Below are 288358 nucleotides of genomic sequence, written 5' to 3'. Positions count from 1 at the left end.
CTTTTAAACAGCAAACAGTATCGTAAGTCTGCTATATAATTAAAATTCTTTTTTACTTTTTCTCTAGAAATTTCAGATCCTTCGAATCAACACTTTAATATGAGACAAATATGCTTTACCTTTATATACTGTCAGTTTTAAAGGTGAGGCTGATTGCGTGTCCTTCTGCTGCAGTATCTCGAACGAAGTAAATAAATAATTTTGTTGAATGATCAAATAGATAAGTCTTCTGAGATTTTACGCCGCTTTCATTTCCCCTTTCTAAAGTCAGGAGACGCTACTACATATGTAGTAGCTGTCCATAAACCACGTACTTATTATTGGTTGTTGTGGACCCCCCAGTCGTATGGTCGGCCCCATACGGATTAGTTCCTATTGTTCTACATGTGTATTGTTCATAGACACGCTACTGTTTATTTATTGGGTATTTAACTTAACTTTATGGTCTTCTAGGGGGTGACATTGTGCCAAAGTTCATGTAGTTTTAATATTATCAATATTCATTGTAACTAAACCATCTTTCTGGCAGTTATTAACTAAACTCTAATATTCTTCATAACAGCAGTAATAAATCTGTTTAGTTAGGATATTACCGTTTTAATAGCTCTATAAAACTAACAGATTTATTGCAGTTTGGCAAGCAACCTTAATAAGATCAGCCCCACTAGTTTTATCGTGGTAATATCAACAACAACAATAAATTTGCTCTATTGACAGTTTTATTGTGGTTTTATTGCAAACTATAAGTAGTTTTTGACTTGTAACATCTTGGTATTACGCAATAACCTAAGCAGCACACGTTAGGCCCATTTAGTTGAAGCAACCGGATTAAAATTAGTCATAATTCGGTTACCCCAATTACTTTGTAACTAGCGTGCTAGGAGGAACCATAGTACAACCAAAGATAATAATTAATAACACAATAAAACCGTTATAAAATTTTAAAAAATAAAAGCGGTTTTGGCATTGTTACTTGGGAGTGGATCATTTTGCAGAATAAACGAGCATACATACTGAACTGCTGATATCCAAAGCCATCGAACATCAGCTGAACATGCATCGTCCTCGATAGCGCACATTTATCGGGTTCCGGATCTGCACCGAAGTGTACGGCCTCTTCCAGATTCTCTGCTAATTTTAGCAGCAGTTTTAGCTACTTTTTCGTGGGGCATTCTGGTCGCGTGCCCGGCCCACTGCAGCCTGCCACATTGTACTACCTTCACTATATAAGTAAATTTGTATACTTGATACAGCTCGTGGTTCATGTGTCTGCGCCACACTCTATTGTCCATTTTCTTACCGAGTATTGAACGTAGAATTTTATGCTGAAAATCCTTTGGCATCTATGATACATATTCGTATAGGGCCAACGGAAGGATTAGTGCTCTGTAGAGCGTCTGTTTAGTGAGAATTTGCAAACTATGGGACTTTAGCTGGCTACATAATCCGTAGAAAACCCGATTCTCGGGTGCAATACATTTTACTTCGCGGCTTACATCTCTGTCACATATCACGAGCGTACCAAGGTATATAAATTCCTGCACTACTTCAAATATTTTCTCATCCAGCTTCACATCGGCACCAACACCTCTTGATCTCCCACGTTCCCTGCCAGCAACCTTGTACTTCGTCATGGTGGTGTTAATGGAGGGCCCCAATCTCGCCGCTTCCCTTTTAAAAGGCCTGAAGGCCACTTCCACTGCTCTACGATTGATTCCGATCATATCGACGTCATCCGCAAAGTCAAGTGCATGTGAGATTTCGTGATGATGGTCCTTACCACCTTTGTTCTTCGTATTGCTCCTTCCAAGGCGATATTGAGTAGCAAGTTAGAGAGTGCATCCCCTTGCTTCAGTCCATCCAACGTCATGAAAGCGGCAGAGGTCTCACCCGCTATTCTAACGCATGATTTGGACCCATCCAGCGTCGCACGAATAACTAGTAACTAGTTTCGTCAGAAAACCATGTTCTTGCACTATCTGCCACGGTTCTTTAGGTTTGACTGAATCATGTTCCGCCTCAAAGTCCACAAACAGACGATGGGTCTGCAAGTTATACTTCCGGAACTTGTCTAGTAACTGACGCAGGGTAAACATCTGATCCGTCGTGGAGCAGCTCTCACAAAAACTCGCCGACGAAGGACCCCGCTTCGCGGTTTCAGTCTGCAGAACATGATACTTGAGGCCGAATTCAGTAATGTAATGCCTCGATAGTTTTCACACTTGAGTCGATGTCTTTTTTACGAAATAGGGCAAATGAGGCCAACCAACCAATATTTCGGCATTCATTCTTCCATCGAGAACCTGATAATGATTTGGTGGATTGCTTCGTACAACTGCCCGCTTACCGCGTTTAGAGGTTCAGGTTCAGGTTCAGGTTCAGGTGGCCTTTTTCACCATTTTTCAGCTCATCGATTGCCAACTTAACATTCTCCAGTATTGGTGGCTTAGACATTGCTCACAATGTTTACTCTATTCCTGCTGATCTCCGTCCGTACCTTTCCATTCAGCAGCGTCTGGAGATGATGCTTCCATCTGGTTGCTAACTCGTTTTATTCACGCATCAGTCACGTCTATTTAGGTGCATGCATTTTCCTATAGATTTACTGATTACTAGGGGTTATCCCTCAGTTGAGACCGAACGAGCGGTAGTGAGTAAGGACTGTATATACCCAACATTCGAGCAGGTCGAAGCCCAAGTAGCAATCCTAAAGCCACTTGGTTTTACATGAATTTTATAGAGGTTTTATTGCGGTATTAATCATTCCCTCTGGGTTTATTGTAGTATTGCGCAATACCAAGAGGATACGAGTCTAAACACACTTATAGCTAGCTAGAAAACCATAATAAAACTGGTAATAAAGCAAATTTATTGTGGTTTCTAATATTACCACGTTAAAACTTGTTAGCTGCACCACGTCTCTTATAAAGTTACCACAAGTGTGGCGCAGCAATTCAAAATGGCGCACCAATCAAAATTGATCTTATCGCGGTTACTTGTCAAACCGGAATAAATCTGTTAGTTTTATAGAGCTATTAAAACGGTAACACCCTGACCAAACAGTTCTTTTGCTGCTATTATGAAGAATACCAAAGTTCAACACCAAAATCATTTTTTTATGCGGAGCCATATTGCCATATTCTAGTATTTTGTTTTAGCTCGCAAACACAATTCATCAAAGCAAAGTGTTTTGCTGAAAGAAAGTCATTATCAATCGGTTTTCCTATCAGAGGAAGCAACTAAAATGATTTTGCAAGAAATTGAGATTGACTAACTGAATATTTTCAATTTGTTAAAACAATCAGTTTTCAAAAATTGCAAAATTTCAGTGGCGCGCTGATTTTATTGACCTATCATGTCAATATGAACGATAAAATTAAATGCGCAGATGCTGCAAACCAAAGAAATTGCTTAAAATTTAATAAATATTATATGGGATATTTTATTCTGGTTCTAAACCTCAGAATGATCTGTCAGTAAATCTTAAACTTTTCTGCTCACGGATATATTTTCAAGTTGACTAGCGAACTTAGTTAGCTTTTGCCAAAAAAGCGAAAAACTTTTAAATTATGGCGATGGCTGTCAAGCAGCGAAAGCATAACCGGTTTTATTGCTGCTTTCGGCAGAGCGTGATACAACTACTTGAGCTTATAACCTAATTCTTATAGCGGTTATGAAAATATTCTGAAGAGTGGGCCACTTGGTTTTATTGCGGTCATTAAAAAGTTCTGGTGGAGCTCATAGTTTTATTAGCGGTTTTATGAAATTGGTCATGAAAACCACCATACAAATGTAATAAAACTTGTTACTTGGGAGGCCACGAATATTTCGTTATGCTTATCATACATTAAGCCTTCCGCACATCCATTCACTATCGTCCTTATATCGTCCATTATGCCTATCATCCATTCTGCCTAACATATTTATTCCTAACATCCATTATACCGTCGTCCGTACACCTATCATCCGTATGCCTAATAGGGTACACTCTATCTACTGCTCGAGCCTTCTACACGGGTAGAAATTTGAACTCCAAAACGAGCAAAATGACTCATGATTCCCGGTTTCTAGCTCATGATTTATGAAAATACACCATGAATAAAAATCGTGATATCACGAGCTTCTTGCAGTACAACACAACGCAAAATCATGAACTATTATTAATGATTTTGTGCTTTCTAAAACGGCAGTTCAGTCATGATTTGACATGAACTCACATTTCATGATTTTATGAATTCATTCATGGCATCGGAATCAAATTTCTTTCCGTGTACAAGGGAGTAACCTGGGCCATTATTATTTTAAATTTATCTTTTAACGACGTCAGCTGGGTCATACCATCAAGTCGATTTCTTATTTGGTCGGTTTTAAAACAGACCGGGCCAAGTCGCAAAATTTTAAAAAATTAATTATTGACAGCAAACGATCAACAAATTTCTAAGCTACATTTCACTCTAATCAGACTACGTAATATTGCAAACATCCAGAGTTATGAGATTATTTCGGACGATTGATAGCTATAAACCATACTGAGCAGCAAACGTTGAACGCGTTTTTCTCGAAATCAGAGTTTTGTCACTTAGTTCGGTCTGACCTAACACCGACCATTTATGCTAACGATCCACCTTATTGTACGTTCAATGGGAGTTTGCATCGAACTACAGCGGTATCTGAACGGTTTCCATGATCTACGTGAAAAGTGAAACAAGAAAAAATGGACAAATATCCGCTATAGTAGAAGTATAGTAGAAAATACACCAGAAATAAGGCAGAAGGAGGTGAAAACTTTTCCAATTTTTCCTCGGTCATTTTTTTAAATTCAATATTAACGAGCTGATTATCATTCCCTCGCTGAATACATTATATGTATCCAAACAAGTTCAGTAGATGATAGACTGCTTCTTTTCAAACGATGTAATGATTAGTCGCAACCTAATTTTGTACAGTCTGGTAGCGGGAATTTTAATATAATAATACAAAAATGTGCGGATCTTTATCATCGTAAAATCTCCCTAGTCACGCTTTCTGATCAACGCTTTTCCATCTTTCAGGGTCTATTTTCGCGTATCACCTTCCGCGAGCCGGTGTTTCTCGGTGGATTCGGCAACATCACAGGATTGGAAAAGAAACTGCCCGTCAGCAATGGCTTCACCGGTTGCATACGGAAATTTATTGCCAACGAGCATGACTATAACTTTTTGAACCTTCCGCTCGGTGATGTAACGCACGGTTTTGATATACGTAAGTATCGAAGCACCAAAAGAAAAAAAAAAGAAAAATAAAAACAATCTGCTCCGTTGTTTTGGAGTAACTCATCATAATAATAATTCATCCAGCTTGACCCGAAACCCAGCGGCCGGCCTTGCAACGAAATTTCCAGCATGACATGTGCAGCAGCACTGCACTCTGCCTGCGACCCTAGCGTTCCATCACAAAAGAAGATGTCAAAAAGTCCTGAAAACAATTTAATGAAATCGTGCCCTCATTCTCTCACTCAGTTACAATTTAATTAAATGATAATTAATTTGAAACTTTCCACCACCGAAATCGTTTCGTAATTTTTTTTTTATCAATCTGATGCGTTACTTATGTCGCGTCGGAACAACTCTTCTCAACCCCGAACGGTGCCGGTGCCGGTGCTGGCGCTGGTGACGTTAACAGAACATTACCGAGCACGGCCGGCGCGCCGGTGGCTGCTTGGTCGGACACTGATGGAATTTCCGCCCAAAAGCGTTGTCGTAATTGGATATTTTCCGTTTTTTTTCCTTTCCCTTTCTCTCTCATACACAATGCTGCACGACTGCTGATACAATAATAACAACCCCCGAAACTACCCGCGCTCGAACCACACGGACGGACACTACCGCGGCCACCGGCGGCCAACTGCGACGGCGGGCAATCAACAGAGGAATGTGTCACCGATCGGTGCAGCCGGTATCCGTGTCAACACGGTGGCAAATGTCTACCGTCGGACGACGGTGCAATCTGTCTGTGTCCGCTGGGATTCGGCGGTGATTTATGCGAGATGAGACTGGATTTACAGGTAACGAACTAACCATTATATTACGATTTCAAGTGTTCTACAGAGGGAGAGAGAAAGAGATTGAAAGACCTAGTAGCTTGGTTGGGGGTTATTTCGTTATGAATTTATTTACGTTATTTACGGAAAACTTGCAAAGTTTCCACTCCGTGCAGTTTATGATTCATTTTACAGTTTTTTTTTGTTTTGATGAACGGAAGCATAATATCAGCGGGAAGAATACATTTTTTTTTTGAATTAAATTGCAACTCATGACGATAGGGAAAACAAGTAATTAATATTAGTTTTACTAGGAACGGAACGGTTAACAAGCAGAGAGTTTTTATTACTGATTTTTATTTGCGATTTGGTTACTAGCTTTTCCTGTAGAATTCCCTCATTTCAACTGTGGCTGCGAATATTGTCAGGGACCAGAAATACATCTAATGAAATGTAATTATAAAAACGTGAAGCCTCGTTCAAGTAAAATTCTTCTGTTCGCGAAATGGGAAAATTGCGTCGTTGGTTGCCACTCAAAGCAGTACTTTTCGTTTTACGGTTTTATGAGCGCATAGTCGTGCTCCTGTCTTTTCAGCAGCCAACAATTAACGAATGGTTTAATTACTTTTTTATATGTTCGCTCCGCTTTTCCCATTTTCTTCGCAGGTGCCTTCATTTAACGGTTCGTCGTACCTACGCTATGCTCCGCTCGGCGACAGCTGCATCATCTGGTTTGAGCTGAAGGTAAGTTGGAGTGCAGTACTTCCTGTGCGCTGCAGGACGGCAGTAAGATTTAAAGGGTTGCCTTCTTCCAGTCGCTGCGGAGGACCCTTTGTTTAACGTTTTTAATCACCACAAGAATCACCTGGAAATGTAGGAAATCTTTGAAAATAATGATGTAGAGTAAATGCGTACCGGGATGGAAGTCTAAAGCTGAAATTAACTGTAAATTACTTGGCATTGTTTGCCTTTTGCTAGGAGGACGCTGCAACTCCATCGCGAGACTTTTTCAATGAGGGCGCATGGTGTTTTGTTGGTTCATTCAACGCATCTAACGATTTTCCACGCAATCAATGCAAACAGTAATCTCAGCTAGGAAGTAATATTTTCTTTGCGCCTAATCAGAGTCATCTAATCGCAAAATATTACCTCAATTTTTCTCCACACAAAGCGCAGATTAACATTTAATCTAGTTATAAGATTTATTCCCATCTCTGGTGGACTCCCGGCTTCATGCCGGGCTTATTTTCGGAACGCAGCGCGGCTGATTATCGTCCCAACACCTGTCAGATTCGACGGAATCGGCCCGAAAATCTCGTCCGGGAGCGAATACGCCAATCTCGCCAACCCAACAGCTAACTGCTAACTCGGACGCGATGCTCCGTCCGTGTTGTAGTTCTCCGCAGTTGCCGCCGTCGCACAGTTTGCTGGATGATTTATGAGTGCATAAATTAATTTGCTGCACATTAATATTCCAGCCAGTCCATGAATTGTCGCTGGCCGCGTTAGTGTGTACACGGCCATCAAATCCAGCGGATAATTCGCACGACCGAAGCCGCACCAGCCACTGACCGGTGGCCGGTGACTGTGCACAGCCGAGGGGAGGGTGCGGGCAGCCTTCAATTATTTCAGCCTGAATGCACCGGAGTCTATCGATTATTAGTGCGCACCGACAATCGCCGGTTCTGTTCTATTTGGAGCAATTTCCCACCGTCAGCTTAAACTATATTTTTAGGATTTGTGTCTATTTTATACGCCGGTCTCTTTGTTAGTCAGCCATTTTGGATCCGATAATCCGCTTGTCTATTTACAAAATCCAGCCACCAGCTGCAGGATGTTGTTTGTTCCTGGCAAAGTCGGATTTCAGATTGGGCTCTGTCGTAACGTAACTTTAACCGGTGTGTGAGTGTAGGTGGGTATGACTTTCACCGCTTGCCACGGGCTTGACCGGTCAAGTTGAGCACTTGCGGACACGTGCAGTTATCCACTAACCGACCAGTCATAATGACATGCAAGTTGGTCAAATTGAACGAGATATTCTAATTACGTGCCCGATATGCATCGAACAATATGGTATTTTCATAGACGTGGACAGATAGACAGGAGGAACAGAACAGGACAGTGGAGCTGATCGGAATTATACCACGAATTGGCAATTATGTCCGCTGTGTTTGTCAGTATGTGGAAAGATTCGCCGGCTTCAAACTGTGTGGATTTGAACAAATAATTGGGATTGGCAGTTTGGCAAATAAAACTGCAATAAAATTAGAGGAAATCAGTTTGAATGTCGCGCATTTAATGTTCGTGCAAATACTTGAAATGCCATTAAAATTCATGCAATAATTTTATCAATCGAAACAGTTTTAGTATTAAGTGAAAGGTCTTACTACTGCTATGTTCCTGGGAGAGTACTGTTTCTTCTTCTCATACAATACAATACTACCCACGGGGACTCAACCTGGCAAAATACTAACAAGACTACGTACATAATTAGTACGAGACGCTCACAGTGTTAAGACGTTCTTTTTGTAAGTGAAAATTATGACTGTAACTTTTCAAATTAGATCAATGTTTTTCATATAGAATACTGCTAAACCTCGAAATATTTTGCTCGTAGTGACAATTTTTATAAACTTTGTAATTCTACTTCCGATAGGTGTCCGAAGATGACTGAAATAAGCACAGTAGGCTGAAACGCGCAACGCAGAAAAGTACAACCGAGTTATTCCATCACCGAAAAAAATCAATAAAATCCTGAATTATTACTTCTTCTACTGTTTAGGTTGCATCCATTTTGGATCTGCGCTTCGGGTACTTGATAAGCCAGTTCAGAACTACTCTGTACAGTTTACCAACCGCATTTAGCAGGCATGTGGACCCAAGTAATAATATGAATTTTATATATTAACTCTTATGATGACTTTTATGATCAATTTTGGTCATAGAAACCATAATAAGACTACAATAAAATTCTTTTTATTACTTGACAGGCCTATACGCTCAGGGAGATTTTCGGAAACAGTACTGACTTTTGGCTCTTTCAGGCTTCTTTCTAGGGAAGTTGCCAGCATGGACACAAATCTGCAACGTGGTCCTGCACATATTTGCGTTTTCCTGGATTGCTATTTTCAGAGCCAGCCAGAGATTTGAAATTCCTTCAGGTGCCCGTTTTATCTTCACGACTTTCGAAAATTCGATGAGTTATTCGTTGGAAACTGGAGTTTCCTCTTCGTGGCCTTCCTCCTCGTCGTTAGCAGATCGTTGGTTAATGCTGCTGGAACAACACTTCGATAATGATATTCTCCATGTCCGGTCCGGGACAGTAGACGGTGACTTCCGGCCTTCCTTGACGAAGGTCCGCATGATATCTTCGCGGTCTAGATCTTCATTCAGTTTTCTTAGGGCCTCTAGCAAATTGCGCGCTCTTGAATGTTGGTAAGACGGCTGCTCTCAGCAACCGCCCAATCATTAAAGTCGCCGCCGATATCACCAGGTCTTCGTTCAAAAAGCTTCTACGTCAGCTTATCCAGAATCTGGTTCTATTGCTCTATCGTCTACCGTGGTGGTGTGTAACAACTGCAGATAAAAGAATTATGAATTTTAGCAATTACGAGGCTTTCTTCTGGAAAAGGGTATTTTTCCACCGTCTGCACCCAGTTTGGCACCATCTCCATTGTAATTTAATAGTCGCTACCCGTTTATATGCTGGACTGGTTTTTTGGTTAATTATCAATTATTTCGTTATACCGAATGTCCGTTATGTCGAATGATCACTATGCCAAAAGACCATTAAGCCAAATTGATTTATGCCAAAAGGTGTTGTCTTGTGGTTCGGCATCGTTCGAAGGGACTCGAGAGTGCCCCCGAAACACGCACGAAGCATATCATTCACTTCAGGGTAGCTTTGATTAGCCATGTCAGTTTCGGTGGGAACCCGCTCTCGTGCGTTATCTGCCATCGTTGTTCGTGCTAGACTGTACCGTATGCTGCCCTGAAATCCACGAAAAAACTATGGTTTTTGTTCTATTGGAGATAGACGACGTAACAAAATCTGGGAGAGCACCTTGTATGCGGTGTTTAGCAGCGTCACAACACAGGTAATGACAACAATCGAGCCGATCGTCCTTTTGGTAGATGGGGCAAACAATACCTGCCATTCGCTCCTCTGGTAGTTTCTCTTTGTCGGAAATCCTTTAAATTATTCAGTGAAGTACCATTGCTAGTGGTTTTTTACGTAGGACGAAAAATGCGAGCGTCACGAAAAATGATAAGTTTTGAGCGCTAATAGCTCAGCGGTTTTCCGATCGATTCTCAATATTTATTTATTCATTTATTCAACATCAACACACTACAATTGTTCTAATGATGGTTTCTTATACTATTACTAATCACACAGTCAAACAATTACAAATATACACAGATTTTCTTAAACGTCATTGATAGAGAAAAATACAGAAAAGTTTCGGCGGATAGTTTCACGTGACAGATTAGAATCAAAGTCAGCGGCAACTCTATTGAAGACTCGCTGTACTCCGGTCATAGCACTGTTTTGTCCATAGTTGGTGCATTGAAATGGTAGTTGCAGCATTGCGTCATTCCGCAGTGCTCTGGAACGTACATTCAGATTAATCGTACCCAAAATGGCAGGACAATCGATTCTTCCCTGCAACATTCCTTCCTTCGCGCCTGAAGTGTCTCCAAATGGATCAACCGGCATCGTCTCTCGTAACTCGGCAATCGGAACGGATCTCGCCAAGGTAGATGACGGAGCGCAAAACGTAAGAAGCGGCGTTGAATCGACTCAATTCTAGCAACTCCGTTTTGGTAATACGGATGCCAGACGATGGAACCGTATTCGAGAGTCGAACGGATTAGTGAGCAGTATAATGCCTTAAGACAATACACGTTGGTGAAGCCTTTAGCGATGCGGCAGACGAATCCTAGAGTTCTGGATGCTTTAAACACAATATAGGAAATGTATCGTCTAAGCGATAACTGACTGTCCAAGATAATGCCGAGATCTTTCACTTGGTCGACAGGTTGGATTTTAGTACCAACGAGTTTGTAGTTAAAAATCACTAGTTGACGGATTTGGGCGAAAGAAATAATGGAGCATTTTTCAGGATTCACGTGCATGCAGTTCAAGTTACACCAATCCATTAAGGTGTCAAGCTCTCGTTGAAGACGGATTGCATCGACATTGGAGCGAATCCTCAAGTAAATCTTCAGATCATCGGCGTAGGATAAACGAGGGCCTTCAAGAACGTGGTTGACATCATTAAAGTATAGCAGGAAGATTAACGGTCCCAAATGACTGCCTTGTGGGATTCCAGACGAAGCCGAAAATGCATTCGATTGAAAACCTTCAACCGTCACAATCAGTTCACGACCTACGAGATAGGAATTAAACCAACGCAGCACACTTCCGCTGATACCGAGTCTTTCCAATTTGGCAATTGCAATAGCATGATTGATTTTGTCGAACGCCGCAGATAAATCAGTATAGATGACGTCCGTTTGAGCACGGTCCGCTAAGCTTTCCGCAATATATGATGTGAGACACAGAAGATTTGTAGTGGTTGATCTGCCGGCGATGAATCCATGTTGATCATCACTTAGGTATTGTTTGCAGTGTGACAGAAGCGGAGTCATAATTACAAGCTCGAATAACTTCGAAATGGCACATATTGATGAGATTCCTCGGTAGTAATTGATGTCTTTCCGATCTCCTTTCTTATGAACAGGAAACATATGGGCAGTTTTCCATACGGACGGAAATACCCCGCTTGAGACGGACAGGCTAAACATCAGTTGAAGGGGGATAAGTAGGTCAGCGATGTGCTTTTTTAAAATGTCAGACGGTATGCCATCTGGGCCGGCTTTAGTCGAAGATTTTAGCATTGAGGCGGCTCTAGTGATCATTGTTTCGTCGATATTAAGAGTACCCAGCGTATTCGCAGTCATTAGCGCAACATTGTTGGCAGCCGGAGTAACTTGGTCGTCTGGGGTCTCTTCATCGCAAAACGTTCGCCCGAATTTATCAGCAAATAGTTGACTGATATACTGAGGATCCGAAGCGACTTCACCATTCAGGGTCATGGTTGAGGGAAGGCCCGATTCTTTACGCTGATCGCTAACATACTTCCAGAAAGTTTTCGGTTTCAACTTCAGATTACGCTGAATTCTGTGTAGGTGTCGTCTATAGCAATCCCGACTGGTTCGTTTGTATACAGCGTTCAATCTGATGTAATGCTCACGAAGTGAAAGGGTGCGGAACTTGGAGTATGTCCTAAGCGCAACCCTTTTTTCCGTCTTCAGAATACGAAGCTCGCGGGTCAACCAATGTTTATTGTTTGGCGAATGTACTATCTTAGGTATATGACGATCGATTGCGTGCCCAATTATATGCGAAAGAGTCAATAGTTGCAAAGAATTCGGCAATGCTTCGGTGATCAGCATTCCGAAAGTCGTACGAAACAGGCGGGATGATTTTTATATGATCAGAATGATGGTCCTGGAGGGCTAGGATGAGTGGAGGGTGGTGTCTTACTAGCTTAACCAGAGGCGACCGAGCGAGCGAAATCAATGGGGCAACATCCTGTACACTGACGAAGCAGAGATCCAGACTGCGATTTGTCGCAATGTGGCAGAGCTATAACAGTCGAGAAGCCGTAAAGCTCCAAGGTGTACAGTGGAGTGATCGGGGTCCGGATGGAGAAAACCATTGCTGGATGGTTGCCACAGAAGTTCCGGAAGGTTGAAATCCCCGATAACAATTAGCTCGTCGATTGCGGTAGCCACATCGATAACTGATAATTCGATAATTCTTACACCAATCGATTGGAAAATCTTCTAAGAATTGGCCCAAATGCAGAAAAGTATGGATTCTTGATGTTGAACTATTGAAAAATTGAAAATAATGAACCTATGTTTTACCAGAACTCTCGCTTCGTGATTTGTTGTTGGAAATGACGTCATCAAAGTGGAAATGCGTTTTCACACTTCGGCCTATAATTCAGTCAATTTTCAATAGAGTTCCAAGATATTTACACCAATTGATTGGAAAATCGATTTGGAAAATATTGAAAATATAGAAAACTATTGATTTTCAATGCGCGTCATTGAAAAATTGAATTATTCTTATTTTTTTGCCTTCCCACGTCAGTGCTTTCCTAGCACGGATGACAGAAATATATACGATATAAGCTATGGGTTAAGCTTCCTTAGGATTGCAGATATTTAATTTACGCTCTATAGAATCCGATCGAAAATTGTTGAGCTACAGCTGTTGCTGCTTCCCCGGATAAGGTAACGAAGACATCCAAATTTACCAAACGAGATGCCAATAAATCGAAGAATCCATCGACTCATCCGCCAGTGGTTTTGGCTGCTTTGGCTGCTATGCCTTTTACTGCGCATCGTCAGTCGGTCAGCGGTTTTCGTTGGCAACACATCGACCAGCAGCTAGCTTGCGACACATCGGACAAGCAGCTTTCGAGTCACATCCGTGGCATAATTTTAAAGGTTGTACTTGAAACATTGTTTGCCTTACGGTGCATATCGTCGTTAGTTGGTCGTGTTCATCGGCTGCTGAGAAAAGGAAAGTATGCTGAGCGTGTTGGAGCTGGAGCACTCATTTCGCTTCCGTGATGGAATATCTGGCTGCTGAAGTTCTGGAATTGACAGGAAATATGCTGCTCGCGACAACAAAACGACCAGAAGCATCCCACGTCACTTGCAGTTGGCCACCTGGACTGGTATTTCATCGTGACTCATGACCATACGCGGCCGACTTCGTCGATCGCATAGCTGCTAAGGCTTTCCGGCTGGTCCGTTGCAACAAGCCGTGCCTGGTTAGCGGTTATCGGTACTCCAATTTACCGAACAGAGAATTGTGTTAAGTGCGTTAGTTTATTGCAAACAGGAGTTATGATAATCAAACAATTGGTCCTTTTAAAGGCCACACAACGATTGAAGAGCTTATTATATTTTCTTGTCCTGTTAATACCATAATAACACAGGTAACGAGGGAAAAGTTGAACTTTTCGCCGTTGTGGACGACCAACAAATGGCGGGAATAAGTTTTCTGGTCTCGGGCGACATTTTCTGTCACTTCCAAAACGTCTGCAGCTTGTAAATGCTTTATTATCAGTGTTCTTCTTTTGTAAACTGCAGAAAAATTTTGCGCAGATTTTTCAGCTTTGTGCAAACTCGCGCGTACCGTCTACCGATTATCAGAGGAAAAACACTATTCAACGTAGAAACAGATCATGAAAATTTATTTACTGTTTGGTTTAGTGTGACTTCGATTTGTTTTAATAAATTAGATTCAATTAATTCATGGAAATAACTCCGAAATCGGTTGAAGATTGAACGTATACAATGTTACTATTAGGATAAACGTTACGTATGTAGATTGTATACATGAAGAATCGTATTATTACATACATGGATACACTCTACCACAAAAATACCCAACGTTAGATAAAAAATTACTAACAAATAGGTAAAGTTGAATGTTTACATCGCTTGGTTGAATTTTACTTAAACATTTGGTTAAAAAAACGCAAAATCTAAGCTAACCTGGTACTCAGAAGTAGGTAATTCGCTTTTGCCTAAAATTAACTTCCCACACGGAAGTCCGATTTGAATCAAAAGTAAGCATATTTGGGTTTAATTATTTTTCTGTGTACATCCTACTATCGCTACAAAGAGACTTACGTACTTACGTAGTCTTACGTCACCTATGCGGTCGTGTCTTGTGCACAACCACTCAGATTGTTCCCTTTTCGTATAGTTCTGCAGAGAGTCGGTCCTTTCTTATTTTTCAGCTGTCGGATTTCTCGTTGGATCTCTTCGAAATAGGGAGCCGCGACGCTGATGTACACACTTAAAAAACTCAGTAAAATTTAGACTAATCTCAAGTTTTTAGTCTTGACCTTGAAATGCGGTCATACATATATATTAATATTTTTTGAAACGATGGTTCTACAATTGATGAAGGGACGGTAGGGAAAGAAATGAAAATTTTTATGGTGAAGGTGGGGAAGAGCGGAAAGGAAGGGGGGGGGGTATTGGTAGCTATGCTTGACAAGTAGTCATTTTGACTCCTACCTTTTGTCCAATACTGGAAGGTGCATGAGTCAAACCAAGCTGTAATCTGAGATTATAACCGGATTCGAACCCACAACACCCGCCAGGGCATGTGGTTCGCTGGTACTTGTACCTTTGAACCATAGAGGCGCTGGACAAAAGGAGACCGCAAAATCCACTTCTCAAGAATAGCGACGCGTTTGGTTGGGTTATCGACACATATTGTGCCGCTTCCTACATCAATTGCGGATTACCACCGAGCGAGAAGTTTTAATCTAACTACTGTTTTACTTTCAGGACGACGACACTATGCCGGCCCTTACGACTTGCAAGGTACTGCACGTGACGTTGTTCGTCTGTCAGCTTGTGTTAGCCGCGTTTCTCGGCGCGGGTTTTCGAGGGAAGGCCCCGTTCCTATGTAATAGACTAATCTCAAGTTTTTAGTCTTGACCTTGAAATGCGGTCATACATATATATTAATATTTTTTGAAACGATGGTTCTACAATTGATGAAGGGACGGTAGGGAAAGAAATGAAAATTTTTATGGTGAAGGTGGGGAAGAGCGGAAAGGAAGGGGGGGGGGTGTTGGTAGCTATGCTTGACAAGTAGTCATTTTGACTCCTACCTTTTGTCCAATACTGGAAGGTGCATGAGTCAAACCATCCGGAATCCGGTTATAATCTCAGATTACAGCTTGGTTTGACTCATGCACCTTCCAGTATTGGACAAAAGGTAGGAGTCAAAATGACTACTTGTCAAGCATAGCTACCAATACCCCCCCCCCCCCCTTCCTTTCCGCTCTTCCCCACCTTCACCATAAAAATTTTCATTTCTTTCCCTACCGTCCCTTCATCAATTGTAGAACCATCGTTTCAAAAAATATCAGTAAAATTTGCCGAGATTTGGACAGCCGAGCGTTCGGTGAAAATTTCAGTTTTGCAAATCGACGTTTTCGGATCTTTTCTAACGTTTGGCATCATAAAAAATTTTCCAAATCTCGGCAAAATTTTGCTGACTTCGGCATTTGTTTTAAGTGTGTAGTTTGATAGGCTTTCCTAGGTTAACTTCCATACCGTCTCTTTCTGTTATATCGACATAGAAATGAAGAATTGATTTCACCTGTCCATCAGAATTCACTCTTCGTCTTGGTGGACCTGATATTATCAGGTTTCAGAGTGTATCTTTTACGAGACTAGTTCCCCTTCTTCCAGAACTATCACGTGTCATTAGCCCGGAGTTGTTCTACCTCTTTACGATCTCTGTCCTATCGTGACGCTTTTTCCTCCTCAGGATTGTGGTCAACCGCCCCTTTGGCGTAAGCATTTGACTAAGTAGTAGAGATGGTCGGGTATGAAAATTTGAATACCCGAACCCGACCCGTACCCGATCAAGAAAAAAATTGAAAACCCGTACCCGACCCGAACCCGCACGTTTATTATTTTTGATACCCGAACCCGACCGCAACCCAACGGGTACGGGACGGGCCCGGGTACCCGACCATCTTTAGTGTTAAATGTGGTCAATAGAGATACCCGACCCGACCCGTACCCGGTTTCAAAAACAAATATTGAGAACCCGTACCCGACCCGAACCCGCAAATTATTTTTTTTCAATACCCGAACCCGGCGGGTACGGGTACGGGTGCGGGTTTCGGGCAAATTTTCCGCTACCCGACCATCTCTACTAAGTAGCACTGTACTATGGCCTGCTTCTGCTCCTTTAAAGGCTGTACGGTACTGGTACCGGTACTTCTTACGAATACCGAATTCGGCCATGATTCTTGTGAAAAGCTTTTTGGATTTCTTGCGTTGGTATTGGATCCCTCTTTCGTTTCGCTACCTCCACTGGTAGTCCGTAGTCGCCTTGTTGTGATCCCATGGTTATCTATACAAGCAGTAAGTTCATCTAAGGTTTAATCCGGATCCTTCCTGAGAACTCGAGCCAAAACCAGGCGTCAGGAATTGTCAACTGTGCGCAACTACCTCATCATGTGAGGAATCTGGGGCTCATGCCAAAAATGCAATCTTACCACCTAAGTTGCCGAGCATTGTTAGCCCATGTCACGACCGACAGCCCATGGCATCGAATCTGATTCATTCATCCACGCCGTGTCCACATTAATTCTTACCGTAGCCAGTATACCATAATCATGGTCTCACTGCTATCGATCTTAGTGGTACATTGTTAGCTACAGCACTTTAAACGGCACTAACTCGTTTTGACAGCATCCTATCAGCGTTTTGATCAGCATGCTAACTCCCTAACTCGGAATAGGACCAAGAGCGGTTGTCAAGCCTCTAGACTGGGTTCCCTGTTCCCTGTGTTGAACCAATTCGTCTACTACTGCAGGTAGTACCGGTGACGGATATTTCAGAGTGTTCAGATAGGTTCGATATCCATCAAGATATCATCTTAAAAAAAACTTGCACATTGATACATTTTTTGCATTATTATCCAAAAAATCGAATACGACCAATTTGAGAGCCTGGTAGAAACGATAGCAAATATCATGGAGTACCCTTCAAACAAAATATATCGAACCGTCCATTCAAGAGTTCGTATAGAAAATCCAGAAATCTAGATCTAGATCTAGATAAAATATATAAATTATCAGTTTTGGGTTCCAGTAGTACCGTTAACGAATGTATCGTGACCAACCTTCTCCAATGTTCTACAGGATAGTATAAAGATTATGCTTATTGAGCGGGAATGAAACTGATAACTTTTACTTAGTCGGTCAAGCAGATTTTGTACTTTTATTTTGCTTACTACTCCAATCTGCAGCGATTGCTTTATAACTAGGCTGTTGCATGCAAATCGGTAATAAAACAAAGAAGATTTTAAGTCTACAGCATCATTGCGATAATCGAAATCATTTTCGCCAATCGCATTTTAAATCTGTAAAAGTCGTTATGATTACCTTTTTCGCTACATTTAAGCAAACTAATGTCTCGGATTTCTTATTATAATTAATTTATCCTATTAAGCCTATCAGAGTGAAAATATTATTAAGTTATATTCTGGGAACAATAATAATAATGAAGAAGAACCAACTTTTACTAAGAAAATGAGAAAAATCACAAACAAATTCAGTAAGTTCAGCCGTTGTATGGTTTCGTTTCGCTCCGAACAACGTTACCACGTGCCCGAAAACCCATTCAGCATAATCGAGTGCATCAAATTTTATTGCTTTCCCGAAAAACGTTCATCCCTGCTGACGAAACATTACCACCGGTCTGCGCATCCGTGGAAAATTCGATCATATGGTCAATAAATAACTCATTTTTCGAAACTCATTCATTCCTCCTACTTACTACATGAAAATCAAACATGAACTGACAATATATCATTATGGTTTGTTTTTCCTTTTTCTCCCCCCATCCACGTGTTTGTCATCACCGCAAATGGACGGAAAATGTGCCGTATGATTGGACCTGCCTCGAATATTTGGCTCGCGATTGCTCCATGCCCTGTATCGAAATGGGTGCTCGGGCGATGGAATCGAAATCGATATACTCCTTCCATCCGGGGTTTCTTTTCCCTGCCATATTCACACATCAAACACGTATGCATCGCCTGCCGGCTACCGTCGACTGGGGGCCATCAATTCATCCCGAGGGCAGATAATCATCAAACCACTGCAGGAAGATGGGCTACTGCTGTACAGCGGCCATCACGAGTACGGTGACTATATCTCGCTGTGCCTCAACATGGGCTTCGTGGAGTTCACCTTCGATTTGGGCAGCGGGCCAGCGACTGTCAGGTACGTACATGTTTTATTATCGTATATAGAACGGTTCAATATTGTTTATCGGGTTTTTGGTGGGACTCTGTTGATCGTACTTCAATATTCGGTGCCTGTTGAGGTTGGGATTTACTAGAGAGAACAAAAAATGAATGTTTCCGAATAACTCATCTTCTGTGCAGGTTGCATGTGGATGATCGTGTTCACCAATTTCAAAGTGAATTTTTAAAACAAGGTAATAGAGCTATGCTTGAAAACATTGCACGAAAAACAGGGATACCGTCGGTGTATTTGGGACTATCGAATACCGGTTTGTTTATACCGAACGTTTGCACATTGCTGTAATTAGAGCTCTGATGAGCATCCTTGAATGTAAACAGGCCATACAGATAACTGGCCCCGAATTTCATCTGGATACTGAAGTAGGTTCGTATCCTGTTCTCCGTAGCAGCCAGCCAGCCAGCCAGCGCAGCGTTCCGTTGTGAACGTTTGGAAGAATAATTAGGATGCAAGCTCATCAGAGCGGTTCACGAATGGCTGCCATGATCCACTATCAATCGTGGGCTGGTGGTTTTCAATGGGGTTAATCAGTGACACACCCACACCCACACAATACACAGGAACGATTGAAGTGGAATGGATGGGCGCGGGAATATAGATGACATTATCGTCGTCAACTATGGCACGTTGAATGGGGGGAACATTGACCGTTGAATTTTGTACAACAGAAATTTCTTCACATAAAATTAATTTAGATTTTATCAGTAGTCTTTCTATTTCTTCTCACATTTGTGCTAGTAAAATAACTCTGCCTCTGCCAGTAGGAACTCTGCCAGTAAATTTAGTCATAGGCACTGGCGTACCCAGGTTCAAGCACACTGGAGCACGTGCTCCTCCTTTTCTTCAAAATTTTATATAAAGCAAATATTTTATGTAACTCCATATTTTTTAAATTATTACGTAAAAATTTACTTATTTAGTTTAGTAATTACTGGACTAATACAGTAATTTAGAAATTTAGAAATTTAGTTTTAGTTATTAGTCCAGTTATAAAGTTAGTTTTAAGCGAAGTTCCCATAACAAGAAGGCTGGCAGGTCTGCCAATGTTCGGGAGACACTGATGGTAACTCGCTCTGCCGGCCAAGCTGGTCCTTGGAATCGTGGATGCATCTGTGTGAGTGCCATGCCAACATACTCAAACAAACACCAATACAGAATGGTGAGCTTATTAAAACTCATGTAAAATTTACCACCTCTGTAAATAGAAGCGTCGCTGATGCTGACGCATGGCGTTTATATGAAAAAATAACAGAGAGGCCAGTCTTCCTAATAATTGGGTCTTCATGTCTAATTCCTTGCAAAATTTTAAATTTAGCTGTCAAGATCGACTGAGGTACATATATTGTATTGCGAATTTTCGGCTTTCCAGTCAGTTTTATATTGAAAACGGTTTTTTTATACCGCCTGACGTTACGGCCTTTGTTTTTGGCCTTTTTCAAAGGTAACTGCAATAGTGTATTTATTTTAATAACAGGATAAAACTTTAACACATTGAACATAAAAACATATTTTGACTTCTACTTACTATGGTTACATTTTCTTGTCTAATCGTTAATTGCCAACGGAAGGAAAATTTCAATATAAAACTGACTGGAAAGCCGAAAATCCGCAATACAATTTTAAATTTAGTTTTAAGTCCAATTCCGAATACAATTTCAACTTGGGTTGAAAGTCCAACGTGATTTCATGTCAAATATTAAATCCATCCAAGTTCAACTTCAAGTCCGATTGCAAATCCAATTTCAAGTTCAATTTACAACCAATCTATATTTGTTACTAATTTTAGGTCAAGTGATGGTGGAAACCTCCAGAGAAATATTGGAAATTTATGTTCTGTCTCGTGAAAATTTTTCGAATTATATTTTTCTTCTTTGCCAATTTCTAATCCTTCAACGATAAAATTGATGATAACATTTTTTATTTTTCCTGAGTTATGGCCTAAAAACTCAGTTTTCCTGATGATTTACCTACTTCAGAAAATCATATTTCAAGGGTCAAACAACGTAGAACAAACAGTTGTAATCCTTAGACTGTTTACAAATGGATTACCGTTGAATCTGGAGATAGTTTGCGTCCTACTACTTTCCAGAAAAAAAAGCAAGGAAGAAAAAAGTGAAACACAAGGGGAAAATGAAAGAGAGAGAGAGAGAGGGAGAGAGAGAGAATGGTAGACAAAACGGGACACAAATAAAAAAAATGAACGAGAAATGAATAAATCGAGAGAGAAAATGAAGGTTCACGGAGCAAAAGAGGAGACTGGACAGGAAAAACACAGAACCGAAGGGAAAACAAAAAAAACGAGAAAGAAAAACTAGGCACAGAGATTGGGGAACGGGATGAAAAAGAGGAAAAGAAAGTAGAAAATACGAGAGCAGGAGGAACACCAGTTCATAATAAGAATAGAAGAACGGAACAGTTCAAAACGAAAAACAAGATAGAAAAACAAGGAATGAAGAAGCTGGGACAGAAAAAATAAATAAAGATGAAACAGAAAAAAGATGAAAAATGAACGAGGAAAAACGAAAGAAAAATATTGAAAACGAAGCAGAAAAGAGAAAAGAAAGTCGGATCAGAATTAAAAAGTACGAAAAACAGGATAGGAAAAGAAAAAGAGTACAGCGAGGAAAAACGAGACAAATGAAGGAAGAACGGAAATAGGAAAAATGTGAGAGAAAAGAGGAACAGCGATACAAGAAAAGGAACGAAACAAAACGGGAAAAGAAGCGAGGGGGTTGAAAAACCGATAGAGGAAAACGCAGAAAATGATAAGAGAAATATGGGACACAGAATGGGTCAATGGGACAAACAAAGAAAAAAGTAAGACGGGAGCAGGAAGGATGAGGAATAAATAAAGCCGAAAAGCAAACAGGAAAAGGCGATCAAAAACAGAATAAACGGGACCGAAAAGAAGGAAAAATGAGGCATCGAAAAGAGGAAAAAAGGAAAACAAAAGGAGATAAAAAGAGTTAAGAAATGTGCAAAACAGGGAATGAAAAAAGAAAAAGGTAATGAAAAGACGGGAAATAGAAAAGAACAAGAAATGAGTGAAAAACGAAGGAAAAAATAGCAATGACAATAAGAAAAAATGGGCAGGAAATAAAGAAAACCGGAACGAAGAAAACGGAAAAAAGAGACCAAAAAAATAAAAAGAGGAAGAGGACGCGACACGGTAAATGTGACAGAAAAAGAAGACAATAAAAACAGGAATAGTGGACCAAAGAAGAAGTTTTTTTCTCGGGAGAGAAAAATAGAAAACCGGAGAGCAAATGGCCAAAAACAAAATAAACATGGTAGAAAAGAAGAAAAAACGTGGCATCAAAGAGAGAAAAAATGAACGGACAAATACGAACCACGAGAAGGAAAGGATTTAGAAAAAGTGGGAACGAAAAAAGAGTAAGAAATACAAAAGACGGATAGTTATTAAAAAACGTGTGAAAAACAAGGAGAAAAGAAATTAAATTAGAAAAAACAGACAGAAAATGACCATAGAAAGAGGTAAAACGGGAAAGAAAAAGGCAAAAAATGGGAAATGAAAAGGGAAAACCGAAGAGCAAACGATAAAAAGATAGCCAAAAACAGAATAAACGTGACAGAAAAGAAAGAAAAGCAAGGCATCGAAAAGAGCGAAAACGGAACGGATGAAGACGAAAAATGAGAAGTAATGAGGATAAAAAGAGTTGCAAAACTGGGAACGAAACGAGAAAAAGGGTGCGTAAAGACGGAAAAAGGAAAATATCAAAAAATGAGTGAAAAACAGGACTGAAATGAAAAAAAAAAACGGGATAGAAATAATGAAGAAAAACGGAACAATGAAACAGGGAATAGCAAAATACGTAAACGGAGCAGAATAGAATAGCGAAGGAGTGGAAAACCGATAATAGTCACTAGGAAACCAAAAAAAGGAGTCAAACGAGAAAGAAAAAGAAAAAAATTACCCACGACACGATAAAGTGCGACAGAAAAGGAAGAAAAGAAAAAAAAACTGGACTAAAGGAAATAGCAAAATGGCAGAAAAAAAGACAAAACAGGGGAGATAAAAAAGAAGAATCGGAAATCTAATGAGAAAAAGCAGCCAAAATTAGAATAAACGTGACCGAAAAGAAAAGAAAACGAAGAAAAGCAAATAATGAAAACGGAACACAGTAACAAGGAACGGAAAAATACGGAAAACGGAGCAAAACGAACAGCCAGGGAGTGAAAATTCCAATTGAGAACACGAGAGAAATGGAAAAAGGGGTTAAATATATTTATATTGAGAAAGATTGGACACGAAACTAAAAAAACGTGGCATTAAAGAGAGGAAAAATGAACGCACAAATACGAGCCCCGAGAAGGAAAGGATTTAGAAAAAGTGGGAACGAAAAAGGGTAAGAAAGACAAAAAACGGAAGATGGATAGTTATAAAAAAGCGTGTGAAAAACTAGTAGAAAAGAAATTAAATTAAAAAAACAGAAAAAACAGACAGGAAACGAAAAACAACCAACCAATGAAAACTAAAACGAAAAAATATGAAAAACGAAGTAAAAAATAATAGCCTAGAAGTGCAAAAATCAATAGAAGGCACGAGGAAAACGGAAAAAGTGGTGAAATAGATATAAGAAGGGGAACGAAACGGGAAAATGAGACAAAAAAAGAAGAAAAGATAGACAGGAAAAATGGACCATAGAAAGAGGTAAAACGGGAAAGAAAAAGAAAAAAAAATGGGAGATAAAAGAGGAAAACCGAGGAGTAAACGATAAAAAAACAGAATAAACGTGACAGAAAAGAGAGAAAAACGAGGCATCGAAAAGAGCGAAGACGGAACGGACAAAGACGAAAAATGAGAAGTAATGGGGATAAAAAGAGTTGCAAAACAAGGAACGAAAAAATTGAAGCGTAAAGACGGCAAAAGGAAAATATAAAAAAATGAGTGAAAAACAAGACTGGAATGAGACAAAACGGGATAGAAATAATGAAGAAAAACGGAACAATGAAACAGTGAGTGACAAAATACGTAAACGGAGCAGAATGGGATAGCGAAGGAGTGAAAACCCGATAATGGTCACTAGGAAACCAAAAAAAAAAGTGGTCAAACGAGATAGAAAAAGAAAAAGATTAACCACGACACGACGAAATGCGACAGAAAAGGAAAATCCAAATGGTAAAATGCAGAGAAAAAGACAAAACATGGGAGGACACGAGAGAAATGGAAAAAGGGGTTAAACTGGCTTATATATTTATATAGAGAAAAATTGGGCACGGAACGAAAAAAGGCGACAGAAAAAAAGAAAAGAGAAAAAATACAACTAAAAACGTAAAATGGTAGCGAAAAAATATGAAAAGTGAGAGATAAAAAAGGAAATTTGGAGAGTAAAGAAGAAAAAAGCAGCCTAAAACGAAATGAACGCAGCAGGAAAAAAGGAAAAACGAAGCATCGAAAGGAGGGAAAACGGAACAGACAAAGACGAAAAACGAGAAAGAAAAGAGGAAAAATGAGTCAGAAAAAGTTCAAAACTGGGAACGCAAAACGAGAAGGGGAACGAAAAGATGGGAAACAAAAAATGTTTGAAAAACAGAACTGAAAATGAGAAAAAAGCGACGGGAAATGAAGAAAAACGGAACAGTGAGACACAATACGAAAGCGGGGTACAAAAGAATAACGTGGGGAATAGAAGACACGAGGAAAAAAGGAGGTCAAACGAAATAAAAAGAAAAAGATTGCATACGCAACGAAAAAATGCAAAAGAATGCGAGAAAAAAAGAAAAATTTGAAAAATGGATCAAAGAAAATTGTAAAACAAGATAGGTAAAAGGCAAAAGACGAAAAATGGTAGATAAAAAGAAAAACCGGGAGCCTAAAACAGAATAGACGTGACTGGAAAAAAGGAAAAGCCACGCATCGAAAAGAGGAAAAACAGAACGTACAAAGATGACGGAGCATGCAAAAACCGAAAAGGAAAGCAGATTAAAAGAAAGAGAAAAAGTGCAAAGCTGGCAACGAAAAAAGAGAGGCAGAGGAGAAAAAACGGAAAACGGGAATAAAATAACAAAAAACGAATGAATAACAAGAGGGAAAACAGGACTGAAAATAAAAAGAAATAGAACAGAATAAGTAGAAAAACGGAACAATGAAACCGGAAATAAAAAAATGCGAAAAATGGAGCAGAAAAGAATAGCAAAGGGCTGTAAAAATCAATGGTGGCCACGAGAAAATCGAAAAAAAGTGGACAAACTAGATAGCAAAAGAGTAAGATTGAACACAAAATGGAAAAATTTGGCAGTAAAAGAAGAAAATAAATAGTACTTACTATACATAAAAAGCAAAACGAAAGAGCAAAAGAAAACCGGGAAATAAAAAAGGAAAACCGCAGAGCAAATGAATAAAAGTGGGGGGCTCTGTAGCCGCAAGGTTACCGAGTCTGCTTTGACAAGCGAATGGTCATGGGCTCAAATCTTAGTAGAATCAGGCCATTGTCAGGCGATGTCAAAGTGAGTTTAGCATGAGTTTATTCTCAGGCCCCTTATCACCCTTCCTTCATGCTGAATATTTATATTATCCCGATATGGCCTATTGACAGTGCAAAAATGAGACCCTTATAGTAAAATGCACTGGTTTTGTCACGCCAGGGATGGCTATAATTGGGGACTGCGTGCTGTCATGTGGAACGAGGTGGGTAAAGTAGAGAAAAGCATTGAAGGAAGGGTACCCAATTATACATAAGCATGCATAAAATTCAATAAGCATATCACTCAATCAATGGCGATTATAGCAAAAATAAATGCAGTTCGAGTTATACAGCAAACACCCGAGCGATATCACAATAGATCAATGATACTGGTCGCAGTGATGAGTCCATAAAGGAAAAAAATGAAAAAAGGTAGCCAACCTTGCTTTGAAATTCAATTATATTCAAGAGTCCAAAGCTTCCAATCTATTCGTCCGGTATTTTTGTGATAAGTAAAAATAGAATCCCCTTTCTGGGATTACTATTTTACCAGGCCAAATATTCTTCTGAAAGGTCGAGCGCCGCACTTTTTGTTTATGTCTGGCCACGCTAGTGATCATAGGATATTTTTCATCACTATTTCCATCTTACTTTAATTTAGCCATCACAAAAGTTTTAGCGGAAACAAATGGATTTCCATCATGAACGGCTTTTCGGAGTAAAATAAATACTAAACCACAGCGAAAGTAGAACGAGGGCATTTTTAAGTGCTCCACAATGGCCCTACCGCGCGGACGAAAGTGTTTCGTCCGAAACGCCGAGTAAGAGAAGTAATATCCTATCCACGCCATGTGCTGTTAAAGTTTCATTTGCATTTTTAAATGAAAGCTTTCTGCCCGGGCATTAAGTGCTACTTGCCGTGAAAAGAAAGCCAGAATGGGTAAGAAAGAAAACAAAAAGAAAGTGCAATTGGCTGCTGTCTGCGGCGCATCTCGCTGTTACTCGGAAAATGGAGCTGACCGGTGAAGCATGGACAAATGCATACCATCAAGCTTCCTGTCGGTGGGTTCTGCCAATGCCAGCGAGCTGAGCGAGCTGTGTCGGATGAAAACCATCACGAAAATTAAATAAATTTCCATTCCCACAGACACCGCGCGCGGGAACGAAAATAGAGGCGAACTTTCCGCGAAACGTTTCCGCCGCACTTTGTTCCCCCAGCGCGGCGCGGCGTTGTCCTGATGGATCGCAACTTGTCGGTGGGAGCAGATCACAAGAAAGACACCCGCCTCCGTATGGCAGGAATCACAAGGAAGCACAACCAGCATCCAGCACTTTGCGGTCGCTAGTCCGATTTATTGTGCCCGTCGGTGGGGAAGCTTGGTGGGAAAAACTCATTAAACTTAAATAAACATCGATATTATCATGAGTTTAGGAAAAAAGCAGTTTATTTTACGCATTAGGCCGAACGTCGTTTCTGGAGAAGAAGAGGAACACTCAGCTGAATCATTTATTAGCCGCAAGGCTAGACGGCGAGATCTTTATCTCTTCTTATCTTTCCACTTGTTTCCGCACAAGTTGTTTATATTCTACGTGGCGTCATTAGGGAAAGCAAAGCTCAACTTTTGTAATTTATTTTAGGAACAGTTTTGATGCAAATTCAAATGCTGCTCCACTGTTAATGATAAGCAAATTAAACATAATTGAAAACTGACACTTCACTACACTACGGGAACTAATTTAACTTTTATACGAAATACACTGGATGTCAATAAAGACGAGCTCTATTTTGGGTAAATATTTTGACAATCAATTAACTCAGCAATTCCGGTAATGGCTGAGAATGTTCCCCCATCCAGTAAAAACAATATTAATATGTTACGAATATGATACGAACCGGCCCCGCATGCTAGTGTCGAATGTAATCCAATTACGAACTCTAAATTAAATTTTTAATGCTAGCTAAAAAGTTTAATTAAATTTTTGTTCATCCAGCCACGCTTGCCTGCGTTCCGCTCGTTCGTCTCGTTCGGGTGTACGGGCAACGAGGTCGTCGAGGCATACATTTTTTGCGGTTCCACAACACATGCCACACATTTCGACCAGCATCATCATCATCATCATCATCGCCACCACCACCCGGACAACACGAGTTGGAAGTAGTTTTCCACCACGAAAAAAAAATCTTACCGACCGGCAAAAGGATTAATGTCACCAGTCCCATTGTCTCCTCCTGTTTTCTTCCCCCGAAACAACTCCCAACAATTTATTGACGCCATCTTTTATTATCTGATGGCATCATTTTCTACCGCTGTTCAGGGTGGAATAAAGAATGACACCGCTGCTCTGATAGACGTTGCGGGTAATGATAGTTGAAAAACTTAGGATCCGCTTGCTTTTGGCAGAGTCACCCGACGCTAGAGAGAAGAGGGGAGGGAAAATAGCCCCAAATTGATAATGCAGGGTTCGATTTCAAGTCCCATCCCAGTGCTGGTTAGTGCTAATTTTAGTCGTATTATTTATCTATCTCTGTGATACCGATGTGACTGGTCCGAAATATTGAATCTATTTTCATGCAGTTTGAAAGTGATCTGTAATGTCAAGCAATATCCAGTTTGCCATTCAATGGCATAAGCTTTATTGATTTTTCCATTCTGCATGGACTAAGGTGGGATAGTTAGAGTGAAAATAAAGTTTAAGGCGAAGCAAAGTTGAGTCGACAGCTGGACGAAGAAAAGTTTATCGATGCACTTTACCGAGCTGACACTTGACACAGGAGATAGGAGTAACGTTTAGACACTTGATATAACGCACTAATGGAAAGATTTTCTCTGGTTTGATGGTTGCACCATTGGACGCGACAATCAGAAATAAATCATACTTTTGTGGAAGTCTCTCTTGCTCCACAATTATGTTTACTATTAGCGTACCCAGACCTATAATCTATACTATAAGGTGGGGCACCCGACCTTTCAGAAGAATGTTTTGGCCCAGAAAAATCGAGTAGGACAGCGAATCTATTACTAATTATATTGCTGTTTTAGTAAAATGGTCATAACTTCAACAATTTTCAACCGATTGTTATCATTAACCCCATGATTTTATCGGCCTTGAATGAATGAATTTTTGAAACGTGTTAATCTTGTCTAAAACCTTTGATAAAGTTGAAATTATTCCAAAAAAATGCATTCTTTTTTGTTTTGTTGTGAACAAATTCTCAAATATCTACAGTACTATTATTCTTACGGAAAAATGAAGTTCAACTAATCGATAGCAAATTTTCTCCTCTTTAATATGAAAAAAAGAGTTTAAAAATTGGTGCACCGCAGCCGGAGAAATTTGTATTTATGTGCATGCACTTTCTTTCTGACCACATTTTCGGATTCAGCGACCAATTTCACATGAAAAATCACCTTCAGCTTACTGAGTTCACGCTTTTTGTTTTATTTTGTTAACTAGTGTTATCACAAAAATACAAGCCGTTTAGTTAAAAACTCACAACTTTCGAATGCAAATGGAATTTAAATCAAAGTGGAAATTTGACTAGAAATTAGAGTTAAAATTGGAGTTGGAATTGGGTATTAAGTTAAACTTGAATTTGGACTAATTTGGGCTTGAAGCTTAATTTCAAATTGAGCTGGAAATTGGAGTTAAATTGGATTTGAATATGGTATGATTCGGACATTAAATTAGACAAAAAACGGACTTCAAAGAAAATTTGAAATTTTTATTTGAAATTAGATTTGAAATTCTACTTGAAATTGGAATTAAATTAGACTTGGAAGTGTTCAAGTCCACTTCCAAGTCTAATTTAATTCCAATTTCAAGTAGAATTTCAAATCTAATTTCAAATAAAAATTTCAAATTTTCTTTGAAGTCCGTTTTTTGTCTAATTTAATGTCCGAATCATACCATATTCAAATCCAATTTAACTCCAATTTCCAGCTCAGTGGATTTGAAGTTAAAGTTGAAATTGGACTTCGAATTAGATTTTAAATTATGCTTGAAATTGAACTTTAAATCGGAATTGAAATTGGACGTAAGGGACCGTGCAATAATTACGTAAGGCCTTTTTCTTCATTTTTGAACCCCCCCTCCCCCCTATATAAGATTTTGTAAGATTTTGGCCAATCCCCCCTCCCCCCCGTACAAATTCTTAGTAAGATTTTTTGAAACATCAAAATTCAAGTTTTATTTAAAAAGATAGACATTGAAAGAATGTTGAAACAGTCAACAAAGTTCAAACAAGTTCATAAAAACCAAAGTTCAAACAAATTCATAACAAAAAACAAATAATATCAATTATCTATTGTAAATCCCTTAATGGCCCCCTCACGAACAGAACGTATTTCAGCATTGAGGTTGTCAATAAATGTTGGTGTATGCTCAGAAACTCACTAGCGTTCACTTAATTCGCATTGATCCAATCTAAATCGTCTGAAAACGTATCCTCGTCAAGTAGTATACAAAGAACTTCTTTGCCTCTTCTAGATGACACGCGACATGGTCTTATGTTGGAATTGGCACTGCGTTGCGTCTAATGTACAGATCTGTAATGACCGCGGTTTCCTTTGAAGCAAAATACTGACCCCACTCTGGCCACATACGGCAGGCAAGATATTTGGGAACAGAAGAACAGTATATCCCAAGAAACATTTTTGTTGTATAGTAGCTTATCAAGCACTTGTTCCATTGGTACAGCTATACATTAATTGTGTAAGCTACTTTTAAACAAAAATATTTCTCGTGATATCATAAGGGATTGCGGCTGCCTTGCGGGATTGAGATAGGAAATTGCAACGAAATATGTTGGAATGATCCCGGGCAATCTGTAGAAACGAATTTGGTGAATTTCACATAGTTCTGCATAAATAGTATGAGCGCCAAAGCGCAAGTGGATACAGTTTATACTGATTTGAAGGCCGCTTTTAATACCGTTAATCATACTATTCTTTTAAGCAAGTTGGAGAAACTTGGGTGTACCACAAGATTGTGCAGATGGTTGGAAACTTACCTTACGGATAGGCAACTCTTCGTACAACTTGGCAACTGCCGGCCTGCCGCGTTTACAAATGGTTCTGGTGTGCCACAGGGTAGCAATTTGGGACCATTGCTATTCTGTATCTACATAAATGATGCAGCGTTACTACTCAATGAAGATGGAAGGCTTTTCTTCGCTGATGATCTGAAGATCTATCTTGAAGTCAGAAGAATCGAGGACTGCAGAATGTTGCAGAAGCTTCTGGACATGTTAAGTGACTGGTGCGTAAGGAATCAATTGTTATTGAGTGGGGAGAAATGTTGCGTCATCAGTTTCCATCGCACTAGAAGCGCAATAGAGTTCGATTACGAAATTTCCGGATCAAAATTGAATAGGGTAGAACAGGTGAAGGACCTTGGAGTATTACTTGACGAGAAACTCACCATGAAGTCCCACATTTCTGCCATCGTTGACAAGTCCAATCGTAGTCTTGGGTTCATATTTAAGATTGCTGGTGAATTCAATGACCCGATCTGCTTCAAAGCTCTCTATTGCTCTATTGTACGGTCAACGCTGGAATTTGCGAGCATCGTTTGGAACCCGCACGAGTTTGTCTGGTCCGCCAGACTGGAAAACGTACAGCGAAAATTTGTGCGACATGCACTTCGTCACCTTCCGTGGAGAGATCAGCAAAACTTAACACCGTACGAAGACCGCTGTCGTCTGTTGGGTTTAAGCACGCTAAGTCGACGTAGAGAGGTTTCGCAATCGTTGTTTGGCTGCAAGCTTTTAACTGGCGAATATGATGCACCGGACATCCTATCGCAAATCGGACTCTACGCACCTTCAAGAGTCTTACGACCCAGAATCACAGAGAACAGATTAACAGGCTCGAAGGAAGTAATCGATTTTTTGTGTGTAAAATCTGTCGGTAGCGCCCTCCAGAAATAGTTTGCCAAACGCATCATAAAATATCCATGTACCTTTATCAATATTTCTTTGTGCTGGAGTTACATAGCAGCGATGGCAGCGACATCAAGATTTAGTTTGCCACTTACTGCTCGAGGGGTGCTTTATTGAAGGATTACTCGTAGATTACATAAAAACCTTTTACACACTTTTTGTTAATTACCTGGTAGTCTGTTCTCTGTGCCAGAATGATTCTACAGGAAGACTCCTATTCAACGCAATATGCTGCCAACTCTCCCATCGCTTCCATGATCAGACAATTCAACTGCTTTGCTGACCTTTTTATTTTTGACGAACTATCACGCATTTACCGCTAACGTATTCGTGCACTTGACAATGTAAATACTAACAATTAAGTAACTTTTAAGTATTCATTTAGACCCAAATTGTCCTATGAATTATAATTGTCCTATTAAATTATAAATAATAGCATAAACCGATGACATCAGAGACTCTGGAACAAGTAGGCCAACTGCTATTTCCTTGAGTGGACAAGGCTAAAATACTCAGCAGGTTGCTATGCATTTCCTTGCAGCATGAAAGATTTCGACACTTCACAACTTACCTCATCAATTTAAAAATTTTTGTAACAAATAACATAAGTTGCTATTAAAAATGTGACTTTTTCATAATTTTTTCGTGTGAGAAAATCTTACGTAAGAAATGATTAAGCCCCCCTCCCCCCCAAATAAGATTTTGTAAGATTTCGCGGAACCCCCCCTCCCCCCATAATGCCTTACGTAATTAGTGCACGGCCCCTAAATTCGACGTCAACTAAACTTGAGATTAGACTTGGAATTGGAATTCAAATCTGTATACACTCAAGTCTTTTTTTACACGGTTTGTTTTTTTCGATTACTCAAGAACAGTGCAACTTAGGAACCATTTGAATGACGAATGACGAATGTCGGGCTCTCCCAAATGTATTGAGAATTAAATGAATGGTTCCCAAGTTGCCCCGTTCCTAATAATCGAAAAACCAAACCGTGTAAAAAAAGTACTTGAGTGTATATAAAAGTGAGCGTGAGTTTGTTTGTTTGTATGTTCCGCTATAACTCCAGAACGCCTTGACCGTTCTCCACCAAACTTGGCACATATGTTTCTGCAGGAAAGGAAATCATTAGAAGGGTTTATAAAAGGGAGTGGTCCCTAACAGTGGGAAGGCAATAGTATCGAAACGTCTGCACGATTCTTCATCAAACATGGCACACATGTCCCTTGACATAAGGGTATCAGCATTGGAGGGTTGACAAAACAGGGGGTCCCTAACAAGGGATGGAGGTCCAAATAAGTAACTAAAAGGGGTTGCGTTTCACTTGCATTTAGACCGATTGCAGTTGCATAAGGGGCTGAGAGACAAGATGGTGGGAAGGGGTATCAACCAAAAAGGAATATATGAAAAACGGCTTTGTTTTTCTTTTATTAGGTGGGGTTCCAAAGAGTAAACAGATGCATAATAGCCTATGCGATAGAAGCGGGAGCTGACCGCTGTCAGGGTGCCAACAAGATGGAGGACGAAGAACGTGAAGATGAATGTATGCTCCGCCATAACTCCGAAACGCATGGACCGTTTTTTATTAAGCTTGGCACATACGTTCATTAACGCAAAATAATCAGTGCAGGGCAGTTAACAAAAAGAAGGGGTCCCAAACTAGAAAAGAAGGAGGTGCCGTGACCCTATTTATTCCGAACTTTACTTCACGTCTGTCGTTCTCAAAAATAGTCAACTGAATGATCTATCAATCCCTCTTTCGCTCTATACATTTGCATCACTCAAATAAGTAAAGAGGCTTGTGTTTCTCTTGCATTTAGACTGTGATAGAAGATGGAATTCTACCGCAAGTGGTCCAAAAGGGCAAAAAGCGGAACTTTTTCCCCAGTGTTTATTTTGCTTTCATTTAAAATCATTTATGGTCTTCAGCACTTTTGTTTGTATGAATATCTCCCTTAATATAAAACTGTCAAAAGTTCGTCGTTGCTTACTATAATGAAAATAAAAAAATAACTTTTTTGTGTTAGGAAAAATAAACATAGTTTCTTCAGCAAAGTTATAAATATTGTAAAAACAAGTAACTTTGCTGAGACAATAAAATTTCTATCTTTATCGAGTGCTGAACTATAAGGCATATTTTTTTGAAACTTCTTTAAAAATTGGTTTTTTATCCTTAGCTTTCGTTAGTAGCATTTTACAAGAATATAATGTTCTAAGCAATTATTGAAGCTCTCAAAATACACGTTTTTGCAGAAGTCCGCAAATCTCTTGGACCTTTACTTGCTGAGTTATCGCATATTTTAGCTTTAAATTTCCATAGCTTCGCGAGCCCATGGGGTAAAATGGGGCAAGCGGATTTATGAAATCAGCACTTCATTTTAAAGCTTAAGTCGAGTGCTATAAACTTGTATGGGTTCCACTTGTCTCCAACAACCCAAATGAGAGTACGGCAAGGCAACACATCGCTTTTGGCTCGTGATGTTAAGGAAAAATAAAGCTGCGATAACTTTGTAAGGAAAGGTCCTAGAGATTTGCAATCTTCTGCAAAAACGTGTATTTTTAGTCCTTCAATAATCACCTAGAACCATATATTCCTGTAAAATACAACCAAATTAAGCTAAGTATGAAAAACTAATTTTCAAAGAATTTTCTAGGAAAATGCTCTACAGCTCTGTACTCGATAGAGATAGAAATGTCATTGCTTTAATAAAATAGTTTACCTTCATATTTTCTATAACTTTGCCGAAGAAATCATGTGTCTATATTTCCTAACACAAATAAGTTATTTTTTGTATTTTCATTATAGTAAGCGATGACTAACTTTTGACAGTATTAGATTAAGGGGGATTTTCAAACAAACAAAAGTGTCAAAGACCATAAATGATAAAATGAAAACAAGAGGCACTAGGAAAAAAGTTCCACTTTTCGCCCTTTTAGACTATTGTGCACCGTGTAGGGATATATGAAAAAAACCATTGTTTCGTTTCCGTTATGGGGACTTTTATAGAGCAAACCGATGCATAATTAGCTACACGACAAAAGAGGGAACTGATTGGGAAGGAGCCTACAGAGGGGGGAACGAAGAACGTGACTATGAATCAATGTTCCGCCATAATTGCGAACGTCGGGACGGATCTTGATCAAATGGCATTTGTTATTGTCTTTTGACATAAAAGATTTAGCGCAGTGGTGTTGACAAAAGAGGAAGACGGTCTCTTACAAGGGGTAGAAAGGTACAAATGGGTAAAGGAGTGCGTTTCTCTTGCATTCGAAACGATAGCAGTTGTAGTAGTGGCTGGATTTCTGAAAGGAAAAATAGAGCGACGATCAACAAGGGGAGGTTCAAAAACATAAAAAAAGCTTTGTGTTGATTGATAGGGGTTATCGAGAAGAAAACAGATTTACAAGTGACTGGGAGACATCAGGAAGGGAACTGACAAAGGGAGTAGACACATTCAAATGAAGAAAAAGGGTTTTGTTTCTTGCATTATGGGAATTTTCGTTGTAATAACAGATGTACAAGTGACTGAGAGATAAAGGGGCCACGAGCTAGATCGGGCAATCGGCTAGTTTTATTATGAATTGGACATAGAATTAGAGTTTAAATATGGCTTAAAATTGAAGTTAAATTAGATGCGGAATTGGGCTTAAAATAGAATTGTGCTTCAGATTGAAATTCAACTTGATATTGGACATTAAATTAGACATGAACTTGAACATGGGCACGAAATTAGACACAAATCTTTACTTAAAATTAGGAATATTATATAGTGTTACTCTCTCGCACATTGTACCTCTTTTCTCTTCCTTTTTTCTCTTTTCTAGTCCCATGTTTTCCACTTTTTGTTCCAGTTTTCTCCTTTTCCGAATCGTTTTCTTGGTATTTGCTTGCACTTTTCTGTTTCCTTTCATCATTACTCTTTTATTCGTTTCCTTTTTTATATTTTTTCAATTTCATAGTTCCGTTAGCTGTCTCATTATTCCTTATTTTCGGTTCTGTTTTTCACTCATTGTTTTGTAATTTTCTTTCGCGTTTTCCTTTTTTCGCTTCTAGTATTCATTTTTTTCTAACCCGGTTTCTTTCCGTTTTTCGTCTTCATCTGTGCCATTTAACTTCTTTTAGATGCTTTCGTTTTGTTCGTCATGTTTACTCTATTTTTGACGCCCTTTTTTCCTTTACGCTCCGATTTTCCTTTTTCTCTCTCGTTTGTCGTTTTTATTCTCTACAGTTCTACCTTTTCTTTGATCCATTTTTCCTTTTCTTAGCTCTTTTTCTTTAATCGTCCCATTTTTCAATCCCTTTCCCATTTCCCATTCCTATTTTGTCTTTGTCAGTTTCTCGTTTGATCTCTTTTTGTTTTCTTCGTTTACTCCAACCGTATCTCATCTTTCTTTTCCAATTTGGTTGTTGTTTCGTTTTCTCTTTTTTAATTTGCGTTTCTTTCTTTTCCTGTACCCTCTTTCTTCTACCTGGCTAGTTTTCTCTCCTTTTCTCAATCGTTTTTTTTTCTTTTGTCAACTATTTCTTATTTCTCCTCTTCTCCTGTCCCGCTTTTCGCCTTTTTCAGTCATGAATTTCATGTTTTTCTATTTACTTTTTCGTTGTATGTCTTTTTCCTTCCAGTCTTTCCTTTCCTTCGGAACCGTATTTTCACTAATTATGTCCCGCACCGTTCCGTTTTTCGTTTATCAATTTTCATTTTTTTCCTCTTCATTTCTCTCTATTGTTGTTCTCGTAACTTAATTTTTGCTCTTGCTTCCGTGTTTTTATCTTTTCTTTGGCTCCTTTTTCATCCCATTTTTCCAATTTTTGTCCGTTTTATTTCTTTTCTGTTTAGTTTGTTCTCATTTCCTTTCTCGTTTATCGTTATCGTCTTTCCTTCGTGCCTCATATTTTTCTTCGTTTCTCTTCCGTTCTCCCTTTTTTCTGTACAGTGTCCTCTTTTGGCTTCGTTTTTTTCTTTTTTCTGCCATTTTATCTCCTCTTTTTACTCCTTTTACGTCCCGTTTTCCTTTCCATTGTGTCACGATTTTTCTATTTTGTATGCCAGTTTTTCTTCTTTTTCTTTTATTTTTTATAACGGTAGTTCTTCACAATCGACGATAGCGACGGTAGAAGTATCAAAATAAGGATTTTGAGTTCCATATAGAACGGGAATAAGGCGTGAAGGGAAAAAGCGAAAAAATAGGTAAAGCAGGGTCATTAAAGCAACACTAGGAAGCTATATAGCACTCTGTTTCGTCCTAGCTAGGGAATCCATGGATCGAACCAAGCTGTAATCGGAGCATTGCAAGCGGACCCACAACTGCTCAATTTTTCGAGAAGCATGGCAAATGTATCAATGTATCTGGTAGAAGCGATGCTATTTCTTTGTAGGCACTCGTAACTTCCATTGTGTCTCCTTCTGTTATAACGCCGTAGAGATGCTCATCGAAGACCTGCTTCCACCTGACGACCACCTCGCTCGTTTGGGTCCAGGTTTCCCTCCTCGTCTCTACACATATTAGGCCTCAGTCTGTATCCACCGGCTGGCGTGGGCACGTTGGACTCTGGATTTCTGGAGGATTTGTCGGAGAACAAAGATTTGATCGGTAGTAGCACGGGCCCCCATAAAGCCCCGCCTAATATTGCTCTATGCATTCTATTGCTATTGGTGATAGACGACGCAGCAAAATCTGGGAGTGTACCTTGTAGGCAGCGTTGACCGGCGTAATGCCGCGGTAATTACAGCAATCTAGCCAAACGCCCTTTTTGTAGATGGGACAGACCACACCTTCCATCCACTCCAAATCCTTAAAATCATCCAGTGAAGTGCCGTTGGTTCTTGGCCATTTTTGGAAGTTCTGCCAGGTGTCGGTCCTTTCCGGCGGGTCTATTATACTTCAGCTGACCGATTAATCGCCGGATCTCTTCGTTTATAGGCACTCCTAGACTAACTTTCTTGTCAACTCTTTCCGCGTTCGTCGATACTTGGCCAAACTCTTTTTCGTGCTTAAATAGTTTCTTTTCCTCTCCATTGCTTGTTAGCAATCCCGTCAAACCAATCATTACGTGCCCTCGAGGTCGATAGCTTTGAGCGCACTGCTGAGGGTTCGATCTCGATTTGGTTTAATATTCTCCTAGCCTTCACAGACGACCCCGATATCATTACTAGAAACCTTGGGATAGCGGAGGCAAGACAGATTCGGTTACATGGGTATATCTTAGGACGGAAACAAACATATCTGGACATATGTTTTTTGCCTTCCACGGACAGTGACTATTGACGACGATGAACTGGAAGTGGTTGACGAGTTCGTATATTTGGGATCTCTAGTCACCGCCGACAATAATACGAGTAAGGAGAACTCACGTTCAAGCTGGGAATCGGGCCCATTTTTCCTTCCGCAAGACGCTTCGATCAAGGAGCATACGCCACCGCACAAAGCTGATGATGTACAAAACGCTAATCCAGCCGGTAGTCCTCTACGGACTTGAGTCAGTAACTTTGCTTACGGAAGACATACGTGCACTAGCCTTATTTGAACGAAAGTTGTTGCGGACTATTTTTGGCAGAGTACAAACGGATAGCAAAGAGTGGCGGAGGCGTATGAACCACGAGTTGCAGGCACCACTTGGAGAGATTCCCATCGTAAACCTGGAAAAAGTTGAGACTGCGCTGGGCCGGCCATGTCGCAATGATGCCGGACGACCATGCAGTGAAATCCGTTCTCCTCAAGAATCCTGCCGATATGGCACAAGGAATAGAGGGGCCTAACGTACTAGATGGCCGACTTGGGAGTGTCCAGAACCGAGTACAGTGAAGAGGAATTCTTGAAACGGATTCTAACAACCCCTGCGACAGTTTTTGAAATTGTCTTTTGCTTAACTTGACCAACGGGATGTTATTTCTAACTTTTCCTAAGTCACTAAATCGTCTTTTACGGTGGATAATGTGGAACCCAGAAGCGGTGCGGGATCAATAAACTGCTGAGTCAAGCTTTGGCTTGCTTGGTAGTCAGCAAGCTCATTAGCCTCTATTCCGAAGTGTGCAGAGACACCTAAAATAATGAAACTTTGTTCTACCGAGAAGGTTCCCTTGAGGTTGTGCTACACTCCTAAGCTAATTTGTATTCACATTTGATGATGGATTTGATGGCTCTTAAGCCAATAACGCAGCCTGGCATTTGCTTGAAAAATTGCTGTTTGCAAAATTGTGGAACTCTGGAATCACAGAGGATTGGCCCAACCAGTAAAAACCTATTGTGATAAAGGAATTGCTTTGAATTTCAAGGTGATGATAATAACCGGACGAGTTTTGTCATTCAGATCAAATAGAATTTTACTGTTTGGAATTGCATCTTGGTAGAAATCAACAAACCACCTAATGAATTTACTTCTATTTTGGGGCAGATTCCTATTTTAAAACAGTCAAACAACCAACCACCGTACGACAGTAACGACACAATCTTGACAGCTCCTTGCTTGAAACACTTTAACAAAACTGGTGAAACCTTTTTTCCTTCCCATTAAATTCACCAAGCGCCATCGCCCTCACCACCGCCAGAAATGCCCATAATGCGTACAATTTTCACTGCTTCTGGCACCTAGCAGTAGTAACTAACGACTAGAGGGACAGGGCCTCTCCCACAGGATGCAATAGTTTAACGACTTCTCGCCGCCGCCGCCGCCGTCGCCACTGCCGGGCATCCTGCTTTTTCCATTCTTCCCGTCCATCCGTCGTAAGGCTGGCAACCGGTAAATTATGCTCCCGTAGCACTGGGCCGGAGAGCAGGCAGGCAGGCAGTGTAATATGCATCCTTTCTAGCCGGGCGGTGGTGAAGGATTCGGCTCTTAACACAGACACTACCGACTATGATGGCTTGGAGGAGGCTCAAGAGGTTTGGGATATTTCGTCCCGTTGCGATCCAGCTGTCGAGTGTTTCAATATTGCACACTGTTCCTATTGGTACCTAGTGCTTGAGGCGAGGATTTTAACGTCGTTGGGTTCAGTATCGAGGAGGCGTTGAACATTCGTAGTGCAGAATCGATTTCGAAGGGAAAGGGAAATCTAATCAAAGTAAGCACTTGTTTGTTGGGGCTGTCATTTCGATCCAATCTGGTTTTTTTTTTCTTCATAAATGGGTGCTCGAAAACGTAAGCTTTCGGAGGAAGAACTCAACAAATCTGCTTCGACAATGGCCAAACGATTTATTCACGAAAGTGATTCGGTTATTTTTGTCGGAGAGTATAATCTATCGGACTCGGGCATGACGATCCTGCTGGATGTTGATGATGTCTCGGAAAACGGCGAAGAATCTATGGTACCTTTGCATGTTGTAGAGGACAAACACCAGCAACAACAGGTGAAGGAGGATGGTTCATCGCATTCGACGTTTTCGATTGGTCCCGCCAATGTCGGTGGTGAAAATCTACAGGGAAGCTCGATGGGAACAGCCATCACGAAAGCCGACCGGCTGGAACAACTAAGCATTTTCGAGATGTGCGAGCCGTCTGGGTCGGCGCAGCGCGGATCCGACGGGCGGAACGATGATATGACGAAGCAGTTTGAATTCTATTCCTAGCGATCGAATGAACATTTTCAGCATTTATTTTGTACACTATTTTAGTCAAAATTCAAGTAAAATTTTTCGAAAAAATTTCAAATTGTATCCTTTAAATTCAATACCTACCTACAATATCAATCTCTATTTCAATGTATTTCATTTTTACAAGTTTGTGTTTCAATTTGTGTTTCAGGAGCGAGTTTCCACTTTCTATGGGACAATGGCATGTCATAAAAGTATCCAGAACCTCGCGGCTAGCAGTGTTAAAGGTAAGTTGCTTCTATGATTTATTTCTCCCCATAAATTTCTTTCTTAACATCAGCTGCCTCGCAAATCACTTCAAATGGAGTAATATTTGTAAATTATGCAAAACTATCTGAACCCGGTGCGAGCACTGCTACGCTTGCAACCAAATAAAATTTATTATAATTTATAATAATTTGTAAATGAAAATTTAATAGAACCGGTGGTTTATGGTGGCTTTTCGGAAGTAAAAAGATTCTGTAAAATCTGTAAAATTGGTTAAATTAACATCAATCTGCAAAATCGGTAAAATCGGTAAAATCAGTAAAAACTGTAAAATTTATAAAACATGTAAAATTGGTAAAATCGGTGTTACAGCAACCGCAAACTGTCGATAACGAAACAAAACTACAGGTAGTGAGGCATGCTGTTCCGGGCCATTCAGAAGCATGCCATTTAGGCTTATTACACGTACTTTGGCTGCTGTGTCATCCGCATCTTGTCAGGTTTCTTTCAATTAAACACCACTCTCATGGGGAGGTACCACACCCGTTTAGTGTCAGCTTGCTTCTGATCTTGGACTGTAGCTCGACGAACGTATCCCTTCGCCAAGTAGTCGTCGATTGTCTTGGCTTGTTTTTCTTTTAGTAGAGGCTTCCGCTTCATGCTCCCTTCGAAAGAATCCAGATGCTTCATAGCCATTCCATAGCTTTCGGGCAGTATGACACCACAAAATTGCCACAGCAGCTCAGTTTTGGGTCTATCTCATACTCTTTTGGTTATCTGCTTGAGTAAATCAAACGCTCTTCTCTCCTTGTCCGACATCATCGGTTCTGGTCGGTCTCGAGTACCGTACTATCGTGGATTAACTCACATGAACGCCACTACAAGTAGTTCGTGGCCGTGCGTAATTTTTTTTTTAACTGACACTAACGGAGATGAATCTAGATACATACAAACAAAGAACAATATAGTAGATACCACAACCAAATGGAAAAAAGGACCAGAGCTCAAGCCAAACACTGAATGGTTCAAGGGTCCCAAGTTTATATGGTGCCATACAAATTTGAGCCACGAGCTGAAGATGCTAGAAAGGAGCTACGTTCTATATTCGTGCATCAAGAAGTCGCTAAACCCCAGTTAGTGGTAGAGTTGGAAAGGTTTTCCAAATGGAACCGAGTGCTACACAAGCGGAGCTGCCTTGCAGTACTTGATCCGGTCAATACAATGTCTGGAAGTCTTTCCGGCTGAGTCTTTTCCTACAAGTGGATAGCAGAATACAGCCAGCGAATGTTGCAAGGAATACCAAATTTCCTACCATTCTATCCCAGAAACATCACTTAACCCATCTCGTCGTTGACTCTTTCCATAGAAAATACTATCACGGAAATTTGGAAACCGTAGTCAACGAGGTTAGACAGCAGTACTTCGTTCCAAAGCTTCGCACGGTCGTGAGAATGATTGCAAAATGAAGAACTCAAAGCCGAGGATTCCGCGGATGGTTTCATTCCCGCTTGCTCGTCTAGCGTCGTTTACGAGACCATTCAGTTGCGTAGGGTTGGATCTGTTCGGGCCACTCAATGCTAAGCTCGGACGAAGTAACGCCAAAAGATGGGTCATTCTATTAACAAACTTGACAAACCGTGCCGTACACGTAGAAGTTGTGCATACATTCTCCACCGAATCCTGTATTATGAGCATACGTCGTTGAGGAGCACGCCTGGAAATATATTCTGACTATGGGATGAACTTTTAGGGAGCCGACAAGGTACTACGGGAGCAGATGCGGAAAATTCACGGAACGATGGCAGTAACATTCACCAACCAATTGGAAGGATCTTGGGAACGGACGGTTTGTTCCGTGAAGTCGGCGACGGAAGCAGCTACTGGGGGACGGGAATTGAATGATGAAGGCTTTCTCACTTTGGCGAAAGAGGCAGAAGGAATCGTCAACTTAACTCCACTAACGTACCTGCCACTGGATTCCGATAAGGCGGAAGCGCTTACACCCAACCACTTCCTCCAGGGCAGTTCTAGCGGTGTACGACAACCGGCAGCGGAGTCTACAGAAGAAGCAGTTGCACTAAGCAGCATCTGGGGCCAAGTTCAACAGCAGATGAATACGTTTTGGACACGCTGAACGTTGTAGTACCCACCAACTCTAACGTGGCCAACAAAATGGTTTGGGAAGTGAGTGGTTGGATACGAGGGTCGAATTGACAAAGTCTATACGGGGCATGACGGTCGATTCGTCAAGCATTGGCTCAAACAAACATCAGTCTCAAGGTTAGCAATTTTGGATGTGGGGCTGGTAGGTAAAACTGCGCACGAGGGTTCCGGTAACTAGTGTAACGTGGGGGAGGATGTTGATACTGGGTACACTACTTTAATGTCGTGCACTGTGCATCAGCGCAAAATATCCATTGACACCAAAACTACACACTTACACACACGGCAAAATTTTACCGAGATTTGGAGAGCCGAGCGTTCGGTAAAATTTTTTATGATACCAAATGTTAGTAAAGATCCGTAATCGTCGATATGCACCACCGAAGTTTTCACCGAACGCACGACTGTGCAAATCTCGGCAAATTTTGCCGAGTTTATTAAGTGTTACATGCGAGATCACTTCCGTCGAGGAGAATATTCCACACTACTCGATGAGCAGCGAACAAGAAGGATGCGCCATTGGAAAACCCATAAAAGTTGATTAAAATTCATTAAAGTTGATTATAGTACCCTAAATTAAAATTGATTACATATACCTAAATTGTCGCATGTAGTTCTAGTGTCAATGGGTATTTTGAGCTGAGGCGCTGTCGTGCTGTGCGCGAAATTCAAACAGTGCACCCAGGGTCAACAATCGGTAAAATCTAAATCAATCTGTAAAATCTATAATATCGGTAAAACCTGAAATTAAAGCAAAGAAGCTACTCTTTCCAAATTAAAATCTACCATTAATTTTCATTCGCGACATATACGTATTTCGTCTTCGACTTGCAGGCTTTATCAATGCCTGTTTCCGTATCTGTAAAAGCTGTAAAATCTAAATCACTCTGTAAAACCTACGAAATCGGTGAACTCCGTGAAATCTGGAAAATTTGGAAAATCTGTAAAATAAAATCTATAAAGTCTGTGTGATAATATCTGTAAAATCTATGTCAATCTGTGAAATCTGTAAATCTGTAAAATCGAAATCAATCTGTAAAAACTATAAAATCAGCAAAATCTGTAAGGTCTGTAAAATCGGTAAAATCTGTCAAATCTTTATCTATATCAACCTACATTAATCTGAAAAAACCATAAAATCGGTAAGATCTGGAGGCCTGAAGCCTACAGCCTAAAGAACTCGAAAAATGAGCTAACGCTTCTACCACGAAACAGAAATGGAAATTCAATCAATGGAATTTCCGAAAATCGGCAAAAATTTTGTTTTCGTTTTTGTCGTTCTTCTCGTACACTCAAAATAATTTTCACGTCGAAAACACGCGAAAAGTTATGTGAATATTTTCCATCATACTTTTCCCGTACTATTTACGTGAATTCAACGCAGTTTGCGTTAGTATGTGTGCATTTACATGGAAATCAGATAGATGTTATTGTATATTCCAATAATGTATAAATGTAGTAAATGCTTAAAACGCATATTTTTTTCGCTCGATTAAAAAAATCTCTTTGTTTTTTTTTTTGAGACCTCCCATCCCTCCCCCCCCCCCCTCTCCAGTTACATAACGATGAAAGGACAAAACTTCATGAAATATTTGTAATGGTCTCACTGTAAAATCTATAAAATCGGTAAAATCTGTAAAACTTGTAAAATGTGATAATATCTAAAATCGGTAAAATGTGTAAAAACTATATCAATCTGTAAAATTTGTCAACTCTTGTCAATAAAATCTGTATAATTGGTAAAATCTAAATCAGTATACAAAATTCATTAAATAGATAAAATTTGTCAAACCTGTAAAATCTGTAAAATCGGTAAAATCAGTAAAATCTATAAATTCTGCACAATCTGTCAAATCCATAAAAGCGTTAAAATCTGTAAAACCTGTAAGTTCTGTAATCAGTAAAATCTATTCAATCTGTTAAATCGGTAAAATCTAAATCAATTTGTAAACTCGATAAAATCGGTAAAGTGTGTAAAATCTATAAAATCAGTAAAATCTGTAATCAGTAAAATCAGTAAAATCTGACAAATCCATATCAATTCTATCAATCTGTTAAATTAGTAAATCTGAAAGATCTGTAAAATCTGTCTGTTCTGTCTGATCTGTAAAAAAGTCTGTTAAATCGGTAAAATCTGTAAAATCTGTCAAATAGGTAAAATCTAAATCAATCTGTAAAATCTGTCAAATCTATATCAACTCATATCAATCTGTAAAATTGGTAAATTTGTAAAACCTATAGAATCGATAAAATATGTAAAATCTGTCACATCGGTAAAATCTAAATCAATCTGTAAAACCTATAGGGTATGTTGCTGCTTCGTCGTAATTGCCTATTCTCGTCGTATCCAACACAAATTATTAAAAATATCAGCATTTTTATGACACACAATACAAAACTAGTTATTCTCTAATATATTAGTTTGTTGTTTATCATACGCGATCCATCAAAGTGAGCTGAGATCTATTAAATGCATTTTATCATTAAAGAAGTCCTACCAGTCAAATTCCCTACGTTTTTTCGTGCGACGAAGAAGAACATATTGACTAATAGTTTTAATTTGCTTAATTCATAAATGAAAATAACTCACGCAAGGCGTTGTCGTTATTCGACAGCCAGGAAAATTTGCCTGACCTGCAGAAATTTTGCACAATAACATTTGTCATGCCGTCCTACACAAATACATGCGCGTTAGCTTCGTAAACATTGTTTTGATTCTTAGTTCGGACGATGAAAAATTTTGATAGACGGATTTTAAAACGGTACGACGAATCTAAGAAATAAAGTCAGTTGCGTAAATTCAACAACATGGTTTAATAATCGCTTTTCAGAGATTTCAAAGTTCATGGATCGGACGGTAAATGTGTGTAAGTCAAATCAGCACAAGAACTTTTGGAGTATTCATTAAATCCATCCAATAAATGATGGAAATTAGAATGGTTTTACTTACTACGACGGGAATTAAAAATAAACCCTACCATCGGTAAAATCTGTAAAATCTAAATTAAGCTGTAAAAACTACACTCAAAAAAATCGACACGTCGCATCCACGTGAAAATTCATGTAAACTTCTGTACAGCAACTTACGTGAACTTCATGTACTAGTTAATGGGAAAATTGATCAAATTTACCGGGATCGCACGTAGACTGGTTAGTATGAGTGCGAGTTACCAACAATTCACGTGAATGTTACATGAAAAGTTTGAGGGATGAGGATTACCTATGTTTTCACGTAAACTTGACGTGCTGATTTTTTTGAGTGTGTAGAATCTGTAAAACCTGTAGTGTGAAGTCTGTAAAATTAGTATTTGGCGATACCGTATCGATACTCGCAGGTCGATATTTCGATATATTTCATCGATACTTACGACGTCGATATTATGCTAAATCGATCATTTCACCCTGATACTGTTTTGATAAAGCGGGATATGCAGCTGAAAAAATATAGGCTAAAACTAGACCAGGGAATGCTCAAGAAAGCAAAATTTTTGAGGAATTTCTCTCACGCTCTTTTATTTTTAGATATTTACTAAGCTTAATTCTCAAATTTACTTTATTGGAATTGACACTTATGCAAAATCTTGAACAATATCACTTACATGTTTAACGCTTATTGAACAGTAAGTGCATACGATACGCGATTTTCAGCAATTCAGAACTGACCAGCGAGCACTGAGAGTAGTATTGAGCGTCGACGGCATTAACAAAGACTTTCCAGCTTTTTACGCGCTATAATAGCGGTGAAAGTGACAGAGGTGGGACAGAGATCGAGAACAGCTAGAACCGGAAAGGAGCAACTCCCGGCGGAACTCTGCAGGAATGGCGAAGGACCAGCAGCAACGACACTTCACTGGATGGTTTCAGGGGTTTGGAAGAGGGATTTGGATTCCGGGGTAGCGTACGATTCAGTCGGGCGCGAACAGCTGTGGCAGGTGGCGCACGAGTGCGGTTTTTCGTACAAAGCGACGTATCCGAAATAGAGCTGCACTGGAACGAGTGACGTGTTGCGTGCGTGTTTTGGGGGCACTCTCTTCACTTATGAATCCCTTTTTTTGTGTAGCATTTCCTAATCCCAGAATGGCGCCTTAAATAGTATCGATAAGTCTAATATCAATGCTTCACGAACGATATATCGACGGTATCGATAAAGCGGTGGATTTGATATTGATATTCAATTATCGATACTTTCGGCAATTTTGCCCAATCCTATGTAAAATCAGTAAAATCTATATCAAGCTGCAAAATATGTCAAATTGGTAAAATCTAAATCAATCTGTAAAATCTATAAAATCGGTAAAATTTACAGATTTTACCGATTTTATGGATTTTACACATTGATTTAGATTTTACCGAATTGACATATGATTTTATCAGCTTTTTATCCCGATTTGGCAGCCTTTAAATTTTGTTTAATTTTTGTGTTTTTAAATGATCTATAAAACTTTTCAGCCTGCTTGAAACTATTCTGATTCTCTGGGGAGAGTTATTGAATAAAATGATGCCTTCTTGCGAGTAATTCGGTGTCAAAACTAGGGTATTTTTATAGTAAAAGTTCTATAGCAAAAATAGAGGTAAACTATATTCAGCAATGTTGTGTATTTTTACTATTTGTGCAACTTTGTGAAACAGGAAAAAGTTATACAACAACTGCAAAAACAGCTAAAATAGAAAAACCGAATACCGATTTTTAATAGGATTTTTCTATCTTCGCTGAAAAGATAGATGGTTACTGTCTTCAGCAAAATTTCTTGTAATAATATGTTGTAAAACTTTGCAGAACACATCAATGTGTTATATTGAAACTGAAGAAAAATATTTTTTTTATTACACTTTTGGGAGGAATAATCAAAATTTGAATTCCGCTGAACGATAGAACTTTGAATTTTAAGAAACTCTTACAAAGGTTCCTTAAACCTAAAACCAAGTTTTCCCGCTCAAACCTAATGGAACATTACTGTAATATAGATTTTACAGATTTTATCGATTTTGTCGACTTTACAGACTATACACATGTTACCTGTAAAATTTGAAGAATCTAAATCATTCAGTAAAATCTATAAAATCGGTAAAATCTGTAAAACCTGTAAAATGTGGAAAATATGTAAAATCAGTCAAATCTGTCAAATCTATATCAATCTGTAAAACCTGTCAAGTCTGTGTCAACATATATATATCAATCTGTAAAATCGGTAAATCTGTAAAATCTAAATCAATCTGTAAAATTCGTAAAATCGGTAAAATCGGCAAAATCTGTAAAATCTGCAAAACCTGTAAAATCCATAAAATCGGTAAAATCTGTAAAACCTGTGTTAAAACCAACTTTAGAAGCAATGAAAGCAATGTAATATTTGTAAAATCGAAAACCATACATCCTGGGAAGACAGAGCAAATAGATACGTGCATTCCGTCTGCTCCCAGGACAATCATCATCCGCTGTATCTTCGTTGACATCTTGCCAACCGCAGCGCACAACCGCCTCAGCTCGGGCCGTTTGTGACCGTTTTCTTCTTTCCGATACCAAACTAGAGTACCTACACTTTGTTTCCGCATTGCAGATCGATCAGCTACCGGAAGTGATGACGGTTTCGCCCAATGGCTTCTGGCATCTTTCGCTACCGCACAGCCTGTACCTGGGCGGGGTGCACAACATCCACACGCTACCGATGAGCCTTCGGGATAAGGGATCCTTCGCCGGATGTATACAGAAGGTGAGCCTGGGCTGTTTATACTTTTCTTTTATTGCTTTGATAAACGAACTGTGAATGCATGTCAGTTGGGAACGGACCGACCAGGAAACGTCTTACCGGTGTTTGTTCGGGCGCTCGGTAAGATGGTGGTTTTTTTATAGCTCCTGCTCGGTTCCACTGAATTGAACGACAGCAAATGCAATTATTCCTTGTCGCAAACCGCAGAACAGTAGCTTCGAACCGGCCGGCGCAGTCAGGGGCAGAGATTGTCGGTCGGTCCTGCCGGGATTGAGGCAATCTGTATGCGCCCTACGGCAGACGGCAGCTCAATGAAGGGTAGTAAACTCGTTTATGGCTTAATGAAAACGGAGACATTCAGTTTTTTCTTATTTCTAATCTAATTCACCGTTAGCTTAGGGCACATTAAAACCGGATTATGTCAGTTTTAAATTATTTTATGGGAATGATAAATGAAGGAAACTTTTTCAGACCGGAAATTATTGTGAAGTTCAATTCAATTATCTGTCTTTCAATCTGACTGAATATTTTTTTTATTTTCCACCATAAAAAAACCAGGTCGACATCAACGACCGGACCATTTCGATCATCTCGGAAGCGCTGGGTGGTTCGAATGTGGAAAACTGTCCGCACGCTTGCGTGGCTCGGCCGTGCGGTCCGCTGGCAAAGTGCGTGCCCAATCTGGACAGCTACGAGTGTCAGTGCAACCCGCGGAACAAACAGTGCAACCAGGCGGAGGAGCTTCCGTCCGAGGTCATCGAGCAGCGGCAGCGAATGTTGCTGCGGCAGCATCTGACTCATCACCAACAGCAGCAGCAGCAGCAGTATCCGGAACAATTAACAGACCAGGAGGATGGCGATGATGAGGAAACTACGGTGGCACCTCCGCCTACCGTTTCCACTGGCGTTTCCCAGCGAACCGTCGCTGCCAGTGTGGGTGATAATGGAGAAGATGAATATTATTACTACGAATATGACAGCAGGGAGGATGCTAATGTTGGCGCAAAAGTGACTAATGCGGAAGCAGAACGTGTGAAAGATAATGAAAAAATTATCGTTAAAGTTGACAGGAAAAAAGAGCCACTAGAAATGACCACGCAGCCAAGTGACGAAGGTATGACCGCAATTAGTGCGGAAAAGGGGGCCACCAGGCAGGATGCTCAAGTATCTAAGACGACTAAGACGCGAGATTATTACGATGACGGTGACGATGATGATGATGGTGATGGCCCCGTACAGGAGGACAACGGTAACGATGATGGCGGAGGGGAGGATAATGATGACAAGACTGCACAAATGTGGGAAAACGTAGATGCGGTGAATAGAAAGTATTCTCATAAAACGGGAAAATCTTTTTCGTTTGACAATAAACGACAGTCGTTCAAAAGCGATACGGCGTTGAAACAGCGAAGCGGAAAAACGTGGCAATTTTCCTCAAAAAGCAGTGGGAATACGGAAGCTGGTGATGAAGAAGAAATTGCAGCTGATGACGCTGGCGAGCGGGAGGATGCTGGTGGCAGTGGCAGTGACTTCGTCAACGACGACGGATATAATAAAGATTACGATCGTACCGAGGACCGAATACCGTACCGTCCGGATCTGTTTAAAAAAGCAAAAAATGAGCAGCCACTGAGGGGGAAAACTGATGACAGCAGACGGCAGCCAGATCGGAACTTCGACATTGATGAAATATTAATCGAAGAGATGAATAGAATAATGAAAAATAAAAACGAGGACGGCGAGGAGGACGATTTGAGTGACGGTGGCGGTGGATGGAGCTTCGCCACCGGAATGGGAGAAGAAGAACTGCGACATGCCGGTATTCGAATGGATGCCGACGCTAGTCGAGAGCAAAGCCTGGCGATTGATGACAGCGATGCCGCCGGTGGCATTGATAGCCTCCGTGATGCGCCTGACGTTGATGGAAGGGAAAACAACCGGCAGCGTGATAAAAATACAAAACGCTTCCAGGAGGAAATGGAAACGGAATTCACTGCTGTTCCTGACAGCAGCCGAGGCAAGCATTGGAGCAGTAGTGTTGGCAATATCGGTAGCAGTTTCAATGGTCAGCAATTGAAACCGATCGACGAGGAAGACGACGTTACGCGCAGCATCAAGTATAAGAATAAATACTTCAGACGATACCAGGGTGCCTGTTTCACCGGGACGGAAAGCTTCTTTCACTACAGCGATGCGGAAACGATGCGACGTGTAATCAGCTACGAAATTGATTTGAATTTGCGGTTTAAAACGCATTCCAACAACGGGCTGATTCTGTGGACCGGAAGGCACAGTGCACTCGAAGGCGATGACTTCCTATCGCTGGGTATCGAAAATGGGTGAGTGGCCACTCTTAGTTTTCTCCCTTCAGACTCCCTCCCAACCCCAAAAAATTTTAATTTTAAGCGTAGAAGCATTCCAGTCCACTCAAACCAAACTATTTGTCCACATTAATTTCTTTCGCAGCTATCTCCATCTACGGTACAATCTGGGGTCAGGCGAAATAAATATCAAATATAACTCAACCAAAGTTAGCGATGGCCTCTGGCATCGGGTGAGAGCTTTAAGGTAAGAGAGATGTACCTGCAAATATTACCGTTGCGCTATTTCACGTAACCGACCATAACCGTTCGGGGCACCACTGCCACCGCAGCCATGGGACTACCCTGTGGTGTCAGCGTGGCACCATTTGCTTACGGGTTTCAGCCAGCCAGCCAGTCAGCCAGTCAGACAGGATCGTTTACCGTGGTGAAAAGCTACGAGTAACGAACGATACCGATTATCATAAAGATAATCAGAAAAGAAAATGTCCTTCCATGCTTGTTGTGACAAAAATTTGCTATGCTGCAGCGCTTGGCGGTAGAAAGACGCGACGAGACGTTCGAAGATTTGCCATGGGATGCGGTTGAGCGGAGACTTATGTACCGTAGGAAAATTCAATTATATCCTATACACGGGGACGGGGCATAGCGATGCCGGAGAGCGGGTGATATATTTAGAACGTTAATCTTCTGGTTGAGGTTAAGAAATTTGTTTTGATTATCATGATTGTGGTTAAATATCAAACATCTCTTTATGGTTGGAAAAAATAGAAATTCGATTCCGTCCGTCGCTTGTGGAAACTTCTTAAAATTAATCTCTGGAGTGGTATTGACTTTCCGGCATTTGTCGCTAGATAGAGAGAGAGAGAAAAGGTTGGTGGTGTATTCCGAGTAGCATCTATATTAAGTTGAGAGCTTTAGTCTTTTTTGTTTGTATCCAGAAGCGAATTGTAACTGGAATTGTTTACTGTAAGAAGTTGGCGTAAACATTCGTACTTACTTCTCTGTAATCTGTCGCAGAAACACAAAAGCTCCTTTTCTCATGAAGCTATTTATATCATTTTCTTTCGTAACTTTTGTTTTTAAACTTGGGATGACGTAAATCCATTGTATCGATAGCGGGATTATTTGCTCAAGTATTGGATGACAAATGATTGGTTTTTCGGTACATTCGTTGGTAGAATCTAGTTTTTGAGAAGGTCCAAACCTGTCCTTTCCATCCTATTAATTGTCCATTAAAGAGCGAACACGAAATAATTGCAACATTGTAAATTTACTATCAATTCTCTTGTATCGGATTCGGTTGTATCGGATCAAAACCACACTTGTAGGCCAGTTTTATGTATGTATTAGGTTTAGTTTACATAAATTGGATCAATTATCCGAGGTTGTTTGGTAAAATACTCGATACTTTCGTTTAGCGCCGTTCATTAGCGTTTGTACAGTCGTTGCAGCTTTTCGTCGGTACCGTTTTCTCATTTCTTTCGACATTTTCAATTTTTCTCTATTCCAGATAGGCCATTACAAATATTTAAAAAAGTTTTTGTCCTTCCGGTGTTGGCCAACTGAAGGAGGGAGCGTAAAAAAAACAAAGAGATTTTTTTAATCGAGCAAAAAAACCGTGTTTTTAGCATTTTTACTTAAATTTAAAAACTGAAAACTAAATCTATTCTTGCTTTTTATATATTCGTTAGGGCATTGCAAATTATTTCTAAAGTTTTTGTCACCTTCCCCCCCACTTGGAAATTGGCTTGAAAAATCGGAGCGCAAAAAATAATTTGTCGGATATAAGTCAAAATATTTTTTAAAATCAATTGTCTGTGGGCGCTACAGCCTAAAAAAACTCGAAAAATGAGTATTAACGTTTCTAACACGGAACAGAAATGGAAATTTCAATAAACGGAATTTCCAAAAATCGACAAAAAAAATTTCATTCGATTTTGTCTTTTTTTCGTATTGTTTTGAAAAATAATAAGGGGTCATCCATATGCCACGTGGATAGCTTAGAGGGGAGTGGGAGGAGGGGGAGGGGGTATGGAAAATGTCCACGTGGACAAGTTTTTTTCCTACCAAAAATAGAAATTAAAAACATTGATCAGTGATTGTTTTTGAGCTTAACGGGAAATTAGCAGTCTTTTCGTCGGAGAGCCCAATTTCGGAAGCAGTTTTTAGGCCCTAAAACGGAATTCTATTTATAAAAATGTAAATACTGCATTCTTCTTGCCAGTCTGACCACAGCGAATATATTTTCATGAACAGAATTTTTTTTCAAACAAAAAAACTGCTTTTGAAATTGGCAGAATCGATGACGACTAATTTCACCTTAAATAAAATCTTCTGAGGCAAACACATGAACCGAGCATTACGAGAGCACATATCTGGCATAAATCTTGTTGAAAATATTAAGCCTTCGTTAGTAAACTTAGATGGTGACTGCCTAGCCTGGATGAATCCACGAATATTGCCCGCTTGCACCAAATGTGAATTGCATTTTGCCTCAAAATCAAATGCAGCTCACCACAAAAAAGGTATCCATGGGCAACGTATTTCCGAAAGGATTCGCCTTCAGAAAATTTTACGAATCACATCGTGTTGGAAAGATCTTGTGTTGTGTTGAAGTAGACGGCCAAGCTGAGGTGCTCTGGTTAGACGAAGATGCTCTGGACAATGCAGAATCGTCAAGCGAAAGTTAAGCTGAAACGGACTTTCTTGCAGTCGATAATAATAATTTGCAGTAGAACAAGAATTAAGACCCAAAGACCTTACATACGGATTTTAAGACGCTGAGGAAACCTGACGGAAAAACCATGGAAAAACTCAAATTTCCGCAACGACTAAAAATTCGTATGCATTATGTCGGTGCCTTTAGACTGGAGCTTCCTTTCACGTAAGCTTTTCCAATAAATATTGCATAAATGAAGTTAAAAACAAAATTTTCAAAATGTAAAAATGTCCACGTGGACAAATAGGGGAGGGGGTGGGGGTTGAACAAATGTCCACGCTTGTCCACGGAGGGGGACGGGGGGGGGGGTTGAAAATTGGTATTTTTCTGTCCACGTGGTATCTGGATGGCCCCTACAAAAAAAATGAAAAGAAAGACGAAATCGAAAGAATCGAATTTTATTTGCCGATTTTCGTAAATTCCGTTGTTCGAAATTTCCTTTCCTGTTCAGTGTTAGAAGCGTTAATACTCAGTTTTCGAGCTTTTAGGCTGCAGAGCCCACAGATAATTGATTTTAAAAAACTATTTTGACTTATTTCCGACAATTTATTTTTTTGTTCCCCGATTTTTCATACCACAAAAACTGTGACAAAAACTTTAAACATATTTTACAATGACCTTATTTTTTAACAAAATTCACGTATTTATTGTTTGTTTTGCCCCTTACAATATTTATATTTTAAGTGTTTCTCTTTTCCGGTCTCGTTTCTCCACTTTTTATTCCGTTTTTCTCTTATTCTGTACCGTCTTCTTGGTATTTACTCTCACTTTCCTAACATCCTAACATTACTCTGTTTCTCTCCCTTTTTATTTCTGTCTCGTATTTCCCGTTTTTGTTTAGTTTTCTGTACCAATTTGTCATATTTTCCTGTTTAAATTCGATTTGTGTTATTTTCCTTTCCGTTGTCCGTTATTTCTCTTCTCTTTTCTTCTCCTTTTTCCTGTTTCCCGTTTTCCCATTTCCTTCTCATTTTTTGTCTTCGTTTTCTGTTATTCCTCTCTTTAGTTTTTTCGTCTCGTTTATTTTGTTTTTGTCCCACTTTTTCCCGTTCCTCTCCGACTTTTCTTTTTTATCTCCCGTTGTTCGTCCCTTTTTAGTTTGGTTTTTCGGTATTTCTTTTTCTGTCTAATTTTCCCTTATTTTGTCTCATTTTTTCTCTTTACAGCCCGTTTGACCTCTTTTTCTTCATTTGAACTCTCTCTCGCTCGCTACTCGTATTTTCTCTTTTGGCTCCTATTTTTTCGTTTTTCCTATTCCTTTGTTTTTATACCTTTTCTCATCTTTTCCTGTCCCATTTTGTCACCCCTTTCCAGAGTCGATGTTTTCTTTTGCTTCTGTTGCCTTTTTTTTGTTTCTAGGTCAAGGCCAGGCGTTTTTTTATTTTTTGTCCTTTTTTTGGTTTTCTTCTTTTTTTGGTCTCGGGTTTTGCTTTTTCACTCGACTTCTATCCCATTTCGTTTTTCCTCCTTTTCTGCCACGTTCTGTTTTGTCCTCTTTGTCTTTCTCTTTCTTTTTGTACTTTCTTTTTCCGTCCTGTTTTATTTCTTTTTCGGATCTATTTTCTTCTCTTCTTTTCTCGCTTTTCTTTTTTTTGTACCGTTTTTTCTTCTTTTCCAGTTAAGTTTTCTATCTAGTTTTTATTCTATTTTTAGCTCCCTGTTTTCCTCTCCGGTTTTCGTTTTTCATCTTCCATTTTTCGTCTTTTTATCTACCGTCTTTTCTTCTTTTAGTATGTTTTCCTGCTTTTCTTTTGGTCTTTATCTGTCATATTTCCCCGTTTTTTGTCTCATCTTACTTCCTATATATCTGGTGTTTTTTTCTTTTTTTCGGTCCCCGTTTTCATCCTTTTTTAATTCGAGTTATACCCCAGTCTTCATTTTCGTCTGCTCCGTTTTTTTTCTTTTTATGTCCTGCGTTTCCTCCTTTTCTGTCACGTTTTGTTTTTCTTTACCGTTTTATTTTGTTCTTTTATTTCTCCTTTTTGTCCTATTTTTTCTCTTGACGCATTTGACGTAAACTCGACCAAAGGTTGGCACGACCCTCTCAGAATTCAATGAAACTTTGTGTGTGTAGAGTGTACATGTAAATAAGGCCATTACAAATATTTAAAAAAAAATTTCCCTCCGGTGTTGGGCCACTGAAGGGGGTGGGGCGAAAAAAACAAAAAGAATTTTTTAATCGAGCAAAAAAAAACATGAATTTTAGGTATTTGTATTTTAAGTTTAAACGTGAAAACCAAATCTATTCTTGCTTTTAATATATACGTTGTTAATTTCCATGCAAAAATCTACGAAAAAAAGACAAAAACGAAAGAAAATTTTTTTGGCCGAATTTCGGAAATTCCGCTGTTTAAATTTCCATTTCTATTTCATGCTAGAAGCGTTAACTCAAGTCGTACACTCATTCTTCAAGTTTTTCAGGCTGTAGAGCCCACAGTCAATTGATTTTATAAAAAAAATTAACTCATATCCTACAAATTATTTTTTGCCCCCCAATTTTTCAAGCCAATTTCCAAGGGGGGGGGGAGGTGACAAAAACTTTTAAAATGATTTGCAATGGCCTAAGCAACTTTGCATACTTAGTTTTTCCAAAATTGGTCTAGACTAAATTTTGGAAAGGGCTTAATTTTTTTGTATTTTTGTATGTTTAGAAAATTTTGTAAATTTTCATAGAAATGTACTGAAAAAATAAAAATAAATTTTTATACTGGAAAAGAAAACCATTTTAAAAATTAAAAATCGATTTCCCAAAAAACGCCATCTCAAAAATTGATAAAAAAAATTTGAAGATAGATAATTATGTGGCCTACAAGTCTTCCATACCTTGCAAAATGGTCAAATTTATGGGAAAAAAGATTTTCGAACAAAAGATACGCGAAGATGTCCATAATTTATCCTTTAAAAGTCAAAACAAATGCTAAAAGAGTAAAAGAAATATGAAATATTTTCATCTTTGTAATGAGAAATGACTTTTAAAATCGGTTAAAATTGCACATGAGTGTAATTTTATGAGTAATTTAATGAGTGTAATTTAATGAGTGTATATAGTAAACCCTCTAGCTGTAATGGACCCTCAGATAAAATTTCGGTATTTATTAGCTTATACTGCTTATTTCTGAGGATATATGACATGAAACAGAACGTACTAAACATAACACACATTTGAGATTATAAAATTTTAGCTGCATTTTATTATTAATGCTTTAAAATCGACAATTTTAACAAGTGAGGGTCCGTTATACGGTTAGCAATGCAAAAAATGTCGCCATTAGCGCATCCTCTCCATGAAAAATACATTAGAATTCCTATAATGGACCCGGTCGTTATTCTATTGTTAACCACAAGGGTCCTTAAAAGGAAAATGGACATTCCAATCTGTTTTAAATTCCTTTTAAATGCTTTAAATGTTTTAAATCTGTTTTAAATTAAATTGATATATTTAGGCTTATTCGAAAGTTACTAATATTGTAAGTGCCATCGATTGGGTGTTTAGCGTTACGAGTTCAAAATAATTTATAGAAAGGTCCACAAATGATTGATTTACCCTATACCAGAATAATAATACTAAATTACTCTTGATATACAGATTGTGATAATTTGTTTACGAGGTTGTCCGACTATCAATTTCGACTACACACTGAAAACAATGTGTTTGAGTATTTGAAATATTTATAACTTGATTCCCGTAAGTCCTACAATTTTGGAATGTAACTTTATATAACTTTGCAGGACACACAACTTTTCTGAATACACAACATTTCTAAAGTCATTAATTAAAAAGTTAGACTTCAACGCCATCTATAGCAATAAAAATACAACTAAAAATACTTAAGATGTACAAAAAGATGCGAAATTTTATAACAAATAATGTTGCTGAAAACAATAAAGGTCATCACTATAAAGGTTTTGTCCGAGTGCCGGGTAAATCTGTCCTACTGTGCGTCGCCACTAGTTAAAAGATTCACAGAAAGTTATCAGGTCAGCTTCATCGAAGATCGGTCTACGACGGACCACATGGCGGGAGATCCTGTGCCAAGAATTGCGACTTCAAACGTATCATCTAGACATCGACTTCTAAGCCGCGTATGATAGCGTTAACCGACAAGGGCTATAGAAAATTATCAACGAAAACAGCTTATCGAGAGAGCTAATCAAATCAACAAGCGTGGCACGATTTTCAACAAATCCGTTTAATTTATCTGATTTGCCGATGATGTTAGTGCTGTCTGTAGAACTGTTTATCTGCTGTTATTTAGCTACCAAACTCCACCTGATAATCATTAAGGTTTGAGCTAAAGCGTCTCCGAATTTCATGAAATTTCACATGCAAGCATACTTTTCTGACTTATTAATGAAAACAATATTTGAAAATGAATTAGAATTAGAAACGGATAATAATTTTGAAAATGCCTAAGATCTCCTGAGAAACAGTTATTGTTAACAGTTAAGTATATGTATATTAACAGCCTAGTATTATTCATTGCTGTCACTTCGATGGTCACCGTTTCCAGCGTTTCACCATCTGGTTTCCGTGGTGTTTCAACAATCGCCCTGATCACCACTTCTACAGAGCATACTAGCCGCTCCCATACTCCACCCATATGGGAAGCCCCCGATTTTCAATATAGCGGTAGCGGTCTTTAGTAGCTGTAACATCGATGTAAAAACCTATTTATTTCGATCGTCATTGTGGTAGCAGCGTTAAGAGTTGGTGCCTGGATGGTGACCGGCCGCCCCTAAAATGCAGTTTAAATGCCGTTTAAATTTTAGAAATAAAAAAATAACATGCAAATTGGACGCTTAGAAGACCGAAGCTTGCGGACCAGACCAGTTAGCAGATTTGGAGCAACATCTTTATAAAAGCCGGTTGGCAAACCTCGCAAATCCGGTTGACTTGTTGGTAATTTGTGGTACCGCAAGGTTAGCCACGGTGCGAACCTTGAATTGCATGTCGTCAGTGCCTTACTTACTCAGGGACGACTCTAACATGAGGTTGAGGCACCTTTAGGAAGCGAAAAATATATATTTCATTCAAAATCTCAAAGACAATGTCTTCTAAAGAATAGTTATTTTTATCCAATCGTGTACATGGCAAATGCGTCCCATTTACCCAATCGAGAAAAACTTTTATTTCGTCCCTCGTTCTGACGCGGTTTTACAACCATTTTCCCCCGACCGTTGCAGATTTGGAAGGACAACCATTCTTTTTGTTCCTTTGTGGTTCTTTAATTTCTTTGATAACTTTTTTACTACGTCCAATGTTACCTTGTCCACCAATCATCTATTTCCAGCTTTTCGTCGTACATTTTTTATTTTCTATGCCATTTAACAAAGCTTGAGTTAGATGATAAACTAAAATTATCACGTGGCAACCATTTTGCCTTACCATCATCCGAATCGCTTTTCGCTTGGTTTTCTTTTTAAAACATAAACACACTTTGTCGTTTCGGCTTTAGTTCCAATGTGTACACTTATCTATAGAAGAGGCGAAAAGCTCTTCTATTGGACCGTAGCAGCGCAGCAACGTTCCATGAATTATAAATTATTCCATCAATCACTATTACAGTATAAGCAGAAGAAATAGCTATTCTCTTTATTCCTGGTCCAATATAAATGGCTAGTATCGTTATAGAGTACAGCACAGCGAACACGGCGAAGTGAAAATCGATACCTGGCGCTGCTGGTTGGCTGGAACCAACACCTAGAACTAACTATCATGGGCCCGGCATAGCAGTGCCGGCTAGCTAGCTGATGACTAACAGTGAAAGGCTTTTCTAATGGATGAAACTTTTTTTTTTCGTTGTATTACCATCACTTGTCTTGCAGGAACTCCCAGGATGGCACCCTGAAGGTGGACGGAGGCAAACCAATTACTCGGAGATCGCCCGGAAAGCTGAGACAGCTGAACACGGACACCGGGCTGTATGTCGGTGAGTAGAGCACGATTATTGGTAGCAGTTTAGTGGCAGTCAAGCGGAAAAAACTTTAACCGGTCGATCGGCAGGACACTTTCAACCCCCCGGTTGACGTGTGTGATGTTTTTAACCGACGCACATTGCATATTGACGTTTCTGGTTCTAAAACTTTAACACGAATATATGACTGAAAATTGTTTGATAGGATGCATAGCATTGCTGATTTACATATGAAACTAGCATGTGCTCTAGGCGGTTGAGTACCATAAGTTAAACTTTTTTCTGCTACCATTTTGATATACTGAATCCATAACAAGGTAGCAAACGAAGTTCGAGAATGCTGCTATTCATGTTTGATCGCATGTCGGTTTTGAAAATTACCTGTAATTTCAATCAATCAAATTAAAATTTCCTCCCAACTTGTTTCTTACTATTTCAAAGTTATTTTATTGACATCACGTGATATTGGGAGATAAATTTTAAACCCAATTCCAAGCCTCAAAGCTCAAGTACCGATCGTACCGAAAGCATCAAATTAAGTGATCCGTGAAATAAATAAATAAATAAAAGAACTATTCAGGATATTGTTCAACTTCCTCAATTTAACAGTAGCTTTACAGTTTTAAACGATTCATCACCACTTAAAAGCACTCAACGAACCGAACCCACAATAACACCGCAATACTCGGCGAGTTTTTGCAGTCTCACACAAACAGACACACAGCCATGTACCTACTCAAACCATTTCAGATCTGCACTCTCCTCTGTAGAAGCAGTTTTGATAAATAGCCAAATAACTGGCCCGCGGGTCCGATGATGATGGCACAGCGCCGGGTCCGGCATGGTAGCACTTTTTGACTAATCCACTGTGCAAACTTTTTGAATGATAAATGCTGCCGTAATTGTGACAATTATTCACGGCGGAAACAAGCTGCGGAACATGCCATTATTCGTGGTAGCATGTGGTGGTCCGCCGGCCGGCGAGTGGAATGTATTTTCAATCCCCTGCACTTCCGCCTGTGCACCGGAACGTACGGCACGAACATAGCGGAAATGCAATTGCAACTTTACCCTAAACTTTACCAGCACGCCGGAAATGTGCTGCGATGGCAAATAAAATTGTTGAAATATTATCCACATCAATCGGAATGCGACGGGTTCCTCTTGTAGTGGCATGTGCGCGCAGGGATGCAAGGAAGGACAGGGTTAGGCAGTAACTGTGCGCTGTCGATGGCGTCAAACATAAATTTTACTGCTGAAAAACTCAATAGTTGTGCAACACATTCAGTGCATTGCACGACCAGCTGTTCGAGCATGAAACTGGCCAATCGGTCTTTGGACACTTATTGATAACCGAACAATAGGAAAGTAAAACTATCTCTAGGGGGCGAAAATTTGTGTCATCGTTACCGACGTGCGTTGAACGGAGCGCATTGCCCCACCTTCTGTTCATCGATAAAGTTCTTTAAACTAAGATAGTATATGCCAGGTGACTCGCATTTATCAAACCTTGCGAACTTGCGAAGCTTGCGTTACCAGATGTACAAGCTTAAAACTGGAATATTTTTAGGAAAACACACATTCAAAGTATTTTTCATCGATAGCTGTACGCCATCATGGGCATAGAGCCGGGATGTTCGTGCTGTTGCCACCATTCAACTCGATTTTTGGCCACTCGTTACCAATTTCTCAGGCGTCTTAGAAGTCGCAAGTCGCTTTCGATTTGGTTAAATCGTCTTGCACGTTTGGCCCTTCCGTTTCCCATGCCGGCGAGATTGTTGAAGATAACGGTTTTTGTCGCACTGTTATCCGGCATCCTTACGATGTGTCCAGCCCATCGTAGCCTACCAACTTTTGCAAACTGTACGATGGGAATCCCTGCAAGCACCGCCTGTAGCTCGCGATGCATACGCTTCCGACATGTTTTTAATTTATACTGCTCTAAATACAGTCCCCAGTACCTTCCATTCGAACAGCGCAAGGGCGCGTACGTCCGCCGTGACATACAGGTCCATAAAGACCAACCGTTCTAAAATGAGGGTTTTGCACCTTGACAACTTCGTACGGCGGCGTATGCTTCTTGATTGCAGTGTTTTACGAAGCTTACAGTAGGCTCGTTTTCCCGCTTGAAAGTTTTAGCACTCACTCGTTTCTTTAATCCGTGTTTCTTCCAAGTCTATTATTTTTGATGAGATTTTCAACCACCTGAGCCTGCATTAAGTTCTGGACCATTTTTTTCATAAGATTTTGTTCCGAATTTTGTAACAAATTTTAGAACAGATTTGGACTAGATTCTGGGTCAGATTTTAGACCACATTTTTGATCAGATTTTGGGCCAAGCTTTGGATCTGGAACAGGCTTTAGAGCACCGTTCTTTGATCAGATTTCATTCCACCTACCAGATTTTGGATCTGGTTTTGAATCAGACCTGGACCGTATTTGGGACCGGGAGTAGATTGCCAACAGCATTTTTCATCTTAAATTTTTGTTCCAGATGTTGGATCAAATTTGGACTAGACTCTGGATCAACTTTTGAACCACATTTTTGATCAGATTTCTGCTCAGGTTTTGAATCATACTTTGGATTAGACTTTGAATTCTAGACCTGACCTGGACCACATTCTGGATCTGCGTTAGATTCTGAACCAAATTTTGGACCACATTTTTTATTACATTTTGGAACTCATTTTTGATCAGATTTCAGATCAGATTCTGGCCCTGAACAAGATCTTGAAGATGCATCAAGTGATAAATCAGATTTTGGACCACATTTTCATCAGATATGAACCAGTTTTTGGATAATTTTTTGAACCATTTTTTTTTTATCAAATTTGGGTCCAGATTCTAGAACTAGACCGGAATATCAACCAGATTTGGGTCACATTTATGATCAGATTTTAAACCACCTACTAGAATTTGGATCATTTTTTGAACCAGATTCTGGACCTGGACCATATTTTCAATCTGGAGTAGGTTGCGGATCTCATTTTTATTAAATTTTGTTCCAGATTTTGTTACAAATTTTCGAACAGATTTGAACTAGATTCTGTACTAGATTTTGAACTACATTTTTAATAAGATTTTGGCCATATTTTTGACCAGATTCTGGACCTGAAGTAAATGTTGGACCTCTATCAGATTCTGGGACAGATTTTGGACCGCATTTTTAGCTAATTTGGACCAGGTTTTGGAAAATATTTTGGACTACATTTTTGATTAAATTTTGGATCAGATGATGAACCAAGATCAGGTTTCAAGTTTGGACCAGATTTTGGAGCACATTTTTATCAGATTTTGGTCCAGATTTTTGATAAAATTTTGAACCAGATTCTCAAGCTGGGACACACTGACGCTTCTCCATTTTTCCCAGATTTTCGAAAATACTCATTTTTCACTGCATGTCACTGCAAGGGGGATTGTTCAATCCATACAAAACTTAGAGAAATTAAATTTGGGGTCGGAATAGGCAATTATACCGAAGTTGGTTGAAATCGGAGGTGGTCGATTACAACGAATATGATCTCTTGAGAGGGGATGACCCCTAAATAACCTTGAAAATTGAATTTTTCAAAAAACCCAAGATAGAATATTTTAAGACCTTCTCTAAATTAATTGTTTTGATTAATACTAACATCCTGTGAAGAAAAATCTGAGGTGCATGTGAGTTAACTAATAAGTACCTTCGGACATAGCGTGGGACAGATTTTAAATCAAATTTTGAACCACATTTTTTATCAAATTTTAAACCAACAACCAGATTTTAGATTGGTTTTTGAACCAGAATCTGGTCCTGGACTATATCGTGGACCACATTTTTTTATCAAATATTGTAGTTCTTGCCAAAAGCTTTGAAATCGTTAGCTAAGCTGCGTCAACATGAGTCTGCCTCTTCTCCATTATGCTGGTGGATTCCAGTCGAGTCGCTACTTTCCTCAAGATGTGTCCGATCTACCTACGCTTACGAATTTTGTTTGCTATCAACCGTTCCACAGTGGTCCAAAAGGGTGAAAAGTGGAACTTTTTTTCAAGTGTCTTGATTTCATTTTATCATTTATAGTCTTCGGCACTTTTTTTCGTATGAAAATCCCCCTTAATCTAAAACAGTCAAAAGTTAGTCATTGCTTACTAAAATGAAAACAAAAAATGTTTTTGTGTTGAGAAATAAAGACATAGTTTCTTCGGCAAACTTGTAAATATTGTAAAAACAAGCAACTTTGCGTTAGAAATAAAATTTTTATCTTTATCAAGTGCTGAACTATAGGGCATATTCTATGAAATTTCTTTAAAAATTAGTTTTTCAGACTATGCTTTTGTCAGTTGCATTTTACAATGTTCTCGGCAATTATCGAAGTTTTCAAAACACACGTTTTTGCAGTATAGCACAAATCTCTGGGACTTTTACTTTCTAAGTTATCATATATCCAAACTTTAAATTTCCATAGCTTCACGAGCCTATGGGGTAAAAAGGGGCAAGTGGATTTATGAAATCACTGCTTCATCTTAAAGCTTAAGTCAAGTCCTATAAACTTGTATGGGTTCCGCTTCCGTTCATTTTTTTTTTGTGTTAGTAGATAGACACATGGTTTCTTCGGTAAATTTATGGAAAATTTAAAGGCATACAACTTTGCTAAACGAATGACATTTCTATCTCTATCGAGTGCAGAGCTATAGAGTATTTTGCTTGGAAATTCTTTAAAAATTCGTTTTTCATACTTAGCTTATGTTGGTAGCATTTTACAAGAATATATGGTTCTAGGCGATTATTGAAGATCTCAAAATACACGTTTTTGCAGAAGATTGCAAATCTCTAGGACCTATCTTTACAAAGTTATCGCTTTTGGCTCGTGTAGTTAAGAAAAAATCAAGCTTAAATAAGCGATAACTTTGTAAGGATAGGTCCTAGAGATTTCCAACCTTCTGCAAAAACATGTGTTTTGAGTCTTTCAATAATCGCCTAGAACCTTATACTCTTGTAAAATGCAACCAACATACGCTAAATATGAAAAACTTAATTTTAAAGAATTTCCGAAGAAAGTGCTCTATGGCTCTGCACTCGATAGAAATAGAAATGTCATTTGTTTAGCAAATTTATTTGCCTTTATATTTTCTATAGCTTTGCCGAAGAAACCATGTGCTTTTCTACGAACACGAATAAAAATGGACGTGCATCGAGTCTTTAGCGAAAGCGAAACACATAAAACATAGGCTTGCCGTACTCTCATTTGGGTGATTAGGGACAAGCGGAACCCATGCAAGTTTATAGTACTCGACTTAAGCTTTAATATGTAATGCTGATTTCATAAATCCGCTTGTCCCATTTTACATGAGCTAGTGAAGCTATGGAAATTTAAAGCTTGAATATGCGATAACTCAGCAAGTAAAGGTCCAAGAGATTTGCGGTCTTCTGCAAAAACATGTATTTTGAGAGCTTCGATAATTTCCTAGAACAGTGTATTCTTGTAAAATGCAACTAAGGAAAGCTAAATATGAAAAACTAATGTTTAAAAAATTTTCAAATAATATGCCCTATAGTTCAGCACTCGATAAAGATAGAAATTTTATTTTTTCAGCAAAGTTGCTTGTTTTCACAATATTTACAACAATTTCGCCGAAGAAACTATGTCTATATTTCCTAACACAAAAAAGTTATTATTTTATTTTCATTATAGTGAGCGATAACTAACTTTTGACTGTTTTAAATTAAGGGGGATATTCTTACGAACAAAAGTGCTGAAGACCATAATTGATAAAGTGCAAACAAAAGACACTTGGAAAAAATTCCACTTTTCGCCCTTTTGGACTACTGTGCGTTGATGACATCGACGATGGAGTTCCTCGTTGGATATCCAGTTGTCAGGCTGCCTTCTGGTGCTTATTCCTCAGAATTGTGGTACACGGGTTCCTTCTTTGTATTTGACTAAGTTTACACTCATGGCAATGCCATTGACCAATCATATCGAACACCACGGGGCTCTCCAGATGGTTTTGTGGATATGTTGCGAGGAAAAAAGTGCTTCAGGACCCTTGGGAAGCTGCGAAGTTTATATATCGTTGACCCTGGATGGATTCTTCACTACTGACCAGGGCATTCATATCTCCGATAACGATTGTGATGTCCCGTAGCGAACAGCTGTCGTACGTTGCCTTCAATGTACTACAAAGAGGTAGGTTTAAAAGTTACTGGATAAAGTGCACCAATCGGTTTGGTCATCATGCTAAGAACTGGACCATGCTCCAATGGTACGACAAGTCTGCTGGAGTTCACCCTTTTGCGATTTGTGAAAAACCGGATGCGTCAACTTCGAACGGAGCCATCGCGCCACAACCCGTAGCTATCTTAAGCGATTGTTTGAGTTGATTGTGCGCTGAAATTTCTGCAGCTAGCGGTCGCCATCACCCGTGACAGAGTGGTCCTTCTTCAACCAAACCACATGTGGACCTCTTAACCACATAAGAGCAACACCTACGGGTACGGGCGCTAGTACCGACGAACTGGTGAACGGCAGAAAAAAACATGACAAACCGTCTCTCTAGAATAATCCAGAAGCGGCTTCGAGATGCTATGATTTTCAATGAAAATTCTAATTAACGCTCTGTACAATGTGTACTTTGTACGGCTGCTCAGATTGTTCAACCGCAAGTGTTTATGAAGTCCGTAGTAGGACCGACTTCCGGTGATAATACGCCTTTTAATCTTGCCGCTGGTATTATTGTCCTCTGTTGACAGTGAGCGGAAGTATACGAACTCGTCGACCACGTCGAACTCATCCCCGTCGATTACCACGGTACTGTCTAAGCGGGTCCTGTCGCGTTCGGTCCAGCCCGCTAGCACTCGTTTTAGACGTATCTTCAACCCAATCTTTTCGAATGTGTCCGACAATCCGCTCGAGATTCTCACACAGCACTGGAGCCCTTCCACCGTAGCCATGATAAGTCACCTCCGGAGGATCTGCCGCATGGTGAAGATTTGGTCCGTTGTAGACCGACCCTCCATGAAGCCGACCTGGTAACTTACCACAAATCTATTGGCTATTGGCCATAGTCGATGGAAGATGACTTGTAGCACTTTGTAGGCGGCTGTCTTATTTTATCCTTCATGGTGCATTATGCTTCTTCAGCCGCTGGATGCCATCCAGTGCTGTACTAAAGAGGTCACCTCCTCCACTATCATGGTCTATCGCCTACTCACTATTCAGGTGTTCATCGTACTGTTGCTTCCAGCTGCTCGAATTCATTGCACTCCTTCTCCTGGTGGCGCTTCTTCTCCTCAAAGAGTCGGGTTTGCTGTCTCCGCTTCTGTCTGTATTGGGTTGCTCTACATAGCATTTGTACCCGCGCTGCGTTCTTTTCATTCAATATCTGCTGGTACTCCACGTCAAACCATTCGTTACGTCGATTCGGTGCCTCCCGGCCTAAGACGTTCTCCGCTACGGTGTTAATGGCTGTTTTCACGGCACTCCAACAGTCCTCAAGAGGGGCTCCCTCTTCCGGTTGCTTCAGTTGCGTTAGATTATGTTGCTCACAATAGATAGTTTTTGACGAATCGTAACCATCACTAGGTACTGGCCCGAATCAAGCGCCCCGATTGATTTTGACGTCAATATTGTTTGAAAAGTGTCGAACATCTATCAGAACATCCGTCTGATTGGGTCATCTGCGGGTGTACCGATGGTGGAGGTTATGCTGGAAAAGGTACTTCGTAAAGCCATGTTCTTGGAGGCAACGAAGTCAACATGTCTTAGACGGTCTTCGGTCATTTGCGGTGCGCTGAACCGTCCAATGACTGGTTTAAACTCCTTCTCCTGACTAACCTGAGCATTTACACCGGAGTTGGTTACCCGATCTTCACTGAAGTTTCTCGTTTCCCAGTTGGTACCACGAGGAAATAGGAATAGGAGTTGCTGGATAAGAGCCTATGGACAACTGTAGGGTCTATTTTATGCTCAATGCGCAAGGCACCGATGGTACGCATTACCCAGCCGTTTAGCAACCTCTTCCATAGGGTTTAATAACATGGTCTCCCATGGTTTCGCTAGCACATTTAACATCGAGTTAAATTGGGTTAGCGTCGGAGCAGCCGAAACCCTTTTTAAAAATTTACATTGTTCTGGATAAAAATAATTTTCTGCTGCGCAAAAGAGAAAATTTTGAAAATATTTTGTTATGATGTCTGAATCTAATGCTAATACTAATGTTTAAGAAAATTACTTACGTTTTGAAAGACAGCTGTGATCAGCCGTTTGCGTGACTGTTTGTGGGTAGACTCGCCACCGTTATCATCATCATTATCAGCGAGCATCATCATCATTGCAAATACCGGGGTGCGCAGTGATGTGTGCTGTTAGCGATGGTGTAGCAGGTGCCAATGACATGCTATCATTATGCGAGTGAAAAAAAACAACAAGCAATCCAAAATTAGCGATGCTTCTGGCTAATCTCGTAAAATCAATCCGTTGCTCCGGATGTGTAGGGCATATACATAATATTAGGACAGGGTGGACGCGCGTCAGCACACATCGGAATTGAAATTTTAAGTTTAACACCACGTGAAAATGTTCTTAAAAATATTAAATTTCTGGTCAAGTTATTTGTTTTTAATTGTTTTATTGCTTCTACTTTAATTGCATATTAAATTGACGCTTAAAGTACTTTCGGATTGCATTTTGAAAATAGATCCACCACAGCATCTACCATGTCCATGCATGCATATCCTGTAGCATTTTCGTGTTAATTGATAATCCAATTCGGTATTTGGCATTCTATTGTATGGCTTTTTGATGAGGTAATTATCAGCTGGCGATAATTTCCGGGCTTTTGTTTGCCCCGATTCGAATCTATTTTGTCGGATGTCGGGCATGTACCTACATGCATGGGTTGTAGCCTTGCGAATGGCGAATTGCTAACTAAAACCGGGGGATCCATCACTCACACAGCACAGACAGAAAAATCAATTAGTTTGCCACTTTTCCAGGATGATGCCTAAGGTCAGCTTTTGCATGCATATTCATGCGTGCGAACCTGTGTCGTTCGTAATTAACCTCATTTTGTAGCGAACGGATTTCACACCGATTCGTTGATGGGATTGGCAGCACCGTGTCAGATTTTATTGAAATACTTTGTTGTGGAGAATCTTTTGTTTCCCTAAATTAATTCACATTTAATTCAATGTTCAACCAGAATTACGTCAAAATGCTCTCAGATACAAATTAATATACAAACATTATCTATTGCTGTTCTGTGATAACAGTTGAAGTTGCTTGTAGATAAACTATAGTCAAATATTGTCGAATAGTCTAACGAAAAAGAATAATATTTCACGGAATGTTGAACAAACATTCATGAATTCTCTGGAGAATACAAAAGATGTTACTTTCAGAGTAAAATAATAAATACGGCTATTTTTACACCTGGTCTATCATAACTCCCATGAAAGTAAATAGTGTTAGATGCTCATATCAACAAGAACACCCGTAAGTTCCAGAGCGGTGGTCACTCATTGCAAACTTGTCACATTCTAAAACACATCATTGCATAACACCACACCACAACCACAAACTTGCTCGCTCCATCTCCATCTGGGGGCTCTTTCGAACGGAATGATATTATTTTATTAGTCCCATAAATTCAAACCTCTTGTTCCACATTTTCCCGCTCGACAGGACAGTGGCGTCAAGTGGCAGACGGAAGCGCTCCCGGCCGGTGTCCCGGTCGTTTGAGTCCGTGTCGTAGTGCAGGGGTGTGGGGCTGACTATCACCGCCCGACCAACCAACATACGGTAACCGACGAGAGGAAAAATATTTAATTTCGTCTTCGAATGCCTCATCCGCTGTCATTTTACTGCCGCTATAACAGCTTCAACTCATCATCGTCAGCAGCAGTGTGGCAGCAGTCCTTCGGACTGGTAACAGCCTGAACCTGGACAACGGGAATGATTGAATAAATCATTCTTACGGTTTCGTAGCGAGCGCAGAGAATGGCACAATTGATGAATGAAAGCATTTTTAGCACTTCGGACTTTCCGGACAGCCTCTAGTATAATGTTTTATGGAAGCTTTTTTACCAACCTAAAACCGGGAACATCTAAATCCGTTTTTTTTTGCTGAGCAATAAAAACAACATACCCACATAATTTCTTGCTTTTAGTCACCATATTGTAGGTCAGTTTTTTAATGTTACAGTTTACAGTTTGATGTATTACGACTTGATTATTACGTAAGTAAAAATCATGGACATTTTTGAAATTTGTTGGCACATGAACCTTCAGACTGATGTTATGTTATGTTATGTCCCAAAATTTTTCATTTGTCCTTATGGCAGAAGGCCCGTTTTGCTAATTGTATTTATAAAATACGAAACGTGCTAAACAGAATTGCAAAGACGAGAAGAGCACACATCTATTTTTACTTGTTCTTTCCATTTCATTTTCTTTTTGGTATGATCTTCTTCTTCTTCTTTTTAGCTTAGACTGATTACACAAAATATTGGTTGCACTTCTGTTTTGTTGTTATCTCCAGCTAAACTATTTTCCTTCACAGGTCGTATACCAATTCATTATAGGTAATAGAAAAACCAAATTTAGCGTGACTAGCTTGACAAACTAGCTGTTGGGCCACCAAACCGAATGGCACCGCTCTGGTTAAATGAACAGCCTTATTACGATGAATGAGTGCTTCAAATAAATCAGTAGTGGCTCTTTCGTTTTTCCTTCCAATTCAGTAGTTAACAGCGTAGGTTAAGTTTCATTCTTGCTAGTCGCACTATTTAAGTAAGATTTAAGTTAGATGATGACACAAATAACAATTTAACTAATTTTAATTTAGACAATTAGATCCACGTGCCGCGTGTGCTTTTACCGGTAAGATTCTAACTCATTCCCTAGTAGCACAGTTGTTACAAACAGGTTGTGGCGACCGATTTGTGACTAATTTTAGTCATAAATGAGTTGCTGTAACTAAAAGTGCCAAATATGTGCTGCATAGGTTGTTCGCGCTGACTAACGATTGCAATATGGAACACGTAACGCATAGACGAGAGCTTGTTACTTGTGTCGCGTCGTGTTACGATCACAACCGTGTTGCCGGTTCACTCGATGACCCTGTGGCAACATCCCTCCCCTCCAGCCTATCGCACATGTCTATCTGACGCTCTGATCACCTCGATCACCGCCCCTCGCATCCATCCATTTCGTTTACCTTCGTCCACTATCAACACCAGGTCTCCGTCTTTTACTGGTCGAGACTCACCAAACCATTTGGATTGTTTTCGGATTACTGGAAGGAACTCCTTCAGCCAGCGTTGCCAGAACCGGTTGAGTTAGCGATGGATATGATGCCAAGACTCCAGAGATGCTCTCTGCTGAGGCTCAGTATGCACGGTTGGGTGCTTGACTACATTGGAGCTCCCCATCAAAAAATGGTTTTGAGTAAGTGATGCAGATTCCGCAGAATAAAGTGGTAGGTACGTAAGCGGTCTAGTATTTATAATGCCCTCTGCCTCTACGATCATAGTTTGCAAATCCTTGTCATTGAGCTTTCCCTAGTCATATGCATCCCCAATCGTAGTCTTAACTGAGCGGACCAGCCGCTCCGCCCATGTTTGGAGCACTAGGTGGCAATGTTGCAAATTTTCATCACGATGAAGGCTCATCACCTGCTCATCAGTGATTTAAATTTTATAAACTGGTAACTCTATCGTATCCTGATTGCTCGCGATGAATCGCCGACGCAAAAACTGGTGAGCAAAATATGAATTGATTACGCACGCAAATACTCGCTCGGTATCTCTGTCTCACACTCATCGCTAATCATCGTTAATCGCTGTCATCCAACCGAGAATGTAATTTGCGATGAAACGTAAACAAGCAAATTTTTTGACAAATTACAAAAAAAATGTTGCTCGTTCAAATAGAAAACGTTATTCGTATCGCATATAATAATTATGAACTTGTCAAACGTCAACATATACTTGCGACGCCATATACTACCACTAACTTCAAGCGGCACGCGGACAAACAAAATGGTTTCAAGATTTAGTTTCAATGAAATGCAAACCTGGTGAAATATTATTATTATTAATTGGTGCCTCGAAGGTTCGAAGCTATGAAAAACAATACATCTTCTTCTTGTGTGACTAACGATGAAGGCTGATAATAAAAATATCGTCGGCTACTGTTCAAAATTTGATCCTGTCAACATGTCTGAAAAATCGCTTGTATCTTGTAAACATTTCCAAACGTTGCTGGTGCTTGTCATTGTCACGAAAAAAAAAAGATTTATGCTGCATTCAACGTGAATGTTGAAAAATTATGAATAGCATGTTAAAATAATTTTATGAGATTTAAAGTCTTATGGGTGTAGAAGAACGTTGATGTTTTGAAGTGCATTTATGTATTATGATGCAAAAATGTATATTCCAAGTATCTCAGGTGCTAATAGTCGAACTGAAAAACCAACATAAATGTTAGGTACAAGTTTTTTTGACGGTATAATTCAATATCTGATAGCGCTTTTACCTGTTTTACAAAATTGATAAATCATCGCTACTCATCACGATGAGTCAAAAAGCGAGCTATTCGTGTTTGATTGGAATCATTAGCGATCAAATCATTGCATGAAAAAGAGTGAGTGGTTAGTCGCTTTTCTCTCACTCTCATTAAATAATTCTCAGCTAGAAAAGCATTGCCAGAGAATTTGACGTTATGCAATCACCTTTCAGTGTGTTTCAAACCAAATCAGCACTTTTATCGATGAATAGCAACATTGCTAGGTGGAATAAAGGTCCAGTCCACTTTGTATTAGCGTTTGTGAATCGGTTTTTTCCCCCAAAAATCGGTTTTTTCAATATAGTTTCAAAACTATGTGATATAGGGAAAAATAATGTTCTACAAACATTTACATCTCTTAAAAATACACACTTTTGTAGAAGAAAATAAACACGTATCTTCTATACAGAGCGAGTTAATGAACGATTTAGGTAAAAATTTGCCATATTTCGTACTGTTATAGATTAAAGAGTTGCAAAAACTGGCAACTAGGATATAATAAAAGTGAAAGTACATTCAAAACTGATCTTAAAACATGTTAAGTCATTTGTCTCTTTGAGTATCTTCATCATTTAATTTGCATTTAAAAAATCATCTAGTCGTCTAAGTGACAATGCGTGTATGTGAAAAACTACATCATAGTAAGCTATGTATATATGTTTATTTTTTACAAATTTATTTTTTATATATTTATTTACAATTATGTTGTCATTTACCTGAAATTAAAAACACCTAACATTACAAGTTGAAGAAAAAGTCATCCGTTTAATTCTGTGTCATAACAAAAACCTATCGCAATATTCCCGTATTCGAGATAATTCATAATCGAGATTTTGCAAAGACGCTCAAAGTAATGACTTTTAATTACCTAAGATTAGTTTGCTTTTCTTACTAGTCTCTTGCGATGCTAGTAGAGCAAAGCTCTGGGTATAACCGTCTTTAACCTTTCGTTACTCGCGTCAACTTTGATTTTTAGGCGTGCTAAAACCTAACACAATTCACTCGTATACTAATGCCACTTGGTGAAAAACTTATGAAACTTTTTTCACCGTCTGAAAGATCTTGGTCAGCGTGTCAACTGAAAATAATAATATTGTTTGCTGTTGGAATCCCGAGATATACCGAGATAAAGTTAACTGTTCACAGACGTTGTACAAAATACAACAGCGCAAGTAACGGAGAGTTAAGACAATACCCTTCTTTATCGACAGGCTTTGCAGCCGGTTATTAGAGTACAGGACAATCACAGGGTTAGTGTAAGGATTCTTTTAAACTTCAGCAGTACCGCACAGTCGAGATTATAACATACGACGACTGACTTGTTAGATTAGCATTGTACCTTGCTGCTAACAGGGCGATGAGATATAGTAAACATTATGATATATGTCTCCAAACAGTAACACTTTTTGGAAATGCAAATTAAATGATGAAGATACTCAAAGAGACGAATAACTTAACATGTTTTAAGATCAGTTTTGAATGTACTTTCGCTTTAATTATATTTTGTTTGCCAGTTTAAACAACTTTTTAATCTATAGCAGTACGAAATATGGCTAATTTTTACCTAAATCGTTAATTAACTCGCTCTGTATAGAAGATACGTGTTTAGTTTTTTCTACAGAAATGTGTGTTTTAAAAGATGCAAATGTTTATAGAACATTATTTTTCCCTAAATCACTTAGTTTTGAAGCTATAGTGAAAAAAACGATTTTTGGGGGTCCGTCATGAAAGACACTTAATATCTCAAAAACTATGATACTTAGAGGAAAACTGTTTTCAGCAAAAAGCTTCATAATAAGACTATCTACAACTTTTTTGAACATACTATAGCTCTATATCATCAAATAAAATTTTTTCCGAAGACGCCATATTGAAAAAAAATCGCTATGAAAAGAATTATTAAAAAATTTCACGATTCCGACTTTCGAGCAATCAAACCACTGTGCAATCCCTGTTCATCCATCATCGGCATCAGTTGATAAATGGTGCTTGATCTCTCGAGTGATTTCTGCTGGTCTTCCGATAATGTTTTATTATTTCTTAGTGTCGGCACCTCATCCACGAAGGTTTCCACTTTTCTAAACATTGTATACCTCTATGTTTGCTTGTTTAGGAACTATAGCACTTTGATTGTAAAAACCCTAATTTTGACCCCGAATTACTCGACTACCAAGTTGGTAGTACCAACAGACGGATACATTTTAAACATTTTACATTTGCTGATAGTTTTGCTGTATACAGACACCATTTTTCCGTATGAAGAAATGAGTGAACATTCCAATTTGGGCCAATCGCGGTACACCTCACATGCTGATTGCTTCGTTTTTGTGATATCGGGTAATGCTGATCTATTTTCCCAACAATTTTAAGTATTAATGCATTGAACAATTATGACATGTTGGGGTCAGTCCCGGCGTAGTGGTTAGCATTCACGCCTCTCACGCCGAGGACCTGAGTTCATATCCCAACCCCGCAGAAGTCACAAATGACATAAGCTGTTAAAGTGACTATACTCTAACAAAAAAAAAACAAAATTAAGACATTTTGTTCATAACAAGTTTATTGAAGAATATACGTTAATTAAACAACGATTTATAACAATATGGCATTCAAAAAACACAAAATGCAACAGCGTGGGTAACCGAAGGTTACTATAAATTAATGAAATATATGTTATGTTAAAGAATAATACTTCCTCTTACAACTTACTTTTACTTGCACTTACCCACAGTAACAACTTATTCAGCAATTTTATGAAATTTATACGTGCTTCTATTTTGTTCAAATTTTGGAAACTTGTTTAATTTACAAAAATTTCATGTTAACCAATACACTACGCAACGTTAACCAATAGATAAATTATGTTCCGGAGACGTGTCGGTTTCTATATCAAATAGCAAGTAAGACCGCATAACAAAAGTTCCTTTTACTACTAGGTGGATTAAAAGAGCTTTTTTTGAATGTATCAGAAATCAATGATTGTGAAAAAAATAGTTAAGTAGCTTGTTTCACCTACTTTAACAATTCTAAAGATATTTTTTTGAATTTACTCCTAAAAAATGACATTTTTTCATAAAACTCAAATGTGCGACCCTTAAATCGCGTCAACCAATGTTGACGCCCTATAAAATATTTGTTGTGACACCCTAAGCTATCATTTGAGGGATGAGGTTTTCTGACATAGTGCTATTTTGGGACACTCTAGTTTGAGGCGTCACAGTCAGTACCGTGAAAGCACCTAATTCCAATCACTTAAGGCATGATGCATCTTTGAGTCCTCACTGAAAAATAAAGCTTTGACATTCATTTACATGGTATGTGTCTTTAGCAAGTATTTTCAATTATGTTTCATGGAAAAATATTAAAATGCTTAAACTATTTACCGAAAGTTACAAAAAAAAGCATCAAAGTATGATGTACCAGTGCACCTAATTCCAATTATCAATTTTAAGGGGTGATTCTAATTCCGATCACGTCACGATGAGCTGTTGAAGTATAAAACTATTGTCAACTTGTACCAAATGGATCTGAAATGTTTTGCGTTTATATAGTCTGATGTGACGACAATCCCCCTATCAGTCATCTTCTGTTTGCGTTAATGATCATTTTTATCATTAGATTAATATTCATAAAATTTGTGTACACGAGAGCTCGACAAGCGGATTATGAAACTTTCCCCTTCTTTTATCTTCGTTCAACTGTTACAATTACAATAAAATTGGGCCACATTCGAAGTTTCCATAAAGTTATGATCATAAATAATAGCAAAAATAAAATTAGAAAGATTGTGTTCCAGACATGACCGCGTAGTTGGCGTAGAACTACGTTAGGCTGGTATTCGCGAAGAAATCTCGAGTATTGAAGAAATTTTTTACACCATATTGATATATGTGAGCGTAAAATAGCGTAAAGTGATGAAAAACAAACAGCTTAATAATAGTACTATCTTGCTTAAAAAAATGTATCGTATTTTTGGATGGTGACCTATTTTGTGATATCAAAAACGAATATTTCCACCAGTGCCAAAATCTTAGTATTTCAGTATAGAAATCACGCATCCAGATATTAACAAAGTTCTAGGAGTAAACTTAAGTCCTCAAAATAATATGTTATTGTTATAATATGAGAACAGGCATTAATGAGATAGTCCATAAATGCACTGTCGCTTTCGCTTGTTTGCAGCGTTAGAAAAGCAAAAAGACTGAGCCTTTCAGTTGGTCTCAAGGTACGGCACTGGTCTAATAAGCTAGATGTCGCATGTTCGAATCGCGATTGAAAGAGTCTGTAAGAGTCAAAGGATTTGTAGCACTAGTCCTACAATTGTCCTGTATTTTTTCAGCTGGCTGCGACGTCTGTCGAATAAAAACTGGTCAAAATTCCAACTCGGAATGTAGCATCTAGGCTTTGCTGTGCTTTGTAGTAACCAAAAAAAACACGCAACTTAATTTTGCTTCTTTGTCTTGAAGCAGCAGCAGTTTGAAAATTTTCATTAATTTTTATCATTTAGCCATTGGAAAACAATCTTTTCAAGAAAGTTATACAAATGCTGCATCTTTTGTGATCAAAATCCGTTTTAAATTGGAAGAGCTATTAGCGCTCAAAATCATTAATTCTTTTGTGACGTTGGCTTGATTCCAAATTTTGGATTGACACTCTGCCGTAAGACGTAGTTCGACGTCAAAAAAAATTCGATAATCCTACCATGTTATCATGTTGCGAATAATCCTAAAATCCAAATAGAAACTTCGTTTGCACGCATTTTACGAGTTTAAAACTTTGATATAGTGATCGGAATTAAAAGCAGAAAAAAAAAGTTATGTTAATAATTCCGATCAATCACTTTAATGGAATAAATTTCGCAAATTCAGCATATTTTCAGCCAAATTTGATATAGAACGGTTATATATGCTTGTATCTACTTGTTATCATAGAATAGCGAAGAATGTTTCCACGCTGCTATTATCTTAGCAAATTTGATTGTGCGCTTAGCACTTCGGATAAGAAAATACATTTTGATGGCGTTTTTTGCTATTGCCTATCGAATGCATGGTGTCCCAAAGGCCTCGGAATTTCTCGAATTCGGTCATTCATCAATCTGAAACACATTTTCAACCTAAATACATGTCATTAATGCACCATGGAACTTGAATTTTTAGTGAAAATATGACATTATTCAGTTTCCAAGAACTTCAAAAAAAACTTAAAGCTGTACACCGCACGTAACTAATAGTAAAACACTTAGAAATTTGACATCTATTGAAAAATGATTCTTTGATCATGTTTACAAGAAAACAGTACAAACATATCCAACAATTATCATAGTGTCAAAATTAAAATACGTAATGATGCCAAATTAAGAAAGAAATGACAAATTTCTATTTATGTTATGGAAAATCCAAAATACGCCAACCATTCTATTAGCGCAATAAGATTTATAATAAAAGAATCAATATAATTGTTCTATTTCGGTTGCATAAAAATAAAATGCAAATCTACACTTATATAACCGAAAAATAGTTCCTGCAACTTTTCAACATTTGAAAAGTTATATGCCATATCGAAATCACCCACAACCACGATCGGCTAGAAGCAATCTACCCTTCACATATTTGCAATCGCTGAACTAATTTGAATATTTTATTTTCCATTTCTCGTGCATTTCCCGCCAATCCTGTCTGGCGGTCGGGCCCGTTTGCTGCGCTGTTTGCTGTCGATTCGATGTTCGCAACCAGGCGGCTTGCCGGCGGCATCCTTCTACACTCGGCAACGCTACACGTCCGGTATCGTCGGTTGCATCTCGGAGCTGATACTGGCGGGCGAGCTGCGGCTGAACTTCGACTCGACGATACTGGGCACGGCGCACAACGTCGAACCGGGAGCCCCATGAAGGTAGATCACGGTGCAGCAGCAGGCGGAGCTGGCTGGAGCGGAACCGCCGCGAACGCGTGGTAACGGAAGCGCAAGCGGCTACACCGCCGTCAGTGGCAGTGGTAACATCAATTGAACGTCCATCAGTGAGAGAAAGAGAGAGAGAGAAAGAGAAAATAAATGTAGTTTGCGTAGAACGGGTGCAACCAGTAGTGGAATGGGTGGAAATGTTGAAGTGATGACGATAAATGGCGAACAAACGGAGGCTGAATGCGAATAGTACGGCAACTACACACCGACCTAGACTAAAACAATTTTTTTATATAAGGATACAAGGTTAGAATAATGAACTAGCGCGTAAGAACCTAGGTACCGATGCTGTAAGATTAATGTTTTTAAGCGATAGGTTTTAACTCACTGAACTGAGCGGTAAACGAAGCGAATGTGTAGGAAACTCGATTCGGATGTGAACCAGGACAATGTGAATGAATCAGAACGAGTAACTTGGGTCTCAGTCCATGTAAATGGTTAAAGGTTCTATCGTACATCACAAGAAAAATTAGAAAAGCAAGAAAATAACTATTTAAGTCAATTCTTTTCTCTGCCTTTCGAACTGCTTTCGTTTGTGTTGTAATTTGTTGAAGCATTTTTGGGGATCGAAAATTACAACCTAAATTCTATATTTAACGCAATATGAACAAAGCGAAAACAAGAACAATAATGACGTCATATCAATTGAATCTACTAATATAATTGAGAAAAGAAAAATCAGACGGTGTTTCCATTTTTATACAACAACAACAATGGATTAATCCTAAGGTGAACCTAAATTATATCACTTTGTTTTTTGGTTTTAAGTCGAAATTTGGAGAGAAATGTCCTTCATACAAAAAAATGCATATTCAATACAAAATGTATACAAATTAACTAAAACTATTCCAATTTGATTACACGTTGTTTTATAGTGAGCTGATTAAGACAAAAAAATCTGTCCACGTTTGCAGTGCATTTACACATTAACTTAAATGTTGCTTACTGAATGCTTTATTGTTTGAACTAGTCAGAACACGTTCACTTCCGGCTAATCGTAAGCAAGCCGGTATATCTTTATCCTAGCTGAGTTAACCATCTGTAAGGAATCAATTGAAATCAATTTTGTATGCAACAATACAGGGAAAATCTGAACAAAACAAAAGCAAAGCAAAACAAAAATGGAAACTAAACACTTTTAAGCTGCTCGCGGTATGATTTGGTGAGGTAAGTTGAGTACCTATTTTCCTGTTTGGTTTGGCCCTGTTGGATGGTACTTTGCGAACTGTTTCTGCTGTCCAAGCGAAACTTTCGTCGTAAATTACCTTGTTGTCATATATACTTCAAGTGCTTTAATGATAAATAAGATAACTTAAAAGAAAAACTATATAGAGGAATGGGTAAGAGCAGTACTATAAATAAAATATTAAAAAAAAAAAACAGAAGTAAACCTAAGATAAACAAAAAGCTAACAACCTATTAATGGGAACTGCAAACAGAATTTCTTTTACGAAGCATTTTAGTGAAATTGCGCCACACACAACAGATACACGCGGATCAAGGTGTCGAATAGTAGCAAATATTTTGTTTAGAATTATAAACGCATAAAACGGTCACGATCGCAGCAGACAAATGACACACACAAAAAAAAACATATAAACGAAACGAAGAAAAAAAATCAAGTAAATAAATCATCGTCAGGTATTTACAGTGGTAGCACGCGTAATTTTCGTCAGTTCATCGTATGGTTTTTGGTGGCGAAATTTTTCGATCTCATTACAGGCGGACCTTATACATAGCTAAATGCGCGCTATAGCAAACATTCTTAGAACGCAACGCAAAAAAGAACAAACGTAGTTTATTTGAAAGATGAAGCATTATTTTTCTGTGAAACATTTTCCCAGCTGAGTAGTGAAAAGAAGAATTAAAAAAAATGAAACAAGTCAACAACAAATCGAGAAAAAAAAATATTAAAAACGTATACTGTATATAGTCAAAAGAGAAGATTTTACTGAAGCCTGAAATGGTGGGCGAAAGAACGGTGGCGGAAGATGAAAACTATATATACAATACATACAACATACACTGAACGTACCCTCTGTACCGAACTGAATTGTAAGCAAGATTTTTGCTGATACTATTCTTTCGTTGCCCACATAGTAAAAAGCCCACTGTTTTTTGAGAAATCTATTGCCGGCCCCAGCAGACAGAAGAAACAACCAAATCAATGCTCTAGCAAAAACCAAAACAAGAAAAAAAGAACCGGCTCCGTTCGGCTAACGTGTAAATAGACACATATTTAGATCGCAACTAGTGCAAACACAGATCCGCTTATAACTGTTCAAAACAATGTGATGTGCAACAATCGTGCTAGAGAAGAACAAAAAAAAAGAGATTCTATACATTCTAGCATTCCGTCAGTATAGATTAATAGATGTAACGTGTTTTTCGTTCCGTTTCTGGTTTGTCGAAATCGATTGTTTTCCCCTCCTCGCACTCCTTGCGCAAATTGGCAAAACCAATTGAAGAAAACCAAAAAAAAAGAACAACTAAAAAATGTTAGGCATATCAACAAATCAGCACCCGCAAAAGCAAAACGAAAAATTGCAAGCTTAAGTTTTCAAAAGCGAGAAACGACACCACCACCAAAGAAGGCATTAGGCAACTTCAACCCTTTTTTGTGTTGGGGAGTTTGACCTCCTCCGCCCTCTCCCTGGAAAAGGATTCGATTGAATTCAAAAACAAAAAATCTTTGTTTCGATGTTTCTGCCATGCGTGTTTTACGTCCGATAACCGTCTCGGAAAGTATTGTATATTGCAAAACATGAGATTCAAATAAACAACAAGAAAAAATGGTATTGGGTTTTGAGTGGATGAGTTTTTCTTGCTGGCACGAGGAAAGAAATGCAATTTTTGATTTGAAATCCTAATTTTATTTACCTAATTTACTTAGTTTATGCATTTGCTAAGAAGGAAAATCAAAAAATAGGTTCACTATTTGTTCAATTTATTCGATAACCATGCGCCTCCACCAAATTAACATCGTTGGAACGGTCTGGTGATGAAATATTTCACGTCTTGTGTGCAAGATTTCACGCGATACGCCTGTTTCATTCAAGATTTTCGTCGAAGGAGTTGCATGCAAGTCAGCATAATACTGTTAGGTATTATTACCACTTTCAAATTTCATTTTATTTATTAATAGTTTTTGCACAGGTTAAGTTAAAAAAAATTAAAATTGAACTTAATACTCGTTCGATGTGTCAAACGTGCACAGAACAGTTAACTTCTAAAACTGAAACAGCATTGGAGCACGTTACTATCCTAGTCACTGACTGTCAGTTACGAAACAAGTCAAGAAAGGTGGTGGATCAAACGGATTCCCTCCCGCATTCTAATTTCCTATCATGAACTGGCATTAGGTGTTGGTAGCTGAAAATCGACGTTTACCTTGTCGCTGTTGTTGTTGCTGTTGCTGCTTCTGCATGTTAAAATTGCACTGTATCGTATCGAGCTTGTGCGGAGCAAGGTCGACAGGCAATCGATTAGGATTAGGATAAACTGCAGCAGCACGAGACTAGAATTTGCAAATACCCGCTTACCTACATACTTAGCTACAGTACAACAATAGCACCAAAGTAGAAGTCAAAGTCAAACGTCCAAAGATTGTCTAGTGAAACCATATTGCAGTTCGACCGACAAAGAAGGTTTTCATAACAGAGAAAGAAAAGAACAAATGCATTTGGTTGTGCATGGTGGTTTTGTGCCATATATTTAGTTGCATAATAATTGATTTTCTTTACTAGAGTAGACAGTAATGGCCGTGAGCTGTAAGGCTGTGAGTAAAGAAAAATGAAAAAATATAGTCCTCGAGTTAGGCTTCTAGTGGGGACTGCCTTGAAATGTCTACGATATAAAGATATTAAGTTGACTAAGCCGATTCCACGAATTTTTCAATTGATATTCTGTCAATCAAGCTTTAAATATAAGCAAATATGAAACAAAATCAAAACTTAATTTTTATTACCAAACTCACTTCCAAAATGATGCATTTCCTTTATAAGGAATAACACAACAAAACAATAACCCATCTCACCTTCAAGAATGACCATTTCCTTCCGAAACTGCTGCTGATGATCACAACCAGCCAATCAACCAATTGCAAAGGGGACACCCGACAAATTAACAACCGAATTGATAAGTCGATCACGTATAGTCCCGGAGCCGCAGTGGAATATCTTCAGGGGCTTCGAAAAAAAAAAAACCGAGCGTCCGATTTGTATGCTGATGTCAGAATGCAGGTAAGGTGCTAACAGGAAGTATTAATATTGTCTCTTCAACTTTTGGTTTCGGTTGGGTGAGCTGATTGAAATGATTAATCCTCTTCGGGCGGAGAGCCGACGGCGCCCAATTGAGTTTCTTTTTCAGTTGACGAATGTGGTGTTGCACTGCATTGTTTAGTGAGATCAAATTATTCGATTGTGACTGTCGAAAAAAGAGAAAATAAGCAATTTCATGAGGTAATTAAACTGACGATATGTCGAGAATTTTGAACAAGAAACATTATAATCGGTCACATGAATAACTTTATTCCTGCAAAGCTAAGCTGAGAAGTCCATTTTGGAAAGAAAGTTTGTGGGTAATTCGAAGACGAATAATTTTTCGGACAGCCATCACTCTCTATTGGAATGAAACATTGGTCTGCAGGAGTGATGAAACGCATCTTCTAGATTTCCCGTTTAACATTTGAATTATTGAAATAGAGCGAAAAGGTGCAAATAATGGGTGTGATTTACACTGACTTAAAAGCTGACCATAACTACATCTTTCATCATATACTACTTAATAAAATTTGATGATTGCGATTGCATCGTTCGTATCAATTTGTGAAATGGTAACGCTCTTATTGTATCGTCCCGTATAAACAAAGCTGATGTACCGCAAGACTGTAACTTTAGACCAAGCATGTTTATTTTCTTTTGCAACAATGTAGATTCTGCTTGCGGAATCGAATTTAGATTGCTGTATGTTCATGATTTTAAACTATATTCAAAAATTCGTTATATGGATTGTTGACGGATTGTCGTTGTTTCTTGACTCTTCTGGGAGCACTTGACTATTTGACCATCAGCTATTACTATTTGGCTATTTAACTATTAAACTACGTAACATTTACCAAACCTCCCCTCCCCAGATAACACAAAATCGTAATAGAAAGTTCACATTAAATCGGTTTCATGTCAATTTCACATTGGAATTGTATAATGATTAGAGTATGCCAAACCGAAGTGAACAATAAGTTGTTTTGCAGTCGTGCGTGTCTTCATATACAATTCATGACTGTGAATTATAAAGCAGTATAGACGATTGCAATATTTGATTATATCTTAATCATATATTCAGGAGTATTTAGTTGCGTGTTATAAAAACCACGCAAAATAGAATTACAAATAGTTGTCAAAATTTACGCACGTATATCGCCTCCACTTTGGTACATATATGTTCTTATATGGCGTGAAATATAACTTTTTCGTTCAGATATGATTTCGTATATCTCAGTTGCAATCGAGATATACAAACCAAATGGTTTACTGGGTCGTATCTTCATATTGAATAAAGATCATATAAACCGAATATTCTTTTTAACGAATTCAAGAAAATCAGCAAAAACTTCAGCATAAACACCGGCACATGTTGGATCAAACGATTGCCAACTATAATTATTCATCTTCATCTGCTACGAACTATTATTTTGTATCCGAATCTCCATCAGTCTAAACCAATTTCGTGTTTTCTACCACCAACACATCTTTTTCTGGTTTTGTAACTGCCTTTCTGGTATTCATAACTTTGTTACGCAATTGTACACACAGAAAAATAAATTTTTTTTGTTATATTTAGTAGGCTACCAGCACACCGAATGGCTATTGGGCCGAGAAAAATAAATTGTAAATGCGAAAGATTTCTATATAAAATCAACAAAAAATTTCAACAACAAAGGGCGAACCCAGTTTTTTTTATTCTAACTGTTTGACCTTTTAGTTCAACAATAAGGTTTGTAATTTCGAATAATAGCTGGTTTCTATCAAAGAAAAAATTGTGAAACCAAAAATAAGTCTCTTTGGGTTTTTAAGCGATTTAGTAGAAGCAAAATGAGTATAAATTCAATTTAAACAATATTTTTTTGATTCAAAAATATGACAAGTTTATCTTAACAACAGGTAATTGTTGTTTCTAACTATCATCATTTTTCTGTGTGTACTCATAGTTTCCCCTCCCTCTTATGTAATAACAAGTCATGAAGTCTTAAGCCAGTATACCACAAAAAAAAAACAAGTCACGCAAACTTCTCCCCTCCCTCTCCTCTAATCGTAATTACGTAATTTGTGACCCAAGCAACAGTGTCAGATTTATTGTACTCTTATGGCGGTTTTCATGACCAATTTTGGTCTTAAATGCCATCATAGGAGGGTAATAAAACCCAAATTGTCACTTGAGAACTCATCATACCCTGCGACTGAATCAGTATGTTTCTTCCCTCATTGTTACTTGGGTGGCACTCTATAGCCTTCTCGAGCGAGAAGATGCCGTGTGGTTTGATAGTTAGCATTATACTTTCTTGCCATATCCCGGATGAAGATGCAAGTATTGAACTTAACACACCTCAATGTCTTCCTCCCCAGATCCGGGTACCAAGTTCCGTGTTTCTTTGCCGCCCTTTCAAAGCTAGGTTCTTCGTTGACCCTTCATAACATTACACACTGTTGATTTTTGCATTTTTAGCACTTTAACCAATATTAAATTCTCTTAACAACTCCCAGCAGTCGATCACAGTGTTACATTTTTATAGCTGCATACAACCGATCGTCTTTTTTTTTTGGTTACGAGGCTCTAACTGCCGAACGGTCATTCTAATCTATCTAATCTAATCTCCCACTAACGCAGCCAATTCTTGAAGGCATCCTGGAAAATGACGATTACTTGAACCAATCATTTTTGTTGTCAACGGCCAGGCCAACTGCGCAGCATGTACCACAGAGAGAATTCCAAGGAATCATGTGGAACCAGAAAAAATACCTAATTCCATTAAACTCCTTGAAATTAAGGGGAAGGAAGAAAGCGTGGACCTCCCGTACCAAACGCTTTCCATATACATAGATAATGATTTATTTACAGTCGTTGGGAGTATCTTTGCTAATAAAGGTTAAGTGATACTCCAGACCCTCAGGGATGAACTAATGGCATTTAGACCAGAAGCCAAGCTGCAATTGGCCAAGGATATAGCGCTTTATTTCGCTCTCTAAAAATAGATTAGTTTGCCAAAAATATAAGTTTAAATCATATAATACTTGAAAAGAAAGTCGTGTGGTTTAATGGTTGCCTAAAACTACATTTGTAAGGTTAGGAACTGAAAACCGCGCGACCCCGCACCTCCTAGTTTGGCTACTCAATTATACAAATTGAAGTATTTCCAGGTATGGCCACGTGGAGGCGCTAGGTAGGGACTTGGGATGGCTAGAGCTATGTTGGGCGCTTTTTCCTAGTTGCCTTCCCCATTTCATACCCTCTAACTGCCGAATGGTATTGTCAGAATTCGGTAGCCACGAAATAGTATCGTATTTTTTTGTTTTGTTTGATTGAGTCACTTTAACAGCTTAGGTCATTCGTGACTTTTGTGGGGTTGGGATTTGAACCCGGTCCTCGGCGTGAGAAGCGTGAATGCTAATCACTACGCCGGGATTGACCCCTCTGTGTATCGTAATTTAACCAACTTATGAAAATGGCAGTTTAGATCCCAACGACTTTTTTACTTGGAACGCCTGTGCTGTGAAATCGAAATGTTTAAAGACAAAAAATCTCTGAAATTGAAACGTTTGATACTGCGTATTTCTTGATCAACTTTTAGTCATATGCATGTCCTCAGCCATTCCTCAGCCTGGTTCTCCAACAATGTGTTTATCTTTGTATAATAAGGATGCAAACCGCTTCGATAACAACTCTTTGGCAATTGGAAAATCTTCGAAATCTTTGAGATCTTTAATTCCTTTTGGCAGGAATGGTTATGGTGTTATGCTCGGGGCCACCATTGATCCCAATGATAATCATAACATGCGAATAGTCAGAAAGTTTCATGTTTTGACCAATTCAGTGACATGCTTTCTGCATGCATCCAATACATAATAAAAAAATATCTTTAAGTTTACGTCCCTAACATCCAAAAATAGTGTAGATACTTGGACACTACGGCATAAAACGACCAACTTGGAGCCCCGAGAGCACCGATAGCTGATATTCCGGATTCGTTTGTCGTTTTTAATTTGTCTTATTTCCATTTTTAACTTATCTAGTACCTATGAAGGGAAAAATAATCCCTCTGTCGGAATATCTTCGTCAAAAGCGGTATCAACACTTACTAATATATAGATTAATTTGATTGCTGCCACAATCTAATTCGGTTCTTTTAAAACAAGTTGAACTAAAATATAACAAAATTAAAAAATCTGATCGCAAGCACCCTAATTTTTGACGTCGGAAACTTAGAGGTTAAGCAGAATAGTTGCCTGTGGCCTGCAGCAGGAATCAGAAAGCTTAGTAGGTGAGGCAAAATTGTTTGAGACTAACGGGATAATTACTTTAACTTGGGCAAATTGGGTAATTTAGAGATGTAAACTCGTTGAACTGTAAAAAAATCTGCTTATCACTAACGAATGCAACATTATAATATTACACTTTATGTTTTTGCCCCTTCACATTTTTGAATGGGGGGGGGGGGGGGGGTGACTGACATAAACTTTTTTTCAAATTTGTATAAGCCTAATGAATACGCCAAAAGTTCTGCTGTTGATTTTACTCAAAAACACTTACCTTCCGATCCGTGCCCTTTGAATTCACTAAAAAGCGATTATTAAAGCATTTTATTCAAATTACGCAACAGACTTTATATCTTAAATTCGTCGTACCGTTTTAAAATTCGTCCATCAAAATTTTTCATCGTTCGATACTAAAAAACGTTTACGAAGCTAGCGCACATGTATTTGTGTAGGACTGCATGACAAATGTTATTCTGCAAAACTTCTGCAGGTCATGCAAGTTTTTCCGACTGCAGAATAACGACAATGCCTTGCGTGAGTTATTTTCATTTTATGAATGACGGAAATTGAAACGATTAGTTGACATTTTCTTCTTCGTCGCAAGAAACAACGTAGGAAATTTGGCTGCTAGGAATTCTTTAATGAAAAATGGCATTTAAATAAATCTCAGCTCACTTTGATTGATCGCGTATGAGAGGCAACAAACTAAAATATTAGGGAATAACTAATTTTGCATTGTGTGTCATAAAAATCGCTGATATTTTTAATAATTTGTGTTGGATAGGACGGGAACAGGCAATTACGACGAAGCAGCAACATACCCTAATTTTATTGATTTCACCTCGTTACATAATACAAATGACTCGTCTCAGCTTGCACACCGATTGTTCACAGAGGCTTTAATCAAATGGTCACTTACCTCTTTTGAACCAATGAAATCTCCAGCACTGAGAAATCACTCAAATATCAGGAGACAGCACATTGTGCTTTCCTTGATATCGAAGGTGCCTTCGATTACACATCCTTCGTTTTAACTATTACGGCTCTCTTTCAAAATGGAATCGACCACACTACAATGAGTTAGATTCAAGCAATGCTTTCGAGCAGAGATATCACAGTATCATTAGTAGATACGTCGGTCACGATTTCGGTGATTAAAGGACGTCCACAAGGAGTTATCTTCCCATTGCTTTGGACAATGGTGGTTGATGCACTCCTTTACAAGATATCGCAGCTTGGTTATCAGATCATTGCTTGTGTTATCGACGTGGAATTTATCGTTAGAAGATAATTTGACTGTTGTACTGTTAAGCTGTTTGTTAGGATCTCTAAAATCACCATTTTATGATGTTTACAAGACCTAATATAAACCCCACAAAACCAGTCGTTAGCGTTCATTAGCTGAAGAAAACATGCTATTCCTTCCCCAATACTGATTGATGTCAGGCTGAGTCTCAGTAATGCACTCAAACTCCTCGGATTCTAGATAAAAAGCTTAACTTAACAAACTTAAGAAAGCATCCCATTGGAATCAAATACAGTTACCAACCCTGTTGCTGTGCTTTATCTAGGCATAACTTCTTCGGAAGTTTACTTCCTAGAGCCCAAATCCCAAAAAGTCATTGATATTATTAACCATGTAGTACTAAATTGGGGTACAAGATCTAGCACAACTCCATCAATGGGTTGTCCGTAAACTGTGTAGAGCAATCGGACCCTGGCCCAAAAGATGATCATAAAGACTGTCACCGTGGCCTCTTAATCCAATGCCCTTGTGGCATACAAAAAAAAAACTCGCTAGTTAATCTGCACAGGGCCTCGCGCTTTGTAACGACGGCTCTGAGTAGGCTCGACTGCGTCGTTGAATCTTTTTACTCGAATTATTGTCGGCGGTGACCGAAGATCCTAAATATATGAACTCATCAACCACTTTCAGTTCATCGCCGTGGACTATCCGTTGGAGGTGAACGTTGTTTTCTCTGAAGGGAAAAAGAGGCTTCTCTTACCATTGATTTGTATCCCAATCCTCCTAGTCTTCTTATTTAGTCTGACGTAGATTACTTCCGCGATCCAAGGTTTCTAGTATAATGATGTCGAGGTTGTCTGCGAAGGCTAGGAGTTGGCTATTTCTGCTGAAGATTGTTTGCTCTCGGCTGTTGCTCGACATAGGCTGTCCAGAAATCTATGAAAATATGATGCGTGCACACGTTGTACTTCCGACTGCAAAGTCTTGCTTTCAGTCCGTAAAGGCAGACCGAATACTCCTCGTCAATTAGCTCCTGCCTGCGTCGACGGTTCAGTCCCCCCGAGTCCCCCAAGCTGATGTGAGTGCACATAGCTTCAGCTTCAGCTTGTCTTGTTTACTACTACTAGTAAGATAATATAGCACATCTCGTAAAGCATACTCCCAGGGTTGTATTCACTGACCGCTGTGATATCTTAATCCTGCTCCGACATTTCTGGAGGAGAATGAAAATTTGATCCGCAGTAGCACAGGGCTCCATAAAACCCGCTTGAGCTCTGAGAAATAATAGTTGAGGTCGTATATTTTATATTTTGTTATGAGATGGCGTAGTAAGAAGTCATTGTAGCCCGCGGCTTTTATGGAGAAATCTGATTTGGCCGTCGACATTCCGGCTGCTGGGCATCACTGCTATGCTGAATCAAACTAGCGTCGTATGCATTAAAAAATGGATTTTTTTTCGGATGGTGACAATAAAAAAACCCAATTGACAGCTAATTGAGTGATGGCAAAAACAGTGAAGCTTTTCCGTTCAAAGGTGTACGCGTTCAAAGAACGGTACCCCGTCGCGTCAAAAACGGACATCGTGCGGCACTTTGTGGACGCCGGATACGCCCATTCCGGTGTCTACAACATTTTGGCACTATTGGACAACAGTCAAAGCATTGAAAGAAAGCCCGGTTTCAGACGGCCGACGACCCTGAGCGATAAGAAGCTACAAAGGATGCTACATCGCAGCGTGCGCTTGGCCGGGAGATCGGTTTAACCGGCAAAACAGTGAAAGAGTACCTGGCGAACATGGACATACATGTCAGGAAGCGGCTGTCCCGTCCACTGGTCTCAGAGCTGTAGGCAATGACGCAGCGGCAGCGGCTGAATAAGGTGGTCAAGACGATTTTCCAGGCGAATCGCGACGTAGTGGTGGTGATGGACGACCAGACCTATCACACCCTGGATGGCAACGACTGGCAGGGCACTTCGTATTTTACTTCTCCCACGAAGGAACTGATGTCCGACGTGAAGTTCATTTCACACACCAAGTTCCCGAAGAAGGTGCGGGTGTGGCTGACAATCAGCGAGAAGGGGATGTCAAAGCCGCTTCTTCTTTCGCTCCGAACTGGCCGTGAACGGGGAAATTTATAGTACGAAGTGCCTACCGGAAGTTGCGTCGTTCATCTTGGGAAGCCATAAGGCAAAGACGCGGTGTTCTGACCGGATCTGGCGTCGACCCACTACTTGAAGCGATCGTGGAGGACATGGAGTGGATGGTACCTAAGTTGACGAGCCCGCCCAACGTCCTCCAGCTGCGTCTCATCGAGAATTTATGGGCAAACCTGAAGCGTAAGATCTACTCCAACAATTTTGCCGCGAAAACTGAGGATGAATTGATAAATAAAACGAAGAAAGAACTCAAAAACATGCCTACACGCATATTTTCGTTCGCCATGGCGAATGTTCCGGTTAACTGCCGGAAGGACCGCTCGCAAGGGCGTAGAATTTTTTTGCGTTACTACTGTAATTAATCTGGAGTTCCACAGAGACGCAACATTGACTTGAAACTACAATTTAGTACGATAAAGATGTCCTATTTTTGATTTGACGCTGTTCGAAATATTACGTATGATCAGTCAAACGACTTTAAATCATTGTTAACCGACATTGTAACATTTTGTAATTAATTCTTGGCATTGAAAACTGAAAGTCGACCAGTATAGAATGCAATTGTTTTAGACTAACTTTCCCAAGCCGTATTGCGTTTGCTGCTATATTGATGTTCCCACAGTGATGGAATGTGATAAGAATATCGATTATATTCGATTGGTGAAAATAAATGTTTCTGCATAATTTGAAACTGTTGCGACATGAAGTATTCATCGTAGTTATTCGTAATATATTATAACGATGTATTCTCAACCTTAGTAAGTAGTCCAAAAATAGGTAAAAGTATTTCTGTCTAAATATTACAATACTGATCGAAAAATCTTCTAACCTAACGGTTACCTGGGTTACATTTTATGGTGTGCTTTAAATTTCAACAATACACATAAAACCAGAATTTACAGGATCGTCATCTTTTAAGATGCTGCACATTGGCTGCGTTCACACACGCCTCTGAGAGTACATGCAGGAAGCTGATGGGTACAAGCCTGCAAAACAGAGATATTTAGGATAAAATAATGAACGATTAGAGATTGACTTTTTAACGTACTCAATAATTTTAAGAAATTGCCGAACGATGGGTGTGCCCACAATGATTTCCGTGCGATTTTTTAGAATGCCGTTCACGGTAGCGTCGGCCACATGTTCGGGAGCTAGAAATACGGGTAATCCACTGTAAATTATAGACAAATAATAATACTTCTTCGATCTGCATGATCAATACTTATAACTAACCCCACTTTAATGACTAGATCAATTAGCGACTGCCGGGTAGTCATAAAAATTGGATAAACGCCCGTTGCGACCACCTTCTTTTCCAATCCCAATTGGTAGAATTCATCGTCCAAACATTTCATCAAACCGCGAACTGCAAACTTGGTTACACAATAGCAAGTAGCTTTGGAGGCATGCATGAATCCTGGAACCAAATTAGTGAGAATGCATTACAGAAGAAGCGGCAATTTCGCGATATTATTCAACATACCTAGAATAGAACTAATTCCAACAATGTGACCTCGACTGCGTTCCACCATGCCGTCCTTGAATTCTCGTACCATCTGAATCCAAAAAAAAACTTTCCTCAATTTTCACCAAAGCTTAATGCTTTTATCGGTCACTCACCCACAGATGGGACATCAAATTTACATCGCAAATTTTGCGAACATCCTCCGTGCTAGCATCGGATAGCGCAAAAGTTGTCAACAATCCAGCATTGTTAACGAGAATATCGACCGGACCCAGCTTATTTTCAACATCCAACCTCAACTGGTGCACTGAGTGAGGATCACTTACATCCGCCTTGAATGGCTCAGTCCGGAAACCATGCTGTCGCAGCTCTGCAGCTGTTTTCTGTGCACTTACCATATCGATATCGGCGATCGCTATAGAGCATCCTTCCTTGGCCAGCCGTATGGAGAGCGCTTTTCCGAACCCATTGGCTCCGCCCGTTACTAGCGCCACCTGTCCACGAATCGACTTTTTCGGAGCCCAAATGTATGCATGGAAGAAGTCCACCATTAAACGTGGTAGCAGCAGCACAAACAGTTTGATAAAATTAAATAACAGAGCAAGGTGATTCATGCCATAATCTTTCGTACTATCGGCCGCATCATAGGCACCGTCCTCACTACGTAGGTAAGCCGCAGATTTGCTCATTTTGCTCCCAAATTCACCGCACTACTGACGTAAAGTCCCGTTTCGACTGAGCGCCAGGTTTGATTCGATGCTGAATCTGATTGAGGAGGAGCGTGCGTGATTCAGAGCTCATCGAAAGTAAAATATAATGACTGCGTGTTTTCGACATGTTTTACTCAGGTGAAAAAGCTGAATCATAAAGTTAAATTAGGTAGCTGATTGCGTTATTAGATTTACGATTAACTGGTGTCGAAGAAGATGCGATTGTTTCGTAGGTTAAACTCAGCTTCACCTGTTTTTGGCACTTTACAATTGTTGAACCAACCTAGGCAGTAGCGCATCTCTCAAGGGCTGTATTAGTGTCTAACCTTTGCCACTATCAGTGAAACATTACATTCCTACCGCATGCCACTGTATGATACACTCAAAATAAAGGTTCTTAGTGTTTGCATAACTTTCAGTTGGTCGAAATTGAAGACCAAAATCGTTGTAAACGTCTATCAAACCCACAAGCATTAATTTTATAGTATGATATTAGTTTCGAATAAGCGTGCAACTAGATACCTGCTCGCAAGCGGTCGTTTAACGAAACAATGGGGCCCAACTAATAATTAATGCTATTGGAAACTGTCAGACGAAGGTATGTATAGGTACATACTTGGCAAACATTTAAATGCTGGGAAATGCCGCAAGCGAATTGAATCTCTCCTCTTGTTATATCAATTCATAAACGAAGATGTTCAACAATGATGGAAAGAATTAATCCGGTTTTGGCTGTGGAATTAAAATTGACTGTTTTTATTTGATAACAAAGGATAAGTAATTCTCTTGCAATTCGGGTGCTGGCTTTCTTCTTGATCTAGTGACTACTTGGTTTTGATGAGGACAGAGAATGGCAGCCAATATTTCTTGGATGACACTCCAAGCGCAACCGGTCCGTTTGCATCGGAAATGAAACTGACATTATTCTATTGGTACGAGGCCATCAAAAATTCAAGTCTTGTCCTCTTACCGACCGCTCAACTTGAGCACTTCATGCGTCGCGTCCAGTCGCTCCAGCTGTCTTTGAGTCCAAATGGCCACACCACCATCCAGGCAAGAGGTAAGCGCACTGGAACTAACGACCAAACAGGCAAACAGAACAGAACAGTACAGAACAAGCGAACTCGAAAGTGAATCTTCACGCAAATATGATTGAACTCAGGAACGAACGAACGAACAAGCCGTTTTTGCTTCTGTTCGCTGTTCCTCCTTGTTATGGACCCGTGGAGAGCCATAGAATGCAACGATGAGCTATTTCACCTTGTGTCGGTTCGGTCGTCCGTCGTCCCCCGTTCCATTCTGATCTGTCCATTAGGCTTCAATGCTATATTGTTATTGTTCAGCATATTTCAACGCAAAGCAGAAACAATTTAGGAAATGATTTTAAACATTGCTACCAACTACAAACCTGGCCCCATTCCAAAAAGTCATTGTCGAAACCATTACCCGTACTCGACCCATCGAGTCAAGGAATCACGGAAGGCAAAAGATGCGTGAACATCGGCCATGCCTTGCCGGTGAGTTCATAAACAACGACGTCTGACTGACTGACGATATGGTCTCACAACATATGAGATGTTGTTTGTCATTTTTTTATGCTGTTCATCTTCTCAGAAGTGGTGGTGACGACGGCGAATAGCCCTCCGGTCGGCCGGGCGGGCGGTGTTACAATGTATTCAAATCGTTTCAGATGTAGGCACACATTTCGAGGCTCTATTCCGAGCTCATCCCGCATAGAAATGCATAACGAATATTAATGTAAAAACATTACGGTTACTATGAATTTTACTGTTTACAACACTTTATGCTGTAACTTCACTTTTCATATTAATGTAAAAACTTTACGATTACAATGAATTTTACTGTTTACTACACTTTATGCTGTAACTTCACTGTACCGTTCTTGGAAAATTTTTCATATAATTCGGTAACAATGCAAATTGTTTAGAAGCAGGAAATAATCTCTATCTAAGGTCCAATTCTTGGCAGGTTGAGTTATTTGTAGACACAAATTGTGTCTCTTCTAGGATTGGGCAAAATTACCGAAAGTATCGATAATTGAATATCAATATCAAATCCGCCGCTTTATCGATACCGTCGATATATCGCTCGTGAAGCATCGATATTAGGTTTATCGATACTATTTAAGGCGGCATTCTGGGATTAAGAAATGCTACTCAAAAAAAGGGATTCATAAAAATTAATCAATAAAAAACATGTTGAGCAAAGAGAGTGCCCCCAAAACACGCACGCAACACATCACTCGCTCCAGTACATCTCTATTTCGGACACGTCGCTTTGTACGGAAAACCGCACCACAGCTGTTTACGCCCGACTGAATCGTATGCTGCCCCGGAATCCACAAAAATATGATGGGTTGTACTCCCGACACATCTAGATGACATGCCGAAGAGTAAAAATTTGATCCGTAGTAGCACGGGCCTTCAAAAGCCCACCTGGTACTACCCTACGAACTCTCCAGCCACCGGGGATAGACGACGTAACAAAATCTGTTGGTGGCTTTGACCAGCGCTATGTTGCGGTAATTGCAGCAATCTATCCGATCCCCCTTTCTGTAGATGGGACAAACCACACCCTCAATCCACTCATCCGGCAGCTCTTTCCCAAACCCCTGAAACCATCCAGTGATGTGTCGTTGCTGGCGGTTCTTGGCCATTCCAGCAGAGTTCCGCCGGGAGTTGCTTCTTTCCGGTTTTAGCTCTGCTCGATCTCTGTCCCACCTCTGCCACTTTCACCGCTATTATGGCGCGTAAAAAGTTGGAAAATCTTTATGCCTTCAATGCCTTATACTACTCTATGTGCTCTCTGGTCAGTTTTGAATTGCTGAAAATCGCATATCGTACGCACTTACTGTTCAATAAGCGTTAAACATGTAAGTGACATTGTTCAAGGTTTTGCATAAGAGTCAATTCCAAGGGGTCGGACACTCAGCACATTGTGCCGTGGCACTTCAAAGATATCAAGCGGCACGCCTCCGGTTCAATTTTACATATGAAATGGGAGCACTGCCAGATGTCAAAATCATCTCGCACGGTTGCCAGATCGATAAAATTACAACAAATTTAACAAATCTTGCAGTTCGGCACTTGTACCGAAATCGGCACAGTTCGGCTCGTTTCAAGTCGTCTAACATAAAAACTACAAGGTATACAGCCCTAAGGGTTGTACGAAAGGGCGACGTAGGACTATATCAGATCATTAGATCAAAGACTGTAAACTGCATCTCTGGCATATGTATGTTTATAAGAATTTGTGAGTGTCATTGTTTAACTAAATGATTAAAAAAACGAAATATTCAGATTCAATTCTTCATTGAATGCAATGGTGGCTTTGAAAATAAGTGGACGGGGGTTCATAAGTGCAATGCCTGCAACCATTGAGACAGAGATTTCTTTTACAATCATGTTTTTGCATCATAAAGGTTGAAATAGCAATAAATGACCAGCACCCATATTATTGTACTAAATATGATTTTATTAGAGTTATGAGGAAATTTGTATTTCATTTGTATGCCCAAGCAACACAGCTTGTTATAGAATAGTATAACATTACATACATCAGAACTTCTCTATTACCAGAAAAGCGCAAAAAATTGAAGTCTAATCAAACAACAATTGAAAGAAGTATGTATCAGGTTATTTCATTCCATTTTAAAACGTTATTATAGCATAACCTACAACTTGTTCTCCCAGTAGTTGAGATTTAGTAATGGAGATATAATAAAAACTTTGTGTTGACATGTTGACAAAAACAAACATTATTCATTTGATATGAGCTGTCAAATAAATTCATGTTATCACAAAACATTTCAAAACCTTAATAATAACGACACATGTTTTCAAAGTACGTTAATAGTACCCTTAAACGACTACTTTCTTTGAAGAACTTGTTTTGTGTGTTACTTGGGTGGAAACCCCCCCCCCCTCTTAGAAGAAGAAAGGGTCTCAGTACACCATTGAAAAAATTCTTACTTCCAAAAACCCCACATGCCAAATTTGGTTCCTTTTGCTTGATTAGTTCTCGAGTAATGGGGAAATTTGTATATTAATTGTATGGGAACCCCCCCCCCCCTCCTAAAAAAGGGAGGGGTCTCAATTTACCATAGAAAAAAAATCTTGCCTTATGAAACCCATACATGCCAATTTTGGTTCCATTTGCTTAATTAGTTCTCGAGTTTTGAGGAAATTTGTGTTTCATTTGTATAGGAGCCCCCCTCTTACGCCCTCCATAAAATTACTCTCTAACCCCGTCCCTAAAATTGCTGGTCATTTTATCTATCCAACGACATATAAATTGTTCAGTTTCGTTCAGTGGTTTAGTAATTATTAGCATTTGAAATCTTTCATTCAAACGTTACACTTCTATTTTCGTTTTCACAAAGTGCTACCCAGTCCCATATAGTGAACAAAGACGTAGTCCAACGTCAAAACGGCTGTGTCGAGGTCATTTCTAATAAAGTAAATTTGAGAATTAAGCTTAGTAGCTACCTGAAAAGAAAACAGTGCGAGAAAAAATCCTAAAAATTTGGTTTTTTTGAGCATTTTCTGACCTAGTTTTAGTCTATATTTTTTCAGCTGGATATCCCGCTTTATCAGAACAGTATCGGGATGAAATTATCGATTTAGCATAATATCGACCTCGTAAGTATCGATGAAATATATCGAAATATCGGCCTTCGAGTATCGATATCGCGGGTATCGATACGGTATCGCCCAATCCTAGTCTCTTCCTCCGTCTACTGTAGAAACCATCGATCGAGAAGTTTAAACTAATTCGTTTTACTGACGGGACGACGACACTATGCAGGCGCTTGCGACTTACTTGTTCGTCTGTCAACATATTAGCCGCGATTCTTAACGCGGGTGTTCGGGGAAAGGCTCCGTTCCTATGAAATAGACCAACCTCGTTGTTTCTACGTCTTGACATCGAGTGAGGTGTCAGGCATATAATTAAGTTTTTATAACGGTAGATTTTACAATTGACAGAGGGAACGATAGAAGACAGTAATAAAACAAAGAGTCGATAGGATCTAACAGATTGATATAAGGCGTGAATGGGAAAGAGTGGAATTTATTTATGTAGGTGTACTGTACTGACTTCTAATACTTTCCTAAGATGATCGATGAATGCGGCTCGAAAATCATAATAGTTCGAAGCCTATCAAATTCATTGTTTCTTTTGATTCTTTGTTCTTCTGATCTCGTGGTTATATAATAGCACTTATCATACTAAACTATAGATGAAACCGTTCGACAATAAGTCATTATTATAGTCTCTATTATGATCATATACTGGTTAGATCTAACCTTATGATAAAGAGTGTAGTTATTATCACGCAATTACACATTACTTAGTGGTTTATCATCCTTTCATCTCGCTGATATTTACAACATTGATCATCACTATGTAGTATTAGTGTTAGGTAATCTATCCTCACAGAGCGACCCTGGTTTAATCTTATAGATTATTAATTTGATATGTCCCTGAGCATTTAGCTGTCGAAATCTATCTAGTTCTATGTCTGTCATTCGATACATCTCAGGATTCCATGTTTACAATCTAAAGGTAAGTTACTATTTTTATATTTTTATATGTCAATGTTAACTAGATTGGGTGGTATATGATGAGCGTTTATTCCTGCAATCGTTCTGAATGTCCCAGATTCAGTGTTAACATCAACTGAATAATGATGGAGATGCAGTCTCTTGGACATTATTAACATCAACCTTGTTATTGTACCACTCGGGTTGCCGATGGTTACAACGAGATGTTGTCTATTATCAATGGTTTCTGAATAAAGGTGAGAAGACAGTTGGAGAAGACTGTACTGATGATCATCATTGCCTCCTATTGCCCGCTGTCTCTACTAGCAGGTAATGACAGGAGAACTCCATCAATATGATTCCGAATACTATCAAAGAAGGATTCTAACTCGACTTGGATGGATGCTGCTGTTGTAATTGGAGTGCTCAGTTTAATTGCAGTTCCGCCACCCATCGGCTCTTCAATAGGTGGTAAATCCATAGTGCTTAGTGATGGTGGAGCTACAGCATGGTGATCCATTTCATGAGAGTCTCTAATGAATCCTATTATCGAATCAGACCCAGCGTTAAGCAGCTTCACTCGGTTCAACAAAACTAGCTTGTCCAATAACATATCTAAAATTGCCATTACCTCCTCCCTCTTGTCTATCAGCAATCTCGACCCTTCAGATGCAAGTGTCCTCCAGCATATCTTCATCTTGTCAATGGTGAGTTCATAAACAGGGTAATAATTGCTAAACAACTTAATGTAGTCTAGACTTATTTGAGCTTGAATATCGTTAATATTCCAGTCTAAGTCGTTCATCATATCTGTGATCGATGATGAATCCAGTAACTGGTAGGATGTTAAGTTCTCAATGTGACTCATTATAACATCATCCCTCGGGATATAACTTGGGACTCCGTATATGATCAATCCAAAGATGATCCATAGCAAGACAATTAAGACACCTACATTGTCATCCATTTGTGATGAGTCTTCATAGCCTGGTAAGTTACTGAACAAATTCGTGGCTGCTCCTAACCAGGTCCAACCTGTTAGCCAGTCACTATCGGAGGTATCCCCTAAGATATGATACAGTAGGGCTGATTGCAGTACACGATAGTGTAATAGGATTGCTGCTTTCGTTTCCTCTAAGGATCGAGCATCTATGATACCTACCTCATCATCAGTTCTTTTAGCAGCACGATTCCATTTGGATAAATCATTGGTCAGGGCTATAGCAATCTTAAGTGCAACATTCTCAGCAAAAGTTATAGTAATCTTTGGTAATCTAATGTTATACCAGTGCACAGTGGTCCAGGAGACAATTTTAGGCGGAAATTAAGGTTTCTAGCCTAAAATTGAGCTTCCAGACAAAACTTGTGTTCGACAAAGTTGTTGCATGCAGAAAGGCGCTCATTTGTGTGCTATCAAATTTTAGGGTGGTTCTTATTTTCAAAAAAATCGAAAATCTAACTTTTTTATTTCGAAAAATAGAAGTAAACATTGTTCGTCAAAGTTGTAGAGCTGTTAATTTTATGCAATTTAAAAAAAAAATTTTTGTTGTATCTCTTAAATTGACTGATTTGGAGCCTTTTTCCTGAATTGATTTAGGGTGACTCTTAAAAAAACGGTTTTTTCGTTGTAACTTTTTAATAGCGAAATTCTCGCAAAAGTTGTCTTCAGATGACTTTTAGAACTCTTTAAGACAAAAATTTTGCAGCATAGAGCGTGCTTATCAATTGAGCCAATCATGAGTAATTAGCATGTTTATTTATAAAATACGCCTTTTTCAAATGTTGATATCTTTAGTGGGGGCAAACGAAAAAAATATTTTTTGATGGCATTTTAAAGAGCATACTTTGCTCTTTACTATATAAACGACTTGAAGATATGTTATTTTTTTATCTCGAATAAATTAAATTTGAAAACATCAAGTTTTACATATAATTCAACGCTTTTGAATCTATATTTGAACGCAAGTATGAGCTAGCGAGTACTAAATCGCATAAAGATGGGTTTTTTGGTTCAAACATTATTCCAGTGTGACAAAAAATTACCTTTCTTCACTATTTCTTTTATTGAAAACATCGGCAATGCTTCGTTTTTTAGCACTAGTCTAGGCATCTATGTTTCGTGACTTTTTTGAACAGCGTGATTTTTTACAGAAATACCCATAAAAAATTACAAAATCAAACACTTTTATTGATTTATTTATCTGCTTCAATTGTGGCCTGATTATTGTATGCGGTTGTTTATGCGCTTATTTACTTGAAAAGTGCTAAAGATGTCAAATACCGCAGAGAAACCATTCGTTCAGGCCTTACAGAACAATTGGGGATTAGCGGATAAGCAAACTTCGCTAGAAGGAGAAAACTCTAATTCTGGAAACGTTGGCAGCCGTTTTTAAGAGACAAAAAAGTTGTTGCCAATTGGTATTGCTGACGCCAGAGGGGCATCTGCTGAATCCACCCCAAGTTCCTGGTCGAACTACCGGGAACCGCGTATGGGCTGGGCTCTCACGACCTCTTTTCAGGCTAGCTGTGAAAAGCACGAAGGCTCTCAGAGTTGGCTCCGGGTCTACTTTTCAATCAAGGAATCAAAATCTCACCACTTACTACTCACAGAACTATTTTTATTAAAAAGTCTACAAACTAACTGTGCTCATTTTCACGTGGTCGGCCGACCATTCAGTTAACGATGACAAATTCATGACGTACTACGGCGGACTGCGAATGTTGTGTGGAATCGGAGAGCAGCTTCGTGATCCTATTGACTCAAACAACCTTTCCCAGCTGAGATTCAAGCATACGATGACTGACTTTTTGGACCAGCGTCTTACATCGGGGGTACATGGGAGGCGCATTCAGTATCTCAAATTAATTGAAATACTGAAAATCAATAGTTTCAAACATTAATACATAAACAACCGCATACAATAATCAGGCCACAATTGAAGTAGATAAATAAATCAATAATAGTGTTTGATTTTGTAATTTTTATGGGTATTTCTGTAAAATATCACGCTGTTCAAAAAAGTCACGAAACATAGATGCCTAGACTAGTTGCTAAAAAACGAAGCATTGCCGATGTTTTCAATAAAAGAAATAGTGAAGAAAGGTAATTTTTTGTCACACTGGAATAATGTTTGAACCAAAAACCCATCTTTATGCGATTTAGTACTCGCTAGCTCATACTTGCGTTCAAATATAGATTCAAAAGCGTTGAATTATATGTAAAACTTGATGTTTTCAAATTTAATTTATTCGAGATAAAAAAATAACATATCTTCAAGTCGTTTATATAGTAAAGAGCAAAGTATGCTCTTTAAAATGCCATCAAAAAATATTTTTTTCGTTTGCCCCCACTAAAGATATCAACATTTGAAAAAGGCGTATTTTATAAATAAAAATGCTAATTACTCATGATTGGCTCAATAGATAAGCACGTTCTATGCTGCAAAATTTTTGTCTTAAAGAGTTCTAAAAGTCATCTGAAGACAACTTTTGCGAGAATTTCGCTATTAAAAAGTTACAACGAAAAAACCGTTTTTTTAAGAGTCACCCTAAATCGATTCAGGAAAAAGGCTCCAAATCAGTCAATTTCAGAGATACAACAAAAAATTTTTTTTTAAATTGCATAAAATTAACAGCTCTACAACTTTGACAAACAATGTTTACTTCTATTTTTCGAAATAAAAAAGTTAGATTTTCGATTTTTTTGAAAATAAGAACCACCCTAAAATTTGATAGCACACAAATGAGCGCCTTTCTGCATGCAACAACTTTGTCGAACACAAGTTTTGTCTGGAAGCTCAATTTTAGGCTAGAAACCTTAATTTCCGCCTAAAATTGTCTCCTGGACCACTGTGCAGTGGTCTGTCCACATATTGATCTGCTCAACAACATTCGTTAATACACCCTCTTTATGCAAAGTGGCAATTAATGGAGCTTGTTTTCTCGCAAAGCAGTCTGCAATCAACCGATTGTTAATTTCCATCTGGGTTCTTAAGGTATCATCAATACATGTATAATATGATATTACGAAGTCCTTAATAACTGCAGTTGAGACAGCATAATCACTCAATGTACGAAGGATAGCCGACGATGTAGGCTTCTCTTGTTTCTTCGGGATACTCAAGCTAGCACAGATAGAATCTATTGTGTCCTTGTCAACCATGGCTGGCAAACCAGCGAGTGCGACATTAGTGTAGGAATGAGATACTAATTCCCGGATCCTCTTTACAATAATGTATGTTGTCTTTGTTGCCGAGCAATTCCAGACCTGCATTAAACTCGTGATGTTATGAGTGGTCAACATTTTTTGGTTCAGTCGTATGATAGCTGCGTCAGTTAGAGCTTTATCCTCATCTACAGTACACCTGAGTGTTGATATATATAATAAATCACTAATGGGCAAATGCATGAGTGGATGCTTGACCTTGATCTGGACGTCTTGATTAATTGAAGAACATGAACCACACAGCTTGAATACTCCGTGTTTCGATAACGATTGAACATCATAATCAAGGCAGGCGAAGATGAGATCCGGATAATTATCTGGAAGCTTATTCGTAGATTGGAGACCAAACAGAGACAGTGCTTCTTCTGAAAGAGCCTGCCACATAGTGTCCACCAGTGTATCATTCTTCACATGATGTCTCCGCATATCCTCCCTTTGTATAATGAATCCCACGCCTAAAGCTTCCATCGTTTTGAGTAGTGTGAATCCGTGATTGTCCGCATCTAGTTTAAGCTCTCCTCCCTGGCACCCAGACGGTGCACGCTCCAATCGTATCATAGTCATAACAAGATATTTCAGAAAATCAACCATGATGTCAAATGCTTTCACATCAAGGCTTGTATCGGAGCAGAAGTGCATATATAACAGTAGACATGATAATTCAGATACCTTATTATAAATCTCTAGAAAGTATACATGAGACAACAACCAGATTCTGTTGCTGAATCTAATTATCACATAATCCTTCATTGGCCAAGCTGTAGCTCCAAGAGAGGGTAATGATATCCCTTCTTGGCAGCCCGCATGGCGCTTGACCATTCTCTTAGCAGGATCTCGTTCGTTAACAAATTTTTGGACATTCTTATGGTGATTTAATAGCATTAATAAATCTTCTTCCACAGAAAATGCATTCCAACACAGTTGGGGTATCGAGTCCAACTTGTCTGTCCATTTCTCGAAATCTCCAAACTGGTGAGTTCTCAACTCTCCATGAGAATTTGATAGTAAGAGCTTTAATTGGAGAAAAAGTGTAGCCTTTGTTGCTTTGATGGTCATTCTGATGAATTCTCGTTCTTTACTCTTGAGAAGATGAGACTGCAACTGACCATGTGGTTAGTATATAGCGGATGATATGAGCGGGAAGTAATGGACTGATAACCATATTCGAAAAATCCTGAGTGGAAAATTTGAAATACTGAAACTCAGCAGCTGTGTCACGAGTAATCCAGGGATGTAATTCCTTTGAGTTAGCATAATCTGCCCATTCAAGAAATACACTCAATTGCTTTTGGGCCAGGACCAGTGGCCGCAAGTTAAGAGCGACTTCAAACTTGTCTTCTTGGGAGAATCGACTAATATCGGCTCCGAACCGAGAGGATAATAATCCGGTTTCCATTACAAAAATTTAAGCGAAAAACAGGGATGTACTAGATAAGTAAGCAATCGTTTAGAACTCATAGAAAAGATAATAAAGCTTTTATGTTGTAGGGTCATCATATATTTTCAAAAACATGAAATACCGTAATTAATCAGCCGGTTTTATTTTGTCCTAATAATCCGAAAGCCTACAATGTTTTTGCTGAACTCACCTTAAATTTCATTGTAACTTCGTTGTAAAATAGTGTAAAACTTATAGTGAATGTACCACAAATTTTACTGTTTTTGGTTTTTATTTGTATGGGAAAAAGCCGAAAAATTTAGTGTTACATCACCTAATCACCCCCTTATTCGCTGTAAAATTGGCGGATTCCATTAAAATTTGCTGTGTAAACAGCTATATTCATGGTAACTTCAGTGCAATTTTTACAAAGATTTTCACTGTTTCAATATGGTATTTCGAAGTTTTTCAATGTTTGTAACAGTGAAATTCAATGTTTTTTCGCTATACATTTTTATTCGGGCACCCGGGTAGAAATGCATAACGAATATTAATGTAAAAACAGTACGGTTACTATGAATTTTACTGTTTACAACACTTTATGCTGTAACTTCACTGTACCGTTCTTAGAAATTTTTTCATATTAATGTAAAAACTTTACGATTACAATGAATTTTACTGTTTATAACACTTTATGCTGTAACTTCACTGTACCGTTCTTGGAAAATTTTTCATATAATTCGGCAACAATGCAAATTGTTTCGAAGCAGGAAATAATCTATCTAAGGTCCAATCCTTGGCAGGTTGAGTTATTTGTAGACACAAATTGTGTCTCTTCCTCCGTCTACTGTAGAAACCGACGAGCCAGAAGTTTAATCTAATTCGTTTTACTGACGGGACGACGACACTATGCAGGCGCTTGCAACTTACTTGTTCGTCTGTCAACATATAAGCCGCGATTTTTAACGCGGGTGTTCGGGGAAAGGCTCCGTTCCTGTGGATTAGACCTCGTTGTTTCTACGTCTTGACATCGAATGAGGTGTCAGGCATATAATTAAGTTTTTATAACGGTAGATTTTACAATTGACAGAGGGAACGATAGAAGACAGTAATGAAACAAAGAGTTGATAGAATCTAACAGATTGAGATAAGGCGTGAATGGGAAAGAGCGGAATTTGTTTATGTAGGTGTACTGACCTCTAATACTTTCCTAATATGAGCGATGAATGCGGCTCGAAAATCATAATAGTTCGAAGCCTATCAAATTCATTGTCGTCATATCTTTTCAAAAACATGAAATACCGTAATTAATCAGCCAGTTTTATTTTGTCCTAATAATTCGAAAGCCTACAATTTTTTTTTGCAGAACTCACCTTAAATTTCATTGTAACTTCGTTGTAAAACAGTGTAAAATTTATAGTGAATGTACCACAAATTTTACTGTTTTTGGTTTTTATTTGTATGGGAAAAAGCCGAAAAATTTAGTGTTACATCACTTAATCACCCCCTTATTCGCTGTAAAATTGGCGGTTTCCATTAAAATTTACTGTGAAAATAGCAGTATTCATGGTAACTTCAGTGTAACTTTTACAAAGATTTTCACTGTTTCAATGTGGTTTTTCGAAGTTTTTCAATGTTTGTAACAGTGAAATTTAATGTTTTTTCGCTATACATTTTTATTCGGGATCTCTTATTCAAACTTTACTCTCCCGTTTCTCCGGGGCAATCAGAGAAACATGAATCGTCTTCCTAGTTTTGTGGATGTCGTCGTCGTCGTCGTCGTTGGATTAGAACTATATGAAGCAGCATTGGCTACGGTGTCGAACTGAACAGGAGAGGAGTCGGAACTAGCTGGTAGGGATAGTGAACGAGAAAACCGTGATGATTGAAGGTTTCAGGATATGATATTTTTCACGAACAAATCGTGAATCACCAATAGATTTCAATATGCAATAAAACATTTTTTATGAGCTTCATTACATTGCTGACTAACAATATATTATCGAAAATAAAAAACTCACTTATTTTATTTTCGATAATATATTGTTAGACAGCAATTTAATGAAGCTCATAAAAAATGTTTTGCCTGCCAAACATTATTAACGGGTGGCAACTAAAATTTTGGAAATTTTTTCTTAAGCTGTCAAAAAAGACAAAGATACATGAAGAAGATCTGACTCATCAAAATAAAAGATACATTACACGGTGTTACACGGAAAAAATACTTCTCAAATAACTTAGTGTACGTTGTTAGTCACACCTAGTACATCATAAAAACACATTTCGTGTACAAGATGCTCAGTTGTAAGATTAGGCGGGTGATATATGAGAAGCAACAAATTCTACAACTCTTAAAAACGGGTCTCAAATTTGCAAATGTTGACCGATTTGGCTGAAAGCTGACCAAAGTCTTAGGATTGAATATAAAACAAGTGAGGTTGGGCTGAGGAATGTGGGTCATTTTTAAGGTCACTTTAAGGACCCCTAAAGAGAGAAAAATTTCATTTTTGTAGTTAAATTTCATATTTAATTGAAAAAATCTCGTCTAATTTTTGTAGAGCCATAGTGAATGTGTATATATCCTGAAAGCTTGTCCTCTAAGCTTTCCAAAAATGTATAAAACACTTAAAATTGCTTGGAAAATTATTAAGTTATTCATGATAGTATGTGTACACCTCGCCAAAAAACGTTTTTTTGCAAAAACTTGAAATTTTGGGGGTGTTAGGATGATGTCATATGTGTTTTAATGATGTACCGTGACCGCTCCTAATTCTGCGCAGCTCCTAATTCTGCGCATTTTTCCTAATATATGTATATTTCAACATTGTGCATAACTATGACCATTGCGTTTTTTTTTTAAAGCGCCTGTTGAATATCACGCCATTATTCACGAAAGGGCCATAATATTTGACAGCGAAATAAATTAAACTAAAACTGAAAGTATTTTATACCTCAGAAAACAACGTCGTTGGCGCCAACGCTAAAACTGTCACTCTAGAAAATTAACAAATTTATGATCGAAATTCCTTGCAATGATCAAATTACCCAGCATAGTTAGAAAGAATAATTAGTTTTAGTCATGTTTTAAACAAAAAGAGTGATTGCATGCCTTGCTTTCGTTGGAAAAATGTGACGCAGTAGTGCGCAGATTTAGGCACAGATTTTTTATTCATGTTTCAAATTCTGCGCAGTAATGTATCCTTCGAAGAAATCGCGAAGGAATACCTCACCCAAATGGCTGAGGTATAGAGGCATGAAAATTCAAGTAGAACCTTTAACTTGCATTGATTGGAATCCTGTGTTGCGACTCGGGGTCCGTGCGAGCGCCAATTTATGGAACTATGCTTTCTGATTTTTTTTTGAATGTCCAACTTCATGGAGCTGTCAGGCAGTGGCGAAGTGGTTTCTACTTGAAAACACAATTTTTAATATTTGTCTAAAGTGTAATTTTCAGTATGCAGAAAACCCGAATCAAATCGCCTTTCATATTATCGACAATAAAATATTTAAAATAAGACAATCAAAATGATAACAATTATCCTGTGCCACCTGGACAGCACAAGAACGCCAAATCATGGATTTATATATGGTAATGGCTGATGCCAGATTTTTGACGTGCTTTTAGCGTATAAAGACATAAACAACATGGTATGAGTGTTTATTGTTACTTTTTAGGTGCGCAGAATGAGGAACAAACATGTGCAGAATTAGGAACATGGGCAAGAGAGTGCGCAGAATTAGGCATCGTGGATAAGTTTACAAAACAATAAATACACTCAATTGTTGGTCGACTTATAATTCCCATATTTTTTACCAGATATTATAGACCGTAGCACTACACGTTGCTGCTATCCACGTTGTTAATTTAAATCTAGAATACTTAGAATAGCGGAAGAATCATAAAAATGTCTTAACTGCGCAGAATATGGTACGTTCACGGTACTAGGTGCGACTAACAACGTACACTAGGTCACTTGCAAAGTATTTAAAAAAAATTTCTTTTGTCACACCGTATTATCTATTGTTCGGCGTCGGATCTATTGTTATCGGTGTTCGGCGAAGCTTCCATTTGATATCGAAATAGCAGCGTTGTACGGCCATCATGTCAACTTTGCGAATGCATCTCTTGATTCTACCAATCAACAGTTTGCAATTCTTGGCTCTCCAGTTATTTTTGTACACCAAGGAACTCAAAATCTCGAAGAAATCTTTGATTGGGTGCACTGAGACAGATTTGTCGGGTCGTGGTTTTCGGGTACAAATGGGATCGAATGGGTATTCAGGAAAGATTGTGTTTTTTTTGCGTAATGCGATGATGCTCTATCCGACCAAAACACGTATTGTCCATCTGCATGATGTTTTTGTGGAAACGGGATCAAAATTTTCTTCAAACATTCGTCTGGCATATTTTAATTGATAGCCAAACCAGGGGGCTTGTTGTTGAAGACATGAGAAAGAGAACGCTGTCCTTCTGCGTCCATAATTTTGGCTGGTCTTCCACTACCTTGCTTACGAATAGCAGTTGGGCATCTTAGAATATGGTAAACAGTCGAAGCCGCAACATATTCGCTTTTTAAATGTTGTACCGTGTACTTTTTGCCGAGATTTCTGTGGCAGTTCGTAGAAGTGTACAACGCCCTGCCGACATGCTTCTTGTTTTGACACCATTTCAAGCAAAACTATGTTAGCATAATCAAAACAAAAAATATTGGCAAAAAGAGGCGAGGCAGAACTAACACATGTTACATGTATGCTCTCATTTATCTCTGAGCTCGTTTGTTGTTGAGTGTAGGGGCCGCGAAAAAATTCCAAAATTTTAGTTGCCACCCGTTAATGCAAATAGCAATCTATTTAAATTACTATCGACTGTAACACTAATATTTAAATGTAGATTTCTCGGCTCGTTAGTCATATCATCAGTATGACTGATGAGCCGTTGACTTGGTTTAATTGCTATACATCCTTAATTAATTTATTATCAAATATAACACCACAAATCTAAACATTTAAATGATATCTCCTCTCTTCCTAATTCAATGCGTGTTGTTGTGTAAGCAAACAGCATCAAACTGTTCATAAAAATGATTAATCATATTATTTATTGTTTATTGTTTCCCTTTATCGGACAATTAATTATAGAAACATTTCAAATCATATTCTTACCCGTATTAGACACATTCCGCGGGCCGGTATACCAACCAGACATTTCATAAAAGTTGCTTTTAGTATTTGTGATTATTTTTCCCTGATTGGGCAATGTTTTAACCTTTCAAAACTGCTATAACTGGTATTCTAGCATTTTCGGCGTTCTTGTGCTGTCCAGGTGGCACAGGATAATTGTTATCATTTTGAACGTGTATGGAAGATAAATGAAATTTACAAGAAATAAATGATTTTTCGTGATATTTTTAAATATGCTGCTACAGTGCACTAAATCATTTCATAATGTCACTTGTTTTCGACCAACTTACAAAGGAATATATGCTGAATCCATTCCGAAAACAGTTTGGAAGTTATTTTGCAGTTATTTTGAAATTCATGTGGATGAAATAGGGCAATTTTTTGCATTGTAACGTCACGAAAAAGATGTACTTTTTCGCTTTCGCAGAAAAGTACAAATTCGAACAATCTAATAATCCGTATTATCTTTGTACTCAAAAATACCTTTTAAACGGCGTCTAAAGAATGAACATAAGTTTAGTAGAACCTAAGTTACAACTGATTGAAGCTCGCGTTGTAACGTCACGGCGGGCAGCCGGACGGATTCAAAACAAGTGAGACATAAGTAATAGCATCGAAACCTTAAAACTTAGCATAATAGTTGCTTCAGAAAAGTTTCTTCATTTAAAAAGCACTTTCCAGTGATGAAAAAACATTCGGACATTAGGCTGTCCCTAAGCAGATACAAAAAATATTTTCTTTATTTTAAGTCAGAAATGATTGCTGTCCGCAGAAAATTTGTAGAAAAGCTAATTTCAAGAAACTTCGTTGAACACTGAAATTTTTTATTTCTTACATGAAAAAAGTTATAGAGCCAAGATCTTAGGTACATTCTTAAAAACAGTTTTTTTCCGATCTAGCTCTTTAATACCGCTTCGAACGCCTTTTAGATGCTCTAAGAAATTGGTAATCGAATTAAATTGCACATTTTCGTCGAAGATAGTAGAGATCTATCTTTTTCCCTTAAGGAGCTATCCCTTGTTTCTTTTATTTCTACATGTTCACCTACATAATAACTTTTTTTTAGATTTTCAAAGTGTTCTACCCTAAGTTGTACATTGTGGAATACAGCATAAGTTGACTCATGCAAAACAAGTGAGATTAGCTGCGCATAGCTGTCTCCCCCGAGATACACTCCCTTAAGGACACATGTAAAAATAAAAAAAAGCCAGTGATTGCTTCTAAAGGGAAAAAGATAGAGCTCTACTAACGGGTGGCAACTAAAATTTTGGAATTTTTTTCCCAAGCTGTCAAAAAAAGTCAAAGATACATAAAGAAGATTTTTTGGGGTGTTGTTTTTAGGGTAAAAACGGGATCGAATGGGTATTCAGGAACGATTGTGTTTTTATGGAGTTATGCAACGATGCTCTATCCAGCCAAAACACGTATTGTCCATCTTCATGACGTTTTCGTAGAAACGGGATCAAAATTTTCTTCCAACATTCGTCTGGTGCACATCCAGTGATAGCCAAACCAGAGGGCTTGTTGTTGAAGAAACGAGAAAGAGAACGATGTCCTTCTGCGTCCATAATTTTGGCTGGTCTTTCGATACCTTGCTTGCGAATAGTTGTTGGGGATCTTAGGACAGTAAACAGTAAACAGGTAAACAGTCGAAATCGCAACATCTTCGCTTTTTAAATGTTGTACCGTATACTTTTTGCCGAGATTTCTGTGGCAGTTCGCAGAAGTGTACAACGCGCTGCCGACATGCTTCTTGTTTCGACACCATTCTAAGCAAAACTGGGTAAGCATAAGCAAAACAAAAAATATTGGCAAAAAGAGAAGAGAGAGAGAGCTAAGACATACATACACTCATTTCTCTCTGAGCTCGTTTGCGAAAAAATATTAGTATTTCGACCCGTCGGTTTTCAGGATAAGAGCGTCGCCCTTCTTCGCTCGTTTCCTTGCCGGTTTTGCGGAGCTGATATTTTTGTGGAGGTTCCTCTGCCTTTTTTCTTGGTCTTAACCTGGGTCCACGGCCACTCGTCTTGGAGCTTCTCGCTGGTTCATCGGTTAGCTCTGCCAACCCACTAGCCTGAGGGCTTTTACCGATCAGGCGTTGTTTCGGTCCACCAGGGCTGCTATTCCCCGGGGACTGTCTCAGACGCTTGGCGGACGCCTGGGCCCCGTTGCGACGCTCCGTCAACGGGCAGGCGTCCGTCTGTACTGCCTTCGACGCCGTCACGGTCACCTTCTCCACCTCTCCTGCACGCGCCACGAGGTCGTTGTGCATTTTGATCGCTGCATTCAAGATTCTCCGAAACATGCGCAAGTTCTGCTTCAGGACCTTGGAGAAATTGCCACGACCTGACGTGAATTCGATTATTATATCGAGCCGCTGTGACGCTGCTACCACTTTAGGTACTGCGTCTCTATTCTTCTCCATCGCCCTGATTAGCGCTGGGCCGTTCATCGCCGTGTCCGGCGTCGTAGGCATACCGCTCTTGATACCCACACTAGCGCTTCTAGTTGCATCCTTCTCCAACCTTGGTGGAGAACGCTGGATGCCTCCTCTCGCGAACGGGTTTTCCACCGTATCTGCACTTGTTATATTTTTGATTTTGTTTTCCATAAGAATCCCACGAGTTGAGGGGAAAGAAAAATCCGCCACATCATTACCTAAGGGCGGATTACTGTGGAGGGCGCTCTGGTACTCCACAGGTTCCGTTTGCGGCTGAGTATTTGTAACTCCCTCCCCTCGCCATTCATCCTTTTGGGGCTTTGGACCCTCTACTCTGGTTCCTAGTATTTATAGATTATTACGAACGTATTCCTACCGAGATTCGTTTGCAGGCGGAGAATTACACTCAGCATTCTTTCCTGTCCGCATACGACCCTAGTTTCCACCGGTTGTCCGATTTCCACTAAGGAACGTATCCCGGATGGTACCACGAAGAGGTAGGAAGAGGAGTTGCTAAATAAGACGCTGTGGACCTCAGTGGTATCTATTTTATAAAATAAACCGCGAGGTTCTGGAGCGCATTATTCAATCATTCACCATCTAAGAAAAGCCATCGCCGGGAACCGTCAGCAGTGGAGATCTCTGATTTCATCCCTTAGTTCTACCGGAGCGGTGGACATGAATACATAGGTAAAAAGTAAGTGCTAAAAACCACGTTAGTTAGAAGAATGTTGTAAAAACCAGAGTCAATTTAGAAATCGTCAAAATAAACTGTGTAAAAAAACTTGAGTGTATTTATATACAGTGTGTGATCTACCTTGTGATCACAATACGTTTTGGTCACTGGGCCAGCTTGAATTAGGCCCTGTGAAACATTGTCATTTTTTTGTTAATACTGTTAGTAAATATCTGAAGGCAGAATAAACGTCGATCCTCCATGCTTGCATGTTTGAGGGACATTTATTCTGTGTTCAGTAGCCTGAAGTTGGTGTCCGCGAATATTAGTGTTATTTATTTGATTTATTCAGTTTTGTTGAATTATGTGTTTGTTGCATGCAATAGTTTTGAGTTCAGTGTTGGTTCAAATTAGGTTTAGAATTAGTTTTAGGATCAAGAAAATTAAACAAAAATATCAAAAAAATCTGCATACAACATTTACCATAAAAGTACCATTAAAATAGTTTTGCTCGGGACACCAACTTAATATTGATAGTCCGCCGTAAGAACTGTCATCGAGTTGCTGAGTCATCGAGAGGAGCGATCACGAACACTAATGACCGCAAGAGGGTATAAAAAGCGGCACGATGGCGTAAACGAGGTCTTTTTACTTGATAAAAATCGGTCCGTGGAAGTGAAGATCAGCGGCAGCGTCGTTCCGTAATTTTGAACCGCGTTTCAGTAATTGAACAGTTTAGTGGGAATAGTAGATCCGTATCACGATCCGCCAGAAGAACTACCCGAACGTTAATTCCTGACCGGATCAGCCGATTGGGGTAAGTGTAGTATTCACGTTAGAAAGCCCAGTCCCAAGAAAAATAAAACTGCAGTTATCCCGCGAGTGCGACATTAGGTTGGTGGCCGCCATTTTGAACGCTGAGTTAGACTAAACCGTGGACTGGTACTTTAGAAATTGCCCCGACCGCGAAAAACGTTATAAACCCCAATCGACAGTGCGAAGTCGCTCGCGAAGGAGTATAGTGCGCACATTATCACTCCCGGACCCGAAACGCTAGGCCACCCGTTACACGGCCGAGTTACCGCCCTTGATACGGCTTGCAAGTGCCGTCCGTGCCCGTGCCTGCTCAGTGCCAGTGCCCATCGTTAGACCCGTTCCCGTCGTTCCTGCCGTCGTGATTGTCAGTTCCCGTTCCAGTCGTCAGTTCCGGTCCCGTTCCTGGTTCCTGCCTGCAAGTCGACCACCGTTCGTCCCGGCCGCAACGATACCGAACAGTGATATACGAAACAAAACAAAAAAAGTGCTACAAGTAAGCGTCTTTGATGCATGCAAAGTTACCCCCCCCCTCCCTTATCAAAAGAAATAAAAAAAGTGTATGGTCTGCCTAACCAAGCTGTTTTGTGTTATCAAAAATGGTAATGAAAGTCCATTAGGTTCAGTTGTTCTCTACGTAATATTTAAAAGTTCGCTTCGAACATGCCCAGTGACCAGACGTACAAAAGGGTTGAAAGTTTGCCCAAGAAAAATCTCCCGGAGACCCCATGAAACGACTCTGTAAAAGCTGGTGAGTATAGTGTGGCCCCACCATCACCCAGTTCGTACGTAACGAGTGTGACACATATATATTCGAACAAAAATCATTTTATGCTTGCTGCGGCATATACAATTAATACAATCAAACTAAAACCATGTGTGAGTGGTCTTTCATGACTTAAGTCTTACTTGTCGTAGTTTCATTTTCGTATTGTGTCTCGTTTGGTGTGCAGGTACCAGAGTTTGAGTTACGGTCGTTGATAATAAATAAATTGTCAAACGGTGCTACATGCGGCACTAGTTTTCGTGACCTCACGGCATAAAAAGTGGATTGGTTTGTCGAGACGGGATCTGTTGAAAACCGTAAAAAAACCGGAAGAAAACAAAGTATTGGAACTGGAGAGGTCAAAAAGGTTGTTCGAGGATGAATTCGTCGCAGTTGCGACCGGTCCGCACGGGAAATGTCAGTTCAGCTAAATATCAAAAGGGAAACTCTTCCTCGAATTTTGAAAATGGATCTGGATATGAAAGTATTCAAAAAAGGTAAAATCTATGGATTAACGGGAGCAATAAAACAAAAACGGCAGGAAAGACGCAAATTGCTGCTTTGTCGGCACGGTGTTTCAGCAGTGATCTTTTCTGATGAGACGTTGTTTGTTCTTCAAACCCTGCATTATGCTCCAAATAATCGGTTGTGGTCGGTTTCGATCACGGACGTTCCAAAGCACAAACGGAATATATTGCGATACTAAAATTCATCACTGGTCATGATGTGGGGAGGCATTTCAAAGAAACTACCTCTTGTATTTATTGACAAGGGTGTGAAAGTTAATGCAAAACACTATCTAGAAATGGTCTTAGAACAATATTTGATACATTACGTTCGAGGAATGTATGGTGATGAAGATCACGGCTTTAAACAGGATGGATCTCCAGCCACACTGCTAATCTTGTGAAGAAGTGGTGCAAAACCAATCTGACGGATTTCATATCGAAAAAGGAATGGCCTTCAAGTTCTCCTGGTTTGAACCCATTAGATTTTTGTGAATGGGGTACCTGCAGTGGAAGAAGTGCGTGCCGCCTGTAACGACTTTAAAAAGCGTTTGAAGCGTGTTATCCAGGCAAAAGGCGATTCAATAGAGTAGAGTAAGGAGGGGTAAAAGTGCGATGCGGGTAAAAGTGCGATTTAATGATTTATCGGTGCAGATTCCGAGTAAATTTTCTACATTGACATGGATGGGTGACTACTTTGACAGCTTGAATCTAACGTAAACTTTGGTTGCTTACGAAGCATAGTTGCTTAGTTATGTGCAAATGTTATTTTAGGGAGATTTTGATGTAATTTTTCGTTATACGGCAAATACGATATCAACAGGACGATATTACTTGTTGAAAATTTGTAGTAGTGTTTTACATCACTCACATATCTGTTTTGAAAATACGGCGAAAATAATTTACAAAATATATTTCGTTTTTCCGTAATTTAATCTAACCCCGTCAAGCACCTAGCGGGGTAAAAGTTCTGATCCACGGACGGGGCAAAAGTGCGATTCATGGACGAAACAAAAATGCAAAGGTGATTATATACAGTTTTAAGGCACTGTATTTCAGATACCAGAAATGAAAGATCCGCAGAAAACTGTGTGCTCTACAGATGTTGGTCGAAGAAAAACAATGTGTTTCCGCTGATGAAACAAAAAACAAACGTTTGGAAAAGTTTCGATCTAACGGAGGCTGCAATACATCAGCGCAAAACAGAAAAGGTGCGATTAGAGAATATTCCTTACCGAAACATAACGCAGATTGAAGATAATATGGTTTTGTTAGCTACTGCTGGGCTAATTTCATGGATTTTAGCTTTGAACTTTTGCCCCGCGGTATTCGCACTTTTGCCCCGCTAGTGGGGTAAAAGTGTGAATCTGCACTTGATCAGAAGAAAGAAGAATTTATTTTGCAAAACACTATTACCGCAGATGATTTATAGTTGAATGTGAAGACATTGAGTTACTGCATTACTATAAAATATATTATGTTGTTGTCCTTCTTTATATCTAACGAAAATTGACAACTTCAAACATCGCACTTATGCCCCGCCCTACTCTAATGATTGTTTGTTGCGTCCTGTATCTGTGGGTAAACTACTTCTAAGAGTAAAATTCGGAATTCAGCCTTTATTTATAAAAATATATGACTTTGTTTTTGTTCGAATACATATGTGTCACACTGTATGATCTTTCTGAAATTGGCTCAGTGACGAAAAAAGTTTTTTTTATCTGTCTGTCATATGCAGTCAGTATCAAGTCAGTAAACCGAGATATTTTTTTACATACCCGTAAAACTGCAAATTTTACTAATACAACATCTTTTCATGAACTAAAACTATAATCTTGTTATCAGAAAGCATGTAGTAAAATTATTGATTTACACGAAACTTTTTAAACTGGCAACATTTTTTTGTCTTATCGGATTGGTTAAACTACTACGGAAGAAAAGGCATCAAATTAAAACATTTAATTATTTTTTATAATTTTTACAAAGTATGTTGTACGAATCTTTTATAATGTACAACTCACAAATGTTTAGAATAAATTACTTATTTCTTTCAACATGCCTAAGCGTACTGTAAGTGAACAGAATAATTGCATGGATAGGGCTTCCATTATGCAGCATCCTTCCTCAAGGCCAGCTAGAAGGCTTGAGCAAATTACGTTAATTAAAATATAGCATCCAATTCATGGATGGCACTTATGTAATAGATAAGATAGAACCGGTTCCACGTTAAAAACGGCGAACCAGCTTAATATAACTGCGCTGTTATGACACATTAACTCTCTACTGTGATGGTCGGCTGAACTTGAAAAGGAGATTTGTCTGATTCAGCAACCTATTCCCATACTTCTTGCCGACGGTTTCCAGGTGTGCCTGCTTGCCGAAAGGTTGATTGCTCTAAGGCTGACCCGTCCAGTGACCGGCGGCTAGCCAGCAGCAGCAACAACGCCATAGCCAATAGTTTGTGACGCGCGTAGCCTGCTGCTGCTGGCCTGGTTGTGGAACGAACAGACGGATAAGTCGTTCAGTCGATCGGAAACCTTCACCGAGAAAAGTTGGTTTTTCCTTGTGGCGCACGTCATCCGTCCGCTGTTGGTTCGTTCGCTGATATTTACACGGTACGGGCTGTGTTCTCCTTTGCCGGCATTTAGCCATACTGCCGGCCGGAGCACGTTCACAGAATCGAGCAACGTAACACCAATAACAACGCATCGGTGCGGTGCGATGTCGATTGTACTTCCTAAGTGGATGCACCAAGTGATGTTCGGTGTTATCATGTTTATTTATGAGGCCACATAATAGCCAAGTGTTAATGTGGAAATTAGGGAAGCTTCGGCAGCGTAAACAGTTTGTTTATCGCCGGCAGTTTAGAAAAGTTAACTGAAAAAAAAATAGTTAAGGCCGAGAGAGAGAGTGAACAAGTACCTATACTATACCGATGCTTGGTTGCCTCTTGCCTGTAGTGTTTGAGCTTGAGAGATTCAGTAGGAGAGTCGTGAAGAGCGATTGCACCCCGATCCCAAAAAGGGATCGCCCGATCGTTGGACATGAAAAATAAACTAGTCGTTTTTGTCGGATGCTGCGGCTGCTGCTGACCGGTCACAAGAGAGCGCAAAACGGTTCATTCAACGTTCGATCGCGGTTGACGTGAGTTTCCGAACCTACGCAGTTCTCTACCGCACGCTAAAGTGGGAAATAAGAGTGAGCAGCTAGAAGATATCGGGCAGTACGAGTAACTTGAAAGATTCTTTTTTGTTGCTGCCTAAATCTGCATGGTTATGCGCGAGTGCTTTCTGATATACAGCTTGGATTTATTTTAGTGATTTTCATTCTCGTTTCTAACGCGCGAATATGCGCGAGTGAGAAGCCGGACGGATCGCCTGTGTTGTTCGGTGCTTATTGCCAAAAAGAAAAATAACCCGGTGTGTGAGTTTTTGTTAATGTGGATGCGCGGAGTTTTTTTTTGTTTCTATCAAGGTCTCGGTCAATTCCGCGTGTACTTTTGATTCAATGTGAAGGTTTTGCGGATGGTTCATTAACCTTGAACGTGTGCGGTGTTCGATGGTTTCGCAGTGAAAAACCCTTCTCCCCAAGGTTGGAAAATCCCATCGACCTCATTTGATTGTTTTTTTTCCTGCAAAGTGGTTGAAAACTGTGGTGAATCATTTTTCTAAGTAGTGAATGTTTGAAAATTGAATCTGATTTGTGATTAGACTGTAGATTTTGCGCTGATTAGCATCAAAGAAAGTTTGTTAGAATTGTCAGGAATTGGTGCAACTTAATAACAAAGGGAGCAAAGCTGAACAAACAAGACTTCCCACGATGACAACTGCAGAGTAAGGACAGTTCTCGAGAAAATTGGAAATTTAAGCAAGAGACATCTTGAAACGAGACACTCCTGCAGGCTGCACAGCTCCACCTTCCACAGCTGCTGGCTTACACACGACCCCTGACGAACGGCGGAAGAAAAAGGTGAATATTTAATTATGCACTGTTTGACGGTTTTGTAGATATTAGATTTTTGAGTTTATTTTTAAACAACACCAGAAAGACATTTGAAGAATCACCTTTGGTAGGTGGGTTCTCGTTTAACTGCAGCAGCAGAAGTGCGGTTGGGTGGCGGCCGATACACGTGCTAGGATTGTCAAATTCTGGTTGGCTGCATGCGGAGGGAATGTTCGTTTTCGGGTTTCGTCTTGGTTGATTTATTGCAGCTATCCGATTAGGGTGTTACTTATTTAGATGAGAATCCGTATGGTTTACTTTGACAGAAACTACAATCCCATACAAACCACACAACTTTATAAAGTATAGGAAACAGTATCGAAAATGCTGAACCCATCATTATTGCTAGTCGAGGCAGAAAAACATGGTACGAAGCGAACAAAAACCTGAGCAACTAGCAAGTAGATAAATAGTTTAAGTCTAAAAAATCGCCCAGACACAAAACATAGCCTAATTAATTATTTCAGCGTTCCTTGTTTTGCTGCCGTGTCGAGGTGTGTCGTGATGAGACCGACAAGATATGTTTGTTGGAGGTTCGGTTGATTTAGAATTGTTATAATTCTTTCGCTTTAGTTTTGGTTTTACTTCTCGTGGGCTGATAAATGGGTTGTTGGATTTAGTTATATTCATCTATTTGTGGCGATAAATGAACTGATTTTACTATTAAATTTTTTGAACTATGCTATTTACTTGAGTAGTTGAAAATGGAAACTGGAAATATGTAGCCCTTATAGTGAATCAAGTTCTTTAACTGTTATCGGATTGCAAAGCAACCATATCGGACGAATTCAATTTCGGATACACATTATGCTCTCGACGATCAGTTCTTCATTTTTGTGCCTTTCTAAGCTGAGATTAAATGAAAAACTGCGGAAGTGGACTTATTTACTGAAAAAATGGAGTGAAATTTTGAAGAAATCTTGCTGTCAGTAGTATAAGTAATATCTGATGTTCGACAGGGTTCCCCCTTTAATTCGGCACTATTTATATTGTTTTGTTTGCTGCAAAAGTCAATCTCTTGACACAAACGATAAAAAAAATATTGCTATCCCTTAATTCTACTACCATATTTTGTCTGACGATATGTACCTATTTCGATTTCGACGTGAGACCTTCACTTGTGTTTGTGATTAATATGTTTTCGACGTCTTTCGTATATGATTTGAAAATGATTTCGCATAGTTATCGATGCCCAATAAGATGAATTAGGCAAATACCTCTGCATTGACCTCTCTCACAGCAGCACAATGCCGAATAAAAAGTAAGGTTTTACAGCTTCCTTTCAGTGTTGCGAAGCCTGCACACGTGTGGGCTGATCCTCTCACACGCGCGCACTTGTTCAAACGAACAGACTGGCACGAGCGTCTCTTTCTTATTTTTTCATGCCCAGCGACGAGTTTTTGCGAGTGTGTATTTAGCTATCAGCCACGATCGTCGCTCGCGTTCGTCATCGAGACTCTCGCACTCGTCCCGCAAGTGAAGCGAGGGCGTAAGATGAAGAAGAAAAGAAGAAATAAAGCAAAATCTGCAGCCATACATCCTACTACGTTAACTTGCGGGCTGTTGACAGCTCGCGAGCTGTTGGTTTTTTGAGTGGACTGCGCAGAACGACGCAACGAGGCTATGTGCTTGTGAATGTATCGGTAGTAGATTGTATGCACACAGCAACAGCGGTTGTTTATCGCACGCTTGCGTGAGTGGAGAGGATGCTATACCTCTGAGACTTGCCCGCGTACGGGTCGGCATTGTTTGCTTCTCGCTCGTATTGCAACATTGCTTCTATTAGCGGAATGGAATAGGAGACCTCGAATAAGGTGGCAAATTGTCCAGATTACTCCACAGTAATGTGGCAATCACTTAGGACGAAGCGTTTCTCCTTCAAAATCCTCATGATGAACCCCAGTTCGTGATTAGCTTTGCTAATTGTCATATCATAATACTGTCGAAAGGTAAGCTGATAACCTAGCACCACGCCGAGATCAGTTACAACATTAGTATGATGCAGATGCTAACCACAGATGTAGCAGTTAAAGATCAATGTTTGTTTTTTGCGAGAGAAATCAATAATTGTAGATTTCGGGATGCTAATCTAAGGCAGTCCATTTCAGTGCGGGTAGTTGTGTAAATTCTAATCACCAGCATATAATAATCGCATGCAAAGCAGTAGTATTCGGGATAAATCGTTTATTAACAGCGAAAACTGTAAAGGTCCTAGACTTCTACCCTGAGGTACTCCTGAGCAATTTCCTAGCCAGTTGGATGAAGATGCACCTTATTTCACAGTCAATTTGTGGTTCTGTAGATAAGAGACAAGCCATGTTGTAAAAGTTACCGAAATTTCGAGTTTATCAAGTTTAGATCAGAAAATACCACGGTCACTCGGTTGCATTCTGTCGGTGTCTTTTTCGTTCATGTTTCCGCAGGATTTTGTTCACAAAGTTGCTGTCATATCCATTCTGTTCGGCGATTTTGTGTATTTTCTCCCTTTCCGCATCAAACTCTTCTTTCTCCAACGGTGTATTGAAAAGACGGTGGGCCATCGAGTGAAATGCTGCTTGCTTTTGGGCTCCAAAATGGTTGGAGTCGGATGTTATGAAACGGTCTGTTGAAGTTGGTTTACGGTAGATGCCAAATTTCAAAGTTTTGTCTTATTTTATTGAGATTGAAGATCTAAAAACGGGAGTGTACCGTCTTGTTCTTTTTCAACCCTAAATTTGATCGAATCGTGTTTAGAGTTCAGTAGGTTGAGCGTTTGTGACAAATAGCGTTTCTTCACTAATGCAAACACATCGTCGACGTACTGCTTCCAAACTCGGGGGAACATTTTGTCTTTTTGTACCTCGGTCTCAAAATCGCTCATAAATACTTCAGCTAATAGCGGTGAAAGCTTACTTCCCATGCTAAGGCCAAAGTTTTGTTAGTAAAACTTCCCGCGAAACATGAACAAGTTCTGCATCATACACAACTGTGTCACAGAAAGATATGCCGCAATGTGGTTCGAGGGGGCTTGTTTTCGTTCTAAATGTGCACGTAAACTTTTTAAGGCGTCTTCAACGGGTACACTGGGGAACAGAGAAGCGACATCGAACGACACCATGATCTCACTGCGTCGTATCTCGAGGTCTTTAATCTGATCTACAAGTTCTATCGAGTTTTTTACACTCTTGCCGTGAGTCACAGGATATCGTTTGATCTCATCTACCAGCCAAGCCGCCATTTTCTCGGCTGGTGTACAGATGTTTGACGAAATTGGATGCATAGACAGTGGATTCTTATGGATTTTGGGTAGGCAGTATAGTGAGGTGACCTTCGGGTTTGGTACATAAAGACGTCGCTCAAGCTTTTCATCCCCCATTAGCCGTGCCACTTTTTGTCGAACAACGTTAGCCTCGTCTATCATAGTGTTGAGAGGACCTGTAGACCTACCTCGAAAAACTCCGCTGTGATGTTTTTTTTTGTTTGTGTATTTTAGATGGACTTTAAAATGTAATTACATTGAACTCGAAATTGGACTTCAAACCGGTTTTGAAATAAGTCTTGAAATCAAACTTAAAATTAAACTTGAAATTTTAGTTGAAACTGAGTTTGAAGTTGGACTCGAAATTGGACATGGTATTGGATTAGAAATTGGACTTTAAATTGGGTTCAAATTGGACTTAAAACGGGAATTAAATTGGACTTATACTTGGAATCGGATATGGAATTAAGCTTGAAATTGGATGAAAACTGGGCACGGTCAGTAATCACCTCCCAGTTGGCCTCGAATTACGACGCTGGTCCAAAAAGCCATTTGTGGTCTGGAGGGCTATTTTCCCTCAAAACAATTCCAACTGAAAACTTCTACAGTACCATAACACCTATTGTTTTGTACCACCTTTGAGCACTTTTAATGTAGAGGAGCAGTGGTTTCAACAAGACGACGCATACCACAATTAGTTTACCGAAAGAAGCGTTCAGGGCTCGAGTAATTTCCTGTAATGGTTCTAAACTTTCAGATCGTATGATTTAACGCCATTGGATTTTTTGTTTTATTTTACTTGTCTTTGACTCGCGGGCCAACCTAAAATCTTTTTTAATTAATTGTGGAATTAATTATTTAAAGTGGACGAGCGTTTGATGCAAAAAATGGTAGACGGGATGAAACTGGGAAAATTTTGATATGAGGTCAAAAATGCATTGGGTAGTTTAATTGGTGGGTGGAAGCCCGACACACACTTTCTCGGCTGGCGCCCGAGTGCTTTGGCAATTGAACTATTAGCACAGGACCCTCATTGGATAGTCTCATATCTTATTTAGTCGCTCCAGTCTAACCATTCCGTCTACGGATGGTAATTATTTTTTGTATGATTGCTCTTTTCTTTACTTCCACCACCGAGAAGGTAGACGATTATCGACTGCATTGTGGTAGGAGCTAACTGTCGGGTGCCAATCGTCGAGGCGCGCTGGTGTCATACCACACCGGGTGTGTTTATTCTCTTACTTGTCTCTGACTAGTGGCAAGCGTAAACTCTATTTTTATTAAAGTGGAGGAGCATTTGGTACGAAGTCCCACTTGACATTTAAACTACCTAATATATTTTTGGCCCCATATTGAAATTTCATCCAGCTTCATCCAGTTTCATCCAGTCTAGCATTCTTCGCACCAAACGCTCCTCCACTTTAATAAAAATACCATTGGACTATTTTTGTAAGGATATTCCAAGTCTCTGGTCCACGCCGACAATCTGCAGATAATTAACGCTTTCGAAGATAACATTCGTCACGTTATTACTGATACACCTTTCCGATTGAACTGTCACCAAACCAGTATGCTTACGGGCAATGGACCAGCATCATCAGATTGATGTAATCTACACTGATTTAAAGGTAGCATTTGATCATGTCGATCACAGAAGATGGGTATCTCCACTGGTTTAACTGCTCTACAAGACCGCAGAAAAAGCAAAGCCTTGCATTATAGACGTCTTTAAGACTTGACAGTTCTTTATCGACAGACTTCGCAGCCGGTTATTAGAGTACAGGACAATTACAGGTCTACCCAGCAAACACCAACTCGTATATCAATGCACGAAAATTATCGTTATTGACTTTTAATAAATTTAGTATCGTAAATATAGCCTAATGAAATGCACACTTTTCATTATTTTTTCGTCATATTCTTGTAGTAGCACACGGCGCAAAACGCGATTCTTTTCTATTGCGTAAAATGCATAGTTTTTAAGAGTGATGTCTTTGGAAGAATTTGGTAATGAAATAGCGCTACCGTTCAATCGCCGCTCGTCTGATAACACCGTCAAGCGTTGTCAATGTTGAATACGTAGACAAGGAAGACCATCTCCTTGTCAAAGTCCCCAGCGAGCTTCGAATGGGTCCGACAATCCACCCGAGATTCTCACACAGCACTGGATTCCATGCATCGTAACCATGATAAGTCTAGTAAGCTGAACCCGGAAAGCCGTTTTCGTCCAAAATTTTCCGTAGCTCTTGTTGGCTTTACACTATCATGTGCGGCTTTTAAATCAAAGAACAGGTGTTGCGTGGGGACTCGGAATTCGCGGTACTTCTGGAGGATGCCGCAGGGTGAAAATTTGGTCCGTTGTAGACCGACCCTCCATGAAGTCGGCCTGATAACTTCCCACAAATCTATAGGCTAGTGGCGATAGTCGATGGTACATGACTTGCGACAGCACTTTGTAGGCGGCATTCGGGATAGTTATCACTCGGTAGTTCTCATAATCTAGCTTATCCCCCTGATCAATGTTGACAATCAGTTGATCAGTTGACAGCTGGCCAACTTGTCCGAGCCCATTTCAATCAGTTTCGCTCCAATATCATCCACTCCCGTTGTTCTTCAGCCGCTGGATGGCTTCTTTAACTTCCCTTATCGATGGGGGAGGCACATCCTCGTTGCTTGCTACACCAATGTGTTCACTTCCTCCGCTATCATGGTCTTTCACCTGCACGTCATTCAAGTGTTCATCGTAGTGTTGCTTACACCTATCGATCACCGCACGGTCGTCAGTCAGGATGCCTCCATCTTTATCTCGGCACATTTCGGCCCACGGTACAAAGCTTGTGCGCGATTTTTTGAGTCTCTGATAGAACTTCCGTGTGTGGTGAAAGCGGTACAGCTGCTCGAGCTCTTCGCACTCCTTCTTCCCCTGGTGACGCTTCTTCTCCTGGAAGAATCAGGTTTGCTATCTCCACTTCTGTTTGTATCGCTCCACAGTCTGAGGGGTGGCTCTACGTAGCATTTGTACTCGTATTGCGTTTTTCTGATCCAGTATCTGCTGGCACTTCTTGTCAAACCATTCGTTACGTCAATTCGGTGCCACACGGCCTAAGACGTTCTCCGGTTACGCTCTTAATGGTTGTTTCCCCGGCATTCTAACAGTCCTCGAGAGGAGCTTCATCCACCTTACCCTCTTCCGGCAGCGCGGTTTCGAGAGATAACGTGTAGTTTTCGGCGACCTCTGGTGCTTCAGTCGCGCTAGATTATACCGTGGCGGGCGGCGGTATCGTATGTTGTTCACAACAGATAGTTTTTGACGTATCCTTACCATCACTAGGTAGTGCTCCGAACTAATGTTAGCGCCCGGATAGGCTCTGACGTCGATAATGTCTGAAAAGTGCCGACCATCTATTAGAACGCGGTCGATTTGTGATTCCGTCTGGTTGGGTGAGCTCCAGCTGTACCGATGGTAGAGGCTATGCTGGAAGACAAGGTTTACACACATTTAATAACAGAAATTTAAAAAAATAATGCAGAACTGTATTCAGAAAGATTGCAGTTTATACTCCGCTCTGCAAATATTTCATTCAGTCTATTTAGCCGCAGTGCAGCGGTGGTGGTGATCACATTATCGCAAGCTCCCGAGTCCAAAATCATGTTCTGGATTGCTCGCACTTTCTCACCTCCCAGAAAAGTCATCATCAGTTGACGATCGATTGTATAATAAATACGTTTTGCGAGGCACATGCTGGTATCTCTTACTCCATGATGCGGCGATTTTCCATCTAATACTCCCACCGCTGTCACCATTAATGCAGGCCCCTGAGGGTACATGGTTCTTTCTACAAAAATAAAAAGACGTTTTCCTATAACCGACCGGATGGGTCGGCGAGTCAAATCGGAATCGTTTTTTATTAAAACTTAATTTACAGCTTCGCTTCTTACTTGCTAAAAGTATTTTTCTCCCTAAAGAACTCCTCCTTCTTGAGGTAGTTCCGTCCTATTCTGCCTAACGACAGACCTCACGTCGTCAGTCGAGCCTCCCTCTCGCGCATACATTTTTGGCCCTCACGTGGGGACTTGTTTGTCAACAAACGACATATTCTCATGAGAGAGTCTGGCACGCTCCGAGCATATCAGCCTTGCTGAGCGGCCAACCTTTTCATGTCAATTCACCACTGCTAAGTCACGGGGCTTTGGCATCTCGAACAGCCATATGATTCATTATTTCCTTGTTCGGTGAAATGCGATAGTGCATTTGCTTTGGAAATCGTTCGTTGGTGCAGGTTAAAAATTTGGCGCGTTCGTTCACCTAGACTGTGGTGCGAACACGACATTTTAATGTAAATTTTAAAATGTTTTCGCCTTATTGGCGCCGTCGCTCGATCAAGTCACTGACCGGCATGGATAATCAAATTAAATGTTGAATTTTGATGTGCTCTGAGCTGACCGGGGTTGATTCCTCCGAGTTCATCCAGATAAAAATGCGTGAGATCATGCTCACAGGAGATGAGGGTCGCTTCACTTCCCCGCCCTCACACATGACTGTTATAGATTTTGCTTCTATGAGGCAGTATAGTCGAATGCATAAGTGAGCATAACTGAGTGCAGCAACTGCCCAACGAACATTTTTGTTTAATAGTAGCTTATTCAGCTATTGTATAGCTAAAACCAATGGAATAACTGTTTGATAAGTTGCTATGCAACAAAAATGTTCCTTGGCCTGCCCGTCGCCTTGCTCGAAACCAGCTAACGTCACAAACGACTCTGATCATTCCTCCGCTATTTTGATGCTTGACTTTGAACCATCAAGGGCAGCACATATCAGCCTAATCAATTTTGTTGGAAAATCATGCTCAAGTAAAATCCACGACAGCTCATTTCGTTTAACTGAACCGTACACCGCCTTGAAGTCTATTTATTTATTTATATTTAGTCGGCCGCCAGAAATGCTAGGGCTGTATGGGATAAACTTTGATGTCTATAATTAGATGGTGAGTCTGCGAATTGAATTCTCGGACATTCTCGAGGTGACCATTTGGTCCGTCGTAGAGCTCGAAAATCACACTGGTCATCACCAATAATTGTTCCTTACAATGGATACGGTCGAGGAGAGTAAAATAAACAAAGTCCTGGGCTTAAATGTCTTTTTAGACTAAACCGAACTACGGAGCTAGTGCAACGATCCTTTTTACTCTATCTAGAAGTGTTAAGAGTGTTTCAAAAAACTTTTGCCACTTTGTTTCAAGTTGTTCATAATAATTTTTCTGTTCATTTTTCAATGACTTTTCTGATCCAGATATTGCAAGTACATCTACCTGTTCATCTCCGGCAACATCAGAATGGTCAGGAATCCGAGCCACATAAACGGTATTCATACGATGACTGTTTTGAATATTGAAGCCAGGCCGTACCCATTATCTTTTTAGCGCCATGACTATCGAAACAGAAGCAGATAATCTTGCCTGTCAACTGTTTCTGACGTACAAACAAAGCTCCACGAATAATTACCAAGATTTCTAAGAACCACCCAGCGAATAGGATTCCTTCAATACCAGTTCACGGCAGTGAACACCAGCATCCGTGTCACCTTCTTCCAAGGCACTGGTGGAATAGCAAATCGCACAGTTAGAAATTTTCCTTTCTCTGTAGCCTGATAACTACTCCTCTGTAGAAAGAAAGTTACTTGTGAAAATCCTTTACGGAAAAATACGCATTACCGTTAAATCGCGAGGAGTAGAAGCAATTCGAGATTTAAGAGTTAAATTCGAGAAAATCGATTACAGCTGGTCTGCACACTTCGCGTAGAATGACTTATATATCTAGGGATTTTTAAAAATCCATTCGAATATACGCTGTAATTTGAATTCGCCCAAGAACAATTTTAATGTAGAGTAAATTGATGAACAATGTCTCATGATTTGCCAAACAATAAAAGTTACTTTTCAAATGACTTTCATCGGTAGTCCTCCACCACATCTTTCGTCGAAAGGCGTTGCATTTCTAAATAGTTTGCTCCCTGGGTTTGGCCACGCCAAAATTGGCATATAGCCTCGCTGCGTTCCGATTCCGTCGCTTCAGTTTTTTTTGTGTTTTTGCTAATTTGAGGGTTCCACTGGTGTTTTTTTTGCACGCTCTCTCCTTCGAAAACGTTTTGCCGTCCCACCGATAATAATCAAGATGCGAGTCACAGGTTGGCCGCCGGTTACGCCAGCTAAGGCCTGTGCTGTGGCATGACAGACAGCCTCGACCAGCCGGCCTGGGCCGGTGCGGTCGGTGGTGCCGTCTAATTTCGCAGCATGACGCGTGCGTTGACCGGCCGGCCGACAGTCGGCCGGCGCTTGGCCATGGTGTGTTTCCCTAATCTCCGGTCGTCGTACGCCTTTCGTGTGCGGTTTGCCGATCTATTAGGCTAATTCATTATCATCATCGTTTTCTTCCTACCTGACTTCGAGGCTGGGGCCCCGTTGGCGAAAAGTTCCCGAAAAGATGCTCCCCCTTTTGCGATTCCGAATTTCGCTCGCGGTTTACGTGAAGTCTGACTTTTGTCACGTATGGTACATTTCGGCGTAGAGAGTCGAACTTTTCGCATGCTGAGTGATGAAATTTGTTTGGAATTTACCCGCCAGAGCGTTAATAAGTTTTTCCTGTTTGAAAACCCTGCAGCTTACGACCATTGGCAGGTTAAGTCAGCCTTTCGCCAATTGTAGACAGCAAAGCATGCAGACATGCAGACATGAAATTTGAAATTTTGGCAAGCCTCTTACTCTGTACGGTAATTATCGACAGTTTTTATAGCACTTTCGCGACGAACAAACAGCTTGTTGGCTGAGTTCATTTGGAAACAAATAAACAACTTCCGGTTTGTCACGTTACTTTTATTTATCAAAAAGCAAATGTTTAGTTCAATCGGTTGTGACACAGCTACTAAATATTTCCGTATTAAAGTAACATTGATGTTGATAATGTATCGGCATTCGCAACATTCGATTCTTCCCTTCTTTTGATCTCTTTCGGCTGGATCAAATGTCCTCGCCTGTATAAAATTAGGTTTGCGGTTTTCTGCCACCAGCTTTCGTACATCATCGGAACGATTCAATCCCATCACACCTTGGTAACGATTTCCCACATGTTGTTTGCCTTCACTTTCGACTGAGTCATATTTCTTCGAATTTCCAACAGCAAAAAAAAAGGTCAAACAAAAAAACCGCATTCGTCATTGTTGCACCGATCGATCGTCCGATGTTGCTGTTGAGTTCGCCCGCCGAACCGTACCTAGTAGGTGAGAACCGTTGGTTGTTTGATGATCGGTACAGATTTATCTTTCCGTATATTGCCGAACCAGTTTACCACCGCTGGCAAAGGACTATTAAAGTTGGGGATTTTTGAATTCGTTGCGAGGTTTCTCTGTGACTCATTTTCGAGGTTAGGTTTCCTATTTCTGAAACCAAATTATTAGACGGCGAACGTGTATGATGACCGTCCGTACATATAAGCTGGTGGGTGTGTGCTTTGACGGCATTGGCGTCAACATGATGCTGTGGATTACGGCATCAACAACTTTACTAACGTCATCTGTTCGCCTGTAGAATATCAAAAAAGGTCACTCACTTGTTGAAGAAACAAATTAATTGCGCTGCAATCAAATAATATGGTAATACGACGTAAAAACATTTATATAAGGAAAATCTTCCCCCTGCTCAAATGGCAACAAGTCGCACAATCGCATAGAACGAAACCTGAAAAAGTCAAAACAAACAGATATCGCGCATATCGTATCGAATTCTCCCGTCAGCGACGGAAGGCGCTTAACGTCACTTAATGCCACCACGATGATGAACCAGTAAAATGGCGTTGCTGTGTTGAAAGTGAAATCTTCTCCCGCCGCGGCACGGCAGCGGCGGCGGTACCGATGGAAATGCAACAGACCAGCCAACCAGAGCCAGTCAGCCAACCAGGCAGGTTGGTGGTTGCTGCTGCAGGAAGGTAGGATGGTATAGTGCAAAAAGGCAGAGAATAATTTTTTTCGCTTTTTTCCGCTTTTTCCACTTTCTCAAAAGTATAAAAATAAATGTCACTCGCTGTAACGCCGCTGTTGGATGCTACAGAATAGCTGTGGTTGATGGCGAAAATGTGATTGTGCTACCGAGAACGACCCAAAAAAAATTACTTATGCCAATAATTGTGACAGAACAAATAATCATGATGTTCTTTTATTTTCTGTCGTTTTGGATGCTTTATTATTAAAATTAATTTTATACACTTCTCGTGTTCGGCCTTCAATCAACATTTTCGTTTCGTTATCAGATCGAATCTAACGATCTTATCGAGCAGGAATTATCTAGTTGATGATATATTTACTGTTCTTTATCAATGCACTTTTTATTATTCAACGTTTTTCGTACACTCAGCTTAAAAAAATAAGTTTACATTTAAGCCAAACTGAAAGGTACATAAATTTTCGAGAACGCGATAACAATTACCTACATATATTTTTTTATCAAATGAAACCAAGCCAATGCAACTCAAATACATTTTAACAGTGGCGACGACCATCCTAGCTGTCAAATCTTCAGCCATCAGTAATTTTTTGCATTTTATTATGATTGGTTCACGTTAGCTCAACCTTTGGAATTGTTCAAACATTCTACCCAAATTTAAAATGTTTTGTCGCTACTAAACGAAAAACGAAAACAACGAAAACGAGGTTAAGTTGATACGCTGGGAAGTGAATTTTCTTCACACGATATCAGATCACTAATTCAAATTTTCATAACTTTTGAATCAACTTTTTTTATGAAAATGCAACACTAATTTCTTGGTAGTCCACGAAAAATATAAAAATAAAATCCTAACAATTTCTTTGCTAAAATACTAAGAAAATTTACTCACGTTCGTATTCGACCTTAACAGGTCGATTCACGGTCACACTAAAAGAACTAAAAAATAAATAAAAGACTATGAAGGGACGGCATAAAGACCGCATAAAACGATGAAAATGCCAAGAAAAAATTATGAAAAGATTGCGAAAACATCAAACTTGACAAGAAATAACGAAGAGACGTTAAAAAAGTGGCATAAAAATGGCAAAATTTATAAAAAAGACGACGAAATGATGACGAATATACGACCAAAAGACAACGAAAGTACGTCGAAAAGACAGTAAAAAATAATCTTTTGCTGTCTTGACAGCCAACCGTACGACGAAAAAATGGTAAAAATGTGACAAAAAGACATAAAAAATCAGAGGGGCTGTGCACAAGACACGACCGCATGGGTGACGTAGGACTACGTAAGTCTCTTTCTAGCGATAGTAGGATGTATCCGTGCATGTAATAATACGATTCTTCATGTATACTAGCTACATACGTAACGTTTATCAAAGTAGTAACATTGTATACATTCAATCCTCAACCGATTTTGGAGTTATATCCATGAATTGATTGAATATATTTTATTAAAACGAAACCAAGTCACACTAAACCAAACAGTAAATAAATCTTTATGATCTGGTTCTACGTTGAATAGCGCTTTTCCTCTGGTAATCGGTGGACGGTACGCGCGAGTTTTCAAAAAGTTGAAAATTTTGCGCGACTTTTCTGCGGCTTACAAAAGAACACTGATAATAAAGCATTAACAACCTGCAGACGTTTTGGAAGTCGCATAAGTCGCCCGTGACCAGAAAACTTATTTCCGTCACTTGTTGGTCGTCCGCAAAGGCGAAAAATTCAACTTTTCCCTCGTTACCTGTGTTATTATGGTATTAACTTTCCTTTCCGCAGCAGCCGATGAACACGACCGACCGGGAACTGCAGACGTGCACGAGTCGAGCGTGACTTTCGTTTGCCCTGGTAAACGATGTTGGCAATAGCTCAGCTAGCGTTTGAACAATGCTGTTCGCTGGCTTACCTCGTGTTATGTACCAGGGCAAGCGACAATAATCGGCCACACCTATTTTTTATGGTCCTTCATTCTATCATCTACGTTAAATAAAATGGAGCATTTCAATTTCAGTCTGAACAAAAGAGCAAAGTTACCAGTGAGCCTTTCCCCTTTTGCTGTCAAAGAAAAATTACGCTACGTATTATTACTGTAGCATCGGTGGTGGATAAATTTGCGTTGCTAAAGAAAACCGAGTGAAAAGCCCTAAGTTCCAAGTTTCCTAGCTTTCATCAATTACCGAAAACCCAACGTTTGTTGAAGAACGAACAAATTCTTATATGAAGATGCAAAAGATGTCACTAAAACTACTTCATTTCATTAAACCCATGGTTTTATGCATTTTGACGTTTGACCGAACACATTTACTTGAACTTGGTTTACTTGGTATATTTGTTGGCTGCTTTGGTACCTTCCGAGACGGCCAACTCAACCAGCAGCAACAAGCGTATTAGAATCAATCGAATTGAATAATTACAATCAGTGAGCGAAAATTTCTCAAATCTTCTTGAAGATTATGTTTTGTCCTTAAAAGAACATTTTGTCGACGTGATATGTTGGAAATTGAAGCCATCTTTTCCATCTTCTTGGGCAGCAACAAAACAGCTTGGATGTTCGGAAAGACACTTTTCTGAGCAGTGGTGACACGGGACAGCAATTTGTTCAACTCTTCGTTGTTGCGGATGACCAGCTGCAAGTGACGATAATTCTGATCGTTTCGTTTTCGCGAGCAGCATATTTTCTGCCAATTCCAGAACTTCAGCAGCCAGATATTCCATCACGGCAGCGAATCGAGAGCTGCAGCTCCAACACACGCTCAGCATACTTTCCATTTCTCAGCAGCCGATGAATATGACCGACCGGGAACTGCAGACGTGCACGACTGCGTCACCGACTCACCGCTCGTGTTGCCGTTGGTGGTACATCTCAATAAGGAGTTTTCAAGCCATCAACGAGAAAGGGTAGGATTCCATTTAATTCTCTTGTGACTTTGTTATAGTAGAATTAAATGGAACTTTCCATCAACTTTCTCGGTTCATCCTGATTTGTATCAAGACTTGTTCGATAATAATTGGAAATTATTCCAACCAATCACAAAGTGACAATTTCTAGTACGACCGAGTAGAGTTATTTTCAATTTTTCAATGACGCACATTGAAAATAAATAGTTTTCTATATTTTCAGTATTTTCAAGTAAGTGATCAAATTCACCCGAATTTACGATACATTTACATTTAGGATTTCACATGCACAACAATATTCCGCCAACATACTCGGTCCATGGCTGTCCATCTCAAAATTTTCGAATGTCCCACGCTTTCCAGGTCTTACATTACTTGGTCTAACCATCGAGCACGCTGCACACCTCTCCGTCTGGTATCAGCCGGATTCGAGGTCACCATTTTTGCAGGGTTGTTGCATAGCAGTGTCACAACATAACCCGCCCATTTTACCCTTTCAGTTTAATGAATTACGCCAGCTCGTGGTTCATCCTTCTTTTCCATACACCGTTCCCATGCACACCGCCGGTCTCAATGATGCATTGCATTTACCAGCCGAGAGCCGAGGTGGCTCTTGCCATATTAAGAATTCCTTTCCATTGTACTTGGTCTTGGGCTACTCGTCGCCAATTCGTTGCACGTCTCGACACACGCAAGTCAGCTTCAATCTGGTCGAGCCATCGTGCACGTTGAGCCCCTCTATTCCTGGTGCCGGTTGAATTCTTGACGAGAACGGATTTCACTGAACAGTCGTCCGGCATCCTTGTGACGTGGCCGGCCCACCACAGTCTTACAATTTTCGCCAGGAGTACGATGGGAATCTCTTCAAGAAGTGGCTGCAACTCGTGGTTCATTCGCCTACGCCACACTCCGCTATCCGTTTGTACACCGCCAAAAATAGCCTGCAACACTTTTTGTTCAAGTACGGCAAATGCACGTATTAGCGTTTTGTACATCGTCAGCTTTGTGCGGCGGTGTATGTTAACAGATTGAAGAAACTTGCGGAGGGAAAAGTAGGCTCAATTTCCAGCTTGAATGCGTCGTTGGATCCCCTTACTTGTATTATTGTCGGTGGTGACCAGAGATCCTAAATATACGAACTCATCAACCACTTCCAGTTCATTGCCGTTAATAGTCACTGTCCGTGGGAGGCAAACGATGCTTTCTATGGAGCCTCTTCCTACTATATATTTGGTAGGCATTGATTTGTAACCACATCCTTCTAGTCTCCGTTTTTAGTCTGACGTAGATTGCCTCCGCCGTCTCAAGGTTTCTAGTAATGATGTCGAGGTCGTTAGCGAAGGCTAGAAGTTGGCTACCTAGGTAACCAATAAGCATTAGTATAAGCAGTAAATCAATCGTTTATTAGCTTCCCTGGCGTTTTATACTGCAGGTCACTGTTTATCAGCCTTTTGATTGCATAACTGTTGTAAATTGGTATCCACAATTCTATTTAAATTCTTCTTGTTGGCAACTAGCTGCAAATAAGCATTGTCAGCACTATAAGAGGGCTAGCAGTAAAGTAGCCGCATATTTTGCCAAAATAGCATTTAAGTAGCATTTAAGGCGGCTTAACTGCTATTGGCTTGCACTTGAATTGCATTGAAAATGCATATTGGTTACCTGGGTACTCTTGCGTACTTCCCGATTTGCCCACTCGCCGGATCACAGCTTTAATAGCGATAACATACGATAAATAGCGATAAATAACATACAGGACATCCCCTTGCCGCAACCCTCTGCGTGGTTTGAATGGCCTTGAGAGTGTCCCTGAAACCCGCACGAAGCACATCACTTGCTCCAGAGTAGCTTTGAACAGCCGCGTCAGTTTGCCCGGCAAACCGTACTCGTGCATTATCTGTCATAGCAGTTCGCGTTCAACTGTATCGTATGCTGCTCTGAAATGCACGAGAATATTATGCGTGGGTACGTTGTACACTCGACATTTCTGGAGGATTTGTCGGAGAGTAAAAATTTGATCCGTAGTAGCAGGGCCCCCCTGATAAAGCCCGCCTGATACTGCCTTACTAATTTTCTTGCTATTGGGGATAGAGGACGCAATAAAATTTGAGAGAGCACCTTAATAGGTGGTGTTGACCGGCGTAATGCCCCTTGAAATTATCCAGTGAAGTGCCGTTGCTAGCGATTCTTGACCATTTTTGTAGAGCTCTGCCGGAAGTCGGTCCTTTCCAACGGCTCTATTATTCTTCAGCTGACAAAATTCTCACCGGATCTCATCGAGATAGGGAGTCGCCACGTTGTTGTCGTTTGTAGGCACTTCTAGGTTAACTTCCGTTGCGTTTCGTTTTGCTATATCGGTCCCAAGCATATGACGTTCAACTACGGCCAGTGCTTCCAAGTCCCCGTCGAGCATTGTCCACGGTCGACCGGCCTTATTTGCGTTTTGTACATGGTACATTTGGTATGAGGGTGAAGCTTACCAGACATTGGGGTCTTGTGGTGCCCGTAGTAAGCACTACTTCCGACAAGAATATGTCTGCCTATTTCTCTGTTGCAGTTGTTATCCGACGTCATCATCGACCCGAGCTATACAAATTTGTCCACCACCTCGAACTCGTTCCCGTCGACTACCACACTATTACCTATGCGAGCTCGATTGCGCTCGGGTCCTGCTAACAGGTACATGATTTTAGACGTACTCACCACTAATCGTTAACTGCTTCATGTTTCAGTATGGTATACTGCTCAGCAACCGCCTAGAATGTCCTTCCGACAATGTCCATGCCGTTAGCGAAACAGTCAAATTCGCTAGATTTATTGAAGATCGTGACCCGTATGTTAAAACCCGCACGTTTTATAACACTCTCTAACGCGATGTTGTACAGGAGACAGAAAATACCACCACCATGTTTGAAACGGGCTAGATAACGCGTCCGATACAACACTGTAAACCATCCATCGTGGCCTTAATAAGTCTTGTCAGCTTCCCGGGAAAGCCGTTTGCGTCCATAATTTGCCATAGCTCTTCACGGTGGTGCGTTGGAACATGTTATTCATGATACTATTGGAGGATCTGTCACAGCACAAAGATTCGGTCAGTTGTTGATCGCACGTCCGTAAAAATGGCTTGATCTACACATCTACATCTATAAATCTATTTGCTAGCAGCGATAGTCGTCGAAAGATGATCTGAGAAAGCACTTTATAAACGGCATTGAGAATGCTGATCGTTCGATGGTTCTCACATTCCAACTTGTCGCCCTTCCTGTATATTGGGCATATTACTTTCTCCTTCCACTCTTCAGGTAGCTATTCTGTTTTCCAGACCTTGACTATCAGCCGGGGCAGACAGGCAGCCTACATATTTTGATAAGCGCTGATGCGATGCCATCTTTACAGTTGCCGTGTTGGAAAGGAAACTAAATAGACGACTAAAAGAGGATGGAAAAAAGACGAAAAAGTGTTATGACAAGTTGGTTAAAAAACGATGAAAATATGACAAAAAGACGGCAAAAGAGCGACAAGAAATGTTCAAAAACATTACAAATGTTGACAAAGAGACACCATCAAAAGCAACCCAAAATGACACAAAAGGGGATAAAAATAACAATGAATCACTGAAAAACGACAAAAAGACTATGTAAAAAAGCCAGAAAGACAGATGTTCAGAAAACAAAAAACGACTAACAGACGTTAAAAAGACAACGAAAAAAACGACAACAAAAGGCAACAGACTACACATAATAAAAAGACGAAAAACTAAAGGCAAACGATGAAAGGACCAAACGACGAAAACTGACAGGTGAAAGACGGCAAAGCGAAGGCAAAAGGCGAATAATAAAAGATCAAGAACAAAAGTCATGAACACGCTTCCATGAATAATTTAGGTCAAATAGCAATAAATCATAAGCTGATTTGATTCAAAAAAAATTGTTAATTTTCTTTAAATATGATCAAGAAAAAAAGCAAAATATAAGTGTTACATTCCGTTTGCGAAACCTTCTATTTTTGTTCAACAGACTTCATAGCCAGCAGCTAGTAGAGTACAGGACAATTGCGGAGCAAGTACTACGATGATGCTGACTCCAACAGCTTCTCCTAGTCGAGATTCGAACATACGGTGACTGACTTAGATTCAGCATCGTACCTCACAGCCAACTGTGATCATTAAAAAATTTGAAAATTATGTTCAGTGTGTCTCCAACGAGAATTTTATGATTAAACTACGACTATCTGCGAAATATTTCCTAAAAAAAGTTTAAATCACGGAGACAAATTTTTCGAAAAAACAGCTCATTTTTAAACATAACAGTCGTATGCGACCTCTCAGACATATTTGGCTGGTGCTAAACGATAACTCAATCTGCAGTAAATAACGGGTGACAACTTAAATTTTGGAATTTTTTTCTCAAGCTGTCAAAAAAAGACAAAGATACATGAAGAAGATCTGATCTACCGAAATTAAAGATACATTATCTATTGTTGAGAAAAAATTAGTGTACATTTGAAAATGGTCCGTAATCGGTTGTTCGGCGAAGCTTTCGTTTGACGCCGCCGAAACAGGAGCGTTGTACGGCCGTCATGTCAACTTTGCGAATGCATCTCTTGATTCGACCAATCAACCTTTTTGCAATTCGTGGTTCTTCAGTTATTTTCGTACACCAAGGAACTCAAAATCCCGAAGAAATCTTCGATTGGGCGCACTGAGACAGATTTTTTTGGGTCGTGGTTTTGGTAAAATGGGATCGAATTGGTATTCAGAAACGATTGTTTTTTTGACGTAATGCGATGATGCCCTATCCGTCCAAAACACGTATTGTCCTTCTGCATGATGTTTTTGTAGAAGTGGGATCAAAATTTTCTTCAAACATTCGTCTGGTGCATCTTAATTGATAGCCAAACCAGAGGGCTTACTGTTGAAGAAACGAGAAAGAGAACGATGTCCTTCTGCGTCCATAATTTTGGCTGGTCTTCCACTACCTTGCTTGCAACTAGTTGTTGGGCCTCTTAGGATATGGTAAATAGTCAAAGCCGCAACATATTCGCTTCTTAAATGTTGTACCGTATACTTTTTGCCGAGATTTATGTGGCAGTTCGTAGAAGTCAAGAAGTGTACAACGCACTCTCTAAATGCATCTTTTTTCGACGTCATTTTAAGCAAACCAAGGCAAGCATAAACAAAACAAAAAATATTGACAAAAAGAGGAGAGAGAGCTAACAGATATGTACATACTCTCATTTCTCTCTGAGCTCGTTTGTTGTGGAGTATGGTGGCCTCAAAAAAATTCCAAAATTTTAGTTGTCACCCGTTATACAATCACGGTACCTCACATTCGCAATAACTCATTTTGACGTAATCGAATAATTGAACGATTCGCACCTATTCAAGGAGCCTTGTTGTGAATCGTATTCGTATGGTATTAGTGAAATCATTATCTTCATCATCGTCGGTACTCAAGTAATTCTCAAGTGGCGCTAATCAAGTGAAGTGACCGTGATGGCAATTCTGTATCCAGATATTCGTTAATATTTGGTTTTGAGATACTTTATATTGCTAGAAAAGGGCTATACTGTGATTCCCGAAAAACAATCTCACCTCTGCTATTACTCACTGGTTCCGTTTGTGAACAGAGCCGTCTTTGGTACAATATCTTCATCAACCGTTTCACACTTTACTTGGAATTCGGATAAGCAAACCGAGCTGTTGTCTTGAGCAAACTCCATCAAGTAGTCAAATATTTATTAGGCAAAGTACCGTCGGGACCCTTTGAAAGGGCTGGCAGTAATGCTGTTTGTGATAATGACTGGCTTAGTTCCACACGCTCACTGCTGCAAGCTGCAATCACAGATCAAATAGCTGAATTGCGCAATAAACAAGAATGGTTGCGGACACCTCTTCAAGTAATACCGTATCAAATACTAAATACATGATTCAAAATTCTACAGCGTATCGGAATGCCGACTGACGTGTTGGCTTGCTAGGAATTCGCTTCAAGTTTCACACCATTATCGGTTTAATAATGCATCCAAATAAGCATGTGCTACAACCTGCTTCGTACCGCCCGCCACCACGACGACGACGGCCACATCGCGTTTTTCGAGTGCATCGCATACATAATGAGCTGCAGCAGTCAGTGTGAACTGTTCTCACAGGCCACTTGCCGACCAGCGAGATTTGAGCTCGATTCCCCGTTCCATTCTAGTCCGAGGGCGGCGTCAAGTGGCGCAAAGACGGACACTTAACAGCGTTTCACCATATTCACCAATTAATCCGGATTATGTTCCTCCTTCTTAGCTCTTGCTATATGGTAAAGGTTGCAGGAGCAGCAAGAACAAACGAATGGAAAGCATCGAGAGGCAACGCAAGCACGAACCAGCTCGTTCTTGCATGAAGCCAGAGGCCACTAATGTAGCATAATCCAATCAAAATGAGTAATTTTCGACTTCATTAGTCAGTGTAGCGGTGGTCCTTCCTTCGCTGTAAACCGGGTCCGTTTACTACGGCCGGTCGGCCGGTTGCAATCAAAAACATTCCCTAAAAATAGTGTCAATCGGTTGCTTTCTTCCACGATTCAAACATTTTTAATGCTCATTCCAGTGGAAGCCGTGCGATAGCGGGGGACAAATTTTTATGTTGCGGCGCGGCGATAATCATGGCGTCATTAAGGACGGTACGGCTTTTAATGGGCTTGACCGAATGCAACCGACAGAGCATCGAACAAAAGTGTAATGTGTTTTTCCTATGTGTGATCTCCCGGGGGCTAATTTGAATAGTTGATGAGATATTATCGGTATCTGGTAAAAGTGCTTTGTGTATTTCTAAATACATAGTTATCTTTTCGATAGAATTCCTTCGCAACAATCGGATCGAAATTGCATAGCGGTAATTGCATACTGCAACTGAAGGATAGTGCTTTCTCCTGCTTAATCAAAGCTTTACGACGGCTCACCTGACGTCAGTATTGATGTTGAAACAAGCCAGTCGTAAAAGTTTTCTTTTGTTTCGACACGAATTTGTGCTAAAATGAAGCGAAATCATCTATTTTACGGGGGACCGACACTTTAGTATCTCTGTTAGAGCTAATCATAAGTGTTGAGTGATTATGCTCCATGATCACCAATTTAGTTCAGTTGGTATTTTGGAAATTTTTTATAACGAACATAAAACCTGTATAGTTTCTATCAATCCGTCTTTCTTTGATTTCTGAGATTTATGCCAGTTTGAAGTGAGGCGCGACGCCTATGCCGGGTTTTCAGCGGGTCTACTGGCACAAAAAGAAACAGCATGCGCTTAAGTTCAGGCACATCTCCAGTCTACATGTTTGTTTTTTTTTCAGAGTCATAAAGATCCGCCTTTCAACCCGTCTTTCGAACCGCTTGACGTATTATATTTTATGGTTCACTTTTTATTTCCCTTTTATGTTTCACAACTAATTCCCAGGCAACGATCTAATACGAAAGGCAAATAGGGATTGCCCGTTCGTCATCGCAGCCCTGCCACTACTGACAGGTTGCAGCTGATCTCCGCGGCCGGCGCGGCGGCACCAGCGCCATCGGGAGGCAATAGAAATAGATTACATCTCAAGCGAAGATCCGAAAATTTATTCAAATCCCCTCGAAAGCCCTGGCTTCCAGAAAACACACCGTGGCTCGAAATTGTATCCGCTTACGAGCGACAGGGTGACCGAAATGATCCAAGCTATGATCGGTAGACATTCTGAACAACTGGAAACTCTGTTTCCCTTTGGACGAGCAAAGGCTTCCTCGTTCAGATGCGGTAGCAACTTAAATTTGGAAGGCTGTTGCTTCTTCACAATCCACACACTCGTTAAATTGATCCCAGGGAGTGAAACATAATCCTAAGAAAGTGCTCCTCTAGAATGGTCGAATTTAGTTTTGCGATAAATATGGAAGCAATAATTATCAGAAAAATAGTATTGTCACTTAGTCAAAAATATGTACATAAAATTTGCTTTGAAACTTAAAAATTAGGACGTTTGTAATGTCGTACAATTTTGTTCTATACCTTATCGTCAAATAAGTCAGACAGCAGTCAGCTGAATGATTCGCTCTTATACTTGCTACACGAACAAATTTCAATTAACCCGAAACTAATACGATAGAAAATTGTTTCCATTTGCCATGGTTTGTTGTTCGGCTTAGTAAATCGAGCAAGAACCACTTCTACTCATTGGGTATAGACTCTGTCTGTAGATCGTGCCATTCAGACAATTGAGCAATTTTACATACATAATAACAGCTAAACTAACCCCGGCTGTGTCAAACTATTTTATTTCAAAAGAGCACTGGATTTTTTTTTCATTTCATACAGAACGTAATAATGTTAGTTTGAATTTAGCAAACACATAAGTATCATATTTTTATGTTGTCAAAAACGAAATCGTGCCTGAATCGACTCTTTACGATTTGAGAGAACTCACAGTTGTCATTCTGACAAACCGTGCGTTTTAGACGAGAACAAGTGGGAATTAAAATAAGCGACGCTTGGTGAATAAGAATCGTTGACTAACTGTAAGATTCGGAACCAAACAATCAAACCCTATTAATGCCAATTCGGGTGTCCCTCAAGGCACTCATTTACGACCTCTACCCTTTATTATGTTTGTAAACGATTTATCCTTCATTCTTAAAATGGTCAAAGTAATAATTTACGCTAATGAAATGAAGCTTTTTATAGAACTAAAAAAATCTGAAGGCATAAACATTTTGATAAGCAACATGGTGTAACAAAAGACTGCTGGAATTAAATGTCAAAAACCCGATTTAATCCACCTAGTGGTGAAAGGAACCTTTGTTATACGGTCTTACTTGCTATTTGAGATAGAAATCGACACGTCTTCGAAACATAATTCATCTATTGGTTATCGTTGCGTAGTGTGTTGGTTTACATAAAATGTTTGAAAATTGAATAAGTTTTCAAAATTTGAACAAAATAGGAACACTTTTAAATTTTGATAGATCCTTTTTTCATGAAATTGCCGAGTAAGGATAAGTAAGTTGTTATTAATCTGAGTAAATGCAAATAAAAGTAAGTTGTAAGTGGAAATCTTATCCTTTAGCATATACATTGTCTAGTAAAGATCTAGTTTATAGGTTTTTGAACTATGCATAGTTTCCTGTAATGCCATTCTATTTGAATCACATCAATAGAGTTTTCTTTAAATAATTTTCATCAATTTTTATTAACTCACGCTGTTGTATTTTATACAACACGTGTAGGGTTTTCAACGCCATATTGTTATAAAGTTACAAATCGTAGTTTAACTAACGTATATTCTTCAACAAACTTACTGTGAGCAAAATATCATAATTATTCAATGCATTAATAATTTAAATTGTTGGGAAAATTTATGCAGCAAAACTATCAGCAAATGTAAAATGTTTAAAATGTATCCGTCTGCTGGTAGTCGAGTAATGCGGAGTCAAAATTAGGGTATTTTTTATAATCAAAGTTTCACAGATCCTAAACAAGCAAACATACAGGTATACTATTTTCAGCAAAGTTGTGTATTTTTACTATTTGTACAATTTTGTAGTACATGAAAAAGTCATACAACAATTACAAAAAGAGCAAAAATAGAAAAATTGATTTTACAAATTCATATACAATAAATAAGATATTTCTATCTTCGCTGCAGAGATAGAAGGTTACTGTCTTTAGCAAAATTTCTTGTAATAATATGCTCTATAACTTTGCAGAACACATCAATGTGTTATATTGACACTGAAGAAAAATATTTTTGTTATTTCACTTTTAGGGGGATTAATCAAAATTTAAATTCCACCAGACGATAGAGCTTTCAATTTCAAGAAACTCTTCCAAAGGTTCGATAAACCTAAAACCAAGTTTTCCCAGTCAAAACTCTAGTGCACACGTTTTCTTTGGTTTGGGGCTATTTTGCGCGCGAGTAACTGTGTTACAAAAGTTGGCGCGAGTGTTCGAGGGTTAATATCTTTTAACCGGTGAAACCAATTTTTATGCAATTTTGCATATATATTCGTAGTGTCAAAACCTCTCGGTTGATATTAAAATAATTGAAATTAGGTAAATTATCTTAGTTAAAATCATTATAAATTATTGTTAATTTTGGTGTGGTGTATACGGTTGCTCATAACTTTCAAATTAAACGTCCAATTAAAAAACCATTCAATAGTGATCGATTAGGATATATTATCTTTCAAATCAGACTAATAGCTCATAAATCGGTTTGGCCATCTCTAAGAAACAGGCGATAATTATTACCTTGTCAAAACAGGTTTTTTAAGCATAACTTTTAAACTACTTGTTTGTTTTCAATTAAAAATTCCTGAACAATTTAGTTTTAAAAAGGGCTTTCATTTGAAACTAAGATCGTTGAAATCGGTCATGTAGTTCCGAAGAAACCCGTGTCACGTATTTTTCACATTTTTGCTTATAACTTTTAAACGAAACGTCGTATCACGAAACAACTCAATAGTGATCTACTAGACAATAACACCTTTCAAACAAAAGTAATAGCGAACCATTCGGTTCAGCCATCTCTGAGAAACAGGCGATAGAAAAAATCATTACATACATACACACACACACACACACACACACACACACACACACACACACACACACACACACACACACACACACACACACACACACACACACACACACACACACACACACACACACACACACACACACACACACACACACACACACACACACACACACACACACACACACACACACACACACACACACACACACACACACACACACACACACACACACACACACACACACACACACACACACACACACACACACACACACACACACACACACACACACACACACACACACACACACACACACACACACACACACACACACACACACACACACACACACACACACACACACACACACACACACACACACACACACACACACACACACACACACACACACACACACACACACACACACACACACACACACACACACACACACACACACACACACACACACACACACACACACACACACACACACACACACACACACACACACACACACACACACACACACACACACACACACACACACACACACACACACACACACACACACACACACACACACACACACACACACACACACACACACACACACACACACACACACACACACACACACACACACACACACACACACACACACACACACACACACACACACACACACACACACACACACACACACACACACACACACACACACACACACACACACACACACACACACACACACACACACACACACACACACACACACACACACACACACACACACACACACACACACACACACACACACACACACACACACACACACACACACACACACATAGACATTGCTCAAATCGTCGAACCCTATCGATTGGTATATGTGACTTGGCCCTCCGGGCCTCGGATCAATTTCGTGTTTTTCGACCAATTTTTAAACCTTTGTTATAGTATAACAAAGGTAAAAATGTAACTTCATTTCTTTTAGTAGAAAATGTAATAAACCTGAAATAACAATTTCTTTAGGCAAACAGAATTTGTGAATTTGAAAATTGTGAATTAGAATTCTGGGGATACCAAAAGCTAACGTTCATTGATGTTTTTAACACACTGATAAACAGCATTGATAAGATATTAAACGAATCTATTGGAAATTTCAAGCATGATTAAAACATTTTGCGTTGCACGTAATAGATCAACATTAGTATGTTGCAGTATAGTATGGCCTCCACTTACAATCACACATGAAGAAAAAATAGAATCAGTACAAATATAGTTTTTATTATATGCACTGTGTTGACCAAACTACCCCCCCTTCCTTTCCACCCTTCCCCTTCATTCCCGGAAAAAAAATCCTTCTTCATTACTTTCCCTTACCGTCCCTTCATCAATTGTAGAATCATCGTTTCAAAAAAAATATTAATATATGCACTCACAAAGATTGATGTATGTATGTATGTTTTTGTAACATTTAAAATTAAAAGAACAGAAAAGAAATATTATCGAAATTGAACTTGAAACTTTAAACACGGCATTTGAGACAACGACAAATATGTGTAATTAATAATTATCGAACGAACTATGTAAAATTTGGACCTATTAATCAAATAATAGTCAAAAAATTTCACTGAACTATCTTAGAAAGCCATGTTGCGGTACCCCAAGAAACACCGATATAACTTCGGGACCATGTGACATATGGCCGCGATCTATAGGAATTACGAAAATAGAAAAGATTTGCGGAGAAATTCCCGTATTTCGTGAAAAAATGTTGTAAAATAAAAAGGTACGGCCATTTTACTGAATTTTATGGTGCCAAAAATAATCTAGACATTAGCAGTGTTGCAAATCGCGCGAGAAACCAACGATGCCTGCTCTCACGCAAGCTAACAATCAACACTTACGCTACTCACACAAGCGTAAGACAAACAGCCGCCATTGCTGTATGTAGACATTCTGCTACCTACACACTCACGAATGAACAGGCTCATATCGTCTTCAGCAATGCCAGATCAGCGGTTTTCCCGCAAGATTTAGCGGGATTTCAAGCCGGATAGCGGAACTTAATAACCAAACAGCGGCTAGCGGGAATCTAGCGGGTTTGTTAAATAACTCAGCGGGATTTTAGCGGGATTTTAGCGGGATCTCGATTTAGCGATGTTTGGTAGGCAAGAAGAGTGCTGACAGAGAGGTTGACAGCAAAAACTACATGGTATACAGCCTTAAGGGTTGTACGAAAGGGTGACGTAGGACTATATCAGATCATCAGATCAAAGACTAATGTAAACTGCATTTCTGGCATATGTTTGTTTATAAGAATCTGTGAGTGCTATTGTTTAAGTGAATGTTTAAAAGAGAAGTGCGAAATATTCAGATTCAATTCTTCATTTAATGCAATGGTGGCTTTGAAAATACGTGGACGGGGGTTCATAAGTACAACATCTGCAACCTTTGAGACATTGAAATTTTATTTAAAAATCCCTTGTGTGCATCATAAAGGTTGAAATGGTAATTAATTATCCTCCTACCACAGGGGTTAGGGGTCTCAAAGCGTCATAAAATAAATAAATTCGAAATAAATTCATGCCTCCAAAAAACCCCACAAGCCAAATTTGGTGCCATTTGCTTGATTAGTTCTCGAGTTATGAAGAAAGTTGTATTTCATTTGTATGGGATCTCCCCTTCTTAAAGAAAGCAAAGGTTCTAATCCATCATACAAAAAGTCCTCCCCATGTTATAAGACGGATGGGTCTCTAAAACCCCCACATGCCAAATTTGGTTTCATTTGTTTGATTAGTTCTAGAGTTATGAGGAAATTTGTATTTTATTTGTAAGGGGGCCCCGCCTCATAGAAGGAGAAGGGGTCTCAGTACACCTTAGAAAAACATCTTACCTCCAAAAATCCCCACAAGCCAATTTTGGTTCCTTTTGCTCGAATAGTTCCCGAGTAATGAGGAAATTTGAATATTATTTGTATGCCCCCCCCCCTCCTAAAGAAGGGATGGGTCTGAGTTTACCATAGAAAAATTTTTTGCCTTCTGAAACCCCTACATTCCAAATTTGGTTCAATTTGCTTGATTAGTTCTAGAGTATTTTACTGGTTTCGACTGTGAATAGTGTTTGGTTTAGGTATACGGCTTTTGCAGTCCACGAAATGATTTTAAAACGATATTTTTTGTATATCCGACGTTTCGGCCGTTGGTTTCGGCCTTAGTTCTAGAGTTTCGAGGAAATTTGTATTTCATTTGTACGGGAGCCCCCCCCCTCATAGAAGGAGAAGAGTTCTCAGTACACCGTTGAAAAATAATCCTGCTTTTAAACCCCTACATGCCAAATTTGGTTCCATTTGCTTGATTAGTTTTGCTCGAGTTTTGAGGAAATTTTTGTTTCATTTGTATAGAAGCCCCCTTACGCCCGCCTTAAAATTGATCTCTTACCCCCCTAAAAATTGTTCGTCTTTTTATCTATCCAACGACATATAAATTGTTCAATTTCGTTCAGTAGTTTAGTAGTTATTAGCATTTGAAATCTCATTCAAACGTTACAGTTCTATTTTCGTTTTCACAAAGTGCTACCCAGTCCCAGTATAGTAAAAGTCTGACAAATACTCATTAGAACTTACTGAAGAAGAAGACCACCAAACCAATCCGTTTTGCGTATTCCTAATTTTTCCACAAACTAATTCGTTGCCAATGGTAAAATCCAACTGATTCATGAATTGCAAACAAAACAACACAAACAACTTATGTATCTATATACCGTGAACCCCCGTTTGTTTGACCGTTTTTAATCTGAACACTTTTTAATTTGAACTCCGTTGGTTGGCACGACGTGCAAATAAAAAATGGTTCAAATGTCATTCTCAATATGACATCATTTACTTATGCAGACAATGCACCTAAACACGATTTGTTTGTACTGATCTAGCGTGTTTAATCTGTTTCACAATGCGTTTTCCCAGCGATTATGGTAGAAATCTGATCGAAGAATGAAATATTTGCTGCTTGCAACTGCCAACTGATTCAAACTCCTGCATATATTTAGGGTTACCAGTTGTTCAAATTAAAAGCTAACCCCGTTAGTTTGCATGAGGAATCGTTCAAACGCACGGGGGTCCACTGTACATCATAATTTGCTATATACCGCAGCATTTGTATGATAACAAAACCAAAACAAATCGGCTGATGAGCCGATAAAACCTAAGTCTAAAAGACAAATCGGTACATTTTTGCTAAAACAAAATATCAGCGAGAACAAAGAGCCGATGCGCTTTACAGATATTTTTGAATTTTGGTCACTTATAAAGATTGAAACATATCTTCTTTTGTCACCAAAAACCATAACCATTTGCCTGCGTTGCTGAAGTTTTGCATGATTTGTATCATAGCTAGACACAGAAAGAGAATTTGTGCCAAAAGCTTCTTTCGAAATTTTCGCATGTGTTCTTAGACTCCTTAATCTTATAATTCTTGCGAAATGTCGTAGTAAACTGTCATCATATGAGGGATAACAAGATACAGTAGACTCTCGGAAAAGTTAACTCTCTGAAAAGTTAATTGTTCAGAAAAGTTAAGCGAATGTTAGCTCTCATGCAACGCTCTAAAAAGTTAATTTTTGGCTTAACTTTTCTGAGAGTTTAAATTTATTGGTTGTCCAAAGCGTTCATTCACACGCGTGTGTTTCCTTTTATCTTTATTTCTCATTTTTCGGTTTATTATCGCTTTTCCACAACTTCATACAGAGTATCATCATAGCTGGGATTAAATTAAACTCTTACAGTTGTAGTAATAGCTCAATACGGCCACATAGTTGCTTCAGGATTTTTGATAACAAACTGGAAAAGCGGCATCTTAGATTGAATTTTAAATGCAAAAGAAGGAACAGTACAAATCAAAAAATAAGCGCAAACATTGTCAAAACGTTGTCGTAGACTACGAAAAATCAAAAGTAAACTTGAATAACCGACTATTTTAAATTTACTGAAAGGAACTAACTATCATTTCATAAGGATCTTGCTACATATTTCTTTACATTACAACTTCCAGATTCCTAAAAATGTATATCCTGTATCCGAGAATATATTTTTCGCTTTTGTATTTATCATTTTCGATGACTCTTAGGGGACTACTCAGAAAAGTTAATATTTCGGAAAAGTTAATCGACCCATTCCCCAATCGATTACCTTTTCCGAGAGTCTACTGTATTTCTTTTTCTGTTTCCTGAAGCTTTGTCAACATGAATGCAGCAAATTTAAATAGTGTTCATTTAATTGCAACCTCTCAATTTCAGCAGATCATCTTGTTGCAAGCAAAATGCAAGCCTTACTGAAATGAATATATTTTAATTTTAATTTTGCACCAGAAACGAAAGAATTACATTACTTTTGATTCAGCGGGATTTCTAGCGGGAAATAGACTCTAGACAGCGGAAAAATGGGCAATCGACCTGGTAACACTGATCGTCTCTCTGCATAGTCCACTCGCGAGTCAAACAGCTCGTGAGTAATCAGCTGCCCTTGAGGGCTAGTGGTACACAAATTTTACGTTACTTGTTCATTTCATCTTCAACGTTCACCCTGGATTCTACTCACGTGCGAGTCCTCGCAAGTGATTGGTATCAGCAGCTTGGGCTGCAATTACGAACGAGAGACAGGACCGTGGCTGTTTTATCTAAATACGCATTCGCTAAAACTCGTTGCAGCGCATAAATAAATAAATGCGAGAGTCCGAAAGGGATGCTTATGCCGGCGTGTTCATTAGAACGAGTACGCGTGTGGGAGAAAATTAGCCCACATGAGCGTGGGCTTCGCAAAACTGAACCTTAGAGGGAGTGATAAATGTTGCAGGCGTCTGATGATAGTCTGATAGGATAGTAAACTGACCCGTTGCGTTTCAAAATAAATTTATGGGTCATGATCTCATCAAAAATAATTAGCAAATATAATAAATAGAGTTACGGTAACTCAATTCCAAAATATGTTAGACATCGCTGATCTCAGTGCCCCTTACTACCGGAACGTGCGTGGACTACAAACCAAAATCAACGATATTTTGCTGTTGTGAAATATTTGGACTTCTGTATAACTGTATCAACGGAACCTAGATTGACGATAAGATTCACTCACTACAGTTGTTCGGGGGCGCCTCGATTGATGCACTACCATTAAATGTCATTTAAGCAAAGTTATGGGTATAAACATCCTTTAGAACTTGACCCTTCTTTAACGACAGATTTCGCAGCATTTATTAGAGATTAGAGACAGATTTCGCAGCATGTTATTAGAGTACAGGACAATTACAGGGCTAGTGCAACGATCCTACTGACTTTATAGCAGCACCGCCCAATCGAGCTTTGAACATACGACGACTGGCCAGGGTAGCATTGTACCCCGAAGTTAACTTTGCGGTAGAAAAAAATCATCTAAAATTCGTCCAAATGTTGGATTTAAAGTCGTCTGAAAGCCATTGCAAGGACGTCTTTGCCATCCTGAAGCAATTTAAGAGTCATCTATGTATATTCTGTCCATCATAGATGGCTGAATGCCATTGAAGAATCATCAAAAACCTGAGCTGCCTAAGAACCACCTAAAAGACTTCTTGAACCCGTTTGTAAACCTTCAAAGTTTTTTGAAACCATTTACATGAAAGCCATCTAAAGGTCGACCTAAAAGTTTCTGAATGCTGTCTAAAACCCCTCCTTAAGGCCAGCTTTATATTTTTTTTAGTGTTTCCTGCAAACTAACTTAGGATTCAAGCACGAATAATTAATTTCGGTGGTTCGAGCTTAGCGCCAATTAACTCAATACCTATATGTTCCGTGTATTTGTTATACGCGAAACACCGCGTTATAAAAATATTGTGGTACCCGCGCTATAGAAATCCGCGTTCTTCGAATCCGCGTTATACAAATCGTTCTATCAATTATGCTTTTCGATGCTTGACAGTCACCGCCATAATTTAATGAAGCATTCCGGTTTGTTCTACAAAAGAATAGCGCAAAAAGTATGCTCTGGTAAAAACCTAAATTAGTCAGTTAGCTTTGTTAACTTGAAAATAAATTTCCGTCAGCATAAAGCTTAAAAATTTTCAGTCAGATAATCCTGATCGATTTGGTTTGTCATAAATAAAATATTCGATAGAATAAATAATAAATTTTCAGCAGTTTCCGTAATTGTGCGGTATACGCGCATTAAATTTCATCTGACATATTGGTATGATAGGAGGATAAATTCAATACGGCCCCAAAATTTAGCAATTTTTGAAAATTAGTTGTCTGAACAAATTGGTTTTTCTGCAATACCATAATAACACCAGAGGTATTGATTAATACCTCAGGCAATGCTTTTAAAAATCAAATAAAACCATGCTGCTATATTATACTGTTACTTTGGCTACCAACCCTCTCAGACGGTTTGGAGGTATGTAATTGATCGAACAAGCTAGTCGTCATAGGATGGTTTATGCCGTGGTCTGAAAATAATCTCACTTCTCAGTATATTACTGGCGAAAGACTTTTTTTTTTACTCTGCCGGATATTAGGATAAAGAATTAGTTTTAAGCAGTCTAAGCGGGTCACTGATTGTTTTACCTTATTACAAGCGATGGGTTGACTAAGTGGGGGATATCAGCATACCAATCTTCTTGCTATCTTTTGTTCTTCAAGCTATTACCATTGGAAGACACTATTGTTGAGATAAACTTTTGATTTTTCGCTTTAAAAGTTGGAGCGGCGGAACTAATTTTGAACAAACCGAACCCATTTTCACCCGGAAGGTGCTTTTTTAAGCAATCCTGAAATCTGAATTTTTTTACGTCCCCTTAAAAAATCCCTTCAACTTTTCCCCCCATTCAGTAAGTTTGCGTTCCTATCCGCGATCTACTAATCGGCATCTGATGCGTAATCGGCATAGCGTATCGGCATAGATGCGTAAAATGCCATCTGCCTAAATTGTTTATCGGGGCATACACTCACCGCACCGTTCGGCAAACGGTATTCGTCGTCTCTTTTATTCTCTGGTGTTCTTATGGGAAACTGCGAGTTTGACGTCTCACTCGCTGTTCATAAGGATGGTGGGAGAACAAAAGAGGTAAACATATAGCAGTACAAACGATCCGACTCAGAACAGTGTTGTCAAAGCAAATAACATTGAAACACATCGTTGCTTTATTAAATCACTGAGAAAATCTTCGAAAATTATTGAAAAAGCTGTCTTTCGTGTTGTTTTAATAAAGAAAAATTAATTATGAACATACATTACTCTTGAAAGTATTGAACCACGTTTTCACCATAGGAGGTTTCAGTTAATTTCAAACATAAAATTCTTATTTCCAGAACCGAAACAGTGTCTTGGCAACACGATAGTTCATCAGTTGTGCTGCAGCTGCTGCTACTGGTGAACAGGTTCCGTCAATTCAGAATTTGTTTTCAGTTTTGTTAGAAAATAATAAAACTTTCGGCTAGTGACAAAGCGTTAGATAATAGAAAAAAAGAGACTGAATAATATGGTATGTGACAATTGAGTGCTTGACTTTCAGAGTGGTTGTAATCAGTGCTGAAAATTTGATGAATTCGTTAGTAGCGAGGTGGCGATTGCTGAAGAGCAGCTGAAAAATGTACGTTTTTGAACAACAATTTTTAATTCATCATATTTCTTGTCGGAAACCCAATAAATTGTGTTTGTTTGAATCAAATGTATGGTTAAGTGATTTGTGAAGATGATCCTATCAAAAGATTTTGAAAATATGAATAAAAAAGTGCATTTTCGGATCATTTATGTTCAACTGATTAAAATAGGTGACACTGCTTAACTCGTTCCTTACCCTATCTTCTCCGTAAAACAGAGAATTTTTTTTCTTATACATTGCTTTGCTGCTTTGCTCTGCCCCCAAATGAGCGGCAATTTGGTTTTATATTCATTTTGCTACCGCAGCCGTATTTTCAATATGTGAAGAAAATGTTAGCTCTGCTTGCAGTTGTGCTCTTTCTGTACAAGATGAGTGATTGTATTAGAAAACAATATTCAGGCCAGGGATAGTTCGATCACTTTGACTCAATTTTGATTCATTTGACAGTACCGTCTTAACCGGGCCAAATATGACAAAGTTATTTATGAGACATTTGTAGAACAGGTTATTATCTATAATTTTGCTGAACAAAGTTTTGCTGTATCTTTTGTACCCAAGTAGCACTTGTAACTAATCATAAAAATAAAAAAATACAAAAAGGTTGCACAGCAGTTACATTTAGGATACTTGTAACGAGTTAGGTTACATAAAATTAAAAATAGTTACTTTTTAGTTTTCTAGTGACAAAAATCTCAAAAAGTTACCAGGTAGTTACCAAATGACCAAATTGAAACCTTTTTTTCGAACTGTCAACAACTTGGTCGTCGCAAAACAGTCACCTTTCAGTTACGAGTTACCAAATAGTTATCAAGTGACACAAATGAAACCTTTTTCCAAACTGTCATCAACTTGCTGGTCGCAAAACAGTTAATTTTCCGTTACGAGCAGTTACGAAGTCAAAAAAAGTCGGCTAGTAACATTTTCGCAACAATTTGTTCACTGTTCCTTGTAAACACAACGGATTAAGGAAAAACTAGACCTGAAGAATATTGCGAATGGTAAAGATAAACAATTGGTACACGGGTTGTGAAATGCTCTTGTAAATGCGTTTATTTACTTAATTGATGGTACTTGGAATCTTCTCCGCCCAGACATTGGTATTAAGTAAACAAATGATGATTATTCTCAAACGTCAAAACGATCAAGTTACATCGAAACGAAACCGGCAATGAAAATAGGTTACAGTGTAACTTAGAAATGACGACATAAGAAATAAGTGACTACAACAGATTTAATATTGGTTACCGTATAACCGATACCGTAACCAGGTCGAAGGCTAAGGTTACGTACAACTAAAACGTAACTGAAATGTAACCTTCTATGATTAACACTGGTGGTAACTGTTTTATTCAAACTGAAACTATTCTTTGATATTAAATTAACACTTTCTTTTCACAACAATCACTAAAAAATACCTTTTCCCGATATCAACAATGTGAACAATGAACAATGGCTGCTTAAAATCATTTCATGCAATATGCCGAAAACGATACAAAACTTCAAGGACGATGGTGTAGTAGTTAGAACCAAAGGCAAAATGGCTATGAATTTTACTGTGATAGAAGTGATAGCGAAAACAACTTGATTTTTAATGGTTTCTAGGTGAATGCTCCACTAATTCATTATTGCCAAGAATAAATTTAAAGAATCAAAAAATTAAAATTTAAATTTTTATATTTGATTTATAAAACATCAATTTTTCAAAGAAGTAAGTAACGAAAAGCTATATTAAATAAGAGCGCGTGAATTTTTCAAAGCTAGAATCATGCATTTCACCATAAATTTGAAACTGCATTAAAATTTGTGTTGAAATAATAATTTATACACTCTTCTATATTCAACAGTTAAATTTACTGCTTGACGTTGACAGCCATAGATTGAAATAATAAACCTGCTACATTTTCGCTATGCAATAAAAGTTACAAGATAACTAATTTGCCACCAATTGAAAGTCAATTTACAGTTTATGTGTAACTTCAATAGTAACCATTTTGTAACTATACATGTTACATATTGGTTATTGAGTAATTGTTAATGCAACCAGATTTAGTTACATAAGTTGCGCTATTTCGGTTACACAACTGTTATATTTTAGGTTACTGTAACCGAAGTTTTACATTTAAATTTGTCGCATATCAGCCGCTGCGACTCAATTGTGACAACGTGTGCTACTTGGGTAGTTACGGCGCTACAATGCTAGTATCTTATTAGTGACTGAATTAACGTTCATTTAGCCACTGATGAGTTACTAGCGTTGTAGCACGGTAACTACAAACGATACAGCAAAACTTTGTTGAGAAAAATTGCAGATTAGAACTAGTTCTACAAATGTCCCATATGTAACATCGTTATTTTTGGCTCGGTTGAGACGGTACTGTCAAATGAATCAAAATTGAGTCAAACTGATCGAACTATCCCTGGCCTGAATACTGTTTTCTAATACAATCACTCATCTTGCACTGATTCAGGCATCATTCGAAGGCAGAGGTTGGAAAATGGTTCAAAATAAAACGAAAGAACTTGTTCGTTGTGAGCAGCAGATTTCTGTGTCTCCTTATGACGAGAAAAAACAAGCCTGGTCGTATGTTCGAATCTTGTTTCATAACAAACTGTGATAAAGAGGTATACAACTCAAAGGCGTATATGTAACTTTTGACCTCTCTAATATATACTGAAGGAATAAAAATAAAAATAAAGAAAACAGTTTGAAATTATTTTTTTTGTCTATAGGTCTATTTCAATTTGTATATAATAGAGTAGCGCATAATAGAAAACAACTTCATTATAGCCATTCGAAGCTGCTTGTGCTTATGGTATCTTCTTCAATTCCATCTCTCTTTGAAAGTTTTGCGTATACAACGAGTGTTTTTCTGCTTTCCACTCCAATCCCAAAGTATTTTTCTATCTTTAGTATCACCTACACTGCATTCAAACCAATCACTATTCATAATTTCAGTTGAGGAAATCGAAATTGGCACCGTCGATAGTTGAGATGGTACGTGAGAGCTTTAAATCGATTCGATCCTCTCAGCCGATAAATTCAACTATCCTCTGTAAGCTTTCAGACGGCAGACAATTTCTCCAATATACGGTACCCTCTCGATTTATAATCCGATGATGAAAATCCAGAATGAAATATTGTTTGCCCACCCATCGCGTATCGATCGGCCAAGGTCACCGAAACTTAAGATCAGACCGACGACGACGCGACGCACCGAACGAGAAGGAAAGTTAAAACCATTCGCACCTTCATCTGCCGGGTGTGCTGGGTTGTTTGACTTTTCGGTTAGTTTTACCCTACTGAAGTGCTTATGAATCACACACTTCACTTCACGACCGTTGACCAATCGATCGAAACCCGAAAAGCGACCGTGCTGCTTTATGGAAGCAGCGCCCAACCGGTAGATGAAGAGAAAGAAATGCTTGCTCACCGGTAGGCGTAGAACAGCGTGACCGTCCACGTACCGCGATGCCTTCGCTAGCAGCGAGTGGCACACCACAACACCACACACACATTGTACCTATCGGTTGATCTCGCGTGAAACGCATATATTTATGTACACAGTTGCACTCCGCCGACCGGCGATGGTACGTTCATTCAGATCGGTAAGAGGAGTCATTGAAAAAAATATATCCATACGAAAAAAAAAACGACCGATCGACTGAGCCGGTATCAATTCTGCTCTTGTGTGTGGGTTGGATTTATGGTTGGACGATAATAATAATTTCGCGGCCGGTTGCGCATGCACCCAGGATTGAATCATTCACTGGCATTTGCATACTGAACAGACTAAAAAAGCTTTGAGTGTACGACGAATATGATCGTAGGATGCTTTCGAACCGTTCATCCTTCGCGATTGTTCTGGTTCAGTTGGAATATTAACAAAAGGATTACTTTTACTGCATTTCCAAGACTCATAATTGAATGGACATACTTAAATGTTAAAACATTTATAACTTTCTTATAACCCCTTCCAGTTAGCTTTGAGGTACGATGTTGATCTAACAAGCCAGGCATCGTATGTTCGAATCTCGGTTGTGTGATGCTGCTGGATAGAGTCAGTAGTAAAGTTGCACTAGCCGCGTGATTGTCCTGTACTCTAACAACCGACTGCGAAGTCTGACGATAAAGAAGGGTCAAGTCTTAGAAAAGACGATTGAGCCCAAAGCTCTACTTTTACAAATAAGAAAAAATCATCCTTTTTGTTTCAGTATGTGGTTCGAGTAAATTTCAATATGGTTCTAACATGGTACTTTCTTAGGTTTTGTTCCAGCTTTGTCATCTTATTTTACTTTCATTTCAACACTCGGTTATGTCGTTTTTCTTATGTTCTCTGCTTTGACTTAATTCCGTCTCGATTTTCTGTTAAAGCTGTCCATCGTTGTTTTTGTTTCGCCGTTCTTTCAATTTTTATAATATAATAATGTTCCAACTTAATGTTGTCAGCTCTTGATTTTGTCTACCCCCGATTTCATCAGTTTTTTATCTCGATTTTGTCAGCCCATATTTCTTTTGTGCTTTTAAACATGATTTATAAAACTTTTCAGCCTATATTGAAACTATTCTGATTCTCTGTGGAGAGTGTCTGAATAAAATGATGCCTTCTTGCGAGTAATTCGGGGTCAAAATTAGGGTATTTTTCTAGTAAAAGTTCTATAGTTCCTAAACAAGCAAAGATAGAGGAATACTATATTCATCAATGTTGTGTATTTTTACTATTTATACAACTTTGTAAAACAGGAAAAAGTCATACAACAACTAGAAAAACTGCTAAAATAGAAAAACTGATTTCAACGATTTTTCATGCATGTATGAGAAATAGGATTTTTCTATCTTTGCTGAAGAGATAGAAGGTTACTGTCTTCAGCAAAATTTCTTGTAACAATATGCTATAAAACTTTGCAGAACACATCAATATCTTATATTGAAACTGAAAAAAAATAAATTTTTTATCACACTTTTATGGGGATTAATCAAAACTCTTCCAAAGCTTTCATAAACCTGAAACCAAGTTTTCCCGTTCAAAGCTTAAAGGTTCTAGACCAGTGTGCTGTGCCCGGTTCATTAAGCTTTCGGTTGGCCAATTGAGGGATAAAATTTAATTTTTAGTAGAAGTTAGTCTTCGATATTGCAGTCTTGAATTTTGAAAAAAATTTCGAAATTTTTTTCCCGATTTTCTCAGTTTTCTCATTTTGTCAGCCCAAAATTCAACATGGGGCTGACAAAATCGGAACATTATTGTATTTCAATTTGTTTTTCTTATTATTTTACCCCAGATATTATTTTTAAACGCAACCCGATATACCCAATACACATCATATCTCTAAGTTTAGAAGCATTTACACATCGTCCGCAAGCTTCTATTCAAATTTGTTCTACTTGTTAACTTTATATCTATTATTAAAAAGATTTGGTTCAGACTAATTTGAAATGCGATGTATTGAAACAATTGGACGCCGCCGATTGTGACTGACCGACGCACAGGTTTATAATAAAATTCATCTAATAAATAAAGAAAACAGTTTTTGCACGTTTCTAATTGAATTTAAGCCATCGCAAATATTTTTTAAAGTTTTTGACACCCCCCTCTGAAATTCACTTGAAAAATCGGGGAGCAAAAAATAATTTTTAGGGCATAGGTTAAATTATTTTCAGAAAACCTATTTTCTGTGGGCTCTACAGCCCAAAGAACTCTAAAAATTAGTGTACGAGTTGAGTTAACGCTTCTGACTCGAAACAGAAATGGAAATTCGAACAGTGGAATTTCCGTAAATCGTTTTTCTCTTACTTTTTGTAGGTTTTTGCGTGGAAAACAATAAGGTGTATTTGAAAAGCAAGAATAGATTTGGTTTTCACGTTTAAACTTTAAGTAAAAATGCTTAAGACGCATTTTTTTGCTTGATTAAAAAAATCTCTTTGTTTTTTTCGCCGCTCCTATCAGTTGCCCAACATCGGAAGAACAAAATCTTCATAAAATGCTGGTTAAGCCCGAATCTTAAGATCCGGAAAATATAAATGTCTGTTCAGAATTCAGAAAACTGAGGATCATTCCATTGGCCAGTGTTTGCGAAGATGTTTAATCTTTGTATTAGTTCTTTGAGTTCTTTTATTGCATAATATAGCTCTAAGATGTTGTACATAAAAGAGTCATAGCCGGAAACTGAAACAAATAGTTTTTATGATCGTATTGGATTTTATTTAGCTGAATAAAAACTCCTGGCTGTTTGCAACGTTTATGTAGTCTGATTAGAGCAAAATGTTGCTAAGAAAATTCTTGATCGTTTGCTATCATTAACTCTTGCAACTTGGTTCGGTCTGATTTAACACCGACCATATGACATCGTGACAAACAATTGAGTAAAGCAGGCGAGTCGAGCAGTCGAATCAAGCAATCGAGTTAAGCAGTTGAGTCGAGCAGTCAAGTCGAGCAGTCTACTAGAGCAGTTAAATCTAGCTGTTCAGTCAAGCAATCCGATCGAGAAGTCAAGTCCAGCAGTCGAGTCGAGAAGTCGAGTCGAGCAGTTGAATCTAGTGTTCGGGTCGAGCAGTCAAGTCGAGCAGTAGTATCGAGCAGTTCAGTTTAAGCAGTCAGAGTTTAGTCAGAGCAGTTTAATCGAGTAGTTAAGTCGAACAGTTGAGTCGAGCAGTTCATTCGAGCAGTCGAGTCGAGCAGTTGAGTCGAGTAGTCCAGTCGAACAATTTATTCGAGCAGCAGAGTCGAGTAGTCCAATTGATCAACTGAGTCGAGCAGTTGAGTCGAGTAGTCCAGTCGAGTAGGTGAGTCGAGTTGACCAGTCGAGTAGTTGAGTCGAGTTGACCAGTGGAGCAGTTAAATTGAGCAGTTGAACCGAGTAATCGAGTCGAGCAGTTTAATCGAGCAGTTAAATCGAGTAGTTAAGTCAAGTAGCCCAGTCGAGCAGTTGAATCGAGTAGTCTAGTCGAGCAGTTGATTCGAGTTGTCTAGTCGAGAAGTTGAATCGAGCAGTCTAGTCGAGTAGTCTAGTCGAGCAGTAGGGTCAAGCGGTTCAGTCGAGCAGTTCAGCCGAGCAGTTCAGTCGAGTAGTCCAGTTGAGCAGTTGAATCGGACAGTTAAGTCGAGCTATCGAATCAAACAGTTGAGTCGAGCAGTCGGGTTGAGTGGCTACGTCGAGCATCCTAGTCGAGCTGTTGAATCAAGCTGTCAGTTAAGTCGAGTAATCAAATCGAGTAGTCTAGCGATCGAGCAATCGGGTTGAACAGTTGAGTCGAGCAGCCGATTCGATTAGTCCCATCGAGTAGTTGGATCAAGCAGATCATTCGAGCAGTTGTGTCGAGTAGTCCAGACGAGCAGTCGAATCGAGCAGTTGAGTCAAGTAGTCCAGGCGAGCAGTCGAATCGAACAGTCCAGTCGAGCAGTTCAATCGTGCAGTTAGGTCGAGCAGTCGGGTCGAGTAGTAAGTCCAGCAAATGTGTCAAGCAATCGAATCGAGTAGTTAAGTCGAGTAGTCCACTCGAGCAGTTAAATCGAGCTGTTCAGTCGAGCAGTCAAGTCGATCTGTCCAATCAAACAGTTGAGTCGAGCAGTCGAATCGAACAGTTCAGTTAAGCAGTCCAGTCAAGCAATCTAATCGAGCAGTCTAATCGACCAGTCAAGTCGAGCAGTCTAGTCAACCAGTTGAGCAATCGAGCAGTCCAGCAATCGACCAGTGAGGTTACTGAAAATACAACCCATTGCTACGTCCTGTCAAGGACCGGTTTTTAGTTACCGATAAGCCTCTTATGACGTCTTGTCAGAGACCTGGTTTTCGGTACAGACATAAGCCCCTTATATAAATAGATTTGTAATGACCTTATTGCAATGGACTAAATTTTAAATTGTTACAAGCTTCTGAGGAATTGTTAAATGTAAGGCTTTGTTTAATCAAACTAGTTTCTTTGGAACGTTAAGCTTGCAAGGGTTGATCGAACATATTTTGTTGCCATTATAATTATTATAAATTTGGTCACCCACACTAACATAGTCCTACGTCAACCGGGCGGTCGAATCTTGGGTATAACTTCTTTGATTGTTTTTTTGTCTGGTTTTACTTATATTATTCACTTCACTTTGTGCTTTCTACCTTATTATTTCTACGATTACTCTCTATTATTACTTGTTATCGCTTCCTTTTTACTTTTTACTTTTAAGTTTCCTTTTCTTTCTTTTATTTTACTCTCAACTTTCCATTGTTTACCATGCTACTGGTTTATTTCAATGGAGTTTATTTCCATCCTTCTTTCTTTGTTTATATATTTCATTTTCTTATTCGTCCTTACCTGTTCGTTAACCATTTTCCATTCTCTTTTCTGTACTGTAGGGGAAGACCGTCCAGAACGCACCGTGGGGGTAGAATGGCCCATGCTATCAATTGTTTAAAAACGCGGAAACTATTTTGTAAAATTATGAATGTGCATTTTATTTTAGTGTAAAACAAGCTAATTCATAATTGTGAAGCATGTAAAAGCGTCAAACATAGCCACATCCAATAAAATCAAGCGATTATCCGTGATCTCATTCCACATGTAAGAAATCATGGTTTTCTCTTAAGCTTTTACCTCTAGTCAGTATGCAAATTTCATGATAAATACAGTTTGTCTAATTGATATACTGTCATACTCGATGATTCATCACATAAACGGCAATAACTAGGCAAGTTTTTCACATAAATTGGAAAAAAAACTTCAAAATGCATAACAGGGGTAGAATGCACCACAGTGGGATCGAACAGTTACAAAATATTTTTAATTTGCAGTACATTTTTTGTTTCAGATTATTTATTAAAAATTTAGCAATATTATGTATTGTATAGGACTTAGAATTTGCCTTAAACCTAATGGTACATTTTTTAACTTACAATATTTCATCAGTTGGAGAAAAATAAATGAATAAATTTTATTGCCAATTATGTTGAGATATGAACCCATTATTGCATCCATCCCATCCCAGCAAACGAATGTTATAACAAACGCTTCCGTCATTTTTGAAGCCTAGTTTCAGAAGTTTATACAACACGGATTATATGTAAATTTGCTGATTGCGTTTAACGCCTGACTGGGCAAACTTGGTGCGTTTTGGCCACGGGTTTTGGCGTTTTGCCCCACATAATGATTTTGACTCTTGCTAAAAATCGTCAAAAATAACAAAAAATACCGGTTTTTGTTGAGAAATTTCACCAGGAGATAGTGTAAAAAAGATTCCAAAGTCTTTTAGAAGTTGAAAAACGTGGAACAAACACACCGTTGCTCTGCAAAATGATGTTTTGTTTAAGCGGTGCATTCTGCACCACTTTACCCTACTATGTCTTTTCTGTACTCTTTACTGTTGTCCTAATTTGGTTGTAGTTTGATCCTATCGGTTACATTTATTGCTAAAACAATTGTGAATTGACGAACAACAGCAAAGTATTCTAAAAAGTTGTCAAGAGTTTTTTCGGCTTCTGCACTGCATTTTCCACCACACTCTTGAGTTTTGGGGTGTACCAAATTTATAAATAAAATATTCATAAAAAATTCGCGGAAATTCTCCAGCGTCTTTGTCGATGAAAGGCTGTCCGAAACAAAGGTATCTACAGTGTTAGTCAGCGTTCCAAATCTCGGCATTTCTCCCACTAACTTGACGATTCTATAAACAAGCAGGTGGCTTTCCAGTGGTCCTCAACTTCGGGATTAGAGTTCAGAACAGTGGACCGGATGGCGTACCTTCACTCTTTCTAAAGCGCTGTATCGATGCCTTAGTTGCTCCAATCCGTCGTCCATTTAACTCATCGATTAGCTCAGATATATTTCCTTCTGCTTGGAAATCCGTTTACATATCTCCAGCCATAAGAAGGGGAACAAAAGAAACATAGACAACTACTGAGGGATCTCTGCCTTATGTGCTCTACTCTACGAGCTCGTTGTGATCGTGCCAGTTTCCTTGTTCGGCCAGTAATACATCACCGACGAGTAACACGGATTCATGCCCCAGCGCTCAACGTCTACCAATCTAATAACAGTCCCTGCGTACGTAACGGATTGCTTCAAAGACCGTTCTCAGATAAATGTGATTTACACGGACCACTCCGCCGCTTTCTACAAGCTGAACCATCAAATCGCTGTCGCAAAACTGGACAAACTGGGAATTGGAGGGCCGCTGTTCCAGTGGTTTAAATCGTATCTGTCTGTAATGTATCTGTTGATGCGTTCATCTCATCGGCTTTCACCGCTTTTCCTGGAGTTCTACAAGGTAGACATTTCGGATCGTTGGTTTTCATTATTTATTTCAACGACGACGTCAAATTGATGTTCAAAGGTGTTCGGCTTGTGTTCGCCGACGATTTGAAACTGTTCTCGAAAGTCAACGGCTCATCGGACACTCTCGCAATAATAATACAGTCATTTGAAGTCGAATCATTTTATATGTGGAAATGACTTTGGCGTTTGGGAAGATCTCACCTTAACACTTTTGGCCAAATTTCGTTAATCAGTATCTATATTTGCGTGGAAATTTGTTTGATCGATTCGTTTAACTCTAGATTGACTGATCGAAAATGCGACAAAATTCGATCAGCCGGAGCACTCGGTCATAAATAAAAAAGTTGTTACATAAATGCTTCAATTTACGTTAAATATTTAAATAACGAGTATCTGGAGCCTTCTGAGAATATTTCCAAAGGAACAGTCCGAAACTGGAACTCGCAAATCTCGCGAATTGCATAAACTACATGCTAATTTATGTTATTTTATAATCATCTAACACATCATCAAATATGTTATTACGCATTGATTTTTGTTTTGTTCTCAAAACAACGCACTAAAATAGTTTATCACTATCCGGTCAGAAAAAAATGATTTATTTTGACAACTCATTATCAGCCACTTAAAACCTAGCCAACCCATTGTAACAAACTCCTTTTAGAGCTCATTAGCATTCTAATAGTGTGACAACATGATGATAATAACGAAACTATCAGCCGGAACTAAACATATGTGAAGAAATGCAAGACCGCGTGTCGAAGATTTCCGTGAATTTGTTCTCAGCTTGAAACAAACCCAAGAAGCTTGACTTCAGTTTTACATGTTCCGGGAAAAAACCGAACAGTCTGATAGTGCCACACCACTCGTTAGTAAAACCAACAACGCACAGAAGTGAGAAAACCATTGGAAAAGGAAAAGCATAAAAAATCTATGAAGATTTCCGCAGTGATTATTATTTATGCACTTTATGACCCTTTGCTCATACAGAGCGTACAGTTGAAGTCTTACCGAATGATGTATGCAGTGCCGTTGCAGTTGGTGTACACACACGGTGGCTATGCGCTATGCTGCACCACAATGGGCGTAGATCCGGCTGCCTCGTGGTAATGTGGAGAGACAAAGAGAACGAACATGCCTCAACTATCTGTTGCATTTCTTTCGAAAAACGCCAAACCCGGCGAATGACACATGTTGCGCCTATCGCTTGCCCCGTACGTTTGCTTCCTTATTCGAAGGAATATCTACCAACCAACCAACGTTGAGGATGTACGAGGAAGCATAAAATTATTTATCAACGCTTTTCGAGCAGCAAAGGCAGCACAAGCAGCCAAGAAATGTGTGCTGGTGTTGTACGACTTGTTGATTTGGCGGGCAACAGTCGACGACACCGACCGACCGTATTGTCAGAGATCCCATCCCAGCAGCAACAAAAGGGAAAAAATGGGAAAAGAATGCAGTCGTCATGGGCTCTGTGCCATCACTGCCGTGGACGTCATAAACCACTTGGGCAATCAAAACAACATGGGCTAGACACTCGAACGAAAGCACATTGAGGACTTGAGGACAGAATTGGTATGTTCTCACATTGACGCAAGGCACCACACACATGGGAGGATTCGTCAGCCAGTGATGGATCGTAAATTCCGCTTCATTTACGGTGTCCCTTTCTGGAAGATGCCCTACAAATTGTAATATGCATTTAATTATGTTTAATTAACTGAAACGTTTATTTAAGAAATTGTAAAAATGTGCTTTAAAATTGACAGAATTTTGCTCGAAGGCCATCCTTCATTCCGACATATGATCGTTGTCTGGAGCCACTGTGTAGGTAATGTTTACCATACTGCCATGCACTACTTCTTCTTCCATATATGTGCAAAAAGTGTAGTTGAACCGGACAGCAGCAGCGAACAAATATGTCAACTTCGAGATTGCAACAAGATGAGGTAAGTCGCGGTCGATTCTGGTGCCGGCCAGCCAACCGGCAGCGGCATTACGTGTCAGGGTCTGACAAGATCATATTGTACTTTACGGACGAGTTATGACGAAATACTACGACGGGTTTTGCGCACAGTTGCGGTCACTGCGCGGCTGTGGTACTCAGGCAGCTCAGGAAAATGACTAGACAGAAAAGGTTTGCGACTATCGTATCATCTTGGTTGGGTTGGCTGGGTTGGTCGGAGGCTGCTGATGCCGACTCGAGCCGACGCGACTGGAAGGAATATAAATATTGTAGCCTCCTACTTGAGAGTCTTTGATACGATGCTCAAACCTGAAAGATGAAGACATACGGTTTCCAGTTCGTGTGATGCTGGCGGCTAGTAGATTGCAAAATTTGTACTTTCCGGTTTCCGATTAGATTGGGTAGAATTTTCGAATCTGCTGCAAGAAACCTGCAAAGAGCGTCTATGCAAATCAGTTTCTTAACTGCTTCAATTGATCGAAGCGAAAGCAAAGATTGAATATACATGAGCAAAAGAGAAGAAGAGGTAACAATGTCACATCTGCAATTTAATTTCAATATATTTTGAAATAATTTGATTTTAAATGAAAGGCTAATAAATATTATAATTTTTCCTGAGTATAAAGTGGGTTTTAGCATGTTCAAATGAATTTTTAGACAAGATATGATTTAATCTCCAGTACAAGATCGTTCGTACTCAACTCCAACGAAGCAGAATTGCCTTGTTATAACATTTAGGGGGCAATTTTATAGCCCCACTTGATGTATCATCTTTCTTAACGATTATATTTCGGCGACTCGTTTCCGCCTGAACCAAAATTCAAAACATTTGATCGCTGAAGAAACGTAATAAATTTGTCACGTTTCGCTGTATGTGGAACATTCCAAACATGAGAGCTATAAATCTTCGATAATGGCTTTCGAAGAAGTTGATGGCTTCATCTGTGGTGCCATTGTGCACCGTGGATTCGCTCTAATTAACCAGTAGTAGCGACGTGCCACTTGAGCAACAACACACATTAGTTATAACACTTCAACATTCTACATTCGTCTGACAAGTCGCGCTGCACCGTCACCCCAGAAAACAGTTTCAATCAAGTTGCAAGGCCATCGACCGCTTTCCAAGCCGCTTAGCCAAGCCGTTCCCAAACCAAAACAAACAGACCAAGCAAATTGGCCAGCTCGGAATGGTCTGTCTCGCGGTTCGCTCAAATAGCACTTATAATAGCAAAGTAGCTGGAACAGTTAAATTACTCTATCAACAGTTTTTTTCTCCTAACCAGACCTCAAGTGCTCAAATTAAAGCACATTTCGAAACAAACGAAACGCTGCCCATTTCGGGCCAAAATTGGCGTTCATTGAACTGGAACCGAACAGAAACGAACCGAATCCAACGATGAACTACCCTGCCCTGGAAAAGTTTGCACAAGTGTTGTCGACCAATGCATAAATGTTCGTACGAGAAATGCCGAAAGAAACAACATGCCACCCAAGTGACACATTTTGGAGTGACTTTCGCTTTGACCCACAAGCAGAACAGCAGAACGTGTGAGAAGCCGACCAAAGCGGTAATCACGTGATATGTACGCCGGTCGATCCTCACACTGAGTGTAGTTAATGTTGTTTGGCTTCTGAGGTGCACGGTGGGTAAATCTTGGTAGTAAATGATATTATGATAAATGATGACGGCCAAAGTTTCAGTTTTCTGCTTAATTAGTTACATTAATTATGGAAATATTAGTCTAATAACAACAATAAACAATAAAGCAAGAACACATGTCTATCTGTAAGATTAAAAACATCTTAGAATACTACGATCAAACAACTACAGTATATTTTACGCCTTTTTGAAGCAATATTGTCTCATTTAGTATTATCAATCAAACGAAAAACTGAAAAGCTGGCAACTCTGTTGAGAAAAACTTTATTATATGCTGCATAAAATGTGCGAAACACGATGAAGTTAGAATTTTTGAGATCAAATTGTACTCATTGAGAGAAAAATGTAAATTTAGTTTTAAAATCTAGTTAAAAAATATTTGACAGCACTGGTGCTCAAAAATAACATCTTTTTCAAATTCCTTGGGTGATTTCCTTTAAAAATGTGAAAATAGTGTCTTTCTAAACTTAATATTTCCTGAGATATTAGCAAAAGAAAATAAGAGGGTTTGACAAAAAGGGGTATTTTTCCTCTAACCGGCACCAAATTTTGGATTTTTACTGTCTGACCGAAATGGAACATCCTGGCAAGGGTTGGTTCAGATCCGTAAGTGTCGATTACATGGGACTCGGACACTTGACATGGAATGACCCCTATATATATTGATTCCCGACAGATACGTATTTCGCCTACGACTCGCAGGCTGCACCAGTTGCTGTTTTCTGAACTGGGAAAAGATTTCGTATTCTACTTAGACGCTCTGAAAGCTTCAGTCGATAATATCGTTTGCCATAAAAACATTGGCATGAGCATAAGAGACAATTTCGAATAAAAAAAATCGGCATAACGACCTTTTGGCATTAATTCCGTGACAAATAGTTTATGACAAATCATAGATAATTCAGGGGGAGACACCTGCAGGCCACAAGTGTTGCTAACGACCCACCGTCGGAAGTGCTGGCCACTGAGGGGGCAGTCCTCCTCCGGAGAAATCGCATCGGTCTTGGGTTGTTCGCTTTCCTAGGTCTACCGTCACGTGTTAATTTTCCCTAGCCTTCGCATCGACTCCCCGTTAGTGCCCTAGTGTTGATGCCGAATGGCCGAATAACAAATAGCCGAAATCCGAATTTCAACAACTGTTACAGAAGGCCGAAATAGTATTTGGCCGAATCACGAAAGGGCGAACTAAATCACGAATAGCCAAATCTTGATTGGAACATTCCAGCGTTACGGGACACCATGACCATTCCGCCAATCAGTTACAATTGAACCAAATCCCTGGTATGCAACTGGAAAGTAAAGTTCTCTTAGTCACCTATTTTACAAGCTACTTGCCAAAAATTTAGTGAGACAAGAGCTAGTTTACATAGTAAAAATGGTTGCTGATTGTGTCCCGTAACGCTGGAATGTGTCATTGATTCTCGCAGAAAATTATTTTTACGAATAATATTGATGAAGCCCCTCCGCAAAAAATAACCTCTATTTAGGTGCATGCATTTTCTTAGGCTTACTAACTGGTAGGGGTTATCTCTTAGTTGAGTCCGAACGAGTGGCAGCGTGTAAGGACAGTATATATCCAACATTTAGGCAGGTCGCGAACCATGAATATTTGCTATGACATTCGGCCATTCGCGACACAGCCATGTGTGTTTCGGCCATTTGTGATTGAGCCATTCGCGTTTCGGTCATTTGTGATTCCATTAGATATTTCGTCCAATTCATTTTCGGCCATTCTTGATTCGGCCATTTGTGTTTCGGCCGGTCGATCGTTGGTTGGATCGTTGGTGATTCACCCGATATGCAATATTTATCTAAACTAAGTCGATTGGACCTTTTGCAAGCTAACGGCAGATTGCCTAACTTCCATTATGCTTACCACACATTATGCCTTCCGCATATTCCGGTAGGTACCGTGCATTATGCCTACCGTCTATTATGGTTATCGTCCAACATGCATGTCGTCCATTATGCCTAATGTATTTATGTCTAACGTCCATAATGCCTAACGTCCGTATGACTAGTGCGACACTCACCTCCTATCGCGTGAAGAACACGTACTTCTTGTCATCGGGTCAGCCTTCGTACGGCCACAGTTCACGTTAACGAAGCTGTAATTGAAGAAATAGCTTTTTATTCTCAATAAACACATTCTCTCGTTGATCGCCTTTAATCTATCACGCGATCCTGCATTCTACTTAATACAGTAGGATTTCGAATTTGGCAACAAATGCGTGTCGTCTATGTTGCCAAAATCGAAACCGTGCCAAAATCGAGACCCTTTTTCGATATGGAAAAAATTAATGTAAATGCTTAAGGAATTGAATAAATATCATTATTAAACGATTGCAACCATTTTATGTTTAAAAAGTCCGTTTAAAAGAGTTTAAAAAAGTTTAAAAGAGCTATCCGTCCGGTGCAAATAAGTTATTGACACCCTGCGGTAAGACGTAGTCCTACGGCAAAAAAAATATTATTGTTCGAAACCACATAACTTTTTTTCATGAACATACTCAGGGCATCATTTCTTCGTCATTTAAAGCATGTATGCAGAAACTGATTCATATTTAAGCATATTTTTGGAAGAGAACCCAGGTAACCAATAAACATTAAAATAAGCAGTAAATCAGTCGTTTATTAGCATCCCTGGCGTTTTGGCGTTTTTGACTGCATAACTGTTGTAAATTGGCATCCACAATTCTATTTAAATTCTTCTTGTTGGTAACTAGCTGCAAATAAGCATTGTCAGCTCTATAAGAGGGCTAGCAGTAAAGTAGCCGCATATTTTGCCAAAATAGCATTTAAGTAGCATTTAAGGCAACTTAAATGCTTATTGGCTTGCTTTTAAATTGCATTGGGAATGCTTATTGGTTACCTGGGAAATATCTTGTGTTGCCAAAAACGAACACTTTTGTTGCCAAAATCGAGGCATGCCAAAATCGAACCATGCCAAATTCGTAATCCAATGTACTATAAAGCCAGTTTCGATCCCAGTCCGTTGGTAATGCTGCTGGTAAAACTCAGTTACTTTGAAAAAAAAAAAAACTAGGCCTTTTCGCCGCGGATCTTCCAAACCTTCTTTCCTTTGCGATTAACTTTAGTGCCGACATCACAATTCTTGACTCAACCGCCCGCTCCGGATCAGACGCTGCCGTGAGCCGCTTCTAACTTGGAGTGCAAGCGCTTAGTAGGCTGAGCAATATAGAGTCGTCACTGACTGACTGTAGAGACGTGGCTGGCAGGGCGTCTCGTACTGACAATTTTGTGAAATACTTTGACCAACTGATACATTTCCTAGATTGTTGAGGAAATTTTCTTGCATCTGCATACAAAAATTTTTGTACAACTATACCTGGTTCAAGAGTTATAGATGGAATAAATCGAAAGCAAAACAAAACCGTTGTAGCTGGAACCGGTTTGATGATGATGATCAAATGAAGTAAATCATTTGGATTTTTTTTTATTCAATCCTCGGCTAACCAAATCCGACCTGTATCTCTGGCATTTTGTCATGAAATTATTGAGTAAGAAGGGGCAAAAGTGCGATTCATCGACGAGGCAAAAATGCATAGGTAATTTATATACAATTTTAGGCATTGTATTACAGATACTAGAAATGTAAGATCTGCAGGATACTGTGTGCTCTCCAGATGCTGGCCGAAGGAAAACAGTGCCTATCCGCTGGTGAAACAAAATAAGCGTTTGATAAAGTTTCGGTCTGACGGAAGCTGCAGTACGCCAGCGGAAAATAGGAAAGGCGCTAAAGGGTTTCCCACATCAAATTGCACCACGGATGAAACGCTGTAGAAAATTACCCATTGGGTATTTTCTCTTGAAAATTTGAGTAAAAATAGTTTAGAGTGTATTGTTTACACTCTATTTTTATCTGTAACTTTTTTTGGGAAATGGCGTATGTAGTCAGACCAAAGTCGTAACAAATTTTTAGTTACTCTCCGACGTTTCGCGTTTATTTTTAAAGCTTTTTCAAGGAATCGCTATAAACATTGGTAGTTTAACTATATGACAATTTTTAGTATTTGTTTATTACTCACTAACTAGTCCGTCCGTTGTCTGAATGATTTTGTCTGAAAACGTCTAAAATTATCGCTGCTGTCTTATGTTTCCATCTTAGGTTCCTGTACATGGTAAATTTGATTGTAGATTTTGTTGTTATAGTCGTCTATTGCTAACCTGTAGTTTGTCATTTGCTGAAGATTTTTAGTATCTTTCGTCACGTTTATTTTTGGGTTTTGTTCTGTTTCTGCACTATCGGTCTACAATCAAATTTACCACATACAGTAACCTAAGATGGAAACATAAGACAGCAGCGACAATTTTAGACATTCTCAGACAAAATCATTCAGACAACGGACGGACTAGTTAGTGAGTAATAAACAAATACTAAAAATTGTCATATAGTTAAACTACCAATGTTTATAGCGATTCCTTGAAAAAGCTTTAAAAATAAACGCGAAACGTCGGAGAGTAAGTAAAAATTTGTTACGATTTTGGTCTGACGACATACGACATTCCCCAAAAAAAGTTACATACAAATACAAGTCGAGACCATACTACGCTATTTTTATCGCGGTCAGTTTTTCGAAAATTGGAAAAAATTGCGTCACCCGAAAAGCAACGTCGCGAATTTATTTTGCACGAACACCTGGAAAATCCTCAACTCTCTCATTATGAATGATGAGACTTACGTCAATGCGGACTTCCGGCAGCTCCGGGGCTACTGTACTTCACCGTCCAGCACAAGTTTGATGTTCCGAGGAAGTAAGGATGAAGAAACTTTCATAGTTTGCCAAGAAATACATGATTTGGCCAAGAAATACATCATGTGGCAAACGGAGTGCGCCGTTCGTGACTACCGGGACTCTAAATAGGCATATCTACCTCAAGAAGTGTCCACAGAAGCATCTGCTTCCTCTTTCGAAGCAACACGAGGGCCCTACGATCTTCTTACCGGAACTACCTTCGTGTCAATATTCAAAGGATGTATTGAAGTGGTATAAAGCCAACGGAGTTACTTTCGTACCCAAGGACATGAACGCCTCCAACGCAACGGAACTAAGGCACACCGGAAAATACTAGACTATTATGAAGCAGGCACTACGGAAGCATCCCAAGGAGGTCGAGTCTGAGGAAGACATGAAGAAAAAGAGGATTTCCGTGCAAATGAAGATGCAGCTAGGTTGTACAAAACTTTTTGAGTGGAGTTAAGCGTAAGGTGCTAGCAATCGGTTATGGTATTGAAGGTAAATGAAACAAATATGCCAAAAACTTACTAATGGGTTTTATTTTGTTGTCTGAAAGTTTGAACAGGATCGGTCCATTAGGTAATTTTCTACAGCGTTTCTTCCGTGGTGCAACACCGTGGTGGGACACCCTTTATTTGTGAATGTGCTGTGCTGTGTGCTGTGTGTGTGTTCGGATTTCGGGTGGATTGTCAAGTTCATTCGAATCACACAGAGGGCTTCGTCAAGGTGATGGTCTTTCATGCCTGCTGTTCAACATAGCGCTGCAAGGTGTTATGAACCGAGCGGATATCAACACGCGGGGTACGATATTCAATGAATCTAGTCAATTCGTCTGCTTTGCCGATGACATGGATATTATCGGCAGATCATCTGTGGGGGTGGCTGAACAGTACACCAGACTAAAGCGCGAAGCAGAAAAGATTGTGTTAAAGGCAAATACGTCTAAAACAAAGTACATGCTGGCCAGCGGAACCGAGGCCGAACGACACCGCTTGGGCAGTAGTATATTGATCGACGGCGATGAGTTTGAGGTAATCGATGAATTTGTCTACCTTGGTGCACAAATTCACCCTGTACAAGACGCTTATTAGACCGGTTGTTCTCTACGGGCATGAAACATGGACAATGCTCGAGGAGGACCTGCGAGTGCTCGGAGTCTTCGAACGACGAGTGCTAAGAACGATCTTCGGCGGCGTATAGGAGAACGGAGTATGGAGGCGGAGGATGAACCATGAACTCGCACAGCTCTATGGTGAACCCACCCAAGCAACAATGTGAGTTTTACTGCACTCTTATGGTGATCTTCAAGACCAATTTTGGTCTTAAATGCCATCACCTGAGTGTAATAAAACTCAAACTGTTACTTGGGCAGTATCCAGAAGGTAGCTAAAGCTGGACGGATTCGATGGGCAGGGCATGTTGCAAGAAAGCCGGACAACTACCCTGCAAAGATGGTGTTCGCCTCAAATCCGGTAGGAACAAGACGACCAAGAGCGCAGCGAGCAAGCTGGTTAGACCAGGTGGAGCGGGATCTGGCGGAGAGTACTCGGTGTCCGAGGAATTGGAGAGCGGTAGCCCTCAACCGAGTTTCATGAAGAAATTTTGTTCAACAGGCTTTGTCTTAGGACGGCAAGCCACCTAAGTAAGTAATTTTTAGTTTAACAGATTTTAAGCTATGAACAAATAACTGTCATTTAATAAACTGTAGGGATTTATTGTGTGCGCAAATCATTGTGTAAGACATCAAACGTTAAAGAATTTCATTTTTGCGAATGTGCCTAATAAAACGGCAAGGAACTCTAGAATTACTTAGAATTAATCTTCTTCTGCTGGTAATAAAGTTTTTTTGTCGCTGTTTCCTGTTATTATTCAAATTAAAAGACCAACATTCTTTGCTTTCCAACCACCTAGTGCTTTCCGCTGATAAATCAGGCTATAATTGTACCGACTATCAATCTGTGTCGATTAGACCTGACCACAATTATGGCTGCAGTAAACATAAAATCAGAATGCAGGTCACACAGCAATAAACAACCGCGTACATAGAGCGAATCAATTGCTTGCACCCAGTACCAGTCCCAGTGCCCCGAAGAATAAGAGTGTCATTCGGCTCAAGACAACAACGTTTCGATTGTTGTTTGTCTTAATAAGTCGCCTATCGCAATTTAATTTGCAATGAATAACAATAAACCACTTTAGGAGTAACAGGAGCCGGTAAGAAGATTCTTCACATGCTTCGACTCAGTTGGAATCGACTACGACCACCGCGCCGGCTGGCAGCCAGTCAGGGCCGCCTAGCACATGAGGTGTTCATGACGTGTGACGAAGAATCTATGGCCTGGAGACAGGCCATTTAAACGGTACACAGATCGGATTTCGTATCCAACCGGCCTGGCTGTAATCGAGGACGAAAACAACGCAACGGCAGCGGCGACGGCGACGACGTCGGAGACAAGACAATGGGTCCTATTCTAATCGGCCGTTCTACTAACCGACTCTTAATATAGCGTGGTTTGCCAATATGTGCCTACATTCCGGGAAATTGACGGGGCGTACCTATCGGATTGAGCCGTAGGCGCTGCCGCCGTCGTCGTCAACGTTGTCGTGCCACTATTGAACTTCGGTTCCCAGTAGGGGGTTACGTTTGAGTTACAACCGTACCCACACTGTAAGTTACACATTCAATTTATTGAAGAATTATTACTTTTTTTATTTCTTCGCAATTTTGTCCTCCTGCAATGAAGCGAAGAAAAATTGGGATTCCACAAATGGCAAGTTTTTTCTGCCAACTAAATGGAACTCTTTTCCTGACACAAGGACACAAATCAATTAAAATATTTGTACTGATAAATGTCACGTGTTCCGAATAGGGTTAACATGGCACAAGTACTTGAGTACTTCGTTTAATTTTAATGACAGAGTACTAGGCCCAGCCAGAGACACCTTTGCCTACCACAACCGAAAGGAACGAACAAGCGCAGTCTCGCGGCAACGAGGCCGGTCCGTTCGGAAAGGTGTTAATTATGGAACTGCAGTAAAAAGAAATCCCAGACACAAAAGGGGGAAATCTCCGAGTACGAGTACTTGCAATTAGCAATCAGATGTCATGGAGATTTCAGAGTTCGCGGCCCGCAGAGTGAGCAATTGCGACATGCTTCATTGCGCGATTCGCCGTTTTTGCTGCTCCATGATCATGAAATTACGGAATGAGGTTAGTTTATTTTTTTTTGTAGGTAGACTTTACGAACCTCGAAGGTCGGTCCGAAAGTAGTGGATTCCACTAAAACGTTTACTGTGGCATCAATCTGACATGATTCAAGCCTTAATCAGCTGTACTCCGGAACGAAATAAATTCAACAAATTAAGGGTTGCGTAATTTCACCCCACGAGAGCAGCACATAATTGGCACTTTGCGATGCTCGGTTCGAATTGATAACCTCTTCGAAACTTGTTTGCTTCAAATTCGGATGAAGGTTAAAATGCTAGGAAACAAGACTTTTTAATCGTAAAACTAAGAATAGAATTTTTATGGAAGCGGACACGAGCAAAAAGTATTAAAATGTAACCAAAAGTTGACCAAGCAACAATCAACCGTCATTACTCTCTAAACAATCTTGACACGATCATCGAGCAGCACAAATCAACGGATTACGGATCTCAACTTCTATGGGGTAGACATCTTCTCCAGTGCTTTGCAAAGCACCACCTCGCAAACGCACATGGATTATGCAAATAAGCGCTTCCCCGCACTTGAAAGAAACGAATAAATCGTCTAATGCTGCTGCAATGCCGCGTGGATGCGCTCGAAACTTGGTCGTTTTTCGTTGGCTCGCAATGCATATCATCACGAGACAAATAAATTGCACCGTCAATGACATTGCCCCAGAGAGAAAAGAATCGGTCGGTCTGCCCGGCCCGGTTTCTTGTTCGGTCCACGCTCGATCGTTGAGCTAAACTCCGATTGTGAATCTGCTGCTGCATCCATACAGACAGATAGCTAAAATTAGACTGGTTCAACCACTGCACTGGCGCTGCCGGGTCGGATTACATAGACATTTAACAACGGCAGAGGCATCAAACCATTCACCGTTACTGGCACAAGCCGACCTTTAATGGCAAATTAACTTTGTTGCCCAAACCATTTTGGTTCAAAGCCAACGAAATATGCCAGTGCGCTGTCGTTTCTTTAGCATTAATCTTCTCTGAGGACGGATGGAACTGGTTAGGAAGATTTGTGTTATGAGCAGCCAACGTCACTGGTAGATGAATGTCTGAAGAAAAATACGAAACCGACAATTATTATTGTGTTGTGTTTGTGACCAAAATGAAATGCCAAAACGAAATCAAAAAGTGAGAACGAAAGCGAAACAAAGCCATTGTAGCTCTGAACTGGTTCCTCTAATATATTTGTGTGACACCAAAACGTGCCAAAAATACGGAATGAGTGCATTATTTCTGTATTCGAAGCCTGCAGGTGGATTGACTATCGATGTTTGATTATTTTCCTCGTTTTTTCCTTTAAAACAAATCATTGCAATATTTGTAAGATACTACAGGCTTTCGTAATGTATAACAATTCTGTGTTTTTGGATCGGTTTTGCTCTATTCTCTTTTCTACATTTTTGTCGCATTTTTGCTACAAACTCATTATTTCGAAACAATCATAAACAATCCCAATAATATTTTTTATTAGAGTATCTCTCCAACTCTTCGTACTCCACCAGAGCAGAAGAATAACCGCGGCTTGTTCCCGCGAGTTCCGAGGTTAAAGTTTTTTTTCACAAAATTTTAAGCAAGTTGTCTCACTGATCCAAATAAATCTCCATGAAAAATTTTTTTTTCATGTTTATAAATCTACTGTATTTAGCGGTGAAAATAACACGGCAATGATTTTTGTTGATAGATAGTCTAGAATAATAAGCAAAACACATGGTTTTCTGGCACATTTCTTTACTTCCAAAATTGGTTGGATTGAAAGTGTGAATAAAATTTCTCAGAAATCCAGTAAAAATATCATTTGAAAAAGTTTTTCGCAAAATTTTTCGTAATAATGGAATACTCCAAAGCAAATTCGTAAAAAGCTATGAGGTAGACTCATGTAAATTAACAGAATATTTTTATATTATTTGACAATTTCTAAGTCCTTTTTTATCCGTAGAATTTTTTGTCGTCAACCATCCCACAAACTGCGGAAACGTTGAACGTTCCAGTACTCCGCTCTTGTCTTTATTTCACGAATCAATTCATTTCCGCTGTCCACATGACTCGTCGCCTTTGACTACCTGTGAGAGTGTACGGCTGACGTCTCCGAGTTCCAACATTCTTTACAGGCGCAGTGTTGTTTGAGTGATTTTCATGACTGCTTTCTCCGTTTTACTGTAGCTCTTCGGGTTCTTGCACTTCAACTTTCAACCGCTGGCTGCTTGCTCTTCTCCCCATACGCCAATACGGGCGATCGTATGCCAATAATTATTGATGACTGTAACGCCATTATGGGCGTATCTCCATTTTCCCGAAGATAGAAGGGGGCTGGGCTGTACTTAAGGGGGCATAGTACTTTTTCAATTCTAAAAAATCGAATTTTTTTATTGTTTATATCAAAAGATAACCATTTTTTGCATATGTGTTTGAAACTGTTTCGATGAATTCCAAAAAATGACAAAGTTATAGTCATTTGTACCACGCATGTCTGGAACAATTGCACAGCGCATAAAAACTTCAATGCCGTTTTCCTCGAAACCAGGTTTTGAAAATCGGTACCATAAATATCTCAAGAACGGTTCGAGCAGTTCTCATGATTCTTTTTTTGTTTTAAGGCCAACAAAATTATCTAGTGTTTGACCCATCCTTTTTTCGATATTGTAATTTTTGTATTTTTGAGAAATGTTTAAAGTCAATTTTTTCTACTTTTACTACTTACTTTTATGTTTGAATGTCCGCCATTTTGTTATGCGTTCGAATAAAAAAAAAGGATGGGTCAAACACGAGATAATTTAATGTACTTTCATGTCGTTTTAGAATTTGTCATTTCGGATAAGCCCCCGAGCGCCAATCCATGGTACCGCAATTCATGTTTTTTTTTGAATGATCATGTTACAGGAGCCGTAGGGGAGGAGGGAAGAGGTTCCCATGTATAAACAAAATTGTAAATATTAGTATAAAACACAATGTTTAGAATGCAAAATACCCGAATCAATTCGCCTTCCGCGTTATCGAGAAAAAAATATTTGAAATAAGGCCAAAAATATGGTGTAAAAAGTACTATGCCCCCTTAAAGCGGCATTACTCACTTTGGCGGAGCTGTTTCCGGATACTGTGGTATTTTATAGAAATTCGACAGGGCCGATTGTCCTGGTTCACCACATCCTAGGCAAGTTCCCCTTGTATCTGACTCTGTACGCGGTGGTAAATCACTAAACTTGCCGCAGCGACATCTGGCAACAGACTGCCTGTTTCTATCATACTGAGCCAGTTAATAATATCGTCGCCGACGCCAATATGTGGTGCTAGTGTGGAATCATAGAATTGGGAGAATAAGATCAAAATTAGATATTAGACTAGGTACCAAATATAGCGGTGCGGCGGTAGTTCAGAGCAATAAAACATTCAGCCGGCAACCGAAAGAGCGTGGGTAGGTTCCACGAATATTTCAATTTTTTTTTTCTAATTTCAGACTTTTGCTGTTTGATTTTTGTTTTCTGATTTCTGATTTCTTGATTTCAGATTTCTGATTTCTGATTTCTGATTTCTGATTTCTGATTTCTGATTTCTGATTTCTGATTTCTGATTTCTGATTTCTGATTTCTGATTTCTGATTTCTGATTTCTGATTTCTGATCTCTGATTTCTGATTTCTGATTTCTGATTTCTGATTTCTGATTTCTGATTTCTGATTTCTGATTTCTGATTTCTGATTTCTGATTTCTGATTTCTGATTTCTGATTTCTGATTTCTGATTTCTGATTTCTGATTTCTGATTTCTGATTTCTGATTTCTGATTTCTGATTTCTGATTTCTGATTTCTGATTTCTGATTTCTGATTTCTGATTTCTGATTTCTGATTTCTGATTTCTGATTTCTGATTTCTGATTTCTGATTTCTGATTTCTGTTTTCTGATTTCTGATTTCTGATTTCTGATTTCTGATTTCTGATTTCTGATTTCTGATTTCTGATTTCTGATTTCTGATTTCTGATTTCTGATTTCTGATTTCTGATTTCTGATTTCTGATTTCTGATTTCTGATTTCTGATTTCTGATTTCTGATTTCTGATTTCTGATTTCTGATTTCTGCTTTCAGATTTCTGATTTCTGATTTCTGCTTTCTGATTTCTGATTTCTGATTTCTGATTTCTGATTTCTGATTTCTGATTTCTGATTTCTGATTTCTGATTTCTGATTTCTGATTTCTGATTTCTGATTTCTGATTTCTGATTTCTGATTTCTGATTTCTGATTTCTGATTTCTGATTTCTGATTTCTGATTTCTGATTTCTGATTTCTGATTTCTGATTTCTGTTTTCTGATTTCTGATTTCTGATTTCTGATTTCTGATTTCTGATTTCTGATTTCTGATTTCTGATTTCTGATTTCTGATTTCTGATTTCTGATTTCTGATTTCTGATTTCTGATTTCTGATTTCTGATTTCTGATTTCTGATTTCTGATTTCTGATTTTTGATTTCTTATTTTTGATTTCTAATTTCTGATTTCCGATTTCTGATTTCTGATTTCTGATTTCTGATTTCTGATTTCTGATTTCTGATTTCTGATTTCTGATTTCTGATTTCTGATTTCTGATTTCTGATTTCTGATTTCTGATTTCTGATTTCTGATTTCTGATTTCTGATTTCTGATTTCTGATTTCTGATTTCTGATTTCTGATTTCTGATTTCTGATTTCTGATTTCTGATTTCTGATTTCTGATTTCTGATTTCTGATTTCTGATTTCTGATTTCTGATTTCTGATTTCTGATTTCTGATTTCTGATTTCTGATTTCTGATTTCTGATTTCTGATTTCTGATTTCTGATTTCTGATTTCTGATTTCTGTTTTCTGATTTCTGATTTCTGATTTCTGATTTCTGATTTCTGATTTCTGATTTCTGATTTCTGATTTCTGATTTCTGATTTCTGATTTCTGATTTCTGATTTCTGATTTCTGATTTCTGATTTCTGATTTCTGATTTCTGATTTCTGATTTCTGATTTCTGATTTCTGATTTCTGATTTCTGATTTCTGATTTCTGATTTCTGATTTCTGATTTCTGATTTCTGATTTCTGATTTCTGATTTCTGATTTCTGATTTCTGATTTCTGATTTCTGATTTCTGCTTTCAGATTTCTGATTTCTGATTTCTGCTTTCTGATTTCTGATTTCTGATTTCTGATTTCTGATTTCTGATTTCTGATTTCTGATTTCTGATTTCTGATTTCTGATTTCTGATTTCTGATTTCTGATTTCTGATTTCTGATTTCTGATTTCTGATTTCTGATTTCTGATTTCTGATTTCTGATTTCTGATTTCTGATTTCTGATTTCTGATTTCTGATTTCTGATTTCTGATTTCTGATTTCTGATTTCTGATTTCTGATTTCTGATTTCTGATTTCTGTTTTCTGATTTCTGATTTCTGATTTCTGATTTCTGATTTCTGATTTCTGATTTCTGATTTCTGATTTCTGATTTCTGATTTCTGATTTCTGATTTCTGATTTCTGATTTCTGATTTCTGATTTCTGATTTCTGATTTCTGATTTTTGATTTCTTATTTTTGATTTCTGATTTCTGATTTCCGATTTCTGATTTCTGATTTCTGATTTCTGATTTCTGATTTCTGATTTCTGATTTCTGATTTCTGATTTCTGATTTCTGATTTCTGATTTCTGATTTCTGATTTCTGATTTCTGATTTCTGATTTCTGATTTCTGATTTCTGATTTCTGATTTCTGATTTCTGATTTCTGATTTCTGATTTCTGTTTTCTGATTTCTGATTTCTGATTTCCGACTTCTGATTTCGGATTTCTGATTTCTGATTTCTGATTTCTGATTTCTGATTTCTGACTTCTGAAAAAGACCACCGCTTCAGTTGACAAATCTCAAAAGCAGCTTTGTTGTTTCATACTTTGCATCAACCCATTAACCGATGCGATGACAAGGAAATACCAACTAACCGCGGATCGAATCAAGCTATAATGGGAATCATGCTTGGTTCCATCCGCAAACTCCGCAGCCTGGCTAAAGGCGAACGTTATACAAACATAATAAGCGTTGCTTCAATGACCCATCTTCAAAAAACAACGAAGAGACGGCGAAAATGCATTGGAAAATTTACGAAAAGTAATAAAAAGATAGTGAAAATACGAAATAAAAAAACAACAAAAATATGACAAAAAAAAAAATAACATTAAAACATGACAAGAGGACGACAAACAACATCAAAAGAACGAAAAAAAAAAACTTGTGACGTGATGTTTTAAAAGCACAAATGCAACTAAACATGCAAATAAACAACGAAAAAGTAACGAACATGCGATAAAAAGATGACGAAAGGAAGCGGAAAAGGCTAGAAATAGATAACATTTTTGTTGCAACCAAAAAATGGCACGAATATGACAAAATACAATAGCAAAAGCGGAAAAACGACAACAAAAGGCGATGAAAAGTTGATAAAAAATGAAGATAAGGCTAAAAAATGACAAGGAACAAACCTGAAAAAAGCCTGCCGAAAAAAAGGCAAAGTACTTAAAGTAGAGGCCAAAAACTACCATAAAAAGACGACAAAAATACGACAGATGATGCATGATAACGAAAAGGCGTAGGAAAAACAACAATGAAATAAGAAATGACTAAAGGACAGGAAATTGGTAACAAAAAGACGACAAAGAGGTAGCGAAACAACAACGAAAAGACGACGGATAAATCATTAAAAATAATGACAAGTAGGCCAAAATACAATAAAAACAAGATAAAGGAGGACGAAAAAACGCTGAAACGAAGAAACAGTTAAAAGGTGGCAAAATAGTAACAAGAAATGTAAAAGACTGCAAATGACGAAAAACTGCCATCATGCGGAACTAAAACGCTACAAAAAAAGCAATTAAAAAAGACAACGAATTGCTGAAAAGAGACAAAAAGACGATGTAAGGACGCCAAAAAGCCAGATTTTGAAAAGAACGAAAAACAACTAGCAGTCGTTGAAAGACAACAAAAAACAGCAACAAGAAGACGGTAGCAAAAGGTGATACAGAATATACTCATCATAACAAAAAAAGATAAAAAGTTAAAGGTAATAGACGAAAAAATCAATAGACACATAATAAAAGATTTAGAGTCGGAAAACTGATAACGAAAGGCGATTGATGAAAAATTAAACTAGAAAATTGACAGTAAGCTTCCTTGAATAATTTGGATAAGTCCATTACAAATATTTTATAAAGTTTTTTTCCTTCCGGTATTGGGCAACTGAAGGGGGGTAGAGCGAAAAAAACAAAGAGATTTTTTTAATTGCCCAAGAATTGCGAAACAATCCTAACTATAGAGGTTGACGCTATGCGATAAATAAAAAAAAGCAGATTTAAAATATTCAGGCAAGGGACACATGCGAGGTTTTAACGAAAATTAGAATGCTTTTAAATTTTTATGTTACTTTTTTTGCAACTGCAAGCATGTAGACATTTGTAAGCTTGCAAAAACAGTCTGAGATAAGGCGAATAAATAAATCTTACGAGACTTTTTGTGAACACAACACCTATGGCCGACCAACTTGACGGTCGCCATATTCGAATCCGATCACGTTTCAACAGATTAGAAGAATAGACTTCTCACGACTAGATTTTTGTTCAAATTCTCTTGTTGTATTATTCTATCATCAAAACTATGGGAAAAAATCCCATGGTTCCATGGGCTGAAGTAGACATTTAAAGTGGACTTATTTTTATAACGAATCCATTAACTACATTTTACTAAGTTGTACTATTACTGAACAACCAAGTTTAATTGATTAAAATCAAAACGTAACTACTAGACTGTTTTATTCGTCGTCACCGAAAACGGTAATAAATCAACCGGGATTTTAATAGCGCTACTGCATTAAATAACAGTTCCAACGAAAAAAAAAACATTCCCGCAGTGATATGATATCATTTTAATGAACAGAACTTTTTTTTTCGCTTCCTCTTCTTTTTCCTTTTCAATCGAAGCTTGTAGGTCGAAGCGCAATTATTTTCGTTTCCAATTAAAGCCTAACTCCCGTGGTAAGGTACCTCACTGCTATGGCTGGCTGGCTGGCTGGCGTAAGTGGCGTGTGTTTCGCCTTATCACCTGCTGCTTTTATTACACAACACATTGCACGACACATACACTTACCGCGGGTGATGTTATCAGCCATATTCTTGTCCCTGTTATCAGCGCCGGAGCTGAACAAATATTCAGTCACGGTCGGCTTTGCTTTACTGGTTACAGCACAGCACAGCGTGCGTAAGTGAGTGAGTGGTGAAGTTCTAGGCTTTGGGTTGCGAATTGGTCGAATTTTTCATTGAAAAATTTTCAATCAAATTTGGTGCTGTTGTACCTACTGAAAGGTACCCGTCCGTTAGTCATGACTTCTGAAGAAAACCTTCAGTTTCAGCTTAGTCACTCAAGTTCGTTTCGATTTACTTTGATTATAGGAAATGTCCAAGGAAAAAAATGGCAATCGAATTCAGTACATGTTTACAATCGTTCTATCTGCTTGCTGCAGTATATAACTGAAGCAAATAGGTGATAACGAATATTGATATTATTTGTTCAAAGCCGAGAATGCCGCTAATTATGGCGAGGGAAACGATACTGTTTGGCGTTCAGTCGAGTTGACTATATTGAATAACCGGCTGGTAATGTAAGCAGAGGGTTATTCAAAAACATTTTTATTTGCATTTGTGTAATTAAACGTATTGTATTTATTTGAACGTAGTGATAATCAATAAATTACTTTGTTGTGCTAAAAGTATCCATGAAATTAAAATCTTAAATATGTAAGACTAATGAATAAAAACATTTTAATTTTACTATTTTTAACCGAATTGGTACTTGACAAAAAGGTATAAAAAGAGAAATTATTTCTTGCCTTGTCTGTAACTAAATTTAATTCATCCACTTTGATGAATCTCCATAAACGGTATTACCAGAGGAGAGTCGCGCACAATGACACACAACCGAAGCTGTTGGCCCAACACTCGTTGACCTTTTCGGCTTCGTTCCTCCCTTTCGTAACAAGCAATGCCAATTACTTTTACGTACAAAAGTCACGGACAGTCCGAGCAGCAGCAGCAGCAGCAGCCGTTGCCACCGCTGCCCCGTACCACGTTTTATTCAGTTGGACATTGACAATGAAATCTCTGACGGCGTCGTCCGCAAGGCGGTACCCCAACTGACCCTGACAGTTTTAGTGCGCGCAAAGTACAATCGCGCACTGCACAGCATCCGATCAAACCATCAAACTGATATGCATCTCTCTGCTCATCTTGTCTCATTTCAGATTGATTGTGAGGCTGATTGCGCGATTCCATCACGACGACGACGGCACTGTGCTGCGCCGACTACCAGCTTGCCTGCATTTGAACCGCGCACCACGCGCGTCCTGTCCCCGTTGCTGTTGGTTGGACCACGGTGCAGCTTGATGAGGCCTGCTGGCAGTGTGAGTTCTAGTATAGTTCAGCGTTTTTTTTTCTGTTCCGTTGACTGTGACAATCTAATTGACTAAACCTGCTAGCTGGATGTGCAATCGAGTACAACATCGCCGGTGCGCGGATAAAGCTGATCTCTCAGCACGTGCTGCGATTATCGAGTTCCGGTGTTTTCGTTGCTCCACGGTTGAGACAGAACACGGGCCTCTGTAGTGGTTTCGATTACAGCTCACGTTTCAATGCACCTAGTGTTCAGTTTAGTTAACTAGGCGATTTCCAGAATCTAGGGCAGATGATTGGTTCGACAGGTGTAAATTAACAGCTTTTGATAATGATCCTTTCTAGCTCAGTAAAACGGTTGGATTCGACTATGAAAATATGATGTTTTTGAAAAAAAATAAGCCCTTTTGAAAAGTTACTATTGACCAAAAAACATTATGTTTAATGGAAAATGATGCCTTGCATGATATTACAGCATTTTGAACTGGAAATGCTCTGTTACACAATCTAAATTCCGCAACTACAAAGTTTAGTTGCGGTTTAACAAGCTTCCGTAATAAAATAATTTTTATATTGCGACGCCTTAGTATTGCAATGTACACAACCTGTCGTGGAAATACTTAGAGTTGTTTTAAAAGAGACATTCAAATAACCAACTAGATGCATTGCTGTAATATAAACATTCACAATGACCTCTTTACATTTACGCAATTCAGTTTTATAGTGAACCATAAGTATAAACCTATTTCATATGACCCGTTCTTCTTGGTAATGCGTATGACCGTCATTAAGCTATGCACGGAACGATATCCGAATTCCGATACCATGAATAAAATCATGATATCATAAAGTTTGAATTGCCGCGAAAGCATCTATCCGTGTAGGTACGAGTAAGTTATGCTGCTATAAAATCTTGATAAAATTTCATAAGCGGGTAAGTTCCATCCTAGCGGCTGTAGTCTTGTTTTTTGCTACTTGGGGAGTCGATATATTTTGTAATCGCCGGAAAATCGCGTAAAAATTAACCGGACCAAAAGACATTCTTCTATACTTTTAATATTATTCATCTAATTTTTTGGCAATTCAACTTAGAAGATCTAATCTTCTCTAATGTAGACAGTTACTAACTACAAATACCAACTTTCTCGTTGATTCAAGAATTCTACTAAATCAATGAAAATAAATTACAGATGATCTGGCAGTTCGTAACCTATCACATTCCAGTGTATAAAATTTAAAATTAGATTAAATTCACTCTCGGTCGTAATGGGTTAAATTCTCAACAAAACGTAAGCTTCGTAAAATATCGCAAGTATCACTGGGGATCAACGTATTCGAGTTAGTTACACCTTGTTAGAAGATAAACGTTATTTTCCAAAAATTTCACCAAAGTTCGGTGGAGTCATATCAGAATATCTTGGTAGGTTCTGATACAAAACATAACAGGAACTTTCGGCTGGTTGTCATACCTACAGTGGGCATGTCGCGCCATCCTGTTGGAATCAAAAGTTTTTCAGTTTCATTTCGTGCTTGTTTATTTTTTATTATTATTTATTATCTTTTTCTCTTTCTAAGGAGCAAGGAAAAGCCCGTTGGAGTAAACTTTTTTCAGGTTTACAACAGGAATAAAACCAACAGAAATAAAACGTCTTTTCAATCTTTCATTTTACAACGCTTGATTTTTCACTTTCAGCGAGCATTTGCTTTTTTAAGCAGTTGTTACTCAGTTTGGGCACAACGTTTGGATTTTAATGACGATGGGTGATGCGAGCGGTGGTTTCTTGGTGAGGTGATGACGGTGACGTTAAAGGGTGACGTGACCAGTTTTAGGAGCGATAGGTCGGTATTTTTGTTTTGATGATGGCTCGCAAGCGACGTTTAAAAACCTGGATTGATGGGACATTTCTGCACGAGGGTGGGAGGTTATTTAATAGTTTGCTACCGATATAGCAATTTTCAATGGTAAATCTTGGCAGGTAAATATGACTCATTTGTCTACTGGAGCGACATTCGTGCATTCTACTCGGTACCGAAAATGATTCAGTAAGGGTATTCTGCAAGTAAACCAACATTTGAAATTCTTGTAGCGCACGGTTGGGTAGCATTGAATCATAAGGATTCTGTAGCAGTCGCGTGAGTACCTCATAAGAGGTTTTCTGTAAACAGCTTTTTTTAGGCATCTGGTCTGTAGCACCTGGAGTTCTCGTAATGATGTCTTACAGACAAGTCCCCAATTGGCAACCAGAACCAGCCTGCACCAACTCGTATATCAATGTATGGCCAAAAGGGATTGGGCGGACCCACAAGCGGAGGCACTTGTGCGCATTTCGGGGTTATAAGAGTTGCCTTCCAGCAGTAGGATCCTTCCATGCAATAATCAATTCCGCTGTACCAACTTTAACCCACGTGATGATTTGTTTGTTTTGAACTGAGAAGTGCCATATTTGCTTCAGACCTTAAGGATTCAGGTTGGCAATCCACTCCGTCATCCAGCCTTCCACATTTATGATATCTATAATAATACTGTTAATAATATGATATTAAGATGAAATGTGATATGTATGGTAAAAATAGAACAATCTCACCAGCAGTCCTTCGTATGGAATAGAGTAGCGTTCTTTTTGGTTCCATAAATGCTTCTAATAGTTAATTTAATTTTTCATTCTGGTATCCATGTACAGTATTAAAACCGTTTGGCCGATTGGTTTATCGCTTTGGCCAAAGTTTTAACTATATAGCAGGAGATGCTTCATAAGCTAAAACGAAAAAAATAATTAAAATAACTTATTAGGCTTACCTATTAGCTAGGCCGTGTGGCTCCGCCGTCTGCCCAAAAGCGCGGATTTGAGACCAAGAAGCCGGGAACCACCCAGCAACGCACCTCCTAGCTTGGCTACTCAATAGAGTATTACCAGGTATGGCCACGTGGAGGCGCTAGGTAGGGGCTTGGGATGGCTAGAGCTATATTGGATGCTCCTCTTTGTCTTCCCCATTTCATACCCTTATTCGGATCTTATCGTATTGAAATACCTATATTCTTTAGTGCGTATATCGCCTCCAAAATGGTACGTAAAAGCGGCTTTTGGGCGTCGAACACGATTTGATGCACGATGGTTGCAAATCAATACGTAACTCTTAATTGCAATCTAATCATGCATATGAAAGTGCTGACTGGAAATATTGTAGTCGGGAGTGAATCGGTGAAAAATATAGTGTTTTCAACGTGGTTATGGGTAGGAAGGAGGGAACCTTCCTCAAAATCCCACACAAAGACGATAACTTCCGCATTAGCGATTCGACGCGGGCGTTCCAGTTCAATTTGCCATCTAACGTTAGCCCAAGGAATGGGAAATTCTGTACTTCCTCGGTAACTTGACGGACTACTTTTGGAACTCGATCTGGGAGATATTGGCGGGATGAATGAATTAAAATATGTTTGGTTTTTGATAGATTTATCGATAGCAGGTTGGTTGCAAAGAATTCGCTCAGAATATCTTGTTTGACATGGATCTGTATTGTAGCACAATCATTTCCTTGGTAGGAAACAGATGTACCATCGGCAAAGAGACGTAATTTTCAATGGAGGTCCAGCTTGGCTATATCGCAGATGAATGTTAGGAACAATATTGGCCCCAGATTACTACCTTGGGGTACACCCGTAGACACGAGCTTTTACAGTCTCCAATAGACACGAAGTGGGTTATGTTTGTAAGGTAACTTTTAATAAGTGATTTTGTGACTCCTCTAACTCCATAAGGTTCCAGTTTATCAATTAGCAGTCTAAATAACTGTCAAAAAATTTCGCCTCAAGAATCAGTTCACTCGAATGGAGTCCAACATTCTCCCCGTAATAAGAAGACCCAGCAATCCCTAAAGACAAAAACCAGTATTCTACCATGTTTTATAACTAAAATGTAACAAAACATGTCATTAGTAACAGAATGAGATAGAATCTTTGTAAAACATTTTGTGAGCCGCAAGTTTTCCTAACATATTTATAACAAACTTTGAGAGAAATATCAACTGGAGCTTTAATTTTGTAATATTTTAATATGATCGGGGTTGCTATAAAAAAAGCTGAAACAAAGCCGTGGGCTTAAACCGTCATTAGACGACGACGACACTATGCAGGCCCTTACGACTTGCAAGGTACCGCGTGTGACGTTGTTCGTCCGTAAGCGTGTTAGTCCGCGTTTCTCCCGTCGTCCTGAAAGTAAAAACAGGTTAGATCAAAACTTCTCGGTGGGTGGTTTCTACAGTTAACGGAGGAAGAGGCACAATATGTGTGTCTAAAAATAACCCAAAACCCAAGATAGGTCGCTGCATTAATAAGGGGGGTTGCGCAGTCTTCGTTTGTCCAGCGCCTCTATGGTTCAAAGGTACACGGGTACCAGCGAGCCACATGCCCTGGCAGGTGTTGTGGGTTCAAATCCGGTTATAATCTCTGATTATAGCTTGATTCAACCCATGCATCTTCCAACATTGGACAAAAGATAGGAGTCACGACAACTTGTTAAGCGTAGCTACCTATTAACCCCCCCCCCCTTCCCTTTCCACTCTTTCCCCTCCTTTCCCAAAAAATTTTCATTACTTTTCCCTATCGTCCCTCCATCAATTGTTAAAATTTTCGTTTCAAAAAAAATATTAAGAAAAGGAATATAAACAAAGGAAACAGGGAAAAATGAAAAACAGGGAAAAAATGAAAAACAGGGAAAACGAGACAAAAAAGGGAACCCGGAACAGTAGACAAAAGAAACTAGAAAGGAAAAGAAGAACAGTGAGAGAGAGAGAAAACTGGTAGGGAAAATTGGAAGTGAAAGGAGAAAGACTGCACAAAAAATAAGAAAGACAAGTCAGACAAAACAGTCTAAAGAAAAATGTGAAAAGAAAGAGGACAATAAATAAGAGAAAAAAATGAAAATAAATGGGATAAAAAAGAGACAAAACGGGACAAAAAAAATATTAACAAAAAAGAGAAAAATGGGATAGGAAAGGATAACAAACGGGAGTAGGAAAATAGAGAAACGAGAACGGAAAAGGTAGAAAAACGGTACAGAAAAAGTAAAAAATGGAGCAAAAAATGTAATCGGAAAACATTAAGGAAAAAAGAACAGACAGAAAATAATAAAAAACGAGACAAACCTAACGGGCCTGAAAACAAGTTAAAACGGAGGAAAAAAGATAAAAATAAACGGAACAGTGTAAAAAAGAAAGAAAACGCGACAAGAAACGGTGTCCGAAACAGAAAACAAGAGACCCTAAAATGAAAAAGAAAAACAGCGAGAAAGTGAGAGAGATAGAGACAGAGAACAATAGGGGAAATGAGGAAAAGAGGTCAAACGAGTGCAAGGAGAAAGACCGGACAAAAGACCGGAGAAAATGAAAAAAAAAACGAAGCACGATAACAAAACGAGAACACGATAACAACAAGAAAGGAACTGAGGAGAACAAAACAAGAAAGAAACTTGAGGACAACTTGGAAGAAATACAGGATGGAAAAGGTAAAAAATAAAAGGTGAAAATACGGAAACAGGATAATGGATAAACGAGAACTGAAAAAGATGAAAATGAAGCAAAAATGAAAATGGAAGACGTAAAAGATAAAGCGGAAAAGACAAATAGAACGTTATAGACACGGAAGAGAAGTAGGACATAATAAGAGAAAAACCGGAAATAAAGTGAAAAGGAATAGAGGACGAGCAGACAAGGAAACATAAAAAAAACGAAAACCGAGAGAGAAACAGATCGAAAACGCGACTAGAGAGGGAACAGAAAACAATAAAATCCGGAAAAGAAAAGAAGAACAGCGAGAGAACAAAAAGCAAACCGAGAGAAGAAAACGATGAAAACGGGAAAAAGAGGTCAAACGGATCGTAAAAGAAGAAAGGTGGTACAAAAAATGGGACAGAAAACGAAGAAAAGAAAAACAAATTGAAGAAAAAGATTAAACGGAAGAGAAAAAGAGCCAAAACCAAAATCAACGTGAATCAAAAGAAGGATACACGAGGCATAAAAATAGAAAAAGCTGAACAGCAAAGTAAAGCCGCGGGTTTAGACATTACACTTCTTAATCGACAGACTTTGCAGCCGGTTATTAAAGTACAGGTCAATTACGGAGCTAGTATAATGATCCAGTTGACTCTAGTAGCACCGCCTAGCCAAGATTCGAAGCAAACTGGGTGGTAAAAAAGGAAAGACAAAGACGAGAAACGAGAATGAAAGGACATAAAAGGCGTAAAAAGATTAAAACTTAAAACGAAAAAAGGGAAGAAGAGATTAAAAATGTATACGGAAGAGAAAATAACAAAACTGAGTGAAAAACATGAGAAAAAACAGGACTGGACAGAACAAGACAAAATTTGATATGAAACAAACCTGGAATTGAATAAAAATAAAAATTATCCAATTTCATTCTACTATGTATATTTATTCTTGCTTGACAGATACGTATTTCGCCTACGACTTGCAGGCTTCCTCAGTGTCTGTTTTCGAACTAAATTAGCCAAAGCAATTTTACAGTTTTCATAGGAGCTTAAGCTTACGTAATATATGTGTGGGTATACCAAAGTTGGTGTAGGTAAACTACTTTTATTGTAGGTAGTTTAAATGGTGTGTTTTAGTTAATGTCTTATGCAAGAGTTTGAAATCTAAGAAAAATTAAGTGAAACCTGAAAAAACCTAGTAGAATAGTGTGAATCTAGGATCTGAGAAAGAAGAGAGAGTTTTCTTTTTATTTATTTCCAGGTTTCGTATTCTACTAAGACGCTCTAAAAACTTCATGAAACGAAATAAAATGGAACAGGAAACACGGACAGAAAGAAAAGAAAACTAACGAAAAAGAGGAAAACAGGAAGGAAGGTGACAGCAAAAGCAAAAAAAAAAATGGTACAGAAAAGGAGAAGAAACGGAACAAAAGAAAATAAAATGGGACTGGAAAGGAAAAAACGGAACAGAATACTTCTTTTTACCTGTGAGAAAATAAGACGAAAAATGTCAATCCTATGTCTGGTTTGAAGTAAAGCTTCTAGCAAAACAAAAACACAACACTTTAGAAATAATTTGAAACGGCCCATTTAATCAAATTAATACTAATTCCAAGTCCAGTTTAAACTACAATTTGAAGTCTAATTTCAAATATTACTTCATGTCTAATAATCGAATCCCCGGTGAATTGAATCTCCGGATAATCGAGTCCGGCCTGTACTAGCTTTTACTGTTTGTACTGAATTGTACCTCCTAATTGTAATACTAAGAGTAAATTTTATATTAATTTTAATTACTTGAAATGTTTTTCAGTCTGTACAGTCATTTTAACTTTAATTCGTTTGTTAATCTACTCAACAGTCAAGCAAGTAATAATTTTACCAGATCTACAGTATTATTAAATGCGAAATAAAAACAAAATAATTCTCGAACAATATTAATTAACTAGCAAGCACTCGGACGTAGTCATTAATCAATATCAACGGCTCACACCAGAGTGTAATTATTAAAAACTAAGCATCCAAGTCGCTGGAACTAATCAAACGCGAGGAAAATCCAGTGTCAATCGTGACAATCACAAAATACTCGACGATCCGTTTGTCGTTGTTGGTGATCGTCGATCACCTCATTGCGCTCTTCGAGTACTTACACCGGGTTCCAGTGTCCATGACGAAACCGTGTGCTTACGAGTACAGTTTAATTTTTTTATTTCATTTTCAACCAAACATGATGTATTGGTTTTTCGATGACGACAACGAAAATTGATAGTGTTCGTCATAACGCTTACTTGCGGGTTAACGCACGTGGGTTTACCGCGGTTTCCGTTTGTCGCCGTCGAAACTCGAGACCTTTGAGGTCGCAGACCTATAGGTTAGAGGTTCTCTAATTTATTTCAGCTTAATTATTATTCCATTCACGAGAAATTGAAACATTATCTCTCATGTTTGATTTTCGAAGTAAAAATTTGTGGTTGATTGTGTTCAACAACCACCCTAAAGTTTCCGCTCTGAGAAGTTGAAAAAATTACCTTATCAGCGCAAAAAAAATCGCCGCTGGTAACGCGACTTACCTTTTGCTTGCCTTCACACTAGTAGCGAACCAGGAGAAGCGGAGCGAGAGACTATGGACCGCAAGTGGGCAAATTAATTGATACTGTATAGTGTACAACTGCGACGACGGCGACGACGACGACGACTACAACGACGCCGTTCGGTTCTCGTCCGTGGCGGCAGAGGCAGCAGCAGCAGCAGCAGCAACAACCGAACCGCGCAGTGAGCCATGCAAACCTCGAATGCCGCAAACGCAATACAGCAGCGCGGTACAGCAGCGCTAGCAGCGGCGGCGGCGGCGGTGGCTCCTCCTGCCTGCGTTGTGCGTTGTAGTTCGGCTTGCGGAACCAACCAGCCGGCGGCCGACCTGCCGACCAAAGTGCGGCTCAAGCGCGCAACTCAGTAGCATTTCGGCGGTTGGCGGCGTGACGCGAATTCGGTTTCTCTCCGCTGCTAGTGGTGTGCTGTCTGTTGGTTTCGCTCACCACACACTATTTAGGCCGTTCGTCACCCCTCGTATCACACGAACTTCGGTTAATATCAACTATCGAACAAACAAACAATCGAACATTTTTTGTGAAACAGTTACATTTTTTTTCTTTCGAAACCATTCGACGTGAGTTCAAATTTTGACCCAGTGACAGCCGGCAGCAGATGGGGAAGAGCCCCGATTTTTATTTACGCTCGCTGCACACCACCTTTTCCATTTATCACACCTTTTGCCTGCAACAACATTAAACTTCCTCCAGTCGAAGGTGGTCTAAATTAAAGTCGATATCGCGCAAAAGTACACAAATTTGGCCGCTCCCGAACGAAACATCGCTCCAGATAGCGCTTATCAGCGTCCAGCCAGCAGCGCAACGGCTAGGATCACTCTGTGTGTTGGTGTATGTGTGTGTGGTCGAAGTTCTTCACGACTCATCTTGATTCCAGTTGAGGCAAAGGTGTGGTACCGCGTGGAAGGTGGTCTCCGTGGCGATCGATCTCGGTGAATGAATGATCCTCCAGTAATCAGTTTTCGAATCAATTTTATTGTTTTAGGAGAAGAAAAATTAGTGCCCATTAGTGTCGGGAAAAAAATGATTGCATAAATTATGAGTTTGTGCTGACAAAAGAGGTGTTTTTTAATAGTAACCCTCAGGCAAAAGGAAAAAATTTAGTGAAACCAACGTGATTTCAGCGGACATTTGGAGGTAAAAATAGCCGATGAAAGCGCCAAGTGATTATGTGCTATCAGGATCCGGAATGAAGTTCAAAGAGGAATGTCTGCATCTGCTGCAGTGAAAGATCGTCCCAAGCCAGTCAAGCAGTGGTTTTGTTTCATGAACTGTTCGGTTTAGAAATGTACTGCTAGAAAAGTGCTGGTGATAACGTTCCGCTCGATCTGATAACGTTCCATTGCCAAAGTTGCTAACTTGTCAGTTGAGATTCCTGTAACTGTGCACTGTGCTTACGTTGACTTACTGTTGCTACTTTCCACCACCGTTGGAGAGTTGGAGTTGGAAATTTTTGCACGAAAAAAAAAATCAGCATTAATGATTGGATTTAACGGGGAATTACTTCAAGTCATACCGTAGTAGGAAACACCGAGAGGAGATCACTTACGTCAGCTATATCTGGTCTTTGAGCTTTAGAAGGTACGTGTTCATCTTCGCAGCGGGGACTTTCAGGCGTGGGGTGGAAATACTTTTTCAATTTAGCATGAGTTGTGCGAATGAATCGCTTTCTTACTCATCGTGTACTTTGCTCTTTAACGCTAGTTTGTAATATTTTTTTCATTTGACGTAATTGAAATGTTTACGATATGTTAGACATTACTGAATATTAAGGAAAATCGATTTACATCATTGTATAAAACATGTGACGTTGTCATTTATTTATTTCAGTCAATTTTATAAACAAGAAATAAGTTGCTTAATAGTTGTAATCTAATTACTTAAGGTTGAAATATATTTTTGCTTGTCATAATTATGAGCAACATTTCTTGAAAATTTTAAAACGAAAAGAATTCTTACTCCCGTGGGTCGGTCGGCTGACTAGCTCACATGGCAATGACGTCGGGTTCAATTTCTAATCAGTTGGAGGATTTTTTCAACTAGAAATTTTACAAATAGGTAGCAGTGGTGCTCTCAACTGTTAACAACGGTATGCTCAAGGTCGGGCACTCACCATCTTTCGTGCAGAGCTTCATGTCATTTAGTCTGTCTGCTAAGAAACCGGACGATCAAGGTTTTAAACCTACCTATTGTCCTGTTAGTAACACATTTCTCATTATTCGTATAATTAAACGAAAAATATAAAAATAAATACAGTAATGTTCCGATTTTGTCAGCTCTCGATTTCGTCTACCCCCGATTTTATCAGTTTTTTATCCCGATTTTGTCAGCCTATAAATTTGGTTTAACCTTTGTGCTTTTAAACATGATTTATAAAACTTTCAGCCTTCTTGAAACTATTCTGATTCTCTGGGGAGAGTATTTGAATAAAATGATGCCTTCTTGCAAGTAATTCGGGGTCAAAATTAGGGTATTTTTATAGTAAAAGTTCTATAATTTCTGAACAAGCAAAGATAGAGGTATACTATGTTCAGTAATGTTGTGTATTTTTACTATTTGTACAACCTTGTAAAACAGCAAAAAGTCATACAACAACTACAAAAACCGCTAAAATAGAAAAACTGAAAAACGAGAAATAGAATTTTTCTATCTTTGGTGAAGAGATAAATGGTTACTGTCTTCAGCAAAATTTCATGTAATATGTTGTAAAACTTTGCAGAACACATCAATGTGTTATATTGAAACTGAAGAAAAATAAATTTTTAATTGCACTTTTAGGGGGATTAATCAAAATTTGAATTCCACTGGACGCTAGAACTTTTAATTTTAAGAAAGTCTTCCAAAGGTTCCATAAACCTAAAACCAAGTTTTGTCGCTCAAAGCTAATGCGCAGCAAAAAAAGGTTCTGAACCAGGGTGCTGTGCCCGGTTCATTGAGCTTTCGGTGGACCAAGTGAGGTTTAAAATTTAATTTTTAGTAGAAGTCTTCGATATTGCAAGGTCTTAAGTCTTGAAATTTGAAAAAAAAAAAATCGAAAAAAAAATTTACCGATTTTGTCAGTTTCCCCATTTTGTAAGCCGAAAATTCAACTGGGGCTGACAAAATCGGAACATTACTGTATTTTTTTGTCTTTTTGTCCTATTTATGGTACAATTATGTCTTATTTTGCTCCAGTTTCGCCTCAAATTTGATTATATGCTAATTCAATTTTGTTTAAATACTGTATTTACCTTATGAAAATTTCGATTTAGACAAAATGACACCATGGAATGCAATAGTAGAAGACTGAGACTTAAGAAACACAAAATTAAGGACAATAACATAGAGAATAATGCCGAAAATTAGCGGAGCCTGCATAAATAAATAAAGTATAACGAAAAAATTAAGTAAATAGAGCGAAAATTATAAAAGAATGAAACATGAAATAGACAAAGCACGGACCCAGTTTCATACAAAGCCTACAGAAAGTTATTGTAAAAACAATTTCAATAGAATAAAAAAAAATGACCTCCTGATATGCACATAGATGTGGAAGAAGACGAAAACCTATACTTTAATTCACTAGTGCTATGGATTCTATTTAATTTTAAACAAAAATTATTACTTGCTGCTTAAAAGTAAATAAATTGCTGATCAAAGTATTGTCAAATCTATGTAAAATTAGTGTACTATTTCGTTAGGAAACGCAAAGAAGTTACTGTTAAGCTTTCGTGCCGAAACCATAATTAAAGTTCAAAACAAGCTTTAATAAGCTTGAAGCTTAAACAAGAACCATGTTTACGATTTAGTATCACTGACGCAGTCATGTATCGAATACTACTTGCTACTCACTACTTTCTGGCTGGAACTTAGACACTGGGAATCAGGCATTGCAAATGGGATATTGATAATGGGACATTGATAATGAGGTATTGAGAATGGGACATTGAGCATAGAGCTTTGAGAATGGGACATTGAGAATAAGGCATTGAGAATGAGACAATGGAAATGGGACGGGGCCACTTAGGCTAGACCACTGGGACTGGGCCAGTAGAATTAGGCCACTTGGACTATGACACTGGATCTGAGCCACTCGAACTGGGCCACTGGGACTGGGACACCGAAATTGGGCCGAAACTTGAACCAATGGATCCGGGACACAGAAGGAAACAGTAGAAATGGGACAGGAATAGGTACAATAGTACACTGGCACATCGGGATTGGGACTGGTATTGCGAGACTGCGATCTTGTGACACTTGGAAACTGGGGTTGGGCTACTGGGATTGGACCACTATGGCTGAGCTACTGGGACTGGGACACTGCAATTGGACCACTGGAACTGGACCACTGAGACTGGAGCGCTGGGGCTGCGCCACTAGGAGTGGGTCACCAAAACTGAGCCACTGGGTCACTCGGACCGGCGAATTCGGACCGGGCGGACTGGGCCACTGGATCCAAGACACTAGGACTGTGGGACTGGACCAGAGATTGGTACAATAGTACAGTGGCACACTGGGACTGGGACTGGTATTGGGATACTGAGACACTGCTAAAATGGAACTAGAACACCAAGACTGGGATACCGGAACTAGTGTACAGTGACTGGGATACTATGATTGGGCCACTGGGATTGGGCCACTGGGATTGGGCCACTTGGACTGTGTCACTGGATCCAGGACACTGAGATTTTGCGACTGGGACAGGGACTGCTCAATGGTAGTATGACGCGTACTTCTATTGGTATTGGAACACTGAGACACTGTGACACTGGAAACTAGCACTGGAATACCGGTCTCGAATTCTTAGATTGAAATCAATGTTAAAAATCAAGCGAGAAGCCAAAGTTGTCTACTCTCACGCGAGTGAGTATGAGAAGCATAGCATTCAACGCTTACGCCGCACATGCAAGTGTAAAACAAACAGTCACCGTTGCTGTGTTCAGGCATTCTGCTACCTACATACTTGCGCAGGCACATCCTCACATCTTCTTCGTCAAATAACTCCTGAACTATCAACTGCCCGTGAGGCCAAGTGGCGCACTGGGATACTTGTCACGGGTGGGAGTGCAAATCTTCCCGGGTAATCGGTTTCAGCAGCTTGGGCTGCAACGACGAACGAAAGCGACGACCGTTGCTGTTAGCTAAACACACACTCGCAAAGCATGAATAAGTACGAGCGAGAGTCAGAAAGGGAAGCTTATGCCGGCGCATTCGTTAGAATGAGTACGCAAAGCAAAGCCTTGAGCTTAAACGTCTTTCTAAGACTTGACCCTTTTTTATCGACAGACTTCACAACCGGGAGTACAGGACAGTTACGGGGCTAGTACAACAATCCTACTGACTCTATCTAGCAGTACCGCCTAGCCGAGATTCGAACATACAACGATTGGTTAGTTAGTTACCAACTAAGCGGTCAATGAAGAATAAGTACGCGTGTATGAGAAAATTAGATTACACGAGTGTGGGCTTCGCAACGGTGATTGAAATACTGTGACTGGGATACTGGAATTGGGTGTCTGACACTGGACCACTGGAATTGCACCACTGGGACTGGGCCTCTGAGGCTGTACCACTGAAACTGGATCACTCTGATTGGGGTACTTGGGCTGGGCTACTTAAACTGGGCTACTGAATCCAAGACAATGGAACTGTGGGACTATTACAGAGATTGGTAAAATGGTACACTGGCACGCAGGGACTAGGACTGGTATTGGGACACTGAGACACCGGTGAAATGGGACTGGTAAACTAAGACCAGGTTTCTGGCACTGGAATACAATGACTGGGCCACTGGGACTAGGCCTCTTGGTCTGGGTCACAAGAACTGGGACACTGGAACTGGGACACTGGCACTGTGGAACTGGGACAGGGACTGGTCAATGGTACACTGACATGTTGGAACTGCTATTGAGACACTATAGGTATTAGAAACTAGAAACGAATTAGAAACGAGTTCGAAATTCTGAGATTGCAATACTGTGACTGGAACACTGGAACTGAGTCTCTGAGACTCGAGCACTGGAATTGAACCACTAGGATCATTTGGATTGGGCCACTGGGATTGGGCCTCTCAGACCGGTGAACTCGGACCGTGCCACTCTGACTTAGTCACTCAGACTGGGCCAATCGAACTGGAAAATGGGACTGGAATACTAAGACCGGGATACCGGAACTGGGATACTGTGACTGGAACACTAGGACTGAGTCAGTGGGATTGGGACACTTGGACTGGGTTACTGGATCCAGGACACTGGAACTGTGGGACTGCTACTGGTATTGGGACACTGAGGCACTGTGACACTGGGAAACTGGGACTGGAATACCGGGACCGAGATGCTGAGATTGGGCTACTGTTACTGGGCCCCTGGGATTGGAATACTAGGCCTGGGCCATTGGAACTGGGCCACTGCGACTGGAACTGGCCCGCTGGAACTGATCCACTGAGATTGGGCTGCTGGGGACTGCAATGAGATACTGTCATAGCGGAACTGGGAATGTAACTGGGTCACTAGGGCGCTGTGACACTGTGATATTTTGAAGCTGGAACTGTGATATTGGGTCTGGGATACTGTGACTGGAACACTAGAATTGGGACGCTTGGTCTGGGCACTGAGACTGGGACTAGAATGTACGACTGTAACTGGGACACTGGGAATGGGCCTCTGGGTTTGGTTCACTTGGACTGGGTCAATGGATCCAGGACACTGGGGCTGTAGAGCTAAAACAGTTGTCTAGCATTAAGACCGGGAACCGATACCGGGACTACGATTGAGTATAACGTAAAATGGTCTAAGTGTGGATCAGGAACGCGGACTTTTATATTTGGAACGATAGCAGTTGTACAATAAGCAAATAAACAAGTGGCTGGACTACAAGAGGGGTTTATGGAAAGGAGAAATAGGGTGGTCATTGACAAGGATGAGTTTCGAAACTGTAAAAAAGGCTTTCTCCAGTCACATTCAAGTGCAGAAAAAGCGTTTTTTTGCTCTTCCATTGAAAACTTTTGTTACAATAACAGATGTACAAGTGGCTTACAAACAAAGGGGCCCGAGTAAGATTGGAAAATCAGCCAGTATATAATAAAAAGAAGCAAACCAAGAATGCTACCTAACGGTACATCTGTTTTAGTTGAAAATACAGATGATAAAAATCTGATCGAAGCTTCACTTGCAAGATTTTGTCGTACAAGAATGAATTCAGTCACGTTATAAACGGCTGTGAAGCTTCCAAGGCTTAAATTCTCGTAGTCAGGGATGGTTCGATCACTTTGACTCAATTTTGATTCATTTGACGGTACCGCCTCAGGCGAGCAAAATTTATATATGGGACACAAGTTATAAATGGGACATTTGTAGAACTAGTTACTATCTACACTTTGCCGAAGAAAGTTTTGCTGTATCTTTTGTAGTTACGGAGCTACATTGCTAGTACCTCATTAGTAACTAAATGAACGTTCTAAGTTACTAATCTGGTACTAGCATTATAGCACCCTAACTACAAAAGATACAGAAAAACATTGTTCAGCAAAGTTATAGATCAGTGAAGGCCAAAGCGCGGCCCGCGGGCCACATGTGGCCCTTCGTGATAATTCGTGCGGCCCGCGGGCTAATTTGGGGGATGGCAGACTTATGAATAATTTTTTTGATGACACTGGGGTCACTCAGTTCAGTCGTAGTACCTCGTGCATATTGTAGATCTGATTGCTCTGCGGTTTAAATCTTGTGGCGATTGCTAAAAATCGGCTTTTGCTGCCGCCTATTTTACATTTTGGTATGCGTAAGAATGGTCAGAGGTCATTGCGGCCCGCGGACTCATGGGGCGACCTGATTTGGCCCGCACCACGCTTATGACTGGGCACCACTGTTGTAGATAATAACTAGTTCTACAAATATCTTATACGTAACTTTGTCAAATTTTGCTCGGCCAAGGCGGTACTGTCAAATGAATCAAAATTGAGTCAAAATGATCGGACCATCCCTGCTCGTAGTATTTCGTAATTCTCGTAGTAGTACGTGGTTATCAATTTGGTCGCGTGCTTTCTGATGTGTGTAAATTAAGTCAATTTGTGCTTTAAGATCTGTTTTCAAAAAGCAAATTGATACAAAAGGTTCGATAAAGCGATAAATCCGTGAGATAGTTCTGCAGTTGTTCGAACAACTTGAAATAGTAATGTTTACAACGATTTAAAACAATTTCGCAGCGGTTAATAAATTCCAGCAATTATGTGGTAGTTTTTCACTGTCAGACATTCACCACCGTTAAGGAAAAATAAGTAGTCATTGATTCAGTAAATTTCAGAAGCAGTTTTTTTGTTTGCAACAAAAATTCTGTTCATAAAAATATATTCTCTGTGTTCAGATTGAGAAGATGACCGCAGTGAATATATTTTTAAAAATAGAACCTGGGCCCAAAAACTGCTTCCGAAATTGGGGTTTTCGACGAATCGTTAATGACTGCTCAGTTCCCCTTGAAGACATATATAAATGCTTTCAAATTTCTCGGAATTCATTTTGCACCAACGACTTGTTGAATATTCTGCGAAGTATAGTAAAGCAGCCCGAATTCCTATGCAACGATGCAAAAGAACTGCCGAAATCCTAACCGGGCCAGTCGAGTAAAAACAGTACCAGATTTTTCGCGGAAGTATTAATTTCTTTCTGAATTGTTTTTGATTACATAAGTAAAAGCTATTTAGTTACGGTCACCTCTCATTATGTTTTCTTTATTTGCTTGAGAAAACTTTCGCAGTGTAGCGAAATGGGGTTTCCCATTGTTACCTTTTTTGTTTGTTTATAGAAGTTATACTAACATGCAAAAGAAATCGGTTATTTACGAAAGCTTATTTTCCAAACATTGAAAATACATCTGGAACTCTTCCAAGTCAAAAGTCTTCTAAAAGATTAAAGAATGACTTCGAAGATCACGATTTTTAAAAGCAGAGTTTGTATGTTTGAGTCACCGCAATTACGTACATACTACACAAGGTTATTTTTGGTTTCCAAGAAGTTTATACTGGTTTTTTAGAAGAATTAAACCTTGTATAATCAGCAGATTAAAAACGATAAGTTATATTTTTTTCTAAGTAGGTAATCTGATTTTAGCTCTCCAAGTGACTTTAGTTTCATCAATGAAACATTGCTAAGAATAGTTGAATGAAAGATTTATTTAGAAGAAACCGATTCTCGTTCAATAAACAGCGTCAATATTTTTTTAAAAACATGAGATTGCAAATAATATACATTAGCTGTCATGAGACCACTAACGACTGTTTAGTCGCTAAAACAGGAATTTGAAAATGGTGTTTCATCAGTTGTATTGATGAGAGCATTGTATTCAATGAATGAATTGACGTAGCTTATTTTAGAACCAACAAGGATGCTGCTACTATTTTTGTACCAGGAAGCTGGTCTATTAAGTTGCTTTTGAAACAAAAACTATGATTAAATTTTCGTAAATTCCGCTTAAATGGCATGGCTTGAGTGGATAAGCCTAGTAGACTGAAGAAGACATTCCAGAACGGTTCTCAGCGCGCAATAGTCTAGCGAGAATAGTAGCGTGCGGAAGTAAGATATAATCAGTATCAAACCGGAATATAACTAATTTGTTGCTCCGAACGCAAAAACCCCAGAAAACAACTCTATCATTAGGAAGTCAACCATTCCGGGTCGGATAAATTATCTCATAAGAAAATAAAGCCCCCTCGGGCAGCGGCATCGCACTAAATTAAAAACCTTGACTTTCGGATTGAATTTTAGCACCTCGACGACGACGACCGCGTGTTGGTTCCTCGTTAGCACGTCACACGAACACAACCGGTGCGGCCCGACGCGGCGGTTACAGACAAGGGAAAATGACGTCGTTTCGCGTGATTTCGCACTCCGCACAATCATCGTCATCTTTAATGGCTTTTTGAAGTCAACACACGCTGGACCTCATGATCGTACGACACTAGGGTCAGCCTTTTTTCAAGATCACACATCGCTCAGCAAGGTACCGGGCTGTGCTCCACCTGCGCCGCGGTGCGCCGGTATCTAGTTAACGATTAATCGTTCGCCAACTAGGATCCGCAGATCCTATGGTGGACCAAAATAGTACCACAACGTCGCGACGTTGTGCGCTTGTGACTAATGTGGGAGATCAGCGCCTATGCATATGCATGCATCTCACACATTACATTATCGAGTCACTGCTAAAATTGCACTTATCGGGAACGGCGAGACGTTTATGCGGCCGGCCAGCTTCGACCCAACAGTTCGGTGCAAATAAATCATTGAATTGATTAGTGGACGAAACCAATCGGTTCCAACGACTTCGTGCCGATGCCGAGGTGCGGAATCCGCGGAAATCGCGTGTGCAGTAGATATCCCAGGTACCAGCCGCCGGAGGCCGGTTCAAGCAGCATACAGCTCCGAGGAAAACTTGTCGCAAAGATTCAGATATCGAATGGTCCGGCGCGCGGTCTGGGCTCGAAAATTGAAGGAAATAAAAAAAAGGCCAGCAGAGAGAAACTGCGATCGGACCATTGGCAAAAGTAGTTATTGAAACGAGACGAGTGGACTACTCCAGCGGTGCTGGAGTAATTAACAATTCTTTATGGCAAATGGTGTTTCTTGTTTTCGATTTCCTCGGCTGAGTTGCTCTCAGACGAGGTGTCTGGTTGGTTTGAGTATGAAGGTTACTGGCAAAAAGATTTCACTTCTTGATTTTTTCAGCGGAAGGGTAGTTTGTCATATGATTTCGGTCCGTCATAGACGACATGTACTAGGAAGTGTCACTATCTGGTCCGGAAGCTTAGTACTTACTTGCCTGTGCTGATAAGAAACTTATCAACCACTAGCTTACAGCACAAGTCCGTTCGTTTTCCCTGAAATAAGTCGCTTTTGCGTCACCATCACTGACTCAATCAAGCGCAATGACTTCGAAATAATTCCTCCCTAGCAGTTTGTGTGTATAGTTTGACTGGACCTGTCAGCAGGAATGTCTCTGCATAAAAGATTCTTTCACAAGGCAGTGACACGCATGATGACAAACTGGAAATCAATCAAGTCCATAAATTATTTACTCCTGCTTGCTCGGCAGTACCTTCACTGCCCGGAAGGGGTGAGATGACGAGACGATCGAGTTTACTTTAGCCACTAGCCCGATAATGATATGCACGTGGAGCGGGTTGTCCGGCACAAAGCGAATCAACAATCAATCTGTTGTCCAATTTCAACTGTCGACAAATTCCCACGTCAACCGGCCAGAGGCAGAGGTCCGGTTTTGTTCTTTCTCTCTCCTAAACAAGATGTAGTAATTTCGTAGAATCCATAAGATTACATCATGTCATTGCGTTCGAACGCATTAGAACGCAACGTTTATGGACTTTTCTCTTTTCGAGAGCTAATATCTACCATCTATAGATTGAACTACTGTGGGTGGAGCAAGGAAAAAATCACCCACCCCAGTACGATAGAAACCGAATGCAATTTGAGCCCGGAGCTGGTCCGGAAGGCAAACCGAGCCTGACGCCCGATTGCTGATAATTAGGCTAATGGATCTATGAATAGCCCATCTCGGGAGCAAAGGAGAACAAAAAAAGAATATCCAAGAAGAAAATATCTCTTTCGGTATTCAGACAGAATGATTATCCGACTGAAGTTAGAGTTCGAATCATTCGGAAATGGAACACAGTGGAAGTATTTTATAGCTGATGGGATATTTCATTCAGTAGACTACGATGCAATGCAAATGGAAAAATTAAAAAAAAAAATAAGAAAAGTTTTCAAGGACGGCCAATGAATTTATGTTGCAGTTAATTGAGTTGGGCACCTTTGACAGCGTAGCTTCGCAGAGGTTCAAATGATTACACTCGTTCTGATATTTTTGTCTATCTTGGATACAAAATAAATAGATATGTATGTTTATTTATTAAACATTTGGTAAGAATTTTTGGTAGTAAAGTGACAATTACTAAAAATTTTATTTTTTGTTCAAAAAATCCTTTTATGCAAGGTTTTGAAACATAAGTTAGATTTATTATTTTGTTACCGTTATACGGTCTACCGTAATCTACCGTAATTTTACAACGGTAGTCTTTCGAATAGACGGAAGAAACGGTAGAAGAAAGTAATGAAATCAAAGTGTTTATAGAATCCAAACAGGGTGGGACAAGATTTGATGGGGAAAAGCGGAAAATTAGATAAGGTAGGGTCACTGGAGGCAACACTTACTTGGTTCATACATTATTCTTCTTTGCCCAAACTGGGGTTCTTGTCCCTTCACGACTTGTCCCACTCTGTTTGGATACTATAAACACCTTGATTTCATTACTTTTTCCTACTGTTCCCTCTGTGTATTGGTCAAGATTACAAAACATGGGGTTGGTTTAAATTTTTACATAACTAGTGCATCAAAAAATCCTGCCAGTTGGCCTCGAGGTATGATGCTGGCCTAATAAGCCAGTCGTCGTATGTTCGAGTCTCGGCTGGGAGTGGCTGCTAGAGTCAATAGGATCGTAGCAACTGGCCCTGCAATTGTCCTGAACTCTAACAGCTGACTGCAAAGTCTGTCGTATAAAAACAGAAGGTCAAGTTTCGATAACGGAATGTAGCACCTAGGATTTGCTTTTTTTGCATCAAAAAATCATTTTGTTATCAGTAAATAGTGAAAATTGATAGTAAATGAGAAGCTGAAAATTCTCCACGATGTCTCAACGTTCCATATACAGACCATAAGTGCTATGTAAACTGGGCAGATGTGGCCCAAAGATAAAGAAGCGGAAAGGACAGAATTGGATGACGTCATCGATGTCAACCCGGGAAGACATTTGAGCATGCATAAATTTTGGACCCACCAATTACACGGTGACAAAAAAAATTTTTTTAATATACTTTGCAAGTGACCTAGTGTACGTTGTTAGTCGCACCTAGTACATCATTAAAACACATATGACATCATCCTAACACCCCCAAAATTTCAAGTTATTGCAAAAAACCGGTTTCTGGCTAGGTGTACACATACTATCATGAATAACTCAATAATTTTTCAAGCAATTTCAAGTGTTTTATACATTTTTGGAAAGCTTAGAGGACAAGATTTGAGAATATATACACATTCACTATAGTTCTACAAAAGTTAGATGAGATTTTTTTAATTAAATATGAAATTTAACTACAAAAATTAAATTTTTCTCACTTTAGGGATCCTTAAAGTGACCTTAAAAATGACCAACATTCCTGAGCTCCAAATCACTTGTTTTAAATTCAATCCTAAGACTTTGGTCAAAATTTCAGCCAAATCGGTCAACATTTGCAAATTTGAGACCATTTTTTAAGAGTTGTAGAATTGGTTGCTTCCCATATATCACCCGCCTAAACTTACAACTGAGCATCTTGTACACGATGTAATGGCCTAATTTCAAAAAAAAAAATTCTTCAAAAAGTAGCAGAACATACTAAAATAAGTAATTTTGCTGAATATAGTAACTATGTATCTCTTACCGGTTGCGAAGTATAATGATGTGCCAAAATGGAGCACTTAAAAATCAATTATGCTCAATAACTTTGCACAGGGTTTTTTATATTGCTTTCAAATGTTCTACATAGTTATTCAGTATGCTAAAATACACATTTTCTCTGAAGACTGTTTTTCACTAAGATGCATATTTGATGAGTTATGAAAAATTTTATCAAAAAATAACACATTTTTCAATCGATTTTTCTGAGATTCCTTTGGAGATCTCCTGATGGAAATATTTTTTTTAGATAAAATATAGTACTTTCACCTAATGGTTCTCTAGTATGTGCGAAGCGACCCAAAATTGAAATCTTTTTTTCTGAAAATTGCAATTTTTTTTCATTTATTTTATAACTTATTATATATGCGTCCTAGCGATAAACAGTCTTCAGTAAAATGTGTATTTTAGCATACTGAATAACTTTGTAGAACACTTGAAAGCAGTAAAAAAATCGTGTGCAAAGTTATTGAGTATAATTGATTTTTAAGCGCTCCTTTTTAACACATCATTATACACTCAAGTCTTTTTTACACGGTTTATTTTTACGATTTTTGAATTAAAGCGGTTTTTTATGACGATTTTTTGAATTAATGCGGTTTTTTACATCGATTTTTGAATTAAGACGGTTTGTTTTATAACGATTTTTGAATTAACGCGGTTTTTTTACAACATTTTTCGAATTAACACGGTTATTTTAAACGGTTTTTTTACACGGCACGTATCCCCCGTGTAAAAAAAAAAATTGAGTGTATTTCGCAACCGGTAAGAGACAGATAGTCAATGTATTCAGCGAAGTTGCTTATTTTAGTATGTTCTGCAACTTTTTGAAGATAAATTTTTTTTGAAGTTATTTAAAAAAACAAAAGTTCGTAACACCCTAATAGGTGAATTCACGGTCTTCCAAATAGTGCAGAAAGATGCGCTATATTTTATTATTAAACTTCTCCGAAGACACCACCCTTGAAAAATTACGCATTTTTTAAACAATTGCTAATATCCGCTATTTTTTCGAAATTTGACCACTGTGGGTCGCGGTTATTGCGGGTCAAGAAATTGGAAATAATTAAGACAGAACATGTCCGGATGGGACGGAACAGGATTGGATAGCATCAAAACGACGAGTTTGCTTATCGTTCATCGTCAAGCTATTGTACGCTTATTGAAGAGTTATTTGGATTTTTCTTACATTAAAGGGTTGTTAGTGCAGGGTTATTGAAAACAATTAAAATTTGTTTGCCAAAGCTCAATTGGACTGCAGCGGAATGCAAAAAAATAAAGTTGAAGTGAGATTTCGACTTTCGCAAGCCCCAATTTTGGTAGGATACCGGAGGGTATTTCCAGCACGCTACTAAATTCAACAAACGTTACCTTTTTTTGATGCGATTTCCCAAATACAAACAATACTGAAACGAAGGTAGCATTCATAGGCTTTTTTTCTGATATGAAAATATAAATCAATTTTAATTCACTAGCAATTTGCTGCATTTTGTTTTTAATTTCAGTATATGGTGCTCTATTTACACTACTACAAATATGCGAGGCAGTTGCGCCTAAAACTCTTCTATCGTGTTGACATAGCTAGTTTTTGACTGACAACCACTTGCTTCTGGTGCTAGTGTATATGAACGATTCAATGATACACTAACCCCAGCAGCAAGCTGTTTGCACTGCAAAATTAGTTATCTTCAATGAGCTAGTATGCAGGCAATACCGCCACGTTATCCGTTATCCGTTATCACGTTATCCATCTGTTATTTTTCATGCAAAACAAAAAGACAAAAACGAAAGAAAATTTTTTTGGCCGAGTTTCGGAAATTCCACTGTTTGAACTTCCATTTCTATTTTGTGCTAGAAGCGTTAACTCAACTCGTACACTCATTTTTCAAGTTTTTCAGGCTGTAGAGCCCACAGACAATTGATTTTATAAAAAAAAATTAACTCATGTCCTACAAATTATTTTTTTGCCCCTCGATTTTTCAAGCCAATTTCAAAGGGGGGGGGGGGGGTGACAAAAACTTTGAAAATGATTTGCAATGGCCTAATTAAAAAGCTCAATACTTTACATTGGATTCTGTTTACACGCGATAAGCGATTGATCGTATCGATCATCGTCTGCTTTTAGTAAAGTTGACACGCCTAGAAGCGTCTAACTCATTCATACGCTGGCTAACACCGTTTCGCTTTCTACCAGTAAAGCCACTTTCTATCAGTAAAGCTTGGAGACTTCTAATCTCAGGACTAAATCAGGATTTAATCAGGTGTGCCGCAAGGTAGTAATTTGGGACCGATGTCCCAAAGCGCTTCCACTTCGATGTCGAATTCTGTATGCTGACGATATATTTTTCGTGATACAGTCGAAGAAGGGGATTGCGAGCGACTTCAACAGTTAACCCCTCTAAGGTCTACATCATTTTTAGCACCGCAAAATTTACTAAAATGGCCGTAACTTTTTTATCTTTCAATATTTTTTCACCAAATTTTGGAATTTTGCCGAAAATATTTTCTATTTTCATAATATCTATAGATAATGGCCATATGGCATATGGTCCCGGAGTTATTCCGGAGTTCCTTGGGGGACCGAGATATGGCTTTTTTAGATAAAGTTGCCAAATATCTAAAATTCGTTTGAAATCTGTTGATTTTTGTAAACATATCATCGACTGTGGACATATCAGTTATTTTGCCGCAGTTAGGAGCCATGGTGCGCGCCATCCGGATCCGGGGGGACACTATAAATCCGGAACCGGTTCCCGTAACGGGACATTTCAGCATCAGCAAAGCATGTTGTGTCGCATATCAAAAAACATCAGCATTCGACAAAATAGCGATTGGTGATCATCTCATGTCTCTCAGAGGCCGTATGACCGGTTCCGGGTCCGGGGAGGGTTTCTTTTGTAATTCAAGCACGGAACGGATTTCGGAGGAACTTGTCCGGGACCTGGAATCGGCCTATGGCCTCTGAGAGACATGAGATGATCGCCAATCGCTATTTTGTCGAATGCTGATGTTTTTTGATATGCGACACGACATGCTTTGCTGATGCTGAAATGTCCCGTTACGGGAACCGGTTCCGGATTTATAGTGTCCCCCCGGATCCGGATGGCGCGCACCATGGCTCCCAACTGCGGCAAAGTAACTGATATGTCCATAGTCGATGATATGTTTACAAAAATCAACAGATTTCAAACGAATTTTAGATATTTGGCAACTTTATCTAAAAAAGCCATATCTCGGTCCCCCAAGGAACTCCGGAATAACTCCGGGACCATATGCCATATGGCCATTATCTATAGATATTATGAAAATAGAAAATATTTTCGGCAAAATTCCAAAATTTGGTGAAAAAATATTGAAAGATAAAAAAGTTACGGTCATTTTAGTAAATTTTGCGGTGCTAAAAATGATGTAGACCTTAGAGGGGTTAATTGATTTGTCTTTCGGATGGAGTACTTGCTACCGTCTGATTACCACACAACTAAAAATGAAAGGCTTTTTAAATAATAAAACCGTCAATATTAAGTAAAGCATGTTAGCTTTCCAAACAGATAAATTCCCTTGTAATTAGCAGCGTAGTAACAGTTATTAGGTTCAGCCCTCAGTCACTCCCATTTGATCGCAAACACGAAAGCTCTTAAACGGAAGTGAAAAGTTGTAAACTAAGTAGTTTTAATAATCTGGAAACATTACTTTCCATGACAGTGGTAATCATTCAAGCCGTTGCGTTACGGAAACAAGCAGGACCGTGCCCAATTAGTGCACCGCCGGACATGATTTTATTCCTTCCATTAGGATTCATTTGGTGAACCGGAACCGGTTCGTAGTTTTGCAGTAGAAATCTAGCAAATTCAAATTACGTCCGGCCGTCGTCGTCGTTGTCGAATGCGTACCCGGTAACCTTCCAGGCAGCGATACGAATGTGCCAGATCACCACCGCACCGGGGGCTAGTAAAAGGTAGCGAAAAATGTTGTGTTTCTGCACCTCTTGATAGAGATTTTACATTCCCTGAACTAAGGCAACTTTCTAAAACAAACAATCCCGGGTGGTACCAGTCGTAAATTATTTTCTCCAGGTGCACCCGTGTACCTACACTAGATCTGTGTGTACTGTGCTTCAACCAACAGACAAAGTAATATCTTAATCCCCCTGTTCTTCATCTCCTGTTTTGCTGTGACTAAACAAGAGACGGAACGGCCCTAAAATTGTACTAAAGAGAAAAAAACCTGTGCATATCTGTGTATGGAATGAAATGGAACAAGTCAATCTCGTTGAGTTGTTAATTGATTGCAGGCCGCCCTGTACAGCAGTGGGTGTTGTGGATCAGATTCAGCACTTTTCCTCCCAACCAGGAATCCCGGACGAAGTTGCTCCATAGTTGCTTTGGTTGGTTTGGTGGGTGGAGATGCCGGTGTGCTTTATTGGGACCGACTGGTACTGTCTGTGGTGGAATGGAATCGTTGGCTGATGAAATGTGGCACGACGACGACGCGACGTATTCATCACGATAGCGGTGAATGTATCGAAAGACCGTCCGTGATGTTTTCCGCACAGTTGTCACTGGCACTGGCTGAGCGGCCGGCCGGCGGCGCAAAGATGTGGCACTTTCTCAAATTACTTAAGATTGATGTGATATAAATGTGTGACCCCGACAGAGCGACAAATAAACAAAAGTGGATAACTCCTTTGCTTGTTGCAAAAAATAGCGGTTCTGCTAGAGGCAAAGCTTTTTGGATCACAAAAAAATCTATCCCGGTGTGGATAAAATGCAATTGAGAAATTCAAAACCAATTTGGTTTTATTGCCCCCTTGTCGGTCACTAATCTGCTCGTTTATCATTGTTCTAACGGATAGGTTATCCCAAAAACATACAAATGAGCATCCATCAAAACGATAATTTGTCACACTTGATGCATTCTTCTGTGTGCCAAACAGTTTATTTTTCGGAAAGTCATGAATGATTGGCAACTTTAAAAATTAGCACAAACTGTTGATCTGTGGTCTTTGCTTGCTGCATATACTGTGGTATGACGTCACTCAATGATCACGTTAAAATCCTAATGGGATCATACCTCGGACTAAATACTACCCTCTAGCCCTTTCACTAAACCCCACACGAAGCATCGCGTTAATGCCAAACCACTACATTGCACTGGTTGGGGCGAGGGGCGGTTTAATTTTTATGTGCAAGATTTATTACGCCTTCCCGGGGCAAACAAAGAGAGAAACATTTCGAGCATTTCAAGACAACCATCGTGAGGTTGTCAACCACAATCAATTTGATACGGAGTCTACCATCGCCACGAAAACGGTTATAAGAAGCACAAGAAGAAGAAAAAAATCTATCGTCACGGACGAAGTTCGTTCGAAAACGGAAATATGATAAATGAAATTATCAAAATAAATTATCATAAATTACTTTCGTACGATTCGTTTCCATTTCGTACGGACCGTCACCGTGATGTTTTCGGGTTGCAGTGTGTAGTTACTGTGGTTGGTTCATACGGCCCCTACATACATACATAGCTTGCGTTCGTTCAATTGTTGTTCGTCTTGAATGGTGTTATTTTGATTGCAGTTAGATACCTGCCAACTAAAAAAATGCTCAGTGTTTTGTTTTTTAAGAGTTACAGCAAAACACAGCATGTCTGAAATTAGTATGGAAAGAATTAAAAATGTTCAAAACGGTTGATTAAGTGTCCTAACAGAAGAATCTTTGCAAACTATTATAGTTTTGTTTAATTTTAAGTTACCGTGCCGTATCGAAATCCGTACACCTAAGAGCTAGACAATTTTAAATGGTCAATATAAAATTATGATATTGTAATAAGCAATTCGTCATGTTTTCTTTTGACAGTATAATGCTCATTTTAACGTTATTTGGAATAACAGGAAGCTAAAATTAATCCTAGTTATAAAAAAACGAGATCAAAATGTGCATCTCTTGATTCAAAATCCGTACACTTTTTTATGCCTGATTCAAAATCCGTACACCTGTGACTCAAAATCCGTACACCATGTTAAAAATCAATCAAAGTCCGCATAATTTTGAATCTAAATCCGTGTAAGCTTGATCGAAATGAGTTTGTGGCTAAATTGTTTTTCTTTATTTGACTGATTGCTTTAAAAAATATGCTTTTCTCGATAATTGACGCATTGTATTTTAGTCCTGCTCATCTAAGAGTCGTTCACACGCACAGTAGGAACACTACAAGGAATCAATCTTTTTGTTTTTAAGCCAAATTATGGGTAATTGTTCATTTTCGGTCGGAAAGTTAAAATATCAGGTTTGGTACTGATTAAAAATATTGCCTCTATCCATCCCACTTGTAACAAAACCTCGTTTGTGTTAAATGTTCTTACATTCTTTTCCTTATGCCTCAGGAAATATTAGGCTTAGAAACAAACTTTTTTAACATTTTAGAGTAAATTAACTTCACTTATAAACAATATATAACATTTTTTCTTGATTTTTGTTGCAAATTATACGGAAAGCTGAAAAATTGCAGAAAAGACTCCGGTATTTCGAGAGTACCAATTCAATATAGTAGCTCTTATCGTAGTGACTGGAACTTAAACTATCTCGATGCTTTTATTAAGGGATTATCCACCATGTATTATCGTAATTGCCATCTTCCAGTTTATCGACATATATTTAGCTTTAGTTATTTCCATTTTGTTTGGCAAAACATAGAATAGAGTTGGATCACTAAGGACACTGCACAGGTGTACGGATTTAGATTCAACTAGTAAAACTGAATCAAAATCCGTACAGTACTAATTATGATGAATAAATATTATTTCAATGCCATAATGAATGAAATTAAGCTGTAGAACGATAAACACCTTTAGTTCAAATTGATTTTCGGAATTTTAAATAGGAAAATCCCTTCAAGTGCGCTTTACACTTCATTTTATTGGAAGTTATTTTCTTAGCAAATTGCTTACAACACAGCCAATTTAGAGGGAAATCTGATAGGCATTAACGTTTTAATTTTTATTACTTGTATTTCGTGGCCTACTGCCTATGTTTTGACATTGACGTAATGCTAATAAACCACGGATCTAGGCCTATTATTAATATTTTGCATTTAGGCTGTTTAATACATATAATCAAGCAAATTGTATTAGGTGTACGGATTTCGAAGCTGTACGGATTTCGATACCGCATGGTATAAGTTATTAAGTACAAAATAGATATTCGAAAATTTCCATAACAGTGGTTTAAGAATTACAACTAAAATTACCTCTCAACGAAAACATCACATTGGAAATGGATAAGTTTCTGAATTTTTGGGTGCTAAGAGAATCCAGATCAGTAAAAAATTGTCAAAGTTACAAGCATTTTAATTTATGGGTACCCAAGTACCCTTGTCGAGCACTTAAATGGTAAAAAGTTTCGAAGAACATCTACTACGGAGCATATCACACTCACGCATTGCATTGTGAAAGAGAGCATGTTGCTGTTTTATCAAAACGTATGAGGATTGCGGATCAAAATCGACGACTTCTTTATTGCTGTAGTGGGATCAAACTTCGATATCATCGTTCTTAGCGAAAGGTGGTTCGACGGAAAAATTAACTCAGTGCAGCTGTTCGGCCATTCATTTAAGGGTTTTCGTTGTGGATTTTAGATAATAGCAACAAACCACCCGGTGGCGCGGATGGCGCTGCTCTCTTAGACGCATTTTACATGCAAGGTCTAACGCAGATATATTCGGTAGTTAACATAAAACTCACACCTGCTTGATCCTGTTTGGGCCAACGAATCTGCAACCTCGTTTTGCTCGGTCCATGAAGCTAATGATCCAGTAATTCAACTTGATGCTGATCATTCCGCTGTTGAAGAGGTAGTGGCTTCACCTTCCATTTAATTTGAAAGTATTTTTGACGCTAGTGAATTTTTCTGTTTTAGCCGATGCAATCTGAGGGGTCGACTGGAGATGCCTTGATCTATATGCGAACTTTACCCAAACTCTAAAACACCTGATCTGAGATTGTGTGCCCCCTCGTAGATCACCTCGGAAACCAGAGTGAAGTAATGCTCATTTGCGGTTTTTAAAGTGCCTCCGATCTTCGTGTTTGCTCTACGAAAATACAGCAATTTCCGATGACCATTTTCTAAGCGACAGCTTCACATAGCTAGCAACAATTACAGAGCTTACAATCGACTTCTGTACAAAAGATGCACTTTACGAATGCAATCCAGCTTGCGTAGAATTCCGAAATTATTCTGGTCGTTCACGAATTCCACGAAAAACAAAGCGGAACTGCCCGTAAACGTAGTGCGAGTACAGCAGTGGTGAAATGCGAACTTTTTGCTGCTCATTTCAAGAATTCCTTCAACACTTTTGTTGCTTTGGAAGCGCAGGTTGCCTCTGCAATCGGAGATACTCCATCTCACGCTAAACTTGAATCCATATGCAGACGATCAAATCGTTGAAACCGCATTCAAGAATCTCAGATATTCGCTCGTTGCTGTATCAGGCAGAATTTCTTCATGTGTTCTGAAGAAATGGGCCATAGCTACCGTTCGCCCGCTGGCAATGTTGTTCGAAGCTACTCTCTGGCAGAATGTATTTCCTACATCATGGAAAAAAATCCATCATTTTTCCCGTGTACAGAAAAAGAGTTAAGAGAAACGTAGAAAATTATCGTGGTATCACGTCACTTTGTGCCTGCTCGAATGTGTAGGAAACTATAGTTCACGAAGCACTCACCATGTGCAACACTTATCCATTGATCAGCACAGGTGTTTAACATTACAAAAAAATTTTTTTTCACCCGAATAATCGAGTCCGACCTGTGCATACTTAAAAGCTGCCTCCGATCGTGTTGACCACACAATATTGTTGAATCGGATGGAAAAATTGTTTTGTTCTCTATCAGAGGTTCCTCAAGGAAGCATTCTCTCTATATTCTCTCTATAGATCTCTCTATACTGCTACCAGCTGGATGTTGTCTGTTTACGCGGACTATGTTAACAATATTATCTTGTTAGGATATACCTGTCCATAAAAACCACACTTGACTGTTCGAAAAGTGGAAGCAGCACTTCGATGAACACCTGAATGACGCCCAGCAAGAGAACCATGGTGACGAATAAAGCAATTTCGATTATGCAACACACGGGGAAGAGATGCCAGCTCCAATGATAGTCCAAGATAAGGAGGCATTCATGCAGCTAATGAACAATAAATCGGCTAGGAAAGATGGCATCGGAGCGGAGCCTATTAAAATGGAATCGAAATAAATGGAAAAGTTGGCCGTTTGTATGCATTGTTTAGATTTAGGATACGGAACAGCTAGTGGAGAAGTGAAAAGATGGGCTTATCTACCAGATCTACAAAAAGGGCGCCAAGTTGGACTGAGAGAACTATCTAGCGATCTGAGAATGGTGAATGCCGCCTACAAAGTGCAGTTCCAAATCATTTTCCGCCGACTTGCGGACTTGCGACTTGTGACTCACCAATCTAACTTCGTTGAAAGACGATATACAACAGATCAATTATTTACACTGTGACAGATCCTCCAAAAGAGCCGTGAATACCAAGTTCCCACGCACCATTTATTCGTTGTCTTCAAAGCCGCATATGATACCATCGACCGGAAAGAGCTATGGAAAATCATGGGCGAGAACTACTTCTCCAGGAAGCTCACCAAACTGTTTCAATCTACGGTGGATGGTACACTGTGCTGTGTTCGGATTTCAAGATGTTACGAACCAAGCGGATATCAACACAGCGCACAGTGGGACCATTATGGAAAAGGCTGTCAAAAGTCTTTTCTCGCTTTTCCTGACGTTTTTGAGCTTAGGTGTCTTCGGAGAAATTCCTTAAAAAAGTATTTTGCATCTGTTGACATTTTCATACAATTAGATATTAAGGGGATAATAAATTTGAAAAAATTAACTTTTTATAGGAACTAGATAGCATATTTATATGTTCAGCAAAGTTGTAGAGCTTTGAATTTCATTAAACTTTGCCGAAGGTGCTAAGTATCTGCATCATATGGTTTGCGAGATATAATCGACTTTTGGTAATGACCCCCTTAAAATCAATTTATTAAACTTGTACACAAAACCTCATTTAACAGGTTTGACATGTTCTACAAACATTATAATACTATCAAAATACGTTACTTTCTAGAAGGTGTAAATATCGTATGTTGCTTTATTTACCTCAAAAAGTGATTTGAAGCAAAAATTTTACCGTTTTTACAAGTATTTGTATAAAAATGTCAACAGATGCAAAAACGTCAAGAAAAGCGAGAAAAGACTTTTGACCGTCTCTTTCTAGAATGGTCTCACTGTGCAGTGGGCACGATCTTCAACAAATCTAGTCAATTCGTATGATTCGCCGATGACATGGATATTATCGGCAGAACATATTTGGCGGTGGTTGAACAGTACATCAGACTAAAGCACAATGCAGAAAACATGGGGTTAAATACGTCTAAAACAAAGTACATGCTGGCCGGTGAAACCGACGCCGCATGGGCAGTATTGTAACGATCGACGGTTATTAGTTTGAGGTGACCGATGAATTTGTCTACCGTGACTCACTGCTAACGGCGGATAATGACACCAGTCGTAAAATTCGGAAGCGTATTATCAGTGAAGGTCGTGATAAATATGGGCTTCAAACGCAACTACGGTCAAACAGACTAAACGCTCGTACAAAGTGCACCCTGTACACTCTGTACGTATACTAGACTGGCGGAAGGATGAACTATGAACTCACCTGGCTCTATGGCGAATTCTAGAGCAGTGTTGCGAATCCCACACTCGTGTGATCTAATTTTCTCACACACGTGTACTCATTCTAACGAACACGTCGGCATAAGCATCTCTTTCGGACTTCCGTTCTTGTTTCTTTATGCACTGCAACGAGTTTTCGCGAGTGTGTGCGTAGCTAACAGCTACAGTCGTCGCTCGTCGTTCGTCGTAGCAGTCTGATCTGCTGACACCGATTACTCGCGACGGTTCGCACTCACGCCCGTGAGTAGATTTGTGGGCAAGGATGAAAAAGCAAAGAAAAAGTAATGCAAAAATTGTATCCCAGTGCACCACCAGCCTTACGGACAGCTAATTACGGAGTTTTTTGACACGCGAATAAGCTAGGCAGGAAAAAGATGTGAGGATGTACGTGCACGAGTGTGTGGGAAGCAGAATGTCTGCACACAGCACCGCCTACGTGTGCGGTGTAAGCGTTGAATGCTATGGTTCTCATACTCTTTCGCGTGTGAGTATGCATGGTTGATTCGCAACATTGTTTAAAAGGTGGCTAAAGCTGGACGGATACGATGGGCAGAGCATATCGCAAGAATGTCGGGCAACTACACTGCAAAGACGAAATTTGCTTCAAATTCAGTAGGAACATGGCGACCAGGGGCGCAGCTAAAGAGAGGGTTAGACCAGAAAGAGCGAAAGTTGGCGGAGAGCGCACATCAGTGCTTAGAAATCTCATGTTTATCCAATATGCCTGAATTGATGCAATATACTGCTCATTGTTTGTTATTTCTAGTACTGAATGCTAAGGTCAGCATTGCTAACCTGAAACCAACAGCAAATGAAAATCAATCAACTTAAACATTGCTGCGAAGTTTTAATTGATTTTCTTCAATTCAGTTTTGATTAATATCAAAAAGCAGGCAGTTTAAAAAACTAAACTTTGAGATCTAAAATATTAGTCAAGAACAAGAAAACTGGTTAGTCGAGCAATCTGCACTGCAGTACTGCAATTCATGAGTGAATGGTTTTGAAGGGTAGAAAACTGAGGAAAACAAACACTGTCAGCAATTCCGCAGTCATGTCCATGGGCTGACAGATAAAAGAATACTACCAGGGGTAAAACTGTGTGCATTGAATGCGTTTTATATTCGCCATACCTTTTGTTAATGTCTGGACACGGCAGTGACACAATAAAATGAATGAATAATTCATGGTCTTTTTTTGTCTTTGTACCGCAAGAAAGGCTGATATCATAGTTATTAACTATAGTGTATTTCCTTAAAAAATACACTAGAATCCTGATATCATGAGTTATTTTTATCATTTCTGAGATTCAATTACTTTTCGTACAGTTCACTGTAACTGTAACGTCACAGTCGATTCCAACATCTCGTATGCTATCCTGACGGATGTGTGAACCCAGCGACTTCGCCTAACTGATTCGTACGCTGTCTTAAATTTTTACCGGTATCGGAAACGCAACTTTAAATTTATACCATAGAATTAAATGAGATACTTCATTCTCTCGTCAGGTATTTGAAATTCATCGAAGACGCGGTTTTGTTTCGCAAAATAAATTTGAACACAAGTTGACAAATTGACATCTTGCCCACCTACTAAAAAACAAGGAAACTAAAGCTCGAATTTCCTATCAGCAGGATACTTGTTTTTTGTCTCCCATCCACTATGTGATAGAACATGACACCCACCCGGGAGCAGACAGTCGCTTCCTGACGATTTCTGAGCGTCGCAACTTTTTTTTATCAACGTGTCACCCCGTTATTGTCGTGTTGTGATTTTCGATTACCTACCAGGAGTTGGTGAAGCAACAGTCACAGATAGTGGTGACAAGCTCAAATCACGGTGCGGTGTACCGCAGCGATCGCGGCTTGGCAAATACTACTTAGCCGCTCCGATTACGCAAACCTTTAGCAGAAAACATGCTACCGTAAGTACGTAGTGTCGAGATATTTTTGTGAAATCCAGCCAAAGTGTGTGTTAATTTAGAATTGTCTGTTTGACTTTTTTTTGTTTGTTCGAAGATGCGTCGTTCGGGTGTAAGTCTAGTGATAAGATACCGGCGAAATAGTCGTCATCGTCATGTTCATTTTTTTTGCTGTCTGTACACCGTCGTCAAGCTAGTGAGTACATATTAAGTGGTCTGACATTGAACACCTCCCTCGCGCAACTGCACTCCCACCGAACGCCGCCGTCGGTGCCAGTTTCTAATTAGTACCGGCTTCATCGAATTGTAACCATTGTTCGGTCGAGGTAATGGATTTTTCTCACTCATTCGTCGATTTCTACCGATGGGTGGTGTTTTGTTCTAACTAACTTACGGGTGAGAAGCGTAATCCAAGATGTATACACACAATTGTGCACACTCGTGTGTTGTTTGTGTCAAGAAACCGTACTGGTATGTGGGGGTGTTGTTGTGCAATGTGAAATGGAAAATAAGAATCGCCCGGCGGGCGGGCGGCCGGTTGGCCGATTGGTCTGTAAAGCGCGTTCGTTTGGATGACAGCCAACGAACCGTGGCAGCTAATTATGGCTATTAGCAATTTAGATGATTGGAAACGGGATATGCGAAACCGGTGCGGTGGCGGCGGATCAAATTGCCACTACAAACCCAGCGTGTGTGTGTCATCGTCGCAGTAACGAATCCAGTGGCCGGATCCGGCGATGCCGGTAGCAACCTGATAAGATATACGGCTCAATCGGGTGCCAGATTTAACTGGCAACAGCCGTTGCACGGTTTTACACTGATTGATCAGTTAACTGGCAGGATAAATTAGCACCGAAAGCGGACTGATAATGATCTACAGGTCTAATTTGATTCAAAAGAACCATAGTTTTGCTGTCAACATCTTCTCTATTTACAATATGAAGTATATTTCAATACCTCAATAAGGTAATGGATAGTGCCTTTAAGGTTGGTGAAAAGTCATGGCCACTGGCGTGGCCAGGCATCTTCCCTGTAAAATTTTATTTAAAACAAAATAATTTCCGCAGATACTTTAAGCCACTATTTCTGCGATAAATAAATCGTAAAAATAGTTCCAATTTTACCCTCTAACGGGTAAGACCGTCTGTAGATGGCCTTCGCTTTTGGAGCTCCAGAGCCGCATACGAAATTTGTTTTTAATTGGCAATATGCAAAATCTGTTCAGAACAGATTTCTTGACCTTTTGATACTAATATCATAACATTCTGACTATGCATTCAAAAGTTATCATCTCTCAAAAACAAAAATTCCGAAAAATTCTGGAAATAATTAATGCGCGAATATTCCGTTTGTTACTTTTGAAGGAAACGGACATCTAGAACAAAATGATTGACCTAAAAAAATTTATATGAGTAAATTTCATGCATTATTTTAATTTTGTAATATATCTGAATTGAAAAAATATCTGGGCAGAGCGTTAGACGTGAAAAAAGAAAAAGAGAAGTTGGACTTTTTCTTACCTAGTGCTCCTCCAAATAATTATTTTTGCATGAAAATCAGAACTTAAGGTTTTTTTATGTGTACTTTCATGATAAAATAGTCATTAGCTTGATCGTATCGTTTTTACGGTGTTGCCCGTTAGAGGGTTAAAGTCGAATTTCAAGTCCAGTTACAAATTACATTTCAAAGTTGAATTTCAAGCCTATTTTAAGCTCAACTTCAAGTTCAAATTCAATTGTCGTTTTATGTGCAATTTTAACATCTATTTCAAGACCAATTTCAAGTCTAGTTTCAAGTCCAATTCCAAATACAATTTCAAGTATTGTTTAAATCCAATTTTAATTCCTTTAAGTCTACTTTTGTGTCCTTTGCCAAGCCTAATTTTAATTTTGATTTTAAGGCAAACATCAAGTATGATTGCTATTTCAAGGCTAGTTTCAAAACCAATTTAATACAAATTTATTTCCATTTTAAGCAGGCTTCCGTCGTGCTCTGAAAAACATCTCAATTCTCGGTGTTTACTGGCAAAGCGTTGAAGACGAATCGATTCTCTCTGTCGGATGTTACCTTCTTCGACAAGCGACGAATGTGTTTGCTTTCGCATTGCTTTGCCGCTTTGCCCTGTCCCCGAGTGAGTGTCAGTTGAGTGTCTCTTTGAGATACGGAGCAAATCATTTCAGTTCATATAATTAATAGCCTGTCCGATATTCTCTTTGAGATACGGAGCAAATAGTATCGTATTGGCCTTGCCAGCGTTGCTGATATTGTTCAGGGTTTTGCGTGAGAAAAAAAGAAAGGGAAGTATTTTTGCTTTTGTCAACACTCACGCGTTGACAGTTCGGCACGAGATTTCCTGTAAGTGCGAGCAGCCTTCGAAATCTCTTTCAACGCTGGCAAGGCCAATCTCCGGTGTGCGAAGAAAAGATTAGCTCTACTTATAGTTGTGCTCCTTTTGCGCAGCGCGAGTGGTCGTAGAAGAGATCAGTATTCAGGCATCATTCAGACGGAGAGCAAACGGTCGAACAGAAAACGAAAGCACTTGGTCGTTGTGAGAAACAGATTGCTCTGCCTCTGTTTGCAGAGGATGAGCAAAATCAAGCCTGGTTTTAAGTTAAGTGATTATGAAAAACTGCAAAAAAAAGTCGGAAAATTATATTCGGTCACATGGAAATTTTTTGAAACATTGTTTTTGGAAATTTCTAATCTCTTAATGATAAAATTTTCATAGCAACATTTTTTGTTGTTCCTGAGCAGTGTTGAAAAATTCATAACAGCAAAAAACTCAATGAGATTTCAAGCACATGAAATTTCAACCTTAATCACAAGCGCGAAACTCACATATGAATTTCTCTCGCTATTATATTATGTCTCTGTTGCTATGCGATGTGAACCAAATTCAGTTGTGAGCATTTTGCTTAATTCTTCTACAGCTGGCATTTCATACAACGAACCAGAGAGCTCAAGAGAATCTACCGTCATAAAAAATATCAGCAACGAAAAATGCAGCACACATTCATGAATTAAGATGGCAAACACATTAGCGGAATTTACGTTTTTCCTTCGCGGGAATCGACATTTTCTTAACTAGAAAGTAACAAGCCTAATAAGAATTTATTGCTGTTCAACAAGGAATTTGTTGATGGAAAGCAGAATGTGATCAAGCGGGAAGAAATATATGTGATTTTTGTGCTTCATGCTATGAAAACAGAAAAACTCACGCGTGATTTTTTTCTGCATAGGATCAAGCTGACATGATTCACAGTTGATTTTGATTTAGGATGAGTTTTAAGATTTTGAGTTTTTACCATCACTGTTCCGATCACACCGATAGATCTAGAGGTAGTCCGTCTCCTGCTGCTCCCCGAAAAAGAAACAAAAAAGGAAAAATAAGACAGAAGAATTTCTGTAAGGAAAACTGTATCAAAGAAAACATGACATAAACTGGACAAACGGGATAAAAAGAAGAAAACGGGAGAGATAAAAGAATACGGCCATTACAAATATTTTAAAAAGTTTTTGTTCCTCCGGTGTTGGGCCACTGAAGGGGGGGAGGGGCGAAAAAAAACAAAGAGAATTTTTTAAGCGAGCAAAAAAAATTATGGATTTTAGTCATTTTTTCTTAAAGTTTAAACGTGAAAACCAAATCTATTCTTGCTTTTAATATGTACGTTACTATGTTCCATGCAAAAATCAATGAAAACAAGACAAAAATGAAATAAATTTTTTTTTGGTCGATTTTCGGAAATTTCACTATTTGAATTCCACGTGCTAAAAGCGTTAGCTCAACTCGTACACTCATTTTTTTGGATTTTACAGGCTGGTTTTATAAAAAAAATTCAACTCATATCCTACAAATTATTTTTTTGCCCCCCGATTTTTCAAGCCAATTTCCAAGGAGTGGGGGGTCGCCAAAAACTTTAAAAATAGTTTGCAATGGCCTAAACTCTGACAAAATAAAAACAAAAAAAACGTACAGAATGGGAGGGTAGACGAAACGTAAAACGAAAAAAGAGGAAAAGAAAAAGACGAAAGAAAAAACAAAGTAAACTTGGACAGAAAAAAGTTAATAAACAGCAGAGCAAAGACGAAAAATGTGAGAAATGAAGGAAAACCATGAAAAAAACAAAAGAAACAGGATAAAAAAGAGAAACAACGGGATAAAAAAGGACAAAAAGAAAGGAGCAAAAAACTGAAGAAATGAGAATAGAAAAAGAGGAAAAACGGTGTAGAAAAACGAAAAAAATGGTGACAAAAAATTAAAACGAAAGATAAAAGGGATAAAACGGAAAAGAAAAACGGAACGTGACATTTGGATTTTAAAGCAGAACATAAAAAGATTATGAGCGTAATGGACGGAAAAGAAAGTCGGGATAGAAAAGGAGTTGAAAAACGAGAAAAGATGGAAACCTGGACCGTGAATAAATCACAATGGGGCACAAAACAAACAAGACAAACTAGAGGCAAAACGGGCCTGGAAATCAGGAAAACCGAGAAAGAGAAGGAAAATGTAACAGAGAAAAGAAAAAAAACGAGAGAAAAAAGAGGCAAATCGAGACAGGAAGGGAAATACGGGACAGAAACATGAAAAACCAAGAGCTAAAATTAGAACAGCTAGAAGGTAAAAAAATCTATAGAATCAATGGAAAAAGAGATCAAGCGAAATACAATAGGAGAAAGATGGGACGAGAAATGGGAAAACGGGACAAGAAAAGAAGAAAAAAAGATGAGAAATGGGAGATGAAAAAGGAAAACTGGAGTAGAAAGATAAAACTGGAGCCAAAAACAGAGTAAACAAACAGAGTAAAAAAGAGAGGGAAAAACGAGGTATCATAAATAGGCAAAGAGAAAAAAAGGGAAGATAAAAGACGGACACCGGGCGAGAAAATTACGTAAAACGAATGAAAAACATAAGGAAAAACGGTACTAAAAATAAGAAAAAATTGGACAGGAAGCGAATAAAAAAGAAACAATGCAACAGAAAAAATGGGAAAGATAAAAAAGAAAACGAAATGAAAATGAGATCAAAAACCAAGAAAACGGTGCAAGAAAGAGGACAAAACGGAGCAAAACATGGAAAAAACAAGATTGGAAAAGGAAAACTACGAACAGGAATGAGGTAAAATGTATTAGAGTTATACTAGACGATAAATGTAAATTTCAATTTCAAGTAAAATATATAATTCATACTTAATTTCGAGTCCGTGTCAGGTTTAAAGTGGAACTTCAAGCTCAGATAAGTCCAAATTCAAGTCTAATGTAATGCCTAATAACAAGCCCGATTTTAACTTTGATTTTTAAATCAAACATCGAAAGTCCGGCTCAATCGACCGATATTTTTATAAAAGTCCAGGCGATAATATTCTCAGTGTGTATTGTAATATTGTCAGTGTTGCGAAGCCCACACTCGTCTGGTCTAATTTTCTCACACACGCGTATTCGTCGGAATAAGCATCCCTTTCGAACTTTGACTCTTATTTATTCATGAACTGCGACGAGTTTTTGCGAGTGAGTATTCAACTAACAGCCACAGTTGTCGCTCTCGTTCATCATTGCTGTCCGAGTTACTGATATCGATCACTCGAGGGGACTCGCACTTCCGTCCGTGAGTAGATCCGACGGTGAAGAAGAAGAAGAAGAAGAAGAAAAGAAAAAGTAAGTCAACAACTGTATCCCAGTGCGCCACTAGCCCTCACGGGCAGTTGGTTGCTCACGAGTTGTTTGACTTGCGAGTGGGCTCTGCAGAAAGACTATATGAGGCTGTGCATTCGTGAGCGTGTAGGTAGCAGAATATCTGCCCACAACAACGGCAACTGTATGCTTTACTCGGTATGTCTGAGTGGCGTTAGCGTTGATTGCTATGCTTCTCATACTCGTCGAACGACGCAGACGGATGGACTTAGCGTCGTAGAAGAAACTATCAGTGGACGATAAAAGTTTTGTTTTTAGTTAGTAATAAGATTATTTCCTTTATCTGATGATGGCTGGATAAAAGACAGTGGGCCGAAACGTAATCAACTGAGTTTTGATATTTCACCGATCCTGATCAATTTGAATACATTCACTATTACAGTAGTTATAAAAAGACGCTCACTCAATTGTGTAATTAATCACAAGTTTATGTGCCAAAATTCGTGCCAGCACGTGTGATTGTCACCATATATAAGACCATGTCAAGTATCTTTTCCGCCGATATATTATCACTAATGAAATCCAGTCACTTAGAACCAAAACTAGGTCTAAACGGAAACTCAAATGACCATCGCTGCTGGCAGGCAGTAAGTGCTCGTCATCGTCGTCGACGTCGGTCGTCGGTCGGTGCAATCGATAGAGCTTTCGTTGAATGTTCCAAGCCACGCAGGGTTTGTTTTGCGTTTTATTCATTTTCACGAAGATCAACGGCTCACGTTGTTCTGCGGATAAGTCGTTCTCCAGTTTGGTCCAGTCCGGTGGATCGACACCGCTGCTCGCTCGTTGGCCGCCTTATCTCGTCTGTCCTGTCACCCTCCTTTTTGGAGAAACCAACGAACGATCAACCACCTCGTGAGGACGGCAGGCCAGGCGGCTGAAAAAAAATTGGAACATCTGCCAACGCGTGTCTGTCTGTTCGGTTCGGATGCGCTGCCGGTTTGTTGCATTCGGCTCGCGGTCGAACCGGGCGACTCCTCCGTCCGTGTATGTTGTTTGTTTATTTATATTGTGTATATTTTGAATCACATATTCCCTTTAAATCCCCCTTAGTACAACAATCGCCCACTTGCGGTACGTTGTAATGTTTATGCTTGTTTTGATTAGGGCAGAAGTGGATAATAGTTGTGTATGGCAATAATCATTTGGTTGTTAGAGCTGGTGACGCTCGCACTAGTTAAGCTGCGCTGGCTGATTCGGAGACTCACCTTTCGGAACATATCTATGAGGGCTCTCATGAATAACTCGTAAAATATTAAACGCAGTTTTATTTTGAGCCGATAACTTCTAGTGAAAGTCTATCAAACTGCTCAATAAAATCTCAACCTGTACGATTACACTCATTAGGAGACCGTTAGTCATGAGTTTGAGAGTTTTTCATGTTTCCGTTTTCCCTTTTCTGTTGAAACAACCTACTAAACGATAAACGATTTATTAATAAGCCATAACCAGCCTGTACTGTAGAATCTGCAAATGATAGCTTTAAAACGTAGCTTAACCTGTCGGCACTATTTAATGAACGCGGCCGGAGCTGGCAAAATATTTCAATTTTACGATCGCACTTCAGTTGGCCTCTGGAAAACCTCTCTCTCTGTCTCCGCTGACAGACAGGTTCCGTCTATAAGTTAACAAGCAACAGGGCCATAACCGGCTGGAAAACGTGAATTTTTCTCCTACTATCTAGCGGGCTAATTTTCTCTCTGGAACCTCGTTGGTACAAAAATTATCGAACCAGCTTCAACCAAGGCACGAGGCACCGGTGCAATTAAAGTTGTTTGCCTGTTCCAAATCGAAAGGTCATACAATTACTGGTAACACATCAAAGCATTGAGCGAAAGTTTGATAAAATTGTTGAACTATCACTTTTTTAAACGGAACTATGGACGGTCAGTTAGTCATAAAAATTCCACCGGACGAAATACCAGCCTAATTCAGGAGGGTAAAATTTTAACATCATTCTTGCGATTAAAATCAATGTCAAGTTAATGGTAGACAGTATGTACCTACATAGAAAAGGCGATGAGCAGTAACATAAAAAGCGAACAAACAAGTAATTACGTTGTCCACTGCAGCAACCTGTTCCGGATGATTTGACAGAATTGGTTAATTACCTGCCGTGATTGGTACTGAGGCTCGTGATTTCTAAATGTACGTCGATTTCACCGGAGGACGGCCGTAGACCTTTTCTCTAGTAGTGACTGCAACTTTTGTTGTTATTGCCATTACAGTTACTTTTATGTAAGATATAAATTTATAACAATGTGATGTAGTGCTATTTACTTTAATGGATTAACAACAATCCACTCTTTTTTTTTAATTTACGGCACTTAACAGACTAGTGGTTAGAGTATAAAAACTAAAAAGGGTAGTAGTAAAAACTGAGTGAAAGCTTATGTAATGTTTGTTGTACACATAAAATTAATCGAGCTAAAAACTCGACATCTAAATAAATAATTGGTAAAAGAAATTAATAGACCAAAACGTTTTGGTTTCGTAATTTTTGTGCAAATAAATTGCAAATTGCCCAGCTGCAAATCTATAAAGTTAAATAATTCCCAATCAACTTAATTGAAGAGGTAATAATGACAAGAAACCCTGCAGGGTGATTTTAAAGATTTGTGTGTAAAGCGAAAAGGGGTATTTGTGAGGAACGAAATTGTAGCCAATATGTAAATAACGTCGATTTCACTTAGGTAGTTGCAATACAACGTATGGAAAATGTTTTGACAAACAAATTACACTGCACCTTGTATTAAAACCGAATGATATCCGACAGTGCGAAATAGATGTTGCACTGGGCAAAGTAAGTTCAAATTTGCTTGATATTTTCTTTGATTAAATAGCTTTATCTTACTATGATCCAATATCAGCATACATATCAGCATTCTATGATGCAATTTATCTTAATGCGATAAGCATGCAATAGTTTTTACATTTAAGCGATCAAAAAACCTCGTTCAGATATAAAAGAACTTCAATGGTCTTAGTAGACTTCCATGGAGAACGTCAGGCACAATATTATCAGGTCCGGTAAATGTTATCGTACAATGAGCCACAAAGTTACATGAAATATTTTGGACTTACAAACGAAAGCTATTGTTAACCAAATTGAAATCAGTATAGTGATGTGGCTTTTTATGCACCCTTATTATAGTTTTTATGGCTAATGCTGGTCATACACACTTAAAAAAAAATGCCGAAGTCAGCAAAATTTTGCCGAGATTTAGACAGCCGAGCGTTCGGTAAAATTTTTTATGATGCCAAACGTTAGTAAAGATCCGTAAACGTCGATTTGCAAAACTGAAATTTTCACCGAACGCTCGGCTGTCCAAATCTCGGAAAATTTTACTGAGCTTTTTAAGTGTGTAAATACCATTATAGAAGGAGAGAGAAGGAGAAGGAGAGAAGAGAGAGAGAGACGTTTTCATGATTTTGATATTAAGTAGAATCCAAATTCAAGTACAACATTCAGTAAAAATTCGATCAGACAAAATTGGAGTCCAAATTCTAATCTAATTCTTAAATCTAAACAGAACTTCGCATTCGAATCCAAATCCAAATTTCAGTACAAAATTTAGTTCAAATTTGAGTCCTAATTCTATTCCCAAATTAAGTCCAAATTAAAGCCAAAATATCAGTAAATCTGAGCTTTTTGCGGACCTGCAGATGAAAATTTATTTCATTTACAGAAATAAATTTTAGAAATCGTTAATAATATCCCGTAAGCCATAGCTTGAGATATGGTTTTATAATGTCAGATGAGTCTGTCTAATAGAGTTCTTCTGAAAGAAAGAAACAAATACAGTAATGTTCCGATTTTGTCAACTCCCGATTTTGTCTATCCCCGATTTTGACTATCGCCGATTTTATCAGCTTTTTTCCCGCCTATAAATTTTGTTTAACTTTTGCGCTTTGAAACATGATTTGAAAAACTTTTCAGCCTGCTTGAATCTAGTCTTATTCTCTGAGAGTTTTTGAATGAAATGATGCCTTCTTGCGAGTAATTCGGAGTCGAAATTAGGGTATTTTTATAGTAAAAGTTCTATAGTTCCTAAACAAGCAAAGATAGAGGTAGACTATGTTCAGCAATGTTGTGTATTATTACTATTTGTACAACTTTGTAAAACATAAAACAGTCATACAACAACTACAAAAAAAGCTAGAATAGAAAAACTGATTTTAACGATTTTTCATTTATGATAAATAGGATTTTTCTATCTTTGGTGAAGAGATAGAAGGTTACTGACTTCAGAAAAATTTCTTGTAATAATATGCTGTAAAACTTTGAAAAACACACCAATGTGTTATATTGAAACTGAAGAAAAATAAATTTTTTATTGCACTTTTAGGAGGATTAATCAAAATTTGAATTCCACTGGACGATAGAACTTTTAACTTTAAGAAAGTCTTACAAAGGTTCCATAAACCCAAAACCAAGTTTTCCCGCTCAAAGTTAATGCGCACCGAAAAAGGTTCTGGACCAGTGTGTTGTGCTCGGTCCATTGAGCTTTCGGTTGACCAATTGAGGGTTAAAATTTAATTTTTAATAAAAGTCTTCGAAATTGCAAGGTCTTAAGTCTTGAATTTTGAAAAAATTTTCGAAATTTTTTTTCCGATTTTGTCAGTTTCCCCATTTTGTCAGTTCAAAATTCAACATGGGCTGACAAAATCGGAACATTACTGTAATTGTGTTTACTGCTTCTAGGTTACTGGGTAATATTTTCCTGGTTGGAGTACGAAAATAGCAAACTTTGTTGTTTATTTCTTCACATATTCTGAAAGTTTCTAATTTAGTTTTTGTCGTTCGATAGAACTTGAAAATAATTTACTACTGTCAAGCGAATAAGTTTGTTCTTCGTAATCTAGAATCCTATTCCTATTTGCATTAGGCTATTACAAATATTTACAACTAGTTGAGCCCGAATCTTACGATCCGGAAAATATAAATGTCTGTTCAGAATTCAGAAAACTACGGATACATTCTATTGGTGAACGTTTGATGTTTAATCTTTGAATTAGTTCTTTGAGTTCTTTTATGGCATAATAGAGTAGGGCGGGGCATAAGTGCGATGTTTGAAGTTGTCATCAATTTTCGCGAGATATAAAGAAGAACAACAACAAAATATATTTTATAGTGATGCAGCTACTCAATGTCTTTACATTCAACTATAAATCATCTGGAATAATAGTGTTATTGAAAATAAATTCTTCATTCTTCTGAACAAGTGCCGATTCGCACTTTTACCCCACTAGCGGGGTAAAAGTTCGATTACCGCGGGGCAAAAGTGCGAAGCTCGAATCCATGAAATTAGCACAGCAGTAGCTAACAAAACCATATTATCGTCAATCTGCGGTATGTTTCGGTAAGGAATATTCTCAATTTACACCTTTCCTATTTTCCGCTGGTGTATTGCAGCCTCCGACAGATCGAAACTTTCCCAAACGTTTGTTTTATGTTTCATCAGCGGAAAAACATTGTTTTTCTTCGACCAACATCTGTAGAACACAGTTTTCTGCAGATCTTCCATTTCTACTATCTGTAATATAGTGCCAAAAGCTGTATATAAGCTATACATTTTTGCCCCGTCTGTGAATCGCACCTTTACTCCGCTAGGCGCTTGACGGGGTTTGATTAAATTATGGAAAAGCGAAACTGTTATTTTCTTGATTCAAATAGAATTTCGTTTCGAAACAAAAATATTTTTAGGTTGTTATAAAAATTTCATTTGAAACAAACGAATTTTTTCGCTTCCTGATAGAACTAGAACTCCTTTCCCCGAACAACCCCGTTGAGAATCGCGGCTATAACGCTGACGGACGAACAGCGTCGCCCGCAGTACCTTGCAAGTCGCAAGGACTTGCATAGTGTCGTCGTCCCGTCAGTAAAATGAGTTAGATTCTCGATCCATGAATCGAACTTTTACCCCGTCAATAAATCGAACTTTTGCCCCGCTAGGCGCTTGACGGGGTTTGATTAAATTATGGAAAAGCAACATATATTTAGCAAATTCTTCTCACCGCAATTTCAAGAGAGATATCTGAGTGATGTAAAACGCTGCTACAATTTGTGAATAAGTAATATCCTCCTGTTGATAACGTATTTGCCGTACAACGAAATATTACATCAAAACCGTTCTAAAATAACTTTTACCCATAACTCAGCAACTATGATTCGTAAACAACAAATGTTTATGATGGATTTAAGCTGTCAAAGTACTCACCCATCCATGCCAATGTAGTCAATTTACTCGGAATCCGCACTGATAAATCATTGAATCGCACTTTTACCCGCATCGTACTTTTACCCCTCCTTACTCTATAGCTATAAGATGTTCTACATAAGTCATAATCGGAAACTGAAACAAATAGTTTTTATGGTCGTATTGGCTTTAATTAGAGTGAAATGTTGCTTAGAAAATTTTTGATTATTTGCTACCATTAACTCATTTTTTAAAATTTTGCGACTTGATCCGATCTGATTTACAACGACCATATGATATCGCGACAAGCAATCGAGTTGAGCAGGCGAGTCCACCAGTTGAATCAAGCAATCGAGTCAAGCAGCAGTCGAGTCGAACAGACAAGTCGAGCAGTCAAATCGAGCAGTTAAATCAAGCTACTCAGTCAAGTAGTCCGCAGTCAAGCAGTCGAGGCGAGCAGTTGAATCGAGTGGTCGAGTCGAGCAGTTGAGCCGAGCACTCGAAATGAACAGTTTGAGCTTAGTCGAGCAACCGATTCGAATTGTCCAATCGAGTAGTTGAGTCAAGCAGTTCATTCTAGCAGTCGAGTCGCGCTGTTGAATAGAGCAGATGGGTCGAGCGTCGAATCGAACAGTTGAGTCGAGCAGTCTAGTCGAGCAGATAGATCATGCTGTATAATCAAGCAGTCCAGTCGAGCAGTCGAATCGAACAGTCCAGTCGAGCAGTTCAATCGTGCAGTTAAGTCGAGCAGTCGGATCGAGTAGTAAGTCAAACAAATGTGTCAAGCAGTCGAATCGAGTAGTTAAATCGAGTAGTTCACTCGAGCAGTTAAATCGAACTGTTCAGTCAAGCAGTCAAGTCGATCTGTTCAATCAAGCAGTTGAATCGAACAGCTCAGTCGAGCAGTCCAGTAGAGCAATCAAATCGAGCAGTTTAATCGACCAGTCCAGTCGGGCAGTCTAGTCAACACGTTGAGCAATCGAGCAGTCCAGTAGTCGACCAGTGAGGTGACTGAGAATACAACCCATTGCTACGAAAGCATGACGTCCTGTCAGGGACCTGTTTTTAGTTACCGATAAGCCTCTTATGACGTCCTGTCAGAGACCTGGTTTTCGGTACAGACATAAGCCTCGTATATAAATAGAAGTTTTTGTCCTTCCGGTGTTGGACCACTGAAGGGAGGGGGAACGAAAAAAAACAAAGAGATTTTTTTAACCGAACCAAAAAAATGCAAATCAATTCTTACTTTTCTTATATACGTTATTATTTGAAAAAAAAACGCTACAAAAAGGAAGACAAAAACGAAAGAAGAAATTTTTTGCCGATTTTCGGAAATTTCATCGTTCGAATTTTCATTTCTGTTTCGTGCTAGAAGCGTTAACTCTCACACACATTTTCCGAGTTTTTTTTAATGTTATTTATTCTAAATGTATCTGATCCCCCGTGTTGCCACCTTACAGAACAAGCTTTGTATAATTAACTAAATACTAGAGGTCTATCTCACAAATGTCGAAAAATTTGGCTCTATATTACAAACAATAGATTTTATAAAAAAAATAACTAAATTCCACAAATTATTTTGTTTGTAAAAAAGGTGATGAATAGATGACTAAAATATAAAGAAAGGACAACGTGAAAAGGCGATGAAAATTTGGCGAAAAATGACACTGAAAGACGAAGAAAGAACAACGAAAAGTCAGTAAAAACAACATTTTTATTGTTTTGACAACAAACAAGACGGAAAAAAATGAGGAAAAGAGAAAAAATGGCGATATGACCACAATAGACAATAAAAAATGTCAAAAAGCAAAGAATAGACGACAAAATGACGAGGAAAAGACGACAAAATCAGACAGGGTAGCTACAAAAAAGACGAGAAAAATGGCAAAAGGCCGCCGAAACAACCAAGAAAAAACAACCAAGAACGAGCTTTAGAAAAGTATGTTCACCCGGCGGAAATTAGGATGAAAAGATTACGAAAAGATCATGAAAAGACACCGAAAAGGTGGCGAAAATACGACGAAAGCTGCGAAAAAGTTGTAACCAGTAGATGAAAAGACAATGGAAAGACGAGAAAAGTACGCCGAAAAAAGAAAAAATACGTCTATCTAAAAGACTATAAATAGATTCCGAAAAAGCGGTGAAGGAACGATAAAAAGGTGGCAAAACCGACTACAAACACGACCTCTGCAACCAAAACCCCACAAAACATAATAAAACATCGTGAAAAAGAAAGAAAAAGATAATGTAAATATGCCATGAAGGCAACAAAAAACGACAAAAAGACGACAGAGTACATATATAACAAAAGCGACGAAAGGCGAATGTAACCATATTCCATTCCCAGTATTATGGGCCACTTTTAAACCTGGTCAGAATTATGGGTCAATCTGCCCAGAATTATGGGTTAATAAAACAAAATTGGTTTTATTTCGAAAAAAAACGTGTGTGTGTGTGTGAGAGAGAGAGATAGAGAGAGAGAATACTTGCAATTTAGGAATCTTGTTGTATCTTGTAATGTACTCAGCAGCTGTCTGAGTGAGTTAGGGTCAATGATAAGATTCAATCTGCGATGGATGGTTCTCAGTGCTGAGTTCGGACTACGAGTGGATTGTCAAGTTCATTCAAATCACAAACAGGGCTTCGTCAAGGTGATCTCTATGGCGAAACAAGTACACAAAAGGCGGCTAAGGCTGAACGGATACGATAGGCAAGGCATGTTGCAAGAATGCCGAACAACTACCCTGCAAAGATCGTGTTTCCGATAGGATCCGATAGGAACAAGACGACCAGGGGCGCAGCGAGCAAGATGGTTAGTAGAGATGGTCGGGTATGAAAATTTGAATACCCGAACCCGACCCGTACCCGATTAAGAAAAAAATTAAAAACCCGTACCCGACCCGAACTCGCAAGTTTATTATTTTTGATACCCGAACCCGACCGAAACCTGATGGGCACGGGACGGACCCGGGTACCCGACCATGTTAAGTGTTAAATGTGGTTAATAGAGATACCCGACCCGACCCGTACCCGGTTTCAAAAACAAAAATTAAGAACCCGAACCTGCAAATTATTTTTTTTTCAATACCCGAGCCCGACCCGAACCCGGCGGGTACGGGTACGGGTTTCGGGCAAATTTTCCGCTACCCGACCATCTCTAATGGTTAGATAAGATGGAGCGAGATCTGGCGGAGAGTACACGGTGTCCGAGGAACTGGAGAGCGTTGGCCCACAACCGAGTGCATTGGAGAAACTTTGTTCATCAGGCGTTGTCTTAGGACGCCAACTAAGCAAAGTAAATAATTTCAGGAAGAAGAAAAGTATTTGGTCCTGGCTTTTTGGGTGGTTTCCGAAAATAACGCGAAACTGTATTGTACGGTAGACTGTGATCCCTTGCAACTTCCCGAACTTTTTCGGTTTGTCTTGCTTGATCAAGAGCAGTATCAAAGCGCTTCGAATTCCATATATTGATTTTCCTTGCACGTTTTTACGTTTTAATGAAAAAAAAATTTTAATTTTGGTCAAAAACAGCGAACCCTGTTGATCTATATGTTTGATCCATAATACTGGGAAAAGTAAATTTTGCTGTCAGTATTATGGGTCATTGTTTAAATTCGTATATTAAAGCGGAAAACAAATTTTTTTTAGGTGGTTCCACTGCAATTCAAGGAATACGTACCTATTCCCTCGATTTCCATCCATTTTGCGTTCAGACACACAAATTTACGCCGCTATTCAGCTTATAATTCACGACCGACTTTTTATAACAACCGCAGAAATAACAACAAATCGACAGTCGATTGAAGCCAACTGCCAACTATCGGCAAACTAAGAAAATTTACGCATTGAAACTTAGTGCATTGCTGTCAAGCATGCAGCGGAATGTTGTTCTGCCTGTTGAACTCATATTCAATAGTTAAATATTAGTTTTCTATGTATAAAACTAACGTAAAGTAATGACTGGCCCATAATACTGGGGTGACTGTATCTATCAGCTTATGGACATCACTACTGTGCTGCTGACAGAGTTTGTCTTTCTCAGTTTTCTACCCGTCCAAATAATTCGTTCATGAATTGCAGTGCTACATGATTGTTTGAATAACCTGTCAGTCAATTTTTTTACTCTTGACTAATATTTCTGATCTCAAAGTTTAGTTTTTTAAACTGCGTTCTTTTTAAAATCAACCAAAACCTAGCTGAAGGAAATCAAGTAAAACTTCGGAGCAATGTTGACGTTTATTGTAATTTCGTTTGCTATTTCAGTTGTTAAAAATTTATTAATGATTCACTATTGTCGAGAATGATTGAATGTAGAGAATAACAAGAACATGAATTTTTTTTAGCAGAGTCCGGCAATGCTGTCACGAATGTCTAAATTCAATGGATTAGAAATTTATCGTAGCCTACATTCCTAGTTGCGTTCATACTTAACCGGACGGAATATGACTGTTAAACTGGAACATTTTATTTCGTCTTCGTTCCCAGCTAAGTCCGGAGTTCACAAGGCAACCATTTCGGTCCGTTTCTATTCTTACTATACATACATGAATGATGCAGAATGTATCCTGAATAAAAAGTCTTACACTGATGATCTGATGCTATACTGCATCAGCAACAAACCAAATGATGCTGACTTTCTTCAACAACAACTAGTGGTTTTTGCTGCTTTTGGTGCAAGACAAATCATATGGTCGTAAATACTTTCATATGCTTTGTTATTTCTTTTGAACGTAAGTAATCACTGTCACTTCACGACTATGTTTTTGATGGTACATTTTGGAAACTTGAGAACACCGTCAAATTGGTTCTTCTTTGAAATATTATGTGTCGTTTCGAAGGCCTCGTCTCAGTTGAGATTATTTTTCTGATTTGGCCTAGATTTCTAAGATGCCTACCGACTCAAAGCCTTATACTGTGCCTTTGTGCGCCAAACGCACGAATGTTCATCTGTCGAATAGACGTCATTTTATCAATTTGGGATCATCAAAATCGAGGCTGTCTGGTGCAAGTTTGTACGTTAAGCACTATGTCACCTGCTATAGAACAACCAAAATAATTTATCTCGTTATGCTAGTCGCCATATTTATTAACTGAGTAATAGTAGAGAGCCCAAGTAACAATTTGGGTTTTATTACACTCTTATGATGGAATTTAAGACCAAAATTGGTCCTGAAGACCACCATAAGAGTACAATAAAACTCACATTGTTGCTGGGGAGATCACCAAGGTGTGTTTCTTTAGCGACCTACTGATATCCTTACGTGACGCAATATCGTTTTAAAAAAATATGAACAACAGAGGCTCCAACTTACTTCCCCGGAGTACACTAACCACAATGGTGATCAAATGGTGAGAATCTAGCAAAAGCAAAGCAAACGCAAGGTACAACTTGACCTTCTGGTATTCTTCGACGTGGAGTTCGAAGTCAGCAGGGCTAGTGATATGATTCTATTGACACTAACAGCCTTATCCGGGTCGAGATTCGAACCTACGTCGACCGAACAGTGTCGAATCTCTAGACCAACTGGTGAGGAATTACATGCTTACAATTTTACACATAGTAACTAAAATTGCTTTGTGTCGAAACCGTATTTTTCAAAAACAAAATTATTGGAATCTTCTTGAAAGTGTGATTAAACTTTTCTGATCACGACGTAGAAGTTCAAGGAGGTCATTCGAACCACCACAGAATTCTTTATCTTCTATTTGACTTTCGATTGCTACAGCATTGCATTACTTGATTTTTCAATAAAATTTTATGTAGCATTCCTTGTAATTAGTTTCATATTTAATATTTATAAAAGGACAAAACTGCAGAGCTAGAGGGGTATCCTCGTACTGATTTTAATACGCATGTTTGCAATTTATAGTAATTAAACCATTTGCATGATAAGTTTTCCATAAATGGTTACGCTGTACACGCGTGGTGTCACGATCATGAACGGTTAGTATTGCTTAGTCACTTCCATCTAACGAGCAAAGCAAGACTAAACCAAAACAAAACTGAGATAGTTTTGTAACAAATTTCAAGTAAGTGGGGAAAATTGAAACATTGAGTGAAACAAAAACCTGAACAAAAACAGAGAATAACATTGATTAGCATTTAGGAAATATTTTGGGGCAAAAGAAAAAATTGTCACACTGCAGGCACCTGAGAAGAATAGCATGGTGACACAGCAGCGGCGATTCCAATTGAAGTAAAACTGAAAGTAAATTTGTAGAAAGTCGAGTGTCAGCAGACTTCCACATGTTACTAATTTATACCCTGAAAATCTAGTGGTTTGCTGGTAGAGTTAAATATATACTATTATTGCTAATTAGGTTCAAAATTACTGGTTGATTGACACACCAATCTAATTAAAATAATTTGTCTTTTGATGGTGCGTGACTTTACAATTTTGTTTTGTAACTATTATTACATTTTCTTTGATACACGCAAATATTACCTACCAGAAATGTTAAGATACGCCAATCAGGAAGCCTTCCACAATGGTCAGGCAGACAGAGATCTCGGCCAACATGCAAAAGTCGATTGTTGTTGGTATGAGTTTATTGTCGATACTCCCTTGTGGCTTGTGGGTATGATTGATCATTAACCTTGAGAAACGGTGGTGTGTCAATCAAATCAACGAAGCATGATTTCCACTCACTCAGGTCAATGACTGCGTGTGGCTGTGAATCAGGTAATCCATTCTTCCAGCTGCAACGTTGTTGAGGCAACGAAAATTTGTCAGTTGATTGATTTCCGCAATCTGTTACCGCTCTATAGGTGACAATGAATTTAAAACCTTTCCGGTGTCCCGTCAGCTGATCGCAATTGAGTTGTCCACTTCGGCAAGGCTAAGTGGGTCTTTCCCATCGGACCAGGCAAATTGTCAGCTCACTTGAAGCGAGTAGACTCGCCGAAATACATGACCACCGCACCGCGGGAAGACGCGATCCCTTCTGCGGGCGGTGCGTTGTAACCCATTAAGGACGGTACAACTTTGCCGTCGGTCTATCAGTGCATCACACCGCTGCTGCTGCGGTTCCCACACGTCTTCGGACGGACGAACGTGGACGGTGTGAAGGCTTCCCATGTAGTGACAAATGCTTTCTATGGCTATCTATTTTCGCAACAAATTTATGCATAGGACTGACTGGCGCGGCGGTTTCTCGGATATGGACGACGGAATGTGCATGTGAAAAGTGGTTGACAGTCTTGGCGGATGACAAATCCACGGATGGATGGGCCGTGTCATCGCTTAAGACTCCAACAAACGGGCCCGTCGGAATCCTACCAAAGCGAGCCGTTTACATCGAGTGCCGTGCTTACAGCGAACAATCAGCATTGTTGTGGTTATCTTGGTTTTTATTTAGCAAATGATTTGCGTTTGTCACTGTAGCGCGATCATGGAAGTTTTTTGCGTTCAAGCAAACTTAGGAGTTGGCTTATGCCATCGCTAAGCAAGAATTGACGTTCGCAAAAAAATCTGATTACTTCTGTAGTTCAGAACCGAGGAATTGGTGATCATTGGTTAGTGGTGCGATGGTAACAAACATAAAAAAAATTGCATCGTTCCACCTTAACCCAGCTATTTAATTTCGCCATTCTAAATCAACAGCACATTTCGTCTCTCCACATCCACACAATATGAGCAGGTTCCGCCGACTTCCGACAACCGACGACCGGCAATGAACATGCGCTAGCGTGTTGCAACTTCCTGCGATCAGTAGAACCACTCTTACTTTCTGACACTGGCTGGCTGCTAGTCTGTTCCGCGTTGGCATGTTCAGCTCAATTTTCCGTTTAATCGACACATACATGTTCTCTCTGTCGGATAGGTCGGATCGCAGCAAAGCTGGCAATCGAAGCAAGAAATGTGCACTTGGCATAATTACTTCATGCTTCTGTGGAGCAAGTCAATCACGCTTCTGGTACGATTCATGTTACCTACCTACCGGGTCGTTGAAAGCCTCCGTGGTCTGCTGCAGCGTGGAGTCAGCGAGAAAGGGAGAGCCAGATCGTCGTTCGACTGACGGTTAGCACCATCATCACCTTGAAGGTTGCAGCTCGAGAGTGGTTCAATTACTGCCACGGATCGGTAGATATGGCACAGTGCACGAAATACCGCGTCTGGTGGTAGCAATCATAATTTGTCATGCAATGGTTGGGTGTTATTAAGCTGCTGCTGGCAAGAAAGAGTCTGCGAATGACGGAACAATCTTTATTCCGACTCGCCGGAGAGCGCGAGAGATCAACCGCAACCGCACTGAAAGAGATTGACAGGGACCAATAACGTGATTAACGTGCCTCACTGACGGGTGCTGTCATTGGCAGTGAAGCGCAAACGAAAAAGGTTGACAAATTGGAGTTTATTGTTACATACGTACAATAAAATCCATGATAAGGTCATTTCATGAGGATGGAACAAAACAACTCTTCGATTAAGGTCATAACGTTCATAACCAAAAATTATAAGTATTCTCCATAAAATTTATTGAGATATTTTTTTGATAAGTTTTACTTTACATTACCGATGATAAAAGTTTCGTTGTGAAAATAGGTAGATTCTCGGTCGACCTAACCTAACTATGCATTTTGTTCATGAGGTTGTTTCATGCCGTGTGCTTGCTCGATACAAGCTTGGTAGGCTTAACCAGGTAGTAAGTGTTCATGATCACGAAACTCCGCGCGTGCAACGCGTTTACCATTCATGGTAAACTGATTATGCAAATTGTTTAATTACTTTAAATTGCAAACATGCGTGTTAAAATCAGACCGAGGATGTCCTCAATCTCTAGGGTTCCATCGTTTTGTAAACAATAAACATGAAACTAATTGCAAGGAGTTTTATTATTTTATAATTGAAACATGTGGTGTGATGCTGTATGAGTTTAAAGTCAAGTAGCAGATTGAATTTATAGTCTAGCTGATATTGACAACAGATGTGCTGGGAAAACTTCTTAAATTTTTAGTTGGTAGGAATCGAACAGCGGAAGGCTTATCAAAGATTATATCGATTTTGCTAGGTGAAAAAATACATTTCTAGATCACTGAAGAGCATATCAGCACAATCAGTTGTTTGAGAATAACAGCAAAAGATGGAGTTGGCATATGACACGATATAATATCAGATACGAATCGAAAATCAGATACGAAAGATACGAATATCGAATCTATTCTGCTTGAGGAGGTTTATGAAATTTTGCTTTGGTTGGGGTAAAGAAAAAGTGTTTAAAGTTGTTAAAAAATATTGGTCTAATATGGTAGTATAGCATAGTCTGACCACCCGTGAGTTGCCCGCGATTTATCTAAAACAACTAAAGTTACCCAAAGGACCATCAAAATGAACGCCTGGCGTTTAAAAAATCCTAATAAACCAAAGGACCATCAGAATATACTTGGAAGTAGCAGATCCTGCTCAGTATGCGTTTTCTGATGGTTCAATTCTTTGTGATGATCAATCGATCATAAAACATACTATAAAATCCTAACTACTTTATCGGGTAGCTGTACAAAAGCTATTTAGTTTAAGTTTTTGATATTCGATAATCAAACAACGGAAATTACGCGCGCTATGTTCTTAGGTAGGGATGCTATACCGGTTTTACCGGTATTACCGGGCTATTTTCCAATACCGAATTACCGGTTTTTCCACGATCAAAAATCGGTATTTTCGGTATTTTTTTGCATAATCAAATAATAACTCAAGAAACCTGAATCGCTGGTAAAATTTTTGAAGCATAGGGTAAACTTAATTTCAGTATTGAAGGTTCTTCAAATAATAACGCAAGTATGTAGTTCTTCCAAAGGGAACATCCCGAAATATCTCACCGCTGCCAGCATAGAAACAGAGTGCCTCGTGATTTTCAAGCAGTCGTCTCCGTTCAACTCGTTCCACTCCATGGGCTACTCGTCGCCAATTTCCCATTTGTCTCAGAAGTCGCAAATTTGATCGAGCTATCTTGCACGTTGAGCCCCTCTGTTCCTGGTGCCGATGGGGTCGTTGAAGAGAACTGTCTTCCGTCATCTTCGACGTGTCCATCCCACCGTAGCCTACCGACTTTCGTCAGCTGTACGATTAATCTCCCCGAGCAATGCCTTTAGTTCGTGATTTATGCGCCTCTGCCACTCTTTGCTTTCAATTTGTACTCCACCAAATATCATCTGTAGCATCTTCCGGTCAAACACGACAAGGGCGCGTATTTCCACCGTGAGCGATGTCACAGCTTCAAGTCCGTAAAGAACTGCCGGCTAAACAAGGGTGTTGTACATTGTCTGCTTCGTACGGCAGCGTATCCTTCTTGATCGTAGCGTTTTGCGAAGAGCAAAATAGGTCCGATTTCTCGCTTGTATGCGCCAAATAATTAAGAATATTGCGTAATAAAAGAAATGTGCGATATCAGTGAAGCTGTTCAGAAAATCTTCAGTGAAAATACTCTGTTAACTCTAGAGAAATGTCAGAACACAACACGGAAAAGAGATTCTTTCGGTTGCTAGGACAAACTGGAATAGAAATAACTTTATGTTTAGTTAGAATAACCTGTTTGCAGGGCTGAGACAATTCTGCGGGCTTCAATCATCGCTTCGATCGTTTCTGTCCGATCTGAGAAGTTTTACTTATGCGATAAGAAATTTATGAAGAAAGAAGATTTTGTCGTAGTGCTAGAACCAGTCTGCTGCTGTCGAATTGCTGTACCGGAAAAATTGCAAACTTTACGAACTACAAACTCTAAAACTACTCTCGGAATACCTTTCAGGTACCGCACAACTGCTGTTTGAGTTACTGTATCGGTAGAATTTCAAAAAGAGCGCGTATATTTAAATTTATTCGTTGTATAATTATCCGCACTATTCGGGATGACTTTGTAATATTCTTCAAGGTGAAGCCTTGATGTTTTGAAAACAAAATTCTATAGGTTTTATTATTTTAAAAGTCAATGGAATAAATTCAGAAACCGAGTAGGTAGAGGAACCCAATCAACTGAACTTTCAGTTATAATTTATCACAAATGTCAGTATTCAGTAAACTCTTGAACAAGGGTTTTCTTAGACACAGTTCTAATTTACCACTAGGAATTGTTCTTTCTTTCTCTGTGGACACCGAATGAAGGTTTTCTGCCTCCGGAAGATTTTCAATAACATTTGTTCTCGTTTAAAAGATAACATGGTAAATGCTCTTCGCATTGTTAAATATTATTATTTTAATGAACTAGCTCAATTAAAAAAATTGACTGCCATTGATTATGGAAAGATTTTCTTCAAATCATATAATTTTTAAATGCAGTTTTCAAATGTTAACTTTTACCGGTTTTTTACCGGTTTTACCGGTATTGCATTTATCAATACCGAAAAACCGGTTTTCAAAATACCCCCCCGGTATTGGCATCTATATTCTTAGGTCACTGATTTCACGACTCGAGTGCATGATCTCGTTTATGATACTTTAATATAAGTCAGGTTTGTAAACGCGTCATTACTAGTGTGCCCAAGTGAATTTAACATAAGCTTAAAAAATAACCGCTGTCGGAAAAAAGCATCGAGCGAGGCACGAAAGCAAACGATACTAAATTGCCATACGAAATGATACTCAGTATGTAAGCAACGGTTTTATGAGACCTGGATCATCGAAAATTTTCTTGTAAAGCCAGTTATTAAGAAAATTAAGATCAAAAATCACCTTTATATTAATATAATGTAATGGCAATGGTACTCATGAACAATCATAATTTGTTAAGGGGGCATAGTACTTTTTCAACTTAAAAAAATCGAAATTTTTTTTATTGGTTATTTCGAAAGATTAACATTTTGACCATATGTGTTTCAAGTCATTTCAATGAATTCCAAAAATTGACAAAGTTATAGCTATTTGTACCGCGCATGTCTGGAGCGATTACACGGCGAATAAAAAGTTCAACGTCGTTTTTCTCGAAACCAGGTTTTGAAAGTCGGTACCATAAATATCTCAAGAACGGCTTCCCATGATTCTTTTTTTTGTTTTAAAGCCAACAAAATTATCTAGTGTTTGACCCATCTTTTTTTTGATATTACTATTTTTGTATTTTTTAGAAATTTTTAAAGTCAATTTTTTCGACTAAAAACCTTACTTTTATGTTTGAATGTCCGCCATTTTGTTATGCGTTCGAATTTAAAAAAAAGGATGGGTCAAACACGAGATAATTTAATATACTTTCATGTCGTTTTGGAATTTTTCAATTCGGATAAGACCCCCAGCGCCAATCCATGGTACCGCAAATGATGTTTTTTTCGAACGATCATGTTCAAGGAGCCGTAGGGGAGAGGGGAAGAGGTTCACACATGCAAACAAAATTGTAAATATTAGTATAAAGTGCAATGTTTGGAATGCAAAAAACCCGAATCGATTCGCTTTTCGCGTTATCGAGAATAAAATATTTGAAATTAGGCAAAAAATATGGTGTTAAAAGTACTATGCCCCCTTAATTTCTATCGAAAAATACTATGCACATGCGGAACATACGGTGGGTTGAAAACATCGTCACAAACTCAAATTTATTATACTTGAAAATGAAAATCATAATATAACGAGTCAATATAGTCTAAATTGATAAGCATTTCCTCTTACCAATGCTAATATACAGAGATATATTGGTCTTTAGGTTCGAGACTTGGGATTTGGAACTAGGAACTTCGTGTATAGGGCTTGGAACATTGGTTAACTTGAGAACCTGCAAATGCGAGCATCATAAAAAGCAGGCAGGTTTGTTATGCCAGTTCTGGCTGAAACAATATTTCATTCATTTCAAATATGATCAATTTTTGCGATAACTAATTTTACTAATAACTAATAAGGGAGTCCTAAATCAAAACCATAAATCAAAATATTAAAATCCCAAGTCCCAAGCCACAGGTCACAAGACCCAAGTTCCAAGTTCCAAGTCCTAAGTACCAAGTCCCAACCCCGAAATCCAAATTGTCCCAAATCCCAAGACCCAGATTTCAAGTCCCAAATGCCAAGTCCTGAGTCCCAAGTCGCAAGTCCCAAGTCCCAAGTCCCAAGTCCCACGTCTCAAGATCCAAATCCCAAGTACCACATTCAAAGTCTTAAGTCCAAATTCAAAAGTCCTATGTTCTAAGACAAAAAAATCCAAAGACACATTTGATATGTTCCAAGTTCCAAGCCCCAAGTACCAAGTCCCAAGTTCTCAGTACCAAGTCCCAAGTTACAAGTCCCAGTCCCAAGTCTCAAGTCACAAATCCCAATTTCTGAGTCCCAAGTCCCAAATTCAAAGTCCAAAGTCAAAAGTTTAAAGTTCATCGTTGCAAGTCTGAAATTCCAGGACCCATTCTCTGGGTCCCAGGTTCCAATCCCCAAGTCCAAAGTCCAAAGCAACAAGTCCCAAGTCTGAAATCTTCCGAAGTCCTAAATCCCAAGTTACCAAATCCCAACCAAACCCCAAATCACAAGCCTTATGTCCGAAGTCCCGAATACAAAGTCTCAAGTCGAAATTCAAAAGTTTAAAGTCACACGTTCCAAGCCCCAAATCCAAAGATGCATTTTCTGTGATCCAAATTCCTGGTGTCAAGCTCTATTCCTAAGTTCCAAATCTCAAGTCCCAAATTCCAAGTTCCAAGTCCCAAGTCCCAAACCCTAAGCAGAAATCCAAGTTCAAGTCCAAGTCCCAAGTTCAAAGACCAAAGTCTACAATCAATAGTTCAATGTCTCATATTGCAAGTCTCAAATGCAAAGACCCGTTCTGAGGGTCTCAGATCCCAAGTCCCAACTTCCCAGTCCTAATTAGCAAGTCCCAAGTTCTAAATTTAAAGCCCCAAGTCCCAAGTTCCAAATCCCAAGCCTCAAACCCCAAGTCCCAAATTCAAGCTCTCACATCTAAATTCAAATGTTCAAAGTCACATGTTTCAAGTCTCAAATCAAACAACGCATTGTCTGTGTTCCAAGTTCCAAGTGCCAAGGCCCAAATATCAAATCTTCAAAAAGTCAAAAGTACAAACTCGCATCTCTCAGGTTTCAAGTCCCAAGTCGCACATTTAAAGTCACAAGTCTCAGGTCCAGAGCCCTAAGTCGCCTGTCGCATGTCTCAAATCCAAAGACCCATTTTCTGGGTTCCAGGTCCCAAGTTCCACGTTCTAAATTCCAAGTCCAAGGCCCAAGTTTTACGATCAAAAGTTCAAGGTCCCATGTTACAAGTATGAAATCTATAGGTCTTTAGAACCAAGCGACCAACTCCAAAGTCCTAAGTCTAACCCAGTCAACATTTTCATATGTATAATTAGATTGCAAATAAGAGTTACGTACTGATTAGTGTGCAACAAAATCGTATTCGACGCGCAAAAGCCGCTTTTCCGTACCATTTTGGAGGCGATATAGGCACTGAGGAATAATTTAGGGCGACACACTTATATAGGTATTTAATTGCCTAAGATCTGATTAAGCGCTACCAGTTACATACAGCTATACAACTTTGTACTGAAAATCGTATGTCAGCTACTAGCATTATAAACGATAGAATATCAATATGTGCGCGCTTTATTAGGCTTTATGTACGAATCCGAATTTTTTAAGAGATATTTACGACATTGATACGACATTGATCAATTTACATTGATATACGAGTTGGTGCTGGTTGGGAGAGTACCATATTCCAAGTTTCAGATTCAATAAGCCATAAGCCATTTTCTGGGATACAAGTACCACCTCTCAAATCCCAAGTCTAAAGTCCCAAGTCACGAGCCATAAATCCCAAGCCTATAGTACCATGTTCCAAGTCCTAAGTTCCAACCCTCAAGTCCCAAGTCAAAACTCCCAGTTCTCAAGTCACAAGTCCCAGGTCCCAAGTTTCATGTCCCAAGTTCCAAGCCTCAAGTCCCAAATCCCAAGCCCCAAGCCCCGGGTTTCATATTCCAAGTTTGTCTCAAATCCAAAGACTCATATTCTGGGTTACAAATTTCAAGGCCTATGCCAAAAGTCAAGTTTTAAGTCCCAAACCCTGTGTCCAATGTCCCAAATCCTGTGTCCAATGTCCCAAATCCCAATCATCAATTTAAAACTTACATGTTCCAGATCTACACACCCATTGTCTGGGTCCCAAGTCCCTAGTCAACAGTCCGAAGTCCATAGGTACATGTCCACAAGCCCAATCTCTAAAGTCAGAGTTGAAACTCCTATGTTGCAAGTCTCAAATCCAAAGATCCATATTTTTGTCACAATTCCCATGTTGAAAGTCTGAAATCTATGGCTCTTTAGTCCCAAGTCCAAAGTCTTGTGTCCTAAGTCTAAAGTACCATATTCCAAGTCTCATATCCAAAGACCCATTTTCTGGTACACAAGGTCCAACCCTCAAGTCCCAAATCCCTAGTTCTAGATCCCAAGTCTAAATTCAAAAGTCCAAAGTCACATCTTTTAAGTCCCAAGTCTAAAGTCCCATGTTTCAAGTCCAAAGTTCCAACCCAAAGATCCATTTTCTGTGACCCAAGTTCCAAGTCCCAAGTCCTCAGTACCAAGTCCCAAGTCCCAGTCCTAAGTCTCAAATTGCAAATCCCTAATCTCAAGTTCCCAATTTCAAATTCCAAAGTTCCAAATCCCAAGTGCAGGTCCAGTCCAAATATGAAAGTCTAAAGTCAAAAACTCAAAGTCCCATGTTTTTTTTACCAGCCGAGTGCCAGTGTGGCTCTTGCCGTATCAAGAATTCTTCTCCATTGTACTCGGTCCTGTGCTACTCGTCGCCAATTCGTTGCGCGTTTCGACAAACGCAAGTCAATTTCAACCTGGTCGAGCCATCTAGTGCGTTGATCCCCTCTATTCCTGGTGCCGGTGGGGTTCCTGAAGAGAACGGATCACACTGCACAGTCTTCCGGTATCCTTGCAACGTGGCTGACCCAGCGCAGTCTTCCAATTTTTGACAGGTGTACGATGGAAATCGCTCCAAGTAGTTCTTGTACCTCGTGGTTCATAGGCCACTTTCTACTTTCCGTTTGTACTCCGCCACAATAGCCCTAAACGGCTTTCGTTCAAATGCAACAAGTGCCTGTCTTTCGTAAGCAAAGTTGTAGTCTCAAGTCCGTAGAGAACTACCGGTTTGATTTGCGTTTTGTACTTCGTCAGCCTTGTGCGGAGCCGTAAACGTCTTGCCAAGGGATAAGTAGGCTCGACTTCCAACTTGAATGGGTCGTTGAATCTCTTTACTCGTATCATTGTCGGCAATTACCAGAGATCCCAAATATACGAACTCATCGACCACTTCCAGTTCATCGCCATCAATAGTGAATGTATGAGGGAGGCGAACGCTGTTTTCTTTGGAGTTTCTTTCTTCCATTTATTTGGTTTTTGGCCCATTGATTTTTAACCCAATCCTCCTAGCCTCAGTTTTTAGTCTGAAATAGGCGCAGTTCCAAGTTTCCGGTAATGATGTCGAGGTCGTCTGCGAAGGTTAACATTTTTCCTTTGGCGTAGATCGTTTGTCTCGATCGATACGCACTCGCTGGATCACATCCTTAATAGCGAACAATAGTTAATAGTTGAACAATATACAGGAGAGTCCAGCGCCCTCACGCAACCATCTGTGCGATTCTAAGGGACTCGTGAGTGCCTCCGAAACACACACACACATAGCACATCACTCGCTCCAGGGTAGCTTCTTAGCAGCTGCGTCAGTTTGTCCGGAAAACTGTTCACCTGCATTATCTGCCATAACTGTTAGCACTCGACTGCATCGTATGCTGCCCTAAAATCCACGAAAGTATGCTGCGTGGGCACATTGTACTCCCAACGTTTCTGGAAGATTTGTTGGAGAGTGAAAATTCGATCCGCAGTAGCACGGGACCCACGGGATAAATGCCAATTGATACTGTCTTACGTATTCTTTTACTGTGGAGGAGAGACGACGTAGCAAAACCTGAGAGTGCACCTTGTAGCCGACGTTGTTTAGCGTAATTCCGTGGTAATTACAGTAATCTTTGCCTGACGCCCTTTCTGTAGATCCATTCTCCACCCGAAATTTTAGTCCACGTAGTCGTGGGCATTTCGCCCACAGAGTCAGAGTCAGTAACCCGGTAAGACGTTTTTCTCAGCTGGTAGAAACGTTTCTTTAAATGCACTGGCACCCAGCGGACATCGTAGTATATACTACCAGAACGTTCGAGGTTTATGTACAAACAACGATAAGCTGAGCATGATGTTGGTCATTCTGGCTGAAATCTGGCCAAATGATGAAATCACCACCTTCTAATTGCAATGTATACTGTCTACCGCAAGGATCGAGATCCATCTGGTAGTGGAAAATTTGATGTGTAGGCGACCTCATTGTTGTGTCAAGCAAGGGGCCCAAAATAACCGGGTTTAAGTTTAGAACTTGTGCAATTGTGGGTGTACATTTATTAATGTGTTACTAATATCTGTACGGATGCTACTCACCTGCCTTCAGAGTCCTCCACTGATGTTGACGTTGTCTAGAAACATATGCACTCTGCCCTTTTTGTTGTAAACTCTTCAAACCACAACCTAATTTTTGATACTTCAACACTCTACAGTTAGAAATCATCAGAATGGAACTAGTTCTTATTGTCGTAAACGCAGGAGCTACCTCGCACTGTAACTAGTATCCATAATATGACCTCACCAGGTACATTTTGAAGTGTCCCACGATGGAAAGCTTCATTTCTCAGAAATTGATTTCTCTAGGCTTGAAAGATTCCTTTTTCATATTGACTGGATTATTCTACCAATTGGACCAATTAGTTACTGTCGCAGGCCTATTCCGAGTGGTTAAAAAAAGGTGCTAAAGCGACCAACATGGATTTCGCCAAGCAGCTTAACAACAAACTTAGTACAGCTTACTAAAAATTAAAAACCTAACACATCTCGCCGAGTACAGTATAATGATTGAAATTATTTCTCATCGGCCGAACACGGCCGTAAAAATATAGGAAGTCATGAGTCGCCATGATTTACTAATTGCTTGGACGTACCACAGGGGAATAATCTGCGGTCACTATGTTTAGTATATAAAGTTTTTCATATTTGTTAATTTCGAAACGTTTTATGGTAAAAATTCTGTACGAAAGTTTTGAAAAATCCAGTATTTTGGTGACTCGTAGAACAAACTATCAAACAAACGCAAAAACGCCGCTAAAATTATGTTTTTTAATGTTTCCCGGATACAAAAAGATCTATTGAAACAAAATTGGATTTTTGGCAGGCATGTAGTTATGCTATATATAACTTTTAACAAACGATTTTTGATTTTTTGGATATATATGTAGGTACGTTTGCCTCCCAGTTGGCCTCGAGGTATGATGCTGGCCTAATAAACCAGTCGTCGTATGTTCGAATCTCGACTGGAAAAGGCTGTTAGAGTCAATAGGATCGTATGCAACTGGCCCTACAAATGTGTACTCTAACAGCTGGCTGCGAAATCTGTCGTATCCAAACAAAAGGTCAAGTTTCGATAACGAAATGTAGCACCTAGGCTTCGCCTTGCTTTGCTTTGCGACATAGATAGAAAAATGCTAGCTGAGTTAGTCATCAGCTTTGTAAACTACATGTCAGGATTTACAAAATGCTTTAGTCAGAATTTCTATAACCCATGTAAGTATCTCTTTCCTTCTATTCGATCTTGAATCTCGCAATAGTAGTGCTAAGAAAAATATCCAGTACTAAGCCTATTCGCTCGCGCAAACTACCCACCATATAGACTCACAATTAATCTCATGTCCAATACATGTCATAAAAACAATGAACAACCGCCTCGTATGTAGTACTCAGTTTGACGTATGTACCCATTTGATCTCCGAGAGCAAAGGTTATACAGCGCGAACAAATTTCCTTCTAGCGTGAAATGGCTGCGGCGATGATTAATATCGCTCTATGCACAGTAGCACCACACACCGACCTCGGTCCGTGCCTGAACTTGAAACGTCAATGTAACGAATAGCGAGTGCGACCAAAGAGCGCGCCACCGTCCGAATTCGCGTTCATTGTGGCTTGAACCCCCACACCGCTTCTCGGTCGTTTGCCGGCCGGCCGGTCAACCGCGCCGGTAGAGAGATGCTTCACGCTCTTCCTGCTCTGCTGCCATACGTAGACGTATACTTAAAGCGAGATCGCAGTGAGATGGTTAGACGCGAACCGGTCGACCTTGAACCATTTCCTATTCTCAAATCACGAACAATTTGACGGCGCCCGTCCTCCGCCCCGGCGCGGAATTCGCCACTCAGCAGAACTGACGGCGATGGGCGCCGCTGCTTGACCTGAGCATTTGGTGATACTTTGAGCCGTTCGTCTCTTCGAAAGACGAAAGATAGATCCGAGTCTGCACAATACAACGCGGTCGGGTAGGTAATTGATTTCTATTTAAACAAACCATAAGCAGATTCTATGGCGTTTCACTTTCATTGAAATGTGCGCGCACAAAAATGGTTCATCAAACCGGAATGTTAAGCTGACCAGAGCAAGAGCGCGTGAGAGTGATTGCAATTGCTTTTTACTAGGTTTATTTATTTCACCGACACCGAAGATCAACATTTGTAGCGATTTGTTCAAAGAACACCGAATGGACGTTGCTCTCGGCAACGTCGAAGTTCGATCTATTTTAGGGGGGCAGAGCGAATTTCATTCGCTTTGTAATGAACCTGTTGTCACTCTGAGCTGCACTGAGTTTATTGCGTAGGAGCAAATGTTTCACACAATATTAATAGTTTTAAGAGAAATAAAATACCTTTACATTGTCGGATTCACAAAAAAAATAGAACAAGCATTTTAAACTCAGTTAAACTTCACATCCGCAATAGGGCATTTTAAAATGACCTAAAATAGAGATAGTCGGAGATAAAACAGAAACCGGATTCGGAGATGTTTTCAAGCTCAATATCAGGTTGTATGCTAATATCCGCTGGCCGGCCAGGCGGTTATGTTTTTCCCCTATTTCGCGACGCAGATTCTCCACCGGGCACTTTGCGCCGTAGAATTGATTTATGGGAAGCATGAATTTATTGCTTTGTGAAGTGGTAGAAATTTGCCCGGTAGAGAGAGAGAGCAAACTTGTAGCTTACACCTACGTGAAGTCGGTATTTTAGCACCGCTCCGGTTTGATTATTTACTTTCCCAATGAGAATGTTAGCTAGATCACTTGATCATTTCGTCCGGATCTCGGTTTATTGTACTATAAATTGCAAATGAACGCTCGCTGCTTTTTTCGTTCAGTAACTGACGAGAAAAATACAGATTAGCAAAGCTGTGTATTCAAAACAAAACATAATTATTCGAAGTCGTCAGCCTTGAGCAAAGTTATTGCATCACGTGGAGGAATGTGTGAAAGATTGGAATGAATAATACAGTGAATTAGAGAACAGTCTAGGTATTTTAGATACAGTAATTGAGAAATCGATCTTAATGAGCTCAAGTAGCCAGTGGAAATTCAGTTAATTGGGATCTAACTCAAAATTAGAGAGGTTTTGCATTCTTATGGATTTTAAATCGTTGAGTTTTGATATTCCACTTTTAACATTCCATTTTAAACTTTTGAGTTCTGATTTCTTACTTTCAACGTACAGCTTTTAATGTGAAACTTTGCAATTAAATTCCACTATTAATCCGTTATGAATACTTTCGTATTCTACTAAAGTCAAACCTAAAAACAAACCTTAGTGTTTCGACTTTTAAATTGTAAATTTTGAACTTGAGACTTTAGACTTGGTATTTGAGATTTGGGTCTTGGAATTCAGAATTTGTGACCTCTCGGGACCTAGGACCCAGAGAACGGGTATTTGGATTTGGGACTTGAAACATTGGACTTTGTACTTTTGATTTTAAACTTTGGGCTTTGGAATTTGGACCTGGGACTTGGACCACGGGACTTAAGACTCAATACTTGCACCTTGACTTTGGACTTGGGACTTGCAACTTTGGGACTTGTGACATGGGACGTTGGTGCTTTAGCACGCCGCGCCACCACGTTGCTCCGGTGCGATTATTTAGTTTCGTAATGAGAATGCTAGATAATTCAATCACTTGGTTGAGAAAAATAAATTAGCAAAGTCGTCAGTCTTGAGCTACGCTGTTGCACCACGTGGAGGAATGGATCATAGCTTGGGCTGAATAATTTAGTAAATTAGAGAATGGTCTAGGTTTTAAAGATACAGGTAATGAGAAATCGATCTTAATGAGCTCAACTAGCATTTGGAAATCAAGCTAATTGGAGTCTACAATGGAGTCTACAACTACAAATTAGAGATGTTTTGTAGCCGTCTAGTAATTTTTGGTTTGGAGTTAATATTTTAGACTTTGTTGGCAGGTTAGAGCAGGTTGGTTTTATATAACCGGGTGTTTATCGTTTCATACGGCGATTCAGCATCGTTTACTTTCACGCCTCATATCTTGTAAAAACAATCATTATTCCGTCGGGGGTTGTATTTAAAGGTAATTTTTAGTAGGTCATGTAATGCAATGTAGCTGTTTATAGATGTAAAGGGAAAAGAGTGAAAAATTTGATAATCAAAGATCATTAAAGCAACCCTTATAGGTTCGTACTTCGTTCTCTATTACCAAACTGGGAATTTGCGGATTGGACCAAGCTATAATTGGAACCAATTATAACCGGATTCGAACCCAAGTTTTTTCCCTAACCGCCGTGATTCGTCGATAGCGCGCAATTCTTGAAACACAGAAGGCTGTTAAAAACGAATCTCTATAATCTTTATATTAATCGGGTGACACTTGATTAGACTCCATCATCACTGGCGGAACTAAGTTATATGCCCAGCTAGCATTTTCATATGTATAAAAAAGGTAAAAATCAGCATTACGTACAGATATACATGCTAAATAAATCGTATTTCATGCGCAAAATTGGCATGTCCGTACTATTTTGGAGGCGATATACGTGATTTTGAATAATTTTGAGTGTTACGACTATATAAGTATTTATATACGATAATATCCGATTAAGCGCGAGTCGCTCCGTACTACTCTACGATTTTGTGCTGAAAATCAGGAATCAGGAATCTCGCACTGCCTTCCTCGGTGGATCCGGATCAATTCCTTTCCACTAACAACAACCCCTTCCTGTGACACTTGTGGATGATGCAAAGGATTCTCCGGTCTCTAGTAACAACAAGTGTCGGATTAACTTCTTTCCCTCCCGAATTGACCTGCATTGCGAACATGGCCAGCTGTGTTATTATCATCATTAAGAATTTGGCCATCAGAAAATGCACACTGAGAATGATTTACTACTCCCAAGCATCACTTTGTGTAATTTCAATTGATCTAGATTTTCGTCTTTCGACTTTCGTCTTTCAACTTTCGTTTTTCGACTTTCGACTATCGATTTTCGCCTTTCCACTTTCGTTTCGTTTTACCGCTTTCGTTTTCTTTCGTTGTCTTTCGAATCTCGTCTTTCGTCTTTCGACTTTTACCTTTCGATTTTCGTGTTTTGGCTTTCGATCCTCGATTTGTGGCTTTCGACTTTTTATTATCGCTCTTCTTGTTTTTCGTCTTTTGTTTTTCGACTTTTGTCTTTCAATTTTCGTATTTTGGCGTTTGTCTTTCAATTTTCCGCTTTCATTTTTCGTCTTACGAATTTCGTTTTTTCAAATTCGACTTTTGTTTTTGGTGTTTCACTTTCGTGTTTCGACTTTCTTTCTTCTTTTGTTTTAGTCTTCGAACTTTCGTTTTTCGACTTTCGTTTTTCGACTTCCGTCTCTCGACTTTCGCCTCTCGTCTCTCGACTTTCGCCTCTCGCCTTTCGTCTCTCGACTGTCGTCTCTCGATTTGCGTCTCTCGACTTTCGTCTCTCGGCATTCGTCTCTTGACTTTCGTCTTTCGACTTTCATCTTTTGACTTCCGTCTATTGACTTCCAACATTGGCTTTTGATTTCGACTTCGCGGTTTGATTTTTGAGTTTCGACTTTTGGCTTTGATTTATCGGCTTTCATTTATCGACTTTTGATACCCGTCTTTCGACTGTTGTCTTTTGACTTTTGTCTCTCGACTTTCGTCTTTCAACTTTCGCCTCCCGACTGTCGTCTCTCGACTTTCGCCTCTCAACTTTCGTCTCTCGACTTTCGCCTCCAGAATTTCGTCTCTCGACTTTCGTCTCTCGACTTTCGTCTCTCGACTTTCGTCTTTCGACTTTCATCACTCGGCATTCGTCTCTCGACTTTCGTCTTTCGACTTGCGTCTCTCAGCATTCGTCTCTCGACTTTCGTCTTTCGACTTCCATCTTTTGACTTCCGACATTGGCTTTTGATTTCGACTTTCGCGTTTTGATTTTCGATTTTCGACTTTTGGCTTTCATCTTTCGACTTTTGATACCCGTCTTTCGACTTTTATCTTTCTGCTTTCCACTTTCGTTTCTCGAGTTTCATCTTTCGACTTTCGTCTTTCGACTATTGTCTTTCGTCTATCGACTTTTGTCTTCCATCTTGTTTTGACTTGTTTCTTTCGTCTTTTGTTTTTCGACTTTTATCTTTCATCTTTCGACTTTTGTCTTTTACCTTTCTATTGGTGTCTTTCGACTTTCATCTTTCAACTTTTGTCTTTCTACTTGTGTCTTTCGACTTTCGTCTTTCGACCTTCGTGTTCTGGCTTTCGATATTTGATGTTTGGCTTTTGTCTTTAGACTTTCGACTCATTTCTTTCGCCTTTTGTTATTTGACTTGTTTCTTTCAACTTTTGTCTTTGAGCTTTCCAAATAATTTTTCGAGTTTCGACTTTCGTCTTTCCACTTACGTTTTTGTCTTTGCCTTTTATTTTTCGATTTTTGTCTTTCTACTTTCGTGTTTTGGCTTTTGACCTTCAGCTTTCCAATTTTGTTTTATGACTTTCGTCTTTCGACTTTTGTTCTACTTTTGTTTTTATCTTTCGATCTTCGTTTTTCGACTTCCATCATTTGGCTTTCGTCTCGCGATTTTCATCTTTCGATTTTCATCTTTCGACTTTTAACTTGCGACATTGACTTTCGTATTTCGACTTTCGTGTTGTGGTTTTCGATTTTCGACTGTTGGCTTTCGTCTTTCGGTTTTTATCTTTCAGTTTTCCGCTTTTGTTTTTCGAGTTTCAGATTTCGACTTTTGTCTTTCGACTATTGTCTTTCGTGTTTTCACTTTCTAGTTTCGGCTTTCTTTCTACTTTTGTTTTTGCCTTTCGACTTTCGTCTTTCGACTTTCGTTTTTCGACATTCATCTTTCGGCTTTCGCCGTTCGACTGTCGACTTCCGACGTTGGCTATCATATTTCGACTTTCGTGTTCTGGCATTCGATTTTCGACTTTCAGTCTTTGATTTATGTTTTTCGTCTTTTGTTGTTCAATTTGTTTCTTTCGACTTTGGTTTCGTCTTTGCACTTACGTTTTTGTTTTTCGACTTTCGTATTTTGGTTTTCGATTTTCGACATTTGGCTTTCGTCTTTTGGCTTTCGTCTTTCATCTTTTGTTTTTCGACTTTCGTCTTTCGATTTTTCCACTTTCGTTTTTCGAGTTTCATCTTTCGACTTTTATCTTTCATCTTTCGACTTTTGGCTCTCGTCTTTCGACGACAGGACAGAAGATAGTAGACACAATGACGAAAGAACTGAATGACAAAAGTCGAAATTAAGGGCCGAAAAACAAAAACCTAAAGTCGAAAGCCACAACACGAAAGACGAAAGTGGGAGGCCAAAAGCCGAAAATTGAAAGTCGAAAAACGAAGGTTGAAAGACGAAAGAGGAATGATGAAAGTCGAAATACAAAACCGAAAGTGGGGAAAAAATCGAAAGTCGAAAAATGAAAGTCGAATGGTCGAAAGACGAAAGTCGAAGTACTAGTTTCGAAAATCGGAAGACAAAAAGACTATCGAAAGACGATATTCGAAAAGAAAGAGGAAAATCTTGAAGTTGAATGAAGAAAGTCAATAATCAACAGACGAAAAACAAAGGTCGATGATGAAAGTCGAAAGACAAAAATGACTAAAAATTAAAATTGAATGTTGAAAAACAAAACTCGAAATGCCAAATTCGAAACTCGGAAGATAAAAGTCGAAAGGCGATAATTGAAAACGGGCGGAGGATAGCATTAACTCAAAGCCGAAAGTCGAGAGTTTTTCGATAACCGATTTTCATTGTTTGTCTCTCGATTTTCGTCTTTCGACTTTCATCTTCTGTCTTTCGACTTTCGTCTTCCGAATTTCCACTCTTGACTTTCGACTATTGGCTTTCGTCTTTCGACTCTCGAGTTTTTGGACTCTTTCGACTTTCATCTTTTAACTTTATAGTTTCCTCTTTCTTTTTCGACTATCGTCTTTCGACTTTTGAATCTACTACACTGAAGTTGCTTTTTACGCGACTATTTTTACGCGAATTTCGGAATTTACGCGGTTTTTTTTTACGCAAATTTCGGAATTTACTCGGTTGTTTACGCGATTTTCGGAATTTACGCGGTTTTTGTTACGCGAATTTCGAAATTTACGCGGTGTTTTTTTACGCGAATTTCGGAATTTACGCGATTTTTGGAATTTACGTGGATGTGCTCAAAACGTCTATTTTTTCGCGTAGTTTTGAAATCCACAAAGTTTTTTTTACGCGAAATTTTGGTTTTTTTTACACGAATTTTGGAATTTACGCGGGTTTTTTACGCGAATTTCGGAATTTACGCGGTTTTTTTACGCTATTTTCGGAATTTACGCGGTTTTACTACGCGAATTTCGGAATTTACGCGGTTTTGATTTACGCGGGACGTATCCTTCGTGTAAAAAGCAACTTGAGTGTATTTCGATTTTCCGACTTTTGCGCTTTTCTCCCATTTTCATATGAAAATTTTTTCACTGTGATGCTTGAATTCAAAATTATGAATTTTGAAATTAGCGATGTCAGCAAACCATTCTTTGGAATTTTTCTGGGTTTCGTCCATAAGACAAAAGTTCGAAGACGAAAGTCTAAGTTCTAAGTTCCAAATTCTAAGTCCCAATTCTCAAGTCCCAAATCCCAAGTACCAAGTTCAAAATATACAGTCAAAAGTCAAAATCCAAAGTTAAAAGTTCCAAGTTGAAAGTCCTAAGTCAACAACCTAAAGTCGATATTCGAAAGTTTAAAGCTAAAATCGTAAATCAAAAGTCGACAGTTGGAAATAGAAATTCGACAGTCAGAAGTGAAAAGCCCAAACCGAAAATTTAAAGCCTTAGATCAAAAATCTAAAGGAACATTCAAAGTCTAAGCTGCAAAATAACAGTTGCAAGTCAAAAGTCAAAAGTCAAAAGTCAAAAGTCAAAAGTCAAAAGTCAAAAGTCAAAAGTCAAAAGTCAAAAGTCAAAAGTCAAAAGTCAAAAGTCAAAAGTCAAAAGTCAAAAGTCAAAAGTCAAAAGTCAAAAGTCAAAAGTCAAAAGTCAAAAGTCAAAAGTCAAAAGTCAAAAGTCAAAAGTCAAAAGTCAAAAGTCAAAAGTCAAAAGTCAAAAGTCAAAAGTCAAAAGTCAAAAGTCAAAAGTCAAAAATCAAAAGTCAAAAGTCGAAAGTCAAAAGTCAAAAGTCAAAAGTCAAATGTCAAAAGTCAAAAGCCCAAAGTCCAAAGTCCAAAGTCAAAAGTCAAAAGTCAAAAGTCAAAAGCCAAAAGTCAAAAATCAAAAGTCAAAAGTCAAAAAACAAAAGTCAAAATTCAAAATTCAAAAGTCAAAAGTTTAAAGTCAAAAGTCCAAAATCAAATATAAAAAGTCGAAAATCAAAAACCGAAAGTCAAAACCTCAAAGTTCTAAGTCCAAAGTGCATAACCCAAAGCCCAATTCCAAAGTCCAAAGTGCCAAATCCAAGGTCTAACGTCCAAAGTCAAAAGTCCAAAGTTCAAAGTGCAAAGTTAAAAGTCCAACGTTAAAATTTAAAAGTCAAAAGTCATAAATCAGATGACAAAAGTCAAATTCAAAAGCGAAAGGCTTTTGGCCAAAGGCCAAAGTCAAAGGTCAAAAAGTCTGAAGTCTAAAGAAAAGTCCAAGTCAAAAGTTAACAAGAACCCAATTGTGAGGGCAATGGGAAAATGTAATCTGGAAAGCGAAAATTAAAAAAATACAAACAAACTTAACAGCACATAGTATCAATTTTGGCTTATTCATGCTTCGATCAGACCCTAAACCTGTCCTGTTTTGACTGACAGTTGATAGTGTTACGCTCGTTTACTCTGTGTTCAGTATTGATTTCCTTTTCCTGCCAATTTCAGTTTAATTTTGTTTCAGGTTCTTGATGTTGTTGAATGTGTTTTTATTTTGCCATCAATTTTTATCAATTTGGTTTCTATATTCACTGAATACTATAAGTTTTTATTAATATTCTGTTCTGACACTTACGGTAAAAATTGAAAACAGCCATTTTTTCAATTTTGTAAAGCAGTAATCGATATTAAACTGGAAAACAATGTTTTTTGTTAGCTTATAGTCACTTTAACAGCTTGGGTTATTCGTGACTTCTCCGGGGGTTGGGATTTGAACCCGGGTCCTTTGCGTGAGAGGCGTGGTACAGCGGGACTGACCCCAAATTATATGTTGATTTAGTATTAACTCTGATATAAGAAGCAAAATAACTTCTTTTAACGATTGTTATGCACAATTTTGCAACCAAAAATGCAATAATTAACCCTTCCTCTTTTCTTTCTTTCAGACATAACAACGAAAAAGAACCGCCATTCTCGACAGCCGCTACCCGCTGCCTAACACCGATCACAATGACGACGTCACTCGGGATGACGTCAAATCCGACGCACCGGACGCTACTGTTCCTGACGGTATCGTTCCTTCTGCTGATACCAGCCAATTCTTTCACATCCACCACCTTCCTGCCGGCCGCCGCACCGGCAACGTTCAGTTGCCCCCGTGGATGCGAATGCAGTGACAGTTCCGTCACCTGCACCAGCGTGTCCGGCCTGCGGAGCATCGACAAAAGTCTACCGATCAATCGGCTAGTGCTGTCCGGACTGGAGTTGACCAAAATTCCCGCCCAGTTGGAGAACATTCGCAACATCACCGAGCTGGATCTGTCCAACAATCACCTCTCGGAGGTCAATCACCTCGGAAAACGGATACGCAAGCTGAATCTGAGTCAAAATAAGATCACTTCCGGGAAGTTGGCCAAGGTGCCGTCGTTTGTGGAATCGCTGAATTTGACGCACAATGAAATCACCTACCTGCCGCTGCATTTGATGAAGCTGAAAAAGCTGCGGTATATTGAGTTGGCCAACAATCCGATTAATTGTACGTGTGAAACGTTGCACATTCGCAACTGGTTAACGACCCGGCACGTTTGGTCCGATCAGCACATTAAATGTAGCGCTCCGCAGGAGTTTAAGGGACGGCCTTGGTTGCAGGTGAAGCAAGCGGATGTCTGCCATGGGGCGGTCGGACGAACGGGTGGTTACAACTGGGATGATTATGAGGATGAAAACGATTTGATGCTGGGAGATCAGGCTAATTTGGATGATGGGGAAGAGAATGACGAGGAGGACGACGATGTGGATGAGTTTGATAAGGAATATTTCCCGGTTGCAAAGCCGGTGAAGGCGAAGGATCCTCCGATTGAGATTCAGAACGATGAGGAGCTGGCCGATGATGGTGGTGGTTCGGGTGATGGAGCTCCTACGGAGCTTGGTGAGGAAGAGAAGTCCGAGGCAGAAAAAGTGGTTGATGTTGAGAAGTCCGAGGGATCGGAGGAGGAGAAAAATGAAACAGCAGCACCGGTGGTGCGAGTGGGTCAAATTCAGAATGCAGTGGAAGGTGGAGATAATGATGACGACGGAAGTGGAAGTGGGGGTGGAGTTCTGATTGCTGTTGAGGATACATCCGCAGGCTTGGGAACGGATGATGGTTTTGAGGAGGGTGAGGATGAAAAAGATGCTAGCGAGGAGGGACCGATATCTTCACCCGGTGGTTTGGGAATATTTGGTAAGGGTTTGGAGGATGATACGACCACTTCATCGACGACGGAGTCCGCTGTAGCAGCGGTGGTTCCTATGTTAGGATCAATTGAAACAGCCGGAGATGTGACTAGTGATACGGAAACTACTTCTGCCGAAGAAGAACAGCATCTTTCTGAGGATCCAAATCGTGCCAGTTCGGACAGCCAAGGAACGTATGTTTTGCTGGCCATCTTGGCAATAATTCTTGTATCTCTAATTCTGCTAGTTATGTGCAAACAAAAACCGGATGCACGCAACCGTCGGGATAAGAATGATGTGGAAACTGGAAATGGACGTGAAATGCAAGATATGGACAAAAATCTACTGGGAAAACCGGTTGAGAAAAATGGTCATAATCCACCGGAGCGAGTTCCACTGATGAATGACAAATCCGATCATGACAAAGTGTTCAGCGACAAACCAAACAATTATGCTCCTGCTAAACCGGAACGGACATCCTTGGAGAAACCGACGATGGAATCTTTCAAACCTGTCCCTGCCGATCGGAACAAGAGCAAGGAAAGTCTGTACGAAAACATACCACAAAACAACAACAATAACGACACCGTTCCGATGCAGAACGGCAACGGACCGGTTGCACCGGTGAGCAACGGAGACCCGGCCGGAGTGCATCTGCCTAACCACAACAATGTGCCATCACAGAACGACGAAGTGTTCCTACCGCCGAACGGCAACCCTAACTATCTGCAAACGGAACCGCCCGCAGGCACGGTCGAATCACCCCGATCCAAACGTTACAGTCCCATCTACGTGCCCACATCGCCCAAGTCGGACCGCTACAGTCCGGTCTACTCGCCGGAAACCGGCCGCGTCAAAATCAAACTAACCGAAACGCCCAAACCGAAAACTCCGATTTTGGTCACTCGAAGTCGATCGAGAGCTGGAGACTACATTACAACACCGGACCAGAAGTTCTGATTCCGGCGCTGCAACACACAACGACGGTGCAGGCTGCGGATTTTACTGCCGCAGCAACCTTCCTAGCGAGTCGCGCACGTCACGGGTTCGGTGACGTGCACGAACATATCTAATCCGGACGATCAGTCTGTATTTTTAATTCGAAGCTAATATCGCCGTTATCGGACAGACGGTGCGAGGCCACACCGGGCCTCGCTCGGTCGCCCCGATAAGCGCTAAAAGAGTAAATCGAGTCAATTTTTGTGTATAGAAGATAAACAACATCTGTTTGGAAACGAGAGCTTTTGCCTAGATAAAACCCGTTCGTTATCTAGCTGATCACGTGCGCTCAAAATAGGAACTTTCGTAGGTAGGAAGATCGCTGGGCTGAATAGGGAATTTACGTTAAGTTCTACATCGTGAACAAATGAATTGAAATAAAAAAAGTAACTTCTTTTTTGGAAATTTAAGCAATCATTCAAGAAATCGCACAAACAAACCATTAAATAACTGTTAGAATACTTGTACACTGAATAACGAGGAGTGTCATAAGAAGAAAACTGCACGTGTAAAGCAAAAGTGTAACAGACCAAACCCTGCTGAACAAACGGAAGTAAAATTGTGATAGTCAGCCGAATATTATAAAACCTTCTGATAGCAGAATGAAGTCCAACCGTCGAAAGCAGAACTGTGTAAAAAAACTATCCTTCTACCCAAAAACAGAAAAGACCGTTTCACGTTAAGGTTTCTAGAATGTAAATATTATGAAAAATGGCCGGAGAAAGAACGAGTAAAACCAACAAGAAGCAATCCTTCCAAACCACTGCGTGTGTCCCATATTCAATCATGCCCTGTCCTAATCTAAGCTACGTCAGAATATACGTACATACTTTGGAAACGAAGTAGCAACAATCATGTTCTAACTAGTTGGTGTTAGATTCTACAGTCAGTGGTGATTCGAACAGTGTCAATATCGTTAACATATTTTCCCAACCTAACTAGGAAAGTAAATTTAGTTATTTGTGTCGCAACACCACATTTGCGATTGAAATCGATTCTTCCTTTTCGCGTAAAAAGTAAACTGTCTAGGTTAAACTATTATACTATACTGTAGAGATTAAACAAAATGGCTGCCTTATGTGGAATTTAGAGAGAAATTTTTCGAAGCAACAGGAAAGCAATTAACAATTATGGTATCAGCAAAAAGAAGAAGAAAAAACAAAAACGACGGCCGGTGCAGCAAGGCCCAACAACAAAGTGCCCCAGCAAAGAAAAAGAACATCCAAAAAACAATCGTAAGCAAATTAATGTGCAACAAAAATTTAAAGATTGTTAAGTTTTAATAATTTAACGGAGGAAAAAGCTACGTGTATGTATTTAAATCTAAAATAAATTATATTAGTCGTTTACAAAGTAACATCGAAGCTGGTTTTGAATTTTATCATCCGAAAATAACTCTTTACTCTTTAGATGCTCTTACTTTTGTCCTCTTATGTCATGGAGAAAATCAATTATTTTGGACTATATTGATTCATGTGCAGTTTGAAGTCATTTTACAATACAAATTTACAAATAGTGCATAGGAATATATTGTTCTATGCCTGTAACGGGTGACAGCAAAAATTTTGGAATTTTTTCGAGGCCCCCATACTCAACAACAAACGAGCTCAGGGAGAAATGAGAGTATGTATGTGTTAGCTCTTTCTCTCCTCTTTCTGTCAGTATTTTTTGTTTTGCTTATACTGGCCAAGTTTTGTATGAAATGGCGTCAAAACAAGAAGCATTCCGCAAGCGTGTTATACAGTTCTACGAACTTCCACCAAAATATCGGGAAAAAGTTTACGGTACAACATTTAAAAAGCGAACATGTTGCGACTTCGACTGTTTGCCATATCCTAAGATGCCCAACAACTATTTGCAAGCAAGGTGGTGGAAGACCAGCCAAAATTATGGACGCAGAAGGACATCGTTCTCTTTCTCGTTTCTTCAACAACAAGCCCTCTGGTTTGGCTATCAATTAAGATGCACCAGACGAATGTTTGAAGAGAATTTTGATCCTGTTTCTACAAAAACATCATGCAGCTGGACAATACGTGTTTTGGTCGGATAGAGCATCAGCACAGTACGCCAAAAAAACACAATCGTTCCTGAATACCCATTCGGTCCCATTTTTATCCAAACAACACGACCCGTTAAATCTGTCTCAGTGCGCTCAATCGAAGATTTCTTCGGGATTTTAAGTTCCTTGGTGTACGAAAATAACTGGAGAGCCACGAATTGCAAACAGTTGATTGGTAGAATCAAGATATACATTCGCAAAGCTGACATGACGGCCGTACAACGCTCCTGTTTCGACGTCAAACGAAAGCTTCGCCGAACAGCCAATTACGGAACGTTTCGGCTGAACTGGCTGACTGAATGTACACTAATTTTTTTTCAACAATGGATAATGTATCTTTAATTTCGGTAAATCAGATCTTCTTCATGTATCTTTGTCTTTTTTTGACAGCTTGAGAAAAAAAATCCAAAATTTTAGTTGTCACCCGTTACCATGCAAAGGGAAATACTTCCTTGCAAATTATCTGCTACTTTAAATTCTTATGAGGGAGTAAGCATTAGTGTGCACAGGCTGCAGCACATTAGGGCACGTGTATAACAAAATAATTTCTCAATTTGCAACTGGGAAGTCCGAAGTTGTCGATTCAATAGCCCGGTATTGAATAATAGACAATAAGAAAATTAACTGCGCTAAAATTGATTACCACTCCACTCTTGCACTTCACTTTTGCGCGTGATTTGCGACTGGTGCACCACTTTACAGTTACTAACCATTAGTATTTACGTCTTTTGGTGGGCTAATTGGAGTTTCGCTCGGGAGTTTGCTATCATGTATATGGCGTCGGTGAACAGCAATTCCACTTCTTGCAGCGATTCACCTATGACAGTTAGAACTACGTCGTCTGCAAAGCCAACAACCTCGACACCTTTCAGCAGCTTCAATGTCAACACGTCGTTGTACATTCCATTCCAAAGCGTTGGATCCAGGATGGAGCCTTGAGGAACTTCCGCCTTGATCCTGATGGATTTCTGTTCATCTGACGTATCATAAACCAGTACCTGATTTTGGAAATAGCTCTTAACAATTCTGCATAGGTAATCGGGAACCCTCATTCTGTGCAGTGCAACGGCAATGGCTTCTTGGCTGGCACAGTTGAAGGCGTACTTAACATCTGTCGTTAATACGGCGCTGTAACGATCTTTTGCATCGACGGCTTCTCAACACTCTCAATTACCGTTCGAATTGCATCCATTGTGGACTTTCCTTTCCGGAAACCGATTGCGACATTCGGGATTCCTTTTGCCACTACTCCTAAAGGGTGTCCCACATCAAATTGCACCACAGAAGAAACGCTGTGGAAAATTGCCCATTGGGTATTTTCACTTGAAAATTTGAGTAGAAGTAGTTTAAAGTGTATTATTTACACTCTATTTTTATCGCGATCAGTTTTTCGAAAATAGGAAAAAATGGCGTCACCCGAAAAGCAACGTCACGAATTTATTTTGCGCAAACATCTGAAAAATTCTCAATTCTTGAATGACATCATGAATGACGAGACTTACGTCAAGGCGGCCTTCCGGCAGCTTCCGGGGCTACTGTACTTCACCGCCCAGCACAAGTTTGATGTTCCGGACGAAGTAAGGATGCAGAAACTTACATAGTTTGCCAAGAAATACATAGTTTGCCAAGAAATACATCATGTGGCAAACGGAGTGCGCCGTTCGTGACTGCCTGGACTGTAAACGAGCTGATCCACCTCAAGGAGTGTTTACAGAAGCATCTGCCTTCTCTGTTGAAGCAACACGAGGGCCCTACGAGCTTCTGACCGGATCTATCTTCGTACCAATATTCAAAGGATGTATTGGAGTGGTACGAAACACGGAGTCACTTTCGTACCCAAGGACATGAACGCCTCCAACGCACCGGAACAAAGGCCCATCAAAAAATACTAGGCTATTATGAAGCAGGCACTATGGAAGCATCCCAAGGAGGTCAAGTCTGAGGAAGACATGAAGAAAAAGTGGATTTCCGTACAGATTAAGCTGCAGCTAGGTTGTACAAAATTTTTTGAATGGAGTTAAGCGTAAGGACGAGCATACGGTTATGGTATTGAAGTTGAATGAAACAAATATGCCAAAAGCTTACTAATGACTTATATTTTGTTGTCTGAAAGTTTGAAAAGGATCGATCAATTAGGTAATTTTTTACAGCGTTTCTTTGGTGGTGTAATTTGATGTGGGACACCCTTTAGTTCTTCATTGGAAATTATTCTCTCAACAACGGTATTTGCCTCCTGATCTCGATACGGTGTCATGGGCCAGACCATTGGGGCGTGCTGCGGAAAGAGTCCCCCGATGATCGCCTTTGTCCAGAAAAGCTGGACATGTTTCAACGGGCATCGATGGACCTTTGAACTTTCACCCAGGGGTTAGCATCAGCATCTGGACACAGCTCCTTGAAGCAGTTAGATTGCTCTGCTTGAGCTGCTTCCTGTTTTAGCGCTGCACTAGGCGCTCTACAGATTTCTCTACGCTCCTCTCTGTCTGTCTCCTTTCTTGTTTTATTGTGGGATTGCATAATACCAAGAGGATACGAGTCCAAACATACTTATAGCTAGCTAGAAAACCATAATAAAACTGTTAATAAAGCAAATTTATTGTGGTTGCTTATATTACCACGTTAAAATTTGCTGGCTGCACCACGTCTCTTATAAACTTACCATAATAGTGGCGTGGCAATACAAAATGGCGCACCAACCAAAATTGATCTTATCGCGGCTACTTGTTAAACCGCAATAAATCTGTTAGTTTTATGGAGCTATTAAAACGGTAACACCCTGACCAAACAGTTTTTTTGCTGCTATTATGAAGAATACCAAAGTTCAAAACCAAAATCATTTTTTTATGCGAAACCATATTGCTATGTTCTAGTATTTTGTTTAGCTCGCAAACAAAAATTCATCAATGCAAAGTGTTTTGCAGAAAGAAAGTTATTATCAATCGGTTTTCCTGTCAGAGGAAGCAACTAAAATGATTTCGCTAGAAATTAATATTGACTAACTGAATATTTTCAATTTGTTAAAATAATTAGTTTTCGAAAATTGCGAAATTTCAGTGGCGCGCTGATTTTATCGACCTTATATCAATATGCATGATGAAATTTAATGCGCACATGCTGCAAACCAACGAAATTGCTTAAAATTTGATAAATATTCTATGGGATGTTTTATTCTGATCGCTATAAACCAAATCTTTCAGGACGATCTGTCAGTAAAATTAAAACTTTTCTGCTCCTGGATATATTTTCAAGTTGACAAACCTAGCGAACTTACTTAGCTTTTGCCAGAAAATATAGCGGTTATGAAAACATTCTGAGGAGTGGACCACTTGGTCAGAAAACAGTTTTATAGCGGTCATCAGAAAGTTCTAGTGGAGCTCATAGTTGTATTAGCGGTTTTATGAAATTGGTCATGAAAATCACTACACGAACGTAATAAAACTTTGAATTGTTACTTGGGCTGGCTCTCAGGCATCTAGCTCTAAGGACACTTAGCTCTTCATTCCACCAGTGCACTGGTCGCCGTTTGTTCCAGGGTTCCAGTTTTCTTGGCATAGTTGTGTCACAAGCTCTCGTTAGCAATTCAGTCAACTCTTTTGCATTCCGGACTGACGTCCATCGTTGCGGAAGGTGCTAGTGGTGCCTTTGTTCATTAGGTTGATATCCAGTTTGGCAAGAGCTTGCAGTAGGCTAAAGCCTCTTGCGTTGGTATATCTGCTTCCCCATTTCATTGTCCAAGTATTGGAATCTCCACCTATTACGACTGGTTGCCGATTGGTGAGCTGTTCGGTGAGTTCATCCAGCATATGGTCAAACTGCTCCATTGTCCACCTGGGAGGTGTGTAGCATTCTTCTTCTTCTTCTTCTTCAGCATAGAGCCGAGATGCCGCGTGCTGTTTCAAGCACTCGTGTCCATTCAACTCGGTCTTGGGCCACTCGTCGCCAATTTCCTAGTCGTCTTTGAAGTCGCAAATTGCTTTCGACCTGATCGAGCCATCGTGCTCGTTGGGCCCCCTGTTCCTGGTGCCGGTGGGGTTGTTGAAGAGGACTATTTTCGTCGCACTGTCTTCCGACATCCTTACGACGTGTCCGGCCCATCGTAGCCTGCTAGTTTTCGCTAGATGTACGATGGGAGTCTCCCCAAGCAGTGCCTGTCGCTCGTGATTCATACGCCTCCGCCACTCTCCGCTTTCAGTTTGTACTCCGCCAAATATCGTCCGCAGTACTTTCCGCTCGAGCACGGCAAGGGTGCGTATGTCCTTTGTGAGCAGCGTCACGGCTTCAAGTCCATGAAGAACTACCGGTCTAATAAGGGTTTTGTACACTGTTAGCTTCGTGCGGCGGCGTGTGCTTCCTGATCGTAGCGTTTTATGAAGAGTAAAGTAGGCCCGATTTCCCGCATGGATGCGCCGCTGGATTTCCTTACTAGTGTTGTTGTCCGCGGTCACCAGCGATCCCAAATACACGAACTCCTCTACCACTTCTAGTTCGTTGCCGTCAACGGTTACCGTCCGTGGGAGGCGCGCGTTTGTTTCCTTTGAGCCTCTTCCTTTCATGTATTTGGTCTTCGACGCATTTATTTTTAGCCCAATTCTCCTAGACTCCGCTTTCAGTCTGGTGTAGATTGCCTCCGCCGTCGCAAAGTTCCTGGCTATAAAATCGAAGTCATCTGCAAAGTCTAGAAGTTGGCTACCCTTGGTAAAAATCGTACCTCTCGCTTTGATGCCCGCTCGTCGGATCACTCCCTTAAGAGCGATGTTGAACAGCATGCACGATAAACCGTCACCTTCTTTCAACCCTCGCCGCGTCTCGAAGGGACTCGGGAGTGTCCCAGAGATGCGTACGAAACACATCACTCGATTCAATGTAGCTCTGATTAGTCGCGTCAGTTTGTCCGGAAAACCGTGTTCGGGCATTATCTGCCATAGCTTGTCTCGATCGACTGTATCGTATGCTGCTTTGAAATCAATAAAGATGTTATGCGTGGGCACGTTGTACTCCTGACATTCCGGCAACATCTGCCGGATAGTAAAAATTTGGTCCGTAGTTGCGCGAGCCCCCAGGAAACCCGCCTGGTAATTCCCTACGAAACATTGTACTATCGGTGATAACCGGCGTGACAGGATCTGGGACAGTAACTTGTAGGCGGCGTTTACCAGCGTAATACCGCGATAGTTGCAGCGGTCTAGCCGATCACCCTTTTTGTAGATGGGACAAACCATTCCTTCCATCCATTCCTCCGGTAGCTTTTCCTCCTCCCAAAATCTCGAAATAATCCAGTGCAGAGCCTTTGCCAGCGTTTCTCCGCCATATTTATAAAGCTCTGCCGGAAGGCGGTGCTTCCCAGCGGCTTTATTGGTCTTCAGCAGTCCGATTTCTCGTTTGACTTCTTGGAAATCAGGCGCTAGGACATTACTATCTCCCATGGGCGCTCCTAAGTTAATTTCCGTTCCGTCTCCTTCTGCGACTTCGCCATTGAGGTGTTCATCGAAGAACTGCTTCCATCTGTCGACGACCTCGCACTCGTTTGGGATTAGATTCCCTCCCTCATCCCTACACATGTCAGGTTTCGGTGTGCAGCCCTTCCGAGTTTGGTTCACCTTCTCATAAAACTTGCACGTGTCATTAGCTCGGAATAGTTGTTCTAATTCTTCGCGATCTCTGTCCTCCTTTTGGTGCTTTTTACTCCTCAGGATCGTGGTCAACCGGTTCCTAGCTCGTCGGTATTTGGCCAGGTTCTCTCTAGTAGCAATACTTAGATAATTTTTCCAAGCAGTTTTTTCCCCTCCACCGCTTGGTGGCATTCCCCATCAAACCAATCATTTGGTGTTCTCCGAGACTCAATACTTAGTGCGAGCGTATTCTGCCCCAACCCTCTTTGAGGTTTGAAGCACCTAACTCCTCGGAAGAAGGCAGTGCCTCATTCAGTATTCGCGTGTAGTTCTCGGCAGCTTGCGGGTTATCTAGCTGCCTGATGTTCAGCCGAGAAGGGCGCTTTGACGTGTCCGGTATACGGTGGACAGCTTTGGGCGCACATGTGCTGCTACTAGGTAATGGTCACAATCAATATTCGCACCCCGTCGGGAGCGTACGTTCGCGATGTTAGAGAAAAATCGGCCCTCTATGAGAACGTGGTCAATTTGGTTCATTGGTTCTTTTGGTCAGGTGATCTCCAGGTGGCTTTGTGGATATCCAAATGCCCCAAATGTGGCATGTGGGGCATTTTGGAATCTTGAATTTATTTTATGATGGTTAGAGACCTCCCACCCCTGTGGTAGGGGGATAAGGAGTCTCATACAAATAAAACAGAAATTTTTGCGTAACTTCAAAACTAATCGAACTCGAGAAACTCGAGACTCTTCCAAAAAACATTAGTCAATAACAAGACCACAAAATATAGTAACATTCATGGGCGACACGGCTGTGAGTGTTGCCGGCGACACGCCGTCGGAAGCGCCGGCCACTGAGGGGGTGGGGAACAAGATTATGACAAAGATCATCCGAGATTCATGATTTATGTACAACACAGTTTAATTTGTGGCAATACGAAGTTTGTCGGGTCAGATAGTGAAAAATAAAAAGTTCCAGCAGGTCAGTATTTTAAATCAGCTGGTCCCCGCATCACATTAAAACATAAGAATCGATCACTCAATTGTAAAATTGCAAGTTAGACAATTAATTAGTATATAAGAAATATTGAATTGAATAAAGTTGAAGTTTATTAGTTAGTCTCAAAAGTGTTTTTGAGTTGGCCGGTTGAAACCTCCCGTGACTTATACAAGTAATTCTTTTGGTCTCTCTTCAAGGTGCATAGACCGCCAAGTAGTGCGGACACTAACTAGAAGATCTGATTAGGCCCTGGAATAATTTATTCGGTATAATTATTGCGAAAGTCATTCCTCCTCTTCAGATGTCTAGGCATTCATAGTAGCAAGGCAACTAGCAGGAGACGGGAAAGGCCGAGAAGTGAAATTAATTTTGGTCCGTTAAACTCAATCGGTTCCGTCGCGTTAGTTATTGTGCGGTCGCTGAGTCCTGCGAACCCGGTACCTTCGCCGGGGGGACTCAAGTCGAAAATAAAACCCACCTTCTAAATAACGCGAGTACCAGGGGCAAAAGAAGAGATTCGCCTGCAACGACACACGGAGTTTCTACAAAACGGTGAGGTGTAGGAATTGTGCCTTGTCTGTGATGTGCAATGATTGCGTTGGCAACCTGCTTACTGACAAAACGGCGGTAGCAGCCAGGTGAAAGGAGCACATCCAGATATTGCTGAAGATGCCACAACAACGATGCAAGCCGTAAAGTAAAATGACGAATTGCAACCGTGAAGCGGGCTTTTCACGGATTATGTAGCAGGCTGAAGTCCCGTAGTTTACAAATTCGCTCAAATCTGCCATCTGCCAAATGTGCCACAGCTCAGTTTTCTTTTGCATCCGGAAGATGGTAATACATTCCTTAATTACCTTGTATGGAATGCATTCCTAGCAAGCATGCTTGCTACAAATATTGCATGCAATTTAAATCACACGGTAAATAACCAAGTTTAGTTTTGGGTTTGGCCAACGTCTAACTAAAAATGCTCACTCTGTACTTGGTTTTTGAATGTTTTATTAGAATTCACGATCAACGAGAAAGTTAAAGGAAAACTCCATATACTCCAATAACTAACTTAAAATATAATTTAATGGAAATTACTCTCTCTCGTTTATGATTAATTTGCCTTGATGATGGCAAAACGAAGGACGTCGCACTTATATACATCGCTTTCGATAGTTGTACGGTATAAACGGTACTGTTAAACATAAACGCAAGCAATGGCAAAATTAAAACACTTTGACAACTGCCGCTGCAGAAATTGCAGTGGATACATTCAGAGTCGTGGCATGGCGTTCTGGCGCCCTAGGCAAAGATCCAATTTGGCAACCCTCGTTTCTTACCTCAGCTTTCTTTCCATGTTTATCATATGAATAATGACTTAAGCTTAGATGACTTAACGGGAAACTAGCAGTCATTAACTTTTCGTTGAAATTCTCAATTTCGGAAGCAGTTTTTGAGCCCAAAAGCGGAGTTCTGTTTATTGAAATGTATTCACTGCATTCTTGTTGTCAATCTGAGCACAGCGAATATATTTTCATGAACAAAATTTTTGTTTCAAACAAAAACACTGCTTTTAAAATTTGCAGAATCAATGACGACTAATTTCACCTTAAGCATCATCAACTACCCAAGTAACAATTTCAGGCTGATCAAACGCTCTTATAGCTGATTTTATTCAACCTATGGCTGAACTATGGTTTAGGTTTAGAAGTAAAAATCTTTTTTCAGCTCTTAAACATCTAAATCTGGTGATTTTATCAAGCTTCGAGCTTGTTAATAGCTGCTTCTAAAGCTGCAATGAAGCCTATTAGAGGATTTTACCAGTTTGCATAATGCTGTCAATTCTATTTTTAGAACGAGAAATAGTTATGCAATATGCTTTTCCAGTCGCCTAATCAACATCTCATCAACCTTGATGCAGCCAAAAAAAATCTGTTTTTAAATTTAAAGAAATGGAACGCGTCATTATCTTGCCGTGAACATTGACGAACGCGATATTTTTAATTTCGGATAATTTTAATTCGTATAAGTAAGCTAATTGAATATGCATGTTTTTTTCGGGAACTGAACCCGCCACCTTCTGGTCCATAAGCACTCACCATATGATCCGCCCCATCTGCATCTGCAGAAGAGACAGTGGGATATCGATAACTGACAAACTTTTGCTGGCAGCCGAATTGCGAAATTCTATGATCTGACAGTATGTTTGCATACTTTATATTTTTAGTATGTGTGTATGTTGTTAATTGGGTACTATCTTTTGTGAAGTGCAATATCACGCTTCAAGATATTGAAGCAAAAATAAAATTCCGTAGTGATAATATCACGCTTCAAAATACTGAAGTAATGATAATATTCCGTAGTGATAATATCACGCATCAAAATATACTTGAAGTAAAGAATGGATATTCCCCTCACAAATCGTCACAAGTTTGTATTTATTAGCAAATATCCACAAAAAGATCCCATCTATTGGACCTTCTGATGCTCAGTCAGAGATACAAAAGAAACATTTCACGTCTAATATGCGGTTGATGGACAGCGGTTTGCAAGATGATGTCCTTGTTAGAAAAGCGACTAGGAATACAATCCACGTTGGTTATAATTAAGTGTTATAATTTCTGTGTGATGATAGTAACTTTCTAAGTAACACGCAATTCTGTTAGCAGAACTAAGCAAGAAGTAAATGAACAGCTAGCTGTGCTGAAAAATAAGTGCGTTAAAATACCTAACAATATGACATTCGATTACAAAGCGTTTTCGGACGGGACTTCAACTTTGATCACATTTTAGTTACCAATTGGCAAAATTAATCGAGGGGAAGGGTTGATTGCGCACTTGCTCGATACGTTTTACTTTCAGGACATCAACCTCGTCTAGGTTCACTGTAAATAAATAATCAGGATGGGGTGGCTCGGTTACTTTCTCTGGACGGGGCAAGGCTAGCTCGAAAAGTGGTTCTGAAGATTTTGAATACTAATAACGATTTTCTGCTCGATTATCAATATTTTTGCACCAATCGCTCGGAAAAGCTTCCACGCGTCAACTTCAACGAAGAAAACTTTTGATTTTGAGGTGCGCACTGTTAAAAAATTGAAAATAATGAAGTATTGTTCAACTAAAAATTCGAGAAGCCTTGCTGATCAGTATTGTATGGTACATTATAACATAGCCAATCCTGAATAAATTTCAGAGATATTTGTATCAATTGATTGGTAATTTTGACGTAGGACTACGTCTTTCAGTGGGTCATTCCAAAAAATACGAGCATCACTAGAAAATGAAGGATTTTGAACGCTAATTTTGAAGCAACGCTTGGAGAAGATTTGGGATGAAATGCCCTATGATATCGTGCGTGCTAGATATGCTTTACACGAAATACACTCAAAATTGAAATTATTTGTTTATGGAAATTTTCGAAGCGCTCAAAACACGTTTTCACAGAAGGCAGCAAGTTTCTTGGACCTGTTTCGCTAAGTTATCGCATATATGCAAGCTATACAGGGTGTTAGGTAAAGGTAACTTTACGACAACACAACTTCGCTGCCGGGAAGGAACGCCATGAGCATTTTCCATGAGGCTTCGAGGAGAGCAGCATCACCAAGTGGCGTCAGCGATTAACCATGAAATTTAGCGGATTTTGGGAAATGATACCAAGTCAAGCACAAGCCATGTTGCACCGCAGCCCTGCGACACACTGGGAGGTGTGGAACATGCTAAACCGAGTAAAAATGTATCGTTTCCACACTACAGGTTTAAGAACTGCTACCAGTCTAAGCGGCTTGAGGTGCCGTCAAAAGACGATCATTAAGACTGTCGCAGTGGCCTTTTAACCCAATGCCCTTCTGGCATACAAAAAAAAAAAAAAGCGGCTTGAGGTGTACGGGATGCAAGCAAAAGTGGAGGCGAATACTCAATTTATGAAAAACTACAAGGTATACAGCCCTAAGGGTTGTACGAATGCGTAGGACTATGTCAGATCATTAGATCAAAGACTTGTATAAACTGTATTTCTGGCATATGGATGTTTATAACAATCTGTGAGTGCTATTGTTTAAGTGAATGTTTAAAAGAGTGCGAAATATTCAGATTAAATTCTTCATTGAATGCAATGGTGGCTTTGAAAATACGTGGACGGAAGATCTCTTTTAAAAATCACTTGTGTGCACCATAAAGGTTGAAATAGTGATGAATGGCCACCCTCCAGATTATTGTATTGAATATGATTATGCGTAGCTTGACATGTTTCAATAATGTTACTTTTACTCGCTTGTGTGATGTGCCATTCGAATGTTCTTCTCCTTTGACATGAATGGCAACAGACGCGTAAGTTATAAATTGTCCATAAAATTGCTCTCTCGCCTCTCCAGAAATTTGCTGGTCATTTTATCTATCCAACGACATATAAATTGGTCAGTTTCGTTCAGTAATTTAGTAGTTATTAGCATTTGAAATCTTTCATTCAAACGTTACACTTCTATTTTCGTTTTCACAAAGTGCTACCCAGTCCCAGTATAGTAAACAAAGACGTAGTCCTACATCAAAAAATTATCTATATCCCATTAATTTTTTTTAAAGGCGAAGAAGGGAGGGAGGGGTGACAAAAACTTTAAAAATAATTTGCAATGGCCTAATTTTGAAGTGAGGAGTCACTAAACTTATTGCAAAGTACTGAACTTTTCGTTTGTCTTCAATTATATTGTATAATATTATTCTGCTTTGCAAGACCATTTTAACAGATTATATATTACGCTGACCATTTTAGGTAATTTTTCTAACCGGGACCTCACCATGCATAACATTGTCCGTCAAACTTTTTGTTTGTTAATTATTTGCTCTAATGTCAAATGTCCATAGATCGGTTTAAGAGGTATTTTTGTTGATTTTCATTTAGACTATTGTTAGTAAACGTAACGTTTTGACTAACCATGTAACTAAAAATTAGAATTAGTTCTTACATCAAGTATTCTTTGACACGTGATATTATCACTACGGAATATTTTTATTGCCTCAAGCATCTTGATACGTGATATAATTCAGTACGGAATATAATTTTGCTTCAAGTTCCTTGACGTATCTTTACGGAATACTCTTTTGCGTTGTTTCATGATATCTGTAATGAAAATAAATATTATTTTTTAATAGATTGCCGCGATTGTTATAACTTACCGTAGCCTGAGCCTTCTGAAGAATTGATAGTATTTAATGTTTTTCTAGCTAACGCGATCATCCTATTCGCCAGTTTTCTCAGGTTGATGATGTTCCTTTCCTAATGAATTTATAATATTTATTGAATTGTTATGTAAAATAATATAAATACAAGATTTCACCACCGCATAGTTTTTTTGTATTGGTAGTTTTTTCTGGTTTCCTTTTCTCTTATTTATCATTTTTCATCATGTTAATGATGAGTTCTTGTGTCGAGATTGTGTTATTCTGTTGTTGTATTGTTTGCTCAAATTGTTAAATTTTAAATGTTAAATTGTTGTTTGCTTAAAGTTTGAACGCGCGTCATTGAGTTCTGGGACTTCAAAACCAGGTTTTATGCTTAAAACAAAAGATATGCTCACGAAAATTCATCATTCTGTTCAGACAGATGCAAAGTATGAAGTGAAGACAGTTTTTACTAATATAAGGCACTGATACCGTTCTACAATTCGTGGCAATTCCATTTTAAACATATACCTAAGGTGTTGAATTAGTATAATCTGAAAACTGCACGAATTCATACGAATTCAAAGACTACGTCTTTGTTTACTATACTGGGACTGGGAAGCACTTTGTGAAAACGAAAATAGAAGTGTAACGTTTAAATGAACGATTTCAAAAGCTCATAACTACTAAACTACCGAACGAAACTGAACAATTTATATGTCGTTGGATAGATAAAATGACCAACAATTTTCTGGAGAGGCGATAGAGCAATTTTAAGGAGGACGTAAGAGGGAGGCTCCTATAAAAATGAAACACAAATTTCCTCAAAACTCGAGAACTAATCAAGCAAACGGAACCAAAATTGGCATGTGGGCGTTTTTGGAAGCATGAATTTATTTTGAATTTATTTATTTCATGATGGTTTGAGATCCCTCACCCCTGTGGTAGGAGGATAAGGGCTCTCATACAAATAAAACAGAAATTTTTGCGTATGTGCCATATTTTCTGCTATGTTACAAGCGATAAGCTGTGAAAGTAAACTAGTGAAACCTTCTCGGAGCAAAAGACAGTGAATCGAAAAGAAAAGCACATTCGAATGGCATGTCATATTTGCGATGAACGTGCTTTGGCTTTAATGTTATTTGTAACCAATGGCTCTTTTAAAGGCCACAAGCGAGTTAAAGTAAGATTTTATTGAAACATGTCAAGCTACGCATAATCATATTCAATAGAATAATCTGTGGTCTGGTCATTCATTACCGTTTCAAACTTTATGACGCACACAAGTTATTTTTAAAAGAAAGTTCTATGTCTCAAAGGCTGCAGGCGTTGTACCTATAAAACCCGGTGCACGTTTTTTCAAAGCCACCATTGCATTCAATGAAGAATTGAATCTGAATATTTCGCTCTTTTCTTTTAAACATTCACTTAAACAATGGCACTCACGGATTCTAAAAAACATACATATGCCAGAAATGCAATTTACATGTCTAATATAGTCCTACGTCACTCTTTCGTACAACCCTTAGGGCTTTATACCTTGTAGGTTTTTTTTTAAATCAATTGCCTGTGGACTATACAGCCTGAAGAACACGAAAAATGAACGCTTGAAGCACGTAACAGAAATGAAAATTCGAACGCTGGAATTTCCAAAATTCGGCAAAAAAAAATTATTTCGATTTCGATTTTCTATTCGTAGGTTTTTGCATGGAAAATAATAACGTTTATATAAAAAGCAAGAATAGATTTAGTTTCCACGTTAAAACTTTGAGTAAAAATGTTTAAAACGCAATTGTTTTTGCTCGATTAAAAAAATCTTTGCTTTTTCGCCCCTCCCTCTTCAGTTGCCCATCACCAGAAGGACAAAAACTTGATAAAATATTTGTAATGTCAGAGTATTCCTACGTTAACAGATGTTCTAGGCCATTTGCAGATGTTCCTTACATATATAAGAATAAGAAAATTTACCTTTATTAAACATTCTTTGCATAAGGTATTTAGTGTGTAATTAGCTTTTTCCACTCATCACCAGATGGCAATTTATATTCACTTAAAGTGAACTTGCAAGCAAGATGGGGTAATACATTGAAAGCAATGTTGAGAAGAATGCTTCAATGAAACCATTTGAAAACCAGCATACAAGTCGCATCGCCATCGGCAGAGTTGAACTCAAAAATATTGATATCAACCAATCGCTTCAACTGACTAATGAAACATATCGTCAAAGCACCGCCGAACCGACATGACATCCCATACATTTTCCTGAAAAAAACTTTGAAAATTTGAATCAAAATACATTAAACAGTACCGTCATCCGGGGCGAGATTGTGCCAAAAAAGCATATGTTTTTGTTGTTTAGCTCAGTATCCACACAATTTAGGAACTAAGTTGATTTAAAACTTGTCAATGAATACTAAATTGTTCAATTAACAACTACCGTAAAGATGGTTTAGTTACAATGAAAATTAATTCACTGGAAGTGCATGAACTTTGGCACAATCTCACCCCTTCTAGGGGGTGACATTGTGCCAAAAACATAAAGTTAAACAGTGAACATTAGCATGTTTATAAACAATACACATAAATATCAGTATAAAGTAGTTCATATGGGGCCGTCCATGAACTAAGTGGACTATTAGGGGCAGGGGGCCGGCCCAAAATAACGCATCATACAAAAAGTACGAACGAAAATAACCCGGAGAGGTCTGAAATAACCAAAAATGAGTTCGTAGTCAATGGAATGCCTTTATATAGCCAGTACCGCTTCTAGGGTTAACAAAGGGGAGACATAGGGTATCCTAAGCGGGCATATCTATTTGATCATTTAACAAACGTAACCATTACTTCGTTCGAGAACCCGCGGCCGCAGGACTAGTGTTCGACATCGGAACGAAAATTGAAATCCGGGTTCCGGTCCGGTCCGGTTAAAAGTCGACACGAACTTTGTTACTTTGTTTCGAGTAGAAATCGAGTTCTAGTTTTCGTAGAAGTTTGGTTTGAGACATTTATTTCATGCGAAAGTTGAAATAATAAGGGAAATTGAGAAAAAACTTGAACACCAGAGGGTTAAAATCAAAGTTGAAATTGGACTAGAAATTAGACATAAAACTGGATTAGAAATTTGAATTGACTTTGGACTTGGAATAGGATTTGACATAGGACATTAAATAAGACCTGCACTAATTTGCGATTGAAGTATTACTTCATATGGAAGTGGAAATTGACCTTATTCTATTCTTTCGTCTTTTTCTCTTAAACGTTTTACCTCTTTTCTGTTCCGTTTTTGCTCCTTTTCTGTACCGTTTTCTAGGCTTTCGCTATCACTTTTCGTCCGTTTTTTCTCTTTTCTTTCGTTTTCCATTTTTCTGTCCAATGTTTTCTGTTTTATTGCTCCATTTTTCATCGCTTCTATTTTTTTCCTTATTTTCAGTGATTTTTATTCTTATGTTTCAAACCCGTTTCTTGTTATTTTCTTTCCCGTTTTTGTCATTTCTGTCCTCTTTTCCTTTGTTCAATTTTTTGTTTTTTTCTAACTCTTTTTATTTTCTTTCTTTCTTGTTCCATTGTTCCTCTTTTACATGTCCCGTTTTTCATCGCGATAGAAAAGCGTTTATTCTGGTTTTGCTCCTTTTGTGCCCTTTCCTCTCTGGGTTCCGTTCTCTCTCGTTTTACGTTTTTCTCTTTCGCTTAACATTTTTCTTTAATCCGTTTTTCTGTTTTTTTTTTGTTTTTTTTTTGTCCCGTTTTCCCGGTTTGGTCCTATCTTTCTCCTTTTTCCCGTTTGACTTCTTTTTTCCGTTTGACCTCTTTTTCCCTTTTTCCCCGTTTCCTTTATCAATTGTTTGTTTCCTCTCCTGATATTCTTCTCTTTCCTTTTACTTTCACTTTTTTCTGTTCCGTATTGCCTTTCTTGTCACGTTTTCCTTCTTTTTCTCTCGTTTTTCCTTTTTTATATCCATTGTATCCTCTTCCTACGTTCTTTTTTTCAACTTGTCCTGTCCCGGTTTTCACCCTTTTCCTGAGTCCTGATTGTTCTTTTCCGTTTTTGCTTTTTCTCTTCCGTTTTTTCTCGTTCTAGGCCTGTTTTTTCTCTTTTCCTGGTCTCGTTTTTCGTCATTTTCTGGACCGTTTCAACCTCCTTATCGGTAGCCTATTTTCGCTTTTCTATCCTACTTTTCGTTTTGGTCTGTTCCATATTCCAATGATTATGTCATGCTTTTCCTTCTTTGCAGTCGCGATCTGATTCTTTTTTCCTATCTCTTTTGTCTTTCTTTCCGTTTTCTTTCTGCCTCATTTTTCCCCTTTTTCTGTTCTTGTTTCTCCATTTTCTTATTGTCGTATGTTCCCATTTTCCTTACTTTTCTATCCCGTTTTTCCTTCTTTCTGTCCAGTTTATCCTCATTTTGTTTCTCGTTTTCTTTGTTTATCTTCTTCTTATGTGATATTGGAATCGGAATGATGCCGGGATCTGTGGAAGGTGCGTTATGTCTGGTGTGTTGGTGTTTTGGAGTTTCGTCCAAATCAGAGGGGTTCATTTCAGATTTTGGGTGGAATTGCTCCTCATCAGAAGGGTAAGGCGACATCCATTTAGTACGTCACGCAAATTTTGACCAAAATCAACCCCCCCTCCCCCCCTTGTCACAATTCGTCACACATTCGTGACCCCCCCTGAGAAAGTACGTCACATCACGGCAATCCCCCCTCCCCTTCACAACAAAAAAATTAAATATTCATTCCAACCTTTTTATTTAAAGCTATCAAATGAATTTCAGCAAATAAAAAAAAGGAAAATTTTCGAGCTTATAAGTCATCGATTCACGGATTTTGAAGATGATCTTCAATTGCTGCAATCGGATATGCTTCAGAAGTCGCTGATGTGCCGTCGATTAATGTTTAGCGCATATCTACGCCCTTTACATTCATCCACTCAAATTCGTCTGATCTAGTTGAAAGAATCAGGACTTCCAGCTGACGTCTTGCAGCAACACGCCTTGGAAGAACTTTTCTGAGGGACTTTGTCATTTTGTGTATTTCTTCAATCGTGTAATCATTCAACACTACCTTAGATGCGAAATTTATTCCGCAAGTGGCTTAAACTCTATCCTTCAGAGAGCTTTTGAGTGAGGGGCAGTATAAATTATACCGAATAACCTTAAAAGCAGCCGTGAAACTTCGGTATGAGTTTTTGTTCATCGATTGAGTTCAGCACGAATATCAAGGGAAAACATTGCCGTGGGTCTCTGGTAGCATCCCGTAACCCTTCAGGAGTTTGTGCGACTGCTATTTGCGGTTGCAAAAATCTTTTAGGCAGGACGGTACTCAAGCAGCTCTTCAGCGGTGCTCTGCATATTCTGTAAAGCCTTATTGGAAAGTTCATACTACATAGAATAAATGAGTCCTGTTCACACATATATGTTCAAAAAAGTGTTCATTCAAAAAATTTAACTATTTGTTTTAAAATCTATCAGTACGTTAATTTTATAGAAGCCTTCAATAGTTGTATCTTCATATGAAGGCTAAATTATAATTTCCCGAATAAATTTTCCATTTGATTTTTTTTTCATGTGACGTCACATAACTTCATACACCCCCTCCCCCCTACGTCACAGATCGTCACGATTAGGTCAACCCCCCCTCCTCCCTATAAGCGTGACGTACTTTATGAATGCCCCCTAATAAGATTCTTATTACTAAAATAAAAGTAAAATTAGTTTAGTTAATGTCTCTTTGTAGGTGAACAAGAGTGCAGTGCTGTGGAGATACGGATGTAATCAGGTATTCCTGCGGTTACAAAGTCTTCAAAGTCTATTAATGGCCAAATATCGTGCTTTCCGACGCAAATGGTGCTGGATTCTAGTGTTTTAGGTTGAACAATACAGTACAGCTTACCAAGAAAAATGAGTTGTCTGTAAGCGCAGTCGCTTGAAACGCTGTTTCACAGGAAAAAAATAATTTCGCGAAATACCTACTGACCTGATACTAGTATTTGGATCTACTAGGAGCCTGAGATAAGTATTTAATTTTTCTGTTAGAGTGCGTTGAAATAGTTCGTGGTATTTGCATGGATAGTTTCTGCTTTTGTCAACATGCATTCGGTTCTATGTAGGGCTGTCTAACCGGTAGTACCGGTAGTACCGAAACCGGTAATACCGGCCAATTTTTGGATACCGAAATACCGGTTTTGGAAAGGCAAAAAGCCGGTATTTCCGGTATTTTCTAATATCCTAGTTTTTTTTAGTTTCCTTATTCACAGAAGAACTAAGTTTGATAAAAGATTGTAAAACTCATAGAAAACCAACTTCGTGTTAATGCTGACGAGATTCTTCGACTACTAGCAATGAATAGGGTGAAACTGTGGGTCAAATAATTATAGCTCTTGAACCCGTTTAAGGCACAGTACGACATCTTTGCTGTAAGTTTCATTGTATAAACCAGACGTTACGTTTCAATTTATTTTCGAATAACTTGACTTGATACATATGTACAAGCCACCAAACTATTCGAAGCTCTCACTTAACGAACTTAGGAAACAAGATCAGGATCTACCAGGAACGAATTTGGAATATTTTTCAAGTCTTTCATGTGATATATTGATTGAACAAGTAGATGAAATCTCCAAGCCACTATCTACGAAGAGTGGGATTAAAAGCAGGAGAAGGTATCTGTGCACGAGGATGCAAGGGCTCCGGTTTAGAGATAGAGGAAAAATTCGTGAAGAGACTGTAAGAGACCAGTGCATTCATTATGCTGGAAGCTGAAATGCGGAGATTTTTGAAAATAGTTAAAAGGGTTTTCCTACTATAAATTTGAAGAAATGATAGGAAAATTCTTGATGCGCTTAAAGCCGTTCGTCAGACTTCGATGAAAGCGGAAGTTTCTTCAATTGTTAGAAGCGTTGGCAACAAAATTCGTTCTACCAAAGGAAATAAATTGCTAAGCGTATTATTTCTGCCTTAATACTACTTTGCAAACCAAAAATACTAAAGTAATAGTTTAAAAACAAACATATTTACTGAAAAACATCAACATTTCTGTTGATTGCGAATAATCTGCCAATACCGGTATTTTACCGGTACTACCGGTATTTTCTACACTAATACCGAAATACCGGTTTTCACCAAAAGTGCCCAATACCGACAGCCCTAGTTCTATGAGAGATGTCGTGTTGTTCCGGGCGGGCGACCTTCGAATTCTTTCTCTTTCTGGGACAGTTCTCGTTGTCGATGCATTAAACTCACGATGATTTCTCGTCTTCTTCGTTTTTATAATTCTGTTTTCTTTTCTCTCGTTTGCCTTTTTTCTCATCCGTTCTTCATCTTTGTCGGTTCAGTCTACTCGTTTTTTGCCTCGTGTTCCTTCGTTTTCCCTACACGTTTCAGGCTTTTTATCGAATCTTGTGTAACGAATACTTTTACACGAGGAATAGTGCGAGGAACTGGAGAAAATATACCGGTTTTGCGATACACGGAACTTCTATCCAAAACTCAATGAATCTCGCAAGGGTTTCTCGAGCCGCGGACCGAAATGTGCAGAAATAAAGATGTAGGTATTTTGACAGACGACCGTGCGGTGATCGAAAGCTGGAAGCAGCAAGGGGGATGAGCACCTAAATGGTGTGTCGGCGAAAGACAGTGAAAGTGAAGGGAGTGACTTCGTTGGTGCAGCAAACAACGGAGTCGTGCTATCCCCATCGATAAACGAAATTAAAGAGGTCATCCAGTAGCTGAAGAATTTTTATGTAGTTGGAAAGCATGGCATTGGAGTGAAACTTTACCGAGCGATCACTATCCTGAATGCTGCCTACAAAGTGCTCTTCCAAGTCATCTTCCAATGGCTGTCACCAATATTCAATAGATTCGTAAGACGTTATCAGGCCAACTTCATGGAGGGTCGGTCTATAACGGATCAAATATTCACCGTGTTGCAGATCCTCCAGAAATGCCGTAAATTTCGAGTCCCCACGCATCAACTGCTCATTGATTGCAAAGCCGCATATGATAATGTAAACCCGCAATAGCTCTGCAAAAATGTGAACGAAAATAGCTTTCAGAGGAGGCTAACTAGATTTATCATGGCTACAATGAATGGGATCCAGTACTGTGAGAAAATTTCATGTGAACTGTCGGACCATTTGAATCTCTCAGGGGATTTCGACAAAGAGTTGATCTTTCCTGCTTGCAATTCAACATTGCGCTTGAAGGTTATTATTAGACGAGCGGCGATAGACAAATCCGTAGAATCCAGTCAGATGTGGATGCTGTCAGCAAAACAGTTGAGATACTGGAGATCAGTACACTAGAACCGAAGCAAAGAAACCGCGAAGCAAAGAATATTGTGTTGAAGATCAATACGTCTAAAATGGAGAATCTCAATCATCGCTAATCTTACAACAAGATCTTTGGTATTTTCGAAGAAGTTCAGAAAGGTGATTGCTCTTGCAAAATATCCTCTAATATTCTAATAACAATAATACACTATAATATTCTAACAATCTACATCATACTGTCACATAAAATACGGGGTAGGTATCACTTGTCGGAACGATTGGGAATAACTTCAATACTGCTGCTATCGCTGGATTCCGTTCCGCCACCACCGGATTGTTTACTGCTTCCAGCCCCGGTCAGCGGTTTGCGGCTTTCCTCGTCGGTGAGTAGCGCATATTCGTCCAGATCACTCCTTACGGGCTGCTCCGTGGCGAAGTAGTCTTCCACTACCAGTATCTCCAGCTCATCGCTCCTGCTGGCCGTCAGCGTTGTCGGTGGCAAACTGGTCGGTAAAGGTGGCCTATCGGAGCGTTCCCCCTTGAAGCTGGCCATGTGCTTTATCCGACGCTGGGCATACGGGCTGGATTCCACCTCTTCGAAATCGGTTATTTCTTCGATGCTACCGTTCGGGTCTAAATGCTGCAGGGGTTTGATCTTGCGTCGTGCGTACGGACTGTTTTCATAGCTTCGTTCGTTGAAGTTTTGGATTGGTTCGATATTCGATTGGGCCGCTCCTGCTGCTGAGCTGCTGCTTTGTTGGATCGCATTTGTGACCCGACGTGATTCGGTTGAACTGACCGTAGAAGTGTTGAATTGATTTAGGCCATCTAGAATGTCGGTTGAATGATAGTGAAGCTCTTCTTCGATTGCAGCTGGCTCCTGAACCGGTTGGGAATTTCGGGAAACGAAAGATGGGGAAGCGTGGACGTTAGCGATTATGGTTGAAGTTACGGTTCGATTCGACGTTGGTCTTTGATAGATGGGGGAGTTGGTTTCTCTGTTCAGGGCATCCCTGGGATCCTGGTAGATTGTCCCTCTGATGGAAAGAACATTTTCGCTTCGTGATCGATTGCTAGGGTTTAGATCTACCGGTTCGTCTTCCTCGTTGGAGGTGGTGTTCACGGCTTCGTTGGATTGACGTTGTCTGCGTTTTTTCTTACGTTTCCCTCTTAACAACAACTCATCGAGTGACGCAAACGAAGCTGCGTCCAATTTTGGAAGCAGAATGGCATCTTCGTAGGCCGGAGGACGCGACTCACGAATATCCGGGGCATTCAGTTGAGCCTCTTGACGCATACGGAGTTGATTATCGCGAGCTCTGGAAAGCAAATTTGTTTAAAGTTTGGAATGTATCTTTTAATGAAGGTGAATTTCATACATTTCTCGCATTTCTTGAATATTTTCCTGACGTTCACGTTCAGCAGCTAGCTTTCGCCGAGAGTCGATACATTTTCGAATTATCGAGTACATGCAGAAGAATCCGAAAAACGCCAAAATAGCCAACATAAAGAAGGTCCATATACGTTCGGTGGTACCCATGACGTCCGGAGGATACCAAACCGATCGACAAGCTCCTTCCCAAGTGGCCCCGTAGAAGTCTTCCGGACTGGTGCAACGCAACTGTTTCCTATCGTTTACCTGAAAATATGAATTTTATTAGAAAGTTTTTATTTCCTGAAACTTAAATAACCTAAAACTATTTCTGTCCAAACTTTCCCTAAGCTTACCCTTCTGGGGGGTTCCGTCAAGAAAAGAAAAAAGTGAAAAAATTCAGCATCACGACAATCGCAGCGCCACGGATTGTCACCCAGCCAAACGTCACTAAGATAAGGATTATGGTCGAAAAAATCGACCCGAAACGGAGTGGTGAACCGATTACCGGAGAGATTGATTCTCAACAGCGCCGGTAAACCGGACAGGGTCGTATTCCGGAACGTCGTTATTCGACACATGCTCAGGTCCAACGTTTGCAGCGAATCCGACGCGATACTGTCCGGTATTTCGAACAGCAAATTTCCAGATAAATCAAGATCAACCAGCGAAGGCATCGCACCGAGAGCGTCGGCATCGATGGCGAGAATTTCACTCCAACTCATGTTCAGATGAGCCAACGAAGTTGCCGTAATCCTTTGCAATCGCCAGAAATAATTACGACTAAGATTGATATTCGTTAGCAGTTCATTGTCCTTAAACATTTTACCGTCGATCTGTTTGATCATGTTGAAGGACAGATCTAAGTTTTTCAAGTGTATCAACCTCCGAAAGGCGTCATTCTGAACGAAATTAATTGCATTAGACGACAAGTCAATGTTCTCCAGCAGCAAGTTCGGAGCAAAACTATCCCTCGTCAACTGCCGGATCATGTTTCCTCTCAAAATCGCTGTCATCAAATTAGGAAAGCCTGCCAAATCAATCGAATCCATATTACAGTTGGAGAGGTTAATTCGCTTCAAACTCTGCGACGTCACATTTCCATGGAAAGACAGTGACAGCCGATAGTTTTTGGCCAGATTTAAATAGACTAAAGATTCCAACCCGTTCAGAGCGGTTGGCTGCAGCGTGCTAAGTTTGCAGTTGCTCATATCCAGTGTCTTCAAACTGGTGGAAGACATATCGGAAATCCCGTGAATTGGATTGCCGCTTAGCTTCAGGTGCTCTAATGCTGGCATGCCTTGAATCACTTCCCTGCCGGAGACTTTGGTGATTTTACAGTTGCTCAAATCAAGATAGCGCAATGAAGCGCTGATCAGGACCAGCGAGGCATCATTGCTGGAGAAACTTGTAAACTGATTCTCGGCTAGACTGAGCTCTTCCAAATATAGGGTTTTCTGTAATAGTTCATTCGGAAAAATACTGGCCCAATTCGATATGTTGTTCTGTGCTAAATTAAGCTGTTTTAGCGAGTCGAGTCCATCCAGTGCGTGGGGTGGAAGATCCACTATAAGATTTGACGAGAGGTCCAGATAACGAAGCTTCGTAAACTGCGACAACTCAGTCGGCACACTGGTGAAGAAATTTTCCGACAGGTCGAGTATTTGGACCTGAAACAAAGAGGATAGACTCGATTAGTCAATTCGAACAACAATCAGAGGAGGTTGCAATGCCTACGTCTAGTTCCGGAAATTGCGGTAGTTCCGTTAGTCCAAGTCCGGAACAGTCTACGAAGAAATCCACACCCTCGAAACCACAGTGGCATTCTTCAGGGCAGTACTCTTCGGTCCGAAAGCTGGCTGCTAGCGATGCAAACATTAGCAGAATGACTGCAACAGCGGCTGATTGGGTTTCCATCGTGCGCTGAAAAGAGTTTATTGCTATACAACACTGAGATATCGCAAGCATCAAGCAGCTGGTAGGATGATAAGAGTGTTATTATGAATCTGTAAATTAGTCATACTGAAGATTGTGCATGAAAAGGCAGCATTTGTTTGGTACGATAGACATCGTTTTCATTGTATCTGCGGTTGGGCTGTCGATGTGCTTAGAGATTAATACAAAAAATAGACCCTAAACCATCTATGATAGGTGATTAGGTGCATTCTTTAGCAGCGAAATTACCATTCGTTATTTGCTTTGCTATGTGATAAATTACTCCGTTTTCATAGAAGCTACTAGCGCTCAAACCCTGGTAGGCCTTTGGGTACGTTTAAAACGCATCACCAACTGATGGTGAACACATCAAAAAAAATCCTGTAAATTTACGTATTAAATAATACGAACGACGATAGTTGCATGTTTGACTGCGAAACTGGAGCGGCAAGTATATTTACAAGAAGCAGAAAGTTAGAGAGACCGCCAGTGTCATCGGTCCAACAAGTGCTACAGGCAACAGCAGAGCATGTGGCCGTTGGTTGGCACTAAATCTACCGAAGGTGAAGGTAGCGAAGAAGCTGGTCGAGGAGCGGCACGATTACGTTGACTAAAGACGTAACGTGCTCAAAACCATTAAGTTGCTTGTTGTTCAAATTCAAGGAGTTCTCGGATCTGCTGAAACAACTGAGAAGGAATTGTCGTCAACCAAGATGACCCTGAAGGCAATGTTGAAAATGGCACCGGTACACCCAGTTTATCGGTGGGGAAAGTCAAGACGGTGAAAGGAAATCCCCCAGAGGGAGAATCCGTGTCTCGCCTCACGCTGAAGAGCCCACAACCTTGCAAGACCACGGGGCCCAAGTAATCCAAGGACACGTCGGGCACTAGCACAGCCCTGCGCCCGGAAGCGACTCTCCAGTGCAGTGATCTGGATAAGGTTACTTTGGAGAAAGAAATCAAAATATGTTGGAGGAAGCCTAGATGACCATCCGCACGAGAAAGGGACCTTTTGGAGCAAAAATGGCCGCAATTAAACTTCTTACTGAAGCAGCCAACAAGGCATTGAAGACTGTAGACTGAAGAATTAAAGTAGGCTGGTTGATGTGGCCGTTGAGTTTCTCAAAGCACTCGGAAGTATGTCCAAGAAGTAGTATAAGTACTACAGAGGCAGAGGCACCTGTGGAGTTCGGAAAGGGACACAGCTAGAGGCTGTACCCGAATGTATCCACGTGGACGAACAGGAAGAAGGGAGAACTTAACTAACCATCGGACACAATTCCTGTCTGTCCACGATTCGGCTCAATTCAGCGCGCAATGTTTGCCATCAGCGGAGCAGATACCAGCCCCGAAAATATGGTCCATAATATGCAACGCAAATTTTGTTGGCGTTGCAACGAAAATGTCATGAGGACCGTGCCGTGAAAGGAGTTGTGAGCACTCGGTCTTAGGGTATGATCTATCGCCGAGGAACTCTCCGTCGGTGTGGAGCAGATCCGCCGCCGGGGACTGCTTGATTTGACCGCAGGGAAAATAGGAGTTTAATGGCTGCCGAAGAGATGCCAAAAGGCACAATCGCTCGCGAATCGGTGTGGGAAACTGCTAAGGAATTCTCCGCAGGTCTACTGCCGGGGACTACTCGAGTAGTTTCTGGTAGAATGTCCCCGCATCAGCGCACGCCTCGATGGCTCAAATAGATAAGTTAGCAGAAGAACTTACTAGCGCTACTGTTTGTGTTTTTGTTTCAGTTTGTAGTAAGATGGTTAACTTTGCTATGCATTTTCATTAGAAGTGCATTTGAATAAAAAAGTGTTGAACTTCAATATTCAATATTCAATATGCATTCAGTTATAAGCATGAATGTAAAACGTTTAATAATAGTTGATTTGTTTGTAAAAACTTCCAACCATACGAGGAAAGAATACCATCGCTTTATGCAAAATTAGACGTAAAAATCAATACGAAATTCCACATACTTTACTTTTACTATGTCGCCTACAATTCGTTTTTCGAATCCGGGTCGAATTCATCAGTCTTCTCTACGCTTGTTGGTCTTATGCTGCCACTCTCCAATTACCCCTGATCCCCGCTGTTCTAGCATCTTCGTCAATAGCGCTCATCCAACGGGAACGGGGTCTGCCTCGAAGTCGGCGGCCTCTGTTGGATTCTCTGTCGAATATTGTTTTCGCTGGTCTCTCGTCCGGCATCCTTGCCACGTGGCCAGCCGCCTTCGTGGTTCATGTGCCTACGCAACACTCCTTCTTCTAATCTGTCACCAAGAATTGATCGTAAAATCTTACGTTCAAAAACACCTAGAGCTTGTCGGTAGCCCTCCTTCAACGTCCACGCTTCGAAGGATTAGCATCTTACAAAGCGCGAGTTTCCGTCTGGAATTGCAGGCTACTGGACCTCAAGTGGCTACATAATTTGTAGATCCGCAGTCAGTATCCGCCTGTTTACTTCACAACTCACATCGGTTTCATATGTCACTAACGTACCCAGGTAAACAAATTCGTCGATCACTTCAAAAGTATCACTTGTATGCCTCTTTTATAGCTCCACGGTTAATACTGATGATATCGATGTTATACGCGAACTCTAGGAGCATGCGAGGTTTTATGATGATGGTACTACTGCTCTGCACGCCTGCCCTTCGTCACTGCACATTTTGTTTAACAGAATCGTACGCCGTCTTGAAGTCTATAAACAAATGGTGAGTCTGTAAGTTGAATTCTTGGAATTTATCAAGGATTTGTTGTTTGGTCCATCGTGAAGCGTCCCTCTCAAAAACCCCACTGGTATTTATTCGCCAACAAAGGTGTCCTGCTTCGGCCACAGTCTATGAAACAGGATGTGGAAGAGAATTTTGTATGCAGAATTGAGGAGAGTAATGCCTCGATAATTGCTGTATTCGAGTCGGTGGCCCTTTTTGTTAATAGTCAATATGAGATCTTCCAACCAGTCCGCAGGTAGTTCCTCCTCAGTCCATTCTTCTTCTTCTTCAGCATAGAGACGGGGTGACTCGTGCTGTTTCAAGCACTCGTTTCCATTCAACTCGTTCTTGGGCCACTCGTCGCCAATTTCCTAGTCGTGTCAGAAGTCGCAAATCGCTTTCGATCTCGTCGAGCCATCGTGCACGTTGGGCCCCCCTGTTCCTGGTGCCGGTGGGGTTGTTGAAGAGGACTATTTTCATCTCACTGTCGTCCGGCATCCTTACGACGTGGCCGGCCCACCGCAGCCTGCTAACTTTCGCTAGATGTACGATGGGAGTCTCCCCAAGCAGTACCTGTAGCTCGTGATTCATACGCCTCCGCCACTCTCCGCTTTCAGTTTGTACTCCACCAAATATCGTCCGTAGCACTTTCCACTCGAACACGGCAAGGGCGCGTATGTCCTCCGTGAGCAGCGTCGCGGCTTCAAGTCCTTAAAGAACTACCGGTCTAATAAGGGTTTCGTACATTGTTAACTTCGTGCGGTGGCGTATCCTGCCTGGTCGTAGCGTTTTACGAAGAGCAAAGTAGGCCCGATTTCCCGCTTGGATGCGCCGCTGGATCTCCTTACTAGTGTTGTTGTCCGCGGTCACCAGCGATCCCAAATACACGAACTCCTCTACCACTTCTAGTTCGTTGCCGTCAACGGTTACCGTCCATGGGAGAGGCACGTTTGTTACCTTTGAGCCTCTTCCTTTCATGTGTTTGCCTTCGCCGTCGCAAAGTTCTTGGCTATGATATCGAAGTCATCTGCAAAGTCTAGAAGCTGGCAACCCTTGGTAAAAATCGAGCCTCTCGTGTCGATGCCCGCTCGTCGGATCACCCCCTCAAGAGCGATATTAAACAGCATGCAGGATAAACCGTCACCTTGTCTCAACCCTCGCGGCCTCTCGAAGGGACTCGAGAGTGTCCTAGAGATGCGTACGAAACACATCACTCGATCCAATGTAGCTCTGATCAGTCGCGTCAGTTTGTCCGGAAAACCGTGTTCGTGAATTATCTGTCATAGCTTGTCTCGATCGGCTGTATCGTATGCTGCTTTGAAATCAACAAAGATGTGATGCGTGGGCACGTTGTACTCCCGACATTTCTGCACGTACGCGAGCCCCCATGAACTTGCCTGATAATTCCTTACGAAACCTTGTGCTATCGGTGACAACCGGCGTAACAGGATCTGGGAGAGTACCTTGTAGGTGTCGTTTACCAGCGTAATACCGCGATAGTTGCAGCAGTCTAGCCGATCACCCTTTTTGTAGATGGGACAAACCACTCCTTCCATCCATTACTCCGGTAGCTTTTCCTCCTCCCAAATCCTCTAAATAACCCAGTGTAGAGCCTTTGCTAGCGTATTTTCAGTCTATACCTTTAGTATAAACTGATGGATTACACAATCCAGCCGTTCGCTCCCGACTTTCAAAACTTTCAAAGATTCGACGGGGATGCCGTCCTTTCCAGCTGCTTTGCCGTTTTTCAGCTCTCTCGCTGCTTTTCTAACCTCGTCCAAAGTCAGTGGATGCACAGCTTGTTCATCATCCTCAATCGTTATCCTATTTCTGTAAACCGCTCCATCTTGTTCACTATTCAACAATACATCGAAATGTTGTTTTTATCGCTTTGCCACCTCCGATCTTTCGGTAAGCAGGTTTCCTGCGTTGATCGTTTCAAAGAAGCTTCTTGTATCGTGCCTTCTCCGCCAGTGAGGGGCCACGCTGATAAACTAGCACGTGTGACTCCATAAAAAGAGTGAACAAGTGATGGGGAAATTGGATCGGGACCCAAACTGTCTGTCACAAGCCAGTATAAAGGAGGAGTGTTGAGATTTGTCTTTCGGTGTGCAGCGCTGGATGGCTCCATGACAAACACGTGATGGATTCATCTAGATCTGCACCGAGTCTCTTCCGCGGCAAATCTTGTAAAAAAACGTTTGCTCCCAATGTAGCAAGCAACATTGGAGCATGCTGCATTCTGAGTAAATTGCGGAGGAGGACCCCAATCCTCGGTGTAACGCGACCCGTGCCTAAGGATGAATGCTTGGGGGGGTCTAATTAAGTCTCCCAAGGTCGAAAGGAGCCTGCATGGTACCAGGGCACCCCGTGCAGTAATTTGCTCCCTCTGTTCTAAGCTGGTAACGGACAGCTGATTCTTTCTCCCAGCAAATTAAGACCATTGAGATGGAAACAATTAATAAAACTTATATAAAATATAAATAACAAATCAAATATGGGATTAGCACTCAGGAGGAACCCTGACATCGATAAGACCCAAGAGGAAACTGGCAATGCTTATATAATCAGTCAAATCCCAGGACCCAGTTGTGTCAACGGT

General features: G+C 39.5%; 4 protein-coding genes across 5 annotated transcripts in view; 2 read left to right on the top strand and 2 right to left on the bottom strand.

Annotated features, from left to right (window-relative positions):
* The window catches only part of LOC128736670 (pikachurin), a 145494-nt gene extending 68161 nt beyond the window's left edge, over window positions 1-77333 (top strand). Inside the window, exons 7-17 of the mRNA XM_053831159.1 lie at window positions 5052-5241; window positions 5907-6043; window positions 6686-6763; window positions 18737-18876; window positions 40023-40098; window positions 47797-47949; window positions 48505-49343; window positions 49389-50285; window positions 50413-50514; window positions 58816-58919; window positions 77179-77333. Of these exons, the coding sequence (XP_053687134.1) occupies window positions 5052-5241; window positions 5907-6043; window positions 6686-6763; window positions 18737-18876; window positions 40023-40098; window positions 47797-47949; window positions 48505-49343; window positions 49389-50285; window positions 50413-50514; window positions 58816-58919; window positions 77179-77333 (2871 nt within the window). The remainder of the gene's footprint in view (window positions 1-5051; window positions 5242-5906; window positions 6044-6685; window positions 6764-18736; window positions 18877-40022; window positions 40099-47796; window positions 47950-48504; window positions 49344-49388; window positions 50286-50412; window positions 50515-58815; window positions 58920-77178) is intronic.
* A 3429-nt stretch (window positions 77334-80762) lies between these two features.
* On the bottom strand, window positions 80763-91492 carry LOC128736669 (uncharacterized oxidoreductase YoxD-like). The gene is made up of 6 exons (XM_053831158.1): window positions 90959-91492; window positions 90822-90894; window positions 90572-90755; window positions 90387-90509; window positions 90267-90324; window positions 80763-80921 (listed from the first exon to the last, which is right to left on the bottom strand). The coding sequence occupies exons 1-6, from the start codon at window positions 91490-91492 to the stop codon at window positions 80763-80765; spliced, it is 1131 nt and encodes a 376-aa protein (XP_053687133.1).
* Window positions 91493-112416: 20924 nt separating this feature from the next.
* Window positions 112417-259011, top strand: LOC128738324 (protein windpipe). Of its 2 annotated transcripts, none has more exons than XM_053833372.1 (3): window positions 112417-112541; window positions 181535-181693; window positions 255392-259011. In XM_053833372.1, exon 3 carries the CDS (start codon window positions 255456-255458, stop codon window positions 257619-257621), a length of 2166 nt encoding a protein of 721 aa, XP_053689347.1. In that variant the 5' UTR covers window positions 112417-112541; window positions 181535-181693; window positions 255392-255455; the 3' UTR covers window positions 257622-259011. The 2 variants fall into 2 exon arrangements, with proteins under 2 accessions (XP_053689347.1, XP_053689345.1); XM_053833370.1 differs by lacking the exon at window positions 112417-112541 and adding an exon at window positions 115619-117031.
* Window positions 259012-279998: 20987 nt separating this feature from the next.
* Window positions 279999-283025, bottom strand: LOC128736668 (uncharacterized). Its single transcript, XM_053831157.1, has 4 exons — window positions 282846-283025; window positions 281465-282778; window positions 281116-281375; window positions 279999-281055 (listed from the first exon to the last, which is right to left on the bottom strand). Exons 1-4 carry the CDS (start codon window positions 283023-283025, stop codon window positions 279999-280001), a joined length of 2811 nt encoding a protein of 936 aa, XP_053687132.1.
* Between the last annotated feature and the right edge of the window lie 5333 nt (window positions 283026-288358).

The sequence above is a fragment of the Sabethes cyaneus genome, chromosome 2 (genome assembly GCF_943734655.1).
Source record: "Sabethes cyaneus chromosome 2, idSabCyanKW18_F2, whole genome shotgun sequence".
Lineage (NCBI taxonomy): Eukaryota > Metazoa > Arthropoda > Insecta > Diptera > Culicidae > Sabethes > Sabethes cyaneus.
The sequence above is the reverse complement of the archived record's forward strand: the minus strand, read 5'-3'. Positions and strand labels throughout refer to the sequence as shown.

Excerpts from the sequence above, each read along its gene's own strand:
- LOC128736668 (XM_053831157.1), bottom strand. The coding sequence starts at position 283,025 with ATGGAAACCCAATCAGCCGCTGTTGCAGTCATTCTGCTAATGTTTGCA. Across the intron at positions 282,779-282,845 it reads CGCAATTTCCGGAACTAGAC|GTCCAAATACTCGACCTGTC; the intron begins GTAGGCATTGCA and ends TCTTTGTTTCAG. Across the intron at positions 281,056-281,115 it reads ATTCAAGAAATGCGAGAAAT|AGCTCGCGATAATCAACTCC; the intron begins GTATGAAATTCA and ends TTTGCTTTCCAG.
- LOC128738324 (XM_053833372.1), top strand. The coding sequence starts at position 255,456 with ATGACGACGTCACTCGGGATGACGTCAAATCCGACGCACCGGACGCTA.
- LOC128736669 (XM_053831158.1), bottom strand. The coding sequence starts at position 91,492 with ATGAGCAAATCTGCGGCTTACCTACGTAGTGAGGACGGTGCCTATGAT. Across the intron at positions 90,756-90,821 it reads TGGAATTAGTTCTATTCTAG|GATTCATGCATGCCTCCAAA; the intron begins GTATGTTGAATA and ends ATTTGGTTCCAG. Across the intron at positions 80,922-90,266 it reads CGTGTGTGAACGCAGCCAAT|TCTCGTGCTGCTGCAGTTTA; the intron begins GTGCAGCATCTT and ends TGCAAATTCTAG.